At 39.1% G+C, this 257463-nt stretch overlaps 4 protein-coding genes across 11 annotated transcripts; 2 read left to right on the top strand and 2 right to left on the bottom strand.

The window, feature by feature from the left end:
- The first annotated feature begins 1401 nt into the window (after positions 1-1401).
- Positions 1402-6447, top strand: adipoqb (adiponectin, C1Q and collagen domain containing, b). Its single transcript, XM_079613582.1, has 3 exons — positions 1402-1508; positions 1798-2081; positions 2861-6447. Exons 1-3 carry the CDS (start codon positions 1420-1422, stop codon positions 3397-3399), a joined length of 912 nt encoding a protein of 303 aa, XP_079469708.1. The 5' UTR covers positions 1402-1419; the 3' UTR covers positions 3400-6447.
- A 75031-nt stretch (positions 6448-81478) lies between these two features.
- bambib (BMP and activin membrane-bound inhibitor homolog b) lies at positions 81479-87658 on the bottom strand. Its single transcript, XM_079614072.1, has 3 exons — positions 87123-87658; positions 85993-86262; positions 81479-84091 (listed from the first exon to the last, which is right to left on the bottom strand). The coding sequence occupies exons 1-3, from the start codon at positions 87196-87198 to the stop codon at positions 83676-83678; spliced, it is 762 nt and encodes a 253-aa protein (XP_079470198.1). The 5' UTR covers positions 87199-87658; the 3' UTR covers positions 81479-83675.
- Positions 87659-89174: 1516 nt separating this feature from the next.
- wacb (WW domain containing adaptor with coiled-coil b) lies at positions 89175-105686 on the bottom strand. Of its 8 annotated transcripts, none has more exons than XR_013797771.1 (13): positions 105122-105364; positions 104882-104915; positions 104015-104207; positions 101107-101183; positions 98793-98908; positions 98601-98713; positions 98260-98496; positions 96723-96845; positions 95612-95757; positions 91297-92888; positions 90962-91178; positions 90730-90857; positions 89175-90641 (listed from the first exon to the last, which is right to left on the bottom strand). XR_013797771.1 is itself a non-coding variant. In XM_079613731.1 (13 exons), the coding sequence occupies exons 3-13, from the start codon at positions 104151-104153 to the stop codon at positions 90572-90574; spliced, it is 1416 nt and encodes a 471-aa protein (XP_079469857.1). In that variant the 5' UTR covers positions 104154-104207; positions 104882-104915; positions 105160-105686; the 3' UTR covers positions 89175-90571. The 8 variants fall into 8 exon arrangements, 7 of the variants coding, with proteins under 7 accessions (XP_079469857.1, XP_079469856.1, XP_079469860.1 ...); XM_079613731.1 differs by having other exon boundaries at positions 90962-91130; positions 92791-92888; positions 105160-105686; XM_079613730.1 differs by having other exon boundaries at positions 90962-91130; positions 92791-92888; positions 105122-105686.
- Positions 105687-111773: 6087 nt separating this feature from the next.
- On the top strand, positions 111774-232473 carry mpp7b (MAGUK p55 scaffold protein 7b). The gene is given in 20 exon segments (XM_079613738.1): positions 111774-111988; positions 112218-112271; positions 113444-113517; positions 116651-116769; positions 124281-124358; positions 131370-131450; positions 143400-143540; positions 160825-160906; positions 161631-161716; positions 162782-162856; positions 162969-163020; positions 163023-163155; positions 164246-164310; positions 171015-171053; positions 183020-183184; positions 186004-186084; positions 225577-225670; positions 227287-227395; positions 228041-228184; positions 231889-232473. Coding segments are annotated over 18 exon segments (1752 nt in total). The 5' UTR covers positions 111774-111988; positions 112218-112271; positions 113444-113489; the 3' UTR covers positions 232069-232473.
- Positions 232474-257463: the final 24990 nt, after the last annotated feature.

Below are 257463 nucleotides of genomic sequence, written 5' to 3' on the forward strand. Positions count from 1 at the left end.
ATTGTTGAATGCAAGTTCAGTGCGGTGTCATAAAATGTCAATAAAGGATGAAGGAAAACTTGACATGACACTCGATAATTCTGTTTTCTCTCACTCATAGAATTTAAATGATAACACTTTACAATAAGGTTCATTAGTTAACATTAGTTGACTACAACCATGAACTAAGAATGAAGAATACTTCAACAGCATTTATTAATCCTAGTTAATGTTAATTTCAATATTTATTAATACATTATTAAAATCAAAGTTTGTGTATTAGTTAATGAACTGTGAACTAACATGAACAAACAATGAACAGCTAGATATTTATTAAAGGTGCTATACGCGATGTCTCGCGTTTTTTAGGCCAAATTTTTTTTTTGTCAAATACATCATACATCTCCTCACTATATCCACTAGCTGCCTGTCTCCTGAACACACTGTAAAAAAAACGCGGTCTCTAAAGACAGCCCAGGCTCCACAAACGGCAACAAAAACAAACTGGGCCAACCTGCACCACGAAACATAACAAAGTTTAGAGATAGCATGACAAGGGAAGTTAGAATTATATTCTCTCAAAGTTTGATATGGCCGACACACGACCAAAGAGACGACGTTCCGATGAACAAATTCCAAAGAGGGAAAATGACAAGGAACGCGCAAAGTCACGAATTTACATTGGAAAAGCCTGCGAAAGGTGGCGAGAACTCTCCCGCCAGAGGGGCTTCCAATCCGACATTAGCTCTGTTTTTGCTGGACATGTGGGTAAATCCATTTTTTTGTTTTTCTAAATGGACGTTCGTGTTCGCCTAACCAACACAAGGATATAATTAGCTAGATCTATGCAGTCAGCGCAAACTTTAGTGAATACAACATATAGGTTTATAGCGGCTAGCGGTCGATCTCTATTGTAAATGATCAAGCAAACTCACAGTAGGGCGACAGCTTGTGTGAATGATTGTATTCACCCACTGTTTGTTATGAATTTGAATGTTCATTTGTAGGCTTTTGACAGCTTTGACTAAATTTGTTTATGACGGAGCCGTTGTTTATGCTCACTGGGAAACGAAGGGAGGGGGAGGAGACAGGATGAGGAGGAGGGGGGTCTCTAGCCTTCATTTTGATTGACAATACTTTGAATGTCAACAAGAAGTGACGTCACCCAACATCGCTTAGAGCACCTTTAACTAACATTAACAAAGATGAATAAATACTGTAACAAATGTATTGCTCATTGTTATTTCAAGTCAATACACTAACTAATGTTAACTAATGAACCTTATTGTAAAGTGTTACCAGTGTTAATAATTATTGCAGAAATGAAGCCCTTCTTTATGTCAGACTAGAATCAGATTGAATTAAAGGGGCCTGCTGTTCAACAAGCCATAAATACATTTAGACTTGGATAAATATAGTTCAGAAAGCCCTCAGTTATGCATGTGCATTTCCAACAAAGGCAGTTGCGTCGCTCAGTGGTTGTTCTTACCGTTCTGTGCTTTTGGGACAAACACAAACATACAGACCAGGTAAGAAAGACAATTTTTCATAACATTACCTCTATATCAGTAAAGAAAAGGTCAAACATGTTTGGTTTGACATTGCACTGAAAAGTTTAGGTATTTCCTAAGCCAATTGCTTCAAGCAGTTTAGATTAGGGGTTAGGTTATAATATTGTGCTCTACAATCTTCATGACAACAAGTCAAACAATTTACAAGTTGTGAAGTGTGACATCTTAAGTGTTATATAAGATGTACAATACATTTTTGTAGCAGAATGACATGGTTTTTAAATTCTTGAATTTTTTTTGACATTAGTATGACTCTAGTCTGGAAGATCTTATTGGGAATCCTTCTCATTGGACGACTTGGTCAAGGTCAAGACCTATTAGAGGAAGATTTGAAGCAAATAGCAATGGATGAAGAGGCCGAGGAGGGAGGAGAGCCTGAGGGTCCGGGGACAGATGTCAGTCAACCTGATGACAGACAGCCATGTGCCATGTGGATGGGAGGCGTTCCTGGCACACCTGGGCACAGTGGACAACCTGGGAGAGACGGCAGAGACGGACATGATGGGCCGAGGGGCGAGAAAGGAGATAAAGGTTAGAGTAAACTCTATTTACACAGTTTGGAACTTTGCCAACTTTGGAACTTCACCTCTGAAATCACATTCCGTCTATGATGACCTCACCAATTGCATAAAAAGCTAGTTGAACAAACTCTGAGTTTCAGGGTTGGTTTAGAGTTTACAAAACCAAACCTGGTTTAGATCAGCACTCGCTTTGAACATTCTTTGTCAACGAAACATGAAGAGTGTCTATTCGATTTACTCCTTGTATAAGAGAGATTTTTATGAAAATATTACATTTAAACAAAAGTACAAGTCAGGAAGAACACTGCTGCTGCTGGAAAGTAACTGAAAGAAAATATCAAAGTATATCGATGCAAGTGAATCAACTGAATTTATTTAACTAATTATTTTTTACAAAGATCTTTAAAGATGTAAATTCCTCAATTTAAGCTTTATTTGCCTTGTACAGAGTGTCTATTTACTGTAAGCTATGTGCAAATTGCCCACTTTGTTAATAGAAGCAGTGACGTGGAGAGTGAGGCGGGTGGCGGTAACTTTTGATCCGATCGACCTGACTTTGAATTTGTCCATTCTTTTCTCTTTTCCCTTTGCATATCAGATCAGAAAGGCGTTTTTTTTACATAAAACTGCAGAAAATATTTAAAAAGTGCCTTATTGGTATGTAATAGAATATGTAAAGGGGTAGGTTTTGGCCCACGGTACATATGAATCTTCTGCTGTTCTGCTGTTACGATCCGGTTCATCCAGGTGTACACCAGCAACACACACAATGTTTCTGTTTTTTTGTAGGTGAAGCAGGTGAGGAAGGAGGTCCTGGACAGAAAGGGGATGTCGGTCCAGCTGGACCAAGAGGCTTTCCTGGGAACCCAGGTCTGAAAGGAGCCCGTGGTGACAGTGCCTTGTCTTACCATTCAGCCTTTAGCGTAGGTCTCAAAGAACTTGTCCCCGCCACCAACGTGCCAATCCGCTTCAACAAGTTCTTCTACAACGACCAGCACCACTATGATGATGTTTCCGGAAAGTTCCGCTGCGTTCTGCCAGGGGTGTACTTCTTCACTTATCATCTGACCGTCTACACTAAAGATGCTAAAGTCGGTCTCTACAAGAATGACAAGGCTATCATGTTTACCTATGACCAATACCAGGAAGGCAATGTGGACCAGGCATCAGGTTCTGTTATCTTGCGCTTAGAGGCAGAAGATGAGGTATGGCTGCAGGTCTATGGAGACGAGGGCTTTGGTGGAGTGTATGCAGATAATACCAACGACTCCACCTTTTCTGGTTTCCTCCTGTACCCTGCTATTCCTACTCCTGCACAGAGACGTTGACAAGATCCTAAATAAGGGGTGTCAGACTCAGTTCCTGGAGGGTATCAGCCCTGCAGAGTTTAGCTTCAACCTTAAAGAAACGCACCTGACCTATAATCACGTCCTTCAGGGTTATTTATAAACTACAGATATGTGTGTTGATGTGATATGTAGGGTTGGGACTAAACTCTGCAGGAGCTGTGGCCCTCCAGGAGCTGAGTTTGACACTCCTGTACAATTAATTTGTTTGGCTATTTTTAGTAAGTACTTTTTAACTCCCCCGATGCAGCAAGTGCAAGTGAGAGATTTTGAAATAATTTGTATTGATATGTCTACAGAGCTTCAGATATAATGAATCAGCTTTTTCTTCTTCTAGAATGCTTGTGTGATGATGTGAATATTAAAGAGTCTCTGCTTTTCTATAGTAACTGAGTGCCAAATGACTCAAAATTGCTGACAAGCAGAAAAATTGTTGATGAGTTGTGGAGTTTCTAAAGGCTCTGGGTAACCCTCGTAAAATCAAAGTAAAAAAAAGTATTGTTACCAGACCAAGTGGAAATGTTTCTTCAACTTCCATGCTTGTAATTTATCTCTAAACACTCAGCTGTACCTTGGACAGTGATTTCAGTTATTATTGGGTAACACTTTTATTTTGTTCTCTTTCGACATTCTGTTGACTAAAAGGAAGATTGCACCTACATGCCAACTATTTCTCATTGGAGGATTAGTTGATTATTACTAGACTGTCCACTTAATATCTACTAAAACTTTATTTTGATGATCCCCAACAGATGTTCTACTTAGAATAAGTAACTTTGCAAGTACATGTCAACTTACTCTACTAACCTTAACCCCTTTGTCTACTAACCCTACTCCTAACAGTCTACTTATACTGAACTAATACTCTAATGAGAGTTAAGGTCCTTTCACACTGATTAAACAGCGTGAATATACGCCATAATGACGCTCTTGAGTCGAAACAATAGATCCCAAAGAGCAATTCACACCAGGTTGATCAATCGCGGCGCGACAAAGCAAGATTTTTTTTTGGCTAGTGTGTCGATTATTTTCCCCATCGCCCCGTGATAAAACGAGCCGACCAATTAGATTGTATGCTTACCACAAAAGCGTGAGAGTGGTGGCGTGGTTTTGAAAGCCTGTGTAAAACAGAAATAAAATGATACCAGAAGAGAGAAGAGAATGGATGTTGAGTTATTTTAATCATTGGTGTCTGAGAACTTATTTATTCTCACATATTCTTTATTCAGATTATATTTTTCTATTCATTTTCCACTGAATTATGAATTATGCGATCTAAAGAGCTTGGAACAGCATAGAGAGCGCTGTTTTCGTCCGTTCGTGTCAGTTATGTGTCAAAGAGCTCATTCGCTCTAGAGCTGTCCATCATCACAGACAGCAACATAGTGTCGGCCCAGATCCGGGCCACATCTGGATTCATAATTCATCCGGAACACTTCCCATAAATTCTGATGTACTTGTTACATCATAAGAAGGATGGCGTCTACACTAATATTAGTCTCTCTGTGTATCCCTAGGTTTACCGCAGTCCGCCGGATCCAGGCCGTATCCGGATCTGATGAAGGACCAGCGCCTGGATACGACGACAACGCAGTCCTGAAGTGCCAACTAGCCTCTCCCTATGGAGGATCCCTTCCCTTTACCTCTGTACAGATAAAACGTTGCCGGGATAATTCCGGTTCACATGGATATGCGGAAGCGATTTATTACACATTTTTAAGGCCAGACAATTACATGTGCACGCCGTCAGCATTTTCGCGGGTTTGCGTTTTTGATGTTTGCGCAGAAATAACCTTTTTTTTTTTTTTTATGTTAAGGCTTGCACCTTGAAATCTATTTCAGGGTTTGCATTCTCGAGCCACCAGGCGGTTGTTGTGTGGTTGAGCGGGCCGGAGCGTGTTGAGTGTTTTCTGCTAGAACGTTGTCGTGTTAACGGCTCCTAAGTTAAGAACTAATAATCTTTGCAACGGAAGTGAATCAATCAATCAAAACTAACTTTAGCTGGAAAATAACTTTATTCTAGAGCTGCTGTAAAGCCAAAACAATCTCTATTACTGTCATTTCCTATTATCACTGTAAAGCTCCTTTGAAACAATCTATATTGTTAAAAGTGCTATATACATTGAATGTCATATTCAGAACTTTGCATACTGTAAAAATGCAATAGTCCAAATGCAAAAGCCCAAAAAGTCCAAGAAAATTTTAAATGAAAAGCATCTTATACACACTCTTCCTCCTCGTCCACCACCTCTTCCTCCTCTCCCTCTCAGATTGTTTCCATCCATTGTTGGTATCATCATTCAGTGCACTTGTGCACATTGGCTTAAAGTTTGTACAGTTGCTTTGATCACATCATTAGAAACAAGTGAGAACAATTTGTAGTCGTTGTGTGTAAATGTTGTGTTTAATATTATAGAGCAAAATGTGTTTATGTTTAGAATGTTTAGAGTTTTGCAAAAAGTGTGCATAATATCTGCAAATGGTGTTTAACTGCCTGAACTTGTTTAAGGTTTTGCAGGAGATTTATTCTACAAATTGGTTTGGGCCATTGAGAATTTGGTTCAGAGAATAGGGTTTAGTGTTTTAGCAATTGTGAAAAACTGTAATGCACATCCAGTCGAATCTGTATTGGTGTGCATGAAGTGAATGGATTGTTAAGAGTCTTCCATTGGCCACTGTCCAGCTCTAGCAGTTGTTGCATGGCATGGTCCAATTTTGGAGTGTATTTTTAGTCTAACTGATGGGAACACTGGGGAGCAACAAGATCGCTTTCTAAGACCTGGCTCTCATTTGCGAGATGAATTTTACTTTGCATAAAGAGTAAATTGACCTATTAATTAATTTTCTGTCATCATTTACGGTCCAGGCAAAAAACACATAAGAAACCGAGGACCTGAATCGTGTTCGTTATTTGAAATGAAAGCTTGCAAATAGCTCTCTCTCTCTCTCTCTCTCTCTCTCTCTCTCTCTCTCTCTCTCTCTCTCTCTCTCTCTCTCTCTCTCTCTCTCTCTCTCTCTCTCTCTCTCTCTCTCTCTCTCTCTCTCTCTCTCTCCCTCTCTCCCTCTCTCCCTCTCTCTCTCTCTCTCTCTCTCATATTTTTTCAAACTTGTATGTCTTTATTTACTGTGGGACATAAAAGGAGAAATTATGAATTTACTTGTCAGTCTCTTCCATGTAATTACAATAATGAATTTGCATCTTAAAAAAAAGTTTGAAAGCTCCACATTTTTTGTTCTTAAATTGCATCAAAAAACAATTAGTACATACCAGTACTTCAAAATCCTTCTGAGAAAATTAAGTCATTTATAGTTTGGAAGAACAAACTATAAATGTAAATTATAGTTAAATGATGATGAGTTTTTGAGTTATTCCCTTTGCTCACTGTACTATTTTAATATGATTTAGTGAATAGTAAGAGTTCCTGTTTATTTGCATTTATGTTTCTTAAGTTTGATTGCATTGACTGGGTTTGTTTAAATGTAAAATTTCAACATGGTGTTATTATTTAGTGATTTGTAGTCGTGTATAGTGTGTATATATATAGTATATAATATAGACTATACAAATAAACTATTTAATATTGAAATATTAATGTGAGGGATGTGTCTGGATTGATATACTGGTGTAATATGAGTAGGCTGATTAGAAATCCCCCTCATGTCTGGACCAGCCTGTGACCTTGAAGTGCGCGCACACACACACACACACACACACACACACACACACACACACACACACACACACACACACACACACACACACACACACACACACACAGTTTGTTTTGCTATACTTGTGAGGACTCTCCATAGGCGTAATGGTTTTTATACTGTACAAACTGTATATTATATCCCCTTACACTGCCCCTATCCCTAAACCTACCCATCACAGGATTTTTTTTGAAATTTTTAATAAAACATTGTTTTTTTTTAATGTTTTTAAAGCTATTTGACTCCTGAAATGTCCTCATAAACCACGTTTAAGTTGTAATACCAGTGTAATACACATGTCATTATACAAATTTGTGTCCTCATAAATCACATAAACAAGAGCACACACACACACAAGGAAAAATGAAGGGAGCGTGCCGAAGTTTTGTTTGGGGTCGTTTTATGTTTAAAGGCTAGAGTTATTTCAATACTACTGGTTCTTTAAATTCAATTACTTCAAACGGTTAATTTTCCTTTAAGAAGATTATGCCTGTTGATGTCTACTATGTTACTGTATATGCGATCTAAAAACAAATAGTAGTGCTGGTCCTTTGGAAGCTAAATTTGGTAAATCTGCTGCTCGTGTATTAATGTATCCTCTTGCGGATCTATTTCATTTGTCATTGTCTACCTGTTCTGTTCCATCTATGGAAATGTGCAAGAGTTACTCCCTTGTTCAAAAGTGGAGACTCATCTGATGTGAATAATTTTCGTCCAATATCGACCGGTACTTGTTTCTATTGCAAAAAAAAATTGAGAAACTTATTTTGACAGTTTTTTTTTTAATTGCTAACAAGCATTGTTCAATACTGAAACCACATTTTCAAAATGCATTCAATCACCACATTTTTCAAAATCCACAAACACTTTTGTCATTCATACCAAACTCCACAAACTGCAAAAAAAATAATACATTCATTAATTCATTCATTCATTATTTATTTGTATAGCACATTTAAAAACAACCCATGGTTGACCAAAGTGCTGAACAAGATAGAATAATCGAAACAGGGATAATACAGTATAATAAAATTGCAAAAACAGATAATGCAATTTACAAGCAGTAGAATAAATAATACATTGCAAAGAAGAAAAGAGAGACGGTTAAGATTTAGGGAGCGCGTTAAGTATCCACATTAAGCAAATGGTTTTTAAGCTTCAGTTTAAAAGAGGCAAATAACGATACTGTTCTGATTGATGATGGTAGGCTATTCCATAATTTGGGGCCTGCTATTGCAAAAGCTCGGTCTCCTCGATGTTTCAATCTTGATCTGCGCACCGAGAGCAATCCAAGGTTACTAGACCTAAGAGACCTGGGTGGATTGTGGAAGTGTATAAGGTCAGCAGTACCCTGGTGCTAGGCCGTGTAGTGATTTAAAAATAAAAGCTAAAATTGTAAACTCTATTCTCTGTTTTACTGGTAGCCAGTTTAGGGAAGTTAAAATCGGTGTAATGTGGTCGAACTTTCGACTACCGGTCAACAACCTGGCAGCAGCATTCTGTACTAGTTGGAGGCGCCCGATAGATGATTGATTTGGTCCAAAATAAAGTGAGTTACAATAGTCAATTCGTGAGGTGATAAACGCATGAATGACTATTTCAAAAAATTTTGGGATACATTTTTTTTTACATATTTGCAGGATAGTTTTCATATGCTAACACTGCTTTCAAAACTGATAAAAGCACTTTCAAATCAGAATGATGGCAAATTTCAAGCATTTCTGCAGTAATTATTTTGAAATATAGAAAATCTCAGCAGTAAATGAAATAATAATCATTCCAAGCTAATTGCAATTTCAGCTCAAAGCCAACCCAGGTGTCCTGCTTTAGTTTCATTACCATGTTTTAGTAAAAGGGGATAGCTTGGAACTGATTTTGTTTGGAAATATGGATCACAGAAGACAGGTTGGTGGAGAAAGAGGAGTGGTACGACGGAGAGTGCGTGGAGGACAAAGTAGAGGGCGACCAAGAGCGGTGATATCTGATGAAATAAGGGCCACAATTATAAACCATGTTGTGAACCATCCATTGTGGCCGGTCTAAGGGTGCAACCAAATCTGCACCGCTCAACAGTTGCGTCAACAATACGAATTTTCCAGCAAAACAACAGGTGAGATGATACATATTACAGTACAATTTTGAAACCTATTACAATACAGTAATTGTTGTGTTTTAGGATCCACCGGTTGCCTCAGAGAGGAGGGAGAGGCAGAATCTTTTCAGATGTGCAGGAAATTGTCATTGTTGACATGGTAATTGCCAACAATCCAATAAAACTGCGGGAACATCGGGACAGAGTGCTGGCAGACAATATCACTTTTGGCAATGTGAATATGGTCGGCACAGCGACAATTGCCAGAGTCCTAGAGAAACATAAAATAAGGATGAAGCAACTGTACACTGTACCCTTGGAGAGAAACTGTGAACGAGTGAAAGAACTCCGGTATCAGTATGTCCAGGTATGATGTCTGTTCAGTAATGCATGATGTAAATTACTGTCATTTAGAGGGTAATGGAGATGGAAGCCAGCCGAACTCCACATACTTTTATCTTTGTGGATGAAGCTGGATTCAACTTGGCAAAAACACGACGCAGAGGAAGAAATGTGATTGGACAGAGAGCAACCGTGGATGTCCCAGGCCCGAGAGGAGCTAACATCACGATGTGTGCAGCACTGTCCAATGATGGTTTGCTGTTACACAAACCACTCATTGGCCCCTACAATACAGAGAGGCTTATTTCTTTTCTGAATGACCTGCATAATCAACTTGTGCCAGCAGAGGAGAGAATGAGAGGGGGATGTCAGTATTGTTCCTGCCTCCATACTCCCCCTTCTTAAACCCCATAGAGTTTTTCTCTGCATGGAGGTGGAAGGTTTAAGACCACCATCCACATGACCAGATGACTTTACTGGAGGCAATGAATGCGGGGTGTGGAGACATTTCTCCTGAAGACTGCCAGGGTTGGATTAGACGTTCCAGAAGATACTTTCCAAGTTGCATTGCGAGTGAATGAGTGATTAGACTACACGTGTTGTTGTTGTGTTGACTTTTTTTTTTGGCCTGGAATTTCAGGATGTTTTATTTATTCATTTTTTTCACATACAGTATTTTCACAAATAAAGTACTATATTAAAAGAAAACAAATGATTTCTGATTCATTCCATACGTATGCTTTAGTACATTCAATAAATAAAAAATCAGTTATTCTAGTTTGTGGGTGTGGGGTGCAGGTTGAGCTTTTTTCTTTTCTTTTTCTTTTGTTTGTTTTGTAAGGTTGTTGTGTTTTGTGTTGTATTATTATTCTGTTTGTGTTGTATTGTTCTGTTTGTGTTTTTAGGATCCCCTTGAACATGAGATGTTACATCTCAAGAGGCTATCCTTTCAATAAATTCAAATTCAAGTAAGTTACACCCTCATGACTACAGGCCCTGTTTTAACGGTCTAAGCGCATGGTCTAAAGCGCAGGGCTCAAGTGCACTTAGGCCGAATCCACATTAGTTTAACGACGGGAAAAATGGTCGGCGCGCACAGCGCATGGTCTAAAAGGGTTGTCCCATTCTCTTAATAAATAATGAGTGTGTTTTGGGAGTAACTCCATGGTGGATTCGCTATTTACATGGCTGGATTTGCAAGCGGAAAGACTGAACGAGGAATCGGTTCGCTCGTGCGTGAGGTTAAAGCGCGGATAAAGCCGGATTCCACCATATCTTTATGTCAGTGGTGGACAGTAACGAAGTAAATGTAATTCGTTACTGTACTTAAGTAGTTTTTTTGCGTATCTGTACTTTACTGAAGTATTTAAATTTGGGAAGACTTTTACTTTAACTCCACTACATTTCAAAGTCAAATATCTTACTTTTTACTCTACTACATTTTCAAAATCAGTCGTTCCTTTTTATATAGTGGATAAAAACTTAACTGGTCAAACGAGCCAATAATCACAATACAGCGTGCGCTTTGATTTGAACTTGCCTTGGCACTACTAAGCGCGAACCAGATTGCGACCACGGTTGCGACATACGGCCATACGGTCGCCGCCATACGGTCATACGGTCGCCGCCATACGGTCATACGGTCGCCGCCGCGCAGTGACATGATTCGTGTAGCTCTCAATAGTTCCAAACAAATCGCATTGCCAATGATTTTAAGCGGGGCAGAGAGCAGCAGCTATTATTGCAGCAAATATCGGTAAATATTGACGCATAATGTAGGCTACATTGCGTTTTACGTTGACACTTAAATTACTTGCATATAATAGCATTTTTTTTCTGGGGAGTAGCAGAAACACTGCATTAATACGTTTTTGTGTTTAATTTTGGAGGGAAATTGGCTGCTCCCATAACGTAGAATGTGTGTGTGTGTGTGTGTGTGTGTGTGTGTGTGTGTGTGTGTGTGTGTGTGTGTGTGTGTGTGTGTGTGTGTGTGTGTGTGTGTGTGTGTGTGTGTGTGTGTGTGTGTGTGTGTGTGTGTGTGTGTGTATGTGTGTGTGTGTGTATTTAATGGCGTTGTGCAGGTTTATGTGACTATCATAACATTAGGATGTTAATAATTATGACCATAGACGCTCGAGAAAAATATACAGTAAATACTGTAAATGTATTAAACCTTATGGAACAGTCCCCTTCCCTCCAAAATTAAATGCACAAAAAATATTTTCAATTCAAATATATATATTGGCACACCAATTTATTAATAAAATGACATTAATATGTATATATTATACATATACATATATATATGTATATATATATATATTTCCTTTAATGTCATTCATAAAATGACATTAATTAGTCATATATATATATAATGACTAATTAATGTAATTAATTCTATTAATGACATTAAAGGAAATTATAATAGGACATTATAACCATAAAAAAAATCATAGTACTTGGGTACTTAAGTACATTTGAAGGCAAATACTTTTGTACTTTTACTCAAGTGAATGTTTAAAGGCAGCACTTCTACTTTTACTTGAGTAATATTTTACCTTGAGTATCTTTACTTTAACTCAAGTACATGGTATGTGTACTTCGTCCACCACTGCTTTATGTACACAATAATAATATTTTACACTGTAATCCTTTTATTTTTAATATTTGGCATGTTTGTGTGCTGCTGGGATGTACTATGTGCTGCTGGGATGTACGCGACGCAATTGTGTTTTGCTAGTTTCAGCCCGACGCAGTTATCATTTTCAAGTCCTGCGCCACATTGTTTAAATAGCAAATGCATTGCACCCATTTGTTCGCCCATGCTCGCTGGTCTGAAAACGAGGTGTGTTCAGGCGCATTGTTGGTGTGGCACTATTTTGAGGAAACTGAAATAGACAAAAAAATGTTTTTGTTATTTAAAGAGCGTGTTTGTAATGTGCGCTTATAGGTGGGTTCACAACGCGCGTACACTATGCTTATTACACACTGTGCGTGTGCATTCGCAAACAAGTTTGCGTGTGCATTCGCAGCATTTTGTTTTGTGCAAATGTAAGTTAATAATTAGTTTATTTTGTGTAGGCCTATATATATATATATATATGATTGATCTCAGATAGGATGCATTTGGTTAAGAATTAACGCGGGATAAAGAACACCGGTGATCATCTTCAGCTTAAGCAGCTCAAACAGCAATGCATGACTAATAATAATGATCATTGGGACTGTCATAGATAACATTATAAAGAGAACACTATTGTAATAATACATTGTGAATTCATTGAGGTTAGTTGCCGTGTTGTTCCAGGAAGTTTACATTCTGAATAGCACGACTTTAGACCTCGGGGATATCTTGGCTGGCAGCAAAGGACACAGTGTACCTATGAAACCCTAAAACAAGAGACAAAATGAGTGTTGTTCCCTTGGCGAGTCAATTTACTTATAAGATTGCAAACTTTTTCGTAACTGTAAGCATTTCTAGTGTTATATACCCTATCTGGTAACACTTTATTAACTGAGTGCCATGAATCATTAGTTAAGCATTAGTAAATAGTTCATTCATAATTCATTTATTTCTTAATTTATAAGCATATCTATAATGTATTTATTAATTGTATTTTCATATTATTTTTAATGATTCATTTATAATTAATATATTAAGTATTACATTATTTACAAACCAGCTATTTAGCAGTGGTTCATAAGATCATTTAGAAAGTGTAAGTTATTAATAAAATAATGAAATGTACATTTATATATCTTATTATAAAGACATAGTAATAGTGAATGCTTTTAACAAGTGAACTATTGACATGTATTCCTGTAATGATTCATTCAGGTAGTTATAAAACACTTAGTATTACTAAAATATTAAACTGTACGACTGTACACTTGATGTAAAATGAAAAATAAACTTCCGCAATGTCCTAGAAGAAAACATAACTGCATGAAACTACGCCTCTGCAATCTGGTAAACAAATACATTTCTGTAAAGTGTAAACATTGCTGAGTAAAAATGTACCAGTGCCAACACTGGATTACATAAATGCGCCACATCAAATAAAATGTTTATTAAAAAATATTATTGATGAGCTCACAAAAATAGTTGAATTAGTTCATAACTACCTGAATTAATCATGAATTATTTGTGGTTTTTGACAGGAAATTATTTAAAGGAGAGACAAAATGTAGACTAACTACAGTGATAGCAAAAAACAAAAAACAAAAAAAAAAACACTGGTGTAGAACAACATTTTCACTCAAATAAACGGCAAGTAACAAATTAAATTAAACGAGATTTTGAAGTAGAGAAACTGATTTTTTTTTTTGCTTGTAAAAAAGTACAAATAAAAAATATATTTCATTCATCAATTCATCATTTACAACTTTGAAAAAGCAAATGAGCAGTAACAATGGGTAAATTAAGTAAATATCTCCATTACAGTAATGTTCATGTCAGTGTAAGTACACATACCCTGCTGAAGATGGCAGCACAATTCTGCTTTGGATGCTAAACTACAGGCCTCACAATTCACTGTAAAGTTTGGCTGGTTAGCATGGGGAAGTCATACCTGCTGGTATTTGCCCTAACTACACAATTTTTGTGTGCAAAACCATATTACTCAAATGATTACTATTACTAAAAGTAAGTACTATAGTATGCGTTTTGCTAGTGAAGGTTGTTTGGGGGACTTTAAAATGCATCAAATGGACATTTTCCCCTGTCTGCAGTTGTTACAGGGTTTTTTCCCCACACATTTCTCCTCTCCAACTTTCAGTATAGGTGTTCTGCTACATCTAATTGTTTTGATAGTATTTCCTTTTAGATTTGGAATATATTTCAAAATTATATTACTGTAAAAATTATATTGCTGTCAGGTTTGAGTGAGAAAATAATTAATGTCATTTGAAAGATGTAGTCACTTCATTTATTTTGTGCCAAATCAATGAGAAAATGGTCCACAGTTTAGCCCACATAGACTGCTGTTGTGCTCACTGTGTTTTGAAAAAGTGACCTAAGTACTGAGAAATGTCCTAGAGACTGTAAAAAATTACTCATGCACTAGAATAGTTGATCTGGAGACTGGAGGCCAATTGAGTATAGTGAACTCATTGTCATGTTCAAGAAACCCGTTTGAGATGATTTGAGCTTTGTGACATGGTGTTATGTTGGAAATAGCCATCAGAAGATGATACACGGTGGTCATAAAGAGATGGAGATGGTCAGCAACAATGCTCAGGTAGACTGTGGTGTTTAAACGGTGATCAATTGATACTACAAGAAAATCTCCTCCACATCATTACACCACCAGCAGTCTGAACCATACAAGGCAGGATTGATCCGTGCTTTCATGTTGTTTACGCCAAATTCTGACACGACCGTCTGAATGTCCCAGCAGAAGTCCAGATGCATCATTTTCCAGTTCTCAGCTGACAGGAGTGACACCCAAGCTGGAGGACGGAGGATCGAGGAAATGAGATCTCAATTTGACTATTGAGAAGTGCCCCTAGTATATTTTGAAGTATACTTTATGAATTAAGTATACTAATATTAAGGTACAAGAAGTGTTACAAACCACTCTGAGACACAAAAGCTGAGGATCCAAAACGCAGAAGATTATTAAAGGGTAATCCAAAGACGCGATCCAAAAGAGGCAAACGGTCAAAATAGTCAAAATACAGACAAACAATTCAGACAGATGACATCCATGTTGACATCCATGTCGGTTCCTGTTCACGCAACATTTCATCCAGCAACATTAAGCAGTTTTGAACTTATATGCTGTTTAACGGTTGATAATCATGTTATTTTACATTAGTGTAAGCAATGCTGCTATCACTTGTTTCTGCTTCTTCTTCAAAAATAACTTCTTTACAAAAGTTCAGTTCAGTAGGAAGTAAATTCTTACACTACACGTGGCCTATAGCCTACACAAAAATTCTAAGAATCCTCTCAGAAAACTCCTAATTTAGCTTAAAAACTTCTACGTAGGAGTCTTACACCGTGTCCTAACTACACGCGCCGCGACACGCGATAAAAGGTATCTTTTTCATGTTAATCAGAGTTCTTGTCCTAACCACCCGCGCTACGCGACAATTCTATTTTAGAAACTGTTTCTATTTTTCTGCGACGTCGCGCTGGAACAAACGTGTGGGAATGATAATCTCAGGTACTGTTTATGTGCTTTATTTAATGTTAAAAGCGTGTAATGTGACTTTGAATATCATTTAGTGCTCCCAGCAACAATGGATAATTCACCTCAGATCTTGAAATTAAACAAACGGAAACAAGAACGTTCCAACTGTAAATAAACAAATGTATTATTTGACAAAGATTGTTTTAGTAACTCAGTAGCCTATGTATTTGAATACTGTTTAAATGGTCTAATATTTGTGAATTTGGTTATGTAGCCTACTTATCCATTTTCTTGCGATTGCCGTCAAGATTACTCTCTGGTGCTGTGCACTCGCCGCGAGAGCCCGCCCACACGCTGTTCTGATTGGCTGTGGGTTTTGATTGATTTGTACGCATCTCGCAGTCGCGTCGTGTCTAGTGTGGACAGACAAATGGTTTGTCGCTGGATCTTATCGCATCGCGTCTGGTTAGGACACGGTGTTAGCGTAAGAGCAATTCGGGACCGATCTGATAGGAACTCTGAGCAAGGAAAAGGCAAAAACTTTCATCTTAGTGAGGAGGCGGGGCTGACCCCGTTGCTATGTATGATACAATCTTTTGAAGACTGTGATTGGTTGGTTGTCCGAGAAGGGAAAAAATATGTATATAAGTCATTTTTTCTTTTTCTTTTTACCATGCTGTTCATTTACTGTAAGGTATTTTGCCTTACAAGGTAGATCGCCTTAGAATGATAAAAAAATGTCCCACTCTTTCCAGTTACACTGGTTGCTGTTTATTTAAGTGATGGTTTGAATGTTGGTTTTAATGTAGCAAACATGGAATAAAAATCAAGAAGGATGAGAAAGCCCAACTGGACAGAGGAACAGTGTTTACTGTTAGCCCAGTTAGTGGATGAACACAAGGCCATCCTTCAAGGAACATGCGGGGCGGGTGTCAAAGCACAGGGCAAGAAGCAGGTTAATAATAAATTATTAACGGTTCATTCCAACCCGATCTCACGGCAATTCGTACGAATTTTACGAGGTGGCTAATTCGTACCAATTCATACGACCTCACTCGTACGAATTTGTAAGTTTTTTGCTAAATCGTACATATTTTACGATTTGCCAAAATCGTATGAATTCATACGAATGACCTACTCCTGACCCCGCCCCTAAACCCAACCGTCACGTGGGTTTAGACAAATCGTACAAATTCGTACGAGTGAGGTCGTACAAATTCGTACGAATTAGCCACCTTTTAATCACTCGTACAAATTCGTACGAATTGGTCGTGAGATAGCGTTGTTCATTCCCCTGCTTGTGCACACCAGGGAAACCTGCTATATTCATAAATGCAGTTTTTTGAGCCTGCAAGGTGGGAATGTCCAGTGGAAAGAAATGAACTGCGACACAATAAGAGGTTCTGAAAGTGCTGTAATGGTTTGTGTGATCACTCATTACAGAAGGTTGTGACAGACCCAACTCATCAATGATGCATTGTTGCGTTTTCCCAGTTGCCAAATATCTTAATGTAGTGATTACTTTAATTTCTGGCGCTATGGCATTCCTGCGCTGTGTCTGAGATGTTAGCGTGTCTCTAATGAGATCTGTCACAAACATGATCCCTGCATGATCTATAGCGTCTTATTAACTCACTGTCATCCATTGTCTGCAACACATTTCTTCTCCCTCTTTGTCTTTCTGTCATTTTCTCCTCTGCTAAAGAAACTCTTCAGCCTCTTAAAAGTCCTCGTCCATACTCCTAACAATTTTGACCTTAAGACCTCCTTTAAGGGTTAAGATGCTTTCTGAATTACTTTTTTCTTTACTAGGATTTTCTATTTAATTTTAAGAGTAAACACCCACATTTCTAAGAATTGTCCAAGAATTTTGTCACTAGGAGCTACTCTTTGCATTTTATGAATACGGGCCCAGATACTGAGGCTACGTTTACACGTGGCCGGTTATTTTCATAAACGAACATTTCACCCTCTCCGTTCTCCGTTTACACGAACCCGTGTATATGCCGTCAAGAGCATGCCAAACCTATAGGTGGCAGTGTAACGAGAAGCTCAAGCCCACGCTAGCCAATCAGAATCCCGAAAATATAGGTCGCACTTTTGACACAGTGCAAGTTCTGTCGCATACGGTGACGTCGACTGCCTAAAACTCAGTTTTTCTCAGTTTATATGCAAACGTGCAAACGGAGTTTTCCAAAATCTCCACTCTGGCCGGAGTTTTTAGAAAGAATCATTTTCAGAGGAGAATTCTCCTCGTTTACCGTGCGTGTAAACGAGGAGCACAACCGAAGGGAAATGTCTCCGTTTTTCAAAATAACCATGTACGTGTAAACGGGGCCTCAGAATTAGGAACATATCTGTTTTCTGTTACAGATCTGCCAGGCTCTCTCACCAGCCAATCACAGCGCACTCCCTCACCTGAGTTCTAATCACACACACCTGCACCTCATCACTACCACACTGTAAGTTTTTGAGATACTATGTGAAAAAATAATAGGCTTCTCAATCAAAAGAGTAGACTCCACAACAATCCAAGTATACTTAGAATACTTAATTATACTTATGTATATCCTGGCACCAACAACCATGCCATGTTCAAAGTCACTTAAATCCCTGATCTTCCCCATTCTGATGCTTGAACTTCAGATTGTTTTGATCATACATGAGTTGCTGCCATGGCATTGGCCTAGTAGATATTCAATATTCGGATATTCACCTGTTCAACGGGTAGTGAGTGTATGGCTGTGTCTGAAAACGTAGTCAGCTGACCTGTTGCCTCTCTGCCTTGTCAGGCAATGACTTTGTAGGCACTGCCTATGTAACTACCAACTACCTACTAGGCAGTGTTTGCAAAGGTAAATCATGAAACAGACTTCATGATCTACAGCAGAATAGCGTGAGCTTTGGTGAAAACTACGCAAATGTTAAAATGACTAGAATATCGCTAGCAATGACTTCAGAAGTGTACAACGTTGGTAAAAAATTTACATTTACACAAACTAGCCACCAACTTCAACTTTCAGACACCATCTTCATTTTTTTTAGCTCAACTGTCACAGAATGGAAAGCAGGATTTTGTGATATCAAAAGAAAGCGAAGTACACATCTACTGTATGCTGCTTTCAAAAATGTATCAGATGAAGGTCTCTCAGGAGACAAGAAGTGAAGCTAACATTGGATTCGGACTTGCCTTAATACCTTCTCACCTTGGGATGCTTCTTCCGAAGGCAGCATTTTTAGCTTTCGGACGCAGCCTATATGTCATTTACGGCTCAGGTGATTGGCTCAAAAGCATGCACAGGAACAAAAAATGTCCTCGAGCAAAGATGCACTTCCAGGGGCGACCTGTGTCAGCTGGGCTATTGCCACTGAGATGAATGATAATTCATAGATGGCAGATAGCTCTCTAGGTATTTTAGACCTCATTGTTCCTAGTGAGTATGTCTATCTAAAGAAAGCATTCACCGATGCTTTATATGCTTCAAATGCTTTATAATCATTACAGATGAATTGCCATGGACACACTGCAGCTCCATGTCTCTGGATTGTGTGTACCTTTACCAGGTGTATGTGCGTTTACCCATGTGCAAAGACCACCCTTTTTCCACAGGTGTTTTCCCCCATGTTAGCTGGACAGAGGCCAGATACAAACCTGTTTGCTGTCGTGTGAAGCTGTTCCAGAGCTGAGCACTCACTCATCAGGCCCCTCTCTCCGGCCCCAGGCTCTCACTCCTGACCTTATCACTGCGGCCCCTGTCCTGACACTCTCCCCTCATCTCAATAATGACCACCACTCTTATCCCAGTCACAGAGCAGCCACAAGACAGCGGTGCAAAGAACTGCAATAACAAAAAACTGATATAAACATTAAAGCGCATTAACATTACAGTAACAATGACCGTAAACCACTTAAAGAACACTGACCTGTACACCTGACTGCTGCAGATTCATTTCAGCGTTGATAGTGTTGCGATTTAAACGCGTAAATTTGAGTCACAAACAACTCCGAGAACAACGTCACATTTCCATCTCTTCAAAATGACAGTAGTTGAACACAGCATTGTTGTTTTGGTTCAGGAGGAACTGTAAAGGTATGGAAACACATATGTTGACAGGCAGATAGGACATCGTATCGGACGATATTGAATAGTCCTACGCCTTCCACAGACTATATATATATATATAAATACATTTAGATCACTTGACTTAAGCCGCGTTTCCACCGCGGGAACTTTCCCCAGGAACTAGTAACTTTGGGGTGGTACTCGGTGTGTTTACACCGCAGGAACCAGGATCTAAATGAAGTTCCGGGTAAATATTTCCCCCTCCGAAAGTCCCTGCTGGCGAGGTAGTACTTTACGAGAACTTTCGGGGGCGGGACTTGTGCGCTGAACATGCTGATTGGTTGTGTTCACGCCGCATTTTAACTGGAGGACTCCACGCAGTATTCTATTTTAACCGGCATTTTTAAAAATCTATTGCGGTCTGCAGCTTCATGCATTAAGAGTTGTCTGTCTGCAAATATGGAATTTAATAAAAATAAAAAACACACACAGCTGGACCGACGACGAGTTTTAGGCTTTATTAAGGGTATTTGTGTAACAGGAAATGTTCTGCGCGTTCGTCCCAGCCATCTCACATTCAATGTCCGCAATACATCACAAACACAACTACAGCACAGTTTGAATCTCCTCCATACTTATTATAAATGTGGCGCTCAAAACTAATTACTGCCCGTCGCAGACTGGGAGGTGCAGTTGCACGCAGTTTATAATCTTCCCGGTACTTTAGACTGCGGTGTAAACGCAGAAAGCAACCGGTCTGGGGCAAAAAAAGTTCCTGGGAAAAAAGTTCCTGGGACAAATTGTTCCGGGCAATTTCGGTGGAAACGCGGCTTTAGTAATTGCTAAGATGTGAAGACACTTTCAACCAGCATAACAAAAAAAAAAATCAGGAACAAATCAAATCTGCGTACAGACGACACAATTGACTGTGCGCAAAGACCCACCCCCTTTAGTTACTGTTGCTATGTCCGACAAGCTACGCCGCTCTCACGCCACACCATGTTCTCACGCAGTGAAAAATACATCGCGGAGCAGAGAGGACACTGACAACACGCTGACAGTACAGGACAGATAAGGTTGCTTTTCGGTTACTTACTTCAGTTACGGATATTTAACTAAGTCTCACCTTTCAAATTTGGTCATTTTTTAAAAGAAATTTAAACAATTAATACTGCTTTGTGGCTCTTTAATGTGTCTGACAGATCGCTGTAGAGCCTCAGTTAAAGCTGCTCGTGAACCGATCATCTCTTCCTTCTAGTTCATTTATAGCATCAAATAAACATGAATGAACATAAGAAGGAATGTTGTTTTTGAACGTCAGTACACTCTGTTTTTCAAGTTCAAATCCTCCCATGTTAATCTACTAACTCTCCTGACTGCTTTGTCGGACAAAATGGTGGATGGCGAAGTGTGATTGGTCAGACTTCAAAAGGGTCAATTGTCAAAACGATCCCCATTCACACAGATCCGTGAAAATTACTAAAAACGCTGTATTGCCAGGCCATTAGATGGCACTGAAACACTATAGTTTTTGTTGTTTACACAGAGACTGTTTTCAAAAACTTGAACTTTGAAACCTGTTTTCAAAAGCTTGCATTTTCAGGCACCCAAAACACTGTTGTCGTGTAAATTAACAGCCAAACCGCTGTTAAAATAAAAAGTTTTACGTTTTTAGTTGAAAACAGTGTCGTATAAACATCCCCTTAGTTGTAACGGGTTATCTGTTTGTTACCATTGGTTTTCATTGTTTGTTTGAGTTGTTGCACCTGATGCTCATTTCTTGTTTATTAGTTTGTCTTGGTATTTAAGTCCTGTGTTTTGTTCAGTTCATTTGTCTGTTCTCGGTGAGTGTTACTGGATCTTGAGGGTTTTGTTTTGTGCCCATTGTTAATAAATGTATAACTACCAGTGATTAGATCCAGATCGTTTCCCTTCATTGCCTCAACCGTGTGTGTGACAGTTATAGTCAGTAAATGTCTAAAGTGTCCATCAAAATAAATTGTTACCAAATATTACTGCATTTTTTCATTATTATTCTATAGAATGTAATTTATTCATATCAAACAAAACTGATTTTTCTGCATCATTACTCCAGTCTTCTGTTACATGATCCTTCAGAAACCATTTTTAATATTTTGGTGTGACTTTTTTTCAGGATTCTTTAATGAAATAGTATTTATTTAAAAATCTAAATATTTTGTAATGTTTTAAATGTATTTTGTTTCTGTCTTTTGATCAATTGAATGTGTCCTTCCTAAATAAAATAAATAAATAATTTCTTACAAAACTAAATTTACGTAGCCTATATATTATTATCTAATACTCATTTCATAATGATAGGATGTAAACTGTTGCCAAGCAAAGTAACATACAGTATATCTACTCTTCTCTGAATTTGGCTCAGGCAATCTTATCAGTTTTTTAAATGAGCTTTACTGGAATAATAAGAATAATAATAATATGAACATTACCAAAGACTCAATCAAGATAAACTGCCACCTTTGACATTGTAAAATACGAAAACAAGCACAGCCCTGATTCAAGCACGCATACCTTAAACGCACAGACAGATACATCTACATTATCTCTTCAACAACAGCAGCCATCACTTCGGTTGAGATAGCATCTAAAACATGTGCAATACATTTAGACTACAGTTACAATTAGAGTGTGGGATTGTTTGTGGAGTCAGTCATGTTCTTCAAATGGATTTAAGCACAGGGTCGTACAAGATGGGGATATGCAGTTCACAAGCACACGTGAATGCAATAGATGTTAAATTGTGGGGTGGGGAGTATCAGTGTGTTTAAAGTTAAGTCAAGAGGTTGTCTATCTTGTCCTATTATCTCGGAGTATATTTTGGGAGGATTTGTGAGGTCGTGGAGAGGTGAGGCCCTTTTTTTACTGCAGTTCATTTGCTTTATCCTAAACATCCAACATGTGTAACCTCTCTCAGACTGCTCAAATTATTCCATGGAATCCATAACAATGACAGACCCCGACCACTAGCTTACAACATTAAACTGTTGCTGAAAGACCTTTCTAAGCGATTTTCGAGAAGTCTTTATTTATCGAGTAATGCCGGCCTTCTTTAAAGCAACATTTTGAAAGCACGTCAATCCACAAGGAGCTGCTCCGATGTCGTATTAATCTTCCAGGGTCTAAACAATGACTTTGCATCAGGTCAGCTGCCTAATGCTCAATCTTTCCACACGTGTGGCTGTCACTGAGGAGAATAAACACCAGCCTCTGTTTACTGAATCAGCCTTTTTTGGTAGCTCCCTACATCCAAAAATAGATGGCTTGTATTAGGTTTTTTTTTTTTTTTTTTTTTTGGCCTCCAGAGCCTCATTGGCAGGAAAATAAAATATAAAAAGGACACCGTGCCTTTCTTACCACAGTTATCCCAGAACCTTCATACTGACTTACTGCATCCTCTATTTATAGGGTTAGTGGTCACAGTCCTCTGTGCATTTTGTTATTAGTTATTTCAATAGACCGTTTAAAGGTAAATTGAGCACAATGGATCTGTTTAGAACAGAGCTCAAACATTTAAGGATATTGCCTGGGTCAAATAGTTCACAAGGGCATACGATTCAGAAAAGAGGTGTATTTCTGGCTTTTTTTGGTTTGGTTTGGACCGACATATACAGTCTATGCACACAGCTAAAATAAACCTGACCAATACCCACTATTCTCTTTCCTTTTACTGGACAGTGTTGGGGATGGAATTTTATGAAACCAACAACTGGTCAGTTGTGCTGTGGTATGTTTAAAGGTGAACTATGCAGGTTTTTTACCTTAACCGAACAGCTTCGGGGTCACTGGACTGGTTATATTACTTTTTTCGGGTTGAATGATGGCCGTCTCGCACCCCCCCCTATCGCCTGTGACCGGAAAAAACACCCTTGCAACTTTGGGGCGGCGGGCCGCCAGCCGGCATGTCAGGAAGTATCGTGTGATATCAGGTCTCGCGATGTGACAAATTGCTTTACGGCAAAAACAAAAAATCTGCTAAAATTCTGTCATTATTGCGCTCCCTCACGCTGTTTGAACCCGAATGAAGAAGACGTCTTAAAGAATGTCTCATTCGAGAGAGGACATGATTGCTTTGATGTTGTTGATCTATAGCCTCTGGTATCTGAGAGTCGCCAACGAGTTTTTCGATAGTGTTGTCAAATATCTATTCCGAAGCTGTAGGGGGAGCTCTATAGAGAAACCTGCGAGCAAAAAGTGAGAATACAGCGAAGAAACTCCCGAAGCTGCATAGCCTTGCTTTAAACTTTTTGCTATGATACTTAATAGCCGTATATTTACATTTACATTTATGCATTTGGCAGACGCTTTTATCCAAAGCGACTTACATTGCATTATCCTATACATTTATACATAGGTATGTGCAATCCCCTGGGATCAAACCCACAACCTTGCGTTGTTAACGCAATGCTCTTACCACTGAGCTACAGGAAAGCCTATATATATTTTGACTGTATGCTTAAAATCTGAAGTAAAAAATACATTAACAATGAGACTTTGATGTGTATAAGGAAGTTCAATGGAAAAACATGTGCAACATAAACTGTACAATGGGATTGTGATTCATTGCGATTCTTCAGAATATCTGGGTAACTCTTAGTTTCAATGGTTCATATTAGAGATTCTACTAACTATATTTGGTACCTTTGGAAGACAGTAAACACGTCAACTAACTCTCATTAGAGTATTAGTAGACTGTCTGCTTAATATCTGCTAACAGTTTATTTTGATTGTCTGCCAAAAGACATTCCAATGCCTGTAAATAACTTTGCAAGTATATTTAAACTTATTCTACTAACCATAACCCTAACCCTAACAGTCTACTTTAATTAAGAGTTAGTTGACATGTAGTTGCAAAATTACTCATAGTTAGGCGGATGTCTAAAGTGGCCATCAGAATAAAGTGTAACCAATATCTTCTTGTGTGTTCTGCAGAATAAAGAAATGCCAACACATATGGAATGACACGAGGGTGAGTAAATGATAACATAATTTTCATATTTAGGTAAACTATTGATTTCAGGCTTGATTTAGCAACTTGAATGTTGACTTGTTATATGGCATATATCATATTTATTGGCCTTTTACGAGTTTCATTCGAGAGAGGACATGAAATGATAGAGAGAAAGATAACGAATGAGATCATGGGATGCTGCAAGCCAGAAATCTGATGATAAAGTATGGCATACCTTAACAATAAATGGGTATGTACATTGCTTTTTACCTAACACCAAACGCTATTTTACCAAACAAATCTTGATTGTATTATACCATCAAAATAAGCTAATATTTCATCAGTGAAAAATTCAATCGTTCAATTCGGACTGGCAGTACTGCTCTCCCCATTTGGCATCTGTCTGCCCATGTTCCTCTGTTTCTCTTCTTCACCTGGTGGTCTCCACCTGAGCCCGTGAGGGAGGTCAGAAATCACTCTGTAAAATGAGTTAGTATCAGGATCTTCTGTTGGTTGCTGAGTGAAGGAAGAGGCCCAGCACACTTTGTGTGGCCCGGAGCACAGAGGAGTTATAGACCTGCAGACAGCGAATATGCAGTGGGTGGTTCTACACTTCCTCTTCATTGCTCAGATGGAGAGATATGAGCAGATTCAGTGGAATGTGAAGATATGAGGAGAGAGAGAGAGAGAGCTTTCATTTCAAATAACGAAGATGATTCAGGTCCTCGGGTTTCTTATGTGTTTTTTGCCTGGACCTGTCCTGAGAGATCTCTTCATTGAAAGAAACTTTTATTATTTATTAATTGGAAATTATTTTCAACATAACCTCATTGGAAAAACATTTTCATTTGACATTTGCATCACATAACCAGCTCCATATTATGAGTTCACTTGATTATATAGCCTATAGGGTCACATAGGTAAACAGGTTTGGAGTGCTGTCAATGGTTTCTTCTTAAATCAAGATCGAGCATTTACAGGAGTGACGTTATCGGAAGAAGGTAAGATACGTATATACCCCTATGGACATCATGAACTTCATAAGTATGGCTTATCTAATGTAGTAAACTTGCTAGGTAGCTCACCCAGTACAGCCGTGCACTTATGATGCAGCGCGCTTGGGCAGGGTCAACATAACAGGGGCCTTTGAGTGATTTCAAGGGCCATTTCCGATTCCTCACATTTAATCTTCTTAACACTATCCCACATTTGCTTTTGTTTAAACTATCGGTTAGGATTAGGGTAGGGTAGGGTATTTCGATAGTCCACTTTAGACATTCTACTAGCTATACGTAACTTTTCAACTACATGTCAACTAACTCTCATTAGAGTATTAGTAGGCTGTAGTAGACTGTCCGTAGACTGTTAGGTTAGGGTTAGGTGTTAGGGTTCGGGTTAGGAGAATACATTGATTTGTAGTTGCCAAGTTACTTATAGTTAGTAGAATGTCTGAAGTGGACTATCGAAATAGAAATAAATTGTTACCAAACATTGTCGCATTTATCTCTTTTGGATACAACTGAAAACACAGCTCCACTCACTAGAAATTTATATTTGAAAGGGCTGCGAAGAGCACTGCATCAGAAGCGCTGCATCATAATATCATTTTGCAGAAATGTCCCAACTAGCTAGTTTTTACTTTGAGATACACTTGACCCAAGAATAAGTTGTTAAAAATTAAATGAAGTATGTCATCTTGCTAGCTCCTCGTTAACTTAACAGAATAAGAAGGAGAATTCCATGTGTGTTTTATTTTTATAAAGATATTTTGAAGAATACTTGTAGCTTGCCTACACAAGAGTCCACGATTGTATCTCACGAAACACAAACACATCTACTGTATTTATCAGATCATTTACCAAGCCCACATTCCAGTCCAATCAGGCCCCATGGGGCCCAGCGTAGACTTACAAACTACAGTGGCAGGGCCTTGTCTCTCAAAAAACAAACTGTGACAGACAAAGACATGGGTCTTATCTATATATATAAATCACACTGACATGTCTGCTATCCCACAGACGGCTTGTAGATTTTGCCTTGTGCTGTGCAAAGATGCATGCTGATATCTTTGAGGAGAGCTCTCGGGAGCAGGAAAGAGATTGTAAATGACATTTATTGTCACACAAGGCCAGTGAAGTGTAAATTACATCCTTTGTTTGGTTAGAAGATTGTTATAGTGCCTTTTATGCAAATCAGTTTAAAAAAAGTTACAATTCAGTTTCTGGAATTTGATATGCTATTTCCATTCAAAAGATTTCTGTAACTAATACTATGTTCTCTCACTATGAAAATTCAGCCTCAACTGTTGCAAGACTAGTAGATCATATCTCCCTTCAAAGATGCCTGACATACTGAGTCCAAGTTAATCTATCTTAAAGCTCCTCACAAGCATCAGACCTCAGCAGAGGTCAACTCCAGAGGGGATCTGCAGTACCAGCGACTGAATAAGCAAAACCAGATGGAGAATGAAGGGGACTCTGAAGCAGTCTTTCAATATGAGAGTCCCCCACCAATGCTTTACATTACTCAGTCCTACTTCATTGCCAACTGCATACTTCTCACCTGGGGTAGTTTAGTAGATTGGAAGGGGATACATTCTTAGATATTTGATGTTTGATGATATTTGATCTGATGTTTGTAGACATGATTAACTGGGCCTTGAGATAGTAATGAAAATATGGGCTACTTTGATAAGCATCATATCAGAGTTCAGCAGTTCCTCAATGAGATCTGAGTCACATTTTAGACAATGGCTCACAGATCTTTTTTTTTATTCCACAAACATATCAAATGTGATCTTTTCCACATAACATATAACCGAGCGGCAACCTCCCTGTCTCTCTCTTGAAACCAACACGGAAGTGAATTAAACGGCAAGTTTGGTCTATACAGCTAATTTTGCCCTTCATGAAAACTGTGAGGGGGGTGAATTTTTTTATAACTCATCCGTTTAAATCATATTAAGCCTTGAAGTTCTGCATAATTAAGGGCGTGGCCACTTGAGTGACAGGTGGATTGCCGCTGATGTCAATACTAGCCGTTTGTCTGCTGTTAGCCGTCACTCCACCTCAGCAAATTCCAGCTGCTGAACTTGCCATCTCTGCCGTGTTTGTGCTTTTTTCGGGATTATTTCATACAATTTAATACACCCATTACTTCGCCCACGTCTTTGGATTCCGTCGTTGTCGTCGAGTATCGTTCGAGAGAACAACCAGAGCTGTATTTCAGTTGTTCTCCTCTGTGAACATACACTCACTAATGGATATCTGACAATTACGTTGCTTTTTGGAGTTTTCAGATTAAAAAACGTCTATAGATATAAGGCTACACTCGTACTGCGGTATCGTTGCTCAGGAACAGATTATTATATGCTTATGTACCGGCAGATGAAATCCTGCAGGTATCGGTGCTTTCTCCATCCATGCAATAAATGTACATCCTTGAATGAGCGCGGATTTCTAGCGCATTTACTTGAACTTCATAGGTAATATATGTATGGTTTGACCCATTTGAGATGCAGCCAAAATCAGAATTTAAAATGGACTGAATAATAAAGCTCTACAAACTTGGCGAGCGATGCCGTGCTGACGGACCATAGACTGTAATGAGTGACTGACATGTATGCACATAAATCACAGTCACACACACACTCTCGGAGTAATAAGTTACTGCATAATACATTTTCAACTAGCAGAATAGCTGTACAGAATCACTTGGTACCTTGAGTAGCATATAGCATTAGCTCCCAAGCCTGAGCTAACTTGATAACGTTGAGCTAGGTAGGCATGGTTTCAGATAGCCAGGCTCCTAAGGTCCTCCTCTTTGCCCATATTCTGTTATCCGGGAGTGACGAGCAGTGACGCGAGGCCAAGATGGAGATGGCCGGCTCCACCCACTTTAGGTTTCAAAAATGCTCTTCAGAAACCTATGGGTGACGTCACGGACACTACATATTTATATATTTATATAAATATATACATATTTTTTTACAGTCTATGCATATAACATTTGATACGTTTTCATCAGGACTGCTCAACAGAAATTTTCCCATGCTCATATTGAAAGTGTTAGCGTGATGGCTTATTGCAAATTTGATGAAGTAATTTGTGTTTATGCTGTGCTGACCTGAATGGCAGTTGTCTTGTACTTATACTGTCACCTAGTGGTGTGGATCATGCTAAAACTACAGTTTTCTGATGTTGGTTAATGGTCGCATGACAGGAAGCTAAACAAATAAAATATATATATTTAATTCATTTAGTAAGTGTTTTATTTTGATTGTTTTTATTTTTAAAATGATTCATTTTCATTTCGATTCTTTTATCACTTAATTATTAGCTTTTCATTAAACTCACTGCAATGTTAAGGTCACGATGATAAAGATGAGCCTTCAAAAGGTTACAATATAAAGGTATTTATTATAAAAACAAACACAAATAGTTCACATATGAAGAACAGGTAACGTGACAGCGTGTAAGACACGACAATAATGGACAACTCAAGTGAGCACACAGAGGAACTTAAATACACAGTGATAATGAAACAATGACAAACAGCTGTAATGATTAATGAGTGTTCATGGAAACTGGTGACTGGTGGGAAACTAGGAACAAAGGAAACAGGAAACTGACGGTAACCAAACCAAAGTCCATAAGAGAGAAACTAAATACACAGATTGTGACAGAACTCCCCCTCCCGGAAAGGCGTGGCCTCGCGCTGTGATGGATGGCTCGAGTGGAAGAATGGTGGAGGTTTAGGAGGTGGACGAGGAACCGGCGAGGTGCTGGAAACCCATATGGTGGCAAATTGGAGGAACCAGGACGGAGCAGATGGCGGAATAAGCCATGAAGGAGCTGATGGTAGGAACCATTGAGGAGTTGATGGTAGGAACCATGGAGGAGTTGATGGTAGGAACCATTGAGGAGTTGATGGTAGGAACCATGGATGAGTTGATGGTAGGAACCATGGAGGAGCTGATGGTAGGAACCATAGAGGAGCTGATGGTAGGAACCATGGAGGAGTTGATGGTAGGAACCATGGAGGAGCTGATGGTAGGAACCATGGAGGAGTTGATGGTAGGAACCATGGAGGAGCTGATGGTAGGAACCATGGAGGAGCTGATGGTAGGAACCATGGAGGAGTTGATGGTAGGAACCATGGAGGAGCTGATGGTAGGAACCATGGATGAGTTGATGGTAGGAACCATGGAGGAGATGACGGTGGAAGGGCCCATGGAGGAGTGGGTGGTGGTAGGATCCAGAGAACGGATGGCTGACGAGATCCCAGAAAGACCTAAGAGATGGCCATGATGGAGGAGTCCCACCACGGCAGGGATGGAGGGAGGAGCCAGGGTGGTCCTTTGAGACCGATTGTCCGACTGAGGAGATGTGGATGGTGGAGTTGAGGGGTTGAAGGCAGCCAGGGGGGGCGGAGACGAAAGAATGGCTGGCTTCAGTGGAGTATGCAGGAGAGAAAGACTGGGTGAAGAAGCAGGCTTGGTGATGGACAGACTGCTGGTGACGACAAACTAAAGCTGGGCAGGAACAGCGGAGATGATGAATACAGAGGTGAAGAACATGCATTAGTGCAGGAGGGGACCAGTGACAGAGAAGTTTCGTGGATGGGCAGGGTGGGAAGCACTGCCTCTTTTTTCCAACCGAACTTAATTTCCACAAGATAACCAAACTAAAAGCCCATAAGAGAGAAACTAAATACACAGATTGTGACACTCATGAACCCCAGTCTGGGAAACCCTGATGCAATGAAATATTTAATGCACTTCATGTTGCTGATAACAAAGAATGGAATCTATGTTATTTCTCTTTGTATTTCTCTGTCCATATGGTACAAGATTATCCGATTCAAATCAATGTGTTGAACAAGTTAGGTCCAAAGTAATCTACAAGTAATCAAAAAGGAGAGTAATCCTTAAACGTGTAATGTAATGGATTTTGTTACTAACTACATTTTTTGTCATGTAATTTGGAATCAGACTACAATTGCAAGTAGTCTACCCAGCACTGGATATGAAAAATTATTTATTTAATGTAGACTTCTTTTCGAATACATTATACGTGCAGTCAATCCTTTTCAATATAATGTAAAAAACATGTATGTACACAATAAGTCCATTGTATCAAATCATTAATTTCAATGTTAGTACATAGTAGTTAAAGCCACTTAATATAAAGTGGGACCTATTTTTTTAATCCAGTGGACTATATTTCTGATGTACAGTATTTTCTTTAAAAGAAAAGAACAAAGGATCTATGTAATTTATCTATCTATTAAATACCCTTGACTTCTAGACTGGAGAAAAATGGATGGCACAGGGCCAGGGGGAGACATGGAGTCAGGTTTAAAGATAAACAATAATAAGCCAGGGTTTCCTCTGGCTGGGTTTAATTGTATTTACCTCAGTCACATTAGCTTTGAGGATTGGACCAAGTCTGGTTTTAGTTTGCAGAGAGAGCCTGGGGGTGATTTTTACAAATGAAATTGGCAATGCTGGAACTGCATGGTTTGCTGTACCTGAAGATACTAACAAAACATTTGTAAGGTCTTAACTGGGGGATGTTTTCCATTTGCCTTTGTGTATAGAATCAAATAGAGGAGAAATAAATAATTTGGGAGTTATTTAGGTACAGCCATTGTTTCTAGAAGCTGTACAGTTGCTGTTGAAACACATGAATGAGCTAGTCATGTTTCTAAGATAACCAAAGAAGAAACAAATAACAGAACAGAGTGTGGGTGAGCATCTATTTTTGCTTGGTCAAACAATATGACAATATTTTCTTGCCCTAAAGCATTTATGTCCTGAAGTCTATGATTATCTCCACAAGCCTCAGGAATTGGGAACCACATTTACGTCACGATGGTCATAATTCAGTGTAACGAAAACCAATCCTTGATCTGAAATACATTCTTTACTGATTTAAGTTTAACCATGTCATGTGGTGGATGAAAAGAAAATGTGTGCAACAAAATAAATTAATTCATAGGAATTCATTTCCTTTTCATACTGTTCTTTTTCTTATGATAAACAATACATTGGGGGAAAAAAGTTATTTAGTCAGTTAAACTTTAGTTTGCAGAATTCTTTCTCTGAGTCGAGTCCATAAAGTCAATACACAGCCAAGTATACAAAATGGGGTATGAACTGACAAAAACCATGCATTGAAACCTAAGCCTGATTCTCTATATGCCCACCACTGCTCTGGGTATTCTTGATTCGTGAGTCTGCGTTGGTTTTATTTGCCCTGTCAAAGCACTGTTTGGAAAAGGAAGTCAGAGGGTCGTGTGGATCATGTAACAGCCTCACACTGATCCATATCTACAGCAATCCCGGAAATGACTCAAATATGTTGTGTTAGAGGCTCATAGTATAGAACAAAATTCACAGAATTGCTTCCACTGATTAAGCTATTTCACAAACAAGAGTGTGTTTTGGTTTGAAAATGTATGGCGGCCTAAGCTAGAAACTTTGTTGAGTAGGCCTATTCATGTAAGAGTGTTTTGGGAGTTCCTTTCATGTTCCCCAAAGGAGTGATTTCCTTGCTGAGTTTCTTTCTGTGTCGAACATGTGTCACTAGTTGATAGAGGAAAATGTACACAGGCCAAAGGTGAAGAGATAACATTTCCTCACAACTGCAGTCATAATAACAGGCCCAGGAAAGGACTGTTGCTCTTAACCGGGCGAGGAGACATGCTGTATCAAGAGTTCCTCTCCTCCGGAAAGTTCCAGCTGGCATTAGATCCAAGAATGTCTAAGGATTGGAGCCATGTTGTGTTTTAGGAAACAGCGAATGTGCTTTACTTTTTACTTATTAATGGATTTCCATCTCTTCCTCATCAGGACAGGTTCAGCACCAGTTCAGAGGAACCTCCCAATCTCAAACCAGGTGTTTTTTGACAAAACAGAGTGCCTTGGCAATGACGGAAAAGAGCAGTTGCATGAGGGAACGACCGTACTGTAGATGTTGGGGGAAGGGTGAGATCACACACTACATTGAGAGAATGGAGCATTTAATAAGTTGCTCTTTGAAAGCCACAAAGACTTTCATATATAAACATTTCTACAACCGAGTGACCCTTTAAAACACTGAACAGTCCAATGTTCAACTAACATCCTGTTGGATAGGAAATAACACTGTGTGGGTGTGATATTATTTCAACTTAATGCTGACCTCAACAACTAATATATCATGTCAAGCTGTTGGCCCTTATTTGAAAAGTGTGCTTAATTGTATTCATTGTGCACTTGTTGTGTACTTTATATCTCAAAAGTATGTTTAAAAAAAAAACTGTACTTACAGATACAGTAGCCTATATATTGGTGAAATAAAATGGCATTTAAGTGTACTTAAAGAAGGAATGATTATATGAATGTTTCTTAAAAAAACACAAGTACACTTTAAAAAAAATTAGTTTGTAATAATGTCAAATTAAAAGCTTTATTTTAAAGTACATTTTAAATAATTATAGTTTTACCATCTTGTGTCGTGTTTTGGAAATGTACACTTATTTTGATGTGCTGATTGACGTACCAAAAACGTAATATTGATTATAATTTTACTGTAGTGTGTTTTTACATTGTAAGTCAATATATTTTAAATGAACTAAATTGGAACTACATTATTAAAAATGTGTAATTATAAATATATTGAAATGCACGAAATGCAAGTTTCAACAGAAATTACATTAAAGTATAATTAACAATAATAAACTTAAAAAGTGGTATTGGTAATACATTGTACAGTACACCATATTTCAAAAGACAATAGAAATAATTATAAATTGCATATAAAGTCTTAATTCATAAATGTACGTAAGTCCTATACTAATGTCAAAAATCATTCTTCAAGTACAACTAATAACATGCAATTAAGTGTCTGAAAACTTTAAATTTAGAGAAGTATGTATGTGTACCTGACCCGAGTTTGTATCTTTGCTAATGTTTTACATGTTGCTGCTTTGTAAATTCATCCAAACCATCCTCTTTAAGTTGTTAGTAGACAAGTAAATGTAAGGTTAATTACAATGAAACAATAATAATGTTGCAGTGAGCTCTGGGAGAGGAGGTTTATTAGCTTGGATCAGTCATCATCTTCCCTATATTTACTTGTGGGCAGCGGAAAAAGGCACGGCGATACTCACAGAGCCAAACGTATGCAATGTGTGTGGGATGGAGTGTCGCCTATTTAGTTCTCTCACAAGGGTGCCAGTTCACCAGAACTTTTCACAGCACTGTCTCCCCAGACCAATGAAAACAACATGCCTCCGCACTCCGCAAAGAGAAGCAGGAAAATAAATGTTAGACTTTCTCTCCATTACTGCAGCTCGGGCAAAAGGGCGAGCAGTGTTCCCAGGATCGCTCATGATGTGGAATAGGAAAAAACTTATTAGGGGAACCAAGAAAAAAAAGTTGGACAGAAAAATAAAGCTAAGAATAACCGGACAATGTCTGCATTGCTACACACAGTCACACAGTCACACAGTCTTGTATATAAATTAGTTTTATCATCCTCAAATGCAAAATTTTAGTTACCTTGTAATATCTAGCCCTACATATATATGTCCCGGTGAACACTTGCTAAAACACTTTAGCATACTTATTCCAGAAATAATATGCTTTTATACTTCTGTGTGAACTGAATGTATTTTTTTCAGACACTTCATTGAATGAAGGCTTTACAATTAAATGAAAATGTATTATTTGAGTTTATATTACGAGTTATGCATGGCTGCTGTAAGAATCACATGATGAAGGGTATAAGAAATAACAGTCTTTATTATAATTTTATAAAGTATAAAAAAAACATGCAAGCTGAAACGAGAACCGACAAGGGAGTCAGACAACGTTTTGTTTGTCTGAACAAAACAGGGAGTTTAAATACAAGACGAACATAATGACTGACGTAACCATAGAAACAAACAAGATAATTGGTAACCAAGAAAACCAAAACTGAACGGAGCAGAGAAACAGGAACTAAACAAAACCCCCAAAAAGTATAGAGGCCAATAACCGTGACAGTGCTCCCCTCTCCCAAAAGGTGCGTCCCCGTACCGTAACGAGTACACCTGAGGAGGGAGGGAGGAGGATTAGGAGGATGGCGCAGAGTTGGAGATGGGTAGGGAAGAAGAGTCATTGGTGGAGACAGACACCATGGTAGACCTTACTGTGGGAGGAGCCAGGATGGAGCTTTGGCAGAATGCCCAGGCGGAACACGGAGACCGGCTGACGGTGGCAGAACCAGGGTGCATCATCCGGTGGAGCAAAGAGACCGATGGACCGGGGCGACAACCACAGCCTGGAAGCCCACGGTGGAACTGCTGGCTCGCGAGAACGGGGCAGAGACGGGGGCTCGGTAGACCGGGGAAGCCGGAGGAGAAGCCTGGTGAAGACGAGGTGCAGCTGGAGACCTGGAAGTCCGTGGCGTAGGCAGAGCGATGACTGACTAAGGCTGAGCCGGAGGGATGAGGGAGCCCGGAGGATTCCTAGGGCTGACGGACCACGGTGAAATCGAGGGAGCACAGAGCCGGGGCGAAGCCGAAGGGGCTGACAGGCCGAGGTGGAGGCATTGGCCTGGAGGCAACGGATCCAAAATTATCGGGGGAGATGGGGCCAGGAAGTCGGGAAGTCACATTGGAGGAGGAAGATTTCCAGACGGGACCGGATAATCCAGATAGCTGGACGGGTTCTGGCAGAGAAGGCAAATTCTATGGTGGGGACACGTGAGGGAATTTGGATCGGCAGACCACAGATCTATTACGTTTCCTCCTGGCTCTTGGATGGACTGGGCGGCTTGCGTCGACTCCGGGAGGACCCAGGTTGCAGGCTCTGGCTCGGGCTCTTTCTCACAAATGGTGATCGAGGACCCGCTGTGCAGTAACACCCACCCTACCAAAATGATTCTGCTCGAGGCGGAGGAGATGCAATGCTGTAAAGTTTATGTCTCTTATTTTTACTCGTTTAGAGGGTATGTTCTTCTCTCACGCTTGGCTGCTGTAGGAATCGCACGACGAAGGGTATAAAAAATGGAAGCTTCAGCGTAGGTTCTACCAGACTCTAAGACTCTAATGCCACGTCATTCATTGTTAAAAAATTTGATCTAGCCAATTACAGCTCAACGCTTAATATAAAAGCTCGATCTTACGATCCTCCCCACCACCACCAGGTTGGCCCTTTCCATTTGTCCAGGTTCGGCCCACATCTGGTACACGTGGATTCCACACGGTCCAGATGTGGGCCAGATCTCCGAGCAGGACCTGCCAGATTACCTCAATACCTGGACTAAGGGCGAGGCTTACACCATAGAACTACTGTATGTGATACGATTATTGCTTGGATATATTTCTCAAATTTGTCTTCAATTCTTTCAGGAAATAAAATGTATTCAAATGTTTTTCTGCCTATCAAGTCTTTCTGGAAGAAATAACAGTCTTTATTATAATACACAAAACCCAGGAGACGTATAAACAACCATGCATAATGAAACAATAACCGGCAAATGAGCTGCTGCTCCCGGCACAGAGGGCGGAGCGTCTTGAACTTGAGCGTTGTAACTTTGCAGAGGTTGTTTACGCTGAAAGAGCAACATTTCACACTACCTAAAGTTAGAAAAGTAAAATCATAATCAACCATCCCTTTAAATATAATTTTAAGATTTGAAGTAGACTAAAAGTGCACATTCAATTTAATTTATTAAATGCATATAGGCAAGCAATCCTTATGCTAGTCTGAGCAATGACATACATATACTGTGCTTAAAATGATTTATGTTGATGCATTTGAACAACTATCCAAATTGGTGGATTCTGCATAGGAATAAAGGTATGTTGGGCCAAAGATAGGCCCAGACATGTCCTGCACTCCCCAGAGTAAGACACAACAGAAGTCTGTCATAGATTTGCTATATGATATCAAAATGCGTTGGTATTCTAACCATCCCACCTGTAGCGATCAAATCTCTTGACGGGAATGCTTTTCCACAGTCCATGCCCTTTTAATTTTAAAAACTACTTTTTTTAATGCTAATATTATTTGCAATACAATTTTCATACCACAAATCTTTACTTTTTTATCTCAATAGGGTTTTCTGATTTCTTTTTTATTTTACTATTACTATTGAGACTGCTCAAAATAATGTATTTTGCTTATAACACTGGTGAAGGCTGCAAAAGAGTAAGTTAATCATTCAAATGATTTTTTTCGTTCACAAGCCACCTTTGTTGTTCCTGCTGGAGAGACCACCGGGTTAGCAGGGAGCAGTCAGAGCACTGAGGGACAAGAGGGGTCTGATGGCAGGCTGTGATAAGCAGGTAAGCTTCTGCCTCTCACCGTATTGTCAGCAGGTCCAGACAGATCTGTCAAGAAGAAGAAAGAGAGCCACACATGATAAAATGAATACAAAGCATTCATTTCCCAATGCAGAAAAAGCTAATATAGTGTGTCTAGCATTGTGCTGTGAACCGTTTTCTTTTTCTGTTTTCTTTAAAAGTGTTCAACCAAAAATTAAAATGCTTTTATCATTTCCTCCAACCTTGTGTAACTTTATTTCTTCTGTGAAAAACACAAGGAGAATATTTTGAAAAAATTTATCTTGGTTACATTTTATTTTGATGGTATTAGTAGACTGAAGTATGCTAGGTTAGGGTTATGGCTTGTAGATTAAGTTGACATGTAGTTGCAAAGTTGCTTACAGTCAGTTGAATGTCTTTTTGGGGAGCATCAAAATGAAGTGTTTAGCTGTAAAGCAGACAGTCTACTTATACACTCATGAGAGTTAGTGGACATGTAGTAGCAAAGTTACTTATAGATTATTAGCTAATGCTAATGCACGCCACACCGGTCTCGAATCTCATGGAGGAGCTCCGGAAGTATAAAAGGAGGAGTGAAGAGGAGAGAGAACCAGGTTTGGATTTTATGTTGTTGTTTTGTTTCAATTTAATTTATGCAGCAGTCATCCATGAGGGGCTGCCGCTTTACTTTCGTTTTGTTGTTTGTTTATTTTTGGATTAAAGTTCGTTGAACGGTCGCCTGTTCCCGCCTCCTCCTTACCTGATCTTTAAACATTGCTACTGTCATGATTCCTGTCTTGTGTTCCCCTTGTCCCGTGTGGACTTTTGTTGTTTCCTGTTTTGTGCCATGTTTTTGTAGTCCTTTGTAGTTTACCTGTTGATTAGGTCATGATTGTTCCCAGGTGTATCTTGTTTCCTCATTACTTAGTTAAGCTTGTTAGTCCCTGTGTATTTATAGCCCTTGTGTTTCACTTATTACTTTGTCAGTTGTTGTACGTGTAATGGTTGCCTCTGTCTCGGATTCCCCTCCTTTGTTCTTCGAGTTCTGTGTTCTCTGTTTTATGTGTTACTTTATTAAATAACCCTGCGTTTATATCCTCGTCAGCTACAATATGGCTTTGTAACAACATGATTATTACTATTACTATCATTATTATTATTGGAAAATAACTATTCCTTATAACTATGCCTTTCTTATAAATAGATCACATTGGGTTGCTTAAAAAACAATAATTTTGTTACTTCAGAAAATAGAAACAAAAGTCTTTTTCACATATCGTTCTATATTAAAGCTTGCACAAGACAGATCTGTTTCCCTGAGTAAACCAAATTTCAGTTTCCTCATTCTGCCAAAGACGAAGCAAACCATTCTCACAGCACTTACAGTAACCACATCCTTGACCCAACAAGAATCTCTTTCAGGTTAGTGACAGAGCCCTAGGCCTCAGACTAACAGGCACATTTGTGGTGAACCATTCCTGGCCCTGGGGCCAGTCCTGTTAGTCTCTATGGCACCGGGCTCTCTTTTGTTTTCACAAGAGGGTCAAGAGTGCTTGTCCTTTACAACTTGAAAAGCAGAGCGCAATGGGATCGGCATTCAAGCAAACCCTGCACGGGTCACATTGCTTTTCGATTCGCCATGATCACATATTCAACAAACAGATTTAACATTATGGTTCTTTGTTAAGCTTGGATGTGGATTCAATTTACTCTATGTAAACAGAAAATAAAGTTTAAGGGCCTTCTAATGCAAGACTCCCACAGTCTCAGCTGAGAGTATTTCGCTAGAACTTCCTCTTACAAACACATGAATCAGTGTTTATAGACATTTGTCTAAATCTGTTTGAATTCAACATGCTGAAAGGAGCTCATCCTGAGGTGTGTCTCATTTGGGCAAGGCTCATCTGGGTGGCAGCTGAGAGCTGTCAAGGATGAAGAAATTGGTAAAAGGCACATGTAAGGGATATACAGCTGTTGGCATTGGTAGGAAATGAGCCAATGGTGTTTCCGCTCCTGATTCGCTTTTTCCCATTGCGGCTTCCAAGTCTTTTTTTTTATTGAGCCCATTAAAACAGGATAAACGCACTAGCATCCTTTGCAAAATTGTTCCTAAACTCCTGTGTGTAAACACAATGAATGAGAAGTATTTCTCCAAAAGACCTTGAGGTTTATGACTGATCACCAGGCTGGAGATTTGTAATTGTACTCTCACACAATGCCTCTATACATATGCATTTTGCATTACCCCCTGGAGAAATCAACATCTTGACTGCATCTCAGAAGAGATTGTGTCTCCAAAAGTGTTTAATTAGGTAACCAGTAACCAAAGTAAGAAAACCTGAATTCAGCCTGCAGCCAAGAGCAGTGTTTCCTCTCATTTGGAGGGCTTAAAGCTTTGATTCTTTGCCATATATTGTGTATTTTCCAGTGTAGGCCTGCAATTATGGTGAATTAACAGGAAGTTGAGTTTCCAGCGGTTTACTCTTGATTTGGACTCTGAAGAGTTTGGAACAACATTGGAGCAAACACCTTCTAAAGACCTTATCTTGATTGTTGCAGGGTTGGAGGGCATATTAAATGCATGTTAACACCTCACATATAGATATACACATTCTTGTGAATGTCCAGGTCACATTTCACCTCAACATCTGTTTTAGAACTCTTAACACTTTTGGGAATATTGATTTATTTATAGATTTTTTTGGTTTATTATTTAAATAAAGGCAGAACAGTATTAACCATTTCTGTGTTACAGTGCATTACAGTAATGTACAGAAGCAGAAGTTGCCATGGGTAAACATCTATAACGGTGAACGGGAGATGAAAGCAAATGTAATTTTTGTATTCCCATTTGCTCCAATAGCAAAAAAAAAAAAAAAAAAAAAATACATGATGTGACTTTCCAAAAGAGAGTGCCATTGTATTAGAAACACCCTTAAGTGTTATTTTATATATATATATATATATTACTGACAAGGTAATACAACACAAAGTATAGTGTTATAAATGTGTATTACATTTAAAAAATATATATGATAATAAGAATGGAAATGCGGCCCTTGTCAAGAAAATTAAATGGTCAAAATACAATATGTAACTATTATTGCCTGGTGATATATAAAAAGTGATCCAAATGCAGCAGAACATGTTGTTGTTGTTGTTAAAAATAAAAAAAGGGGGGGAATCCAAAGTCAGAAAGAACGCAACAGCTTTATAAATGCAAGGACATGACCAGGAACTGATGAAAACTAAATGCTTAAATACACAGGTTAACAAAGCAGACTGGAAACATGTGTGCAACTAAACCAGTAACTAACCATGGTAACAGATGAAGAAAGGGAAACAAAGGAAACAGAACACAGGACATCAAGGTGATGCACACTAAAAGTCCATGAAAACATAAACCTGACAGTATACTGATGTAAGCAACATATACTATATAGCAAATCTAACTCGATCTCGTGGGAAAACGTAACAATTTTATGAGGTGGGGATTTCGTATAAATTCATACGATGTGAATTGTACAAAAATGTGCGATTATTAGATAAAAAGTAAGCATGAAGGTCCACCCCTAACCACATCCATCACAAGGGCGAAAGTAGATCGTACGGAAATGTACAAATTAGATTGTACGACTTCATAAGAATTACCCACCAAATTGCCAAAACCTAAAATATTTATGAATTGCCTTGAGATTGTGTAGCAAACCTCAGGTAGGCCTACATGATACATGTACATACAATACACTTACATAAAGGGATATATACTACGAAGCAAATTTCAACTGCATGATTTTTCAACTGAAAAATTGGATCGTGAAAAGTGTTATATAAATAAATGTAACTTGACTTGGCTTGATATGATGGTCCTAAAATAGCCTTGGTAATATATAACGATCCTAAAATGACTTCATTGTCTTTAAGCCAAATAAAATGATTATTTGGACTTTGCAGAGAAAGATGACTTGTTCTTGGCAGGCTTGTGAGATTTTCTTGTTGTCTCCGTGCCAGTAAAGTATAAGTGAGTGCCTCGTGTTGATCTGGTCTTGAAAGAAAATGAAGAACTGATGGACTAGTCTGAGCAAGAGCTCGGTCCACGTGACTCATTAGACTTGTAGCTTGTGAATGCTTGGGTCTGTGATCTTCCTGACCACCGTCACAAAACACACATTCCTGCCGTCAGAGATCTAATCAGGCAGGGAAGTGGCACCTCAGGGTCCTTCAGGTCAGATAACGACCTCTCCCCCGGGCTGTCATTCCCTGTGACCATCAGATTGACCTTATTTATTCATCTCTCTCTCTCTCTCTCTCTCTCTCTCTCTCTCTCTCTCTCTCTCTCTCTCTCTCTCTCTCTCTCTCTCTCTCTCTCTCTCTCTCTCTCTCTCTCTCTCTCTCTCTCTCTCTCTCACTCTCTCTCTCAGCTGTTACTTTGATTTATACAGTGATATTTTTTAAAGTTCTGCCAAGAAATTGGACAAATGGATGAGAAGCTCTCAGAATAGTTAGGAGAGACGGTTCTCTGTGAACTTGCTTCAGAGTGCAATTAATAACCCAGCAGAAATGGTTCTTTGAGGTTTATTGAATAAAGAACACAGAGTAGCCATTCAAGACAAACAACATTTTTATTATGGGGGAATATATATCAAAGGTTTAAAGGGATAGTTCACCCAAAAGATGAAAATTCTGTCATCATTTACTCACCATCATGTTGTTCTGAATCCGACTTTCTGTCTCCCATGGAACACAAAAGGCAACATTTTGAGGGATATGCTACGCTTTTCCATGAATTAGAAATGAATAACTTGGGCTGTTAATCTCAAAAATGCATCGAGAGCTTCTGTCGAGATAATTTTCAATGACCGTCAAGACTTTCAGTGAATAACGACTTGATATATGAACTTAGTTGAATGGACTTTTATGTAATTCATTTTTTCATAATTTTTTATATACCTTTATCGTGCTTTTTATAATTGTGGCGCCAAAGTTCTATTTAAATGTGAAAGAGTTGGCCCAATACTAAAAAAAAACTAATATTTGGAATATCTTGACACTTGAGAAAAAGGAGTGTGCTTAAAGGGATACTTCAGGATTTAGCATTAAGCTTTGTATCAGTAGAAAACCTGTAGTATTTCCAAATGACCGTGCTTCCCTCCCTCATATCCCCCTGAGGTGAGAGATTTATGTATTTTTTGTCCGGAAAAAATCCTCTGATGACGCAAAAATCATAATTTTGCGTCATCGGAGGATTTTTTTGGCCAGAGTCTAGAGACTACAGCCAGTAGAAGGCGCTTGATCCGCATGTTTTCAACCCGCCCATAGAGGAGGATCTCACTCACAGAATGTACATATAGTGTCAGCCATCTTTTATTTGGAAGCTAAGCTAACAGGTTCTTATTCTGTGGAGAAAGCCGAGTAGTTGGGGTTACCATCCTCTTTTTCCCGGACATGTCCGGCCGTCGAGATCGTCCAAAATATCCAGGATTCAGCTTTTGCTTTCTACAGTCGCCATTCATTGTTTACACGCACACCTTTTGTTTCAATCTAACTGAATTCATTCCGATCGGTGAATCTGAATATAGTGTTTACATGAACGCAAAACAAGTGATGGGTTAATGTGTGTTTTTACATTGCTAAGAAAATTCCCACTCCTCCGTGAGAGATACAAGACCGGTGCGTCTCACAGGTGCCGCTCATCAGTAATCACGCCACCGGCCTCGCGTCTTTCTCCCGCGGCGCCAGTCTCGTCCTGCTCGCCACAGTAAACATGATGAATGGCGACTGTAGAATGCAAAAGCCGAATCCCAGACATTTTGGGCCAATTCCGGACAATCCCAGGCAGACTCGTCACGGAGACTCACAATAAAACGGCATCTTTTAAGTTTCGAGTCAACTAGTAGCCTAGCCTAGTTGTTTAACGGTGCTCTTACCGGTAGGCGTGGCTTGGGAGTGGCCTCGTATAGACGGTATAGTGGCCCCTATAGGGCAGCGGAGCAAGTGCATTCTGGGAGTTTTTGTCTTTCATCCACATGAGCCACAAATACATTTTCTGGCTTTTCTTAGTCTAGAAGGCTCCAAATTCAAAAATAATTTCACATTTCTACTACATAAATGACCCATTTTAATACACATTCATCTTTCCAGCATGAAGTATCCCTTTAATTGTTTTGAATGTGTACTTGTAGTAAATTTAGAAGTATATTGTTAAACTTTATTGTGACTGTACTTAACAGCAGATACAATAATATTAATAAAATAAAAACAATTCACTTCCATGACTGTTTCTTAACACACTTAAGTACACTTTTATAAAAAAGTGCACTTTTTTAATAATGTCAAAAATTATGAACATTTTAAATAATTGTTTTAATAATGTTTTGCCATGCTTTAAAGAAGTACTTATGTGAATAAGTGTACTTCATTAAAGAGTAAACTATGCACATGCAAATAGTTGATTATAATTTTGACTGAAGTGGATTATTTGATATTACAATTATAAGTGAATAGTTTAAATGTACTAAATTAGAATATAATTACACATTTATATATAAATCCAAGTTTCAATAGAATTTACATATTTCACCATAAATGCTTGTCGGCACATTCGGCAGTACACTTTAACCATATTTCAAAGACATTTGATGTAATTATGACATTACATATATAGATGTACTTAAGTGGGTCAAGAACCCTAAAGTTCAACTAACTGCATTTAGCTAACTGCTAAATCTAAACTTTAATAAATTTTAATTTAATTCCAAATAACATACTATTACGTGTCCAAAAACATTAAATTCAATCCTCACTTGAGCATATTCTTTTAAATTATCCTATTTCCGTAATAGCTATATAGTCTTTTTGAAAGTTTGCCTAAGTGAACTTCATTTTCACAAGTGCAAATACATAAATTGTGAAATTTTGTTTCCTCATACTAGAAAATAAAAGGTACGGATCTTGCCATCTGCGCTTCTGTTTGGTTTTAAGAGAGGTCATGGAAGCATAGATAGATAGGGCGAGTGAGGTTTTTATCTCTTATCAGTCCTTTGGTGTCACACAGAGAGTCGGGGGAGGAAGAAACATGTACTCTGATCATTGATTAAACATAGAACAGGATCCAGACTATTTGACTTTCTGTCTGTCTGTCTGTCTGGAGTGAGATTGTTTTGTTATACTGATCAAGGAATCGTCTGGCACTGAGCATATTTAAACCACACTCTCAAACACCACATCACCACATTGCTGCCTTAAATACTCACAATCAATATTTTACAATAATGTATATTTGATAATGATAAAAAAAAAGATTTTTAATGTTTTTAAACATTCTCTTATGCTTATCAAGGCTGCATTTATCTATTCAAAAATACTCGAAAAATATGAATATTGGGAAATATTATGACATTTGAGTTTTTTTTTTCTATTTTAATATATTTAAAAATGTCATTTTTTCCTGTTATGCAAAGCTCAATTTTTAGCATCATTATACTACACTATTCAGTCAGTGTTACACGATCCTTAAGAAATCATTCTAATTTGTTTAAGGAACATTTATTTATAACATTATTATTATTAGCAATGTTGAAAACATTTTTTAGCTGCTTAATATTTTTTTGTGGAAAGAAGGATAAACTACCGTTCAAAATTGTGACCCTTGACCACAAAACCAGTCACATGGGTTGAAACTGAGATGTGTACATCATCTGAAAGCTGAATAAATAAGTCCGGTTTGTAAGGATAGGACAATATTTGGCCGGGATACAACTATTTGAAAATCTGGAATCTGAGGGTGCAAAAAATCGAAACATTGAGAAAATCTCCTGTAAACTTGTCCCTTTATGTCCGCGATTGTGCTGCATTCACTCACAAAAGTAAATGTTTTATACATTTACGGTAGGAAATGTACAAAATATATTCATGGAAATGGATGCTTTAGCATAAAGTTCTGCCGGGAAGACTTAATTGTTACGTCACTTTACCTTTATCTATCTATCCAATCACATTCCAATACTCGTGGTATAAAAGATTGGTCACTTACTCTTGTCTGAGTTCGCAGATGCTGATGCGCCAATTCACCACCATCCTCCCCTCCACCTCCAAGTGGAATCCTTCCCTCCATCCTCCCCACCACCACCAGGATGGTCCCTTCCATACCTCACAGGGGGTCGGCTGCGCCCCTGCCTCGATCTTCAGGCAGGATATGCAGAGTCCGGACCCTCAGATTGCGAGCTACGGACGGGGCCTACGCCAAAGAACTTTATTGCTTGCTGGGTTGTTAATAAATGAATAATTGTCACCATATTTACTCTCCCGAGTCTTTCTGGTAGAACATGATCTTTACTTAATATCCTAATGATTTTTGGCATAAAAGAAAAATCAATCATTTTGACCCATGTATTGTTGGCTATTGCCACAAATATACCCGTGTGACTCATGACTGGTTTTGTGATCCAGGGTCATAATTCTGGGGTATTTTCTTTTTTTTAAAAGGAAATAAATTAATACTTTTATTCCGCAAGGACACATCACATTTATAATGTTATAAAATATTTATTTTCAAATAAATGCTGTTCTTTTATACTTTCTATTCAAAGAATCCTGATAAAAATCCTGATAAAAATCGTAAACTTTTAAACAAAACAAACACGGATTCCAAAACACGGAGAAGCTGAAACGTAACCGCTAAGCAAATAGCAAAGACAATACAATGAAATGAAACAAACTGAGGGCTTAAATACACATGCTAAACGATGAACCAAACAAGACCCAGGGTCAAGACCCAATCGTTTTGACAACGTTGAACGCGAAAAACACAAAGGAAAAACTTTCCCATTTTTATACATCGTTGTCGTGTTAATGTTTCCTAAGAGTCCACAAACAGAACAGAACCGTTACACTGTTTTCAACATTGATAATAATAATAGTCATGATTAATACCGATTGAGCACCAGTAATAACTGATAATAAATCAGCATATTACAATGATTTCGGAATGATCATATGGCAAGCCTGGAGTAATGGCTGCTTTTACACGTGGACATTGTGCACACCTGTCAGTTTTCAGAAAAGTGTTAGTTTACCCGAACCCGTGTATATTCCGTCAAGAGCACGCCAAACCTGTAGGTGGCAGTGTAACGAGAAGCTCAAGCCCACGTTAGCCAATCAGAATCCCGAAGATGGTCACATGTGACGTCGGCTGCCTAAAACTCAGTTTTTCTCAGTTCACATGCAAATGTGCAAACGAAGTTTTCCAAAATCTCCACTCTGGCCGGAGTTTTTAGAAAGAATCGTTTTCAGAGGCGAATTCTCTGTTTGCGTGTAAACGAAGGGCAAAATTGAAGGGGAATGTCTCCGTTTTTCAACATAACCATGAAATCAGAAATCATGATTTGTATATACCCCGTGTAAACGGGGTAAATCACGTTAAATCACGTGTAAACGGGGCCTCATTTTGACCCAGTTTCCCAGTGTGTTTGATTGTTGTATTCAGTTCACCTGTTGTCTAGTAATTAGCTCTTTTGAATTTTGTCTTTAGACTTCATTTTTGGGGGTGATCAGTATATTTATCTTTGCTCTCGAAAGGTAATTAGCTGGTGAAGTGGATTAACTTATTGTATAGTTAACGGAAATGACCATGCGCATTGTAATGTATGAAGCGGATGTCACAACAAAATGACTGTGGATCGAAGAGTTTAAAACAAGCGTTACGATCTTACTTTTATGCTGTGGAAATACAAATACAAACCGGAAGACAGTGAGCGAGGCGCTTGAAAGGAGCGGGGCTACATAAGAGTTGTAGAATTGTTGAGGAGAAAAAAAAACTTAAGCACTGTTAAGTTCTTCCAGAAAGACTCGGGAGAATAGATACTTAACAATTATGCGTTTATTAAAGTTCTTTGGCGTAGGCCCCGTCCGTAACTTGCAATCCGAGGGTACGGATTCAGCATTTCCTGCCTGAAGAAGGCGGGGGCGCAGCCGACCCCCTGTGAGGTATCGGAAGGGACCATCCTGGTGGTGGTGGGGAGGTTGAAGGGGAAGGGGCCATCCTGCGGTGATGGGGAGGATGGACGGAAGAACCCATCTTGTTGGTGGAGGGAAGAAACCATCTTGGTGGTGTTGGCGGGGTGGATGGTGGTAAGTGAAAGCGCTCAGCATCTGCGAACTCAGACAAGTGTAAGTACGGGTCTTTTATACTTCTAGTATTAGAACGTGATTGGACAGATGAGAAGATAATAAGTGGCGCGGCAATTGAGTCTTCCCGGCAGAACTTACGCTAAAGCTTTCATTTCAACTAATTGGATTTAATATGAATTGAAACTATAATATAATCATTGAATTGTAAATAGCATGTAATTACGTGTCCGAAATCATTCATTCATTCCGTTCACACTCACAAATATATGATTTTTAAAGTGTATTATTTCAGTAATAAGTACTCTTTTTATAAGTATGTTAAAGTGTATTTCTTTTTCACAAGGCTCAAGACATGCATGTGACAAAGCAACAAGTTGAAACTGACAGGTTGGAACCAGAATGAAAATTGTATAGAGTAATGTTAAAATGTGTAAATATTTAAAGTAAAGATATTAGATATTTAGTTATTTTTTAGCCTAAAATCAATATAAAAAAGACAAAATGTTACTTATTTCATGATCATGAATCATTATGTCCATGAGGACACTAAATGTTATGTTATCCTGTATGAAAAGCAGTTCATTAAAGCTAAAATAATAACAAACAGAGACCAGCAGAGATGCGTACTTTCAGCTGAACTTTGGCTGTGATGAGTTGAATCGTTTATTGTAATATTTATATATTTGGGAAGACTACACCATCGTGCAGCACACATAAACAATACTGCTATAATGGACCAGAGAGGTAAATAAATCAACAATGAGCTTGTTTGTGTTGGATGAAATGCAGATTTGGTGGCCAAAGAACGGCTTGGAAAGAAATCAAATGAGTGGATCTTCATCTACATCTGAATGAATGAATGAATGAATGAATGAATGAATGAATGAATGAATGAATGAATGAATGAATGAATGAATGAATGAATGAATGAATGAATGAATGAATGAATGAATGATTAATGAATGAATGAATGAATGAACGAACGAACGAACGAACAAACGAATGCACGGACGGACGAACGAACAAACGAACGAACGAACGAAGGAAGGAATGAATACAGGAAGTACATTATATGCAATTCAAATGGTCTGATGAGACCAAAAATGTAGCTTTTTGTTGTAAACCAAACAGTGCAGAAACACATCATTCACCACCCTAGAAGGCGTAAACTGCTGAATATACAGGAAATACAGGAATCCTGATGAAAAATTCTGATGAAGTGAAAACTGTCTTGAGAAATGTGTTTTTCAGTAAGACAGCGAACCCAAGCATAAAACTACAGATTCAGAACAATGGCTTAAAATCAGCAATAAAAACATACACTCCAATTGAAATGTTGTTCAGTATTGTAAAACAATATTTTTTTATAGACATTGTATTATGTGCATTTACACTACTACTGTATGCCTATACACAATGTATAAGCCCTCGCATTGTTCAATTCAATCCACCACATAACCGCATCTGACACGAATGACAGTAAGTGCTTGCTAATTACAGCTCAAATGTTGCAGGACAAGGTTTTGTGTCACCAGCCTTCCGGAACAATCCACCGATTGTTGTGTGAGTTGATTAGGCAGACAGGGCAGGGCTCCCCCCCCCCCCCCCCCCCCTCCCAATTATCTCCATTTGGGAAAGTATTTTCATGCCTCCATGCTCACGACAGAACAGTGTGGGAGTGGTTGGAGAAGTGGAAAGGGGGGTGGGGGGGAAAAAGCTGAAAATGAAAGATCTGTTAGTTCATGGTGTTTATGGGGTCCTCTCCAGGGTATTTAGTTCACTTACAACTCCAGTGTGGCTGAAGAACGTCAACATTGTGCCCAGAGAAATGTGAGGAAGAAACAGGTCACAAACCAGTAACAATCCAAACAAAAGATATCAGATTTTACCACTGACCATGACACACTTTATGAAAGAATGCAGCTCATTTGTGAGGGGTCCAAGTGTACTTTGATTCTTGACGATAAAATTAGTTGTTGGGGGGTTGCAAAAAAAAGGGGTGGGGTGGTTCTGCCTTTCTTATGAATGTTTAAAGACATTTAAGTAAATACATTTTCATAGTTTAAATATATATACAGTATAGAGTTGACAGGAAGCAACGTTGGAGAGAGAGAGGGATTGTAAGGACCACAAGCCAGGACAGCCCGTTCTCACCCCAAAACGTCATATACTGACGGGTCTTGACCATACGTCAACATACGACGAAAAGGGTACCCCTATAAAGTCAATATGAGACGCAGACATAAGCACACCAGCAGCGCCTCCTAGCGGTACCCTAACGCATACCTAAACCCAACCATACCCGAATCGTCACATATGGACGTTAAAGGGCACCCTTTTCATCGTATGTTGCCGTATGGTCAAGACCCGTCAGTATGTGACGTTTTGGGGTGAGACTGTGTTAGCCAGGACTCAAACTGCCCTATTTGTATATTGCTGCCCACAAGGCTCAGCTCTTATCAGCTCTTGACTAAATCAAAATAAAGTTAATATATCATCGATTTTCATAGATGAAAGTCTGGCTGCTTCTGCATAAACATCGGAGTCATGGTAAAAAAAAAGATAAGTTCCTATGACAATTTTAATGTGACATTTATATAACAAAACTAAGTTGACCTCTGTTCCCATTAGATTTAAAAGTGACTGAAGTCAAGAGAAAGATCAAAGACTACAATTTTTATTTTAAATGAATTAGGCACTATTAATTATGGCAGTGAAGTTACGCAACTAACGCGGGTTTAGCTCATATGACAGCAACAACAAAATGGCTGATGTAGTACGTCCGAATTTCATTCACACTACCCATGTTCATACTTTATAGAACTTAAAATTTAGCAACTACACATACGCTAGTTTCAGATCTCCAATCTGGCTCACGCCTGAGCCTCCCGAAAAGGGGAAACTTCCCATTTTTCTATTGCTTTTGGAGTACTCTGGCATCTCTTGCTTTGGCAGGGCATAGTTACAGGCCAGATGCTCAGATACGATTGCTCGTTTGACCTGATCAGCAGTCCAGAGAGCATCTACCCCGCACTGACTCCTGCCCGCTCACCCCAGGGCTGCCTCTGTGCAGTTATTGAAGTGGAAGTCCTGGTGGGAAGCAGGTTTCATTTAAAAAAAGCCTGTGTTCCTTGTTGGGGCCTGTAATTATGTGATTTACAGCCAGAGATCCTTTTCCTTTATTTATTTTTTTCCCCCCAATCATTTTGCTTGACAGTTTACCAACCTCAATTTTCAGTGACATCCTTAAATCTGAGTCTGGCTAAATGAAAGAGCATTAAACAAGCTGACTAGAGAGGAGGGGGCATTGTAGATACCACTCGGTGGCTAAATGTTTCCATCTGTTTGTTTAATAATTTAGGCTTTCTGTTTTAAACTCAACCCTCCTTTTTACTCTCTCTCTCTTTCTATTTTATTCATCCCTTCTGTTTGAGTCCCCCCCACCCCCTCAGACTTTAAAGTAATGTGCTCTCAGGAGGGGCTGGAAGAAAAGATAAGCCACATTACTCCAATCAGACACAGCGTTACTGGACACCGCACCTCCCTTACCCACTTTAACTGGCACCTTGGGGTCCACAGATGTTCCCCTGTAATGACTTTTTTACCCATTAGCTTAATAGTTGTTTATGGCTGTGAAACGCAGGAATGTGGCCGTCTCATTGGGAAGAGGTGGAATAATGAGGGATACGGGGAACTGACCGCAAGGTACTAAAGTAAATGTCAAACAACACAACCCGACTTTTATAACTGTAATAATGTCACAGATTAAAAAAGGCCATTGGACAGTACCTCAACATCTAATATTTCCATAGTTTGGCCTCTATTCTGTAGATATGCAGTAGATAAAAACATCTGTTTTTTGTGATGTAAAAATGAAACAGATAGATCATATCAGATAGTTTTACACCTTTAATGTAAAAAAAAAAAAAAATGCAATGCCACTTAAAAACAGACACATATATATAGCGTGAGCTGTGTCTGAAGTACAGGTTTAAACACAACAATTTTATTGGCCAACATCACTACCTGAAGGGAAGTGCCCATGATTAAATGTACGTCATCAGCTTTTTGTCTTCTGGAGCCATTTGTCTGTGTTGTGTGTGAAGGTGATTATTACGGAAATGCACTCAGGAAAGCGTTTCAGGAAATGTGTGCCTCCGTGTCCCAGGTTGTTGACACCTCATACAATACAAGACCTCTGCATTTTTTGTGTTCTCAAGGAGGGCCTATTGTGTGAAATTAGTGATGACGAAGCTCCGTTCACGCCTGTCTCTATTCTTAAGCATCTGCGCCTGACGGTAGCCGAGGCACGTCCGAGACTGAGCTAGTGGGGATCACAAGTTGAGCTGGCTGAGAAATTGAAAGCTATTCCTGTGTGTTACTCGGTTACTGGCTCGAGCGATCTGCTGGATCGAGGTGTTCTTTCTCTTGAATCTTCTAATCCAGCAGAAAGCATATTGCTGGCACCGTCCAGCCAGGAGGAGGTGGACCTGGCTGAGGAGGGCGAGGATATCGCTGAAATTGAGGCCTCCCAGCCTGCCAGCCCAGGAAAAGAATTTGAATTTGCATCCCATTGAAGAGAGGCTTGCGAGCTATCTCTCTCAGGGTGATACATCTTCTTTAAAGACCCCAACCATGCTGTCTAAGCCGTTACATACCACCTCACGCTTGAATGGCAGGGCGTATGTGGCAGTAGGTCAGGTCGGGGGTGCCTTACACATGATGGCTGTGTTACAGGCGTACCAGGTGGAACTGCTCAAAGATTTGGATCAGGGATTGTCTCCTGACCTGCACCGCACCACAGATCTGGCTCTTCGGTCGACTAAGCAAACAGCCACTGCCATTGGCCATTCAATTGTGATGGTAGCCACAGAGAGACATCTGTGGTTAAACCTGCCAGACATCAAGGAGAAAGAGAAAGCCTTTCTCCTCTGTGTCGGTTTCAGCCTCGTGCTCTTCTTTCGAGGAGTAGAGCGCCGAGGATCTGAGAGAAGTAACTGAGGGAAGTAATTGAAAGAAAGTGATTAAGTAGACAAGATTGAATCGCTGAGGAGAAATAACATCTTTCCTCTTTCCCTCTCTTTGTAGCAGACATGATCGAGTTGAGGATGTTCAGGAGGGGTGCGTCTCTCCTTGTTCTGTCTCCAACTGTAGCCTATGCTAATTGTATTAGTACAGGCTATAGCATGCCCTAGATGAGTATGGTGAGGGTTGAAGCTGCCACCCCCAAAACTTGGATATTTTAAGTAGGTCAGCTCCCTTAGGACTCCCTTTAAGAAGATAGCAGTATCATTAGATTGCAGTAAGAGGAATGCTGTTCATCAGGGTTGAACATAGAGAAGAACAGTCCCCCATTTCTGAGGGTCTTAAAGTAGGGTCATCTGCTCCCCGAGAGAGCCTTGACCAATCTCGGAGAACCTGCCAAGTAGTAGTAGTTGTAGAGTAGTAGTAGAGTACTACTATGACTGGTAGTATTTGCCTTTAAGTATCCCTTCTCGTTGTTAAGCACCTTTGGGAGTGCTGGAGTCTTGTGATCTGGGGTGAATCCAGGCAGAGCATGAGTGCTTTCCCCATTTGAATTGGGGTCACCCAATACGCTATATAAATGAAGATTACTTGACTTGACATGGACATGACACATGAGTGACTGATTGTTATGGAAATGTCAGACTTGTCACTTTAAATTTAAAAAATGTATTTATATATAAACATTACCGCAAGCAAATCTCTATGTGAGCGCACACAAATTGGGGTGTGAATTACGTTTTATTAAAAGTGTGTCTACAAAAAAAGAAGCTCTCAAAATGCACAGACATTATCAAAGTGACATTAAACACTCAACATTCAACACAGAAGCACTTACATGATTAGGAAATGACTGGATCAGTATACATGGAACTATAAAACAAAACTCAGTTTCCCCTAAAATTGCAATAAAACAATTCTGTTCTCCACTTCATTCAGGATATCCAGTCGGCACAGGTGTTGGCCTCCATGCTCAGAAGCGGGCAGCTCGTGTCCTTCTATGTAAAGACCTGCTCCAGGGCTCTTTCTCTCTCTCGTCCCACCAAAGGGCTTAATGTACTCCAGACCCCTCTGTAAAAAGAACCAGGGACTCTCTTGTGTACAGTTGGTGATGGCGTTAACACAAACCTCCTGTTCGAACCAAATAAAAAGGGGCCCTCTCAGAGTGACTTTATGGAGAGCACAGTCGCCCAGATTTCAGAACTGTTTTTTATTTTATTTTATGGAGAGCGCAGGGAATGGTTTTCCTCATCCTCTTTCCTTTCATTTCTACCTCTTTCAGACCTTGAACTGTGCAGTTCCGTCCAACGTAATTCCCCAGGTCATAAAATATCAATGTACAAGACTAAACAATATAAATGCTTAAACACAAATTTGTCGTCATTTGGGCCTGGAACGCATCTGAGCTACTCGTAGTTAACATTTATTTGGTGGGACAGGGACTATTTTCAATAGCCTACTTCACCCAAAGTGATTATACTGTAAATAGCTAACAGGAATAATTAAAGAGGACGGGTATTATTGTTTTGTAGAAGATCAAGGTCTTCGCTTAAACCGACTAATAGTTTAAAGCACTAAAGCCAGATCAACTCCAGTTCTGCTCTGGAGTCCAGACAAACCACAAACAGATGTCAATTTACTGATGTGCCCATTTGTTTTCACATCCTGAGCCCTTTAGGGAATTGTTTCAGAAGGAAGGTAATATTCATTTGTGGGGTAACCGCAAGTGTTTCCCGATGCCACTTCCACGTTTGATGAGGTTATTAATACAAACAGACTACTGGCAGAAATCACTTATTTTTTCTTGGGACTGGCCAGAGGTGTCTCTACCATTCTTTCCATAAACGGTATTTCCTTTGTGGTGCAGGATACATCAGCACACATTTGGTCATTTTAGTACATTTGGTACCCATATAGTATTTAGGAAGTTTACATGAAATGATAATGCTATTTTCATTAAACTAATTTAATAAATTAATTCATGGTTAATGTATGACTAATGAAGAACTAAGCCATTCATTAATGATTGCAGTAGATTGATAGATTGCCATATATGAATTTCTGTTAAATAAATGTGTCATCATGGATTAATTCCCTAAACGTTTTGAATGAACTAATTGTCGTGGTTTGAGTTTGTTTGTTCATGTTTAGAGGTTTTTAGTTTTTTTTCTTCTGGCCTAAGTCAAGTCATCTTCATATATATATAGCGCTTTTAACAATGTAGATTGTTTCAAAGTGGCTTTACAGTAATTAACGGATAATTTAATGTAACATAGATTGTTTTGGCTTTATAGCGGTTCTTGAATAAAGTTATTTTCCAGCTAAAGTTAGTTTTGATTGATTCACTTCCGTCGCAACGATCATTTGTTATTAAATTAGAGGCCGCTAAGACGACACCGTTCTCTCTACACAGACTTTAAACGCGAACCTGTGATAAACACTGATGGTGCTCACGTGCGCATTAGGAATTAATTGTATAGTTATGTGTGTTTGAATATATGTGCGCAGGTTTGTAATTACCTACAAACCAAGCCTAAAACTACTTGTCTGGCCTAAAATGTATACAGAATTGTATTACTTCGGGGTAGATACGCAAAACCGAACTTATACCGACAACGCTTTATCTGTAGAGTGGTAGAAGGATCCTCCATAGGGAGAGGCTAGTTGGCACTTCAACACTGCGTTGTCATCGGGTCCAGGCGAAGGTCCTTCGTCAGATCTGGATACGGCCTGGATCCGGCAGGCTGCGGGAAAACCTCGGGATAAACAAAGACACTAAAATTAGCGTAGATGCCATTCTTCTAATGATGAAACGAGTACATCAGGATTTAAGGGAAGTGTTCCCAGTTCCGGCTGACCTAATCTATGCAGCCTAACATTGAGTTATAGAAGTCTATAATGTATTATATGAATGCTAGGTCAAAGAGATGTGTCTTTAATCTAGCTTTGAACTGACAGAGTGTGTCTGTGTCTGAGTTTCTTTGATTATCTTCTAGGTTTCCAGACAGCAACATAGTGTCGGCCCTTATCCGGCCCACATCTGGTATGCGTGTGTAGCCCCTCCAGTCCCCACTGCCAGTTCTAAGTGGGACACGAACCCGGGCCCGTCCGCACGGGAGGCGGGCGCTCTAAAGAGGCTAAAGACCGTAGCCTTCCGCATCAGTCGCTAAAGGTTTAAATACACAGCTGGGCTATGTCTGTTAGACGTGAAATCCACATGTACCAAATGTGGTCCGGATCTGGGCCGACACAATGTTGAGGTCTGGGTTGTTAATTGGTTCAGTTCTCCTCCATGCTCTGCCAGTTTGTCTCCATGTTTACTGGTTGATTTAGTAATGTTCAGGTGTGTCTAGTTAATTAGCCCCCTTTAGTTTGCTGTGTATTAAAGCCCTGTGTTTAGTCGTCAAGTCAAGTCACCCTCATTTATAGCACAATATAGATTGTTTCAAAGCAGCTTTACAGTGATAATAGGAAATGACAGTAACAGAGATTGTTTTGGCTTTACAGCAGCTCTAGAATAAAGTTATTGTCCAGCTAAAGTTAGTTTTGATTGATTGATTCACTTCCGTTGCAAAGATCATTAGTTATGAACTTGAGCCGCTAACACGACACCGTTCTAACAGAAAACCCTTAACTCGCTCCACAACAACTGTGCCTGGTGGCTCGAGAACGCAAACATTGAAATCGGTTCCAAGGTGGAAGCCTTGAAAAAAAAAAAAGGTTATCTCTGCGAAAACCGCAAACCCGCGAAAACGCAGACGGCGTGCACATGCGCATCACATGTTTAGTCTATAGGTATGTGCGTTTGAATATATGTGTAATAATAATAATAATATAATAATATGTTCGCAGGTGTGTAGTCCTTCTTTGAAAACCAACCCTCAACAAATTAGCTACTTGTTTGGCCTTAAAAATTTATAATAAAAGATTTATTTATCGCTTCCGCGTAGCCACGTAAACCAGAATTATCCCGACAATGTTTTATCTGTACAGAGGTAAAGGAAAGGTCCTTCGGATGAGACGTTAAACCGAGGTCCTGACTCTCTGTGGTCATTAAAAATCCCAGGATGTCTTTCGAAAGAGTAGGGGTGTAACCCCGGCATCCTGGCCAAATTTGCCCAGTGGCCTCTGTCCATCATGGCCTCCTAATCATCCCCATACACTGATTGGCTTCATCACTGTCTCCTCTCCACCAGTAAGCTGGTGTGTGGTGGGCGTTCTGGCGCAATATGGCTGCCGTCGCATCATCCAGCTGGATGCTGCACATTGGTGGTGGTTGAGGAGATTCCCACCTTCTATGTAAAGCGCTTTGAGTGTCCAGAAAAGCGCTATATAAATGTAATGAATTATTAAAGGAGGCCTTCACAGGGGAGAGACTAGCTGACACTTCAGGACTGCGTTGTCGTTGTGTCCAGGCGCTGGTCCTTCATAAGATCCGGATCCGGCCTGGATCCGGCGGACTGCGGTAAACCTCGGGATAAACAGAGAGACTAATATTAGCATCGATGCCATCCTTCTTATGATGTACCAAGTGCATCAGGATTTATGGGAAGTGTTCCCGGCTCCGGCTGACCTAATCTATGCAGCCTAACATTGAGTTATATAAGTTTGTAACGTGTCATGTCTATGCTAGGCTAAAGAGATGTGCTTTTAGTCTAGATTTAAACTGACAGAGTGTGTCTGCTTCCCGGATCATGTTATAAGAGTGTTCAAAGTTTTGGTGCTAAATAGGAAAAGTCTATTATAGTCCAAAAATAGTCCTGTTCTGTGGTCATCTTCATATGCTTGGTTGTTCTGTTTAATGTCAAGAGGTTGTTTCCTGAGTGTTTTGTTTCTTTTATGTTCTTGGGAAATAAAGTGAACCTGCTGCGAGGATATCATCTTTCTCCACGTCTCTGCAACTCAGCCGTGACACTAATAGTGTAAATTAATGTTAATTACCACAAGGGTCAAAGTCATGTATTTCAAATCCTGGCTGCCCGCTTGTTTTAATGAATCATTAGCTAATTTACTTTTTGAGGCACATGCCTTAACTCATTAAGGAATATGTCATTAAACTCTAAAAAGGGTTTATTTTTTCAAACCAAACGCTGGGTTGAGCCTGTCATTTTTGGGGGTTGTTTTTTCAGTGCTTGGGTAGATTTTGTGTTACCCTGCTCCTGGTCAGACATATAAACCCAGCCGTTGAGTTATTTAGCGTACGCTTTTTGCATCCTCTTCCGGAGAGAGCAATTCCCACCGCCATCAAATTAGTGCATTTCTTCAGTAAAATACAGGTTTGTTTTCACATTATTTTAACTATACAATCGTTACTGTGTTGTAAATCGTTTAATTTTATGAAGAGCAACATACAGGGACGCGATGCGAGCAACCTAAACGAGTGTCGCATCGGTGTTTTCGTGTAATGGAATTAAGCCTTTGAAGATTTAAAAATTATATTAAACCACACATTTAGTATTGTTCAGTAGTCTAATGCAGTCTTAGTGAATCAAACTAGAGTGTAGATGTGACTTTTGTCTGCTGCCTCACAGGCCTTGCCTTTCTTTGGGCCGAACAGTGGTGTAGAGTTTACTTTAATGATGATATCACTATTACCTCATATCATTGCACAACATGCATAAACTAATTTTTCACACACCTAAATAGTTAAATGACAAAGGGGAACATTGAGAGCCAGATTTGTTCTACCACCACAACCACACACAAAATGGTTGGAGGGTGGAGAGGAGAGGTTTAAAAAAAAAAAAAAACCTGTTATTATTGTACTAAAGGTAATTAAATATAGTCTGAAAAATTGTATAGTTATTAAAAAAATTCTTATAAAAAAATCACATTTATTTTGATAGCGCTGTTCACAATTGGTAAAATTAAAATTCGGAACATTTTTACACTTCTTTTTTTTTTCTCTGAAATTTTCAGCAGACTCCCTAACACTCCCTGAGGGCCTATGCCCCAGTTTAAAAAGAAAATCATCTAAGGAATCAAGAGCCTCATTTGTAAAATGTTGCGTAAAAAACAATAATTTCTCAAATCTGTGTGCATGTGATTCAGAGAATGACCCAATCTTGCGCAGCTGAATGGTTTCAGATCTCCGCCGTGTAAACGCCCCCTAATTCATTTCATTAAGATCGGCAAGAGTTGCTTCGATTTCCAAATACCTGTAGCTCTCCAATTCTCTTCCACAAGGAAAGGTGCTTATGTCTGCTTAGACCCAACCGTTTAGCACCGTTTTTTATTTATTTTTATAAATAAGAACGTTAGCGTGGATTTTAGCGTACACACACTCTAAGATAGCGTGGATTTTAGCGTACACATACTCTAAGATAGCGTGGATTTTAGCGTACACATACTCTAATATAGCGTGGATTTTAGCGTACACACACTCTAATATAGCGTGGATTTTAGCGTACACACACTCTAAGATAGCGTGGATTTTAGCGTACACACACTCTAAGATAGCGTGGATTTTAGCATACACACACTCTAAGATAGCGTGGATTTTAGCGTACACACACTCTAAGATAGCGTGGATTTTAGCGTACACACACTCTAAGATAGCGTGGATTTTAGCGTACACACACTCTAAGATCAGATCAGTTTATAAGGCCCCTGATTTGTCAATTTAAAAAAAAATATTGCGTCAAGCTAATTCATTTCAGTTCTGTATACAAATATATTAACTTTAGTCAGCCTGATCATATAAAAGTATTACATTTTTTGTGGCCGTAATTAGCCTACTTCTGGTTCATCCATCACACTGAAAATAAAAGGGCAGGTCAAGATTTTGCATTGTGGGATACAGTATTCCACACAGTGTGTTCTATTGTTTACAGCACCTTCTGGCAAAAACAGTTGCGTTATATGATTGTGCATATTATGTAAAGTTATGTTGTGTACACAATACTGCATAAATGGTAAGAGTATATTAATATGCTCTTGCACACATGTAGGGGTTGGTGTAAATGATAAAAGCCTGTGGGATGTTATTTAAAGAAGAGCCACAGATCCTGCAGGTCTGGCCAGAGATAGCAGCTGTCCTGAACTGATGTGGTGTATGGTGTCGTACAATCTTAAGTCGTACAGTCTGTTTATATTTTGATGAAAAAAACCTCAGATTTAGCATTCAATTAACTTACTGATGAAGATTTCATATGCGCAAGCTGCTCTGCATGAGCAGCATTCAGGTGTTCATTCCATTTCAAAACCGTTCAAATCAGCCGCCTCGTCATAGAATATTACAAATCAAACACACAGATTATGTAGAACAAAAAGGTAGTGTGGAGCCAGCCATGGCTGTCTGTCAGACTATTAAATAACAAGGATGGGGCTTTGAGAGCGGCTCTCCTCCCTTCTCTCAGCCCAGGCCCAAGGCTCTCGCTCTCTCTCTCTCTCTCTCTCTCTCTCTCTCTCTCTCTCTCTCTCTCTCTCTCTCTCTCTCTCTATCTCTCTCTCTGTGTCTCTCTCTCTCTCTCTCTCTCTCTCTCTCTCTCTCTGTGTCTCTCTCTCTCTCTCTCTCTCTCTCTCTCTCTCTCTCTGTGTCTCTCTCGCTCTCTCTCTCTCTCTCTCTCTCTCTCTCTCTCTCTCTCTCTCTCTCTCTCTCTCTCTCTCTCTCTCTCTCCCAGCCTGTTTTTCACCAGACAGCCTGGCACACACATAATTACAGAGCAGAGCACGTTTAAACGCAGTGACGAGCTCAGCAATCATAGGGCAGGACCCAGCAAGACGCCCTTCTACACACACAGCTCAAAGAAACCACCTACACAAGGAACAAGCTGAAAGAAAACAAGCTATTAAGCGTATACTGTATGTATTTAAAACACAGTAGGGGAGACTAGGGTAAGATGTGGCAGTGCGTACATTACAACGAAGATGTACTGAAGTTTTTGTACCTTTATATTTATCGCATACAGCCGATTATGTTGTTAAAACGATCCCGGTTCACAATGATCCGCGATAATATGCTGTATTATCCATGTCAGTCCAGAAGTTGGCGTTGGGCGAATGTCACTTTGGCCCTTTTTATACATAATATTAAAGGAACACTCCACTTTTTTGCAGCAGCCGCTAATACTATGTATAAATACCGTTTTTTGAAATATGGTAATACGAATTCTTAAAGGAACAGTTTTTTTTGGAAATAGGCTCATTTTCCAACTCCAGAGTTAAACGGTTTAGTTTTACCGTTTTCGAATTCATTCAGCCGATCTCCGGGTCTGGCGGTAGCACTTTTAGCATAGCTTAGCATAGATCATTGAATCTGATTAGACCGTTAGCATCTCTCTCAGAAAAAATGACCAAAGAGTTTCTATATTTTTCCTATTTAAAACTTGACTCTTCTGGGGCCGGTTTCACAAAGATAGACTTTGACTATGGCTTAGATATAGTAGATAATCAGACTTCAGATAGACATCTAAATCAGACCGTTGCACAAAGCACTTAAGACTTTGACTATCTTAAGTAGGACTACAGTTCAATGCATTCTGGGTAAACTAAGACACTTTTCAAAACAAAAAACATGGCGGATCGAGTAAGCGCATCCAGCCGCTCAGTGCAGTTTATCCCAGCAGAAAATATGTGTTTGTTGGAGGAGTATAACAGTTACAAGGACATTTTACTTGGGAAATTTAGCGGAGAATGTAGTAACAAGAAGAAATGTTTGAAAAAAGATTGCTATGACCGTTAACAGCGTTAATCCGACCGTTGAGCGTTAAAGACGTACAGAAAAGATACAAAAACGATACTGACGATGAAGTCCTCATTATTATATATTTCCAGTAGGTTATGCAGTCCCTAAAAACCCTTTCCCTTCTCAGCGCTCTCCACGTTGTCTGCAAACCACAAATTATGAGCCGTTTTCCCTTTTCTTTTGGCTGTCTGTGATGTAACTGATTGTTACTGCTGGTTGCCAAGGTAACATAGAGTCTTAGACCGAAGTTAGCCTGGGGGGAAGGTGTCTAATTTTTTTGGTCTAAATTAAGTCAGTCTTTATTTTGGTGAAACAGTCTAACTTGCATTAGACTAGTCTATGAGCAAATTTTAGACTTGTCTAACACTATATACCGGTCTAAAATAGCTTTGTGAAACCGGCCCCTGTAGTTATCGTGTACTAAGACCAACAGAAAATTAAAAGTTGCGATTTTCTAGGCCAATATGACTAGGAACTATACTCTCATTCCTGCGTAATAATCAAGGAACTGCTGCCGTACCAGCAGCGCAATGATATTACAAACTTAGTGCCGGTCACGTTGGAAGTTACCGAGCTGGGGACTATTTTCAGGCGCTGCGTAATATCATTGCGACTGCTGGTACGGCAGCACAGTTCCTTGATTATTACGCAGGAATGAGACCACAGAGCATCATCATCAATTACGCCACCGGCCTCGCGACATTCTCTCACGGCTCTCGGCCCCGCCCTGCTTGCCACAAAGCTAAATATATTTTTTCTTTACACATGTTGGTAACCAGAAAATGGTACTGGTTACATACACAGCATTCCCATAACAGTTGCTGTTTTATTAAAGCTACTTGTCAGCAGGTGCACTTCTTTTTCATACGTGACCCCAGTCCTCTCTGTGTTTCAGAAACACTCACACAAATTCTGTAAGAGTGAAGACATTTTAATGACTGTTATTTGTAAGAGTCGCAGGGAAAATAAGAAACCAGGAACTTACATTTCTGTTAAATGTCACTGAAGATCTTATCGTAGCTTCTAATTTGAGAGACAATTATACAGAGCTGAATTTAAAGTAAGGTATCATGCATGTTTGTCATTCAGCCATTCTCAAAGATCCATCAATCACTTCAAAAGTTTACTAAGGTACTCATTTGCCTTTTCTTGTGCATGGGTTTTTGGAGATGCTTTTGTACAATGTTGCAAAACAAGAAAGAATCCCAGGGTTTATTGGTAGCTGTCACTCTGTTATGCTGAAAATGTGTGTATGGCTCCATCTAAACAGCTTCTGATAACAGACTGTCAGACTCTGCTGGAAGAATGGAGCCACAAAGCATCCAAACAGGCATTGTCAGAAACATGGTAGTTAACTGTCAGTTTCACCGAAACCAAAATCCACATTTACACTCGGAAAAAGCTTTCTTCCTCGTTTGGGTTCTACTTCATATTTCTACTCTACTCAACTTTTTTTACAGTCTGAGGTCTGCAGTCTGAAAAATATTAAGGATTTAAACAAATGTACCCAGCAAGAAGAAAATAACTGTCTATGAAATGCAACAACTAAAAGAAAAAGTCTTGCTATATCAGTGCAAGTAAAAGTTGTGAAGTTAGATTTATACATTTGATAAAGGTATAGATAGAATTGAACATTTAGGGCCCTATTGTCACGATCTGAAACGCAAGTATCAAACGTGAAATGCAAGTAACATTGTGGCCGGATCTCGACAAAATCTAAAATGTGTTGTTCTGAAGCTACATAAGGTGTGGTTTGGGCGTAACGTGCAATAAACCAATCAGAGCGTCATCTCACATTCCCTTTAAGAGCAGACGCGCTTTTTCCATGGCGGATTATATTATAACGGCGGATTTTCCAGGCGCACGCAACTTACATGATGGTAAAGGTGATTTTGCAGTCTTCAGTTTCCTGGTTCTTGACGGACAGCCCACTTTGTCAGATGTCCTTTTATACCGATGTGTCTTGCCACTATTGATCCAACAGGTTTGATCCTTCATTACTACAATTAGCCTGAATAATTTGGGTAAATGTGTTGCTAGATTTATGCCTATTTCTTTTCACATTTTCATGGACACCACAATGATTTCCCTAGTGTGGTAATATTTTTCCTTGTAATTATGTATGGTTTGCAAAAATGGGAACTGCTGCGTCTGTGTAGATGAGAGAAGCAAAGTGTGTGTGCGTTGTGCACGCACTACATTATGGCCAAGCATGCGGCCTTAAAATCGCATCTGAATAACGCGCCACTGACTTTAGACTAGGTTTTTCCTGGTCTGTGGCGGAATTGTTTTCTCAAACTGCAAAATAGCTCCAGGGAACGTTTGCGCCGGAACACGTCTATCTAAACCATACAAAATTATTATTCTAAATAAGCGTTTCTAAAAGCCAGCCAATTTGGTCTTTAAAAATCTGGTCTTTAATTTGGAGTGGAAACAGGTGGAGTGACTTTATCCCATCAGACATGTGCTCACAGCTGATTGGTCCAAGTTCGGTTTGCAACTCTTACCTGGAACATAACCTGCCCCGGACCAGGTTAGCCGTGGAGCGAGTTACTATGGCAATGAACACTTCTAAAAGCCAAAGCACTTTCATGGTGCCTAATGGAGCCTTCACGTGCTATGGTAATTATGGTAAATACCAAAAGCCGACGTGGAAAAATGCACATGAACACCCCCTCATGTGGTAATTTCCACTGGGCAACTCGTAGAATATTTTGATGCACGAGTTGCCGAGATGACATAACCTTTGACCTTTTCAAAATGTTGTAAAGGAAAGATTAGGCTAGTAGCTATGCTTCACATAAGGGTAGACCTAGCGTTTGCAGCTAAAACAGAAATATTAGCTCTATTAACTCCCTTGTCCTTAAAAAAATCTCTACTATTCATGATCTAGAAAATATACAGCATATTATTTACCGTTTGAGTTTTGATAAATCATCTTCTTGCTGTAGCAGATGACTTAAGCAATCTAAAATTGTTTTAGCCAAATAACAGGTCTGGATCTGTGAGTCCATCTTTTCCCTACATTACGACAACAAAAGCACTTGAACACAACACACTGGTAAATACCAGTTCACAGGTGGAAAATATCATCTTTTCCACAGCACGTGAAGGCTCCGTAGAACCCAGGGTTGGCACAAACTAAACTGAAACATACCTGGCTAGCCACCTAAAATGGCTTCATGGTATAGACCCCTGGCCTGGGACTCTGTGTTGTTGTTTTGTTTTATTTTTATTTTACGCTTTACTTTCGTTTTGTTGTTCATGTTTATTTTACTATTAAAGTTGCATTCATTGTTTGCAGGTTCCCACCTCCTTCTTCCCTTGAACCTATAGTTACATTTGAATGTTCTGCATTATGAAACAAGCAGTAACATTGACAAAATGTTAGATGAACATCCAACTAAAACATTTTTTAAAAATTCAATGCATGATATATAATGTTTTTGAACATTTTGAGAACATTATTTAAGGATAACTTTGAACGGAAGTTCTTATAACGTTACTGGAAGAACATTTGTTAATATCTTTTAAAGAACCTTGTTGAGTTCTGAGTATGTTCCCTTGTAACTTTGTAACTATGGTTTTGGGGAAACACCAAATCGCTGAGCTTGCTGCTATTTGTAAAATGTAAATGTAATGATCTTGTTATTGTTTAACCCCCATGTGCTGTTGGGGATGTTTTCATCCATTATGGGGTATTTTTTAGTCTTAATTTGGCTATAACTTTCTCCGTGTTTCAGCAAATGGAATGATTTTTGGTGACAAATCTTATTTTGACACATATTTTGGGAAAATGCTTTGAAAATTTTCAAAAACTCAACAGTACACTGTGGGCAAATCCACTACCTTTTCGTTTTGTTCATGGCTGAAAACAGCCACTACTTTAAACTACTGTAAAAATTGATCAGATAAATATTTATTTTATTTATTTTTTGCATAAATCTATTAATCAACCTCCGTCCTGTTCAAAACTACTAAATGTTTTTTTAAAAATTTCAAGATTTTAACTCTTTAATTGCCAAATTAATAAATGATGTCACTGATTTGGGGGAAAAAACACACAAAATGACTTATTTTCAATATAAAATGTGATTGTGGACTGGATTTTTTTTTACCTTTTATCACAGTCTTGGACATGTCAAAGATTAGAAACAACATTGGTTTTGATGCATTGTTAGTTTTTGTGCAGCCTCAGATTTTAACTTTTTCTCCCTCATTTACTGTTGAATTATTTTGAATTTGAATTTTGAATTTGAACAATGCACAAGGGTTAAATTCTACTGACACTTTTTTTCACAAATTTCCACCTTAAATCTTCATCCAAAAAAGCCTGCCAAACGGAAAGCCCATTATTTGATTTTTAATTGTTAGGCTATTTAATTGTTTTTTGCCTGTTAATACCATAATTCTGTTGAATTTAGGCATTTGTACTGTAACTCTTGCAACACCCACCTTCAAAAACACAAAAAGAAAAAATTGCGGGATGACAATCTTCCATTTCGAGCACATCTAAATACAGCACTCAGCAGAGAGTCGGTTTCCCCGTGTTCATTCTCCAGCACAAGCACAGATGCAGCACTGTAATCTTGGCTGGCCTGTGGAGATGACTTCAAACCCTACAATCTTCCGGCCCCATAATTAGAAGCACCGGGTGCTGGCTTGACTTAGCCTGACTAGAGAGGGAGAGCGAGAGAAAGAGAGAGAGAATGCTCAGCGCATTGTGGTGGCTTCAAAGCTACTGTAATGCAATGCAGCACAGGGTAAGGACTAAGTCAGGATGTATTTCAAAACCAAAATGACATTTTATTTCACCGGTTCTGCTGCGTCATCCCATTATCCTTCTTGTCCAAGTAATTTTGATTCGTACTCTTTGATTTGTCTTTTCAGTCCACTTGAGGCACACTCGCTCTCATAAATCTAGGACAAAAACTGCCTTGAAACATTGAAAAAAAGTCCCTTAATCTCATCAGCGGCCTGATTCCAGGTCTTCCTGTCATGCAATCCAGCTCAACTGTGCTAGTCTCCAGACCAAATAATCAATAGTGTGCGTATCTGTCCATTTCTTCAACTGAAGACTGAAAATTATGTTTCAACCCTAGCTCTTTTGATTAAATGACACACAAAACAAATAGAGTAACAAGAAATAATAACATCTCAAGTCTGCTTATATGTTTCTCCTTAGATCTCATGGATGTTTGGACTGACACAAACCAAATGGAGGGGAATGAATGAGAATAGATCACTTATGTAAACCCATCCATTGTGTAAAGGAAGTTCACTTAAGCATACTTTAAAAAAAATATTGGTTCCAGAAATCATACATTTTAGAAAGAATATACTTCAGTGTGAACTGAATATACGGTAATGTTTTTGGACATGCATGTTATTTGTGATTAAATGAAAATATATTATAGTTTACATTTATATTAAATACAATTAGTTTCACTTCTTTGAATCAATGATGTACAAGTACAATGAAGTACAATTTTTAATGTCATTTTAGATTTACTGTATTAGAAATATGTTAAAAGTGTACTGCTAAATGTACTGAAAAGCACTTATGATATACTTTAATGTGATTTCTATTGAACATTTAAAATATAATTTCAAATAACACTGCAGTGTGTACTTTAAGTACATAAAGCGGAACAAGTTTAAGTTGACATTGCAAAGTGCTCTTTAAAAAATAGTGTAAGTGACTATATGTAATAGTCATGAAAGTGTCATCTCTTTAAGCACACTTTCATTTAATTAATATTTTAGTATTTTTAAATGTTAGCTGTAAAGTAAACTACAATTAACCACACTTCTTTTTTGCAAGGGATATGATCCTTTCTTATGTGGAACACAAAAAGAGAAATTTAGCAGAAAGTTCATGCTGTTCTATTCCCTAAAATTAAAGTGATGGCTGTTGCTGGCTTTAAGTGAACTATCCCTAAGTGTCCCTATGGGTCATTTGAATACATAGCACATATTTGTTGTCTGTGATACCATGGTGTGCATTCGGGACCAGATGATGTACAGTGGTTTAGGATACATCTGTTTGGTGTTGGTCACTGGTTGCCTTAAGGCAAAGTGACCTCCTACGTTCAGCAACAAACATGTTACTAAGTCCTCAGCCACAGGAATACCCTCCATCTCATGTGACCAGGAAATAAAGTTTAACGTCAAAGATATGTGGAAGTGTGTGTTTATCTTCTCAGCGTGTACTTTCGAGAGAGAGACATGATAGCGTGGAGTTTAAGGGCTTGGTTCAGAAGAAGACAGCTTTGTGTAATTATGTGCATGACAGGACATGATAGGAGAAGATCTAGTGTCGGCTTCAGTAAGCCTCTATGGAGCTTCACCCTATACTACACCTCCCAGAAGTCAACATAACAGCTATTGACAGAAAGTCACCCAGAATATAGTACAATGGAGGGGAAAAGGCCTGGCTACTAGAGCTAGTGACAGTACAACCTGTCAGGTTTTGTTTTTCAGTATATCAAAAGATGACTTTTAAATTCCTCATGTGTAATAACAAACGTCCCACCTAAAAGCAGTTCCTGGCTTTTGTGTTCCAATGAAGAACAGAAACACAAAGGGGAACTCATCCTAGATCCGCTCATATACTCTGAGAGACTGCATGATAAAGATAATGAGAAAAAAAATTATAGCATTCTCTCTACAATATAATTTACTGTCCTTGTTGGTCGTACTACATTACTTTGATTTCACAGCCAAACTTTGTATCATTATATTTAATAGTGATAAGACTAATGCAGTTTTTTCAAAATATTTTTTTAAAGATATAAAAGTAAAATATTATACCAAATTAAATTATTTTAGAGTGAATACACATTGTAGTTTGGTTCTCTTGGTTTCTTTGGTCCGAACCAAAAAAGTCCTGGTATGCTTACCATTCACACATTCATTTTAACACTGAATCTAAAATAAAAAAATTGCTTTTATGATGTATATTTTGCAATGGAACTTACCAAACATCCAAATCAATGCTGTGTGGTGGTCAAAACACACTCATTGTATGTGCGTATACAAAAATAGTTTTTAGTATTTTTACCAGCTGGGAACTAGCTGAATAACTAGCTCAGTTTCCTGTGTTTTCTTAGTTCTTGCTCATCTGTTGCCATGGCTTTTGATCTCACCTGTGTCTTGTTAATTATGTTGTTTAGTCTGTAGTGTTTCCTTGTGTGTATATTTAGCCCTCATTTTCAGTTGTTCTTGGTCAGATCTTGTTTCATTTGGGTGTTGTTCTGTGTCCTGTATTTTTGTTTCCAGATAGCCTGAAGAAATGTAATTTTGAGTTTTATTTATCAAAGAACTGACTGCCAGTAGATCCTTCCATTATTTTCCATCATATTTCAATCCCTTCGCTGAAAGAAGAAATGGGGGCATGTCATTTGTCGTACAAGGAGATCTCTCGTAACTCTTTGTCTCTTTGTCTAACCCAGTTCTTTGGCCCTGTCTCTTCTGGCTTCCTTCAGACCAACTTATCCTTCTCTGGCTCCACCTAGCAGCTCAAATCCGCCTTGGGCTTCCAGCTCGTCAGCTTCGCCCTGATGTGTGAACCCTCTAGCTCCACATCGGCCCGTCAACCCCGTCACTCCACCTCGGCCCGTCAACCAGTGAGCTCCAACGCTCCCTCAGCTTCACCTAAGACAGTCGTCCTTACGGCTTCACCGGGCTTACTCGTCCCTCCGGCTCCACCTTGGTCAGTTGTCGCTCTGCCTTCGCCAGGCCCTCATCTGCACCTTGGACCTCCATCCATTCAGATCTGTCGGGCTCCTCCTTCCCTCTGGGTTCACCTCAGTCCTCAGTCACACCGGCTCCGCCTCAGTCCTCCGGCACCCTGGCTCCACCTTGGCCGCTTGTCAAATGTGGCTCCACCTTGATCTCCAGGTTCTTCAGTGTCATCTGGTCTCTTCAACTCCACCTAGGTCTCCACTTTCACCTGCTCCATCTCTGTCTGTCAGCCCCCTTGTTCTGCCTGGCCTCTCCACCATGGCTCCATCGACTGGTAGTAAATGTCTCTTTTGGTCTGTTTGTGTTTTGCCTCAGTTGGACTGAGTTAGCTTTGCACCGTTCTCAATTCAGTTTCATTTTCTTTATTCAAGCCCATACTTTGCCATGGTTTTTGAATTTCCCTAATGTGTCTTGTTAATTACCTGTTTAGTCCTGGGCTGAATCTGAAATCGCCCCTAAACCCTGATTCACTATTCTATACGTTAGTCCACTAATACAGTTCACTTGAAGGGGTGAATGAAACCGAGTGAGCGAATTCAGACAGGCGTTGAGCATACATTGACTGTACACTCGCTATTGCGGTGTATTGTGGGATTGAATGAGTGCACTCGATAACGTCCACTAGGGTTTATATTTATTACAAATGGCTATCCCCTCAAATTAATGGCCTATTTGAGGGTATAGGGGGTGATTTCAGACACAGCCCTAGTGTTTCCCTGTGTATTTATTGCCCTCAGTTTCCCTTTGTCTGTTATTGTCTATATTAGTGGTTGTTCTGTCCATGATTTGAGAAAGCTCTGAGAAACCAGAGTTTTTGTTTTTGTTTTGTTATTAAAACAACTGCTGTGCATAGATCATGCTCTTATTAATTTTTAGCTCTGTTGCAACCTGCAACCACGCTATGACAGTTTAGACCTGGGGTGCCAATCCGGGAGATCCAACCCTTATCCAACACACCCGTCTGTAATTATCATGTGCTCCTGAAGAACTTAATGAGCTGCTTCAGTTGTGTTGGATCAGGGTTGGAGCTGAACTTTGCAGGGAGGTAGATCTCCGGGAACAAAAGTTGGTTTTAATCTAACTAAACGTGCCAGTTGGGCGGCAGTGGCTCAGTGGTTCATGTAGGTTGTCTACAAACCAGGTTGGTGGTTCAATCCCCGGTTCCACTTGACCAAGTGTCGAGGTGTCCATTAGCGAGACACCTAACCCCATCCCGTCGAGCTGGATGGCGCCTTGCATGGCTGACACCGCCGTCGGTGTATGAATGGGTTAATGTGAGGCAAAAATGTGAAGCGCTTTGGTGGCCATTGGGTCTGTGAAAGCGCTATATAAAATGCAGTCCAAATGTCAACTAACCCATATTTATTCCTTTTTTGATATTAAGACAGTTGTACGAAAAAGGAAGCACCAACATGACATTTTATCCTGAAATTAAAAACATGCTCATCATAGTAGAAGTGTATTCAAGTAAAAAATGTTCAGCTGTGCCACTACTACACAATAAATGCTCTTTCCTCAGCTCAAAACCTTACACCAAATAGCCAGTATTTAACATGGCCACAAAGAAAATGGCAGCCATGAAGAGAAGCGCTGTGGGGGAAAAGGCGTTACTGTTTTACAGACAATATTGCTCAAATAAGAGGCTTCTCTGAGAAAGCCACCATAGAGTCAATTTCTGTCTCCCCTCATCTGTTGGTTCAAAACCACCTTTATGAATATGGTTTTCCAGCAGTTAGCATAAGGCTTTGATAAACTAGCACGTGGTCGTTTCTGTGGTGCTGCGTGTCGCGGCTTTGTGGGATCTTTAATTTCCAAACTTGCACTCAAAACTTTTAATCATCGTTCTGAAAATTACAGTTGTGAAAATCACCGCCTCACTTAAAGAGGGGGCAGAAAATAACTAGTCTGAATACAATTATAGGCTTTTCAGTGTGGCTCCAATGTGTCCGGTTGTTTAGTAGCTAAACACAATAAAAAACGTTTTTGTGATGCTTGTGTTGAAATCATATAAGATATGGCCACAGTTACAGATCACTAGTTCTTACCAGGGTTCGAAATGACTTAGGACTCTTGGGGGGTCCCCTAAAATTGAATTATTAAATTATAAAAAATTCTGAAGAATACCTTGCTTCACTACTGTAGGCAAAATTATATGGACCAATGTTGAAGGTGGGATAATGGTCTTGGGATGTTTTTCATGGTTTGGGCTAGGCCCAGTATTGTAGTGGTGTCTGGAGAAGTGGCTATAATCTAACAGGTAAACCTCTAACTCTGGAGCAACAAAGTACAGCACCTTAAATAAATCCAAATCCCTGACATGACAAAGTGAATAACAGGTCATTCTGTCCTTGAGCGAGGAAGTTAACTCTAAATCCACCAGGTGTACTCATTATGGCAGCACCATGCACCTTCAAGGGGTTTGATCAAATACAAATGGCATTTATCATCCCTTATGTTACATTAAATGTAATTTGTAAAACAACTGGCCGCTGGATTGAAAAATAATGATGTCTGAAAAGACTGTACATTAGAAGGTTTACTTTGTTTCAAAGTAGTCAATCCATAATCTGATCTAAAATATTTAGGGACACGTAAAAAAAAAAAAAAAAAAAACGTAAAATATTCTAACATGACAATAATCCAATAGTAACCACCACATTATTCAAAATCAACATGTCCAGGCACATTTTATTTATTTGTCTTAACTAGTTCTCAAAATTAAAATGAAGAAAAATATTACTTAAGAAATACTATTTAATATTATAATATGAGTGTTAAAGGGATACTTTAAAATGAAAATTCTGTCATCATATACTAACCCTCATGTCATGTGGTTTTAAACCTGTATGAATTTCTTTCTTCTGCTGAACAGAAAGGAAGATATTTAGAAGAATGTCAGTAACCAAACAGTTAACTGGTCCCATTGACTTCCATAGTATTTTTTTTTTCCTACTATGGAAGTCAATGAGACCAGAAACTGTTTTTCAGAAACAATTCGACACAACTACACAAGCATTTTTAACCGAACGTTAACGTTACTCTGTCAACAGCCTATTGTCTAAATTACCGCGCTAAACAGCTGACGTTACGTAAACCGAGCGAGCATGAGAGCACCCGACTGCAGACGTCAATAATGCAGCGTAATGGAATAATCTCCCGATCAAACTCCGCTTCTCGAAAGTTATAAACTGCCTCAGGAACCCAGTTAAGGTACAAAAATCTATTCAACAAAAATAGTGATGGAGTTAAGCGTTTTTTCGCTCAGCCGAGCCGTGGAGCAGCCTGTGTCCGTCCGTCACTCACTCACTCATCCGGGCGTGCACTGCGGTCTCATGAGGAAACGCAGCTTTTTGATATAGTTTTTCCCATTCCCGAATACAAATATTTTTGTAAGTATTTGTTCGAAATAAGTATTTGTAAAAAACACGTTATTTGTGCCTTTCCGAATAGCTACCGTATGTATTCGGGTTCGGCTCCACCCCTAATACACATAACGTTAACAGCTAGCAATAAACAAACGTAGCCTACTCTTCTAATCATCATTACACTGGGTATCTAGTTAATGCAACTCGAACTCCTAATAGTTTACTATAAGCAATTACAGAGATATAAACATAATCAAAGCACTTACAGGATTTTCATTCAGGATTTCACTCTTTTGCCGCGTTCAGCAGCGGGAGCACCACAACAACAATCTGTGACTGTAAAAAAAAGATGGACACGCATCTTCGCGTCTCGTCTGTGACGCTAATAACTGCCCTGATTGCTGCCTCACGCTAGAAAATAAATAAATTACTGTTATAAATATAAAACGTCACTGAAGACCTATAATTTTCACAATCATTTTTAATGTTAAAATATACTTGTCGGGACCCCCCAAAATCCAAAAATAAATTATTATGGGGGGTCCCTAATGACTTATGGAGGGTCCGGGACCCCCCCAGACCCCCCTCATTTCGAACCCTGGTTCTTACTAACAAAATCATATACAAAATCTGGTATCCGGTTATATTTGTGGTTCTATCCATCAGTATTATAAGAATGCTATATTTTTATTTCACTGCCAGTATTCAAGGAAATGATCCAAGTACTTGCTATAATACAACAGATTATAGCTCCAGAGTTTCATGATGATCTTAGAAAGTTGTTTTTGTTTGTTTTTTGAGAATTGAGAGTGAACTAAAAGTTATATGCGACTCCCAGTCCACCAATATCTCTCTGTTGTCATTACTTTTCATTACTTGGCTACTTCAGAAACTATAAAGCAGTCATATGTGAATCTCAAATCTAATCTACCATATTCCCTGCTTTCTGATAACGGAAAATTACAGTAGCTACAAACTGTAAAAGAGTTTCCCCTCTGCTCAGTGATGTAATATTTGCTTAATGTCCTTTGATTTGAGGATCAAGAGAGACTGAACTGAAAACAACATTTTTCCTTTTACTTTCTTGACTACTGCAGTCAAAAAATCAAAAGATGAGATCAAAAAGTTACAAGTGTGCGACCCCTTGGGTGTAGAGAGTCTGCCATTTCTGAGGTAAACATCAAGTGACTAAGTACTTCCTGTCTGTTGGCAGAACTGGCATGAGTGAAGGTTGGAGAAAAAAGGTCACCAAACATACGGCGGGTTTAGAAGTTGATCCAGCTCTCTCTCTCAAAACACCTGGCACAGGTTTTGCTAAGAAAAATCTTTCAAAAACACATTTGTACAGCTCCGAAACTTGACATGATAGTGCACTACAGAGATACATTTGGGGCTTTTTTTAGTTTTTTGAAAAACAGGTTATGCAATGCTCAGAACTTGTTCTGTTCTTAAACTGAGCTGCCTTGTTGTCTACGGTCTACAAAGTCATATACCTTTCAAGGAAGCATCCAAACTGAAATGGAACCTCTTGAAATTTGAAATATTTGAGCTCCTTTAATGATCATTCATGCTCCTCACGAGAATTACGTTGACTCCAACACTCCTAATTGATTCCAGTATAGTTTGCCATTAAACACAAAATACACTATTAAACACAAAATAATACATAGCACAGTCAAATTTTGGGTGAAGTCATCCAATTATGATTATAGATTTTTATTTTATTTTTTACTTCATAATGAATAATATGTAGATTTATAGTTTACATTTACCATTTTTCGCCGCTTCATCTTGGATGAAATTGTTTCAGTTTTCAATTATTTATTTGTATAATTTATCATTGTTATCATTATTATAATATTTTTTTACACATTTTTTACACTTTCTGTCACATTGTTAATGTGTTTTCTGTTGTTTCCATGGACTTTTAGGTTGTTTTTCTCATTCAGTGTTTGTTTTCATCTCTGTCGTCATTTTCATTAGTTCATTTTCATCACCTGTCTAGTTAATCAGTTAATCATCCTTCATTGTCATCACCTGTTGTACCCTCGTCATCCTCTGTGTATTTAAGTTCCTGTCTTTCTCCTTTCAGTTGTCGGTCAATGTTTTGTATATGTTATTGTGTATGGAGAGTGTTACCCTTGCCTGTACCAGTTTTGTTTAAGTTTTATTATAGTAAAAGTTTGAATTGGAACTTTGGGCCTCTGCCTGTCTTCATCCGCACCATACCCGTGACAGATTGACCGACCTAAAAGTAATGGAGGAGGACGCTACGGAGGCATTTCTGTTTAATCAGAATGGGAGTTCATTGGAGGAGTTGGTGGAAGTTTACCTGCATCTTCATCAGGATGTTTACTGGGAGGAGGAGTTTCTGAAGCAACGGTTCTGGAGAGGACTTGATGATCCACTAGCCCAGATATTGCTGCTCAGGGACTTAGATCGTCCTTTTATTGAGTTTATGGACAGAGCTCTTTGGGTTTGTGGTTCCTCCCTCACGGTAACACCAACCGATCCAGAGGCACCGCTGGTCCCGTCCAGCCCAGAGCTTCCTGCACCGCTGGTCCCGTCCAGCCCAGAGCTTCCTGCACCGCTGGTCCCGTCCAGCCCAGAGCTTCCTGCACCGCTGGTCCCGTCCAGCCCAGAGCTTCCTGCACCGCTGGTCCCGTCCAGCCCAGAGCTTCCTGCACCGCTGGTCCCGTCCAGCCCAGAGCTTCCTGCACCGCTGGTCCCGTCCAGCCCAGAGCTTCCTGCACCGCTGGTCCCGTCCAGCCCAGAGCTTCCTGCACCGCTGGTCCCGTCCAGCCCAGAGCTTCCTGCACCGCTGGTCCCGTCCAGCCCAGAGCTTCCTGCACCGCTGGTCCCGTCCAGCCCAGAGCTTCCTGCACCGCTGGTCCCGTCCAGCCCAGAGCTTCCTGCACCGCTGGTCCCGTCCAGCCCAGAGCTTCCTGCACCGCTGGTCCCGTCCAGCCCAGAGCTTCCTGCACCGCTGGTCCCGTCCAGCCCAGAGCTTCCTGCACCGCTGGTCCCGTCCAGCCCAGAGCTTCCTGCACCGCTGGTCCCGTCCAGCCCAGAGCTTCCTGCACCGCTGGTCCCGTCCAGCCCAGAGCTTCCTGCACCGCTGGTCCCGTCCAGCCCAGAGCTTCCTGCACCGCTGGTCCCGTCCAGCCCAGAGCTTCCTGCACCGCTGGTCCCGTCCAGCCCAGAGCTTCCTGCACCGCTGGTCCCGTCCAGCCCAGAGCTTCCTGCACCGCTGGTCCCGTCCAGCCCAGAGCTTCCTGCACCGCTGGTCCCGTCCAGCCCAGGGCCTTCGCCGCTGGTCCCGTTCAGCCCAGAGCCTTCGCCGCTGGTCCCGTCCAGCCCAGGACCGCCTTCGCCGCTGGCCCCGGTCAGCTCAGAGTCCTCTTCGCCGCGGGTCCAGTCCAGTGCTGACCTCCCCAAGAAAATTTTGGGGGGGGGCAATAAGTCCTCTGAGGGGATCGTGGAGGCCCTTCCGACACGGTCGCCATGGCCGCCCGAAGGGTCCTCACCGCCATGGCCGCCCGAAGGGTCCTCACCGCCATGGCCGCCCGAAGGGTCCTCACCGCCATGGCCGCCCGAAGGGTCCTCACCGCCATGGCCGCCCGAAGGGTCCTCACCGCCATGGCCGCCCGAAGGGTCCTCACCGCCATGGCCGCCCGAAGGGTCCTCACCGCCATGGCCGCCCGAAGGGTCCTCACCGCCATGGCCGCCCGAAGGGTCCTCACCGCCATGGCCGCCCGAAGGGTCCTCACCGCCGTGGCCGCCCGAGGGGTCGTCTCCGCCGTGGCCACTCGAAGGGTCCTCACCACCATGGACGCCTGAGGGTCCGTCTGCTCCGCCATGGCCACGCCCTCATCCTGCTCCGCCCTGGCCACCTGCACGTCCTGCTCCGCCCTGGAGGCTTCCTGCTCCAGATCGGCCACCTGTTCATCAGCCTCCAGGGCGCCCACCCTCCCACCCCTTTGGATGTTTTACGGCGCGAGGACGCGCCTGGGGGGAGGGGGGGGTTCTGTCACATTGTTAATGTGTTTTCTGTTGTTTCCATGGACTTTTAGGTTGTTTTTCTCATTCAGTGTTTGTTTTCATCTCTGTCGTCATTTTCATTAGTTCATTTTCATCACCTGTCTAGTTAATCAGTTAATCATCCTTCATTGTCATCACCTGTTGTACCCTCGTCATCCTCTGTGTATTTAAGTTCCTGTCTTTCTCCTTTCAGTTGTCGGTCAATGTTTTGTATATGTTATTGTGTATGGAGAGTGTTACCCTTGCCTGTACCAGTTTTGTTTAAGTTTTATTATAGTAAAAGTTTGAATTGGAACTTTGGGCCTCTGCCTGTCTTCATCCGCACCATACCCGTGACACTTTCACAATACAAAAGGAGAAGCTAAACTACATTTACTTTTGGCCATCCAGTAGAAGTTTTTATACTAAATTCAGATTTCTTAAAGAGATCAATAATTAAAACTTAGGCTAGTTATTGTGTTAATGTGTCTTGATTTTTTAATTTATTTCATTTTATTTGTCAGGGACACTTGGGCTTCCTCCAACCTCACTTAAAACACTTTGATATTATCATGTTTGAGCAGGCGCACTTTAACAGCACTTCACAGCATGAGAATGTACTGCAAGTATGACATGTTGTTGGCTTTTGTAAACAGGTCATAAAGATTTGCACTACTAATGAAGATGTGACATCTGAAAAAAGTCTCCACTGACAAGTTTGTTAGATGTAAAAAACAAAAAACAAAACATAAAACATATGCATGTAACAAGTAAAAAGTGTCTAAACAGAGATCTTATTCTAAAATGAATCTGGTAAACATATATGCATCAAAGCACTGAACATGTGCTCAAGGTATTTTTGAATCTAATTGAGAAAATAGTCATATTCAAGCATTTTTATCCTTTTTTTCCCCGGTTAATAATATTACTTCACGTCTACACCACCCATTTTTAATCCAACCGAAATTGAATTTGGATCGAGCTCAATTGACCCTTCACAGGGAGCTTGATTGACAGGTGATCTGACCAATCATACTTCGCCATCCGCCATTTTGTCCGACAAAGCAGTCAGGAGAGTTAGTAGATTAACATGGGAGGATTTGAACTTGAGAAGCGGAGTGTACTGACGCCCTTTCCGCGGTTAAAACAACATTCCTTCTGATGTTCATCCATGTTTATTTGATGCTATAAATGAACTAATGAAGAGATGATCGGTTCACGAGCAGCTTTAACTGATGCTCTACAGCGATCTGACAGACACATTAAAGAGCCACAAAACGGTATTTAATGTTTAAATTTATTTTAAAAAATTACCAAATTTGAAAGGTGTTTGAAACCTTTGAAACTTTGTTTAATATGTTTAATATCAAAAGTAACCGAAAAGTAACCTGGTCTGTCCTGTCTGTCAGCGTGTTGTCAGTCTCCTCTCTGCTCCGCGATGTATTTTTCACTGCGTGAGAACATGGTGTGGCGTGAGAGCGGCGTAGCTTGTCGGACATAGCGACAGTAACTAAGGGTCGTGTCTTTGGGAACAGTCAATTCGCCTTTGGCTAAGCCACGCCGTAGAATGTGGATTGACCAATCACAGCGCAGCCAAGAACGAGCTCCCACAGAGGTCCGACACTTTTTCACAGCGCTCCATTGACTTTAACACAGGCGTCTCATATATTTGGTCTCGGCAGGCTATTACCGTCGTAGTTTTATCAAAAATATGGTTAAACGTTGTGCCTGGGGGATTTGTAACACAGATACGCGTTTCCCAGAGAGGTTGGAGGGGGGTGTCCGTTTTTTTCCCTTTCCAAAACCGAAGTCAAATCCTGACAAGTGTCGTCTTTGGATTACACTGTGTGGACGTCCTCAGTCAGCGAAACCCCTCAAGGATCAACAAGCACACTTTTGTGTGCTCTATTTTTGCTTTTAACCTTACTGTGAAGTTATACTAGTTAGACAGTTTTATGCTATTTTAGATTATGATTTCGGTTCTCTACCCTAATTGTTGATACGCTAGCACACGCTGCTAATAAATACAACTTTATAACATTACTCGCGTAGTCCGTTTGCTTTGTAACTTAATAACAATTATAGAAGTGAAGAGACCTACCCAGCTCTTTGATATCGTTAGTCCCAGCCTCCGTCTCGATTAGGATATGCGGTGGTTCATTTTTTGACTGTGACCGTTATGCTTTTGTCTCTATTTGGATGCCTTGTTGTTGATTGCGTTTCCACCGGTATGTCTTGAATATAGCCTTCGAATGCGCACTGCAGCCCCTTTTGCCTACTTCTATCGGACACTTTATTTGCTGCTTTATAAAAGTTTGATAAAATTTCAGCAGGAAGAGCCGTCACAGAATAAGCCATGTTGATACCAAACCAGAGCCCAGATGAAGTTGTCGGAGGTAGCAACAGTAACTAAGGGGGGCGGGGCTTAGCCAAAGGTGAATTGGATCGATTGGAGTGTTTACATGAAGGCTTTTCAATCCGATTGTGCCATCAATCCGATTACTATTTTAGATTATTTGGCTGCATGTAAACGTACAGTAGCTACTGTGCAATGATAAAATAAATAAAATAGCAAATAATAAAATAGCACTACCAAAAAGCCCAAAAAGGCTAAATAAAGGGTTATTCTGTTCTGATGTTAACCTCTGCAAAAATGCACTAATATTTGAGTTTATGTTTTTTTAAATATGTGTGGGCCACAGAAGAAGTTCCCTGTTATTACTGTCAGAGGAACATATTCACTGCAATAACGCTTGCATTCTTCTCCAGGGCCAACAATAACTGTTAACTTCTTGTGCATTGAGCCAGAAGCCGGGTGTGCAGTGACTTGGAGAGTGAATGGGGACAGATTTTTAGGGAAGCTTATGAAAGAGACTGTCAAGACTCGGGACCTCGGGAGTGGACTAAAGTGTAAAATTACTGCAAAAAAATAATAATAAATGGGTAAAGAGACATGGAGTGCTGTCACAAGGGATTATTTGTACATTGATTGTAGGATTGTAGGACCCGCTGCACTACCTGTTTGCAATACAAAAGGATTAGGAAAAGGAAGAAGCTAAGAGACTAGCATAAAATCTAATTTGCACTGGAAACCAGTGTCAACCGCACCTTGAGTCCAGAGGAATTACCAATAAGTAGTGCGAGATGGAACGTTTACACAGAGGATCGGGATCCGTTCCAAAGAAGCCGAGCGGTAACTGTGAAAGGGTTTGAGGCTGAGTGATTGTGGCCTGGGGACTGAGTCAGTCAGTGTAGCGCTACTCAGGGTTCGAAATGACTTAGGACTCTTGGGGGGTCCCCTAAAATTGAATTATTAAATTATAAAAAATTCTGAAGAATACCTTGCTTCACTACTGTAGGCAAAATTATATGGACCAATGTTGAAGGTGGGATAATGGTCTTGGGATGTTTTTCATGGTTTGGGCTAGGCCCAGTATTGTAGTGGTGTCTGGAGAAGTGGCTATAATCTAACAGGTAAACCTCTAACTCTGGAGCAACAAAGTACAGCACCTTAAATAAATCCAAATCCCTGACATGACAAAGTGAATAACAGGTCATTCTGTCCTTGAGCGAGGAAGTTAACTCTAAATCCACCAGGTGTACTCATTATGGCAGCACCATGCACCTTCAAGGGGTTTGATCAAATACAAATGGCATTTATCATCCCTTATGTTACATTAAATGTAATTTGTAAAACAACTGGCCGCTGGATTGAAAAATAATGATGTCTGAAAAGACTGTACATTAGAAGGTTTACTTTGTTTCAAAGTAGTCAATCCATAATCTGATCTAAAATATTTAGGGACACGTAAAAAAAAAAAAAAAAAAAACGTAAAATATTCTAACATGACAATAATCCAATAGTAACCACCACATTATTCAAAATCAACATGTCCAGGCACATTTTATTTATTTGTCTTAACTAGTTCTCAAAATTAAAATGAAGAAAAATATTACTTAAGAAATACTATTTAATATTATAATATGAGTGTTAAAGGGATACTTTAAAATGAAAATTCTGTCATCATATACTAACCCTCATGTCATGTGGTTTTAAACCTGTATGAATTTCTTTCTTCTGCTGAACAGAAAGGAAGATATTTAGAAGAATGTCAGTAACCAAACAGTTAACTGGTCCCATTGACTTCCATAGTATTTTTTTTTTCCTACTATGGAAGTCAATGAGACCAGAAACTGTTTTTCAGAAACAATTCGACACAACTACACAAGCATTTTTAACCGAACGTTAACGTTACTCTGTCAACAGCCTATTGTCTAAATTACCGCGCTAAACAGCTGACGTTACGTAAACCGAGCGAGCATGAGAGCACCCGACTGCAGACGTCAATAATGCAGCGTAATGGAATAATCTCCCGATCAAACTCCGCTTCTCGAAAGTTATAAACTGCCTCAGGAACCCAGTTAAGGTACAAAAATCTATTCAACAAAAATAGTGATGGAGTTAAGCGTTTTTTCGCTCAGCCGAGCCGTGGAGCAGCCTGTGTCCGTCCGTCACTCACTCACTCATCCGGGCGTGCACTGCGGTCTCATGAGGAAACGCAGCTTTTTGATATAGTTTTTCCCATTCCCGAATACAAATATTTTTGTAAGTATTTGTTCGAAATAAGTATTTGTAAAAAACACGTTATTTGTGCCTTTCCGAATAGCTACCGTATGTATTCGGGTTCGGCTCCACCCCTAATACACATAACGTTAACAGCTAGCAATAAACAAACGTAGCCTACTCTTCTAATCATCATTACACTGGGTATCTAGTTAATGCAACTCGAACTCCTAATAGTTTACTATAAGCAATTACAGAGATATAAACATAATCAAAGCACTTACAGGATTTTCATTCAGGATTTCACTCTTTTGCCGCGTTCAGCAGCGGGAGCACCACAACAACAATCTGTGACTGTAAAAAAAAGATGGACACGCATCTTCGCGTCTCGTCTGTGACGCTAATAACTGCCCTGATTGCTGCCTCACGCTAGAAAATAAATAAATTACTGTTATAAATATAAAACGTCACTGAAGACCTATAATTTTCACAATCATTTTTAATGTTAAAATATACTTGTCGGGACCCCCCAAAATCCAAAAATAAATTATTATGGGGGGTCCCTAATGACTTATGGAGGGTCCGGGACCCCCCCAGACCCCCCTCATTTCGAACCCTGGCGCTACTGTAAAACAAGACACGATTGTAATAGCTACCACACTACACTGCCATGCCCTTATGCTGCTGCTGCTAATGATTCCAATGCCTCAGTCGAGCGCTCGCAACTGTGCATGTGTTGACAAACTGAAGCATTAGCCAAGACTTTTCCCTCCGGGTGTAATGAGCTCGTCAATATCGTACACAACACTGAGTGCTTTCAGTGCTTTCAGTTTCACCCAATGCGATATCATTGGACAAGAGACAGTAAAGATGAAAAATACCACAATGATTACTTGTTGAACATGTAATATTTACAGTGACACATATTTACAGTGAACAAAAATCTACATGCAGGTCAGAGGTGACTAGTGAATGTTAAAGGTTTAGTTCACCCAAAAGTAATCATGCCGTTCCACGCTTGCCGAACACAAAAGATTTTTGGAAGTATGTTTCAGTTCAAATACCAAGTCCATAATGTCCAAAACTTTCAATCGCCTTAACATCATGACCAAAGCACCAATAAGGTGCGATGCTACTAATGTGTCGGCATTTTTTATTTATACAGTTGATCAATGATTTGATTGCATCAGTGAATAATTAGCACTTAACCCCCTGAGGTCGGCAAACGCGCGGGCGCGTTTTGCTCGTTTTTTTTTACATAGCAGCAAAATAGACCTAAAATACTCCGTCGGTTTTGGTCATACAGACTTAAGAAATATGAAAAAATTAGCTGTTAAATGTCTACTTTTTTATGTGTCCACTTACAATCGAAATAAAACATTGTGCTTTTGTAAAATAAAGAAAGTAAACAGGGAGTGCTTTATGCCTCTCCGTCTCCGTGAACTTTTTTTCTGAAGCACTTCTCTAAACTCAAATAAAACTCAGCGAATACTATTCACTCAGACATGAGCTATATATCTCTATAATCATTTAAGTGTGTAGTTTTAAATTATCTAATTCAAATCTAAAACAAATATTCTCTGTTTATGTAATCTATATAAAAAGAACGAGAGATCAGCTGTGCTCATTATCTTTCTGGCACCTCATTACTCCGCTAATGTGACACGCCCATCGAGAGCGCGCGCGCTATTCAAACACAGATAATCTGAAGCAACACATGCAAACCAGTCAACGCCCACAACAGCTGGACAACACACTCGCTGTGAGGAATAGCTCTGCTAATAATATCGTGATTATCCTGGAAATTTTACCTCAAACGTGCTGGAGTAGCCGAACAACGGACCCAGCTGCAGATCATCAGTAAGTGCTTTGTTCTAATCGCGATATGAACTGGTGTCTGTAAACCGCAAAAGACTGTTTAAATTTGAATCGCGTTTCTGTGTTTGAATGAATGAACGGCACATGTGCATGCGTTTGTTTACTAACGTTACAGCTCGCGCGTGTCTGTGTGTGTGAATGAAATATCTATTGCCTACTGAGATGAGTAAAAATCGACTGAATACGTTGAAATAAAATGTCTTTGTATAAGCAACGTTTTAAACTGCAAATTAACATTTATGCCCTAATATAGGCTATATTATAAAAGACGATATGTTACAGACGAAATATGAAAGAAGTTTGTACTGCCACATCAAAACCTAATTTCCAAGGTGCAAACAAAATCTTAAAAGGTCAATATAAGCCTTCTCTTTAAATCTTGCTTGTTCATCCTATAAAGTGATCATATTGCTTCAGGAGACTTGAATGAAACTACTAGAGTTGTATGGTTGTTTTTTATGCTTCCTTTATGTCCTTTTTGGAGCTTGAACGTTTTGGACCCCATTCACTTCCACTGTAAAGACTGAAACAGCTGAAATAGTAAAAGTTTGAATTTGGAACACCGCAAAGGTGAGTAACTGATGGCAGAATTTTCATTTTTGGGTGAACTATAACTTTAACAGTGAAAAGTCACACATTCACACACCAGAGGACATTATTCACTGTCATTCATTTTAATTTTAGGGGTACAACAGCTTGTCACTGGGGAAGTTTGCTTAAAGAGACAATTGTGTACCTTATCCACCCCTGAAAACTGCCTATTAGTACCTTAAGAGTAGTAATGTGTACTATTATGAACATTTTAGGGATAATTAAGGTACCAAGATCTTTTACAAGCTGTTGTACGCCTTCAATTTTGGCAAAACATTTTTGTTTATTCTGAGAATGTTGACACGCTGGTCTTGCACCACTACTAAAGCAAATCAACCATAGTTTCTTTATACAAAAAGTGCAAACGTTAAAACCAAAAATATATTTCTTGGAATCCTTCGGTTATAAAGAATACCAGCACGAAGCCACTCCTCGTCGCAGCCTATAATACAAGCAGTCTTCTCCTCAAGTCTCTAATTCAAGTAAAGTGCTTCTAGAGCGACAACCATGTGGTTAGCGCTTTCAAGTGTTCTCTTGAAGGTCCTCCGTTGGAAGGGTTGAAATTAAACAAGTTTTAGTCAAACAAGTCCCAGGAAAGAAGCTAAATTCTCAAGTCTTATCACACAAACTCCAGTTTGCCTCGGCCGCTGTATTTTCCCCAGTTGACCAATGATAGAAGTCGCTGGCTGCTACGATCGGACTGTCGAATCTTGTCGCAGGTCAAGCAGCAGTTCTCATGTCCTCCTACTGGAACCATACACTCTAGGTCCAGTTTGGCCACGTGACCCTTGGTGAGGTGTTGGTCGTGAAAGCTGTAATGAAGGCGGGAGAGCATTTCTCGCCGCTGCTGTCGTAGTCTGCGGTTTTCGCTGCGGAGCATCCGCAGGGCCAGCGTGATGAGGAGGACCAAGATGAGGCCACCGGCGATGGGTACGGTGATGACGGCAGCTCGAAACCAAACCTCCTTGGAGGAAGGGATTTCCTGCAGACGTGCGATCACGTGACGGCTGCCTTCAGTTTGATGTCTGTGTTTTTCTGAATAAAAACAGAGAGGTAAAGCGGTAAAAACCCCCGTAAAAAACGGTAACACTTCACAATAACGTTCATTAGTTAACAACCTTAGTTAACATGAACTAAGTAAGGGTTAATGCCCGACGAGGTGTCCATTGTCAGGTATTACCGTATTTTCCGGACTATAAGTCACACTTTTTTCATAGTTTGGCTGGTCCTGCAACTTATAGTCAGGTGCGACTTATATATGAAAATGTATTAATACTGACTGAGATGAACCAAGAGAAAACATTACCGTCTACAGCCGCGAGAGGGCGCTCTAGTTAGCGGAGATGTTTAGAAGTGACACCGAGGAAGAATTCAATGTATTCATTGTTGTGGAATGAGATCGCGGGAGCTTGGTGAACTTGCTTACCGGTAACTTGCTTGTTGGACTCGCTGGCTTATGTTAATTTAGCCTATTGCCTTTCCAGATTAAATGTCTGTTCTTGGTCTTGGATTTTGTGAAATAAATTTCGAAATAAATGCGACTTATAGTCCAGTGCGACTTATATAAGTTTTTTCCTTTTTATGATGCATTTTTTAGACTGTTGCGACTTATACTCCGGAGCGACTTATACTCCGGAGCGACTTATAGTCCGGAAAATACGGTAATGGACGACGGCGAGGCGTGAACCGTCCCGTCGGACGGTCCACGCCTCGCCGTCGTCCATTACCGTATTTACCGTACCGTACCGTCCATTACCGTATTTACCGTATTACAGCGGAAGTCCATTAATACCTGACAATGGACACCTCGAAGGGCATTTACCCGCTTATACCATGTTCACTTGCCAAATAACACATTTTTAAAACATTAGTTAATATTTTAATTAGTTTTACAATCGAAATCTAACGGTTTTAGAACTCCTTTACTAGGGGTCCTACATCACTTTTTAATGGACACCCTGCAGCCAATCAGAATCGAGTATTCACCCAGACCATGGTATAAGAATGAACAATACCTCTACAGTATTCATTAATCTTAGTTATAGTTCATTTCGACATTTACCAATATATTATTACAATCAAAGGCTGTTTTTGTTAACATTAGTAACATACTAACATGAACAAACAATGAACAGCTGGATTTTTATTAACTAACATTAAAAAAAGATGAATACATACTGTAACAAATGTATTGGTCATTGTTAGTTCATGTTAGTTAATATACATTAACTAATGTTAAATAATGAACCTTATTGTAAAGTGTTACCAAAAAATAGTGTGGAACACGGAGAGGTTATTTTGAAGAATGTATGGACAAGATGGCTCTTCAGAGTCAATGGGGTCCAAAACAACATTGGACAGAAGGAAAAAAAATAAAAAAAATAAAGTCATACAGGTTTGTAACAACATGAGAGTGATTATGATAACAAAATTACCCATCTCAGTTGCTATTTTTGCCACTCTGCTCTCTAATAATATTACTTTGTTCAGCTTTGACCTGAACTGAAGCTGAAATATCAAATTTACCCAAGAAACAACTTCTCTGTGCTTGGCTGATGGTTTGTGAAACAGAGTACATTTCGTTTAAAGAGATAGTTCACCCTAAAATGGGGTAACACTTTACAATAAGGTTCATTAGATTATTAATAATAGCATGAACTAATAATGAACTGCATACAGCATTTATTAATCTTTGTTAATGTTAATTTAAACATTTACTAATACTTTACTTTAGCTGTATTTTTATAAACTAACTTGAACAAAGATGAACAAATACAGTAACAAATGTATTACTCATGGTTAGTTCATGTTAGTTAACACCTCTATTAATTGGCCAAGTATATAAGCACAGTTAATGACTGAAATAAAATAAAAAATGGCTGATAAAAATCTGGCTGGTTCATTTATCACTAGCAATAACTAAAGAAGACTCGTACCATGAATTTCACTTCCTCTGTATGTGAGATCTTGCAGGCCTCTGTAGTTGCACATATCCTCGTGGCAACACTGAAGAGTGGCGGATCCATGAACGGTATCTGGATGGCACGTTTTCCCAGAGTTCAGCAGAGGGTCGTAACACCCGTGGGATAAAAGAGACTTGGTGCTCTGAGGGTCTGAGGTGCGGGTGAAGCAGGCGTTCAGCTCAGATTTGCACATGTAACCGGTGGCCACACAGTGAGGAGCATCACAGTAACACCGTATTTCTCCTGTTACAACAAACGAGAAATGACCCATAATACTCCAACTGAAAACAAGAGCTCATTTTGGTTACACTTTATTTGAAGGTGTCATTGTTACAGTGTAATTATATATAAAGTACTGAGTAAGTAACAGTACATGTACTTACTATAGGGTCAGGGTAGGATTAGGATTTGATTGAGGGTTTGTTGCATGATTATGCATAATTTACTGTTATTACAATGGCTGTTCAAAGATATAGTTCGCACATTGATATAGAAGTCCATGTTTGGTATTTGGCTTTCAGACTTTTGGTTATAAGATAATTGCTCTGACAGAACAATACAATATTTTGTATTAATACTGACAAATATGTTCTCATCTATGTTGCAAAGTACTGCAAAACAAAGTGGAAACTCTAATAATAATAAATAAATAAAATTAGGTGTTCAGAAAACACAATTTACACAACACTTTATTTTACAGTGTCCTTATTTACATATGTTACATGTACTTGCCATAGCAATAACAGTAAATTATGCATAATTACATGCAACTAACCCTCAACAAAATATTAATCCAACCCTTACCCTATAGTAAGTACAGTAGCCTAACCCTAACCCCCTAGTATACTAGTTAATTAATATTACTCAATACTTAATTTAATAATTACTCTGTAACAATGACACCTTAAAATAAAGTGTAACCCACTTTGCTTTAGCGTGCATGTTAATGTAATAACTATTTGATAACATATAGCCTACTTATTGTAGCTTTTAATCACTTTTAGCTTTGTTAGATTTACTAATGCAAAAATCGTTATATTTAAAAAGCAATTGTGAATATATCAATTTGTATACTATTCTGACTAAGCTATTTGATCACTCACCTTTAGTGAGGAGAACAGCCATCGCGCACAGCTCGAGCTGAAGCCAAATGGAAACGAGGCTGCTGTTCCGCTGCATTGGATAAAAACACTTTGCCCTTCAGATTCGCATAGACACGGACTTTATAGCCAAACAATACCGTTTGGTGTCCAAAATGTGTTCCAACTCGCTTCGCTCAAAGCATTTCGTAACATTTTTAAATAGAAACGATCACATCGTGGTTCTGTCCTCGGTGCTCTCTTCAGGACTTCCAGATAAAATCATATCTGTGCGCAGAAAAGCCGATGACGCGCGGTTGTTTGATTTTTAAAAATAAAAACCCATATAATCCATTTGTGTTTCAATTCGGATGCGAAATTGTCAGGCTTCTCAACTATTCGCACGGATAATCTCTTGTGTTTATACTCCGCTTGAGTGCCCTTAAATGTTGAAGACTTGGGAATGAGAGAGCAGCTCCTCCTATGAGAGAGTCGTCGAGCCGCTGGGCTGCTTCATTCACACGCGTGAGTTTGGGACTGTTGCCTCCCCGTGTGCCCATGCTGGGATAATACAGCTTAACCCTCATCTTCTGCACGGAAAGCATGACTTGACTTATGTGTGTTTACCCTGTGTGTAAAAATAGCCTACCAATAGCTAATAGTTCGAAATTTTCTCCTTAGTCTACCCTTTTTTTTATACCCTTAAATTAAAAGTTTAAATTTGCGAATTAGGATATACATTTGGTAAAATACACACATATCCCCCAGAAAACAAAACAAGTACAACTTACCCTGGTATAAGAAGAAAAAAAACATAGTAGGCTAATAAACAATACTATTTTGTAATAGTAGGCTATGAATCACTCAAGCCAAGCCGCTTTACAATACAGAGTTTCAAAGCAGCTTTACAGAGATAAACAGGAAAATAATTATTCAATTATGCATTTCTGCTGTAATAAAGCAGCTCTGGACAAAAAAAGTGTTTTCATTGTCCAGCTAAGTTCAGTTCTCATACAATTTTCATTGCAGTCAAATCAACAATAGCCTATATGTGTCTTTATATGAAAAGATGGATCAGGAAGTCAGTGATGGAAAGGATTAAAATATGCAGAAAATGCTGAAAACCCAGGATTTGAAAGATTTTAACTGCTCAGGACAAAGAAATAATTCAAAACTATCACAGAACATTGACACAGGTGTGGATATAAGATAGCTACTATGGTATAAAACACATATAGCCTATTAAAAATCAAGTACCGGTATGTAAACTTTTGAACAGGTAATATTTTATTATTCAGGTTTTGTCTACCTGGGCTATATAGGGCATGACTGCATCTAACTTGATTTAAGTAACAAAAGTTAAGTCTTTTAAACAGCCATTTCTTATCATGAAATGGTTATAAGACATTTTCCATAAGGTAAAATTCAGTTATTTGGAAAAATACAAAAAGAATACATTCACAATGCAAACCATGTTTTATTAGAAAAACTGTAAAGTTACAAGCCTTTGCCAAATCTAATACGTAGGTAACAGGTTGTTACGATTATTCATGAGATGATACATTATAAGGTTGTTTATTAGGCATTTAGCATAAAGAATACCCTTATGATATATTAAAAAATGCAGGCTTCATCTGGTGATAAAATTCATTATTTTCTTAAAAGTTATAAATATGTATTTTAATGCATCACATTATAAAGGTGTTTATAAGGCATTATGCACTAGGAATCCCAATATAATGTATTGTAAATACAGCCGTCATAGGAAGTGTTACCCTACTTTCTAGTCGTAGAAGTTTTTTTTTTTTTTTTTTTATAAGCAAAATTGACTTTACCTTTAAACTACTAGTAAATTCCACCTTTGCTATTACCGTGTGAAGTTCACTTCACTAATGTAATCGAACATATTTAGCAATTGCAATTGAATCTCTGCTCCACAGGAGGGCGAACATGTCCAAAACCTCTAAGTTTAAAGTCATTGAAAGCTACTTTTGAGTTGTTTTAGCTCAACCTGGGCTAGGGTTGCGTTCACTTTATTAAAAGCAGCCAATGCACAAAAGCAAACATGTACCAAAACACAATGTAGTAATTGTTTATTTCCCGTAGCTTTTAGAAACCATATACAAAGCAACATACCCATCATGTCTATTCTGAAAGTCCATTTACAGCCTATTGCATTAATATTGGTCTAAGTTCAAACCCTGCGTTAGAGGGCAGTAAAGACAGAAAGAACAATGAAGCAAAAACTATGAATGACATTGCAAACATCAAAGAGGAATCACCAGTTCTGCCATATTTTCACATCCTTGTCAAATACGAATCGACAAGTTGACTAAATGCTTACAATTCTTTTTTTTTTTAAAGACTGGTTGATATTTTTACGTGAAAGATGAAAAAAATGCAATCATATCCTGTACTTCGCCATACTCTTCTCCCGCTGGTCGGCTCGAGACGGTCCCATTGGTCCTCTTTCATCCTTAAAAAGATGCATTTTCGAAGTGCAACCATAGCTCGTGTATAAAATACGGAGTCCTTTCATTGCATCCCCCAAAACCGGGCAATATGGGAATGACTAAACTCATTTATATGAGTGAAAAAAAAAAAAAACTGAGCAAATACAAACAAATCAAAACAACATTAATACAAAAAGAGTCAAACAGTGCTGGGGTGCAGCATGAATAGAAATCTCAGTTAGATGTGTAACAGCACTGCAAAGAACAAGAAACATCGAAGGCAGATAGTGACAAAATAAACCCTTCATCGGGTCAGAAACTCAGAAAATGTGCGTCTACCGCTTCGGCGAAAGCTTTTAAGTGCCACATCACCAGTTGAGAAATCTTTAGCACCCATTCGCTGTTCTGCTGTGAATTAAGGAAGATCATTCATGTCTTATTTAATCTTCTGAGGGGCAGAGAACCAGCCAGTCACTCCTAACTTTTGAGAATGGGCACTCAGAATGATATTGGGTTTATTTGAATTGGTCACTTTGATAAATCCCAGCACAGCTGGAAGCGTCCTTGTGCACAGATAGCCCTTCTAACATCTTTCATGATCACTGTCAGTCACTGGAGGACTGTGGGGGGACAGGGGGGATTTTAAGTCTCCGGTGTGACAGTGAAATTTAGGATCCATTAACACAGGCCTAACCTTGAAAAAACAGCACGTGAATCGCCAGATCCACTGCATGATTCCTCACAGGTCAGCCTGGGCTGGAGAGCGTGTTCTCTGAACACTTCTCGAATTGCCCGTGGATCTGAGAAACCGAGAAGCCGTGTGTGTGAAAGGACAGTGAAATTAATCTATGATCTCAGGGCTTCGAGTTGCCCAAGTACTTTTGTAAGCTTCCTATCTCTCGGTCCCGTTTTCAGGCATTGCAGCCTGCAGTTCGACTGTGTGTCTGAGAGCGGGGGGTCCAAACAGCCGGGGGTGGGGGTGGGGGGGGCTTGTTCGGAGATGAGCTCATAGCCACCCTCTCAAACCATGAAGGAATTCTGATTCTTCAGTTTGTCGAGTTCTTTGATCTGCTGTCTCAGAAACAGGATCCTGCACACAAGCAGATAAAAAGTCAATTCACTGAATGCCGTTTAGCAGCACGCTGTCGATAATTTGATCTAAATCGGGGGTTACAGACCTCTGCTCTCTCAACGTGGCCTGGATTTCACATACGCGCACTAAAGAGCGAAGGTTCTTCAGCTCGGTGCAGATCTCTGACATGTAGAGGGTTCCCATATTGTGGATATCCTCACGCATCCGTGACGCCTGTGTGTGAGAGAGAGAGAGAGAGAGAGAGAGAGAGAGAGAGGGTTAGAGAAGTGATGTTTGATCTGTAGGAGATGGATGACCAGTTGAAGGCATGTCCGCACCTGCTTCTCCACATGTTCTGCAGGCCAGCCTTGAACATGCTTGATGAGACTTTCATCAAAGTGCAATGCTAGAGAGGGAGTGAAAGTGCTTTGGGTTCGAGAGGCGCTGCCTAAAGCGGGAACGCTGATGCCCGCGCTGCCATTGGAGCTCGACAAGCCGTCTTGGCTGCTGGAAAACATAAGAAACATTCATTCAAATGAAATAAAGAATATAGAACTAGAATTTAAGTAGTATAATAATTACGGCAAAAAAGTATTTTATGTATTCAAGTCACATCACCACTAAAATGACAAAGAAATGGCATACATATGCGACTATGCGTTTAAATGTGTACATCAGTGGCGTAGGATATATGGTGACACCCCTCGGTAGAAACGTCATATCGTGATCCTGGCGAGAAGGTGCGGCGTAATCTCGTATTATTACACGGCTCTGTGAAGTACTTGATTCTTATTGGTCAATGGCGCCATCCAGCGGTTTGTTATTCCCAGATAACAACCTCTCAAAACCTGAAACGCAGGCTCATCCGGGTGAAGTCAGCAGCGCTATACGCCTGCTGGGAACGTTCTTTCTTCGTGGAAGTTATGCGTTTTGTGAGCTAATAAAGTATTAAAACCCAGTCGAATCAATATTTTGTGTACGGTTATTTAATTACGCCATCCAGTATGATGGACTCGCTCTCGTTTCATACAAACGCAGATGCTGCCGTTTTGTGACTATTGTTTTGTACACTGTTTTAAAATTGTACCTGTTTGCATTTTATAATCCAACAGTTTAATCTGAAATCAATATCTCTTATCTCCATAATTATTTATGTGGAGAAATGCAGTGTAATAAGTGACTGTAAACCGTATCACTTGAATGTCCATCTAGTTTGGACTTGCTAGCGACTGCTCTCTCCGCGGAAGCTTTGCTTTTAAAGAGCTAATAAAATATTTCAACTGAGATCAATATTTCTATCTAATTATTTACTTATGTGGCAAGTAGCCGTGTAATAAGTGGGATAATGTACAGCCAGTTGTTTTCTCAAAATAACCCCCGACAGGGTGATGAGGACCCCGCCGCGAAGCGATGTAAATTATCCCTTACTTATATATACACAGTTACGGTATATTATCTATATATTCTATAAACAGATTATATCAAATTCTATATATTTAGATTCAGAATCATTCTCGTGTTTCAGTGCCTTCCTAGTAAGTCACTGGAGTTTTAATCAGGCTACTTGTATTCTGGTCTCGATACCACATCGAGTTCTTATCACAACATACTGCGCATAATAATTTGATACACTCTTTTTGAAGATCCTCGTTAATTGTAAACAGGCGCTTCTTTGACATCGCTGCGTCTGGATGGCTCTCCTCTGCGCTCTACTATCCCGCCTTCACTAATCGATTACGAATTGTGTTTGGATGTTACTTTTGTTCTCCAAAATATGCTATGATGAGATTGGCTACCTTTGATTATTAGGCTATTCTCGCGTGAAAGAAGACTAGTACTCGCTTTTATGATCACCTAGGAAAGAAGAAAACATGACTTTTGCGTTATTCAGGACACTAAAACTAGAGCTAAAATACGGAACTGTCCCGTGGAAAATGGGACGTCTGGTCACCTTATACATTTATATAATATACACATGTGCGTATAGATGGCTTTTATATAAAACCCATTAAAAAAAATAACATTTCTTTGTAATTGTAACGAACATACACTTGGTTGCACTTCCACACTCAACTGGTAGATGGTGCTGTAAGAAAACATCTGATAGGCTGCTTCTACATAGCCAACAAACAAAACAAAAGAAAAGTTCCCACTGAGAGATCCGTACATTTGCCTGTGAAGCCGGGGATCACTGAATTCCAGAGGTTTGTCAGAGCTGACGGACTGCTGGGACGTTGATCCTTGTCTCTGAAGTGATGAACTTACCTGAATTTGAAGAACAACAAAGAGATCAGAGAATCTGAACAGAGATGTCAACTAAATAATGGCAAATGTACAGTATAAAATGTAGAAACGTCACTGAATAGATAAAAATATCAAACCAAAGTGGCATTTATTTAAAAGAATGATAGCAAAAGCACATTTTAAACCAAACATGATGAAATATGAGTGTTTTTCTATAGTGCCTTTTCTATAGAAATTGAATTGTTTTACCCTTGTCCAAGACCCAGATATTCAACCTTAAACTACACAAATCCATCATAAAAAAGCAGGAATTATAACATTTAAAACCTAAACAGAACATCTAAACCAAGATCAAAATAATCAAACCATATTTATTGTTGAAATGCCTTGTCAATTTTCTAAAAGTAACTGCATCTGTGGTATTATTTCCACCGCACTAAAACACACACACAAATTTTTTTTTAAATATATTTGAATAAAGTTTTGAAAATATTGAATAGTTTGTCTTTAGCACACACTAACTGTAAAGTTATCCTCAGCAAGATGTCATTTTATTCCAAAAATGTTCAAATGTAATTTTGACGATCGTCATCGACATGACTTGACAGGTTTAGTCAGATAGTTTACATATGTTGTAGAACTAGTAAACCAGTGGAAGTGTAAATTATGAGTTGTTTCCAAGGACATCATAATAATTGAGAGTTGTTTCTAAGGACAAGAGGTGGAATATCCCCTACAATCTAGAATGTGGCCTAAGTGATGAAATGCAAGTTATTTTGTATTAATATGATGTGAGGTCCAGTTCCCAGCGCGACACTAAAACAGGTAGTAATGGCTACTCTATACCAAGTACATGTCTCAGCCCATTCTTCTTTACTTCAGTACTTAAGTTTAAAAAGACTGGTTAAAGTTTTAGTATCTACACTTCTACTTGAGCAGAGATTGTGTGTACATTTGCCATCTCTGGTATATGATGGCCAAAACAGGCTTTTTTTTTTTTGCAGATACCAGTTGTTTTATATTTTGTTATCTAATGCACACTCTTGAAGGGGGCCCTTTTACAGTCTTGATTTTGTTTTTGGGGTGTACTAGAATGTCTTCATGCTTGATTGTTTAAAAACTGCATTATTTTTCACATATTTTACATTATTACAGCACCTCCCTCCCCACTTTGTCTCAAACGGGCCGAAATCGATGAAGCCCCTTAGCGCGCATTCGGGAAATGTCCCGCCCCTCCATAACTGCGAGTTCTTCTCTAGTGTAAATATTACGGATGGCGTCAATTTCAGACCGATTGAGGCCCGATTCAGTGCTGACCATGTTAACAGAAAAGAGGATCGTGCAGAACGGATTTCATGCACAGACTTTGCAAGCTTGGATTTCATAGGACGCTTCAAAGTATTATGGTTTTTGTCATTTCCTTAAACATTATAGATACGATGTTATCCACCATTTGTGATATTTGTCGGAAAACTATGGTAATACAAACAGTAATCGATCACAAAACCATGTTTCATTTTCCTAAGGAGCCAAATAAAGGCCAAAGTGGCGCAAATAAAAATAGGCTACACAACATAATATACAAATGAAATAAACAGTGCTTTATTTTTTCAGCTACAGTAGGTGTATTTAACAGTAGCATTCAAATTAAAAGAAATTAAACAAATATACAAATAAAACACTACATAGACTTCACTGTATAAATTATACATTGATTCTATTAAAGTTCTCAGTCAAGAGCAGTGAGTGATTTTCTCTTTGTGTTTTGACTTCTATAGTAGATTTTTTTTCTTATGGAAGTCAATGAGGACCAGCAACTGTTTGGATGGCCACATTCTTCAAAATATATATATTTTTTTGTTCAGCACAAGAAAGAAATGAATACAGGTTTGGAACCGAGTAAATGACAGAATTTTCATTTTTGGGTGAACTATCCCTTTAAGGACAAGCGGCAGAATGTTTACTATTAGGCTACTGTCGCTTTAAGACCGGCGCATCTAATTGACACGCGCCCTATTTTCTCTCAAATGTGTGCTTTCACTTTAGACATTACCAACTGTGTTTATGTAAACCTTGTGTGTATGTATTTGACAGTCTTAACGCAATAAGACTTGAAAGATAACTTAGTCCAGTAGTCAGGCGCTGTTTGACGCTTTAATGCGTGTGCTTCGGGTGTATGTGCTCAGAAAAGCGCATGCTAGTTAGAACTGCGCAACAGCACGCAAATTAAATGTTTAACAGGAAGAGCTTTAATGTACAGGCAAATAATGAACTTTTATGAACTGCAGTGTCCCGTGGGAGTAACTACCACTGTGTTAACATGTGATGTGTGAATGTATGTCGCGTTGAGTATGTTTAGATGGAGGCGCCAGAACTGATCTACGATATTTCTTCAAAAGCAGATCGTGGAGGCATTTTAATCGTCCACGATCAAAAACCGTGATATCACACACCCCTAAATGAGGAACATTATGACTTCATAAAGAAGCGGAATAACCACATTTTAGTCCAAACGAGACGCTCGTTGTAGTTCTTGGAAAGTGGATTCTGTTAAATAAAATATCTCCCTTTGGAGTGGACTTTGAGCTTTGTAACGCTCAAACAGCAACCTTACTTACACTAACTAAAGTTGAGCAAGTGGAAAAGCATAATAGGACCCCTTTAAATTAAGGGTGGCTTAAGTGTCCAAACACTTTCTGATGCCACTAGAACACAAGTTTATAAAATGACTAACTGCTACTGACCTTTGGTTGTGAAGAGAGAGATGCGCAGCTGAGCAGGGGTTTAGAGACAGCGTTGGTCTGAGGCGTGCTGACTCTAGGAGACACGTATGACCTCGGTGAAGAGGCATCTGATGCTAATGACATGGGTGACTGACCGGACTGTTGAGCTGTTCATTAGAAACACCGTTATAGACATTGAATCCAGTAAATAATCTCACACACAACTATACTGTACATACAAACAGCAACATGATAGCTGGTGTAAGAACAAAATTACTTTTTAAATGTGTCAAATCTGCCAGTTTTGGATTGCTATAGCATAAATATACTGAATCCTACTTAACTAAATGAACAAATATATATATATATATATATTCTACACCAAAGTCTGAGTTTTTCCATGTAAAAAAAAGTGGCTTAAAGGGTTAGATCACCCAAAAAAGGAAAATTCTGCCATTAATTACGTTATTTCGTTCATCTTCAGGATACAAATGATGATCTTTTTGATGAAATCTGAGAGCTTTCCATCCCTCCATTGACAGTCTTACCACTTTGAAGACTCAGAAAGGTAGTAAAGGCATCGTAAAAGTATCCCATGTGACTATTCACCATTTTATTTACAAAATATTAATCTCCAATGCGCATGCATGCATGTGTTGACGTGAGCAGACGTCGTTGTGTGAACGCGCTGGAGGAGATGTGTTTTTTTGCGCAAACAAAGCCATCATAAAATTGAGGTTAAAACACTGGAGACACATGTATTGCTTTAATGATGTCTTTATCTTTCTGGGGCTTGAACATTGTAGTTGCGTAGACTGTCAATGAAGGGACAGAAAGCTCTCAGATTCTTCATTTGTGTTCCGAAGATGAACAAATCTCTTACAGGTTTGGAACGACATGAGAGAGTGAGCAATGACAGAATTGTTATTGTTAGCTGAACGAACCCTTTAAAGAATTGTTCAGCATGTTCTTGCCCATAGTCTTGGGTGTGTGTGAACGATGAACAGCTTAGGCTTAACACAGTATTGTAAAATATGTTCACGTAGTTCCAATGCAAAATGTAGGATTAGTTGCACTGCAGCACAACATCAGTTAGGGGAGGTGTGAAGGGTGACTGGGACTTCAGCCGTACCTTGTGTGGAAAGCTGAGCAGCTTGGGAAAGCAGAGTAGTGACGTTGAAAGCGGACGGTCCGGCAGTGAGAAGCTTATGAAGCATAGACTGTAAGGAAGCTTGTGTGACAGCGGCTGTGAGGACTTGGAGGAAGACAAAGACAGAAAAAGACACGCGTACAGTCAAAGCAGTCCTACACACTGAAAGCAATCTGAAAAAAGGCTCTAGCCTTTCGGCTTATGGTATTTTCACCATGTGGAAAGAAGATGCCGTATATTGTGCAAAAAAAGCAGTCGTCAAGGTGTCAAAATGGTTTTCTAGCAGTTTGGATGAAGGCCAATAAGTATTAATTGCTACAGGAAAGTGCATTTGTATAGATCTTTCTTATTTGCTTTCAAAGAAGAACGCTTGGCAAAGGTTTTAGGATTTCACTCATTAGCACAATACGAGTTACGACAACATCCTACTGGTTCAGATGGGTTTGAGATCAGTAAACTTGCAGAGACAACTCAAGAGAATGCACCAAACTGATCATTCAAGAATACATCAAGGAAACAGCCCTGCGAAGTTTAGCTTTAAACCCTTAATCCAGCAAATCAAGTCAGTCAGGCTTATTTGAAAACCACAGGTGTGTGTTGGAACAGGGTTGAGACTAAACTCTGCAGGACTGTGGTCCTCCAGGAACTGAGTTTGACACCCGTGGCCTAGCGAGCATCTCTTCCTGATCAAGGGCAGATCATACTCTTCCTCCCTTGAGCAACAGATGTCCAGTTGTATAGTCAATGGGTAAGGTAAAAATATTGCTTTTTTTTTCAGTCTTTAATTGAACAATCCCTAGATTGATTCTTAAAATTCCAAGATTGAATTTTTACTGTACCGTACATAACTTTACTCCAACGAGTACGATCAAACTAGGAATCGAATGGAATCAGGAGCTTGTGAATCAGAACTGAATTTGAAATTCTGTACCCAGCCCTACCTCTGAGTCGCTCAGATCACATTTGATCAATAGGAAATTTAGACAAGATTAGAGAGAAGAATGTAAGCAGCATGAATGGTAACAGGACCAGAAAAAAAGTCACGATCTGATATTCTGACTTTAAAGAGATTTATGCATAAAGAAGAGTTTATTTTAATAGGCGCAAGATGACAAGAATGATTAGGGTGATTTTGTAAGAAGTGCATCTCATAGAAAATAAGAATAATCTTAAAATGACTTTTTTTAAAGACTTTGAGTGCAAACCATTCTTTTAGTGGCAAACAAATTTGGGAAACCCTGAAAACCAGTAGACACCACGCAATGACGTAGTATTTAATGTTCGTATATTTTAAAGCACTGAATCGATTCGAATTCAATTCGAAGCATTTTAAATCGATTATTGACCGAAATCAATGATTCAAAGATACAAGTTCCAAAATGGATGCATATGCAACGTCCAGACTTGTAATCGATGCATTGAGAAAACGAGTGAATACCCCTATAAAGCATACATTTAATTTCCAAGCGTATTCTCTCAATAAAAACAGAAACAAGTTAACATAGCACTTAGCGCTTACCTTCATTAATTTTGCCCATGTCCACATTGCTGTGGTTCATCTGCAGGGTGGCCTGCAGCGCGGGCAGAAGCTGTCGGAGGAGTGCTGGATCCTGAAGCAGAGTGGAGGCTGAAGCCTGCAGGGCAGGAGACACAGGCACTGTGGAGGACGAGGACGAGCTGGACGTGCTGGAGGGGTTAATGGACAAAGGCTGAGAATAACCAGAGTTTGACGATGGCTTCTCCGCTAAAGTAGATTCTGGGGAAAGAAAGGGGATTTTTCCACGTGTTCAGAACCGTTGAAACCGTCAGCAAACCTTCTATCAACAACTTGAAGGGAACAAATGCGTTTCTGTTACTTACTTGTACTACTGAGGGCACTTGTGGCACTGGCCTGCATCGCCTCTTGTCTGTAGTCTCTGTCTTTGGGAAAGCTGTTAACCGTGTTCTTGGCACCTTCTCTCTGCCGCTGTTCTCTGTTCACACAGGAAGTCTGGCGTCAGTTGATGGTTGAAGAGGAGTAGAGGCGGTTACAGGGGATCTAAAGCGACTCACCTTTCCAGCCAATCTTTAGGCTTCTCCCACTGAGAGACTTCTGTCCTGCAGTTATAGTAGTACTTCTTCCCAGACGAACTGATGTGCTCCGACCAGTCATCTGCTGGCTCACGGGGCTGAAAGAGACAGGAAATATGTTGATGTATCGAGGAGGACAGAGCAGGGAAATCTATCATTTGAGAGCGCATTGGGAATAGAGATGAGATTCACAATGATTTATTAGTGAGGTCAGCTCCTTAGTCTTTTTGTGGCATCACCATGTTTAACAATGACCGGTAACATTTTGTTTGTAAAATGTTTGAATTCGAATAACATTTATAATTGTTTAACTCCGCTGTCAATTAGTATATGTAGTTATACATTGGCATATAAACAGAACAACCAGTAAAGAGACTGATTTAAGTGTCCCACACACTAAAGTATACATCACAGAAGTCTCGCGTAAGACTGACGGCAGAAGCTCTGGACTACATCACAGCTTTAATTGGAAAAAGGTCCGCCCAAGAGTCTGACTGACATGTAAAGCAACCAATCACAGTTCGTTTTGTTCCACGTCATGTTTAGGGGTAATGTAAAGTCGATGTCCCTGCGATAACAGGCCGGCGTGCATCTAATAAACTATTCATTCAAGAACATTTTGCAAGTTTACTGCAACAATGGTGCCCTGAACTTCACATACTTTTGGAAATCCAGCGTTTAGTTGATCCTGATAAGCGCTCATTGTCTCAGTTGTAAATATGACGGCTTTCTTCTTCCGTGAGGGGGTTTGGTGTCACGACAGCTTTGTTTCCAGGCGGAGCGATAAAGAACGCGACACGCGCGTCTCCTGGAAATCCTGTAGAATTCAACCAATCAGATGACGACTTTGAAACTTCTGAAGCGTTTCCCATTTTGTGTGCATTATGCATCGGCCAGCGGTCCGTGGGCCTGACGTCTGAGGCCAAGACTAATATCACAGTAACAACTCTTGGTTTATTTGGGATCAGACATAAAGAAAAATTCAGTGAGGGAGTTAGTTATGAACTTAGTAATAGCTCTAAACAATTCACAAGTGAGCTTTTGAGAGGTGAAACTTTGACTCATTTGTTCAGGAATTGGACATCACACCTCGTAAAGTGTTAATTTCTGGAAACTGGTGCACACTTAAACGATGTAATAAATGAATGGCACCTCATATAAAATGGTATCTGACAAAACATCATGGGGATGCACAACGTTTTTCCCAACATTTTTGTCACCAATGCCAACTGATTTTTTTGTTGTTGTGAGGACTGTGACAGTGTTGTTGTCATAGGCCTGCAACCACTAATTGATAATAATTTATAATAAAAATGATCAACAACAATGATTATTGATTAACGACACCTGCACGGAAAACCAGTCATGTCCCTAATGAATAAAACATTTCTAAGGATAAAACGAATATAGTGAAGGACAAAGATTGAGCTGCTGCAGGAAAAGTGCCCAAGGTATCCTAAACATGAGAATGCTTAATATTAAGCGCATAGCCTGTTGTTTAACTCGTCCTGTCAGATGCTTTTATAGACGCGTGTGTGCCGTTTTAAGCAGTTTCCCAGTGCACAACTCACATTTTATGTTTATATTCTTATCTGTAAACGTTTAAAAGTCATGCGAGTATTTCCATTTTCCACAAAGGCTTGTCCCGACAGAAAGCACAACTCCATTAAACTTCACTTTCAGACTTGGTGCACATATGCATGTCAAACTGATGGAGCACGATAAAATATGAGTGCAATAACACTGACTAAAATATACATTTTCCTTTGTTATATATGCATTTTGTTGGATAATAAATGCCTGTTTAAAATGCTACATGGAACTCAAGAAGTAAATGTAAAGGCAATGAGGTATAAATAAATATATCCAGTGAAAAGTGAATGTGTGGGTGTTAATGTGTGCATTTAACCCTTTTTTTGTTTGCACGTAATGTATAGCTTAGCCTACACAAATGCATTGTGCGGCTTGCAAATTGTTTGGAGGAAAACATTGGGCAAGAGAGGATTTAAAATAAGTAAAAACTAATACTACAAATAAAATTCAGTTATTTAAATGAATTAATAAACTTTTCACAGACACAGTTGAGATTAATTGACCATCAAAAAAAAAAAAGTACCCTAAATAAATTGTTACATAGAATTGAGTTTTTGTTGAATATCTGTTCGCTCTATTGCAGGGCTGCGTGTATAGCGCTGACAAACACATCTGATGTGTTTATCCCTAAACCAGCTTAATTATACAGGGCTTCCTTAACGCCGACTAGTTGAACAGACAATCCACTGGCTAAACAACTTACCGTCTCTGAAGTTCTGTGTGGATGAGGGTGAGAACTGGATGCATGATGAGAGTTTTCTTGCGGAGAAGAACTGACACCTGAAACATAATTGAGACGATCAGAAACAAACTAAAAAGTCTTTGCGGAATACAATTCACTGAAACAAGACGACAATCTGCATATCCATTTAAAACATTGGACTGCTTAGTTTATAGACATGACCTGACAGTCCTGTGGCTGAGCCATGTCCTAATTTGAATGTCTTAATCATTTTAGACCTTGTGTTTATTACATTTTTGTCCAACTGATGTAAAAAAAAGTTAATTCTCACTAGAATATTTTTATGCCGCATTACCAAGATCTGAAAATAACCAAGTTGAAAGTGTGGTAAAAACATCTGCAATAGGCAACATCTTTATCTTCCTATCAGAGAAGACCGCTAAGAGGCCTCTGACGAGCCGAGGAGATACGATAAACAGTACCGAGAACTGCTGCAGTCACATGGCTGTGGCGACAACAGGAAGTAAAACAGTGTAAAGGAGCACAAGAGCGCAACTCCTGTGGTGCTTGATTACTAGAATCTGACCAGCAAATCCATTCCATGAACACGTAAAGCCTATTATCAATATCAATTTTCTCAAATGACTTCTCAAATGTATTTTAACTTTATTGTATAACATGTAACAAGTGAATTTTCAATAGAAAGTATGCAGAATTCTGAAATGCAAGACTGCAAATTATTTTATTTATACAATTTTGTGTTACTCCCAAAAAGTATTGGTTACCTTTTTTTGCAAAGTAATGCATTACATTAATTTTGCATTACTTTTTCTCATCTGGGCTGCAAAAGCTGCTTTTTTCTTTCTTTTTTTTTCTTGGAAAGGAAATGCAATAAGAGCAAAAAATCCACCACAAATGTGATGTTTAACTAAAGACACTGTTGTTTATTATGACTGAAATGGACCATCAAAGGCATGGGTTAATAAAGTGAGATTAGATACATAAAGTATATTAGTGTTGTTTTACATTTAACTATTGCAGCTTTGCATAATATTCTGAGTTTGCATTTCACTGTTTTTACTCATTTAGAGAAATACTGAATTTGTGCAAGTGAGATGAGTACACACACATGCTCACATTTAGCCTTGAACTAAAATACCCATCATGTTTACGAACTCACACAACGCCTCTGCAATTACTCACAATTTCTCTCAAAATGGGGACAGGAGAGCTGTCAAGTCGATCAATAAATGGGAAAGCAAAGCAACTTGCATTACTTATTTGAAAAAGTAACTCATATTTTTACTTGACTACCGGTAGTTACTAGTAAAAGTAATCTGATTATGTAACTCACGTTAAAACTGAATATCAATTTTGCAAACTGCACATTACAATGCTGTGATGGCTAAATAAAAAAAAGGAGCATTTTAAAGCGATTGATTTTAGTTTGACAAAACACTACAGATATATCTGCCTTAACATGAAAACAATTACGGTGTTAAAAATATTACAGTACAAAGTAGAATTTTTACTATTGATGCATTCATATTAAAAATTAAATAAGCAACAATTATTCAAATACAGAACTAAACCACATGACCCGTTTTAATATGTATATATATTAGGGGTGTAACCCGGTTCTCAAAAAAAAAAAAAAAAAAAAAAAACCATACTGTTCTCCACGGTTTAGCGCGCACTTGCACCGCAGTTGATCTGCAATCTGATGAGGCATCTATAATCTGTTTATTTTTTACATAATGCGTGAAACAGTTCCGCTACTGTATGTTCCTGTTGATGGATGCACATGCTGGCTCCCCAAAGATACATTACAACAGCCATCATAAAAAAAAGTGTGAACAAAACGGTTACTCTTTGTAAACTTTATCAACAACAACAACGTCAAGCTTTGTCTGCTCGAACATGTCCAGTCATTTACGCAGTCATCATCACACGGGTGTTGATGGCGCACGAGCACAGGTGAGACCTGAACTGAACTCATTTAAGCTTAGCCAATTTAAACATTCAAGAGCAAGACACGAAAGAGAACTTGCGTGCGCTGAGAAGATTTGTGTGTGTGTGTGTGTGCATGGCATCCAAAATAAAAGTTTGTTTACATAATGTGTGTGTACTGCGTATAATTATTTTGTATATATAAATACACACACATGCATGTACCTGTATATATTTTATATATATATATATAATATTTCTATTTATATATAAAAATATATACAGTATATAAATGCAAATATATATATACATGCATGTGTGTGTATATTATATATACAAAATAATTATACACAGTACACACACATATATTATGTAAACACAAACTTTTATTTCGGATGCGATTAATCGAGATTAATCGTTTCACAGCCCTAATATATATATATATATATAAAATGCATTGCATCAACACAAACAGTTGTTTTAATAAATGGCGAGTAAGAAAATAGCGTCTTCTGGACATTAACCACACTATTCCAGGCCTTAGTTACAACTACAGTGTTTGAAGGAAGGTCAAAGTAGACAATGAGGACCATAAGCTGGCATTATGCAAATCTGTGACAAACCTACGTAGATTTGCGCAGGAAGTAAGGCTGGACCTACTGACCAATTGTTTCAAGCAGTCCAGAATCGGTTCTTTCTTTTGGGAGACAATAAACTCCATTTATTGTGCACTTTGGTCTTTGCAGACCTCCTACATTCACAAACAGCTATATTACACACTGCATGCAAGTTAACATCCGAACAAGTATAATAGGCACTTTAAGCTTATAATAAGCACTAACTGATGATAACTGTAAATTCTGTTTTCCCCCATATAACCAAGTCATAAATAGGATTTTAAGGTTCTGGGGAATTAGGAACAGCATGTAAATGACATTAACCATTCGCATGTTGAACCTCTTCTCGCTCATGCTCTTACCGCTGTCCCTCTCACGGGGCCGGTGAACGTGGAGTGCTTTCGTTTGACTGTGCCCTGTTCCTTCACTGTGCTTGTTGTCGGGACTGTCTGATCGCCGCAGCATTTTAGTTGGTGGCGTGGAGTCCGAGGAGTCTCGCATCTTGTCATGGCGATGGTCATTTGCCGAGTGACTCTTTGACTGATATTTGACAGGCTGCAAAAAATACAATGCATAAAGAGAAGGGCTACAGACATCCTTTTCACAAATACACATGAACTTGTACTCTTGAGGATAAAAGCAGGTGAGGATGATTTGCATATTATTAAATAACTTAATGAACTTTTGGAAATTAATTTTTAATACAAATGCTGTGAAAGAAACCCCGGTGCTTTTGGAAGAAACTCAAATAGGATGCGCATTAACCAAAACTAGACAGGGAACCTGATGATCTGCAATCTTATCTGTGTTTTTAGGCTCACCAAGTCAATTCACAATAAAATGTAATACTATATCTGATCAGATCTAAAAGTAAATAACAATTGTGAGCTATTATCTAGTGGTTGTGAATCCAGTATCTAGGTTAGCTGACTACAAAACAAGCTAGCAAGCTACGAGACGTAAGCTCTCTAATCAGTCCATTTAGCCTATAGCTGCTAAGCCATAATAGACTAGTTAGTATATAGATTAGTTTGCCAAATACAGATAATTAAAAGCAATAACGTACAAAGTAAGACGTGTAATGTACATAATAGTTTCAGTTAGCAAGCAGGAACTAGGCCTGCGAGCACTAGTGTTATGCTAAAGCCGGCTAATCTAATTTTGACAGTATTTCGGCTTCTCTGCCAAATATACAACTACTTTCATGGACAAAATACTTCTCTGTGTACCTGGTAGGCTTGAGGATCTCTTCGATCATTACACCTGTGAAAAACAAAAAAAGTTAATGTAGTCAGAAACGCGTTCTGCTAGCCAGCTACAATGCTAACGTAGAGAAATAAAAACAACTTGCTATCAGAGGTATACAAAACAAACTACTTTGAATACATTTCTTCAAACCTGATATGCAGTTATTTTAGGCTTTAAGCGATTAGTTGAAGGGTTTAAACTGGAGGTAAATGTTTGTTTACCCATCATTGAGTCTGGATGGATTCGTTGCATGCATTACCATTAATGCTGCAATGATGTGGAAGTGAAGTGTTACTACTGAACCAGTTCTGTTGAACTACAGCTCTCTTTACTGCTGCTGTCTGCAAACACACACTGTTATGAAGGTAAAGTAGCTCTGCTGCAGTGCTGCTTCGCTATTCGGGAAAGAGCTGACGGTCCATCTCTTCGTTTTGCTCGCGACTGCGCCCTGCATGTGCACGAGCAGATCAGCACGCGACGTGCACGAGCACATGACTGCAAAAACTGTGCTCGCGGACCGACAAACGGAAAATATTTGCTAACCTATTTACATAAACCTTAAAGAAATTAAACCTATTTATGCAAGTAAAAATTAAATGACAAAATTACATTAAGCACCGTTCTTCAGGTTTATGCATTTGCATTTCTCCATAGATAGCCTAGGCTCCAAGATTCAATAGTTAGAGGATACAATGTATCTATACAGAGTTTGACGCCATTCCAGTATTATAGGACTTCCTGATACAAGCAAACTTAGTACGCTTTGGCTGTACTAACGAGGAGGATGAAGCGCATTTGATTTAGTTTTCCTCTTAACCTCTAGATGGCGCAAAAACTCAACGCAGCACTTTCCCCAATATCCGCGTTGGCAAGTCGCATGTCGATTGAGCTGATGTGATGCTGATCTAATGTTTTTTTTATAATGTTACAGATTTATGATGCAAATTATAATCCTTAAAATTACCAAATATATTGTGAAATAAATGCCTTGTCAATATGTTTGTTAAATATAGCCTACTTAAAACTTTTTTTTCAATAAATGAAGAAAATGTAAAAGTCATTTGGAGTAAAAACAAAAAGCGCCCCTACTGTCAGGGTAAGGCATTGCTGACTTTTCTAGTTATTGACATGAAAGATTAGTATAATTTATCAAGTTGAGTATCACCTGAGAGATCATCACAATTTATAGACTACTGGAATCATCATATTTAAAAATACCACATTAATAAAATGTCTATTCCTTAAAACAGGCTAAATATCTAATTTATTGTTATTAATGTAAAGCCATATTAAATGATCTCATTCAATGTAAGAAGTTTATTTTTTAAATAAAATTGTAACAAACTACTTATATTATTTATATTCTCACAAAATGTGTTGCTCCATCAATGTTCAATGTTTTTTTTTCTGCAGTTCTCCTCTTGCGCTCGAAAAAAGAGCAGCCACAGTACAACGGTGCCAGTGCGCTCACTACAGGTAGAGAGAGGAGAGAGAGTGATAGAGCCAATTCAGTGGATGGGGATTATTAGGAGGCCATGATTGGCAAGGGCCAGTGGAGGGAATGTGGCCAGGACACCGGTGTCACACCCCTACTCTTTACGAGAAGTGCCAAGGGATGTTTAATGACCACAGAGAGTCAGGACCTCAGTTTTACGCCTCATCCGAAGGACGGTGCTCTTTGTCAGTATAGTGTCCCGATCACTACACTGGGGTGTTAGGCCCCACACAGGCCACAGGGTGAGCGCCCCCTGCTGGCCTCACTAGCACCTCTCAGCAGCAACCTGGTTTTCTCAGGAGGTCTCCCATCCAGGTACTCACCAGGCTCAGCCCTGCTTAGCTTCAGTGGGCAACCAGTCTTGGGCTACAGGGTGATATGGCTGCTGCCTGCTGGCTAGAGAGATTGTGTGCCTCTTTGAGATGGCACCACGAGACGACGTTCACTTGCAGAGCGCAAGTTTCTGGATGGCACTTAAGTCTGGAGTAATGATTTTAGGTAAAAGGGAGCAGAGCCAGTGGTTATTCTGTAGGCAAACGTCAGTGACTTAAATTTGATGCGAGCAGCAATTTCGTGAGGAGAGGAGTGACGTGTGCTCTCTTCAGCTCGTTGAAGACCACTCTAGCTGCAGCATTCTGGACCAGTTGCAGAGGTTTGACAGTGCAAGCTGGGAGACCAGCCAGGAGAGCATTACAATAGTCCAGCCTGGATAGAACAAGCGCTTGGACAATCAGTTGTGTAGCATGCTCTGATAGGAAGGGCCTGATCCTCCTAATGTTGTATAAGGCAAATCTGCAGGACCGGGCAGTTCTAGCAATGTGGTCTGTGAAGTTCAATTCAATTGATCATCAATCACAACTCCAAGGTTCCTGGATGATCTTGATGGAGTTCTGTATGACGAGCCTAGCTGGATGGTGAAGTTGTGATGAAGTGTTGGGTTAGCCAGGACCATGTCTTCCCAAGGTTGAGTTGAAGGTGGTGGTCCTTCATCCAGCCAGAAATGTCTTTTTGCGAGCATCTACCGTCGGATCATCAGGCTGGAATGAGTGGTAGAGTTGATATCATCAGCATAGTAATGATAGGAAAAGCAAAGTTTCTTAATGACAGATCCTAGTGATGTCATGTAGAAGAGAAGAGAAGTGGTCCAAGTACTGAGCCCTGAGGCACACCAATAGCTAGGTTTTACGTTTTACATTTACCTTTTATTCATTTAGCAGACGCTTTTATCCAAAGCGGCTTACAAATGAGAACAATAAAAGCAGTTAAACTAACAATAGGACAGCAATATGCAAGTGCTATGACCCTTCCCAATTCAATCTAATGCATACGTGTACTTTTTTCTTTTTGCAACGTAGACACCTCACCCCTCCATGACACCCTAAAGGACCTACCTGAGAGGTATGACTTGAACTACTTCAGTTCTCATTTAATGGTGTCAATGCAGGCAGATAAATAATATTGTTAAATATTAAGTGTCCCCAACTAAGCAAGCCAAAAGCTAAAGGCGACAGTGGCAAGGAACCAAAACTACATCAGGAGACAGAATTGAGAAAAAAACCTTTGGAGAAACCAGGCTCAGTTGGGGGCCAACGAACAAACAGTGTATGATTATGATTTAGGCAGTATTACAGGTCAGAAGTCAGATTGGATCGGAACATTCAGAATATTATCCAGTTCCATCTGGTTGAAGATCTGAGTCACGCCGGTATGGAGACGGGTTTGTTGAGGATCAGTGCCGATGAATGTCGAGTCGATGAGGTCTTCACAGGGGAGAGTCTAGTTGACACAATCTCTGCTGACACTTCAGGGATGCGTCGTGGTCGTGTTTAGGCACAGGTCCTCCATCTGATCTGGATACGGCCCGGATCCTAACAAGCCTAACAATCATTAAAATTTTAATAATATACATTTATAATAGGCGCAATAGATGTGAAGGACTATAATGCATTAAGAGCTCGCTCAAGTACTGAGGATCTAAAGCATTTAGTGCTTTGTAAGCCATCAGCAATATTTTTAAATGGATACAATGTTTAATAGGCAGCCAATGCAGTGTCGACAGAACTGGACAAATATGGTCATACTTCCTGAATCTAGTAAGAACTCTAGTTTCTGCATTTGGACCAGTTGTAACAAACACCCAGTAGAGCATTACAATAATCTAGCCTTGAGGTCATGAACGCATTAACTATTCTGCATTGTTTATTGAAAGCATATGTCGTAATTTAGATATATTTTTAAGATGGAAGAATGCAATACCATACGAGCAAGATTGCTGTTTTACAGAATATCAGCATGTTTTCAAATGTGATGATGACTTTTTTAGCAATTCAATGCAGGGGTGGAGCGATGGTGTCCAGGGGTGGCACCTGCCCCCACTTGACCACCCCAGATGCTTCCCTACCAAATGTAGTGTGATTGGCTTGTTTTTAGTCTGTTTCTAACCGTTTCTGCTGAAATTCACAATTCAAAGAAGGTCATCACATGGAATGTGTAACTTCATTACATTACGTTATCAAGCTTGGAGAAATGCAAAAGCAAAGTGTGGTTTAATATGTAAAAGATAAAGCACAACCAGCCGGTCACTATTACACAATAAACCCTTGACAGGGTGATTCGGTGTGTCTTGAAGTGAAGGGGTTTATTTTGCGATGATGACTATGTGACTTTAAATAATTTAACGTAAAAACTCTAAGATTGTTATTTACATCAGCACTAACGATGTCCGACTTCTTCAGGGGTTTGTTAAAGAGGTGTGTGAACTCGCAAGTACGATGTCAGACACTTTAGTATGCTCTGGCCCCCTCCCTGTTTACCGCGGTGATGGGATACATAGCAGACTGTCGTCGCTCAATGGCTGGAGGTCTAAGTGGTGTCCACAAAATATAAGATTCATGGAAAATTTGACCATTTTTGGGGAAGATCTGACCTGTTAAAAAGAGATGGTCTTCATCCTTCCTGGGGTGGTGCCACTCTTCTTTCTAGAAATATGTCACACAATCGTTGAGTTGGTACTTGACTAACTGGGGCCCATTTCTGCTAGCCACCTCTTGTCACAGGAGTCATATCTTAGCACATAGAGACTCTTTCACCTAGATATTATAATATAGAGACTGTGTCTGCTCCCAGAACTAGTAAATACAAAAAAAAAAAAAAACTCCTATACCCATAAAGGTAATATTTGAATTGATGTCCAGCAAATAAAAAACACATATAATACAGATAAACAAATGATAAAGCTTGATTTGCTGAATAGTATTAGATCCCTTTCTACAAAAGCACATTTTGTAAATGATATACATGCTCTGTTTGACACAGACCTGGCCTGGCGTGATTGATAAATGAGCGCACCACACCAATTGTTAATTCCTATCAAATTCTTGAAAATCGACTGCGGGTGGTAGATCCTTTTCCTATTTAGCACCCAAACTCTGAACAGTCTTATTTCCTAGCCTTGTTCAGGAGGCAGACACACTCTGTCTGTTTAAATTTAAAGACCCATCTCTTTACACTGTCACATTCCTAAAATCCATTAAAGGACTATTAGGCTGCATTAATTGTAGGTCAACCGCAACCAGGAACACTTCCCATGACAACCAATGTACTTGTTACATTGTAAGAAGAATGGCATCTACGCTTATATTAGTCTCTCTGTGTCATCCTTATCTGGTCCGTATCTAGATCAGATGGTGGACCAGCACCTTGACGACCACAACAGCCCTGAATGTCAGCTGAGACCATGACAACTAGTTGAGCCCTAGAGACAGATTCCTTATGAAGACCTTGTCGACACGAAAGCCATCGGCACAGATCCCAAAAGACCACAAGAACCAGACAAGTCCTCTGCACAGACCCTATGGCCAGCTCCAACTCCTCCCCACCATATGCCGGCAATGTGGGCGGTGTTTACGTATGGCAGAGTATGGCAGTTCAGACAAAACAGAGAAAATAAATAGCTCATGATGCTGCTCGTAAGTTCTGTTGCTTGAGTTGGCCTTTGGAAGAAATTGCAGCGATATGATAAGATTTCCAGCGGCAAACAATTATCTATATCTAAAAATATCCAAACCAGACAAAAAAAAGTATTTTCATAAGAATAAAGTATATTTATAATGCAATCAACACATTTATCACAGTACATAATAATATAAAATAATATCTCTGCGTTATAAGTGAGTTTGGAGAAAATGGTTTCAATAAAAGTGTTTAATGTTGTGCTAAGCTAACATGCTAGCTAGCACTTAGGCAGCTGTGCTTTAAGAGTTATTATGCTCTATGACTAATTTTGAAAAGCAAAGATTATTCAAATGCTTCTTTTATTAACCCTTTCATCCATGGAGGTCACTACAGTGGATAGCTATTAAAAAAGCATTTTCTTGAATTTTCTCATTCATTCTTGGCATAGACATAGTTGCACATCAACCTGTACATTGGACCCTGGTGCATCATCCTATACATTGCCACCAAGTGGCAAGCCGTTGTGTGTCGATTTTTTCCCCCTCCAAACCAAGATGGCCAATGGTCAGTCAGAAATGCCAAGTTGCTCCGGAATATCCACCTATTCCTTCTATCCTGAGACTCTTGTAGGTAAAAAAAATATTACAGCATCAAGCAATGCTAATGAGTCATATCACAGTTAAATTTTCCAAGTTTTTATTTTAGATTGGGAGAAAATTCTGATTAATCATCTGTCCACTATAGGCCTCATGCATCAATGGCTATATTTCAGCTACAATTCATACTTACTGTATACTGTGAATGTTGTTTTTGAAAATTAAATACTTAAATAAGCAGTAACTTTTTTGACTGCATAAATGTAGGCTATGTGTATTATTAGAATGTAATTTTCACTGACATTCAAAAAGTAATGTGATTACATAATGTATGTGACATGTAATGCATTACTTTACTTGTTAGATCAAAAAGTAAATGCACGTTACTTGTAATGCATTACTTTACTCGTTTGATAAAAAAGTAATCTGATTTCGTAATGCACATTAGCCTACTTGTAATTATAACGTATGTTTTTCATAAACACTTTTTGTTATACTGGTTGAAACTGTTCACCACCTGTTTACCTGCCTGTAAACTTATGTATTTGTATACTAGTGATGGGAAGTTCGGATCATTTTACTGACTCGGATCTTTGAGTCTCGTTCAGCAAAATGAACAAATCTTTTTTCAATTAATTTCTTCAGAATATAATTAAAATGTTATGTTACTAGACAAATTCTCCATGTAAAATAAGAGAGAGAGAAATAATGCAGCCAATGCCAAATTATGAGAAGCAGGGAGAATTAATTGCGTAGGTCTTCAGTCTGTTAGTTTACCTCACTTCCCGATCCGAGTCGTTCTTTCTTTTGTCACGTCACATGCAGTCTACCGGGAACAGAAATGATTTCACCTCGAAGTCGAAGACTTATTGGCATAATTATTGGTAAGCCAATAATTATGCTCACATTGGTTTACATATATGTAAATAGGCTACATTAATGGTAATATTAGTTTAGTTTCATTATAGTAGCTAAACTAGTCCAGCACAAGAGAGACATGAGGGGATGGAGTTTCTGGAGTTCTTCTGAAGTCCATATTATAGGTCAGTCAATACATGTTGTTGGTTTTTAATGTGCCTGTTTGTTTGTTGCAGAAGGTTTATGTGTGCTATATGTGGGAACTAAATAGGTCAAATGCTGCGCTGCATTATTGAGTTTTTCTGCTTGTCTGCTCCACTCAGGTCATTATTGATGATTATCTGTCTGATAGTGTGTATGTGAATGAGATAGTGTGTATGTGAATGAATTGTCACTCTTTTTTCCTCCATGCAGAGTTCAGAAGTGAACTACCAGACAAGACCATTATTGTTACATTCTGGAGGCCAGGTAAGCTATTGAATATTGCAATGTTTGAATTCTGATAGGCCTGCCTACTAATAAGAGTTTTGTGACAATCATAGTCAATAGGGTATAGTGAGAGATGTCTGAGTAGATTCATATAGTAGGATAATTATTCTAGCATAAATGCAGTCCATACTGTGTTGTTTTATATGTTGGGTCACACTGCCATTTTCAATCCAGTTCCAAGTGAACCGAGCATTGATACAGCAGTGTAGGAATCCTATAAATGAATGTGCTATTGCAGTTTTCCAATATTGACATTAAGTGATGTTCTACTCTTTTATTCTAAAGAATACAAATGATCTCACAAAAGAAGCTGTTAATATGAGTAAAAGTAAATAATAACATGGCATTGTAAAATGAGATTTCTTTTTGAGGCTGAAATGGAATAAAATAGTTGGTTATTTATAATAAGAAAAACAGAATGATTTTAAATGGAGCTGAAAGCACAAAAATGCGTGAAAAAGCAAAAAACAAGGAAAAGTAGCATCTAAAGATAGGGAGCAATATGTGACATTTTTTACTATACCAAAGTTTGGTGTCAGTAAGATTTTAAACTTTTTTTTCTAATAAAAAAGCATTGTATGCTCACCAAGGCTGCATTTATTTGATCAGCAAAAATTGTACAGTTGTGAAATATTATTCCCATTTAAAAATAACTGTTTTCTATTTGAATGTATTGTAAAATATAATTTATTCTTGTTTTGCAAAGCTGAATTTTCAGCATCACCACTCCAGTCTTCAGCGTCACATGATCCATCAGAAATTCTAACACGCTGATTTGCTGCTCGGGAAACTTTTATTATCTATGTTGAAAGCAGTTGTGTTGTGTATGTATGTGGAAATAGTGATACATTTTCTTTCTGGATTCTTGAATGTAAAATCATTTTTATTTGAAATTTAAATCTTTTGTAACATTATATATGTATTTCTGTCACTTTTAATGCATTTAATCCTTGCTGAATGTAAGTACAAAAATATATATATTTTCATTATTTTCATATTCCACTTAAAAGCAAGAGGAGAAATATTTACCACTAGGTGGAAGTATTATCATATGTGAAACCACTTGAAATCACACAATTGTAATCTTTAGGTTTGGTTTATTTTGAGATACTATCATGAACTTCCACATTTATTTTTCTCTTTGTAAGCAGGGGCTTCGTCTTCTGTCTGATAATATAATCACCAAACCACAGAGTAATGATAAACCCATCATCTGCATCAGGAGGTGAGAAGGATGTTTAAGGGTCATGCATGCAATTTGGTGCTTGTGAATACTTTGGATGCAGTTTTCAGACTGCAGAGTCTGTGGGATGTGGCTTTATATCAGAGGTATAAAGGTATTACTGTATATAGAGGTATAGGTCCATATAGAAGGTACAACGCTGGTCAGAATTATTTCCCCCCTTGGTAAATATGATCAAAGATGGCTGTAAAAAATAAATCTGCATTGTTTATCCTTTTTAATATTTTATTTAAAAAAAAAGAGGCAATAATCTAACCTTTTATTGAAGGGGGATCACACTATGAAATAAATGTTTTTCTCCAAAAACAACTATACAATTATTTGCCCCAATTTATTAAATACTTTTTGCAACCTCCTTTTTCCAAGATAACAGCTCTGAGTTTTGAGAATCTCTCCAGATCCTTCAGATTCCCAGATCCATGTTGGTGCTTCTACTCTTCAGTTCAGCCCACTCATTTTCTGGTTCAGGCCAGGGACTGTGATGGCCATTGCAGATGCTTGCTTTTGTGCTCAGTGACCCATTTTTGTTTTGATTTTGATGTCTGTTTTTGGATCACTGTCCTGTTGGAAGATCCAAACATGGCCTATTACATGGCCCAGAGGTTGTCAGGTTTTGATTTTTTATCTCTTGGTATTTGATCAAATCCATGATGCCATGTATCTGAACAAGATGTCTAGGACCTCTGGCAGAAAATTAGCGTTAAAGCGTTAAAGATACAGCAGAGCATTTCATTTTAAACATGGGGTACTTTTTATCCCTGTATGAATACACCAACCCCATATTAAAGGATAATTCCGGTATTTAACACCCTGAGTCTATATTGTAGTTTGTTTTGGATGAACAAGAGTGGTGGACAACATTTTTTTGACAATGGTTCCTCTCTCGAGTTTTTGACTATAAAAGAATTGGCCATGGACCCATTTAACATTGGAGTCAATGGGCATGTCCGAAAATGTCATTAAAACAACCGTTAACATTAGTTTTCAAAACTGTGCAACTAACCGAGTGATTAGTAATGTTAGTTGATGTTCCAGAAACAAAAAGTGTTGCGAAATACAGTTTCTGTCGTGTTTTATTCGTCATTTTGTAAAATCCCATTGAATTCTGTTGAAGGACTGAGTGCTCGTTAATATAAATGCGCTACCGGAAACGGAAAGGGGGCTGTTTACATTTGGTCGATGTAGTCTTTTTGCTCACTTCCGTTTCTCATAAGGCTAGCGAGCAGAGCAACTGTGCTCCGGGAGAGTAAGCGAAATAAACAAACAAAACCTTCATTAATTGTTACTTGTAATATGAAGTTGAACTCGACTGTGACCGTGAGTGTCCCGCGAGACATAAACATCGGTTATCGCCATCAAGTGGTCGGGAGTGTGCTAACGCTTCAGATTCAAATATTGAGCGGAAGTTACACGGTTGTGAAGTGTCTGAAAAAATAGTTCCACTATAGCAAAATAAACGGATTGGAATCATATATTGCGACGATATATTCATCAACGAACACCACTAACCACTCGGTGAGTTTAACAGTTTTGTAAACGAACATAATTGGCTGTTTTAATGACATTTTCGGACATGCCCATTGACTCCAATGTTAAATGGGTCCATGGCCAATTCTATTATAGTCAAAAACTTGAGAGAGGAACCATTGTCAAAAAAATGTTGTCCACCACTCTTGTTCATCCAAAACAAACTACAATATAGACTCAAGGTGTTAAATACCGGAATTATCCTTTAAGTGTTTGCTGCCAAAAAGCTCTATTTTTTGTTTCCTCTGTCCATAGAACGTTTTGAAAAGTAACTGACACGACTGGAACTTCAAACGGGACGGGTTCTATGGTCAGATAAAAAAAATTTAAAAAGCTTTTTGGCAGCAAACACTTACGATGGGTTTGGTGCACACAGGGATAAAAAAGTACCCCATGTGTAAAATGAAATACTCTGCTGTATCTTTAACGCTGTGGGCCTAATTTTCTGCCAGAAGACATCTTGTTCAGATTCATGGCATCATGGATTAGATCAAATACCAATAGATAAAAAATCAAAACCTGACAACCTCTGCCTGAAATCTTATAACGGGCCATGTTTGGATCTTCCAACAGGACATTGATCCAAAACAAACAAAAATGAGCACAAAAGCAAGCATCTGCAATGGCCATCCCAGTCCCTGGCCTGAACCAGAAAATGAGTGGGCTGAACTGAAGAGAAGCACCACCAACATGGATCTGGGAATCTGAAGGATCTGGAGAGATTCTGTAAGGAGGAATGGTCTCTGATCTCTGGTCAGTTGTTCTCCAAACTCATCAGGCATTATAGGAGAAAACTCAGAGCTGGTATCTTGTCAAAAAGAGGTTGCAAACATATTTAATAAAAGGGGGCAGATAATTGTTCCCAACGTGTTTTGGAGAAAAACATTTATTTCATAATGTGATTTCCCCCCCACTTTCAATTATTTTACTTAGATGAAAGGTTAGATTTTTGCTCTTTTTATTTATTTATAAAATATCAAAAGGATTAACAATGCAGATTTCATCATATTTACCAAGGGGGCAAATAATTCTGACCAGCACTGAATATGGAAGTAGTTACCGGTAGTCAATTCAGCTGTTTTAAATGTTGTTTAAAGTCTGGTGCACCTCTCCTAAAGTTAAGTTTAGTAATAAAATATGTAAAAAGCTAAATAAACCATCTGATTCTGAATTTAACCATCATGTTTTAGTTTCAATGCAGAGGGTGAGAGTTGACTTAATACCAGTAGAGGGTGACATTTGAATGAGACAAATCATAAACATCCTTTATTTACATGTCTGTTTGCTCACTTAGAGAGAGAGTTTTTGTTTTTACATAATTTGTTGTCATCATTTACTCACCGGCAACCTCAATTTGTTCCAAACATGTGAGTTTATTTCTTCCGTTGAGAACAAAAGAAGATATTTTGAAGAATTCAGTTGACGTGGTTTTGAACAACATACAGGTTTTGAACAACTTGAGAGTGAGTAAATTATTTTTGGGTGTACTATGACTTTAACGGAAAGAAAATGCATAATGACAAAGATGAATAGTTCAGAGAATAGTAGACTAATAGATTGTTTATCATATTCCTCTCCTTATCTTCAGGTGTGTGTAGGTTGCTGGCCTCTTTGCTTTATGGGCTGGAGTTTCACATGGACACCTCAGAGGACAGCACTTTTCTACAGGACATGCTCATGGGCAATACTCTGCATCTGCTTATTAAGGTCAGACTTTATTTTAGCAGCCACCCAGCCCACTTTAGTGACTGCCGTTTGCCAGTGCTACGACTCGAACTGGGTGAAATTATTTAGATCAAGTTGTTCCATTAGCTTGACCATAAGAAGATACACCTGCACCTACACATTATCTCAGTTTGCTTACTCGCTTTCTGTACTTTGTTTTTTATTTTTACAGGGACAATGCACAATTAAGAGTAAATACACAAATAAAATAACATACACTATCACATATATACACCAAATATACACCACATAAAACATCACAATATATATGTCCAGGAATGTAAGATTTACAAAATCAGTATATAAGTATATCAGTATATTTGTTCTGATAGTAGCCAGTACTTAAGCTTTTTACAAAAGGACCATGATGTAACATAGTTGTAGAAAGTCAGAGCCAGTCTGCAGTTGACAAAGTTAATGGAAAATAATAGTGTATGGTAGGGCTGTCACTTTTGTGAAAAAATCCTGTTCGATTTTTGAGACCTAAGTGTTCATTGAATCGATTGTAAAAATCGATTTTCCATGTCTAAAGACGTTTCCATTTTCAATGCCAATGGGCTTTATGCACAGGCGCACTACTTCCTGAACTTTAGCCAGCTCCTTTGTTTCCTGTCTGCCATTATTGGACAAACTGATTAATCCAGGTGTGCCTGACCAAAAATAATAATCAGACACACCTGGATTAATCAGTTTGTCCAATAATGGAAGACAGGAAACAAAGGAGCTGGCTAAAGTTCAGGAAGTAGTGCAGCTGTGCATAAAGCCCAATATAGGCAGATCTACGGACAACTAACAGGCATTTAGGACGAACGCAAAGAGGGTGCTTGAGACGCGCACAAGTCAGAAATATTTCTGATGTTTATTGGCATGAAGTTTCGTGCACAATGACAAACAGGAGTGCAACATTCTTGAAAAGCAACAAGCAGAGTGGACTGCCATAACATCAATGAAAAACATTACTGCAGGCTTCAACATGGCCGTGTTACGATTAGAAATGTCAAAAGAATTTCGCCTACGCAGGAGAATGTAGCCCGAATCTGGTTTTGTTGTAAACAGAGACATTATGCTGAAGTATAATTTGCTGTTATGTGTGTTTGTCAGAGCCTGCAGTTGGTGTGTGGCGCGTTCGCTGTGGGCGTATCGTGACGAACAGGATGCGCTCAGAGGGAAGGCCGTTAAAATCGATTCCAGAACTATACGGTTATCCGGATCACACGTGTGTCTTTTAGTCCCGTATAGTCCGTATAGTCATCCCTGATTGGTCTTAACCTCAGTGACGGGTAGGTTAGGGGTGGGGTTAGGGGTAGGCCATCGTATGATTGGTCTTAACCTCAGTGACGGGTAGGTTTAGGGGCGGGGTTAGGGGTAGCCCATCGTATGGTTGGTCTTAACCTCAGTGACGGGTAGGTTTAGGGGCGGGGTTAGGGGTAGGCCATCGTATGGTTGGTCTTAACCTCAGTGACGGGTAGGTTTAGGGGCGGGGTTAGGGGTAGGCCATCGTATGGTTGGTCTTAACCTCAGTGACGGGTAGGTTTAGGGGCGGGGTTAGGGGTAGGCCATCGTATGATTGGTCTTAACCCCAGTGACGTGTAGGTTAGGGGCGGGGTTAGGGGTAGGCCATCGTATGGTTGGTCTTAACCTCAGTGACGGGTAGGTTAGGGGTGGGGTTAGGGGTAGGCCATCGTATGATTGGTCTTAACCTCAGTGACGGGTAGGTTAGGGGCGGGGTTAGGGGTAGGCCATCGTATGGTTGGTCTTAACCTCAGTGACGGGTAGGTTAGGGGCGGGGTTAGGGGTAGGCCATCGTATGATTGGTCTTAACCTCAGTGACGGGTAGGTTAGGAGCGGGGTTAGGGGTAGGCCATCGTATGATTGGTCTTAACCCCAGTGACGGGTAGGTTTAGGGGCGGGGTTAGGGGTAGGCCATCGTATGGTTGGTCTTAACCTCAGTGACGGGTAGGTTAGGGGCGGGGTTAGGGGTAGGCCATCGTATGGTTGGTCTTAACCTCAGTGATGGGTAGGTTTAGGGGCGGGGTTAGGGGTAGGCCATCGTATGATTGGTCTTAACCCCAGTGACGTGTAGGTTAGGGGCGGGGTTAGGGGTAGGCCATCGTATGGTTGGTCTTAACTTCAGTGACGGGTAGGTTAGGGGCGGGGTTAGGGGTAGGCCATCGTATGGTTGGTCTTAACCTCAGTGACGGGTAGGTTTAGGGGCGGGGTTAGGGGTAGGCCATCGTATGATTGGTCTTAACCCCAGTGACGGGTAGGTTAGGGGCGGGGTTAGGGGTAGGCCATCGTATGGTTGGTCTTAACCTCAGTGACGGGTAGGTTAGGGGCGGGGTTAGGGGTAGGCCATCGTATGGTTGGTCTTAACCTCAGTGACGGGTAGGTTTAGGGGCGGGGTTAGGGGTAGGCCATCGTATGGTTGGTCTTAACCTCAGTGACGGGTAGGTTTAGGGGCGGGGTTAGGGATAGGCCATCGTATGGTTGGTCTTAACCTCAGTGACGGGTAGGTTTAGGGGCGGGGTTAGGGATAGGCCATCGTATGGTTGGTCTTAACCTCAGTGACGGGTAGGTTTAGGGGCGGGGTTAGGGATAGGCCATCGTATGGTTGGTCTTAACCTCAGTGACGGGTAGGTTTAGGGGCGGGGTTAGGGTTAGGCCATCTTATGGTTGGTCTTAACCTCAGTGATGGGTAGGTTAGGGGCGGGGTTAGGGGTAGGCCATCGTATGATTGGTCTTAACCTCAGTGACGGGTAGGTTAGGGGCGGGGTTAGGGGTAGGCCATCGTATGATTGGTCTTAACCTCAGTGATGGGTAGATTAGGGGCGGGGTTAGGGGTAGGCCATCGTATGATTGGTCTTAACCCCAGTGACGGGTAGGTTTAGGGGCGGGGTTAGGGGTAGGCCATCGTATGATTGGTCTTAACCCCAGTGACGGGTAGGTTTAGGGGCGGGGTTAGGGGTAGGCCATCGTGTGGTCCGGATAACCGTATAGTACCTCGATTCCCTATTTTCGTTTTGGAAACTTGTGTTGGTTGGTCCGATTGATTGTTTAATCGATTTTCGAACATAAAGTGACAGCCATAGTATGCTGCGTAGTGTATGATCTCCATGTAACATACTTGTAGAAAGTCAGAGCCAGTTGACAGATTTAATGGAAAAGTGTATGATCCATAGTGTATGATCTTCAGACTATGATTCCATTCAGTTGGAAGACACGATTGATTATTTGAGCTGATTTTAGAGCTGTCTGGGTTGTCTAATTTTCTCTGTTTGTGTTTGCTTGAGATGGACTTTAGTTTCCTTTTTCGGAGTTAATTGGTTTCCATGGTATTTAATTGATTGATTGAGTTGGATCACCTGTGTCACAATTCTTTGATTTAGTTTGCTTGTGTATTTAAACCCTGTGTTTGTCCTGTTCGTTGTCTGATCTTGTCCTATCTATCTATCTATCTATCTATCTATCTATCTATCTATCTATCTATCTATCTATCTATCTATCTATCTATCTATCTATCTATCTATCTATCTATCTATCTATCTATCTATTAGGGGTGTAACAATATATCGTGCCACAATATATCGCAATACAAAAATGCAACAATACGTATCGTGGATAGTGACAATATGTATCGTGGATAGTTCACCCAAAATAGAAATTACTGTATAAGAAAAAAATCATGTTTTCAGAGTTTTAGTGTCAGTACTACATTAAACTACTATATAATGTTGATTATAATGTATAATAATGCAATGGTCAGCTTCAGAATCATGAATATTTTTATTCTGGTGTCACCATTGTCCTTGAATTACAAGCACCAAGTCCAAACCTGTTCATTTAAACCCACAATGTAATATCAAAGTTAGCATTTTAATCAACAGTACATTTTTTGTTAACCTTTTATCATATGTCTTGGGAGTATCGCAATAATATCGTATCGTGAGTTCAGTATCGTGATATATATCGAATCGTGAAATGAAGGTATCGTTACACCCCTACTATCTATCTATCTATCTATCTATCTATCTATCTATCTATCTATCTATCTATCTATCTATCTATCTATCTATCTATCTATCTATCTATCTATCTATCTATCTATCTTTTACTATCTATCTATCTATCTATCTATCTACAGTATCTATCTATCTATCTATCTATCTATCTATCTATCTATCTATCTATCTATCTATCTATCTATCTATCTATCTATCTTTTACTATCTATCTATCTATCTATCTATCTACAGTATCTATCTATCTATCTATCTATCTATCTATCTATCTATCTATCTATCTATCTATCTATCTATCTATCTATCTATCTATCTATCTATCTATCTATCTATCTACTATCTATCTATCTATCTATCTATCTATCTATCTATCTATTAATGTGTCACTATATGTATATAGTCTGTCTCTAGCCTATCAGTCAATGGGTAAATTTAAATGTAAGCCTAAATATAACTAAACAAATCGCACTATAAATGTCACTATATCACCAAAAAATCGAACTCCTCTCACAAAAACCCACGAGGTCAAGATGCGTAGACTTCACTTTTATACAGATATGTGATTGTGTGGTCTGTTCCTGACTCTGTCAATCAAACGCTGATTCAGCGGACCATGCCACCTGTCGAAACACCTGTGAAACACTACGAAGCTTCATTTAGCCGTAGTCACGTGACATGGGTGTTTTGAATCACGCTTCGGATCAGTATTTCGAAACATCTGTGCTTCGGGATCTCGCAAAGCTTCGGAACGTCAGTTTCGCGTGAGCCATCCCCAAAATGAGGTGCATGTTTCTGAGTTTGTTTGTATTCAGAATGACCTGGTAGTTCGTGACCCTCAGTCTTTTACTATATGATGCAGCTTTTCCGTTTTAACCATTTTCAAAGTCAGCACATTTATGATGTTTTGTGTTTTAAAATCTGTATGATTTTAAGTAATGTAGTGTATACCAGCCTTTACTCACACATTTATTCAATAACTAACTCATTCATACGTTCCCATTTTTTATATTTCACTCATTAGCTCACTCATTCGCTTAGGCTACTTCACCTTGTTCAGTATTATATAACTCATTATTTCAAAATTCTTTCCTGTTCATCCATTCATTCAGTGAGTAAGTCTATAACTACTACACTAGTTCTTTAATCATTTATTCACTCACTCTCACTCATTTACTCACTCACTCACTCACTCACTCACTCACTCACTCACTCACTCACTCACTCACTCACTCACTCATTTACTCACTCATTTACTCACTCACTCACTCACTTTGTTTAGTTATGGGTACTGGGCACACTGGCATTTCTTCAGGGTGAAATCGTTTGCAAGCTGAGTCCTCCAAACACTGCAGTCAGTGCACACCCAGCATCATATTTTGCTGGCAGACGAGTCTAATGAATCCAGCACATGCTGTCTGCGACACTGAGAGAGGGGGAGGTGAGGAGAGGTCGAAGGGGAAGGGGAGACTGTGATAAAAGCCCAAACACTGCTCAGCTGGACTGCTGGTGCTCTGTTCCATGAGTCACGTGGAGCTGTTAAGTGTTCAGCGCTCTTGCTCCATGTTGCTCTTTTAATGCTAAGAAAGGATCAGATTTTCCAATCAATCAAATTTACTTTCCTTAGAGAAACTACAGAACTACTCGAGAAAATAGTTTGAAAGCTGTTTCTGTCATACAGAAAATACTTGCTCAAATGCCTGCCACAATGATCATTTTAATGCACTACATTAAATCCCGGTAGCATTTATGAATACTGCTTCATGCTATATCATAAAACATGCTCATACAAACATGTGCAGAAGATATAAAACACATTTACAATGTTTTATCCTTATTCAAGATTTTTGGTATGAATGAACGAGTGCACTAATATTTCATTTAGCAAGGATGTGATTAGTGACAGTAAAGACTTTTACATTGCTAAAAACTATTTCAAAATAAATGCTACTATATATATTTTTTTATTATTTGTATTATTACAATCATATTTTACAATATTAATTTTTATTGTATTTTTTTTACAATAAAATAAATAAAAATAAAAATATCTAAAATAAATGCAGCCTTGGTGAACATAATAATAATTTATTATAGCCTTGGAGGCCATAATAATTTTAAAAACAAAATATTACCAACCTCAAACTTTTGAATAGTGGATGTATATAACTAAGTGTATGTATTATGTTCTGTAATGTTATAATCTTTCCTTCATTACAGTTCAAATAATGAACAATTAAAGTGATTTTTAAAGAACAAATATTCCATGTAGTTTTAAATTAAAAGGAGATAATAGAAACCTGCAACTATAATAATTATAAAATAATTCTAAATATTATTTTAGATTATTTTATTTTTTAGAAAAAAACAATTCTTGAAACTTCACCCACACACTTGTTGAGGGGCCATTAAAAAGAAAAGTGTTTGTTACATTGACAGGTATCCCCCCAATAAGCAAGCTATTCATTTATTTTGTACAAAACATTTCTGCATGAGTCTGAAATATCTCAGGCCAATTCTCACCACACAACATTAGTTGGAAGTTCCAACTAATGTCCGACTCCATCTCGGCAGCAGCGAACACAAACATGCAACTAAAGGATTATACTAAGTATGCGCAAAGAGAATGTTTCTGCTTTTTCCGAGGCTCTGCCATTTGACTGTAAAGGAAATCAGAGCTCTTTTTCTGTTGGAAAATAAGCAATTATACTGCCATTACAAACATGAATAAACTTTACAAGAAATGTACCATTAAAATCTGAACTAAATGTAGCATGTGGTCTGAGTCAGAATACATCTCCATAAATTGTACATTTTTGCATATCACTGGGTTGACATAATGGCAGTTCTCTTATTGTGGAAATACATGTTTTATATATTTATTTAGACATATGGATTGACATAATTTTTTTTGGCCTTCCTCTATGTTAGGTGTGATTTACACATGGATTTGCATTAAGAAACAACAAGAGACATTTAAGTGACAGCAAGTCTGTAAAAATACTTTGTGAATTCAAGTTTTGCGTAGAATGCGGCCCCAAACCTACAGGCCAAAATGTGTCTGGTTTTAGTGTGTGATATCATCTTTTAAAAAATGTAAAATTGTTTTACTTAATACATCTGTTTTGAAACATGTTCCTCTTTATGAGTACTGTTAACTGTGTGAGGGCCGTAAATATGATTACATCTTTCTTGGCTGATATTCTAATAGCTTTCCCATTGCTTATGCCGCACATAAAGTGCAGCCAATGGATGAACAGACAGATAAAAACTCAAAACGCCTTTCACGTTAGTTTGTATTTGACTGATATATTACCTTTTGGTTACTTTTGCTCATCAGACTGTGTGATATATTACTCACAAAATACAGAGAGACATATTGCTACTAGATGAATTTCAAGGGTGAGGGTCAAAGGGGTGAGCACTAACCCTCTGGGCATTGGACGGCAGCCTAACGCCACTTCTCCTCTTCTCACAGGTCTATGACAGGCTGCAGAAGTACAGGGCCCAGCGGCCTGCTCCGCTGCTGGATAGCACACGGGGCCTGGCTCAGGACGTAAGTTCTCCTCTGGGGCATCTAGTGGTTTTTGTCTCCAGACCAGAGTGATCAGACAATCCAGCAGAGCTGGGACGAGATTCAGTTGCAGGACCTTTAGTCTGTTTAGTGTTGTCGGTTTGAAGCGTACTGGATGGGATTACTATAGTGAACACTCCAGAGTCACATAAATATATGTGCTGCACATGCAGCCTCACAGACACTCACTTATTTATTGTGTTATTTTTTAAATGAAATAATTTAGCAACTCCTAAGGCCAAAACTGCATTTTTGTGTATAAATGCCCAAAATGACCTGGTTTTCCATTAACTCTATAAAACCGCAAACATGATGAAACGGAAATAAAAAAAAAGTTTAAAGGAGGTTTCCCCAACACCCCTTTTATCTGCCCCTGGTAGGACAAATAAATAGTCCCGCCCAAAACTTGCACCATTGGTTGAGCCAATAATGCTACGTAATGCTGGTCAGAGGCCTGTCTCAGGAAGTAGGGAAAGATTGGGAAAAAACTCAGATTATTTATTATCTAAAATGTATATTATTACTATATATGTGTTCACCATTGTGAATGTGAAAAACAAAAACCTTTTTTTAAAGCTTATGAAGATCGTCCCCGTTCCCTGAAGGAGGGAACGATGACGTTACGTCAGAACGATTGACGAACTGGGATCTCGTCTGTGAGCCCAATCACCTTCGAGTGGTAACAGAACAAGCCAATGCACATTAGCAAGTGAGATTTGCAGCCGCTCCCCCGCTTCCAGGTCTATAAGGCAGCGTGCAAATTCTCACATTAAGTTTTCCGCTGAGACTGGGGCCCAGCCATGCCAGAGAAGGTACAGGAATTGTGGCGACGGGTCGCAACGTCTCCGTTTCCTCCTTCCTCCTTCCCTATTAGCCAGTCACACTCAACGTTATGTCGGAATGATTGACGAATTAGGAAGACGCCACCACTGCTGCCCCTTCCGAGCCCCGAGCTTGGAGAAAGCGAACTTTGCCAACCTCCTTTATCTCGGCCAGGTTCAGCCAGAGATGGTGCTCCTGGACCACTAGGGTGGACATCGTCTGCCCCAGGGGCCGCGCAGTCCGGACTTTCGTCGCCCGGAGGCCGAGGTCTGTCGCTGTACGCAGCTCCTGCATCAACCCGGGGCCAGAACTACCCTTGTGCAGCTCTTTTAGTGTCTTGGCCTGGTTTACTTCCAGGAGGGCCATGGCATGCAGGGCGGAGGCGGCCTGTCCAGCGGCACTGTAAGCCTTGGATGTGAGTGCAGACGAGAATTTACATGCCTTGAATGGGAGACGTGGACGACCCCGCCAGGTGGCAGCATTTTGCAGACACAATTGCACGGCAATTGCATATTCCACCTGTGAGATCTCCACTTACATTTTGACCGCCCTGCCATCAAGAGTAGTGAGAGCGGAGGAGGCAGCTGATAGGTTTCTGGCAGATGAAGGTGCCTTCCATGACTTCATGACCTCCTTGTGCACTTCCGGGAAGAGGAGAAGGTTCAGGACGCGGTGGAGGTTTGGAAAGCATGGTAGTCAGCTTCGGGTTGGACTCGAACAATGCTACTCTCCCTGAAGGGGGAAACGCAGCCAAATCTTCATCCCCAGAGGACTCTAGCCCACCCATCGATGCAGAGATCGACATCCGGTCCTCTGTAGGAACCCTGAAAAAATTGGGTTGTTTCAACCCAATTTTGGGTAAAATATGGACAAACCCAAACGTTGGGTTAAAATGTAATGTAAAAATGTAACCCAACAGCTGGGTTTGTCCATATTTTACCGAAAATTGGGTTGAAACAACCCAGCATTTTTTAGAGTGTGGGGCCTCAATGAGAAGGCCCAGCAACCACAGCCGGAAGCTCCATAGCCTGTGATGGAAAAGAGGAGTGAGGGGTCACAGAGATTCACCTGGTCGAAGAGCTCCCACTGTAATCCTCAGATCACCCTGCATACCTTTCCTTATACTGCAGACCTTTCCTCTGCTTTCCTGTAGCTCAGTGGTAAGAGCATTGCGTTAACAACGCAAGTTTGTGGGTTCGATCCCAGGGGATTGCACATACCTATGTATAAATGTATAGGATAATGCAATGTAAGTCGCTTTGGATAAAAGCGTCTGCCAAATGCATAAATGTAAATGTAAATGTAGTTAATGCACCTTATCATTTAGTACCTTTATGGGCAGCCATTTCAATGGCAAAAGTGTCCCAAATGACCTGAATTCACTTTTTTTTTACAGATCTTTACTAATTATTTACTAATTATTTGTTCATGTTTTTGCAGAACCCAATCTAAAGTTGAAACTGTTCATTATTTTTAAATGTTTATAAATGTTTACTAATCATTAAGTACCTTTATGTGCATTGGACTTTTAGCTGTAACAAGGTTTGTGTAATAGCTAAGTTTAGCTAAATGCTTGCTAAAGACAACAATGACACTTTGGGCCCTATCTTGCACCCAGCGCAATTGACTTTGAACACCGACGCATGTATCATTCCTATTTTGCACCCACGCACAGCGGACTTTTCCCTCCACAGACGCACGTCGGTAAATTAGGGAATGAACTTGCGCTCCCGGGGCGGTTCAGCGCAAAGAGGAGGCGTGTTCCGGCGCAAAACTTCCATGGTGCTATTTTCCAGTTTTAGAAAGCAATTGCGCCATTGACCAGGAAAAAAACAGTCTAAAGACAGTGGCGCGTTGTGCGTTAGTGATGTGGTATTTTAAGGGCGCGTGCTTGGCCATAATGTTAACGCGCATCCACTTTGATTCTCTAATATAAAAAGATGCAGCAGTTTTCATTTTTGCAAATCATACATTATTACAAGGAAAAATATTAACACATTTTTGGAAATCATTGTTGTGTCCGTGAAGATGTGAAAAAGATATATCTAGATAAAAAAAAATTAAAAAAATCTAGATTAGGCTACACATTTACTAGCTACCCAAATTATACGCCTGTTTAACCGAAGCTAATTTGGGTGGGTTTCTCCCATCATTCCCAATGTCACTTCTCTGTGTTTTACAGCCCTGACGAGAACGTCGGTCTCCTAGCCTCGGCTGTGAACCGCTCCTGGCGTGCGCCGACAAATCCGCCGTTATAATAGCGATCCGCCATGGAACAAGCGCGCCGGCTCTTAAAGGGAATGTGAGAGGATGCTCTGATTGGTTTATTTCACGTTACGCCCAAACCACACCTATGAATAATGAAGCTACTTCAGACCAACCCCTTTTACATTTGCGTCGGGCGCAAGAGTCATTTATCGCGCTGGGAAAATAGCAACAGCGCCGGGATCCGCCCACAAAGTTACTTGCGCTTTGCACTTTAACACTTGCGTTTCAGATCGTTAAAATAGGGCCCATGGTGTAATTTGGGTGCAAAACATGTTTTTATTGCCTCAGCATTTAGTATACTATATCCTTAAACAGAGGATAATCCTTGAATCATACATCAACAGGAGATTTTTTTTTTTTCAAGAAAATACTTTGAAACAATGTAACAGTTTGAACCGTGTTATCAAATTGACCACTCTGCACTGTTGACCCTTTAACCAACCCTATACATAACCCTATATATAACCTACCCATACACCAAACCTGAGTGTTTTGGAATAATACATGAACACAATAAGTAAATTGTATCTAATTATTATTATTATTATTTTGTCATAAGTACATACATAAGTACATGTTAAAGACACCTAATATAAAGTAAGACCAGTCATTCTTATATTGTTCAATTTTCTGTTGAATCCAGATCACTCATAGCTACCAAACACTTTTCTGCATTTGTACATTTGTAAATGTAAAAAAAAAAAAAAAAAAAGTCCATTAGGTACTATATGACCTGAAGTTTAATGACATTTGTATATTTTCAAGAACTGCATGATCATGTATGAATTGAAAGTTTAACAACTTTTGTAAGCATTTTAATTTACATAAAAAATGTACATTCATCAGATGAGAATTTAACACCGACTTTCTTCTGTTTCACATGATATTCGTAAATGCCACACTTCATGTGAAACACTCATTATTGTTAATCGTAGTTAAATCAGGATCAAATCATTAGTCATTTGTGAGTTTCCTCAACCTGCTTTGTGAGACACGCCTTGCATCACAATAAGTTGTGATTGTCAAAACATTTGGTAACTTATTTTTATTAAGTTTACTGACAACATGTTACAATGTTTAGCTGCATGGTTACAATTGCTGGCAGGTTACTGTATTTATTATTGCTTGACATCTTGATTCAATATCGATTCATTTTGGTAATTAGTAGTTACAGTAGATACATGTTAACAAATAAATCACTAATGCTGAAAACATAGGGAGCCCTATTTTTTTATTAAAGGTTAAAAATAACAACTTAAATAAAATATAATGCGTTCTTTATTATAATAACAACTTAATAATATTTTAATGATATAAGTAAAAATATATGTAGCCTAATATAGTGGACATATTTAACAAAACTCTATAGCTCATTTTTCCAGCCTATAAATGGTCATTAAATTGCTTTCCTGATGTAAATGTAACTTATGTGACATTGTTCTAGCCGACCTGTTTTGCAGTCCATTTACATTTAACATTTACCTGTTTTATTGACTTCTTACCGCGGTTGAAAAACACTGATTGATCCGAGGCATACATTTCGGTAAGTTCGGGTTTATTTACTAATATCTCTCAGCTGAGCTCAGGTTCTCATCACCAGTCGTCGCGGTTTTCCCATAGACAGTATATAAACGGGTTTTCCCCGCCGTCTTTCTTGTATCTCTTCTTCTGTTACTAAGTTCGGGGTGCAGCGCATAGGGGTTCAGTGACGCGCATCAGCGCCATCTATGGTCGGGGAGTTTTTTCTTTTTTGCGTGAGAAATGTGATGTGTGGCGTGAGTGCGTGTGAAAACAGGCAAAACCGTGTGTCACACGGCGAAAGCGTGAGAGTTGGCAGCTCTGTAAACATGGCCATTGACCTGAACCAGTTGGTGCAACAGCCAGTTGCTTCATCGCTTGTCACATTGCTTTCACTATGAATCCGCACTGGACAAACAAATGTCTTCCATGTCATATATTGCGAGAACCACTCTGCACTGCAAAGGCGCTTATTTAATGTGTTGTGTTCCAGTAATTCGTGGTAATATAAGCTGTGTGTCATCTGAAGATCCAGTTGTCATGGATGCTCCCATAAGTTCATGTTTCCATTTGATAGTGTTGGAAGAATCATGCGAATCAGTAATTTTTGCACCATCATCTTAAAGGGGTCATGACATGAGAAACCAAATTTGCCTTGATCTTTTGGTATATAAGAGGTCTTTGTATCATTAAAACGTCCTGCAAGTTTCATAGCTTAAGACTTCCTCCCCATTATAAACGAATAATTTATTTAATCAAGCTCTAAATACAGCTCGTTCTGGATCCATGGTAAGAAGTGACGTCACGGTACGAAGTGACGTACCAGCGTTTGCATATGACCGCCTCCAGCGCAAGGCAACTACGCTTAAAGCGCAAGACAACTACGCTCATTTCGTATCATTGTCGCGCCCGCGCGCCTCACAAGTGTTCAGTCGACGGACAGCGAGTGGGTCTGTGTACAGGGAAATTACGATGCCACGCAGATGTGCTGTTCCTGGCTGTGGACAAACAACATCTTTGAATACGCTGCGAAATATCCAGTCGTCAGGGAAAAATGGATGCACTTTATTTTTTGCGGACATCTCAGTCACGGCAGTGTTAGTTTAAGCGTTTGTTCTATACATTTGAAGGATGACTGTTTTGAGAACAAATCCCAAAATGATGCTGGCTTTGCCAGAAAACTGTTGCTCAAAGATAAGTCCGTGCCGACTATTCTGGGCTCAACAATGACGACGCAAACTGTAAGTAATGTATTTAAAACTTTAAACTACTTTTTAAATACGCCGAATCCGCAAATGTTCTGGCTGGGGGCGTTAATAATTGATGCATAGGCACTGACGTTAGCCAATCATAACAGTGGGCGTTAACACTGAAGTCTTAAAGGGGAAACACCCCCAAAACAGACTGTTTGAATCAGAGGATGAGAAACAGGGTGGGAAAGGGTCATAAATCACTATATTTTAAAAGTTTTTTTTGTAAAAAAAAACTATAGTAATACTATAATTGCACCTAAGGGAACATAATAAAAAAATAAAAAAAAACCATGTCATGACCACTTTAATGATTTCAAACCAACACAGCATTCCGACACAAAAAAAAAAAAAAAAAACCAGCTCAACAAGGCTCACAGAAAAAAAGAAAGTAAAAAAACTTGAATGGTCTGTCCTGTAAAGTAAAAATCATTACCATTTTTACGTTATCAGTTGGATTACACTTCAACCTCTTTCTTTCTTCATTACAATGATCTCCCTTTAACAGTATTCAAATTTCTATTAGCCTATAAAACTAAGTTTTTCCTCTTCCTTGCACATCTTGCAAAAACTATCAGCCCTGTCTTTATCAACTCAATTTTGCAGAGACTCTTAAAACAAAGATTATCTCCAGCTTTTGACTGTGCACGCTGTATTTCATTAAGGCAAAGAGTGGGTTTGAAGTGATATCGATTTCCATCTTCTCTCAGACTGAAAACGAGGAGGACATTTTGGAGCATTAAGCCGTTAAAAGCATTTTCCTTACGTTGCAGCTCAGTGTAAAATTTCAGTTTGGGAGATTTAATGTATGTTTAACGTCAGGTCCGGTGTTACTCACAACCACATTCAGTCTAGTTGGTTTTTGCTTGGCTGAACCACAACAGAAACAGTTATTTCTCCAGGGCTCATGGTTCTGTGGCTTTTTGACCTGCTATGTAAACACTTGCATAGTATTGTCAAGTGGGTTGGGATAGATTGAACCAGACCACCATGCATTGCCAAAGCAAACTATTACCAGATCAGTTCATGATACTTGAGCATAAACTATAAGCCAAAAAGGGGATGTCCAGAGACTTTTGCCTTTTATAACATATAGACATTATTCAATTTTGTTGTGTTTCATGTTTCGTTCCAGTTGGCGGAAGAGCTGCGTGGTGTTGTCACCAGCCCAGAGACAACAGAGTTGTTACACTTGCTCTCCAAACCTCATGTACAGGTGAGAAGAGAATGCACATGTGGGTCAAGCTTTGGTCAAGATCACAACAAAGGTGGATTGACATATCTGACTGACTAAAAACAGAAGCAGATAAAAGTATTCCTGCTTTTATGGTGGGCTGGTGTCATTAGATAAAGTACATTAAAAGTATTTAGTGTAAAATCAAGAGTATTTCTTTCTTTTCAAGAGTTGTCTATTGTAGGCAGGCATTCTTTTGGAGCAGATGATTATATACCACTGATAAAATATCAAAAATGCACATTACTCTCTGACATCAAGCATGAACTGGACATAAAAAGAAAGAAAATTCACCTTTAGAGCTGTTACAAACCAGACCCACACATTAAGTTTATAGAGTTCAGGAGTTTTACTTATGAGGGCCCTGACAGCTTTATTTGTGATTGGTCTAATGATATGTTGCTTCTTGGATCGTTTGTTTGGCTCTCACATTTTATAAGGCAAAACTGGGTTGCCTCAGTGAGGTGATATTCAGTGTGGAAAGATACTTTATCAGGCCAAGTGAGAAGACCAATCAACAGTGTTGATGTCACGTTCAGTTTAGTTTTGTTCATGGACTTTGAGTGTTTTCATCTGTCACATGTTTCTTTGTTCAGTTTCCCATTACTCATCCGTCTCACCATCATTATTAGTTCATGTCCATCAGCTGTGTTTAGTAATTATCCTCGTTGTGTTCACTCCTTTCCTCAGATTATTGAAGCTTTTATGTAAAACGCATTGCGGCTGCACAGCGAGCACAGAGAGTGACTGGCTCACTCATTGGCTGTGCTGCAGCAACTGCACATCCAATGGCGAAGGCGCCTCCAAATGAGTGATCATGTAGACTATGTATGTTCCCAAACGGAATACGAGCTCTTGCCTTCTGGCAGAAGGTACAGAATCCCAAAAACTAAATTGAACCGTTTTAAATACTCTTTCGTTAGCCTGACTTCGTCATACTCATATTCTGGGCAGAATGTGAGTCTGATACTGCTCCATAGGGCTTTGATTATGAGGCGTGTCTTAACCGAACCAGGAAAAAAAAAACTCTGCACTCAATTGGATAGACCTACAACCAATCAGAACAACGCATGTTGAGCAACGCCAGAGAATGTCTAATAAGGGGAGAAGGTTCACTCTCGCTACACTTCCGGCTTCTGACTGGTTGCAGTTCCACTCTGATTCCATATGAGGGCGCTCACAGGACGAGTGCAGAATGAATGGAGGTCTATGGAGCTATACCCCTCAAAATCCACTTTTCTCAAGATATAATTTTTTGTCTAGTAATTTGAATGTTGTATTCGAAAGGAGATGCAAAGAAATTGCACATTGCTGGGTGTTAGATTTTTTAGAGTCACTTATTTGCTTTAAAAAGTCTTTCAAACTGTCAATGACGTCATACACATCGTACGACCAGAGATACTGCTTTACGGCAATCCTTCAGTCACTGTGGTGCTTTCGCGCTCTGCACTTTATTTTCTCTCGAGGCATCGCCAGCACAGCTGACACAGGTAAACACACGAGCTAGAAGAGTTTCTGCTAGAATACATTCTGTTCCCGCTTCGGATGCCATGATGCCATCAAGCGGTATCTCTGGTCGTAACCAGTCCTTCACTGACCAATCAGCGTTCATTAGCAGAATGCTAGTGTGACGGACTGAAAATATTACAGTGAAAGATAAAAGTATTGAGTAATAAGAGGTACCTCAAAATTCTTTCTTTTTTTTCTTCTCTCTTTCTTTAGTTCAAGTATTTAAAAGAGTCTAAAAAGTTAGTCTAATGTTTTCATGGATTAAGTGTATTCTGAAAGAGGCCTGTAGGTGGCGCATGGCACTAGAGTGATGAGGAATGACGTTCTGGTCAAAGGGCAAAGTCATTAAAAGAAAGCGCCAGAACGCTGCAGACACTAATGTGTGTTTTCTCATCATTTTATACAGGTATGTAAAATGTTTTGTATGGATCAATATCGATCATTAGTGATAATTGAGACATTCATAAATACATTTAGACTCTGTTTGTTCAGTTTAACTGATTGTGAGTGTTCAAAATGATTATTTTATTTGTGATTCCGTCGATGTAAGCTCCAGCTGAGTAAACAGTCCAAATTCACGATGCTTGTAGAAAACGTGATTTGTAAGTGGGAGATTTGAAACAATTGTACAACAACAACTATATTGCCTGTGTAATTTTTATAGATTTTCCAGGCTGAGCTGTATAATGTGTTGTATTGTGTTTACTCACACCATTTCGTTTATGTGGAAAAGTGAAATTCAAGATGACGTTTTACTCTAAAAATATACACTTGTAAGTGTTAAAACAGCATCGGGTGAGACTGTTGATCATTATTAGTTGATTTATTTCATCTAAGTTTTTCTATTTGTTTCATAGAAGTTATTCTGACTTCTCTTTGTTTAGAACTGCAATATATATAAAATAGATAAAGAAAAACTTGAGAGTGTTGAGTGAAAACACAGTGTGATGGTACAAGACAAGACACATGTAAAGTTGTATCTACAGTAGATGTTTATTGAAGTTGTTTAAAAGTGTAATATCGAAGAGAAATGGTCAAATATATTACATTAACTGACTTAATGGACATACATTTAAATGCTGTGAATTGAATTATGTATGCATGACCTGTTTTGAGTTATATTTACCTGTTACCTGAAAAGGTTTGAAAAAAAAATCATTAAAAGAAAGCGCCAGAACGCTGCAGACACTAATGTGTGTTTTCTCATCATTTTATACAGTTACTTTATCTCATCCTTCCCTGTTTGAGACCGGTAACATTTTGGGGGCTCGTCCGGGATCAGGATCTTGGTATCAGCTTCGAGACTGATGACGTGGGAGACCAGTGTGACTGTCTGGATTGAGCTACAAGGAATGCTGTGAGTTTTGTTCACCTTGTGAGTGCAAGTCTTCTGGGTTCCAGTAAAGATGGCGTCTTCAGCTCCTCTTCGTGCGTTGCTATGGGATATCCAAAAACAGCTTCATCTGCTGAGTGAAGAACAGCTGTATAGTCTTGCTTTGTCACTGGAAGATGAAAGAGGCTTGGAGGTTCCTAAAGTGACTGGTACCAATGAACCTGAACTTTTTGAATTCATTGTGGATTACATGAAAAGCGATCAGCTTAGAACGCTTGAAGATGAAGGTATGTCTTGTTTGCTAATCATCAAAGACAAGATTGATGAACTAAAATCCAGCAAGGAGAGTGAATCAGACATGGACACTGCAAACAATGGTAAAGATGTTAGTGGTGGGTCATCAATGACAGAACAGGTATCTGGGTTGGTTAAACTGACTGATGTTGCTGCTTTGTTGCCCCGCAGAGATTTCAAAATGCATGGTGGTGTAATTTCAGATGCTAGTTCAGACATGAGTTACAACAGTGTATGCAAACAAATTGATGAGGGTTTGAAAGAAAAATTCTCTGAATCTGAAATCATACGCACAGTGTTAAGAATGATCAAACCCGGTAACTTTAAAGACATGTTGACCAACAAAGATGATCTGACTGTTGCAGAACTGAAACGGTTCTTAAAGTCGCATATGAGAGAACGAAGTAGCACTGAATTGTTTCAGGAGCTTAGCAATGCTAAGCAGCAAGATAAAGAAAGCCCACATCAGTTTGTCTATAGACTAATGGGGTTGAAACAAAAAATTATCTCGGCATCACAACATAGTGGATCAGAGTTTAGCTATGACAAAAGACTAGTGCAGGGAGTGTTTCTGCATACACTGTATCAGGGGCTAAATGAGAAAAATGGTAATATCAGATTGGACATTAAGCCTTACATCTCTGACTTGACAGTGACTGATGACTTCATCTTAGAGCAGGTTACTAAATCAGCTAATGAGGAAGCAGAGAGACAGAAGCGCCTAAGCACGGTACATAAACACAAACTCCTGACTGTTAGTTCCTCCCAGTCCCAAGAGGATACTGAGAAAAGCTATGACACATTGCAAAAGAGAGTAGAAGGAGAAGCTAGAGCAAATCGCACTGCCTTAATGGAACTGACAGCTCAGGTTTCTGCTCTCACTAAAAACCTTGAAAAGATGATGAGACCCTCTGCTGCAATTGAAAGCCAAACTGCCGCACCATTAATGAATGTTAAAGTTTCAGACAAACCTGAAAGCAAGCGTAGATGTGACGACTGCATCCAGCAAGGAAACCAGGACTGCTGCCATTGCTTCCGCTGCGGCCAGGCAGGACACAGAGCAGTTGGTTGCTTAAAGAAGGGAACGAAGGTGGGAAACGGAAGACGGTCACTGGTACGGGACAACCAGTGACCCCATCAAGCTGTCCGTCCCATGTAAAGGTAAACAGTGCGCCTACACACCATCCTGAAAATTTCAGTTGGAAAAATCGTCAGTCACCAAAAAAACAAGCAGCACAACTGATTGGCAGAAAATGTATGCTGTCATGTTGGTTAAATGGGGTTCTTACTGAAATGCTGTTGGATACAGGGGCTCAAGTAAGCATGGTAGGAAAGACATGGGTAGAAAAGTTCCTTCCCAATGTGCCTATCAAGCCTATAGAAGACTTACTTTCCGACCATCAGCTTTACATTACTGCTGCCAATGGCTGTGTGATTCCATTTGTTGGATGGATTGAAGTACTCTTTGAACTCAAAAGTAGTGGATCTGGAACCTTTTCCATTCATGTACCAATGCTAGTAAGCGACTGCTGTAATGACAATCCACTTCTGGGTTTTAATGTCATTGAAGAATTGATCAGAGGAAGCAGTGACCGGCCAAACAGCACGGAAAATCTAACCATTCTGCTGAGTAAAGCTATGAATGTAAGACAGAGCATAGCTAACAATATTGTCAATGTTGTCGTTCAATTAGCAGATGCAGAGGAAATGTTGGACAGTTGTGTGGTAAAAGTAGGAAAAAAAGGACTCACAGTTAAAAGAGGCGAACTTTGCGAAGTCAAATGCAGAATTAGAGGTAAGCCTGAAGGAGGAGTCATGCCATTCGAACCACTTCCAGAATGGCCAGCCCAAGATGGCCTTGAACTATTTCCTACTGTGGTTGATGTGCCAAATGGTGTGTCTAAAGTAGTGAAGATTCCTGTCCTGAATTCCACTCAACATGACATTTACCTCCCTGCAAGGACAGTGTTGGGTACTATCACTCCGGTTTTTGAAGTCCTACCCCTCATTCCATGTAGTGGTGCTGGAACAGGAAACAACCAGGAGGAAAGTGAGGTTTATGTTAATCAGTTGAGCCAACTGGATAAGGGAAGTCAGTTACCTGTCAACAAAACAATTAAATGGCACCCACCTGTTGATTTAGAACACCTTTCGAAACCAGAGCAGGAGATAGTTAGACGAATGCTTTACGACGAATCCGATGTCTTTGCTCACGATGATGGGGATATAGGATGCATTCCAAATCTGAAGTTGAAGATAAATTTAAAAGATGACACTCCAGTTCAGAAATGCTACAATTCCATTCCAAAACCCCTATACAAGGAAGTTAAAGAGTATGTACAAAACCTCCTCGACCGTGGCTGGATTAAGAAATCTTCCTCTGCGTACTCCTCACCAGTGGTTTGTGTCCGGAAGAAGGACAGTAGCTTACGGCTATGTGTTGACTTTCGAGAGTTGAACCGGAAGACTATTCCAGATAGACACCCACTACCGAGGATACAAGATTTGCTGGACAGTCTAGGAGGATTCACATGGTTCTCCATTCTTGACCAAGGGAGTGCATATCATCAAGGATTTGTGGATGAGGAGTCAAGGCAGATGACGGCATTTAGCACTCCCTGGGGACTCTATGAGTGGAAGCGTATCCCTTTTGGATTAACTAATGCTCCAGCAGCCTTCCAGAGGTGTATGGAGAGTGTTTTAGAGGGCATAAGAGACAAATGCTGTTCTCCTTACCTGGATGATGTGCTTTGCTATTCAAAAACCTTTCACGAGCATGTCGAAGACCTTAGGCAAGTGCTCTGCCGAATGCGTGAGTATGGTATCAAACTCCGACCAAAGAAATGTGAACTCTTCAAGACGCAGGTCAGATACCTTGGTCGGATGGTGTCAAGAGAAGGCATTGAGATTGACCCGAAGGATCTTGAGGCTGTATTGCAATTGAAAAAGAAAGAACCAAAAACAGTGGGGGAAGTTAGAACTCTATTAGGGTTTCTAAGTTACTACAGATCCTTCATCCAGGATTTCTCAAGAATAGCGAAGCCACTGTATGAGCTCCTGCAGAACCCCAAGGGAAAGACTGTTGTGAAAGTAGCAAAGACCAGCCAAAGTAAACAGAAGGTGAGGAAGGAGACCAAAGCACAAATGCCATCGAGAACCCCTATCCAGTGGACATCTGAACATCGGGCCATTGTGTCAAAATTCATAGAGATGCTTATCAATCCACCAATTCTGGCATACCCTGATTTTGACTTGCCTTTCGTGTTGCACACCGATGCATCAAATGAGGGCTTAGGTGCTGTACTTTACCAGCGACAAGCCGGCAAACTTCGTGTTATCGGATTTGGCTCAAGAACATTGACTCCAGCAGAGCGCAGTTACCATTTACATTCAGGTAAACTGGAGTTTTTAGCTCTCAAGTGGGCAATCTGTGATAAATTCAGGGATTACTTGTACTATGCCCCAACATTTACAGTGTACACAGACAATAATCCATTGACTTATGTCTTGAGTACCGCCAGATTAAATGCTGTGGGTCATCGCTGGGTCGGTGAGTTGTCCGATTTCCATTTCGATATAAAGTACAGACCAGGTAAACAGAATGCAGACGCAGATACACTTTCACGATTTCCAGTAGACATCACAGACCACCTGAGTGATTACACGGAGACTGTGCCATCTGAGGTTGTGTCAGCCATGTGGCAAGGGAGTAAAGCTGTCGTTGAAGAAGAGGTACCGTGGGTGGCTTCACTGACTCTTTACTCAGCAAGTGATGGGGAAGAGGAAATGTTGAAAGGGCAAATGGTATCCCCAATAGCCCAGGAGGATATCAGAGCTTCACAACAGGATGACATAAGTATCAAGGAAGTGATCAAGCTTAAGGAAAGTAGCTGGATCCCAAATGGCAAAGAAAAAAATGTCATGACCAGAGGAACCAGACGTTTGGTTCAGGAGTGGAACAAGCTAGTAGTGGAGGAAGGAATTCTGTACCGACACTCTGGTAATCGGAAACAGCTAGTCCTACCTGAAAAACTGAAGCCATTGGTCTTGAAGAACCTCCACGACAACATGGGCCACATTGGTGCTGATAAGGTAACCCATTTAGCACGTGATAGATATTACTGGCCTTTCATGCAGAAGGAAATTGATGATTATGTGATCAAAAAGTGCAACTGTATCAAACAGAAGCGTCCGAATGTTCCTGAGAGAGCGCCCATGGGTTCGATCACCACCAGTTCACCCTTCGAATTGGTTTCCATTGATTATCTGCATTTGGAGCCAAGCAGAGGAGGGTACGAATACATACTCGTCCTTGTGGATCATTTCACGCGCTTTGCACAGGCATATCCAACAAAGAATAAATCAGGAAAAACGGCAGCAGAGAAAATCTTTCAGGATTTCATACCACGCTTCGGATATCCAGAGAGACTACACCATGATCAAGGACGGGAGTTCGAAAATAATTTGTTACAGACACTGCAACAACTGGCAGGGATTTCTCATTCAAGGACTACCCCTTACCACCCACAGGGTAACCCAGTTGAAAGGCTAAACCGTACCTTGTTACAAATGCTTCGCACTCTGGAGGAAGAGAAAAAGGCTGATTGGAAAGAACACCTTCCACATCTGGTTCATGTGTATAATTCTACCAGACACGAAGCCACTGGATACTCACCGTTCTTTTTACTGTATGGGAGGTCCCCCAGGTTGCCAATTGATCTGATGCTTAACCTAAAACCGGAAAAAGAGACCCAAAGCCACAAGACGTTTGCTGAGAAGTGGGCATCCAGAATGCAAGAAGCTTACAAGATTGCATCCGAAAATAGCCAAAAGTCATCTGCGAAAGGAAAGAAGTACTATGACAGGAAGCTGAAAGGAGTACCTCTCCAGCCAGGTGATCGGGTTTTAGTAAGGAACCTTTCTGAGAGAGGAGGTCCAGGCAAGCTTCGTCCCTACTGGGAGAAGGAAGTGCACAAAGTAGTGGAGAGGATCAAAGAGGGGCCGGTGTACAAGATCCAACCTGAAACTGGTAAAAAGACAATTCGCGTATTACACAGAAACCTCTTACTACCAGTGAATGATTTACCTGTTGAAGATCACACTCTAAAAGTACCTGTAAAGACAAGACAACTGAATAAGAGGAAAGTCACAGAGCGGAGTGTAGATCGGGAAGAGGAAAGCTCGGAGGACGAACAATGGTACTATCCTTACTTACCAGTGACTCCAGGGAATCATGACCACGTTGAACTACTACAAAAGTCTCAGACTGAAAAGAGATCTCAGTTAAGATCGATTGCAAGAGAGTTTTACCCTTCTGCAACAGCATTGTCGGAACCAGTGGCCACAGTGGATCAAGCAGAAGACGAGGAGCAGGTTCTAGAAGAAGAGGATATTGTCGGATACGGCTCAGAAGAGCTGCCTCCGTCAAGTCAAGAATTACCTGTAAGGCAAAATGAACAATGTGAGAGTGTTGATGAAGAGGACCAAGAGACTTTACGAAGATCAAACAGACAAGCAAAGCCAAAAGGAATACTGACTTATGACATATTAGGTCAACCGATTTACAGACAAAGTCATTTAAATGCAGTCCAGCCTTACATGATTCCGAGAAGTCCAATGACTTACCAGGTAGTTAATGCAGTTCCTTGGTGGCAACCAATATCTATCTGGACTTGTTAGATGAATGACTGAGAGGAAATAGACTGACCTAGTATTGATGTCAGGAGTCATAAAAAAAATAGGGGAGAGTGTGACGGACTGAAAATATTACAGTGAAAGATAAAAGTATTGAGTAATAAGAGGTACCTCAAAATTCTTTCTTTTTTTTCTTCTCTCTTTCTTTAGTTCAAGTATTTAAAAGAGTCTAAAAAGTTAGTCTAATGTTTTCATGGATTAAGTGTATTCTGAAAGAGGCCTGTAGGTGGCGCATGGCACTAGAGTGATGAGGAATGACGTTCTGGTCAAAGGGCAAAGTCATTAAAAGAAAGCGCCAGAACGCTGCAGACACTAATGTGTGTTTTCTCATCATTTTATACAGGTATGTAAAATGTTTTGTATGGATCAATATCGATCATTAGTGATAATTGAGACATTCATAAATACATTTAGACTCTGTTTGTTCAGTTTAACTGATTGTGAGTGTTCAAAATGATTATTTTATTTGTGATTCCGTCGATGTAAGCTCCAGCTGAGTAAACAGTCCAAATTCACGATGCTTGTAGAAAACGTGATTTGTAAGTGGGAGATTTGAAACAATTGTACAACAACAACTATATTGCCTGTGTAATTTTTATAGATTTTCCAGGCTGAGCTGTATAATGTGTTGTATTGTGTTTACTCACACCATTTCGTTTATGTGGAAAAGTGAAATTCAAGATGACGTTTTACTCTAAAAATATACACTTGTAAGTGTTAAAACAGCATCGGGTGAGACTGTTGATCATTATTAGTTGATTTATTTCATCTAAGTTTTTCTATTTGTTTCATAGAAGTTATTCTGACTTCTCTTTGTTTAGAACTGCAATATATATAAAATAGATAAAGAAAAACTTGAGAGTGTTGAGTGAAAACACAGTGTGATGGTACAAGACAAGACACATGTAAAGTTGTATCTACAGTAGATGTTTATTGAAGTTGTTTAAAAGTGTAATATCGAAGAGAAATGGTCAAATATATTACATTAACTGACTTAATGGACATACATTTAAATGCTGTGAATTGAATTATGTATGCATGACCTGTTTTGAGTTATATTTACCTGTTACCTGAAAAGGTTTGAAAAAAAAGTCATTAAAAGAAAGCGCCAGAACGCTGCAGACACTAATGTGTGTTTTCTCATCATTTTATACAGTTACTTTATCTCATCCTTCCCTGTTTGAGACCGGTAACACTAGCGTGTTATGGGCAACAACAACTCAACCTGTAAGAAATCGAAAGGACATAAGTACTCGTTCATTCAATTTTCGACCTATAACCCATGTTGAACTTGCCAAACCTACAATCAAATCTGAGATTTCTCAACGGCAATCGGCTGAAAGGGACAAATTTAGCCGTCTAGCCCCATAGACTCCCATTCATTTTGCACTCGGGGGTGATTGCCCCCAGTGGAACTCTGGTGGAACTACAACCAAAACTCGGTACAATAGGACTTAATAGGGAGTGAACAGGCTCTCCGTAGACGGGCTCTGGCAACGCATAGTTGTCACAGAGCTCAACTGCACGCATGCTGGAAGAAGTAGTAAATTATTGAGTGTAAACAATCTTTGCCGTTGTTGTAAAAAGAATTTAATAATTTGCAGAGTACTTACAAGCACGAATAGCATTTTTGAGAGAAATACAAAAGGTGTATGTATATACGAACAAGTTCTCCGTTTAGGATTAGATCTCGACAATAAAGCAAATAAATCTTCTCGCATTTGTCGGCCCTGTCTCAACTTTATAACACGGTTGCAACGCGACTTGACTGATTTAAAAAAATGGAAAGACGACGAAAGAGACCAGGCTGAAGAAGCGTGTTCATCTGAGGCTTCAGAGAAAAGAGATCGTGAGCCCATCCCTTCCATTGGTTTTCATTGCGTCCCATCTTCTTAGCGACCATCGGAGCCAGCTGATAAATTAAACTTTTGCCGAATCCCATAGGAAGGACGGCAAACACATCTTTCCGATCGACAATGCCTTGATTGCGGTTCTCTGTTCGTCTTTTAAAATGAATGCGCTGTCAATTTATTTTATAACAGACGCGGAATATAAACATCTCAATTCTCCAGCTGCAGTCATCTTTGTTGAAAACCAAATCAACCCAACCGCTCTTTGATGACGTGGTGATTACGTAACCGCAGATCATCTGTCCATCATCGATTAAAGCCCGCCCTGGCAATTTGATTAGCTCGGCCTTCTGGGAGCTGAGCATAATTACTCCTCAACGGATCGAGTCCAGACTGAACTTCCCAACCAAAAAATTTTGTGTGCTGGGTTCGGGCTGACTCCCAGACTACTTTTTCGTACCTACCTCCATCAACATTTTAAATCCAAATTTGAAATAGATTTGTACGCTGAGGCCTGGGAAGTGTACAATAACTTGGTGTTCCGCTTGTTGTTTTTTGTATTTTTTATTTATAAAAAAAAAAAAAATCAGTGTGTATGTATCCTACGTGTACGTCTTTAGCTGTTATTTGTATTTTACGTGTATTTATTGTCTGTAAGGGCAGCTACTACTATGCACTACGCACTCTTGAGTCAATGGCAAATTTCCCCTAGGGGACAATAAAGTATATTCTATTCTATTCTAAATGGGCGTGGCAGAGCCTATAAAATTAACCAGAATTTGCCATTATAGCAGGTTTAAATCGACTGAAGCGACAAACTTGCCATGTTACTATAGTGCGGCAGGCTGCGCAATACTCGTTTCCTACTCTCAGGGAACCGAGGTTACGTTAGTAACCGAGTACGTTCCCTTTCGAGAACGGTCACGTCGTATTGCGTAGCTATACGCAGTGGGGACACAATGTAAAACGCTGCACCATAAGTAACTGGCTGCAACTAAAGCCCAGGACCCCTGGGCTCACAGAAATGAGCCATAATTCATATAGAAATATATATATAATGATAAGACCAGACACCGTCGGGACTGGATCATATATATGGTGAAGTCATAACCCAAATATTAACCAATAGACCGGACACCATCGGGTCTGATTATACATAGGGACTAAAAACAGCCAAAGGCTGGTTCATAGTAAGGGATAGTGTGTAAGGGATAGACAATTTCATACCTGTGCTCTCATTATCCTCTTCAGGCTTTTCTCTCAGTGCATGACATGGTGGCCCAGAAAGCGTTTGACCCTCGGTTGCCGCCTCTGCCTCCACTCCCTGATAACGATGAGAAAGAGGAAGATTCGATCAAGATCGTTTGCCTGATGAAAAACCAGGAGCCACTGGTAGGTCCCTCTAAACGTGAGTAAAACATAAGAATATAGTCCATTTATATTATGCTGGTTAAAAACAGGTTAGTTCATGCAGGTTAGAAGCTCAGCAGTTAATTCATTCTGAGATCTGCTTCAGCTTTACATATAAAGTACATTGTACTCCCATTAAAGCTAGAGTAGGTATTGTTGGAGAGCTAGCCAGATTTGAAAGTGGCACCTCTTCTAAGCTCCGCCCCCTCCTGTCAGTGCTCCGTCCAAAGCTACGCCCCCCCACAAACATGAACGCGCATCCACATTTGGAGTCAGCTACATGTACCTACCAGACCAGTGATGCGCGGGTTGATCCAAAATGAGCGGGTGCCTGCGCCCGCGGTTACGAGTCATCCAAAAATATTTTTCATGATATTTGGGTCGCGGTCGGTCGGGTCGTTTACCTTTGTAATTTATATAGTACTAGACACAATGTTCTATGAAATACATAGGTCTACACTTTATTGGCTGAATGCGCGAGGATGACGCACGAGCTCAGTCAGAGATGACAGTGGGAAATCCTTATTTACCTTTTGAATGTTGAGCGCGTTATTAACTTTTGAATAAAAGCTGACGCGGGACAAAATGCCCGATTTCCCAACGCGTTGAACTGAGCAATGCCATTGTGCCATTTTAATAGGCTACTTTTAAACTCATATAGCTCAGTAATGTCAGTTTTATGTAGCCTATTTGCTGAGAGGGGGCGGGATTTTTGTTGGGAAAGTCCGGGGAGAGACGCACACTTCGATTAGACTGGATAAACACATGCAGCATCTTAATTGTTAAGAAAATGAAATGAAATAAATGAATAAATCAAGCCTTTATTATAAAACACTAGGCTATATTATACAGCATTCTGAAAAATGCGCACCCCTAGTTCCTCCGTCTATGGCCCATGACGCGATGAGCATTTACTATAGCTACTTTAAAAAACGTGGGTCGGGTACAATATTTTCTTTCTTTTTTTTTGCGGTCCGAGTTGCGGGCGGGTTAGTTGAAAACGTCGGTCGGGTGCGGGTTGTTTATACATTGACCCGCGCATCACTGCTGTGCACGCAGTGGTGCTCGGGCACGAGACATGAAGGCATCTGATTGGTTCTTTACATTCGCACCGAATGGCAGTGATTGGTCAGAGTTTTTACTGTCCTACAGCTGCTACAGAGGTCAGATTTGTTTCATTCCTTTTTCTGAACACATAATGTATTGACTACTATCAGAATGGCAGGACCATTTCACCCAGTATAAAAAAAAAATGTTTCTGAACAGGATTACCAACCCTAGCTTTAACCCTGTCAACTATCAGATACCTTTAAAAACTCATTTTTGAAGAATGTTTTAAAATCATCCATAGGTTAACTTCCCATTCCTCATGTTTAGATAAAGGTCATGGCTCTGAAACTGATTAGGAATCAATTGAAATCAACTGAAATTGATTACTTCGCTGAATTGTTTTTGATTGTAATCAGCAGAACACTAATAAGGCCAGCGTATTTAGAGGGAAGATTTGGATTATCCTATAATGCTAGAGTATCAAATTGCAACCTGGATCAGTTTTGCCCTCAACTCTACCTCCAGAATCATATTTTCCATCACTGAACAAAACCATCTGGACTTACAATTGTGTTAGTTAAATGGGATGCTTTGAATACAAATAGGAAACTGTACAGCACTCTGCATGTAAAACGCATGACTTCAGATTCAACCCTCTCAAACAAGATTTATCTTTTTACTGTGGGTTATCCTTCTACTTCTGACGCACAATGTGGCTGTATTCCCATTCACAATGCATAGCTTGTAAAATGGCGATTTTTCTCCATTTTTACTCCTTTTGTCTATAACATCTGGTGAATAATGTTGAAGGAGGCAGCCATTTGAATGAGGCTTTATGAATTTCAGAGAATGAACGGAAAGAGCATCATCAGTTTTTGGTATGACCGTGACAAAGAGTCCCTCCTTGCCATCCACTCACTAGACTCAATGTTTTTTTTTTTTTTGTTCATCTGTTGTCTACGATGATTGTGATTAGAATGGAATAGTCTATGATGAATTAATAATTAATAACAGTCAAATACACAACATATTCTAGAAGTCTGAAGGGAACAAATAGATGCAGTTTCATCAAATAAAAAATACAAGAAACAATTTCTGGAAACAAAACAAAAAATACTAGGTAAGAAAAGCATTTTTTTTTTTGCAGTGAAGGATCATGCGACACTGAAGATTGGAGTAATGATACTGAAAAATAAGATTTGCCATCACAGGAATAAATTACATTTTACAATATATTTAAATAAAAAAAACATTTTATTCATATATATAACATTTGTAAACATTACAGTTTTCACTGTATTTTTGATTAATTAAAGGGGTGGTAAAGTATGATTTCACTTTTCTAACTTTTGAACAACATCTGCAAAGTTGCATGCTCAAAGTTCAAAGCAAAGGAAGATATTTTCTTTTAAAGATAAGGACTACAACAAACGGCTGGTAGGGACTACACGACATTCCTCCGGGGTTAGTGACATCAGCAACCCTAAAATGTACATAAGCCCCGCCCCCGGGAACACAGTCCATGTTGAGAAGAGGAAAAGTTGTTGTATAAGAGTACATTTGTGAGTCAGCTCAAACTTTAGCATCCATCTTTTCACATGCAATAGAAAGTCACTCTGTGCATCTCACAACAGTTCCTATACGAGCGATTTATAGATTACCATGACAGAATATGCTAATTGAAGATAGTTAACTCCACATCAGCAACATAAATTCATCAACTAACCATTCAGAGACGTCCTGTTGCAGTCTACATGTTGCCACTTCTTGAGTCTCTCCATCTTTGTCTAACTCTGTTTTAACATTAAAGGCAGAACAGTTTCTGTTATTTTAGTGTGTCTGCGTGAGGTAATCGCAGCTGCTAACACACAGAAGCTCTTGAAACCCGCAGATGGGAGTTTTAGTTACTGAAACATGTTCTGAGGGCAGAAAGGAAAATGATTGGTTTACAGCTTCAACCAATGAAACTGAAGCAAAGGCGGGGTCAAGACGTTTGAACTTGCAGAGGGATATTATTAGTCGGACTCGCAACACACAAGAAAAACGCTTCGTGGGGAAAACGCATTTATTGCAAGGTAAGTGATTTTACCATATATTTTGTTAAAATTCAGCATCCTCTAACGTTTCTTAAGATAATCAGCGAACATTGAAATGCACAGAACTAATCATCGTCTAAATATGGTATTGTATGCGTTTTGATTCGACTGTTTACTCAGTCAACCGCAACATAGCTGCTTAGGACGTAACTGGTGTAAAACCTATGTGTAAAACATGCTTTTCCAATGCTATCTCGCTGTGTGTGAAATTGATATGCGACAACAGAACTCGTTCAAATCTCCGAGAAATTTCAACGGTCAAACTGATACATCTCCCGTCCTCGCGCTGCTCTCAGGGCAGGAATAGCCTACTAAATAGATTCAGATCGCTGTTATTTTAGTGCATTACGCGCTGCTCTCAGGGCAGGAGTAACTCAATAGATTCAGATCGCTGTTATTTTAGTGCATTACGCGCTGCTCTCAGGGCAGGAATACTCAATAGATTCAGATCGCTGTTATTTTAGTGCATTACGCGCTGCTCTCAGGGCAGGAATACTAAATAGATTCAGATCGCTGTTATTTTAGTGTATTATGCGCTGCTCTCAGGGCAGGAATACTCAATAGATTCAGATCGCTGTTATTTTAGTGTATTACGCGCTGCTCTCAGGGCAGGAGTAACTCAATAGATTCAGATCGCTGTTATTTTAGTGCATTACGCGCTGCTCTCAGGGCAGGAGTAACTCAATAGATTCAGATCGCTGTTATTTTAGTGTATTACGCGCTGCTCTCAGGGCAGGAATACTAAATAGATTCAGATTGCTGTTATTTTAGTGCATTACGCGCTGCTCTCAGGGCAGGAATACTAAATCGATTCAGATCGCTGTTATTTTAGTGTATTACGCGCTGCTCTCAGGGCAGGAGTAACTCAATAGATTCAGATTGTTGTTATTTTACTGCATTACTCGCTGCTCTCAGGGCAGGAATACTAAATAGATTCAGATCGCTGTTATTTTAGTGCATTACGCGCTGCTCTCAGGGCAGGAGTAACTCAATAGATTCAGATCGCTGTTATTTTAGTGCATTACGCGCTGCTCTCAGGGCAGGAATACTCAATAGATTCAGATCGCTGTTATTTTAGTGTATTATGCGCTGCTCTCAGGGCGGAGTACTCAATAGATTCAGATTGTTGTTATTTTAGTGCATTACTCGCTGCTCTCAGGGCAGGAATACTAAATAGATTCAGATCGCTGTTATTTTAGTGCATTACGCGCTGCTCTCAGGGCAGGAGTAACTCAATAGATTCAGATCGCTGTTATTTTAGTGCATTACGCGCTGCTCTCAGGGCAGGAATACTCAATAGATTCAGATCGCTGTTATTTTAGTGCATTACGCGCTGCTCTCAGGGCAGGAGTAACTCAATAGATTCAGATCGCTGTTATTTTAGTGCATTACGCGCTGCTCTCAGGGCAGGAATAATCAATAGATTCAGATCGCTGTTATTTTAGTGTATTACGCGCTGCTCTCAGGGCAGGAATAATCAATAGATTCAGATCGCTGTTATTTTAGTGCATTACGCGCTGCTCTCAGGGCAGGAGTACTCAATAGATTCAGATCGCTGTTATTTTAGTGTATTACGCGCTGCTCTCAGGGCAGGAGTAGTCAATAGATTCAGATCGCTGTTATTTTAGTGCATTACGCGCTGCTCTCAGGGCAGGAGTAACTCAATAGATTCAGATCGCTGTTATTTTAGTGTATTATGCGCTGCTCTCAGGGCAGGAGTACTCAATAGATTCAGATCGCTGTTATTTTAGTGCATTACGTGCTGCTCTCAGGGCAGGAGTAACTCAATAGATTCAGATCGCTGTTATTTTAGTGTATTACGCGCTGCTCTCAGGGCAGGAATAATCAATAGATTCAGATCGCTGTTATTTTAGTGTATTACGCGCTGCTCTCAGGGCAGGAGTACTCAATAGATTCAGATCGCTGTTATTTTAGTGTATTACGCGCTGCTCTCAGGGCAGGAGTAACTCAATAGATTCAGATCGCTGTTATTTTAGTGTATTACGCGCTGCTCTCAGGGCAGGAGTACTCATAAGATTCAGATCGCTGTTATTTTAGTGCATTACGCACTGCTCTCAGGGCAGGAGTCGTCAATAGATTCAGATCGCTGTTATTTTAGTGTATTACGCGCTGCTCTCAGGGCAGGAATACTCAATAGATTCAGATCGCTGTTATTTTAGTGTATTACGCGCTGCTCTCAGGGCAGGAATACTCAATAGATTCAGATCGCTGTTATTTTAGTGTATTACGCGCTGCTCTCAGGGCAGGAATACTAAATAGATTCAGATCGCTGTTATTTTAGTGTATTACGCGCTGCTCTCAGGGCAGGAATACTCAATAGATTCAGATCGCTGTTATTTTAGTGTATTACGCGCTGCTCTCAGGGCAGGAATACTCAATAGATTCAGATCGCTGTTATTTTAGTGTATTACGCGCTGCTCTCAGGGCAGGAATACTAAATAGATTCAGATCGCTGTTATTTTAGTGTATTACGCGCTGCTCTCAGGGCAGGAATACTCAATAGATTCAGATCGCTGTTATTTTAGTGCATTACGCGCTGCTCTCAGGGCAGGAATACTCAATAGATTCAGATCGCTGTTATTTTAGTGTATTACGCGCTGCTCTCAGGGCAGGAATACTAAATAGATTCAGATCGCTGTTATTTTAGTGTATTACGCGCTGCTCTCAGGGCAGGAATACTCAATAGATTCAGATCGCTGTTATTTTAGTGTATTACGCGCTGCTCTCAGGGCAGGAATACTCAATAGATTCAGATCGCTGTTATTTTAGTGTATTACGCGCTGCTCTCAGGGCAGGAATACTAAATAGATTCAGATCGCTGTTATTTTAGTGTATTACGCGCTGCTCTCAGGGCAGGAATACTCAATAGATTCAGATCGCTGTTATTTTAGTGTATTACGCGCTGCTCTCAGGGCAGGAATACTCAATAGATTCAGATCGCTGTTATTTTAGTGTATTACGCGCTGCTCTCAGGGCAGGAATACTAAATAGATTCAGATCGCTGTTATTTTAGTGTATTACGCGCTGCTCTCAGGGCAGGAATACTCAATAGATTCAGATCGCTGTTATTTTAGTGTATTACGCGCTGATCTAACCGTTTAACTGATAGTATTAATCGGTCAAAATTTTTACTTTCGGTTAAACGGTCAATATGAGCATTCCTAGTTAGAGAGCACCCCTTCCAGACCGGCGAAATAAAGTGAAACTGGATTTGAAAATGCGCACTGCAGTGATGCCAGGACTTACTTTGATCATGAAATACAGTTCAGTGCAAGATGTGCAGCGCCAATCTATATTACATAACATTATACTGAGAACACGATTGTAATATAATTTTGTATTCTTTGAGCTTTAGTTTTTCAGCGCTGTTAAAGGAAGCTCGCTCACGTTACACATCAGACTCGCACGGTCAAGTTCATGTGCACATTCACGTCCTTGCAGATGTAAGTTGCAAGATTACTTTTATGTTGTCTATATCCGATTAATCACAAATACAATACGTGTTTAATTTAGTTTATTAACCAGCTAGCAAAAAACTGCAGTTTACCGACCGTACAGTCACTCAGCCTCAGTCTCAGCACCATTGCAGGATGGAAGATGGTTGTTTCTAGTTTTGGCTTTGAAAACGCACAGTGATGATGCCTGTAATCACTTTCTATCATGCAAAATAAAATTAAGTGTAAGAAGAAATTAAGTGGACGTCAAAGATCTCAAAAATGAAGTTTATTACATCATAGCAGTGGCAAGGTACACAAAAGCACCTTGGGTTCACCGGCGTCAGAATGAACCCAGAACATCCAAATCTCAAACCTTTTATCCTGATACAGTTTACAACTCTTAATGTAAATTAAGTTGCTCTTATTGTGACAGCTATGGTCTGTATGTTAATGAAGTTGAGAGAGACACCCCCTTGTCTGAGAAGATTCTCTGTGTCCCACACCCATTCCCATTCTACAATTGATTACCATTTGTTCAGGATGTGATCAACCAAAATGGTCAACTCGTAATGTAAATGAAATCAGAACAGCAAATGGTTTAGGTGATACAATCTATCTGAAGTGATCACATCTTTGATCTTCTGTTAAAACAGAACGGTCAAATGTTTAAGGTGACAAGCTATTTGAAGTCCCTGTAATCAAGATTGTTGTTGGTTGCCCTCTGTGATACTATTTACATATTACTGAGATTGAATGTAATTGTCTCTATATGATAATTAAACTCTTAAGTGAAGGAACATTTTGATATAGCCTATATATATATTGGAGTGGAAGTTGTTGGGAACAGACCATAATTTCTCATAAAGATGTGCAGCGCCAATATACACAAGATATTCAGCATTATAATGAGAACAGGGTTGTGATAGTGTTGTAAATTCTCTGTGCTTTAGTTGCTCGTGTATCAGCGCGCTGTTAAGGGAATAGCACATCCAAAATTTCCCTATCAAACCACTGACTGTAAAAAAAATAGTTCACATGGGTATTCGCGTTCTTTTGTTCATGTAAGTTGTAATGTTACGTTTATGTATCTAGAATATCTGATTATTAATCTCATAGGTTGTCGTAGAACGTGCTTCAGTTTACTAGAGATCATTTACTCTTTAGCTTTACCTCAAGCAGCTAGGCCTATTCCTTTTAGATTTTTCTTTTTCGAAAACATTGATGCATCATAGTGTTATGTTTAATGTCATATTTTTATTTGTCAACATTAATTTTCGTAACCGTCTTACATGTAACATTTCCTAACATTTTCATGACGGACACGCCACGCCCCCCTGATTACTCAAGTACTCGTTTTTGAGACCTGTTGATGATCGAAATGAGAAAAATGCCCATCCCTAATTGTTACATCAGTAGACCATTTCTTTTCTGTCTATTATTGACTTGTTGTTTTATCTCATTCTTCAGTTACCTGAAGGAGCTGGCAGAAACTGGATGAATTAGAGGAGCTAACACTGAAGCTGCCCTGATGCTGCCCAGTCTATGATAACAAAAAGCCTGGATTCAAAGACGAAGAACGTTTGGTTCCACCTGATCACAGAGTTGAGTTTGTGATGCATAAATGTGCTTGCAAAAGATCCTAATGTGGATCTATGTGCAAACACTTACATTTTCTCACTGAGTATTGCAGAGAAACAAGGAAATGTGATTTAAAGAGTGCTCAAGACCTGTTGACTGAAATGTGTGTACATCGGGGTTCTACGAATTTTCACACCTTTAGTACAGTGGGGGAAATTGTAATTATCTGATTGGTCAGTTTGAACATCTCACATTTGGGTTACAGTCAAATGGTCAAAGAATGAATAAAAGAAGATTGTAACAGTTGCTCTGGGCCTTTTTATTCTGTCTCTTTCTTTGTATCTTACTCTCTACACTCTCTCTCTCTCTTTCAGGTAACTTTTTACATATATGCTGGGTACAATTAATGGTAGAAGTTATCATATCATCTATTTTGTAACTATTTTAAGTGTAACCTAACCATATATTGTCATTAAAACCTTTCAATTACAAATAATGTGCTAACTAGTTTTGATTTGGTATTGATTTTGAAGTGCTACCTACTGCAATTCAATATCGTCACACTATAGCAACGCTCTCCCACATATTTAGCTATTGTAACTGTGCTTATTTCCATCTTTGGTATAAGTAGAAGTGGGTGGTAATAGACAAGAAATATACAGCTTTCTAATATCTTAATGATAATTAAGAGTAGCATCAGTGGTCCTGACAGAAACGTTCATTCGGCAGTCCTACAGCCTGAACCCTAATCCACCCCTTAGAAAAGTATGGATTTTTTGAATGGAGAATGCGTAGGAACCCTGTTTTATCTTGCTGTTACTGTCTTTTCATTCAATGACTTGTGGAGATTCTTTGTATAAGACAATGGAAGAACGAACGTTGATTGTAAATAATCAGTTCACAAATTATATTTTTTATTGAACGATTTTAATAGTCCAATATTACAATTCAGGTATAATTAGACTTTCCTTTTTTATACTATTACAAAACATTTCCAGTGGATTAAAATGATAAAACAGCAAAAAAATGCAGAGCAAAGATGTATCATTAAACTGCTGTACTTTTAACTAGTTCATATCATCATTCTTAGAGGTTTTTAGATGCTTTAATTTTTTTCTTTTAGACAGAAGTCGTTGAACTTGAATGTGCTTCCCATCAAACCAGACCCAAGGCCATGGGTCGCCTGGCCAAATGTCTGCCAGTTCCTCAAATACCTGAAGTGTATGTCTTCCTGCAAATTAAATACATAAAGATTTTGGTTTCAATGTACACTGACAGTCATAGAAAAACAACGTAAAATGTATTTCAACTGCAGGCTTCAGTTTTGGATATTGAACAATGAATACCTCATTATCAAATATTTCCTGGACTACTTTCTTTTGTGGAGTAAACTTGGTGCCTGGAACATTTATGAAACCTTATTGTAAAGTGGTAGCAATGTAAACAAACAGAATTACTAGTAGAAACCTTAAGATCTTTAAGCTAAAATACGTTTATAACGCCCTCAAAACCGTCAATTTCTTTGATATGTCATACAACAAAATAGCACTTAGATCACAGTCTTATTGTTACATGTTTCACAAGTTAAGTGCACATTGAAGTAAGTTTGGTGCGCCTGGACAGCTAAAAGACTAATTTACACTAATATAAAGCTAAAATACACCCTGAGAGCAGCGCATAATACACTAAAATAACAGCGATCTGAATCTATTGAGTACTCCTGCCCTGAGAGCAGCGCGTAATGCACTAAAATAACAGCGATCTGAATCTATTGAGTATTCCTGCCCTGAGAGCAGCGCGTAATACACTAAAATAACAGCGATCTGAATCTATTGATTATTCCTGCCCTGAGAGCAGCGCGTAATGCACTAAAATAACAGCGATCTGAATCTATTGAGTTACTCCTGCCCTGAGAGCAGCGCGTAATGCACTAAAATAACAGCGATCTGAATCTATTGAGTATTCCTGCCCTGAGAGCAGCGCGTAATGCACTAAAATAACAGCGATCTGAATCTATTTAGTATTCCTGCCCTGAGAGCAGCGCGTAATGCACTAAAATAACAGCGATCTGAATCTATTGAGTACTCCTGCCCTGAGAGCAGCGCATAATGCACTAAAATAACAGCGATCTGAATCTATTGAGTATTCCTGCCCTGAGAGCAGCGCGTAATGCACTAAAATAACAGCGATCTGAATCTATTGAGTTACTCCTGCCCTGAGAGCAGCGCGTAATGCACTAAAATAACAGCGATCTGAATCTATTGAGTATTCCTGCCCTGAGAGCAGCGCGTAATACACTAAAATAACAGCGATCTGAATCTATTGAGTATTCCTGCCCTGAGAGCAGCGCATAATACACTAAAATAACAGCGATCTGAATCTATTGAGTATTCCTGCCCTGAGAGCAGCGCGTAATGCACTAAAATAACAGCAATCTGAATCTATTTAGTATTCCTGCCCTGAGAGCAGCGCGTAATGCACTAAAATAACAGCGATCTGAATCTATTTAGTATTCCTGCCCTGAGAGCAGCGCGTAATACACTAAAATAACAGCGATCTGAATCTATTTAGTATTCCTGCCCTGAGAGCAGCGCGTAATACACTAAAATAACAGCGATCTGAATCTATTGAGTATTCCTGCCCTGAGAGCAGCGCGTAATGCACTAAAATAACAGCGATCTGAATCTATTGAGTTACTCCTGCCCTGAGAGCAGCGCGTAATACACTAAAATAACAGCGATCTGAATCTATTTAGTATTCCTGCCCTGAGAGCAGCGCGTAATACACTAAAATAACAGCGATCTGAATCTATTTAGTATTCCTGCCCTGAGAGCAGCGCGTAATGCACTAAAATAACAGCGATCTGAATCTATTGACTACTCCTGCCCTGAGAGCAGCGCGTAATACACTAAAATAACAGCGATCTGAATCTATTGAGTATTCCTGCCCTGAGAGCAGCGCGTAATACACTAAAATAACAGCGATCTGAATCTATTTAGTATTCCTGCCCTGAGAGCAGCGCGTAATGCACTAAAATAACAGCGATCTGAATCTATTGAGTACTCCTGCCCTGAGAGCAGCGCGTAATGCACTAAAATAACAGCGATCTGAATCTATTTAGTATTCCTGCCCTGAGAGCAGCGCATAATACACTAAAATAACAGCGATCTGAATCTATTGAGTACTCCTGCCCTGAGAGCAGCGCGTAATGCACTAAAATAACAGCGATCTTAATCTATTTAGTATTCCTGCCCTGAGAGCAGCGCGTAATGCACTAAAATAACAGCGATCTTAATCTATTTAGTATTCCTGCCCTGAGAGCAGCGTGTAATGCACTAAAATAACAGCGATCTGAATCTATTGAGTACTCCTGCCCTGAGAGCAGCGCGTAATGCACTAAAATAACAGCGATCTGAATCTATTGACTACTCCTGCCCTGAGAGCAGCGCGTAATACACTAAAATAACAGCGATCTGAATCTATTGAGTATTCCTGCCCTGAGAGCAGCGCATAATACACTAAAATAACAGCGATCTGAATCTATTGAGTTACTCCTGCCCTGAGAGCAGCGCGTAATACACTAAAATAACAGCGATCTGAATCTATTTAGTATTCCTGCCCTGAGAGCAGCGCGTAATGCACTAAAATAACAGCGATCTGAATCTATTGAGTTACTCCTGCCCTGAGAGCAGCGCGTAATGCACTAAAATAACAGCGATCTGAATCTATTGAGTTACTCCTGCCCTGAGAGCAGCGCGTAATACACTAAAATAACAGCGATCTGAATCTATTGAGTTACTCCTGCCCTGAGAGCAGCGCGTAATACACTAAAATAACAGCGATCTGAATCTATTTAGTATTCCTGCCCTGAGAGCAGCGCGTAATGCACTAAAATAACAGCGATCTGAATCTATTGACTACTCCTGCCCTGAGAGCAGCGCGTAATGCACTAAAATAACAGCGATCTGAATCTATTGACTAATCCTGCCCTGAGAGAAGCGCGTAATGCATTAAAATAACAGCGATCTGAATCTATTTAGTATTCCTGCCCTGAGAGCAGCGCGTAATGCACTAAAATAACAGCGATCTGAATCTATTTAGTATCCCTGCCCTGAGAGCAGCGCGTAATGCATTAAAATAACAGCGATCTGAATCTATTGAGTTACTCCTGCCCTGAGAGCAGCGCGTAATACACTAAAATAACAGCGATCTGAATCTATTGAGTACTCCTGCCCTGAGAGCAGCGCGTAATACACTAAAATAACAGCGATCTGAATCTATTTAGTATTCCTGCCCTGAGAGCAGCGCGTAATACACTAAAATAACAGCGATCTGAATCTATTTAGTATTCCTGCCCTGAGAGCAGCGCGTAATGCACTAAAATAACAGCGATCTGAATCTATTGACTACTCCTGCCCTGAGAGCAGCGCGTAATGCATTAAAATAACAGCGATCTGAATCTATTGAGTACTCCTGCCCTGAGAGCAGCGCGTAATACACTAAAATAACAGCGATCTGAATCTATTTAGTATTCCTGCCCTGAGAGCAGCGCGTAATACACTAAAATAACAGCGATCTGAATCTATTTAGTATTCCTGCCCTGAGAGCAGCGCGTAATGCACTAAAATAACAGCGATCTGAATCTATTGACTACTCCTGCCCTGAGAGCAGCGCGTAATGCACTAAAATAACAGCGATCTGAATCTATTGACTAATCCTGCCCTGAGAGCAGCGCGTAATGCATTAAAATAACAGCGATCTGAATCTATTTAGTATTCCTGCCCTGAGAGCAGCGCGTAATGCACTAAAATAACAGCGATCTGAATCTATTTAGTATTCCTGCCCTGAGAGCAGCGCGTAATGCATTAAAATAACAGCGATCTGAATCTATTGAGTTACTCCTGCCCAGAGAGCAGCGCGTAATACACTAAAATAACAGCGATCTGAATCTATTTAGTATTCCTGCCCTGAGAGCAGCGCGTAATGCATTAAAATAACAGCGATCTGAATCTATTGAGTTACTCCTGCCCTGAGAGCAGCGCGTAATGCACTAAAATAACAGCGATCTGAATCTATTGAGTATTCCTGCCCTGAGAGCAGCGCGTAATGCACTAAAATAACAGCGATCTGAATCTATTGAGTATTCCTGCCCTGAGAGCAGCGCGTAATGCACTAAAATAACAGCGATCTGAATCTATTGAGTTACTCCTGCCCTGAGAGCAGCGCGTAATACACTAAAATAACAGCGATCTGAATCTATTTAGTATTCCTGCCCTGAGAGCAGCGCGTAATGCACTAAAATAACAGCGATCTGAATCTATTGAGTATTCCTGCCCTGAGAGCAGCGCGTAATGCACTAAAATAACAGCGATCTGAATCTATTTAGTATTCCTGCCCTGAGAGCAGCGCGTAATGCACTAAAATAACAGCGATCTGAATCTATTTAGTATTCCTGCCCTGAGAGCAGCGCGTAATGCACTAAAATAACAGCGATCTGAATCTATTTAGTAGGCTATTCCTGCCCTGAGAGCAGCGCGAGGACGGGAGATGTATCAGTTTGACCGTTGAAATTTCTCGGAGATTTGAACGAGTTCTGTTGTCGCATATCAATTTCACACACAGCGAGATAGCATTGGAAAAGCATGTTTTACACATAGGTTTTACACCAGTTACGTCCTAAGCAGCTATGTTGCGGTTGACTGAGTAAACAGTCGAATCAAAACGCATACAATACCACATTTAGACGATGATTAGTTCTGTGCATTTTAATGTTCGCTGATTATCTTAAGAAACGTTAGAGGATGCTGAATTTTAACAAAATATATGGTAAAATCCAGGGACGTGCACAGGGGGGTTGCTCAGGTTGCCCGGGCAACTGCCCAAATGCCCTTTTCGACTCACGTTGCCCTTCCGAGAAAGAGAAAAAAAAAAAAAAATTGTTCGATGGATGCAGAATTTCACGTGGACATAGATTTTAAAAAAATAATACAAATAAAAAAATCGCAAAGCCTCATTCACTTCCATTCGGGCACCGAAAGTGAAAGTCAGTAGGGGACAAACTCTGTTTACGTGGCTGCAGCGCTGCACGTGACCGGCACCTGAGCTGCATGTCATGAATGAGCGTGGGCGCTCCCTAGAAGGAGATTGTCGCGGTTGTCGGTGTGAGGCGTTTCAGCGTTGTCGGAAAAGGTGAGTTTGTGATATATAACAAACGAATGATCATCATTCGTTTGTGATATATAACAAACGAATGATCATCATTCATCATTATCAAGTTTTATGAAATTAATTAAAATCTTCATAAATCCAGCAGGCTGCGTTTGCCACGTTTAGCCTAAATAATCAGAGTCAGACAGATAGCTTGCAGACAAGCAGCCTAGCTAGTCTACTATTTTTTTGCATAGGCGTAATTGTATGGGGGGACAGGGGGACACGTCCCCCCCAATATTCAAAGAAGGACAATTTGTCCCCCCCAATATTTGATCATACTGTATAATTGATTATGCGGGCAATATCGATGTCCGAAAATATAAAATCCCGGCCGGTCTATTTCCCAAATCCATTCGACTGGCCTTACTTACAGATTTCGCGCTCTTAACTCTTCTTCTGTTTGGTTTCTCCTAACTCACTGACGGTGCACGAGCTACTAAAGGTATAGGGAAAACATGACATGGATTTCAGGAGAAATAGGTTTTTGTTCATGTAGCCTACTATACATTAACAAAAACCTATTTCTCCTGAAATCCATGTCATGTTTTCCCATTACCTTTAGTAGCTCGTGCACCGTCAGTGAGTTAGGAGAAACCAAACAGAAGAAGAGTTAAGAGCGCGAAATCTGAAAGGCATTTGGCACATATATCTGAATGTTAAATATCCTGTATTTGGCTGACATAATCCCTTAGATAACGATGAATTTCACTAGAATTTATTCGAATTGTAGAATTTGTGAATTTCGACTGTAATACTATACACATACAGCTTGTATGAATGGGAGGGACTATTGACAAGCTATAGCCGACAGCTAGCTAACGTAACTGTACGTTTTTTCTCTCTCGATACCATCGTATCAATTGATTTTGATTAATATGCGCGATAGGGATATTGATGTAGGGATTTTCATGACTCAAGTCATGTTTTTCTGTTATTATTAGTAGTAGTTAAGGTGATTGAGTGGCGTATTTCAGTGTTTTACTTTGTGTATATATTTTAATAAAGACCCTGTTATTCTCAGTCCCTCATATAGCCTGTGAGTTATTTTTTTCTTGGGGGGGGGGAGGGGGGGGATGTGCCCTTTTTTCATGTCAGAGCAACTGCCCCTCAAAATTCCTGTGCACGTCCCTGGTAAAATCACTTACCTTGCAATAAATGCGTTTTCCCCACGTAGCGTTTTTCTTGTGTGTTGCGAGTCCGACTAATATATCCCTCTGCACGTTCAAACGTCTTGACCCCGCCTTTGCTTCAGTTTCATTGGTTGAAGCTGTAAACCAATCATTTTCCTTTCTGCCCTCAGAACATGTTTCAGTAACTAAAACTCCCATCTGCTTGAAACCCGCCCTCTGCAGCAGCTCATTTGCATTTAAAGAGCCAGGCACAAAAACTGTGCGTTTTTGCAAATCCTCAAAAAGTGACAACTTTAACATAATATATACAAATATTTGTGGGGTATTTTGTGCTAAAACTTCATACACACACACACACACACACACACACACTGGGGACATCAGAGATTTATTTTACATCTTGTGAAAATGGCATTTTACCACCCCTTTAACATAAGAAAAAAATTAAATAATCTACTGATCCCAAACTTTTGAATGCTATCTATCTACACTTTCTTTTCTTGTATTATTTCAGTTTTTTTTTTTCTCTCAATTTCTTTGCATATAGTGATCTAATCAGTGTTGCCAAGTCTGCGGTTTTCAGACCAGGCACATGGGGTTAGTAATCAGTGATTAAACCATTAACCTTATATATGATGGTTTTGTCTTGGGGCAGACCAATATTAAAGAGGCACAGTCCTGAGCCCATCCGTTTTCTCTGCACCATGGGTAGTGAGCTATAAACACTGGGTCATGGCTTTTCCATGTTCTATTTAAGAAGCATGTGAAGGAACTAGAAAGCTCTCCACAATCCAGAGATCTTTTTGTGCTTCTAATAGGGGACCTGAGCCCTGTGATTAAGGATTACAGGCCATTTTGGCTTCTGTGGTCAAGGAACTATGCAGGGCCTCCTAACTCCTGTATCAGTGTCCCATGTGGCTTAACTGCCATCATTGTCTGCTTCTAAACAGGCTTGTTAAAGCTTGGTCTCCTGAAACGGGTCATGTCAGAGGCCCGTTGAGGACGAAAATGTTCTTTTAACCATAGTTTGGACTAGTTTATTTCAGGACCTCTGCAAGTTGTTAATATGGTTTATAGAGTTTAACCTTTAGTATTAGTGCTAATGCTGCTGCATGTGGTGGCCATGGTTGGTGTATTGATTTACCTGGGCTTGTGACAACAGAAATTATTTTTCTCTCTAAGCAATGTGAGATGGTGCTAATGAAAATGGACTTGAAGCAAAACACACTTGTGTATAATTTATAAAGGTCAAATCTGATATGTGTTTAGATCTAATGAACCTGAAAGATTAATTTCACTGGCTGCTGATTTTTTCCCCCTTCAGACAAATGAAGGAAAGACAACTGATCTGATGTTTGACATATGTCAGCAAGCTGTGTGATTTTAACAAAAGCTTTTTTTTTTGTCTTAATTTGAGCTTTCATGAATAGAGTTTTCCTCATTAAGTTTGACTTATTCGTCATGGTTTCATGGAACATTTAACACTCAGCTCCCACTTCATAACATGTTTAAGATTCCTATTGTGATATTCACACCTATATTGCCTTTTCTAGAGACATTTCTGTCCAGATTTCTACTTGGACTTATCCTGACAGTCACATATTGATTTACAAGGCAAACTGGGATTGTTTGCTAGAAATTGGTCCCTCCAGATATATGAACTTGTGATTTACAGTCGATTTGCTTTGAATTAATTCTCAAACCTTAGACTTACAGACCCTCAACAAACATGTCTATGTTTCAGGGAGCCACCATAAAGAGAGACGAGTCCACTGGTGCTATAGTTGTAGCTCGGGTCCTGAGAGGAGGAGCTGCTGATCGGAGTGGTGAGATGCACTTTATAATATCATAACCTCTTTCACCATTGTGTTCTTGATCAACACTCTTATATTTAGAAACTAAATTTGTGTAAAGATTAATGCCATGAAATAACCCTTTATGTCGACCTGAAACGGAAATTTCCCATCTTATTGTGAACAATTTTGTAATATTTAATCAAAATGTCATAACTCAAACTTTCAGTGACTTTTTTGATGTATGCTGGACTTCTCCAATCATTTAGTCGGCTTAAACCCGCCCCTTTCCTCCAAAGCTTGCATTCAAATCTGCCTCCATTTTGTTTCTCTTGGATGTACATCATAGTGAGGAAGAAAATATGTTGCTACTTCCATCACATTGCAACTTTAAATCCTCTACTGAAAGGTTATTATCATAAACCAAACAAAAGCGAGTAGTTTTAAAACATGTAACTTACATGTTTTGAACATGTAACATTGTACACTTAAAATATACATAATGTAACTCAAAATTCTTGCTTATTTAAGAGAATTCTGAATGCTACTGGCTAAAGAAATTATGCACATAAGACAACAGTGTAATACACGCCCCAAACATGTTATAGTTATAGTTATGCTTATACTTCCTGAAGCTGGATTGTAAGTGGTTAGTGAATAAGACACACAGATTTAAACTGAAATAACTGAATTCACCTCACAATGTTCAACGTAATTCTTTCTGCCGATTCTTTCTTCTCATTGGTGGATGCTACAGGTCTTATTCATGAAGGTGACAAACTCAAGGAAGTCAATGGAGTTCCAGTGGAGGACAAGAACCCAGAGGAGATCATTCCCATACTAGTATGCATTGCTGGTCAGGTTCCCCACATGGGATGCTAGTGTGCTGGTGTCCCCATCAGGCTTCTTAATTAGCTTAACCAGCAAACCTCTTTTGGTCAACACCGCTAAGCTGGCTAGACCAGCAATATGCAGAATAGAAACTGATGTTAGTCTAAGCTGCATGCTGGAATGTGTTTGGGCATTTAGTGTGTCTGTGCTTTAATTTGACGTGGTGTGCATTTATGTTTGAGGGTTTTCTGGAGCCTAACAAATTTGCATTCTATCTTTGTTTATACACTATACTAGTCAAAAGTTTGCAATAATTATACTTTTTTTCAGAAATCATTCTAATATGCTAATCATCAATGTTTTGTATGAATGTTTTTCTGCTTAATATTTTTGTGGAAATTGTTATACCCCACACTTTTGATTGGTTGTTAAGATAAATAATAATAATATGTTTAATCAAAAGTGACAGTAAAGTCATTCATAATGTTTCAAAAGACTTCTATTTCAAAAGAAAAAAAAAATCTTTAACTTCCGTCAAAGAATCCTGAAAAAAAAGGTATCACGCCTTCCACAAAAATATTAAGCAACAAAAAATTGATAACAATAATAACCATTATTAATAATTAAGCACCAATAAAAATTGCTAATACATAAGTGCCATAAGAATGATTCCTGAAGGATCATGTAACACTAAAGATGTAATGATGCTAAAAATTCAGCTTTGCCATCACAGGCATGCATTACATTTTCAAATATATTATTTAAAATTGTAACAATATTATTTACAATTTTTACATTTTATGTACACAATATTAATGTTTTCACTGTATTTTTGGTCAAATTAAGGCAGTCTTGATGAGCATAAGAGGAATATTTTCCTGTTATCACTGTAAAGCTGCTTTGCAACAATTTGTATAGTAAAAAGCGCTGTATAAATACTTTACTTTACTTGACTTCTTTCAAAAACATAAACAAAAATCGTAATTATTCCAAACTTTTGACCAGTAGAGTAAGTGTTATTTAATCTGAACCTTGTAAGCTCTACTCGAGCCTGTATGTCCTTATCACATCCTCCAGGCCCATTCAGAAGGAGCAGTGACCTTCAAAGTCATCCCAGGCACCAAAGAAGAGCCGGAGACCATAGAAACCAAGGTCCCTTGATGAAAGTCAAAGCACACAGAGTCGGTTTCTGCATTGCATTTTACACTCCAGATAATTTAAGCCAAAATTGTTGACATCAACATGTGTTTGTGGATTGTTGCAGATCTTTGTGAGGGCACTTTTTGACTATGATCCCCAAGCAGATCCCGCTATTCCGCCGGGTTGGAATTCCGGAGAGGAGATGTGTTGCAGATTGTAAGCCAAGAAGATGACACCTGGTGGCAGGCCAGACGGCACGGTGACGCCAACCTCAGGGCTGGATTGATTCCCTCAAGACAGCTTCAGGAAAGGTAAGAAAACTTTCATAATCAGACTGTTGCAAAGTTTCACTCCAAGTCTAGACGGAAGAAACTAAATCCTTTTGTTGTCAGAGTCATACACAGATGTTGTCAGTCAGACTCAGATCCTGTCATCATGTTCCCAATGTTGAATTAGACACAGTCAATGGCAACTCAGTCTGACACTCCCTTAGTCAAACTTTAAATCTTGTAAGAAAAACAATCAATCTCATCAACATTAAATAACATTCCTTTTGTCTGGACACTTGGAAAGACAATGGGAATCTATCAGCCTGCTGAGATTTTATTATTTATGTGTCTTTCAACTGAGGACATGACAGTGACATCATTGAAAGGTTTACTATAGGCAATAACTTGATCTAGTCTCAGCCTTAGATGACACGTTTACCACAGTCAGTTCATTGACGGTCTAATACGGCCCAAAATCATATTTAAAAGCTAGTTGATTTATGTGCATTTAAATAGTTTGCCAGATTAGTGAAATTGAATATTTCTGTTTGAGACACTTAGTTACAAATAAACTTGATATCAATGAGCAGAACTGTAAAAGAGAGTTTTGTCTGTGAAATAGTGTGTATTTATTACTTTTAGACGTGCAGATCACGAATTCTATATCCATATCTTATTATTTTTTTTATTTTTTAGTATAATATTTACTACCGTTGAAAAGTTTGGGATCAGTACGATTTTTTTCTTTAATCCATACTTTATTCAGCAAGGATTAAATTTATCAAAAGTGACAGTTAAGACTTGTACATGGTTACAAAAATGAATGCTGAAGAAATATATATATATATACATATATATTCAAATAGAAAACACAATAGTACAGTAATAGTATAAAATATAATTACAGTTTAAAATATAACTAATTATATTTCATACTATTACTGTGTTTACTATTTTTGATCAAATTAATCCAGTTTTGGAGAGCATAAGAGACTCTGAATGACGCCAAACTATGTTTTGACTATGCAAGATTGAACTTCATCTGACTTTAAATAGACAGCTTTACAATATTTATGAGAAATTAACTGGGGCTAACTGTGTTTTCAGCATAGTTTCAATGTTTTTCCTACAGGAGAGTTACTTTACAGAGGCCTGAAGTTCTGTTTCACCCACCCAGAGTGTCGAAGGCATTCGGCGGTAAGCTCAGAAATCCCTGACATTTACTAGACAGAGCTGTATTAAAACGACATGCAGATAAGACAGTATTTGAAAAATTCAAATGCTAAAAATATCCACTCTCTCTAGCCCTGTCCAAAATGGTGCATTTGATGTGCACTAGCAGACTTTAGCCCGGCAAGGCAGGGTGTACCTTTAATTTGCACCCTCATTGTGCAGTTTTTCTGAGCTTTCACTGAGAAATCATGTCAGATGTCTCATTAAGAGGAAAACTGCTAGAGCGTGGTGCATTGGGAAGTCCAATACATTTTTTATTAGCTTGACATGCGTTTCGAATAGGCTGAATATTAATTTGCGAGTGATATTTTTGCTGAGATCGCCACTGGCGACAATATAAATGTACATGTGATTTTGCAGTGAAAAAAAACAACAAAAAAACATGGTTATTCAAAAAACAAAAATTAAAGTGTCTGACATAACGCCACTAAACACATACTAAATATGTATCCACAATACTTTTGAGTAATGGAAGTTGTCGCCTATAGTTTTTCCTTCAAAATGATCTGAAAATCATCCTGCCTAATAATTCACATAAAACATACATTGATTTAATTTTTTTAAAACTCTTTTTGTTTGGAAAGGCAATATGTGCAGCGGCGTGAATGATCCAACACATAATGAGTAATGAGTGGAATAATGAGTGGTTCACACCTGAGAAGACAATGACCTGCATAATGAGCTGCATAATGAGCCTTTCATTCAGGTGTGTCACACGAGAAAGAGAGAGGACAAAAAAAATATATATATATATATATTGCGCGGGGCGATCAAGGTGAGACGGACCTTGTGCCGGCGAACTCTCTCCAGAACTCTCTTGTTTCCGGCGAACTCCCGGAAGCAGAGCGATCGAGGGGAAATCGTTCAGAGATGTAGCATCGGCCATGTCTGAACCAAAGCATGTAGTCCCAGAGGAGCTAGATGTGTGAGGGAGAACCAGAGTGGACAGTAAGATGTCTCCAGAGACGCAAACATATCCATTTGTGCCTGGCTAAGCACCCTCCATTCGCCTGGCCTCAGCCCCTGTCTCGACATGTCTTCTCCCTGGTTATGGCACCCAGGGATGTAAGCTTAGTGAAATAAGCCTAGGACCACATGAGGATTTGGTATGCCAGTTTGCGGAGTGGATGCGAGCGCAAACCCCACTGGTGATTTATGTAGGCGACCACTGATGTGTTGTCTGACTGAACGGTGGTGCCCCCTCCAGAGACCTTGAGTTGAGCGACCCTCTAAAATCAGTCCCCATCCCGTGAGGGAAGTATCTGTAGTTCTTGCAACAAGGAGCTCACAACATGGGACTTAGGCCTAGGAACCAGGGTTTCTTCCACATAACCAAGGCACGTAAGGATCGCCCTGTGACCTTGATCATGCAACAAGGATTGCCCCTTGGGGAAAACCCCCTGGTCCTTAGCCACTACTGTAGGGGTCTCATGTACAACAGGCCAAAATGTATCACTTTGGGCGCTGCTGCCATCAAACCCAAGAGTCGTTTTACAGCTGACAGGATTGATTCAATGCGTGCAGGGGAAAGCCGTGTTTGCATCGTAACAAAATCCCACAGCATGCCTAGAAAAGTGGTCTTCTGTGCTGGAAAAAGCACACTCTTCTTGGTGTTTAACCTTAACCCCAACATTTTCATGTGCCAACACGTTCTATGGCCCCTTTCCCCAACAAAGTTTGGAGGGGGGAGTTCGGGGAGTAACGCTCTATTTTTGTGTGGCATGGTGTGAGGTGCTTGCTTTTCGATGTTTGGGGCTGCACCTACTCAGCAGTCCCAGAGACCTGAGAGTGGCGGGGGAAGAGCTTCTGGAACGCCGCCTGTTTGCTGTCCTCCTAGAACCTCTCGACGACTGTGTTGACAGAGTGCAAAGAGGCCAGGAGGTGATAGCGGGGCAACCAATGAAGCTCTTATCTTTTTCTTTGATGGCACTGAGATTCAACCATAAATGCCTCTCCAAGGCCACCAGGGCTGCCATAGCACGACTAAAGACACAGAAGCTAGCTTTGCACTGTTTGGTGACGTAGTCACGCAGAGCGTTTCCACAGCGTCAACCGATGCAGTGCGAGTTCCCTTGAAAGGGAACCAGGGATCAAGGAAACAAGGAGTGAGTTAGTTCCCTAGTTCAGTAGTCAGGGCATTTATCAGGGAGTCGGACATTTTAAGGGCTGTCTCAATCACAAGGTCCTACCAGTGCACTGACACGTTCGCCACCTAAAAAGTCCCAGAATGCACCATGAAAACCAGGGAGCATCTATGCTCACTATGTTCCCTTAATGGATGTTCTGAAGTGTGAAACATAAATCACTTGAGACAAATGTACAGAATGTTTAATAAATAGGATTGAGTTTACATATTGCAAATGTTAATATATTGCACAGTGGTACTATATAATTTGGTAATTCAGTCCCTCATGGACGACTGACACACAAACATAAACAAAGCACAACGTAAAATAGCCCAGGCCTGGCCCACTGTCGTCGTTCCTCCTTTTATGCTCCCTGAGCTCCTCCGTGAGAGACACGAGGCTGGTGCGATGCGCAGTTGATGTTTATTAACATTCACGCCACCGGCATCGGTCTGTTCTCACAGCTCTCGGCCTCATCCTGCTTGCGACATACCCCCATCGCCCCTCACAGGCCGGGGGGCTACCCTCGAGACTGAACTCTACTCCCATCCGCCCGCCGGCCGCAGCATCTGGGGGTAAGGACAGACGAGGCGAGAGAAAAGAAGGAAACATGAGGAGGCGGGAACCGGCGAACGTTCAAAAGTTTAATATCAAATAAACAAATACAAAACGAAAGTAAAATTGGCAGCTCCTCGTACAACTGCCACACACACATAAACTAAACATAATGTAAAGTCCAGCCCTGGTCCTCTCTCGTCCTTCACTGGCATCGTTCCTCCTCTTATGCTTCCGTAGCTACTCTGTGAGATACGAGATACGCTCATTATCACCACCGCAATCACCACCGCGCCATTCTCTCACGGCTCTCGGCCTCGCCCTGCTTGCCACGGTCAACTTTCTACTAACCCGAACCCTAACAGTTAGTTGACAAGTTGCAAAGTTACATATAGTCGAATGTCTAAAGTGAACTATCGAAATAAAGTGGAAACTATATGTTAAATAAGTCATCAAACACAACAAATAGCCTATAAGCCTAGCATGTGTTGTTTATTTTTGAGCTCTTGCTGGATGAAATATATAAACAAAGAACAGACTCAACATCCATTACATTGTGTTAGACTAGAGAGTGATGTGGAAATGGAGTGATGTCACACTTAAGATCACTATACAAAGACTGTTAGTGTCAGTTAGAGATGAGAGCGTGTCTAAGGGTGCCAGGCATCTTCCTGGAGCTGCTCTCTGGAGACGTGAGCTGAATAAATGACCTGATAAAGTCTGAGGAACTGCTGTAAATCACAGTGGTTCTGCCGGACATATTAAAAAATGTTTTACTACGTGTGAACACATTCATACTGAGCTACGGAAAGATCGCAGACACCCCGTTCAGAACAATCTTAGTCCATCTTGTATTGCTTAAGACATCAGGATGGACTAAGTAAAGATGATGATGTGTTGGAAGACAGGAAGACATGACACTTCTCCAGATTTGTAATAAAAAATAGTAAAAAAAATATTGTCTACTAACTACACACAGAATCTCAAAGCTGTTCTTTCAGTTTTATTGTAATATTATTGAATATTATTTTACAATAATGTAATAAATATCATTTGACAAATATATTTATAAATACATTATATTTATGTAGTTATATAATCATATTTTTGGAATAATCCTTTGATGCGTATTTTGTCAAGATTTAATTAGTATACATTGGTTAAATGTATTACTGTAAATTACACTAAACTGGTGGAAAGGGGTCACTGGTGACCTCCTGCATGTGTTAACAGGATGTTTTATTAAAGGGCTAGTTCACCCAAAAATCAAATGAAAATGTACTCACCCTCAAGCCATCCAAGGTGTATATTACTATCTTCTTTCAGCCAAAACCAATCGGAGTTATATAAAAAAAATATCCTGGCTCTTCCAAGCTTTATAATGGGAGTGAGTAGAGCCTGAGATTTTGAAGCACAAAAAAGCTCATCCATCCATCAAAAGTAATCCATACGGCTCCAGGTAATAAATGCCTTCTGAAGCGAAGCAATGCATTTTTTGTATTTTGATGCAAATTTGAACTATGAATATGCATGACGCACAGAGGATAGAACAAAACAAAACAAAACACTGGTCACGGATTAGAAGTCTAAAAATTTGGATTTGGATATAAGAGAAGAGGAGCTTGAGTTTGTTGCCCAGCCATATACTCTCACCTAAGCTTACGCTACTCTTACATCCTACATCATACGTCAGGTCAGAGGTCACTCGTCCGCCGGAACTAAACTCGCGCACGGCTGTTATATATATATATATATATATATATATATATATATATATATATATATATATATAACCCATGAATATTAATATTTCCATTCATGTAAATCAGTTGCATCTAAAAATCTTTCCTTACTAGAATTTGCACAGGCAAACTTCCGGTAGCTATTGAACTATTTTATAATATGCTGCATTTGTTATTCCAACTTGACTCTATAAACAAGTATGACATCAAGGAATGAGTAATGCAGGTAATGAGAAATACCTGAACATTACATCAGAGCTAGATCAAAACTCAATATGCTGACACTCTCATCAGTTCAGTGAGAGTCAGTGATGCTGTCCACCAAAAAATGTAGTTGCCATTGTGCAGTCTTCATTTAGCTGCAGTATAGATTGTTGAGGGAATTAAAGCGGGGTGGAAAAGGGAGAAGCCAATAGATGGATCTGGAACAGTTTGATTTCATCTTGAAAAGCCATTGTAGGTCTGTTCAAAGCAACAGCCTTCCCAATAAAAGCTCCATCTGTGGGTTGGATGCGAGGAGAGTGACAGCTGCTCTGCGACTCCGAGTCCTCACACGGCGATGATGGACGAGGTCACTTCACGGCCTCCCCTATAACACACTCAAACACAGAGCTTGGGTCGGAGCAGAAGGTTACTGAAATGCCACATGTTAAACTCAAGACAGCACCAGCATTTTTACTGGCTCTGTAAAAGCACGAAACACATCATTCCCCAATGAACCGCAGGTGAGGACATGGTTAGGACAAGTTGAGCTTATTCCGAAAATCCACTCTGGCCACAGCATGATGGACATTTGGACTGAAGGTCCATGTCTTGACCCTTGGATGCCATTGCACTGTGGCTTCTAAAGACATGGACACGCACACTGTGAGCTTTGGATTGATTGTACCCACCTTGTCTCTTTTGAGAAGTAAAAGCATGTATGTTCCAAAATAATTGAATTTTCCTTTCTTTTTTCAATTTATGGTACATCCATCAAAAAACCCTTGTCATCTCGTTGTTTACATCCTAAAGCCACCAAATGAAAGAGTAGAGATGAGAGGTGTTTAAGGTTTTTAAAGGAATGCCCTCTGTGATGTTCCTATAATCTCATGAACTTAGATTAACCCTAAAAGCTGCAAAGTGAAACAAAGCAATAGGTCAATTATTATTATATTATATTATATTTTTAGGGGCAGATTTATCTGAAATATATTATAATTAGGGCTGTCAAAAGATTAATCGCGATTAATCGCATCCAAAATAAAAGTTTGTGTTTCCATAATATATGTGTGTGTACTGTGTAAAATTATTTATATATATAAAAACACACACAATCATGTATATATTTAAGAAAAATTGGTTATATTTATATATAAAATATTTATATATAATATAAATTATATAAATGTATATACAAATTTAAACTTATAAATGTAAATATTTCTTAAATATATACATGAATGTGTGTGTATTTATACATAATAATTCTACACAGTACACACACACATATTATGTAAACACAAACTTTTATTTTGGATGCGATTAATCACGATTAATCTTTTGACAGCCCTAATTATAATATAATGTAATATAAAACTATAACTAACGAAATATTTTTTTTTAAACCTGCTTAAGCTTATTGGACCCCATTTGCTCTTTCTCCTGGAAGTTGAATCTAGTCAGCCAATCGATCAGAGCTGGCCAGTAAGGGTGCCGTGTGTAACTGCGACCATGATGGTACAAATTTGGGCAGGAAATAATAAAATAATAAGAATTGAAATAATAAGCTCGCAGTAAGATTGATTAATGAAGTGCTAAGCCTTTTGATATATTTAAGTGCAGCTTCTTTCTTTTGACAAATAGCTCTGTCCGTGTAATCTCAGAATGAAAATGTAATTCCTCAACATCAGAAACTTCTACAGATTGTCAAAATCTATGTTTTTCTAGTTGTGAGTGCAACTTCTGATCAACTCTCTCTCCCTCTCTCTCTCTTGCCCTCTCACTCACACTGAACAGACAACATGGAAGGTAATTTTTCATCCTTTTCAGCACATAATCACATAACCGTAACCCAACTCTAATTTGCCGGTATTTTTGTCTTTGTTTACATCATGTGTAAAAAACAGTAACATTGCAAATTACCCCTTTCTTTCACCACTTCTCGATTAAGGGTTGCCCTGACTTCATTTCACATTTATCATTATTTGATTAGAGTGCACTTTTGTCCTTTCTCTCTACAACCCTGCTTTCTCTCTATGACCAGAGGATGTGGACTATGGAGCGCTGAGTGGCATACATATAGGTGAGGATTTATTTTTCTGGATGGTAACTGTAGCTCCCATGCACTGTTTAGAACATCAATGCTCAGAAACATTGACACAGTATGACACGTCAAGTCACCTTTAGTTTATTTATCTAGTGCGTTATGCAATATAGATTTCAAAGCAGCTTTACAGGGATCATCAGGAAAATAATCATTTAATGATGCAAACAGACTTCAATTCTGCTGTAAAGCAGCTCTAAAAAGACAACAGTGAACAATCATTATTCAGTTGAAGTCTTTTCAGTGTTTATTCAGTTCGGTTCAGTAGATTTTTGAAACGAGTTCAGTTCATCTCTGGAGAAAACGGTGATGTCATCATCCAGTTCATCATTTCATCACATAATAATATTTGGCCTGAAATAATAAAATTAGTTTAACAACTTTTTTTAACATTGATACTGAGTCAATATAGCATGCATGAGGAATGTTGCAAATTTATTTGTGTCAATTAAAAGTTAGAAACCTTTCCGAATATGATGGCCCTCGTGCATGGAACCCTCTTCCTAAACACTTTATTTTAGGGTCCAATTCTCACTTTAAGCTACTTGTATATTAGCATCGATATTACTAGGATTTTGGCTGTTTATTATACTTATAAAGCACATAATGCCTTATTCTTATTCTGCATGATCATATTCTACAGTACATCCCTTAATGTTTAATGTTTGTTGTATACAACCTGAAGCTTTTTTCCTACACAAACCTATAATTAGACAGTTCATTTTATAATTTCCAACCAGTCTCTAAAAAGAAGAATGAAAAATCATACAGTATCAGATTTAGTGTTTTAAAAATCATTGCATTAAACATATTCATTACTATAAAAATGTAAAACTGGCATAGGTTTAGTTCCAAGGAAACATGTAAAACGTATCTTGAATCAAACTCGGTTTGGATAAAAGAAAAACAATCTGTTTAAAGATGTGCATTTGCTGTTTAGCCAAATAATGGTATTGTTAACTCAACTGCAAACAGTCACACATTTATTTATTTTTATTTTATTTATTTTTTACGGTGTATGACTTAGCCTGTTAGCCATAGTGCTAATGAACAAGTTGTTAGAGATATCCATCCCGTCCTTTTTTCATTCGTACTTTTTGCATTACATTCCTACACCATTATGAGGATGATGTTTATTCAAGGTAAGGGTCATTCGTTTTAGATTTAGCCTGATCTGGTTTGAGCATTCATGCTAATGGGAGAGGCTCTGATGGCTTCAGACTGGGTGCTTTGTGCTGGTCCATTAGTGATAAAGGCCATCGGAGAGCGGAACGTGCACTGCGCTCATTTAGCGGCTAGGCTAGCGGATGAATCTAGCAGAGACGCGCCTCATTTTCAGCTCTTTGGCAACCTTGACTCCACTTCAAAAGCCAACATGTCCACAGCTAATCTCCATGACACACAATGGCCAAACTAGCGTCAGGGCTGCCGCAGTCCCTCAAGAAAACATGCTTAAGACATTACAATGGGACCAAGCCATACTGGGCTTATTTTGCCAGCTCCAGAATTTCAGATTTATCACAGCAGCAGTGCAAGCAAGTATGTGATGGAAATTTGGATGCCTTTGCCACAGATGGAGAGCTCTGGTAGCACTGGATGCTTTTTGAGCAATTGTCAACATTCTTCTATAAATCTATTCAGCAAAGCCTAAAATTTAGAGGTGCTCTTCGGAGTAACCACGCAGAGATACAAGGCCCAGGATATTGTGGGATACGAAAAGGGTCATGAGGGAGAGGTGTGGTGGGATATTAAACTGGGGAAACCTGGAAAAGGTATCAGCAAATCCCAATAAGATCCAGACGTGGAAAAACAGGGACGCATTAAAAACAGGCTCTATTTACAAACCAGATTATTTAATCAGTATGCAGTCCCACATGCTACAGAGAGCCAATACGTTAACGCATGTTTGAAACTCCAGAAAGCTTGCTTACTTCTCCAGATCTTTTTGGATGTTTTCGGTGTCAGGTAGCCACAGCGCATGTGCGTTAGTAGACTTCGGTAATATGGCAATCAAAATGCTCCATCAAACAGATAATGGTTTTAGCATGCAGTCTGGTGCAACTAACCGCATATAATATGTCATACATTTTATGTACCGTTTGTGGCAGATAATGTAGACTGAGTGCTTGATGAGGTTAAGTGCAGCGTATGGTTTCTGAAGAGGCATAACAAAGCACTTCCCGTCATATTAGCGGATTGTCTGTCCAGATTCCACAGCATGGGATAGTGTCTGTGTCTGTGTTGGATCACTGCTCGCATGTTAAATCGCTATCGATGATTTAATGGCTCATCAGGGTGGCTCTGTGCCTCTCTCTAGGAACGTGAGGGCAGCAGTCTGGACATGTAGAGGGTATCCAGTGTGTTTTGGGGTACCTCTCACTCTTTCTTAAAGGGATAGTCCACCCCCCCAAAAAAAATTCTAACATAATTTACTTACATTTATCCTTCCTCTGCGGAACACAAAAGAAGATATTTTAAAAGGAGCTTAATGTATATAGTTGTACATTGTGTATATATAGAGAAAAACACTGAGACAGAATCTGTAATTTTACCAAAACTCTAGTTATTAAATTTAAGTTCAAATAAATAAATAAAGTATAGCTGCAAGCAGCAATTGTCGGGGTTCAATCACTTTAAAGGGGACCTATTGTGCCCCTTTTTACAAGATGTAAAATAAGTCCCTAGAATAGTATGTGAAGTTTTAGCTCAAAATACCCCATAGATCAGATTTTTATAGAATGTTAAAATTGCCACTTTTTGGGGGTGAGCAAAAACGCCCTTTAAATGCAAATGAGCTACTGCTCCCGGCCCCCTTTCAAGAACAGCACAGAAGTTCAAGAGCTCATATGTTCGCTCTAATGTCGCAAAGTTCAGAGTTTTCGTTTAGGGATGAATTTCGGGTACACTTGGCCACGCCCCTTTTCCTAAAAGATCCTGTTATAGCTATTGAAATGTCGGTGTATATATAGCCGTCCCTCACACCTGTCCCGTGAAAGTTTCCCCCTCCCGTCCCCCCCTCTTCAGCTTTTCATACCCCTCCACCTATCCCGGGGATCAATTTTAGCGTGAGGATGCCTCCGCTAACAGCCACAGCCCCGACACTCCTCCCTCCTAATAATCCACTCCATGCTCGATCTTCCTTCTCTCTCTTTTCGGCAACACCACTACCAGCTCCATCAAATGCCGTCGCCTCAGAACCTCCTCAAGTGGTAAATTACAGTATATCAGGGCGCAAATACCTTCAGGAGGGGATGTAGTGAGACCCCATTCATCAGCCTTTGACATAATGTCTCCATCATGGAACGAGGGTTACATCACTAACCAAGATGTTATGTATCCTGTTGTTTTTGTTTTATTTTTTTCCTCAGTTAGGCAGTCTGCATGAAATGGCTTTGAGATCCATTGCTCCCTGTCTGCAGCGATATTCCATGTTACAGACTCTGGAAAACAACATGACCACCAGGATTAACATGATCCCTACAAAACGGCTTCCAAAAACTCAAAACATCTCTAACTTATAATAAGACAGCGGCTGTTCTACCCACGGAGTGTAATTTCACAGATGTCAGAGCTAGGAGATGCCCATTTCATTTCAGTAAGACAGGGCCTCGCCTTGCCCACAACATGGCTTCCGTGAGACCGCATGCATGTGGTGAAAGCCCTGCTTATGTGTAGCCTATGAATTGAGGAACATTAACCTTCTAGAGTGGTGACTCCTGCATGGTGTTATTTTCTGAAACTGGTCATGTAGCCATGTTTCTCTAATTTTTCCGACACCAAAAATGCAGCCGGTTCCAGATTTCTAATCTCTTGATAAAGTCAGCCTCTGTCAGCACCACCATCATGTTATGATCACCAGTCATCGGTTGCATTAAGGATCAGGCCTGTTCCAAGTTGTTTACTGCCAGCCACTCAGCTTTCTTTGAACAGGATGGAAACAAGCAGTAATGTTCATTAGTTGTAACCAAGGTCATCTGTGGACAGTGATGAGCATAAAGGCCGATGGAATTATAGTGTCATGGACTAGGAAATTGTCTTTTGTATATCTTTAGCAGCATTGTTGTGCTCATTAAAACATTTTTCCTATAACCTCATAATAGCTTATGTATCATAAATTGTTCTCTTTTTTTCGGTTAGATATTAAAATCTTATGAATATGAAGATATGACCTGTTTTTCCCTTATTGTATCTGTCAAAGACAGAAAACTGAGGGAAACGGCTTAATGCTAAGGTTAATTTAATCATCCAGATATTACAGTTTTTTATTTTTATTTCCTACACTCTAAAAGTGGTACTTGAGGCCTATTCAGTGAAACCATTCACTCATGTACCAATCTTGAGACCAAGTGTACAAAACTAACAGCTTTTGTGTTTCATTTGGATGTGTTCTTCTTTTGTTTGGAAATAGATTGGAATATCAATGTATGCAATGACAAAATGGTTCAGGAGGTCTCTGAAGATGTTATTGATGAAAGACTGGAAGACAGAAGGCATGTTGAAGAGACATGGTATTTAGAGTGCCCCCTAGTGGTGAGGAAGTCAGTCTTCTATTCAGCTCCTTCTCTGATCAAAATGATAAAGGGATGAGAGGAAGAAGCTATCTGTTATTTATTGTGATTGCATTGAGACCTCTATAATCAGTCCATGATCTTAGTCTTCCATCTTTTTTCTCCACAAAGAAAAACCCTGCCAGTGGTGGGGATGTAGAGTGACGGATAAAGCCTGCTTCTTCGATACAGTTTTCCAAAGCCTGAGTCTCTGGACGTGACAAGAGGTAAACTTTGCTTTGGGAGGTGCAATATTCTGGAGAAGTTTAATGGCCAATGGAGAGGTAGTCGGTTTGCCTTTGCCTTACTAAAGACCTCTGAGAATTCAGAGTTTTCAACTGGAATCACTGTAGTTGTGTGAGTATCTGGGCTTTCCACGCTCATGGTAAAACATGGTAATGTGATCTTTGAGTTAAAACAGTGTTCTTGGCAGTAAGGAGACCATTTAACGGACTCAGGCTTGATGTTGGGTTTGAATCCATTTGCAGAAGTTTATTGAAACAATAAATTCAAATCAACAGCCAAAGGGGTGGTCAAAATATACAGGCAAGGGTCGGTGAACAAAATAGACTGTCCAAGTAGGGAACCAAGGCAATAACAGTAATTTAATAAAAGTGATATACAATAAAAAGGCAATAACCCTAACCCTCCCTGTCTTCTGCCACTGTCTTATCCTCCCTGTATTCTCCCACTGTTTGCTCCACCTTGGTTCCTGTCTTCCCTCATGCCTGCCCTGCATCCTCCATCTTAGCCCCCTCCTGCCCTCCTCTGGTGGACTTTGTTTATTTTGTTTGTTGTAAATAAGGCGTGAGGCCGTGCCTTCTTGATGGGGGGAGATGTTACGGGTGATCTGTCTTTGGCCCGGTTTACTCTTTAAGATGCGTTTTGGTTGATTAGATCACAAGTAGACGAGGGAGACACATTCCGTTTACACCTAGTGTTTTAAGTCTCTTTTGTCCACTTTCAACCACTTCTGTCCTGGTTTCTTCAAGTTTAAGAGACTTGAGTTGCAAGTCATCTCGACTGTCTTAAAACATACGGAGAACAGCAGATTTAGTTTCTGCTCTGATATCCGCAAGACTACAGATGTGTTAGAAATCAGTAATGGTGAAAATAAATTGGACATTTTTTTACTTCAAACCAAACTGGGGTTTACACTATGAAAGCAATCCGGTCAAATGCGGTTTCGAATGACTCCTGGAAGTGGTTGAAAGTGGACACGCTCAAAATGTTTAAGACCCAGTTTACACCGGTATTTAGTGTTGTCCACTTGTGATCTGATCAACCAAAACCCTAACCCTTTCACGTGTAAGTTTAAAATATTATATCTGACCTCTCAGAGTGATTTTCTTTTTCAAGGCGACCGTTATTATAGAATGTTCCCCCTTAAAGTTACAATATGTTTAAAAAAAATTGCCGCTAGGAGTCGCTAACCTCTTACAATAACAAAGGCGTTTATGACGTAGTCATATGGGACTTGCTGTCAAGCTGATGGATCTAATAATGTTTATGGATGAGTGAAAACATTCATGTTTTTTAACATTACAGTTGAATGAACCAGGTCGCGATTGCTAATAATAGACAGAAATATCAGGGCCACACACGAGTCCCGCGGATATAAAGGAATAAGGAGATTTCATTCTACCGAACTACCGAACTACCCGCAAGTGCTGAATTACTACTCACACAGGTCAGTTTATTTGACAAATTAAACTTGTGAGGTAACACAGCGCTGTTTCACTTTGTCTAACGTTACAAGTAACGTTACAAGGTCTAACGTTAGTAAGCTAGAAGTACATTTGCTCACCTGTCTAATAAAGTATGTGCAAGAGCGGTGTCACTGTCAAGTCGTGACTCATTAAAGTCCGCGTGAACCGGAAGTTGCAACCGACTTTATCTCAGTGTTGTAACGTATTTCCGAGATAAACGGAATACTAAATGAGGAAAAATAGTGGGCGTGGCTTTTTTTTTCAACTAGCACCTGATTGGATCTAGAAAAGTAGGTGTTTCATTCAGCCTGTCTACTGTCAGTTGGAGGGGCGTGGTTACGGATGTTAAGCAGACACCAAAACCTACGTCATCAGGGAAGGTCCTCCAATGCAGAGGGGAGGGGCATTTTCAGATTTTGATTAAAGATTACGAAGCCAAACATTTTTTTTGTGTGTGGATTGACTTGCATGGATGAATTGTTCACCACAAAACTATCAATTTAGGCAAACAAAGTAAATATGGTCTATTTTGATATCATGTGGACCAAGTTAGTCACGGACATGGAGCTCTCGGCATCTCGAAAACGCCACGCCGATATAGATCCTCATTTTAGTTCTTCTTTTTTTGTCCCAAAGTCTGTTTGCCATGGTCTATAATGTTTGAACGAAATAAGAACAGCGTGCCGCTAAACGTTACGCACTACGCAGTTGTCCACGTCTGTGGCCATGGTTACGTCATGGCTATGGCAGTACGAGCCGAAACCGAGGATAGCGTAGATATTGCATCATTGACAGGCGACATTTTTTTCCGGGACGGCCAATTATTTAAAATTGGAATTTCTCTGAAATAAAAACTTATTTCAGATATTGTAAGTACACAACAGCAGGAAATATATCACACTGTGCAAGTGATTTTTTTATATTTTATTACATAATTCTTACATATTGTACTTTCAATGTTTCCATGGTTTCCACCCTTGTCACGTGATACACCACAGCCGCAATAACACTGTATGACAGATCATATCGCTTTTATTTCCTTTTTCCGTTTTTATTCAAAATATTCACAAACTTGCTTACCATGTCTCCAACTATCTGATATTCCGATTCTCAAATACGTGTAAGTCAGTGTATTCGGTCGTTTAAAAACCTTTACAAATAATCTTGATCTTGATCTATAACGTGAGATCGGCGCCGCCATGTTTTTTTGCGCCGCAGTTCAGAGAGTCCTGTCAGTCGGATTTACAGCACGTGAATTCATCAGTTTCTCCCGAAATACATGTAAGAAATCTGACAGTTATGTGACGCCACTGAACATTCTAAATAACATTACTTATAGTTAGTGGAGTGTCTAAAGTGGACCATCAAAATAGAGTATAACAACACTTTATTTTACAGTGCCCTAGTACAGATGCCATGTACTTACTATAGTAATAACAGTAGATGTTATGCATACATGCACCTAACCCTAAACCAAACCCTCATCTTTACCCTAACCCTAGTTAGTACATGTTAATAAATATTATGGAAGTTGCACACTAAGAGCATCTTAAAGTAAAGTGTAACCATAATTTTTGTATTGTATATTAAGTGTCCTTTTTTAAGTATACTTCGTTATGCTGGTTGTATCCATAAGAAAGAATAAATTAAAAATTAAAAAACCTGAAAATGCAAAACTACTGTCTAGAGATTCTTATCTAGTGGGAGTCTTGTGGGCCACTCAGATAAAATTCATCTTTAGACCTAGGTTTGGTTATCTCTGTCAAAACTTTCTAGCTTCTTTTTGATTTATTTATCCAGAAGCAGCTTTGCCTTCAGGCTGGATTTTGCTCTCTATGTGAGACACTAAACGTCTGGAAGTATTTAAGGGATTCAGCAAGATTAATATTGGTGGGACCAATCAAACAAGTATTTGTACAGGGAATACTGCAGCAGACAATGTGAGATATGCTTTACATCTGTTCACCAAGACAGTTATGTTCCTATGTTCAAGGCCCTCTTCTACATAATTCCCAGAGGTGTAGATAAACGTCAACAGCCATTCAGTGCCCCTCTAATGTGTTTATGAGACTTATAAAAGCTACCACATGAATTGGACAATTGTTGAATGGCTTCCAGTTTTTATTTCTTGGCATGGCAGAAAATGTTTTTTAAAAGTGATTACCCAACATTTTTACAAATATTTTTTATCAATTATATCAGTTTGTTGAATGTTACTTGAAAATTGAGTTTGATGTATGTATCTTTTCCACAAAAATCCTACAAACTCAGATCTTTTGTTTGTTTATTGTACAATACTTCGTTTGATTTATCTTCAATCTTCAATCGGCCTGTATTTCGATCTTTCGGCGCAGGCCACAACAACTTTGCCAGGTTTTTCGGTCCCTGGCCAGACTCATCCAGTCTCTGCCGATGTCTTTTCTAAACGAGTCCCGCATTCGGGTTGCGCAGCGGCCGAGCGGTCTTTTAATGTCGAGTGGCAGCCATTCGGTCACGGCCCGCATCCATCGCACGTCCGAACTCCTGGCCACGTGTCCGGCCCAGCGCTTCTTGAACAGTTTGGCCTGGTTGACGGCGTCCTTGACCTTTCTCGTCTTCCTCAGTAGCTCGTTGCTGATGTGGTCCGTCCTCTTGATGCCGACCATCCGCCGCTCAAGGGCGCGTTCGGTCACTGCCAGCATCTGCCTATCGGCCGCGGTCAGAGACCAAGTCTCGGCCCCGTTTGATTTATATGTTGAATTAAAGCTTGTGATTACTGTATGTTTAGTTTATGCTGCCGAGTTGGATAGTTTATGAGATATGAGCTTTTGGGATATCATATGCCTGCTAAAAGTGTTGATAAAGAGGTGGCTGGGTTCCTTATCATCCTGTTGTATTTATAGAAAAGAAACCCTTTTCCCTAGATATAAACATTCAAATTTACGATTAGATCTCATCACTTTACTATAGCAGAGTAAGCACAAAAGCCCTGGTTTCAGGGTTTGCATTTTTTACAGGTAACTATTTAGATAATAAATATTTACCACAGTGAAAAGGAGCCTCTGTGGACAAGTGGACCAAAAAATTTGCATTGAAGTACCATGAAGTTGTTGATACCAGCATCTGTCATACTGTACATCACATGTGCATTCAAAATGGTGCTGCTTGACTTGACTTGCTTTGACACCTCTACTCAGGTCTGCTCACCTGCATCATTTTAGTGTCTCCAATAATGGGACACTGGTTTTGGGATCCTAGCATGGGATGCTGGTTGCTGGTCTCCAGCATGGGAAGCGGGTGAAAGTGGACTAGCATATGTTTTGCACACTGGGACCAGCTTGGGATGCTGCTGTGCTGTTGGATATGTTGTCTTTTGAGTGCTGTTATCATCCCAGCAAGACCACAACAACAACAAAACCTGTTACATATTACATTTCTTAATGTGTGCTCATAGTTATTTCAGACAATTTTCCAATTAATTTGAATAAATTATTCATTAAAGAAAAGCACCTGTTGCAGGTTAGGTTTACTTGTAAACAACAAAGCCATCAATGTGTAACAAACACTGCTCGATTTTTAATATTGTCCTAATCTAAAGAGTGTAAAAGTAACACTGAATCACCGTTGCAGTTAGTGAAATAAAGTATTCACTCTACAAAAATTATTGAACATTAGTGATGACACCTGCTGTTAACAAGCAGAATCTCTGAAGATAAGAGGAACAACAAAAACATAAAAAGAGAAGAGATGAGCAGACACACAACTACAACCGACTTACAGCCTTTGATAAAATCATCTGCTAATAAAATAAATAATATCTCCAAAAACAGCATTGCCATGTTCACTTATTACAAACCAGTTTGGCTTTATTACATATATGGTACTTTATTACTCATATGGTACATGTACAAATGTTGTTGAAGTCTGTTTGAAATCATTATGATGATTGATGTTCCCTTTAGTTGGGCACTTGGCCCTTGACATTGGTTATATAAAATCTGTCAGCAATTGTTGAAAGTGCATGCTATCACTATTGTCTACAATATTTCACGCTTTTTGGAATCAGTGACTGACAGCTGGATTTTGACACATGGGAGTTCCTAAATGAGCATGAAAGTATTTTTTTTTTAAAATACAATAATTATTCTCTTAAGTTGATGGCTTCAGCTTTTGAGTTTCCTAAAGGTTCCACCATCTTCACAAAGCTGGATCTTTGCAGGCTCTAAATCAGGGATGTCCAGTCCTGTTCCTGCCACACTTGCTAGTAATCCCAAAAACCTTCATCAACTGGTTCGGGTTTGTTTGATTGGAGCTAGAACTAAAATAGCCCATATTAAACAAACCTGAAACAGTTAATGAATGCAAATTGACTTGGACGGTCTCCCAGTCTTCCAGGTTTCTACAGTCTTCCAGAATTTCATCAGTGATATGCTTTGAGACATGCTTAACAGAATACCTTGACAACATGCTTATTACTAAGTACCTTGTCCACAAAGCTATTATAGAAAGGGAACTGTGTCCAAGTTCGGAACAATGTGCTTCACATTTCCACAATGTCATACTTGAGATTTCTCATATCTTGATTGCATGGAAATAGATTCGAGCAAGACTTAAATTGTTAAGGACTGGCCCTAACCCATTTCAGTAAAGGGGATTCAACTCTTCCAAACTTTTATGTGATGTTCCTAAGGGACTTCAATGCTCCAATCACTGTTGGCCATGATAACTCATCTGCACTTCACAAAGCATCAGCATGACAAAGCATTTAGAACAAAGATGTGGACTACTCCACCTCACCACTATAGTGAAGCCTATGTTCTTGTAAGTTAGCCTCTCCAAGTAAGGTCTGTACGAGTCATTGTGTCCATTCTGTTCTGCACTTAATTATGGACTACAATAATCAGTTCTGCTTGATATCTCAGAGCAATGTTTCCAAACTTTACACGTTTTGGCTATCTCCCTAATCAAACACACCTGATTCAACTCATCATCTCGTTTGTAGAGACTCCAAGACTTGAAATGGGTGTGTCAGATAAGAGAGACATCCAAAATGTGTACAGCTAGGAGGCTTCCAGGAACAGGGTTGGGAACCACTGTCCTTGAAATTTTCGACTTCATCTTCCATCACACGGATAGTCTTTGAGAAATCTCCTGCACCCTGGTGAATACTCCTGTTGGACAGTTTCTTGAAGGGGTTTCTTCATAGTTAATGTTTTCCTCTGACTACCACATTGTTCATTCTCTTTGGTCACTGAATGCTTGCATTTGTCAGAGGTTTACCAAACAGCTGGTCTTGCCTGGACTATTATTTTGACTAATTCTTGGATTTAAGTTTTCTAAGTTCTCAGTTTTGTTGACCCTATTTTGGTCCTCCTGTCTGATTTCAGGTTCCAAGAATCAATTCCAAAGCAAAACTAGACATTGACAGCTATCTAAAACATACACTAATGATCCAGACAAACACACTTGTATAATAAGAAACAGATGCAAGTACCACTGTCCAAATATTTTTGGCAACTTTACTTGGTAGGAACTCTTGAGGAAATTATGCAGTAATTTCTAAATACATTACTAAACATAAGAGAAAAAAAGAATCAAATCAAGCCTGACATATGTCATACCTATGAAAATTCTAATCAATAAATAAATGTTAAAAAGAGTTCAAGTATTGATTTTATCTTAATTTATTTAGTTTTCTCCCTTCTCACAGCTGGTTTAAGGAGAAGTTTCCGACTGAGCCGGAAGGACAACACAAGTCAACAAATGAGGCAGAAGATGGGTAAAGGACATGCCATTATCCATTTACCAATATATCAGGAGGTTCTGCCTCACCGGAGAAACCTCGAAGAGCCGTACCGCCTTGTGATTCTAACTGGTAAGAAATATACTTGCTCAAAGAAATAGTTAATCAAAAAATTTGTTTTTAGGCTTCAAAAAGGTACCATTGTGCAAAAATAATATAATATTTTGATGAAAACCTGTCCAAAAAACTCATGTGTTAGCTATATTTCAGACATCTAAATTTGCATCTTTCATCATTGGTTATCTTCCCCACCAGTGAGCCGTGAACCAGAACATTCTGATTTGTGAGGAAATCGTTCTGACCATCTTTGTGAAATCAGTTAATTAAAAAATAAGATCAGACTTAGTGAATCATTCACAAATCGGACGTTGCTACATCTCTCATGAACACTAATGAAGGAGAGCTTGGAAGTATGTAAAGATTTTAACTTAAATTTCACACAAAGCTATATTTGAGAAGGCTTGAAATAGAGCGTAAACGTCAAAAGGGCCACTTTTACGATACTTTTCTGATTATTTTGTGTCTTTTTGAAGCTTGACAGCTTCAGTTGCTGTTCGTTGTAATTGCAGGCAATTTTCATGCGTATAATATTCTAGTATATATATATATATATATATATATATATACTGTATGTTCATATTCTTATTTTGGGGTGAATAATTGCTTTAAGAACACTCTTTCCTGTTGTATCGATGAAATATAAAGATACTGCAGAGAAAGAGCAAGTCTGGAAGGTTAAATGAACACATGGATGTATCTGTTTTCATTGTACTGCCTGGACGTAGACCTGGGTCTGCAAAATGTTCACCTCAAAGTCATTTTCCAAAGGCAAGACTCCAAATGAGCCAATAGAATATGTGCTTATTATCTAAACATGAAAGCCCTTCATACAGCTGGAGCCACACACTATTTTTGAATGTCATTTAAGTTCCCTGTTGCCAGAGTCCATCAGTTGCAACAGTTTAGAAAATGACCATAATTAAAGGTCGACATTCCATTAAGCAGGAAATCCTGCTTAATGGAGTTCAGCTTCTCTGTTGCTGAGGATCTATATATAAATATTCTGAATTGAATGGCGTCTTGGCGGGTAGAATTTCTATTGTCATAAAAGTTGTAACTGTATGCCTAAAACGTCATCATTGCTCTGGTGTTTGCATAATTACGAATGCATGATATTCTACTTAGAAATTCGATGAGGCGTGTGAGATCATTCAGACTTTTTCACTTTTTTTATCCACTGCTGAATCAAAAATGTGTCCCTGTGGTAAATTTAGAGCATTAATTCTTAAATATATCAGGGGTGAGAACAGCTGTTGGCAAGGTGTAGGTGAATGCAAGACTTCTTTCCTAAACAAACAACAGAAAACGTACAGGAGCACTGTGAACTCTCTCCCACTGAAGGACTTCAAGTGAGCCTTGACAAGTCTGGCCAAAGAGCCAATGTGTTCAAGGACTGCGTGGATTTATTTCAAAGACGTTAAATCATCTCAGCAAAGTCAGAACTTGGGTTGTCTACCATTGATGAATTATGTTGGATTCAGACAAGGAGAATTCAGGCCAGTGACGTGACATGTTTATATACATTTTACGTAGTTTATACAATATTTATTTTATCTGTGTTGATAGTTCTTTATCATAAACTTTCTAATATGTATATTTTTTTTATATTGCAAATGAGACAAACAAGATGTCCACAATAGCTTGAGCCCACCAAAGCAGTTTGCTCATCTCTAATGAGCAGGTTGTTGCTCAAATGACTAGTTTCACTTGTAATGTATGTCATTCTCGTGAGTTTACGTTGGCCACGGCTACAGAACGTTAACGTCTAATTTGACTAACTCTATGATCGCTGCTTGCCTAGGAATGCCATATAGAACTATAACTTTAAAGACATCCTGGAATGAAAATATACTGTATCTTCCTTAATGTGTTTGTTCAACTGACCACAGACATAGCTTGCAAATATTTCGAAGACCATCAACCCACAGGTTTGTTTGCGAGATGAGCACTGGTGGATGATGACTACGAGGGCAGGCAGAAAAGCTTGCGTGAGGTCAAACAAGATGGCTTAATGTTTTCATATTCAACTTCAATGCGATTCTGTTCTTTCCTCTTACTCTGTGAAACTCGTTTGCTGTAAAAAAAAAAAAAAAAAAAAACAGTACTGGGCCAAACGTGAGGTGAATTGGCTGAAGGCATTTCGTGCATTATCAGAATGGCAGGAATTTCACTCCTGAATCACATCTAAAAGGCCAATTGCAGCCAGTGTGGCGATTGCATACATACTTTGATTTCTTGAGATGCGCCCTCAGGGACCATCCTGTCTGTTTGCGGCTGGCAGACATTGGCTTTTAGTCTCTCTTGAGTGGGCACCAGACAGATTCTTCATTTTCACTACAGTAATATGGCTTTACCTTCTGGGGATGCTCAGGCCAGAGCAGAGACTGGATCTGTGTTTTGGAATGGGTGCGAGTGGCGGGAGCCACAGCTTGAAATCAATACAGCATTACCCCATCATCCTCATACTTGCGTCCCAGTGATGGAAGCAGCAGATGCCTGTCGGAATAATGGGCCACTTCATGGCCCAGACAGTCCGTTTAAATACAGTACATGTCCGCCTACAAACAAGGACTTCACTGAAGTTGTTCATGTACCACTCAACCAGCCAAGTCTGCAGTCTTTTATATTGGGCGCGAGATAAAAGAGAAAATATTTGAACGGGGATCATAAGTGCTGAAGTGTGATGAAAATGTATACTGGTGATTTAGATAAGCTTGCGTTTATATTGAATGAATTATTCAGTGAATCCTGACTGCTGCTTTATTGCCTTCTTGTTGTTGATTAATTGGTTAGTGATAAACTGCTGGTGTGTGTGTGTGTGTGTTGAACAGGGCCTGTTGGGGTTGGTGTGAACGAGTTAAAGAGAAGACTTCTACTCTCTGACCCAGAACACTTCAGTGTAACAGTGCCATGTGAGTCATATAACATTTGTGCAATAAATCAACCTGATGGTATTCATCTCTTTCAAACAACCAATAAGACCTGTGTGTGTAAACCTATTTAGTAAAAAAAAATTCAAGTATAGTTCAGTTTTGGGGAAACTGTTACCAGCCAAACTATAAGCTACTCATAATTTAAAGTACTTAAACAACAGCAGAGACATTATCGAGAGAATGAGATAAACCACTCATAGAAAAATGAATGGGAATAATATAGTGGAAATACAAACAGGGCTAAATAAAAAGCAATCGCCTTTTTTAAAAGATGCATAGCCTGCTTGTTTACTCTTAACATGCTTGTGCATTAGCTGGACCAGCCTGAAAATTGCTGCTTATAACGTAATTTGTGCTGAAGAAGCACCTTTATGACGTCCTTGTTGATAGCTTACTAAAACTAATATGTTTCCTATCAGCATTCAAATCTAAGTTTCATCAAGTGACAGCTGTTAACCCCTGGAGAAAGACTGCAAAATAGATACTGGCTCCGTCCCAATTGGAACCCTGAACACCTGCAGTCTTCCTACGCGTCCGCACTTCTGTGACGTAACACCGCTTTGACTGGTGGGAAGAAGTCTTCTGCGGAGCTCGCTTCAGCGCAGCGAGGGCGCATATCGACCGCAAAGGGGGCACTCATGAGCATCCTTTTGAAACCTAAAATGACTATCGTGACACCCTATGGCAGGGGTAACCAAACTCGGTCCTGGAGGGCCGCTGTCCTGCAGAGTTTAGCCAGAAAGTTTCTAGTATGCCGAATGAGACCTTGATTAGCTGGTTCTGGTGTGGTTTAATTGGGGTTGGAGTTAAACTCTGTAGGACAGCGGCCCTCCAGGACCGAGTTTGGTGACCCCTGTCCTACGGTCTTGTGGACTTCACAAAAGACTAAAAGTATATGGGACCTATCATACAACCGACGCAATGCAGCGCCAGGCGTGACGCAAGTGTTTTCTGCTAGTTTCAGCCTGACGCAGTTATCATTTTCACATCCTGCGCCACGTTGTTTAAATAGCAACTGAATTGTTTAAGGCAACTGAAATAGACTGCTACTTTTTAAGCGGAAAAACTGAGCGCTCCTCCAGAGAGGAAACGGTTCTGCTCGTGTGCGAGGTTAAAGCGTGCAAGCAAATCCGTTTCCTCTCTGGAGAAGCATTCAGTTTTTCCGCTTGCAAATTCCGCCATGTAATCAGTGAATCCGCCAATGGCGCCAGCTCAACTGGCTTTTAAAGGGAATGAGAAATTACACTTTGATTGTTTTTTTGCACATTACGCCCAAAACACACCCATTACTCATTAAGAGAATAGGGACAACCCTTTTAAACCATGTGCCGCGCGCACTGACCAATTTTTCTCGTCGTTAAACTAGCAAAAGTGGATTCGGACGCGCTCTAAGTTCACTTGCGACGTGCGCTTTAGACCATGTGCTTAGATCGGCCACTGTTGCTCCTTTCAGTTTTGTACTTTGGAGTAAAATGTTGGTTTTGTTTACAAAGCACCAACACAGAACAGCATTGGCGTCCGTTCGCTCCAGATGTTCTGCAAAGGTTCGAAAGAACATGGGAGACAGTTTCTGCTGGAGGTGAGCAGAAATGAGATACGCAATTATCTCTTTGCATGTCAGTCTCGCTTGTCATGAAAGTGAGTGAGCACAAACTCAACTTGACAAAATCATACGTCATCTAAGGTTTACGTTCAAATAAACCATACCTCAGACCACCTTTTTAGGGGGCTTTCACACTGGCAGTTTAGTTCGAAACAGACCAAGACCATGGAATCATGGAAAGTTTTACAATGTGAAAGCTGTCCCAGGAACAGTGCAGTCAGAGGAGCAAACCAATAGCTTACAATCAGCGGTCTCCTAAAAATATATTACCATTTATTCTGCTGCCAAAAAGTACTAGTGTGCAAGCACCCTCGGTTGTCTACATACCTGTTGGCCACCAAGTGAAATGACTTGTTTTCACACTGGGCACGTTTGCTGTGGTTTGATTCTGAGTGTGATTGTACAAGGACTTTCTGCTACTTGCTAATGGACTCTTTTGAGGAGACAGCTGATTGTGAGACATTCAGTTGCTGTTCTGATTGCACTAACTATGCAAGATTACACTGCATGCTCACTCTTGCTTATATCCAAGGTAAGGTGCATGTGCATGTTACTATACTTCCTGAACAATTGCGGACCCAAGTTCACATTCATGTAAATTGCACCAGTTCCTTTGCCACCGAAATCAGCCCACCATCTACAGCTAGTCTCGGGTGCAGGTACTTAAATGAATTCATCAAATGTTTATTTAATAGGTAAATCATTAATGTACAAGGAAATTGATACAGGTATACTGAATGGCACATATGACGCTGCCTCTAAGCAAGCAAACAGACAAAGAAGAATCAAGAACAGCCCGGTTTCTTAAAAGTAAAACTATTGCCTTGATTCCACGCTCTTGTAAATGTTCATGAATAATCTGTAGGCAGACCATCAACATTTTCCACACTGAGGCCTAAAGCTGTGTTAGACTGCCAGAGCGGAGATGAGAACAGAACCAGTGTTTCACTGCCACTCTGGGTGTCCAAGAGCGATGTGGACAGGGGGCGATAGAGCGATGACAGAACAGGATAATCACAGCCACTAACAGCTAGACTGTCAATGCAGTGATCGAGGGAGCGGTGTGACTTTTTCTCCTTATTCTGGAAAAAGGCCATCTTTCTGCCTTAGGTTGGCGCTTGTCATGCCTGTTTCTCCCCGCTGGAAGCTCAAAGTAGCATTTCTGACTGTGCTCCAAGCTTCCGAACTGTAGCAAAACAGGGTTAGGGTCTAACTTTGTCTGACACGTACGTTTATTTGATTTATGACACTCAAGTGGTGAGTGGTAAAATCGATCGCTAAGATGGTGGCAGTAGTTTAGGATCAATATGACCGTCACAGCTAATGACAACCACAACAGCTGTGATCACCAGTTCAGGAATAAAAGGTTTTAACAGACTCCTGCTGGCCCCTAAATGTCCAAATGAAGCGTGTCCTTCAAAGCTGACTCACTGAAATGGGCTTGTATTCGCTTTTTCATGACTGGGAACAGTGTTTTGTTGATGGGCTTCAAAAACAGAAAGTTGTTGTTTGATTTGCACATACACAAATCACATTGCCGGACTTCTTGCCCCCTCAGTGGCAGTAAAAGTTTATTGTTTATTTTGTAGCATGCGCAGAACGCGTGGACAATTAGAGTTAGGGTGTGTGGCGAGCTCCTCTGGCCTTGTTAAGCTCACCTCTGAGCATATTTTCTGTGTGACTCAGTCTAGTTTAATAAGGGTCTTACTACCTAACCCCTGCTCAGTTTTGGACACATGCTACCAGACACAGTTCTGCCTCCCTTGTAAAAAAGAAGTGCGCGTAATTGTACTAAATGTGCACTTGCTGTGTATTTCAAAACTTAAAAGTGTAAATGTTTTGTCTAAAAAAACTTACTTGCCGATAATATAATATAAATGAAATAAAAGGCCACTTAAGTGTACTTAAAGAGAGTACACATTCATCACTGTTTCTTAACAAACTTAAAAACAACTTAAAAGTGTACTTTGAAATAATGTAAAATAAGAGGCTATACTTTAAAATAAATTGTAAAATCGTTGTTTTAATAATCTTGACTAACGTGCTAAAACACATGTAAAGTACTTGATTATAAATTTAACTGTAGTGTGTTATTAACATTTAATTACTGTATTTTAAATGCACTTAATTGCAACTGCATCTTTACAGTTGTGGAATTACAAATATATGTTTACAAGTTTCAATATACATACAAGTTTCAATAGGCATGACATTAATGTATAATTTAGTAGTATACCATTACAACTTTTACCATATTTTAAAGACAATAGAAATAATTATGAGATTACATATAAAGATGTAATTAAGTCCTACTGAAGTGGGTAAAACAAATTGCATTTAATATAAATTTGAACATTATAAAACATTCTCATTTAATTATAAATACACTGTAAAAAAAAATGTTGGTTTAACTTAAAAAATAACTTAATTGCCTTAAAATTTTCATTGTAATTAAAAATTTGAGTTAATACAATGAAGAAGAATGGTTTAATAAACACAAAATAGTATGTTATCGTCACACATTAGTTATCGAAGTTGATTTGACAAGAGATAAAAAGTTATTACAAATCATGAAAATATGTTTTTACAGTGAATGTGCAATTAAGTGTCATTACATACAGTTCACACTTAAGTATTTTCTTTTATGTTATTTCCATAACAAGTACTCTTTTTAAACATTATGCTAAAGTGTACTTCTTTTTCACAAAGGTCTCCACCATGATTTCTTTATAATGTCAATTATCTCTCTAAAAATAAACATAAATATAAATAAATATAGCTGCAAGCAGCGATTACGGGCCCAAGCCGGTGGCACCGCCACCCTGGTGCCTTTAGTTACACTAAAGGCACCGGGCTGGCGCTGCCACCGGCTTGGGCCCTCCATCGCTGCTTGCAGCTATATTTATTTATATATATATATATATATATATATATATATATATATAAAAAGCCGCCACCCCGTTGCCTTTCGGGTTCCTGTGCACGACGGGCAATAACGTAACCCCGCTTTGACTGTCGAGAAGAAGTCTGCTTTAGAGCTTGCATCAGTGTGAGTCTTTCTGCTCCCCTCCAAACACACACAGAAAAGGGGGGGGGCTGTCTGTGTGTGTGCCCTCCCTCCCTCCCCACACACACACACACACACACACACACACACACACACAGAGAATGGCAGGGGGAACTCTGTCAGAGAGAGACAAAACCACATTCAAACCAAAATATCTGACTTCCTGTTGGTCGGAGCTAATGACTGTAAATGAGAAAGTTGTCCGGATCGATAAGCACAATTTACATACCGAGTTTTGTGACTGTAGGTAAAAATAACCCACCCACTTTAGTCAAAAGTATCTTGAAAGTAACACACTTCCTGCTGCCAGTTGGTGGCGCTATAACTTTGACTCACAATAGTCACATCCATGTGATCGCCCTCTTACAACAAACACACTGCTGAAGTTTCATCAAGATCAATAAATGTATGAAGACGTTATAACACATTGTGTTTTTCTTTTCTCGCCATAACTTCGTTTCCTCGCCACGGCCAAACCGTTCGAGATATCAAAAATCCGTCCGCAATTTACCATCCTCAATGTCTTGACTTCATGCTGACCGAGTTTGGTGGCGATAGGATAATTTTTCTTGGACGAGTATATCAAATTCCAGGGGCATGCATTTTCATACAGCCCATAATAGCCGACTTCCTGTTGGACTGGCGTAAAACTTAGAGCACGAAAGTTGTTCGGCCCGATTAAATCTATATGTGTACCGAGTTTCATATTATTACATGCAAACGTGTTTGATATATGGACCAAGTTTTTCGGACCACGTTCAAGGGGGCGCTGTTGAGCTCCCCTGCCACGCCCGGGTACCAGCTTCAGCCCAGCCCTGATGGTTAGATAGGTTCTGACCTGTGTGCAAAGTTTCAAGAGTTTTCGAGCACGTTAAGGGCCCCAAAAGTGCCCGAGAAGTCCCACACAGCAGAGAAAGGGTTAAAATAAAGCCCCCCTCCTCTCTCACACACACAGACACTGAGAGAGACTGGCAAAATTCCCATCAAATCACATTCAAACCAAAATATCTGACTTCCTGTTGGTCGGAGCTAATGACTGTAAATTAGAAAGTTGTCCGGCTCGGGGAGATAAATATAGATACCGATTTTTGTTACTGTAGGTAAAACTAATACCCCATTTTTGACTAAAGGTGGCGCTACTGAGCCCCTCCACCGCGCCCGTTTCTGAAACTTCACACATACCTAGTACCTAATAAATCTGATATGCATGTTGAGTTTCATGCAATTTGAAGCATGTTAAGAGCCTCAAATGCACCCAAAAAGAATATAACAGTTTAAAGCGTTGCCATGGCAACAGTATTTAAGATATCAATAATTCTTTCACAGGTCTACATCTGCCGTGTGTTTACATTATACACATAAAGTTTGAAGCAAATCGGGTAAAAATAAGAGGGTGAATTCAAAGCATTTTGAAAGTGACACACTTCCTGCTGCCAGTTGGTGGCGCTATAACTTTGACTCACAATAGTCACATCCATGTGATCGGCCTCTTACAACGAACACACTGCTGAAGTTTCATCAAGATCAATTAATGTATGAGGATGTTATAACACACTTCCTGTTTCCAATATTCGCCATAAATTTGTTTCCTCGCCACGGCCAAACCGTTCGAGATATCAAAAATCCCCTCGCAATTTTTCATCCTCCATGTCTTGACTTCATGCACACCGAGTTTCGTGGTGATTGGTTGAATCGTCTAGGAGGAGTATTTTAAATTCCATTGCATGTGTTTTTTAAACTACGCCAAATAGCCGACTTCCTGTTGGGCTGGGGTAAAAAGTCAGAGCACGAAGGATATATGAACCGATGAGATCTATAAGTGTACCGAGTTTCATATTATTACACGCAAGCGTGTTTGATTTATGGACCAAGTTTTCGGACCGCGTTCCAGGGGGCGCTGTCGAGCCCCCCTGCCACGCCCGGGTCCCAGCTTCAGTCCGGCTCTAATGGCCGCGGGTTCTGACATTTGTGCAAAGTTTCAAGAGTTTTTGAGCACGTTAAGGCCCCCAAAAGTGCCCAAAAGGTAGTAATATAATAATAATAAATAATAAATATAGCTGCAAGCAGCGATTACGGGCCCAAGCCGGTGGCACCGCCACCCTGGTGCCTTTAGTTTCACTAAAGGCACCGGGCTGGTGCTGCCACCGGCTTGGGCCCTCCATCGCTGCTTGCAGCTATATTTATTTATATATATATATATATATATATATATATATATATATATAAAAAGCCGCCACCCCGTTGCCTTTCGGGTTCCTGTGCACGACGGGCAATAACGTAACCCCGCTTTGACTGTCGAGAAGAAGTCTGCTTTAGAGCTTGCATCAGTGTGAGTTAGAGGATGGATACCCGACCCGAGCCCGACGGGACCCGCCGGTACCCGACGGGCCGGGCCGGGTTCGGACAGATATTTAGAAATGATGTTGGGGTTCGGGTCGGGCTCGGTCACATCAGCGCGATAAGGCATTGAACATTTTAAATTTAAAACAGCTTATTATGTAGGTAGCCGATGTGCCTGATGCTTTCACTTGATGCAAACGTTCGTTTTTGTGATTAAAATACATGTAAAATATTACCATAACATCCGTCTTCCTGTGTGCGGACATTTGTTTATGTAGCCGTGACAACGAAACGCGTGCATAATGTGCGCGCGCCAGGTGTTAAGAGCGCTTGTTGCTCCGCGCGCTGATGCGCTTGTCCTGTTGACATTTCCGATTGCCTTCCTACAGTTGCTTAATAAAAGCGGGCTTTCCACACAAAAAAACGTACAATTGTCATTAGTATGAGAAAAAAATGGGATTTTAACTGTCGGGCTCGGGTCGGGCTCGAACATAAATATCTTTATGCCTGTCGGGCTCGGGTCAGGTTCGGTTACTGCTCTGTCGGACGCGGACCAGGCTCGGACTGAAAAATTTGGCCCGATCCGCACTCTAGTGTGAGTCTTTCTGCTCCCCTCCAAACACACACAGAAAAGGGGGGGGCTGTCTGTGTGTGTGCCCTCCCTCCCTCCCTCCCTCCCTCCCCACACACACACACACACACACACACACACACACACACACAGAGAATGGCAGGGGGAACTCTGTCAGAGAGAGACAAAACCACATTCAAACCAAAATATCTGACTTCCTGTTGGTCGGAACTAATGACTGTAAATGAGAAAGTTGTCCGGATCGATAAGCACAATATACAGACCGAGTTTTGTGACTGTAGGTAAAAATAACCCACCCACTTTAGTCAAAAGTATCTTGAAAGTAACACACTTCCTGCTGCCAGTTGGTGGCGCTATAACTTTGACTCACAATAGTCACATCCATGTGATCGCCCTCTTACAACAAACACACTGCTGAAGTTTCATCAAGATCAATAAATGTATGAAGACGTTATAACACATTGTGTTTTTCTTTTCTCGCCATAACTTCGTTTCCTCGCCACGGCCAAACCGTTCGAGATATCAAAAATCCGTCCGCAATTTAGCGTCCTCAATGTCTTGACTTCATGCTGACCGAGTTTGGTGGCGATAGGATAATTTTTCTTGGAGGAGTATATCAAATTCCAGGGGCTTGCATTTTCATACAGCCCATAATAGCCGACTTCCTGTTGGACTGGCGTAAAACTTAGAGCACGAAAGTTGTTCGGCCCGATTAAATCTATATGTGTACCGAGTTTCATATTATTACATGCAAACGTGTTTGATATATGGACCAAGTTTTTCGGACCACGTTCAAGGGGGCGCTGTTGAGCTCCCCTGCCACGCCCGGGTACCAGCTTCAGCCCAGCCCTGATGGCCGCAGGTTCTGACCTGTGTGCAAAGTTTCAAGAGTTTTCGAGCACGTTAAGGGCCCCAAAAGTGCCCGAGAAGTCCCACACAGCAGAGAAAGGGTTAAAATAAAGCCCCCCTCCTCTCTCACACACACAGACACTGAGAGAGACTGGCAAAATTCCCATCAAATCACATTCAAACCAAAATATCTGACTTCCTGTTGGTCGGAGCTAATGACTGTAAATTAGAAAGTTGTCCGGCTCGGGGAGATAAATATAAATACCGATTTTTGTTACTGTAGGTAAAACTAATACCCCATTTTTGACTAAAGGTGGCGCTACTGAGCCCCTCCACCGCGCCCGTTTCTGAAACTTCACACATGCCTAGTACCTAATAAATCTGATATGCATGTTGAGTTTCATGCAATTTGAAGCATGTTAAGAGCCTCAAATGCACCCAAAAAGAATATTAAAGTTTGATGCGTTGCCATGGCAACAGTATTTAAGATATCAATAATCCTTTCACAGGTCTACATCTGCCGTGTGTTTACATTATACAGATGAAGTTTGAAGCAAATCGGGTAAAAATAAGAGGGTGATTTCAAAGCATTTTGAAAGTGACACACTTCCTGCTGCCAGTTGGTGGCGCTATAACTTTGACTCACAATAGTCACATCCATGTGATCGGCCTCTTACAACAAACACACTGCTGAAGTTTCATCAAGATCAGTTAATGTATGAGGATGTTATAACACACTTCCTGTTTCCAATATTCGCCATAAATTCGTTTCCTCGCCACGGACAAACCGTTCGAGATATCAAAAATCCCCTCGCAATTTTGCATCCTCCATGTCTTGACTTCATGCACACCGAGTTCCGTGGTCATCCGATGAATTCTCTAGGACAAGTGTTTCAAATGCCAGAACATGCGTTTCCATACAGCCCATAATAACCGACTTCCTGTTGGACTGGCGTAAAACTTAGAGCACGAAAGTTGTTCGGCCCGATGAGATCTATATGTGTACCGAGTTTCATATTATTACATGCAAGCGTGTTTGATATATGGACATGTTTTTGAATCCCATTCCAGGGGGCGCTGGCGAGCCCCCCTGCCACGCCCGGGTCCCAGCTTCAGCGCGGCCCTAATGGCCGCATGTTCTGACATTTGTGCAAAGTTTCAAGAGTTTTTGAGCACGTTAAGGCCCCCAAAAGTGCCCAAAAGGTAGTAAAATAATAATAATAAATATAGCTGCAAGCAGCGATTACGGGCCCAAGCCGGTGGCACCGCCACCCTGGTGCCTTTAGTTACACTAAAGGCACCAGGCTGGCGCTGCCACCGGCTTGGGCCCTCCATCGCTGCTTGCAGCTATATTTATTTATATATATATATATATATATATATATATATATATATATATATATATATATATATATATATATATATAAAGCCGCCACCCCGTTGCCTTTCGGGTTCCTGTGCACGACGGGCAATAACGTAACCCCACTTTGACTGTCGAGAAGAAGTCTGCTTTAGAGCTTGTATCAGTGTGAGTCTTTCTGCTCCCCTCCAAACACACACAGAAAAGGGGTGTGTGGAAAAGGGGTGTGTGAAAAGGGGTGTGCCCCCCCCCCCCCACCCCCCACACACACAGAGAGAATGACAGGGGGAACTCTGTCAGAGAGAGACAAAACCACATTCAAACCAAAATATCTGACTTCCTGTTGGTCGGAGCTAATGACTGTAAATGAGAAAGTTGTCCGGATCGATAAGCACAATATACAGACCGAGTTTTGTGACTGTAGGTAAAAATAACCCCCCCACTTTAGTCAAAAGTATCTTGAAAGTAACACACTTCCTGCTGCCAGTTGGTGGCGCTATAACTTTGACTCACAATAGTCACATCCATGTGATCGCCCTATTACAACAAACACACTGCTGAAGTTTCATCAAGATCAATAAATGTATGAAGACGTTATAACACATTGTGTATTTCTTTTCTCGCCATAACTTCGTTTCCTCGCCACGGCCAAACCGTTCGAGATATCAAAAATCAGTCCGCAATTTAGCGTCCTCAATGTCTTTACTTCATGCTGACCGAGTTTGGTGGCGATAGGATAATTTTTCTTGGAGGAGTATATCAAATTCCAGGGGCATGCATTTTCATACAGCCCATAATAGCCGACTTCCTGTTGGACTGGCGTAAAACTTAGAGCACGAAAGTTGTTCGGCCCGATTAAATCTATATGTGTACCGAGTTTCATATTATTACATGCAAACGTGTTTGATATATGGACCAAGTTTTTCGGACCACGTTCAAGGGGGCGCTGTTGAGCTCCCCTGCCACGCCCGGGTACCAGCTTCAGCCCAGCCCTGATGGCCGCAGGTTCTGACCTGTGTGCAAAGTTTCAAGAGTTTTCGAGCACGTTAAGGGCCCCAAAAGTGCCCGAGAAGTCTCACACAGCAGAGAAAGGGTTAAAATAAAGCCCCCCTCCTCTCTCACACACACAGACACTGAGAGAGACTGGCAAAATTCCCATCAAATCACATTCAAACCAAAATATCTGACTTCCTGTTGGTCGGAGCTAATGACTGTAAATTAGAAAGTTGTCCGGCTCGGGGAGATAAATATAAATACCGATTTTTGTTACTGTAGGTAAAACTAATACCCCATTTTTGACTAAAGGTGGCGCTACTGAGCCCCTCCACCGCGCCCGTTTCTGAAACTTCACACATGCCTAGTGCCTAATAAATCTGATATGCATGTTGAGTTTCATGCAATTTGAAGCATGTGAAGAGCCTCAAATGCACCCAAAAAGAATATAAAAGTTTAAAGCGTTGCCATGGCAACAGTATTTAAGATATCAATAATTCTTTCACAGGTCTACATCTGCCGTGTGTTTACATTATACACATAAAGTTTGAAGCAAATCGGGTAAAAATAAGAGGGTGAATTCAAAGCATTTTGAAAGTGACACACTTCCTGCTGCCAGTTGGTGGCGCTATAACTTTGACTCACAATAGTCACATCCATGTAATCGGCCTCTTACAGCGAACACACTGCTGAAGTTTCATCAAGATCAGTTAATGTATGAGGATGTTATAACACACTTCCTGTTTCCAATATTCGCCATAAATTCGTTTCCTCGCCACGGCCAAACCGTTCGAGATATCAAAAATCCCCTGGCAATTTTTCATCCTCCATGTCTTGACTTCATGCACACCGAGTTTCGTGGTGATTGGTTGAATCGTCTAGGAGGAGTATTTTAAATTCCATTGCATGTGTTTTTTAAACTACGCCAAATAGCCGACTTCCTGTTGGGCTGGGGTAAAAAGTCAGAGCACGAAGGATATATGAACCGATGAGATCTATAAGTGTACCGAGTTTCATATTATTCCACGCAAGCGTGTTTGATTTATGGACCAAGTTTTCGGACCGCGTTCCAGGGGGCGCTGTCGAGCCCTCCTGCCACGCCCGGGTACCAGCTTCAGTCCAGCTCTAATGGCCGCGGGTTCTGACATTTGTGCAAAGTTTCAAGAGTTTTTGAGCACGTTAAGGCCCCCAAAAGTGCCCAAAAGGTAGTAATATAATAATAATAATAAATAATAAATAATAAAGAAGAATAATCCGAAGGAAAACAATAGGGCCTTCGCCTTTTCAAGGCTTGGGCCCTAAATATATATATATATAAATATAAATAAATATAGCTGCAAGCAGCGATTACGGGCCCAAGCCGGTGGCACCGCCACCCTGGTGCCTTTAGTTACACTAAAGGCACCGGGCTGGCGCTGCCACCGGCTTGGGCCCTCCATCGCTGCTTGCAGCTATATTTATTTATATTTATATATATATATATATATATATATATATATATATATATATATATATATATATATATATAAAAAGCCGCCACCCCGTTGCCTTTCGGGTTCCTGTGCACGACGGGCAATAACGTAACCCCGCTTTGACTGTCGAGAAGAAGTCTGCTTTAGAGCTTGCATCAGTGTGAGTCTTTCTGCTCCCCTCCAAACACACACAGAAAAGGGGGGGGGGGGGCTGTCTGTGTGTGTGCCCTCCCTCCCTCCCCCCACACACACACACACACACACACACACACAGAGAATGGCAGGGGGAACTCTGTCAGAGAGAGACAAAACCACATTCAAACCAAAATATCTGACTTCCTGTTGGTCGGAGCTTATGACTGTAAATGAGAAAGTTGTCCGGATCGATAAGCACAATATAGAGACCGAGTTTTGTGACTGTAGGTAAAAATAACCCACCCACTTTAGTCAAAAGTATCTTGAAAGTAACACACTTCCTGCTGCCAGTTGGTGGCGCTATAACTTTGACTCACAATAGTCACATCCATGTGATCGCCCTCTTACAACAAACACACTGCTGAAGTTTCATCAAGATCAATAAATGTATGAAGACGTTATAACACATTGTGTTTTTCTTTTCTCGCCATAACTTCGTTTCCTCGCCACAGCCAAACCGTTCGAGATATCAAAAATCCGTCCGCAATTTAGCGTCCTCAATGTCTTGACTTCATGCTGACCGAGTTTGGTGGCGATAGGATAATTTTTCTTGGAGGAGTATATCAAATTCCAGGGGCATGCATTTTCATACAGCCCATGATAGCCGACTTCCTGTTGGACTGGCGTAAAACTTAGAGCACGAAAGTTGTTCGGCCCGATTAAATCTATATGTGTACCGAGTTTCATATTATTACATGCAAACGTGTTTGATATATGGACCAAGTTTTTCGGACCACGTTCAAGGGGGCGCTGTTGAGCTCCCCTGCCACGCCCGGGTACCAGCTTCAGCCCAGCCCTGATGGTCGCAGGTTCTGACCTGTGTGCAAAGTTTCAAGAGTTTTCGAGCACGTTAAGGGCCCCAAAAGTGCCCGAGAAGTCCCACACAGCAGAGAAAGGGTTAAAATAAAGCCCCCCTCCTCTCTCACACACACAGACACTGAGAGAGACTGGCAAAATTCCCATCAAATCACATTCAAACCAAAATATCTGACTTCCTGTTGGTCGGAGCTAATGACTGTAAATTAGAAAGTTGTCCGGCTCGGGGAGATAAATATAAATACCGATTTTTGTTACTGTAGGTAAAACTAATACCCCATTTTTGACTAAAGGTGGCGCTACTGAGCCCCTTACCACGCCCGTTTCTGAAACTTCACACATGCCTAGTACCTAATAAATCTGATATGCATGTTGAGTTTCATGCAATTTGAAGCATGTTAAGAGCCTCAAATGCACCCAAAAAGAATATAAAAGTTTAAAGCTTTGCCATGGCAACAGTATTTAAGATATCAATAATTCTTTCACAGGTCTACATCTGCCGTGTGTTTACATTATACACATAAAGTTTGAAGCAAATCGGGTAAAAATAAGAGGGTGAATTCAAAGCATTTTGAAAGTGACACACTTCCTGCTGCCAGTTGGTGGCGCTATAACTTTGACTCACAATAGTCACATCCATGCGATCGGCCTCTTACAACGAACACACTGCTGAAGTTTCATCAAGATCAATTAATGTATGAGGATGTTATAACACACTTCCTGTTTCCAATATTCGCCATAAATTCGTTTCCTCGCCACGGCCAAACCGTTCGAGATATCAAAAATCCCCTCGCAATTTATCATCCTCCATGTCTTGACTTCATGCACACCGAGTTTCGTGGTGATTGGTTGAATCGTCTAGGAGGAGTATTTTAAATTCCATTGCATGTGTTTTTTAAACTACGCCAAATAGCCGACTTCCTGTTGGGCTGGGGTAAAAAGTCAGAGCACGAAGGATATATGAACCGATGAGATCTATAAGTGTACCGAGTTTCATATTATTACACGCAAGCGTGTTTGATTTATGGACCAAGTTTTCGGACCGCGTTCCAGGGGGCGCTGTCGAGCCCCCCTGCCACGCCCGGGTACCAGCTTCAGTCCGGCTCTAATGGCCGCGGGTTCTGACATTTGTGCAAAGTTTCAAGAGTTTTTGAGCATGTTAAGGCCCCCAAAAGTGCCCAAAAGGTAGTAATATAATAATAAATATATATATATATATATATATATAAATAAATATAGCTGCAAGCAGCGATTACGGGCCCAAGCCGGTGGCACCGCCACCCTGGTGCCTTTAGTTACACTAAAGGCACCGGGCTGGCGCTGCCACCGGCTTGGGCCCTCCATCGCTGCTTGCAGCTATATTTATTTATATATATATATATATATATATATATATATATAAAAAGCCGCCACCCCGTTGCCTTTCGGGTTCCTGTGCACGACGGGCAATAACGTAACCCCGCTTTGACTGTCGAGAAGAAGTCTGCTTTAGAGCTTGCATCAGTGTGAGTCTTTCTGCTCCCCTCCAAACACACACAGAAAAGGGGGGGGGCTGTCTGTGTGTGTGCCCTCCCTCCCTCCCCACACACACACACACACACACACACACAGAGAATGGCAGGGGGAACTGTCAGAGAGAGACAAAACCACATTCAAACCAAAATATCTGACTTCCTGTTGGTCGGAGCTAATGACTGTAAATGAGAAAGTTGTCCGGATCGATAAGCACAATTTACATACCGAGTTTTGTGACTGTAGGTAAAAATAACCCACCCACTTTAGTCAAAAGTATCTTGAAAGTAACACACTTCCTGCTGCCAGTTGGTGGCGCTATAACTTTGACTCACAATAGTCACATCCATGTGATCGCCCTCTTACAACAAACACACTGCTGAAGTTTCATCAAGATCAATAAATGTATGAAGACGTTATAACACATTGTGTTTTTCTTTTCTCGCCAAAACTTCGTTTCCTCGCCACGGCCAAACCGTTCGAGATATCAAAAATCCGTCCGCAATTTACCGTCCTCAATGTCTTGACTTCATGCTGACCGAGTTTGGTGGCGATAGGATAATTTTTCTTGGAGGAGTATATCAAATTCCAGGGGCATGCATTTTCATACAGCCCATGATAGCCGACTTCCTGTTGGACTGGCGTAAAACTTAGAGCACGAAAGTTGTTCGGCCCGATTAAATCTATATGTGTACCGAGTTTCATATTATTACATGCAAACGTGTTTGATATATGGACCAAGTTTTTCGGACCACGTTCAAGGGGGCGCTGTTGAGCTCCCCTGCCACGCCCGGGTACCAGCTTCAGCCCGGCCCTGATGGTCGCAGGTTCTGACCTGTGTGCAAAGTTTCAAGAGTTTTCGAGCACGTTAAGGGCCCCAAAAGTGCCCGAGAAGTCCCACACAGCAGAGAAAGGGTTAAAATAAAGCCCCCCTCCTCTCTCACACACACAGACACTGAGAGAGACTGGCAAAATTCCCATCAAATCACATTCAAACCAAAATATCTGACTTCCTGTTGGTCGGAGCTAATGACTGTAAATTAGAAAGTTGTCCGGCTCGGGGAGATAAATATAAATACCGATTTTTGTTACTGTAGGTAAAACTAATACCCCATTTTTGACTAAAGGTGGCGCTACTGAGCCCCTTACCACGCCCGTTTCTGAAACTTCACACATGCCTAGTACCTAATAAATCTGATATGCATGTTGAGTTTCATGCAATTTGAAGCATGTTAAGAGCCTCAAATGCACCCAAAAAGAATATTAAAGTTTGATGCGTTGCCATGGCAACAGTATTTAAGATATCAATAATTCTTTCACAGGTCTACATCTGCCGTGTGTTTACATTATACACATAAAGTTTGAAGCAAATCGGGTAAAAATAAGAGGGTGAATTCAAAGCATTTTGAAAGTGACACACTTCCTGCTGCCAGTTGGTGGCGCTATAACTTTGACTCACAATAGTCACATCCATGCGATCGGCCTCTTACAACGAACACACTGCTGAAGTTTCATCAAGATCAATTAATGTATGAGGATGTTATAACACACTTCCTGTTTCCAATATTCGCCATAAATTCGTTTCCTCGCCACGGCCAAACCGTTCGAGATATCAAAAATCCCCTCGCAATTTATCATCCTCCATGTCTTGACTTCATGCACACCGAGTTTCGTGGTGATTGGTTGAATCGTCTAGGAGGAGTATTTTAAATTCCATTGCATGTGTTTTTTAAACTACGCCAAATAGCCGACTTCCTGTTGGGCTGGGGTAAAAAGTCAGAGCACGAAGGATATATGAACCGATGAGATCTATAAGTGTACCGAGTTTCATATTATTACACGCAAGCGTGTTTGATTTATGGACCAAGTTTTCGGACCACGTTCCAGGGGGCGCTGTCGAGCCCCCCTGCCACGCCCGGGTCCCAGCTTCAGTCCGGCTCTAATGGCCGCGGGTTCTGACATTTGTGCAAAGTTTCAAGAGTTTTTGAGTATATATATATATAAAACCGCCACCCCGGTGCCTTTAGGGTTCCTGTGCACAACGGGCAATAAAGTAACTCCGCTTTGACTGTCGAGAAGAAGTCTGCTTTAGAGCTTGCATCAGTGTGGGTTCTGCACACTGTGTGCGCATTTAGGGCATATATAAGAAAAAAAATTATATAAATATATATATACACCGGTATGTGTGTAATTATCGTTATCGTTTTATCGCCCAGCTGACAAATTATATATATATAAATATATATATATATATATCCAGAAGCACAGTATTTATCTGGAGGTTTTTGTACAGGTTTATTAATCTAATTATATTTTATGCTTATGTGTTTCTATGATATGCAATGGAAGTACATTTTAATTTTAACATGGGTGTATTCACAACACATAGGATACAAAATAATATTTGTAGATTATTCATCATTATGTTAAGTACATCATTATTAAGAAAGTAAATGTATTTATATATTTTTTAGTAGCTAATATAACAAGCAAGTACACTGCAGGGAATCGAACCCCACCCAAGTGGTTAACCTGGAGTACCATTACCAGTGTATTTTTGCTTTTTGTAAGTATTTTGGCTATAAGGAAAAGCAAAAACTTGTATTAGCAACAGCATAATGTGACTATGTTGATTTGGGTACGTTAGCATGAGATTAAGGGAAACATTAAGTATAGTATGTATTTTATGTGATTTTTAGTTGGAATGTCTACATTTTTTAAGAGACTTTTTGAAATCACAATATTGCAATAACAGTTATGTACTGTATTGTTTGTAATAATTTTTGTATACAGTATAAGTTAATTTAAATGTAATATATTTTAAATGTGTATGTGAATGTATTTGACTTGTAAAACGCTTTTAATATTTAATCAGTAAGCTATAACAAACTATGGGTATCGGCATGTTTATTTATGGTATAATATAGTTGTCTGAATTTGTCAGATTTACATATAAAGTAGAACTATAGATATTGTTGTGTTATTCACATGCTGTTGCAATGCAAGAAAAACAAAACCTTTTTTGTTAAATTATGTTAATAAAAAAAACTAATGTATTTGTTTAGAAATGGTTAATTTTACATACGTTTAGAAACGGAATAATTGTGTAGAATATTTTTTTGAAGGATTAATTCATGTGTACATGCTAAAGCTTTAAAGTTATACATAAATGTATATAAGTAAATTAAGAAGAGCATAATAATGGTTTAACATATGAGTGTAATTAGGTACGCTCATTAACAGTACTTATTTGAACTGTGTGTTGTGTAAATCTAATAATGGATGGTTTGTACAGCACACTCACCCAGTGAAAGTAGCAGACTCATTATTGCACATAGGAATAAAATACCAAAACACTGCAATTAATTATGGACAATAATAAAAAACAGATCAGAACTGTGTGTTGTGTAAATCTAATAATGGATGGTTTGTACAGCACACTCACCCAGTGAAAGTAGCAGACTCATTATTGCACATAGGAATAAAATACCAAAACACTGCAATTAATTATGGACAATAATAAAACACAGATCAGAACTGTGTGTTGTGTAAATCTAATAATGGATGGTTTGTACAGCACACTCACCCAGTGAAAGTAGCAGACTCATTATTGCACATAGGAATAAAATACCAAAACACTGCAATTAATTATGGACAATAATAAAACACAGATCAGAACTGTGCGTTTGTGTAAATCTAATAATGGATGGTTTGTACAGCACACTCACCCAGTGAAAGTAGCAGACTCATTATTGCACATAGGAATAAAATACCAAAACACTGCAATTAATTATGGACAATAATAAAACACAGATCAGAACTGTGCGTTTGTGTAAATCTAATAATGGATGGTTTGTACAGCACACTCACCCAGTGAAAGTAGCAGACTCATTATTGCACATAGGAATAAAATACCAAAACACTGCAATTAATTATGGACAATAATAAAACAGATCAGAACTGTGTGTTGTGTAAATCTAATAATGGATGGTTTGTACAGCACACTCACCCAGTGAAAGTAGCAGACTCATTATTGCACATAGGAATAAAATACCAAAACACTGCAATTAATTATGGACAATAATAAAACACAGATCAGAACTGTGTGTTGTGTAAATCTAATAATGGATGGTTTGTACAGCACACTCACCCAGTGAAAGTAGCAGACTCATTATTGCACATAGGAATAAAATACCAAAACACTGCAATTAATTATGGACAATAATAAAACACAGATCAGAACTGTGCGTTTGTGTAAATCTAATAATGGATGGTTTGTACAGCACACTCACCCAGTGAAAGTAGCAGACTCATTATTGCACATAGGAATAAAATACCAAAACACTGCAATTAATTATGGACAATAATAAAACACAGATCAGAACTGTGTGTTGTGTAAATCTAATAATGGATGGTTTGTACAGCACACTCACCCAGTGAAAGTAGCAGACTCATTATTGCACATAGGAATAAAATACCAAAACACTGCAATTAATTATGGACAATAATAAAACACAGATCAGAACTGTGTGTTGTGTAAATCTAATAATGGATGGTTTGTACAGCACACTCACCCAGTGAAAGTAGCAGACTCATTATTGCACATAGGAATAAAATACCAAAACACTGCAATTAATTATGGACAATAATAAAACACAGATCAGAACTGTGCGTTTGTGTAAATCTAATAATGGATGGTTTGTACAGCACACTCACCCAGTGAAAGTAGCAGACTCATTATTGCACATAGGAATAAAATACCAAAACACTGCAATTAATTATGGACAATAATAAAACACAGATCAGAACTGTGCGTTTGTGTAAATCTAATAATGGATGGTTTGTACAGCACACTCACCCAGTGAAAGTAGCAGACTCATTATTGCACATAGGAATAAAATACCAAAACACTGCAATTAATTATGGACAATAATAAAACACAGATCAGAACTGTGTGTTGTGTAAATCTAATAATGGATGGTTTGTACAGCACACTCACCCAGTGAAAGTAGCAGACTCATTATTGCACATAGGAATAAAATACCAAAACACTGCAATTAATTATGCACAGAATTGAACAGCTAAATCCTGGTGGTTTAACAAGGATCCAAAAGATAGAGCTAAGCTCTGTTCACGGGGTCCCTGTCTCCTTTACCATGTAATCAGATCTGTACATAACCAAATCTACCAAATCAAGGCTTTACCACTTATGGATCTGTGTAAAAGTATTATATTATCTATAAGGTATAGCTGTGGAACAAGTTGTCCAACACATTTAAACATGTAACTGTTGAAATGAACACAAAACTCCCTCATGTGTGCTAAAGTAAACTGGTACAACATTTGTGTGCACAGAAAAGTCGTTAATGTTCTTCACGTACACATGGTCAATTAAGGTTCCCTTTTCAGTTGTTGGCTTATTAACAAGTTGAACAAAACCATGATCCGACATGAAAGAGCACAGGGATTTTGATTTCAATGCATCATTATTAAAGTCTCCTATAAGCACGATTTTATTGCAAATTGAAGTCATTAAATTAATCAATTTACCTATATTTTCTTTGAAAATGGATAAAGGATATGTTTGTGGCCTATACACAACTCCAAGTAAAATGTCAATTTCAGTGAGGTGTGTGAGCATGCACTCCAAGTTAAGATTTGGGAATGTTATAGTAGTGTTTTCCACGCCACATGCTGTATATAACCCGACTCCACCATGATGTTGAGCTTTCAAATCATTGAAAAGAGGACTATTGTTTGTGTATGCGGCTGATCGAGAAAGATTAACAAAGTTATAATTGTCTAAGTGCACATTGTCTGACTGATAGAAATCAGGCAACCATGTTTCAGTTAAACCAATACACATGGGTTGCAACTGTTGAAGACAAACCATCAAATCTTGTTTATGGCATTGCAAACTCTGTACATTTAACAAAAATATAGAAAAAGAGGTATTTGGCATAGTACAATCTAAATCATAATGTGTCATAAAAGAAGACATTTTATTAATTGCCTCGAACACTTTGTCATTGCAATAAATACTTTTTTCTTTGAAGTCTTTTATTGTCAAACCAGACAAAGTTCTTACGCGACTTAATGCTACATAAGCCTGTCCTGCAGTAAAAACTCTTTTTAAACTAACAACAGCACTATCGACAGTTAAACCCTGAACTTTATGAACTGTGCACGCCCAAGCTAATTTTAAAGGAAACTGTCGACGAAGTCCACCTTTCGTACATACGGTTTCTTCTTCTACATATATTGGTGTAGATTGAACCATTCTTGCTGTCTCAGACAAATGCTGCGTACGTCTTTTCATCCCCACATTACTATCATCAAAACAAACGTGAATAGTTTCAGGTAATTTATTTTTATCTGAACGTGCAATGTGTGTAACTGTACCACAAACACCATTAACTAATCCATCATTGATATCAAGATTTTTAATTAACATGACACGCGCATTTATTCCTAAAAGCAACTTTGCTGCCAAGCTTGTATTATAGACTTTTACATGATGTCTAACAAGTAATTCTAATTTACCTGTTTGCTTGCTACGTGCAAAATCTTCAGCCTCTATAGTTTCAACATCATCGCAGATTTTAATTAATTGCTCTAGGTTGTGCTCATGAACTTCATCATTAGTAGAAAATATATGTAAAGAGTCGTTATTTTCATCATTCTCACAAGTTGATAATATTTCCAAATCTTCTTTTTTTAGTGGACATTTCCTGTTTCGCTGCCTTAGTCGATTTAATAATTCAGCAAACGTGCTGTCCTGTTGTCTAACAACCTGTGTCAACTCTACAACACCAAAATAATTCATCCATAAATCGATTCCTGGTACATCCACAAAGAGTGGTTTACCTTTCACAGGAGCTAATTGGAAGAAATCGCCAACAGCTATGACAGCAATATTACCAAAAATAGAAAAATCTCCGGTTTGCTTAATTTGTCTCAATCGTCCATGAATATATGTTAGCAGTTTATGGTCTACCATTGATATTTCATCTATAATTAATATTTGAAGGCTGTGGAATTTTGTGCGTAAAGAATTAAGCTTGTCTTCACTCAAAGGGGTGTATGGCAACTTCACATTTGTGGCAATACAAAAGGTTGTATGAATTGTTGAAGCTTTTAGTTGGTAGGCTGCAATGCCGGTAGGAGCGGTTAAAAGAACAGTAATGTCATCTGGATGCAGAGCAGTTTGAGACAATAATCTTGTTGCTTCATATTGTATGGCTTTAATTAAATGACTTTTTCCAGTGCCTGCTCCACCAGTAATAAAAGCATGAAATGGTTTTGGGCTTTCTCCTCTGATTTTATTCAAACACCACTGTCTAATTTTATAGAAAACGGCCATCTGAGTTTTGTTTAAAGAGCGAATTAAGCTCAAGCCATCTACACGATTCAGACAATTATCTTTTTTTTCTATCTGAGCAATTTGCTGATTGTTGCATGCTAAATCTGGAATGCTGTCATGTCCCTCTACTTCTTGATCTGTCTCTTGTCTAACCTGTTTACACTCAAAACTTTGTAATTGCTGTTCAGGACAAAGTGCACACCATGCATTTTCTAACATGTCTTCATTATTAACAGTATTTTGTGCAGTGTCCATCGCATCTGTATCCTTTTCAAAAAATGCTCTGTTTGTAGTTACGACATGTTGTACTAATTGTGCTGATCCAACGGTAAAAGAAACCTCACCTTCCCTATAAAAATGTTCATAATTCGTATACCCTTCTGGTTTTAGTTCAGTATCAGCACGGTATGGAAGAAAGAGTTGTAATAAACTTTGATAGAATTGTTCTGGACTTTTTGTTACTGAGAATCGGGCAAAACGCACAATAGCTGGTTGAGTGCGTGTTCTTTTCACAATAAAACCCAAGTTGTTTTGTAACATTATTTTATTGGTACAAGTCTGACTTTTGTATGCAATTCGGTACTCTGACGCAAATGTGGCTAAGCACATATTATTAAAAACATGCTGATTTGGTCTATTCTTGTAGCGATCAACAAAACTTGTCATCCACATTTCTTCACTTTTCAGATTCTGAGAGTTCAACTTGTTTTGTATAACGCTAAGTGGTAAACTCATACGAACAGTATTGTCACCTGTAGGAATAAACTGAACATTCCTTGAACACTCTTTTAAGTGCATGTTGGTTAATCTATAAACTGCTTCCTGTGCACTAACCTCTCGATTGTGTAAATACACTGTCCCTAATTTTCTCAAAGCTTGTTTTGCATCAACATTACCTTGAGTTGTTGATTCCCGTTGGGCATTAGCTAACAACAAACCCATTTCCCTTTCAGATTTTGAAATGTAGGAAATAATATAAACAATGCAGGCATAAGCATCGGTTACATATTGAATGTCCATGTTAGCATTCCAGCACCGAAGGCCAAACTTATTATACTGATTAACCCACACTTCATTTAATTGTCGTTTCAAGACAATGTGTGTAGTATTATTTATACACTTATATGCCATCTCAAACAAATCCTGATTTATTCCAACACTATCAAACAAACTTTGTATAGAATCTATGTTCTCTTCTAAAACAGCCGTCTTAATTGCTGTCATTATGCCACGAGCATATTCTACATTGACGTTATCATTTATATTTCCACTTTTACTTGTATCTTGACAACTATTTACACCTTTATCAGGTACATCTTCCTCAGACACATCTACTTTTCTACGACATATGAACGTTTGCATTGATGGTGGCTTAGGAAAGTTAAAACGACAGACTGTGTTTTTCTTTTTGCATGTTTTAGAGTGACGTTTACTGTGACATTGTACTGATGTGACAATACTGTGTAAGTTCTCATCTTCTATGGGCACTTCGCAAGTAACATATCTATCTATAAAGGCAACAACGTCTTCGTCAGAATTTTTATCTATTTGTGGTGCATTTTTGATCCAAAACAAACAATGAACATGGGGAGAACCACGTTGTTGAAATTCAACCCTATAAAAATAATCGACAATTTCTCCAATGGGGTGAACTGGTGACATGAGCACCTCTTTCAAAAAACAATGCCACCTAAAATCAAATATGCGAGCTGCAGTAACAGGATTACGACGCAAAAGCTCACATTTGTCAGCCCATTCTAGCTGATCTAAAGTTTCCTGTCTTCCTTCATGTTTTAAAATACTTGACATCAAATTTGTCCATCTCATGTCAGCAGATGAAAACGAGCAAAACCAAGTGGGAATGCCCAACTGTCTTACCATAGCAAACAAATCTTTTTGCACACCTTGCCAGAATGATGGTGTGCCGCGGATGGGCTTCAAAAACCTGTACCCTTCATCAAAATTAAGAACTTGCCTCAAGGACTCAGTGTCTTTGAACATGTCACTTGGTATGGATTTACTACAGCCATGCCCTTTCCTTAGAGCAATAGATACACTAGAGACTACTTTTTCAACTTCCGACAAATACTGTGCATAAAAAATGTATTCAACATTTTGCGCAAATCTTCCATCTGCATGTAAAATTCTATTGTTAAAATAACGTGACAGTGTTAATCTTTGAGGCCTTTTGTCACGATAAATTGAACAACCATGTGGAAATAAAACTGGAAAACATTTTGCCTCGTTTGTTTCATCTGCAAGCATTTTCACTGGATTATTCCCTTCAGCGGGTGCAATACTCAAGATCCCGTCATAGTACTGATCAAGAACTTCTTGCCCAATATCTACAGGCTGTAAACACGTGTCCATAAACACACAGTGCTGTTGCCTATCATGTAACTCATCATCAACATGTTCATTTTCTACTTCATGTTCTTCAACTATATCATCTTCATTTTCTTGCCTAGTAAACTCATTTAACCAATCATCATTAAAAACTACATCTGAATATAACTTGTTGTATTGTTTTAAGTAATATAATGCCTGTTTAATTTTATTTGTATCAACATACTGATACTTATAATGACCTTTATAAGTTAATTTGCGCTTTAATTTCACACATACAAAAGACCCTTCAGCTTCTGTTCTAGGCAAGACATTTGTTGTGTTTTTAACATTAGCTGGTACACAAGTGACAGGACCATGAACTCCATTTTGACCACCTTTTGGCAAAGCCAACATTTTCATAAATGGAATATGCAATGAAATCAAATGTTGCTCTAAATTATTAAGGCAACTAAGCTCTTCTGGTATTGGTTGCAATTCCAGATTGTTAACAGCACTTTCTGCTGGCTTTTCACCTTTTTTCAACTTAGAATGACAAGTATAGCAAATCCAAAGCTGACCTTTACATGAATTTGCCAAATTACAGGGAATATCACATTGTTCATCACACTTATGCAAAAAAGTATCTGTAATACATGAGTTGGCTACTAACAAAGTTGCAGAATTGTTATTGTAACATTCTTTGCTACAACATAATACTTGCGGTCTAAACAACAATCTATGGCAAACACAACAAACAAACTCTAATCCAGAACTAACTTTATCGTCAAACTGTTTTCTGACAAAATTAGAAAGCTGACGATTTTGTTGTAATTGTTCTCTTTTGATCTTGTTAATTCTTTTCATATTTGCTTTGTGTAATGCATTGTTTTGATACTTTAATTTACTTGCTTCTTTTACTGTATTTCTGTGCTTTTTATTATTATGGTATTTCACTCTGCTGTATTTCTTCATTTTATTCTTATGTTGCTCATTGACACTGTATTTGACCCTATTGTACTCTTTTAAATTTTTCCTGTGTTCCTTGTCGACACTGTATTTGACCCTACTGTACTCTTTAAGATTGTTCCTGTGTTCCTCGTTGACACTGTATTTGACCCTACTGTACTCTTTAAGATTGTTCCTGTGTTCCTCGTTGACACTGTATTTGACCTTATTGTACTCTTTAAGATTGTTCCTGTGTTCCTCGTTGACACTGTATTTGACCCTACTGTACTCTTTAAGATTGTTCCTGTGTTCCTCGTTGACACTGTATTTGACCTTATTGTACTCTTTAAGATTGTTCCTGTGTTCCTCGTTGACACTGTATTTGACCCTACTGTACTCTTTAAGATTTTTCCTGTGTTCCTCGTTGACACTGTATTTGACCCTACTGTACTCTTTAAGATTTTTCCTGTGTTCCTCGTTGACACTGTATTTGACCCTACTGTACTCTTTAAGATTTTTCCTGCGTTCCTCGTTGACACTGTATTTGACCCTACTGTACTCTTTAAGATTGTTCCTGTGTTCCTCGTTGACACTGTATTTTACTCTATTGTACTCTTTAAGATTGTTTCTGTGTTCCTCGTTGACACTGTATTTCACCCTACTGTAATTTTTTACTTTTTCTTTATGTTGCCTATTTTCTAAATATTTTATTTTACTTGCTTGCTTTAATGATTCATTATATAAAACATTTGAATGATATCTTGTTCTAGTAACACTTTTCACATGTTGTTGAAACTCTGTATTGCTATGATACAACTCTTTGATATGGTCTTTATTCAAATTATTTTTACTTTTAACTCTTTTTAATGTAAAATAATTCTTTAGATATCTGGTCTTATTAACAGATACATTCGTATTTCTATCTTGATCAACAGAAACTGTCTCCATGTGATTTATATTAACTTCATTCTGTGGCTTTACACTCTGTCTTGTGCATATTTTCCGATCATCTTCTTTTTCATTCTGACACAACTTATAGCAAATCTGTTTATCAGGTTGTGTCACACAAATAACAACTTCATAGTGGTTTTCATTGCAGTGTTTTAAATATATCCCTTGGTTACACATCCTTCTATGCACACAACTGTACTTTAACCATCTCTCATTATGGTATGTATAAATATCAACTCCTAAATAATTAGCTGTCGATTGAATTTCCACTTCTGTGGCCCATGATCCAACAAACTTCATTTTTGAATTTGACAAATAATCTTCCATAGATGTATACTGACATCTTAAGAGATTACTGTATTCCACACTATGCAATTCCATGTGCTTTACAATTGCAAGTCGAACTGCTCTATGAGCTTTTTGTGTGCCACACACTGCTTGTGCCACTGATCTGAAGAAACAATTCCCATCACCTACAATACTAACTGTTTTACAAGGACAGCCCATTGGTCCAATTTCTGTTGGTAAAGGAACATTTTGACCATGGCATTCTCTATGAAGTTTCTCACTTAATTTTTGCTTAACTTCATGACATAGTGGAGTGAAATCAAACATTCTGTTAATTCCATTTCCTAAACAAACTACATCTGAATTGTCAAAAATGTCAACATTTGATTTGCTAATCTCAGTGCTGTCCTTGAAACATTGTTTCTGTTTTTTAACAACCACAGATTCTTTATTTTCTTCCAAACTCAGTTTTGAACCCTGCAATTTCCTTTTCTTATCAACACAATGCTGTTTTTGTGATTCACGGACCGTTGCTTTACTGCTTTTAACTTGATGTACACAAATGCCACTTAATTCAAAAATCTTTTGGTTTCCTCCCATAGAAGTAGACAAATTTTCAATGTGCCTTAAAACACAGGTCAGTGTATTGTAATATACAACCACACTAAACCCATCCCCATCAACCATCCCAGTACTACTACGGGCATGAGAATCTACTATAGCAAACTGCCCATTTTGCTTAATAATACCACAGGTATTACCACTTAGAGTTAAAAAGCATGTATCATATTTTTCAAACATTGATTGTAAACCATCAAGCAATGTTACACATGCACCAGACAAAATAAATTCTTCGTCAACCACATCTACAAATCCAGAAACAAAGTCGCCATATTCAAATTTAAATGTATTTGAATTAAAAGAGTATTGTTGAGGAAGATCTTGAATGCACAACAACTTGTCCTTCGTTGGATCAGTGATTGAACCACTTTGACGCAAACTGGTATACAAGCGGTCACCATCAGTCACAACATTATCTAAATCTTTTTTTCCCCATGAGAACACACTACGTACACTGTGCTTTGCCATTGCAGCCAAACTAATTGCAACACACTGTTTTCCTGCCCACTTGAACTGTTCATCACCCTGATGAAATGATCCACGAATGCTATGAACACTTTCTCTTTCATTCGATGTAGATGGCAGGCTTTGTTTAGTATCTTTGACTGTACATGCACTTATTTCTCCAACAACATCACTAATGTCAAAGCATTGTATGTCTGATGAGATGATGTCTACATTAATACCACAAATACTAAACTTATCTGCAGACAAGCTCGTCATTAAATTATCCATGTGAAAAACTAGGTCTTGCCAGTTTGTGTTAAAAACAACAACTGATGTACCAATGTCAGATCCCAAACCACATGCGTTACGGACATTACAGTCTACAACGACATAGAAATCGTTATGTTTCACGATAGTGCACATGTCTCCATTTATAGTCATTAAACAATATTCATGACTGAACAGCATCTCTTGTACTTTCTCATACAACTCGTTCTTTGATCCATCCAATGCCTTTCCTACTTTTACATTGCATGTTTTATTGAAAACATTATATTGCCCAGCAAAATGACGAGGAAACTGAAGGTCTCCATTAGACTCAGCTTTCATGTCCTTAACTAATTTTCTTCCCTTATTATGAATGTCTTGAAGATCTGATTTCTTCCATGTACACACATTATGCATCTTGTGCTTGACTATTGAAACTACACTGCAGGCTACACCTGTAAACTCTTCATTCACCTCTGCAGACTGCAATCTTACCTCATTGCCTGCTACGATGCCAGACACATCTGGACACACGCAAACAGGGGAAATAGAGATATCAGTCTTACTATTGTTGTTCAACGGCTTGCGTCGCATACGGGATCTCTTTAGCGGAGGCATCTAAGGAAAAACATAAGATCACATTAAAATTACAAAAAATATAATTATGTACTTTAACACATACATCAGCATTTGAAATAATACATCATTTATTTATAATCTTTATATCAAGATATTTGGAAAGTTTTGTTGATAATAATGTGTTTTTGTGCTGGTACCATGCTGGTTTATAGCTGACTCATGAAGACATTAATATTATCGTATTAATATTATGCGGTGGTTAGTTCACAGCAGTGACAGAAATGATAATTTTTATTAAAGGGCAATATTTGTAACTTTAAAGATATTTCTAGGGCCATTTTTATGACGAGCTTCTTGCTGACTCTCGATTTATTCTTATTTGATTGGTTCAATAAACAGGCCAGTCACCAGAAAACATCTTTATCTTCATTTGGCTCAGAAACGTTCTCGTTGCCGAAATTGTACTTTTAATGCACACATACATGTTAAAGAATAAATAAATGAATAAATAAATAAACCATGATTGATTAATAGGCTGTGCACCATTAGGCTGACTATATGAGCCAATACTGAAATTTGAGCTGGTGTGTTAAGAAAGAAAATGACAACAATTAACAACATGTCTGTGTTTTCAGTGCATGCTCATCAGGCCATATCAGTTTGTAATATTGATGCTGTTGAATGTAGGCCTAGTATCTGCACTACTAATCATTTCACCTGTTTACTGATCAGGGAGATTCCAGAATAATTATTATTATTTTACGAAAATTAGTTACAATAATATTTTTTCCCTTTATCGTGCACCATTTATCATCTGCAATGCCATCGTGTATCCACTAGATGGCTGTATACCCCTATATATAAACACATCTATTATGCAGTGTATTCCCTGGTTGCTGGGTTTTTATTCAAACATAATTACTTTTTGTCAAAGTTGAGTTCATGTTGATTTAGTATCAGTTTTTCATTACAGTAAAATTTGGACAGAGAGAAAGCATTTTGTTAGTCATACTAGCTACATATAATAGCTTTATCAGTCTTATGAAAGTAATCAGAATCATTATGACAGTGCGACCAAGACAATATTTCAGAATATATTAGGGCTGCAACTAACGATTATTTTAATAATCGATTAATCTGTCGATTATTTTTTCGATTAATCGATTAATCGGATAATTTAAAAAAACCCGAAAAAAAACATTAATTCCCAACCCTTTATTCAAAAACAGAACTGACAGTGCAAATTCACAGTGCAAAAAAATCTTCAGAAAGTGCACAAACAGGTCGCTCCTTATAGGATGCACCGATACCATTTTTTCAGAACCGATCCGATACCAAAAATCCTGAGTATCGACCGATACCGATACCAGGGCAGTTTTTTTTTTAAATCAAGTAGAATTTCTAGAACTATGTTTGTTGAACTGATAATCACTATTTTGTGTGTTAAACACAATCTACTTAATACATACAACTTCATTAAAAAAAAGACCATAAATGCTATTATAAACTAGAATAGTGGATAATTAAGCATACAATTTAGTCTAGAAAAATCACAAGCACAATAATTGTATTAAATCTGAACATGAAAAAACATTTAGTGAGGAACAAATATTAGAATAAGTGTAACACTAAATTTGGTAAAACGTTACACATTGCTCTTTGTATTGTTGTAAAATACATTCATGAAAAACAAGATAACAAAAATCAAAAAGATAAATTATTTTATAGCCTACTATAAAATTGAGACATGTTTTAAATGTATAGCACATCGGTTTAATGAGGCAGCAACATGATGGATAGTACAGAACTAGAAAGGCTAATAGTTCATTGCGTCGCTGTATTATGATATGAAAGGCCCCAATACACTGCGGCACACAGCGCTTATGCGCATCGCGAGCGCAGAATGATGCGCTTGAAGCAACACGAGTCACAGCGCGCAGCGCTTCGATTCCGCATTGAAAAGTTCAAATCACAAAGGAAAGGCATATTGATGCGTAGTGTATTATACACAGTATCTATCTATCTATGCAATAGTTTATTGAGCATTTTCTTTTAACAGTTTTAAATGTCAGTTACTGTGCGCGTGAAGAACAGTTAGTGCTCTGACTCTACCAGTGTTGAGAGAAACCCGGTAGAAAGTAACATGATGCAGCAATAAAGTCCAGCAAGATAAAGTTGTTTAATGCAAAACCATAGACCTTTATCTACAGATCAAGTATAATTATAGTAACATTGAATCATCTTGGAGAGAGTTTTTCATCGTGTTGACTCGTAACCGAACGCGACGCGCTGTTTGATGCTGGATGGAGAATGACTGACAGCCGCAGCGGAGGGAAAAGTGATCTTGATTTAATGACTTAAATATTCATTTCTATCTCACATTATACTATATAATGGCTTCCGAACACTTATGATATAGTGCAGGACAACTTTATGATGCTTTATAATGTTTTTGTCCCTTTTGTGGGGCTTAACAATAGCACAGAATATACGCACCATTTTTTTTTTACATCTCCGTGTCGCGCGACACAACGAATCGATAATGAAATTCGTTGCCAACTATTTTAATAATCGTTTTTTATCGATTTTATCGATTAGTTGTTGCAGCCCTAGAATATATAATTGAGTGCCAAATACCATAAATAGAGACATGATGTGAAAAACACTGCATTAAAATTGTTTTATTACATAAACAATGGGTGTTAAATGCTTTAATTGTAAAGTTTAACACCAGCTTAGTGGTGTAATAGATTATATAATATATACAATTTCAATCCAATAACGTTAACCTGCTTGAAATGTAGTATGAATGTCAGTCAGCCTTAATCAGTTTAATGGTGCACAGCTTATTAAGCAATCATGATTTATTTATTAATTAATTTGTGTTTTTATTTATTTATTATTTAACATGTAGGCCTATGTGTGCATTAAAAGTACCATTTCGGCAGCGAGAACGTGTCTGAGCCAAATGAAGAAAGATGTGTTCTGGTGACTGGCGTGTTTTTTTTAACCAATCAGATAAGAGAAATTCGAGAGTCAGCGAGTAGCTCATGTGGTTGGCTACATGAAAAAGGTGGACCCGCCCTCCACTTCGCAGTCCAGTTAGAGTCATGTTACGCAAACTCATTTCATCAACAAAAGGTAGTTTTATCAGAAAATTAATCAGAAAGAAAAACAAATCGCAAAGATCACAAAACAATAATTATAAAAGCGCTGTTTGCTGCCATTTATGTTGTTTTCTTAAAAATGTAAAAGACAAGCATGTTTTATCACAGGTGTAGCTTACACTCTAAAAAATGCTGGGTTGTTTCAACCCAATTTTGGGTCAAATATGCACAAACCCAGCTGTTGGGTTAAATGTTAAAATTACATTTTTAACCCAACGTTTGAGTTTGTCCATATTTGACCCAAAATTGGGTTGAAACAACCCAGCATTTTTTAGAGTGTACAATAAAAAGTGATACATTGATCAAAATGAATTCATTTGTGTCAAGAAATAAAATGGTTTAATGGAATTTTACAAAAGAAAGAGCCTAGCCTATTCCGTCGGGTTTGTTTCTGTTTATTTATTAGGCAAAAACAACAAACTCTAACCCAGAATTCTGTATCTTGACATTGTTGAAAATAACTGTGAAAATGGATTTTTGATTGCAGTCATTGTTTTATATTGTATGAGGTTGCACTGAATTATTTTGTTAATTGGAACTTTGTGCTTTTTTTTTCTTGAACTTTTTTCCATGTTTTTAATTATAACAAATCAGTTTTGGGCTTTAGATTCAAGGATAGTCTCAATTTGTGAGTAAACAGAAATTACATTTTTAAAAGAATTTACAAGAATATATTTAAATGTTTAAAATTACCTGTTAAGACGTTTATATTATTACAAAAGTTTCTCAAATACATGATGTTCATTTGAAATTTCTGTTTACAAAACCACCGAGAAGAAGAGTAACTTTACACAAATATATGAAGTAGCGCATCTTTTTCAACATGGAAAGAAAAGCTAATTATCATTTGAAAATATTTTTTTAATGATCATGTGACAGTGAAGGCTGGAGTAACAATGTTGAAAATTCAGGTTTGGCATTAGAGGAATACATTTTAAAATATAGAAATGTAGAGGAAAAATTTACTTCTAATAATATTTCATAATTTTATTTCTGTACTGAGTTTTGGGGTAAAATTACAAACTTGGCAAGAGCTGTTAAGTTCAGTTGTTAATATTGTTTGTCATTTTACAGACTTTTGTGTACAATTGCAAATAAAATATTATTTTGAAAGAAATCATTTTCTGAACCTTGGGATTTTCTAAAGAGTAGAAATTATAAAAAAAAGTCTAATACATAAAACATTTGAAAGAGAAATGACACTCCAAAATAGGGATGTCTTTTCCTTTTTTATCTGACAATGATGCTGCTTAACTGTTGACCAACTTTTTCATATAGCTTACATGGGGAGGAGATCTAGAAAACGTTTTCAGTTTCAATGTTCACAAATAATTAGGGCCCGAGCACCGATGGTGCGAGGACACTATTGGAATTGCTCTGTTTATTTAATACTATCATTGTTGTACATTTTAAAGTTCTACAATATGTAACCATAATAATACAACATTATAATAGCATCTATGTGCTTAGGAGCTGGCATTAAACCTATTGGACACTAATAACCTTGCCAGAAGATTGTAATTAAGTTTATAAAGTTTAAGTAAAACTTTATAAAGCCTATATTATAAACAGATGAATGAATAAATATACAGATAGCAAGTAGTAGCAGAAGTAGCTAAATGTAGGTCTATAACTATAGAGACAAAAATAAGGAATAAACGAAAAATAAATAGCCTATAAATTCTCAAAACCAAAACTGGATATTTTTTTAAGATGTAAAAATAAATGATGAACAAACGAGTAGGCCTAAATAAAACACTTGAAATATAAATAGGCTATCACATGATGTTGTTTTTTTCCTGACCAACAATGTCTCCTGTTAAACATTAGGCAAGATAGTTAAATTAGATATCAGTTAAATTAATATGGAATAGTGTGTGTGGCCCAATGAAAATGGCAAAATTTTCAAAGCGTTTAGATTTGGATGCAAATATGAAAAGAAAAACTTAATATTTGGATTCACGCAATAATTACGCATCAACGGAGCACAACAGAATAAAACTTAAAGAATCAATCAGGCAGTGACGCGAAATGTTTTACTTAAATGAGCAGATCAACAAAATGAATGAAGAAAACTGGGGTGCGTTTCCCGTACAACTATATAGCTCACTACCATAGTACGATGCATCGTTGGAGAAATCAACTAGCTCGTCACGACTGTTTCCCGAAACCGTTTGTCGCAAAGTAGCCTATCGTTCAACCACGCTGGTTTATGACGTCTCGCACGTGGTGGACTAATACATTATTTTAATTAATCTGTTTGAGATCGAACTAACGCTAGATTTTGTCATATAAGTTACAGACATGGCATCTGAAGACCATTTCTAATTTTTCTCATTTACTTTGCTTTATTACCAGACTCAATATTTGGCTCGTTCTTACATAGTAGCCAGAGCCATATAGAGAGAGAGTTGCGACAACTCCATTCACTCCAATGGAACGGTTTTTTTACAGCAATGGCGGCTCGCGGAGCCTCTCAATAGTTCCCGGAAGTAGCGGCCGCGCCATAGAGTCTCAGCAGAACAGACCGTTTGTGATGCCCTTTTAAAAGGTAAGACGTTTAAAGAACAAGATTGTATATTATCAGTACATCGGAATCAATTTAACTTGTGTATTAAAGCATGCTAGTTGATTATTGCTATCTAAATTTGTAGTTTTAGGGGACGTTATCGGATAAATGATAGGTCATTGGATAAAATTAGTAGCGCATAACAAACCACGAACAGCCTATTAATGTTAAACCCGTTATATTAATGTAGCTGTATCCTTTGTTGTGTGTAATAAGAGGGAAAACGCTTCTAAACAGAGGCCAAATATAACATTGGGAGTGTGATAGTCATTAATGGAAGTGGTAATAAGAATATCCGTTTAATTTCGTATTAAATGTGCAATAACAGAATAAAATCCTTATTTTAGATTGCATATTTGAGTAAACAAAAAAGTATGGGTGGAGTTTTTTAGGCATTGTGTTTCTGTTGAATATTATCTGTCTATATTACTGTTTCAGCCCAGCTGATTTTGTATATAATTTGTCCCGTTTTTGTCTCCTTTATCTCTTTCAACCCAATAAGCATAAGCGGATTCAGTGGATCCTGCAGACCCCCGCACTGACGCTGTACCCTCACCTTCAGTCTCAGCTCCTTGGATTTGCAAAACTTTTCTTGCTCCTTATTTTAAATAAACATTCAACTTGCCAGTGTTGGTCTTTGTGAAAAAGTGCAGATACACCTAAGTAGCCTACTATGATTAACGCTCAATTTAACAAAAGTTGTTAAATTATCTCAACATCTTTAAAACGAAAGGTTTATATGAAAGATGATGCCATATAATTTCGTTTTCAATTTATTATTCTTAAGACAATAGTTTATTTATTTTAAATGGTTTATTTTTGCAGACAGTTGCACAACCTGATATTTTGGGGGTTTAAGATAAAACATAAAATATGTATTATTTAAATGTATTAAAAATGAATTTAAACTAAATAGGTTTTATAGATTAAAGTGATTTATGTCATGAATTTATCAAATGATGTTAAAAGGAAATAATGCACTTGGACACAAAATGCAATTGGACACTTGGAAATAATGTGTGTGTGTATATATAATCATGTTTTGTTTTTAGAACTGAATATATTGTGTATTAATTTATATAGTAATACGTGCATGGGGTGCATAAGCATGGTAAACATTAAGATTATTTGAAAATTCACTTAATTAAATTTTACATTAAGACAATCACCTGTTACCTAGTCTCCTGTCCTTGTGAAACCATAGCACATTAGGCTACGTGATAGTCTTAAATAACATACAAGTTTGAGAACACAAAAATACTTTCTTTTACCAAGGTAACGTTAGCTAGAAATATGTTTACAAAGGCAGGCAACGCAAGTTGAGCACACTAATCATTAAATATTATCAGATTTTTATATTTTAAAAACAACATTGATGTAACTACATACACATACTACATTCACAAGTCAGTGTATTATATACATATTGTAAATCAATGCATTTATTGACTACAAATGACCAAAAATCACAGTTCTGCTCTCTAACTCCATTGATTTGAATTAGCGCCGAAGCACTTCCTGGAACTATCCGCCGTTACGCGAATCACGTGACGAAGAACCATTTCGAACTTCCGTTGTCGCAACTGCCTCTGATAGTAGCTAGAGCACGTTCGCACATGCGCAGTCTTCAAAAACGGTGTTTTAAATCTCTTGACAAACTAAAAGACGTAAATTACATTTGTATGTATTCTAAATAAATAACACGGGTTGTACTGAATGTCAGCTTGCTTATTTTGCTAAAGATAAGGATTTATTCAGTCTAGCTGCTACATCTCATGTAAATACAACTCATTCACTTTCTGTGAAGCAGCGCGTGCAAAAATTACAACATAAACTCAGGAAATGGACTAGTTGCACGTGGCCGCCATTTTGTGCACGGAGCGAATAGCCAGGGGTGCGTAGCATAAACTAGCATAAACTAGAAATATGCTTCTAACCACGGCTCGAGAGCTGTCGTTCCAACCACACAAGTTTGCGATGCTGTTTGCGAACGTTCGTTTGAACGATGGTTTCGAGAAACACCAAATCGTTAAACTATGCTGATAACGACGGAACTTGCGACCATAGTTGACTAACGATGCTTTCGGGAAACGCACCCCTGGCTATTCGCTCCGTGCACAAAGTGGCGGCCACGTGCAACTAGTCCATTTGCGGAGTTTGTTGTAATTTTTGCACGCGCTGCTTCACAGAAAGTGAATGAGTTGTATTTATTTAAGAAAAGCACAATATATTTTGTTTATATTGTGAGAGTAAAAATAGGCTATATATAAAAAAATATTGTATTATTTGGAATAATTTCTTAATCTGTGGTCAGTATTTTAGTTTAGGTTTTTTTCTGCTGTTAAAAGAGAAAACATCTTTATAATGTAACGTTAACATTAAAAAGCTAACTTTAAATGATTGTTTAAAAAAAAACACAAAACCACATACCGTTATAAAAAAAAACCTCTTGTAATTGTAGAAGTCGTAGAGATGGCTCCGAAGAATCCAGTAACAGGAACAATAGTTTAGTCCCGCTTGTCTCAGGTAGAAGTGCTGTTTTACACCAAATACGTAGAATCGTGCAGGAAAAGTCTTGCCTGTTGTATGCGAATGTTGACGCGATCTTGGTGTGGGCCTTTCAGCTCGATGTATGTGTTTCAACAAGGTCCTGTGGTGGGGGTGGGGGTGCTGAAGGCGCCGGCGCAGCATATTTCATTGGCTAGGCGCCAGCCAATAGAACGGCTCCTTTAAACACCCCCGCTCCCGCCCGCGCCCCTTCTCGCGCGCCTCTGAGTTACAAGTGCACAAGTCAGTTTTGCACCTCATATATCGCGAAAAGAGTAGCAAAAGTCAAGGCGCGAAATTTGAACTTGTAGTGACAGATTTGAGGAGTTGCAAGTGCCTATTTGAGGTTGTACTGGGAATATGAATGTAAGAAGAAGTGCAAATATATATTACACGTTTGTGTCAGTCATTGTATTTTTGTGAATGGCATTTTACACATCTGTGACTACTTGTCTGCAGCTTCAAATTCAGAATACAGGTTTGTGACTATTCTCTGAGAGTACAAATTTCAACATTCAACTCCAGATTTTTATTTTACAGGTTTTCACATCAGAGCTGTGAGTGTAAATTTGAGCATACAAGTACAAATATTTATTGTACAAGTTCTCAAATTCACATCTACGTGCTCTCGAGTTTTGCTACTCATTTACCTTCATACTATTAATGAGAATAAAAAGTCCAACTTGGACAACATTTTATGCATTGTTGGTTACGGTAGGCGGTATTATTTGTAAAGTGTATTTAAAAATAGTTTAAATACTATTTTAAAAATAATTGTTTAGGCCTACATGGTTTGCTGTTGTTGTAGAATAAATGCGTTTAAGGATTTGATGTGTGTCTCTACGAATACACTAGAGTCAGTTGCCGGTGGCAGACAGTGATTAGCTCATTCTTTTGTCTGTATACAAAAGGAGACATTTGCATATAACTAGTCACCCAACCAAAATCACACACACACACACACACACACACGCACACACACACACACACACACACACACACACACACATCCCCCCTCCCCTCCCCTCCCCTCCCCTCCCCTCCCCACACAGACAGACACACACACACAGACAATGACAGAGAGAGAGAAAATACACATTCAAACCACAATATCTGACTTTCTGTTGGTCGGAGCTAATGACTGTAAATTAGAAAGTTGTTCGGCTTGATAATATCAATATACACGCTGAGTTTTGTAACTGTAGGTAAAACTATAACTAAGTTATAACACACTTTATGCATCCTTTTTTAATCATAAATTCGTTTCCTCGCCACGGCCAAACCGTTCGAGATATCAAAAATCCGTTCGCAATTTAGCATCCTCCATGTCTTGACTTCATACACACCGAGTTTCGTGGTCATAGGATGAATTCTCTGGGAGAAGTGTTTCAAATGCCAGAACATGCGTTTCCATACAGCCCATAATAGCCGACTTCCTGTTGGACTGGCGTAAAACTTAGAGCACGAAAGTTGTTCGGCCCGATGAGATCTACATGTGTACCGAGTTTCATATTATTACATGCAAGCGTGTTTGATATATGGACATGTTTTTGAATCCCATTCCAGGGGGCGCTGCCGAGCCCCCCTGCCACGCCCGGGTCCCAGCTTCAGCGCGGCCCTAATGGCCGCAGGTTCTGACATTTGTGCAAAGTTTCAAGAGTTTTTGAGCACGTTAAGGCCCCCAAAAGTGCCCAAAAGGTAGTAAAATAATAATAATAAAGAAGAAGAATAATAATAATAAATAATAATAAATAATAATCCGAAGGAAAACAATAGGGCCTTCGCCTTTTCAAGGCTTGGGCCCTAATGAAGAATAATCCGAAGGAAAACAATAGGGCCTTCGCCTTTTCAAGGCTTGGGCCCTAATAATAATAGTTAAGAAGAATAATCCGGAGGAAAACAATAGGGCCTTCGCCTTTTCAAGGCTTGGGCCCTAAAAATGTGTTTTTGCGAGTGAGGTTTACACGCACAGCTCTTACTGGACAACGTCCGTTACACAAGTGTACATGTAAACTGTTTTTAACACTCGGTTTCAGTTTGGGGTTTCAGAGACCCCAAAGCAATTTTAACAGCTCAACAATTAAATTGACTTTGAAGTATCAGCATGATGATGTCTTTTCCTAATTTCATGAGATTTACTTGATAAGATACTTTAATCGTCCATTCTGAAAAATATTATGTTATGTTTGGGGTCTCATGCACACCATATATAAAATATGAACAAATGCAATGAACTACCGGTACACATGCTATGATACTGTCTTTTATTGCATTTTCCGATTCTTTTCTGGGATTTCTAAACAGAAATAATGTTACTAGAATGGATACCAGTTACATTTGTTTTACTTTGTGGTAAACCAGATGGATAAACCAATAAAGATATCTGACAAGTAGTTTTGAGGTCAGAGAAAGCTATTAAAAATATTTTGAAGGAAAAATCATATGTTAGTTTCAACATGACTTTTATTTTTACACGCATATCAGGGTCTCTGGGATCTGCAAATGAGTCTGAAGTTCCTGTTTATCAGCTGGTTTGGTTTAATTTGATTTGGATTGCATTAAGACACTTGATTATTTCCAGACTCTTTCAATTTCAACAGATACCACTCGGGAGCAGAAAAAGCAAGAGAGAGAAGGGGTGGAGTACCATTTTGTCTCCAAACACACTTTTGAAAAAGATATCCTCAACCACAAGTAAGCCAAACACTCATGATTGGTACCCAGCCCGTGTTGTAGTTTATTCTAGAAGCTAGTTTTGGGTTGTGTTGTTTTACTTTGCTAAACCTATTTTGTCTAGTGGGCAATTATGGAAGATTATAGTCTCAAATAAAAGATTTTAAAATCAAATAACACTTCTAATAATCTACTTACTACTTAACCTGGTTGTTTTTATCTAAAAAATACTAAAAATTACTTTAAATAGTGGATTTATAAGAAGCCAACTGCATTGTTCCTGTCTTTAAAGATGCTCCTGGAATTGAAATCACACATTTAATCCTTGTTAATGCTTAAAACGCAGATCACAACCATTGACAGGAAATACTCTCTTTCTCCAATTTTCACTCAAAAGCGAGAGGAAATCTCAAAAGCATGTGTCCGTGAACAGTGTCACATTATATTAAAGTAGGGGGATATTTTAAGAGCCTTCTGTGGTTTGAAATGACTTTTTGTCTTGTTAGTTGGACACAGGGAAAGAAGCAAGTGAGACAGGAATGACAGAGAGCAGACAGCCCAACTTTCCAGAGAGGCGCACTAGAGAGAGGAAAAGCGGACTGCTTTTTGCATCACTCCTCTGAATTACCATCATCTTTGATTATCATACAAATGCCTTGAAGCCAAAGGCTAAAGCCCAAAGTAACTACCAGAACTCAAGCAGTAGGAAACCTCTACTTCGGTAGAAACCATCTACTAGGCAAATGAGTAACACTTTAGATTACTGGAGAAAGGTGGTGAAGATTCACGGGGCCCTGGCCTCAAGAACTAATGCCGGCAAATTAACATTTTAACTACCGGTACTACTTTAACATTTAACCACTTTTAACAATTGGTAATAGCAGACAAGCTGGGGAAACTGTTAATAAATAGTAAATTTTATCAGTCATCTTACAACTATGGATAATTTTAACTCTTTCCCAGCCATTGACATGCTTTTCCATTATTTACGCTTCCCCCGCTATTGACAAGTTCTTCCAACAATTAATGTTTTCACTGTTCTTTGGTAGGGGGCGCTATTACGCATCTTCTGAAAGAGTACAGAATCTCCTGATCCAAAAAAGCAAGCGAAGAAGGTCTGCATAAACCAGACAAATATCTTACAAACTGCTCAGAAATATACAATAACAGTAAGAAAGAAGAATGAATGAAGCTAGATTCAAGGTAAATCTTGGAGGGGAAAGAGTTAAATTCTGATTTTAAATGCAGGTTTCGGGACCTTACTCCTATGGATAATCTTCCATCATCCCTCTGAACATTACGTTAGTTGTATTCGTGTTGTTACTTGATTTGCATCATTCCTTTAGTGATTCAGGAGTGAAACAAATGTACAAATAAATGAAGATATCAGTAGGCATAATTCATTCTTAGTGAATTCTCCTCTCCAATTCTAATTCACTTTATAGGATTAGAAGCACAGCTGACTTTCGAAAAGAAACATGGCAGAGGAGGCACACAATTATCTACTGTCTTATTTCCTATGCAAATATGACACACTTATTTAAAAAAGGGGGTGCCGCTTAAGGGGTTAAATTATTTGAGCTTCTAAAAATGTCTATATTCCCCATGTTTCATGCTCTCTGAATTGTTTCACCTAGATTTTTGGAGTATGGTGAACATAAAGGGAACTACTATGGTACGAGTCTGGATTCGGTGCGCAGGGTCATAGCGGAGAGCAAGGTGTGCCTGTTGGATGTGGAACCACACGTGAGTCACAGATCATTCATGAACGGCAGGGGTGTGTGAGCGCCAAGAAGCGCTGGATCAGGGATCTGCGCACGTGGGTCTTCGACAACAGCGGCCCCTTTCAGAACGCATTTTGCGACGGATTTTATTTCATATTATTAAAGAACCACACATGCAGTATATGATACAAATACCACAAGTTGTGCCTCTCTCCAGAAGCACAAGCGAAAGAGGAAAAGAGAGAAACGGGGATAAACAGAGTGAGCGAGAGCCAGGGAGTCCTATATTACATGTCATATTTGTTGACTTTGGAGCACGGACTCAAGGGCAGGAATTATGTCATTTTGGACGGGGAGCTTCTGTCAGCTCTACTCCAGTTGGTACATTTCCTGTGGTCTGATTATTTTTCATCAGCTTGTAACAGTTACAGAAACATTCTCACTGTATTAACGAACCTATATGTGAGCACATAGAATATATGGTGATGCGGCGTCTAGTGTTTCATACCATAGAAAATTGGTTTAAAATGAAACAGTTACAATATAACATGGACACATTCATACCAGGCAACGATCTGTATTATTCTGAAGAATGGGTCTCATATGTTGCCATTTAGCTCACTGTCATTTGTTCACTGTTTTCTTCTTCTTCTCCATTCTCTAACAGACCATAGCAGCCTTATATTCCTCTGAGTTTAAACCCTATGTTGTATTTGTGAAGCCTCCACCGATAGAGCGCTTAAGACTGAGCCGAAGAAAAGCAAAGGTTCTGGCGAGTCAGAATGAGCAAACGGTCACGAAAATCTTTACGGTAAGAGATATAATGATTGTAGTTTTATTGTTTGTTGATTGTGGTTGTTATACAGAACGTGTGTGTTGTCTGATTATGTTTATCCTCATTTTAAAAGTTTTGCATCTAAGAAATAAATATACGGTTACTTAAATATACTTTGACAACGGCTTTGCGTTGTGGCCGCATTACCTCCTCGGGTGTGCATTATTTTCCGAATAATTCCATTCCGGCATTATTCCTTACTTAAGGCGAGACACTACAGGTGAATAGGGTAACATTTTAAAATAATAGATATCACCATGAAACTTCCTCAGTTGATTACTTACACAAGTTCATTAAAAAAATTAGGCATTACGTAATTTTGCATATATTTTCGGTAGATAGATCTGAACATATGATAAAGTCAGGTGCAAAATTATTTTTTTCATTTTGATTACACACAAGACGAAAAAATATGTTCAGAGGGAATTCAGGATATATGCTTTCATTACCTAGGAAATCAAAATATACTGTCCATAGCCTTAAAAAATCGATTTTTGCCATATTTTTTTTATTAAAATGTCACATAAATTAGGCCAGGAATTATTTATTGAAAAATACTTCTGAAAATATCTTCAGAATACTGCTAAGTGTATATCTTGAAATTTTGGTGTGCATCGGTGCTACATAGGCTGAGATGTGTCACTGGAGAATGACAAAAAACTAATTTTGAGAAAAGACATTTAAAGATTTGTAATGTAAAAATTCATATTTTTTTAGTGGAAACAACTATTTACTGACACAATATCTCATCAAATCATTAGCAACAACAATACAATCCACCTAAATCACATCAAAACTTATAAACACAGCATTTATGGCCTTTAACTGAACATAAAAACAGTCAAAAACACACATCTAAATGTCAGAGCGCGTCACGTGATGCATCTGAACGAATCACGTTGTCAGAAATTGACATCAGCCAATGAGATTTCGCTTTTAGAGTTAAATGCCCATTTATACTTTCACGATTGGTTGCTGATAAAAAGGAAATGACCATATTTGGATCCGACAGCAGAGAGAGCTTTCCAGCGATATGTGAGATTAAAGGAAGCAGACAGAGAGAGATCGCGGAGCAGCGCGTTAATTCAGAACGCCAACGTTTGTTGAATTTCGGAGAAATCTACAGACGCAAATAGACAAAGTGTAGTGAAATAAAGACCTAAATGTGTATTTTGGACTTTTTTTCACCACAAGTTGGAAATGAAGACATGTTATTGAAGACAAATAGCCCAAAATCTCAAAATGTTTTTGCCTGCCGTGTCTCGCCTCATTAATGTGGAATCAATGTGGGATCAAAAAGGGAATGGGAGAAATCTCAATGCATGGCCTGCCTACAGCAGTTCAGTACACAGCTGAGATGGACAAGGTCTGACCTGACCCATCGTCTTGACCGTACATCAGCTTCTCTGGCATTTAGTGCACCTCTTTGGAAAGGGTCCCTTTTAAAAACCTCTCCAGGGTGGGCTGCAGGTGCGCCCCATGAGGTTTGTCTTCTTACGCTCCCAACGGTCTGAGGGTCTTCCAGGCTTGGGGCAGAAGGTTTGCTGGTAACCCCACTGAGACCCATCTGTGTCATGCTGTGAGTGTGAGCACCTAAGTCTACCCCGGGGTCTTATAAAAGACTCGGGTCATCTCTCTCACACCTGGATGTTGTTTTACAAACTACCAAGCTCCTGGGTGCAAATGTGTTGCTCATCTTTCCATATTAACCGAGGACACACGTGTCCTGCACTGAGCACTGACCTTAACAAGACACAAGACATCACTTTTTTTTTTTTTTTATGATTTAGTGGAATAATTCTAGTCTTCTTTACTTTTCTTACTCCAATCCAAGGCCAGTTCAGTCTGACGCATAATGTCACATCATTTTTATAATTCATAAACCACAAAGTGAAATACCTTTTGAGGTACGGAAAGACATTTATAGACAAGAAGTGTTCTTTTGGACCATCTGGAGCTTTTGGGTTGTGTGTAAAAATGTCTTTTCACTGTTAAAAATAGTGGACAATGTCATAGCTGAGGAAGAACATTTCTCATACTGACCATTGACCTGAATGAATTTAACAGGGACACTTAAATACACTGAACTGTATGAGTAACTTCACTGTCATGGCTATTTTTTTCTAAATGCTTCAAGATGACTATATACGTAAGAGAACATAAATTAAAGCTCAAACTTAAGGGATTCCTTTCACTAGGTTGACCGAAACAAGGAAAACACTCAAAAGTATGGTATCTCACGTAAATATACCATCTGTAAACGTCACTCGTGTTGGTGATATAAAAACCATCAGCATTATATTTGTATTATTCCGCCTTGTTGATCCCTATGTTGTATTTAACCCACATCAGATGATGTGCTTTCTACTGATTCGGCTGAGGGCGTATTGGAGATTGGGTTGTACACTGTGTTAAAAAAATTTTTATAATAATTGAAATTTACAGTAAAATAATGGAAGTCGTGGTTGCCAGATCTTTACCGTAAAAACTATGGTAGCAGCATTTTTAAGTTTTAAAGACTGACCTTAAATTTACAGTAAAAATTATATTTCCTTGACATTCAACACATGATATGAATTCAAATAATGTAATAAACGTTAAATTCCCAACATAAGCTGTAACATGTAAATAACTGAAAAGAAAAAACTAAGATGAAAAAGTGATTTCAATGAAATCCATAAAAAGAAAGGTCACACCTCACTATCCATTTCTGGGAGTTTCAATTTACGGTTTTTAACTGTAAATCATAAGATGATTTGTTGTTGTTCACTCCCAAAAACGAACAGTATTTTACTGTGAACTTACATGAAATGCCGTATTCAGACTACATAATATTAGCCCAATTTTGGCACAATCCATTTTACATAGGGTGTCGTAGTGATTCGTAAATTACAACGGCTGTCGGGACGCAATAATTATGGACAAACATGGACAAAATAGAGACAATGATGGTGCTGCTAGGAGGAATTATTTATTTTAGGAGGGTTTTCCTGACAACAAGACAGCCAGTACAAAACACTTTGGCATGCTTTGGTAGCCATTGTTTGTTAATGCACTTGTTTCTGAAAGTCAGTCGTTAGTTTCGCCTGCGTGATGACATCACGCATGTCATTAAAAACGGCAAGCGATGGTTGGTCAGGAAGTAACACATAGTCTGACATGTTTCTCAACCACAAAACAACAAGAATTTAGGAGTCAAAATCACATAATCTGACACACTATCATAACAGACAAAAATATTGTTGTCTTAACCTTGACCATTAGAACTATAATTTTTCACCAAATAGGGTAAGGAACTTACCGTAAGCCAATTAATAGGTTTTTATCATAGCATTTTTTTACAATTTTCCCATTAAAATTAAGATCCCATTCATCCCATCCATTTATTCAGAACTCAGACATACTGAGTGATACAAACACATGTTGTTATACTAATAGTGCGTTCAAGCCATTTTGGAATTACCATAATGGTAATTAATTATGTCATACCATAATTAATAGTAATTAAATCCAAACGCTGACTTGTCATCTCATAAGTACGATAATTCCGACATGAATGCACCACATAAATATCAGGCCTTTTAGAGTGTAGCTCAATCAAATTTGAGGAATGGAACTGTTATATTGAAAAGTACAGTAATATTATACTCATGCATGGCCATCTTATTCATTATTTACAGGAGGAGGACTTTCAAGACATGATTTCCAGTGCTCAAGCCATGGAGAATAAATACGGCCACTTGTTTGAGAAAGTGGTCATCAATGACGATCTGGCCTTGGCATTCACCGAGCTGAGAGACGAACTCTCAAAGATAGAAACGGAGACTCGCTGGATCCCAAATACATGGGCTCATGTCTGAGAAACCAATTCATGTTCACCGAACCACTTAGACTCATAATAACTTTTGACTATGTTTTGGAGATTTTCTGCATATAAAAAAGGCACACCATATTATTGTAATTATACGCTCATAAGCAGTGTGCGCTGGCCCGTCATGAATCAACTCCGTTCATAACCGCCAAACTCATGACAATGCACTGAAGTTGAAACCGTTTTGTTTATGTTGAGAAACAAGTAATTGTAAAGAATTTTTATCTCCCCCTAATTCCTACATAATGATATACATTATGCTATATTACTGAATGATTTCTATACACAAATTGCTTTGTGCACCGCTGTGGCTCATGTTTTGACATTAATAACTCACAGACGTGGATTTTCCATTAAAAAGATGTGTTCTTAATTTGGTTTAAGTGAGGTGGAATGGGACTACAGTTTCTTTTCTTTTCGTAACTTGTGACTACAAGATTGAACTCTGGATTGGACCTCTGAAACACATCCAGATAATTCTTGTAACAAACAGATCCAATCCAAATTTAGATTTGTTCCTGACATTGAACTCAGGAGGTTTTCGGTGATTTAATTGCCATGGCGTTGTTGAGGAACATTAACGTTTGCAGGTATACAAGGTGATCCGTGAGTTAACCTCTCAGAAGAATAAATCCACAACTGATTATTTAAGGTTAAAAAGTAGCAATTCTCAAACAATGCTTTTGGAAAGGGGAGTTGAGTTGGAAGTTAAGAGGAAGACGTTTGCTCAAGGTGACCTTGGTTGTTCCAGTGGAAGCCAGAAGAGGAAGAGGATGTTGATTTTGTTTTTTACCAGCACTCAGTATATTAAAGCAGAATTAAAGAGTAACAGGAGAGTTCCTGGGGTTTCCTTAGATGGCTGCCCGGTCAGCATGAGGGACAGAACTCCACACATACATGCCTTTACCTTCCAGTGAGTGAGTGGATGAATGAATGAATGAATGAATGAATGAATGAATGAATGAATGAATGAATGAATGAATGAACGAACGAACGAATGAAAGAGCAGACTAAAGATGCAGTGTGGCATGTCAGAATCTTTTTAAAGAAGTGACAGATTATGATAGTAAATATCAGGACTTAGTTTTGTGTCTTTATTCTACACTATTCAGCATTTGAGGCATTCAGTATTTCAACTGCTTTATGCCTTTCACTCCTACTTTCATATGTGAAACCGAATGTGGTTCAGTTCATATGGTACATATTAACCACACATTAAAGGTACAATATGTAGGATTTTTGCAGTAAAATATCCAAAAACCACTAGGCCAATGTTATATATTTTGTTTAGTTGATTACTTACAATATTACAACTATTTGTAAATCGTGAGAAAATTGCAATTTTTAACCAAGGAAACGGGGCGTGTGAGCAGGGGTGAGGGTGTCGCCAGTCAATGGCGTCATATCCGCGTTACCCTCGGTTTCTGTTCGTACTGCCATAGTAACCATGGCGACAGACGTGGACAACTGGGTTATACCTAGCAGGAGGCTCACGCTGTTGTTGTTTTGTTCAAATATTGTGGACCATGGCAAGCAGACTTGGAGACAAAAAGAGGACTAAAACAAAGATCAAGATCTTTCGAGATGCCGAGAGCTCCGCGACTAACTTCGACTTGACAGAGACGCGAGTGTTGCATGTACTTTATTAGACAGGTGAGCAAATTTACATACAACTAATCAATGATATTTAGTTCAACATGATGAAATGTTAGAATATGATCTGTATGTTATTTTAATGTTGATCTAGCTTACTGCTAGTTTCATATAGCCAACAAACAACATAACTAACAACATTCAACACACTCAAATGTCGTTTAGTATGATAGTGTAACTGTTCGAGCGAGTGAAACAGCGCTGTGTTACCTCACAAGTTTAATTCGTCTAATAAACTGACCTGTGTGAGTAGTAATTCAGCACTTGAGTGTAGTTCGGTAGAATGAAATGTCCTTATTCCTTTATATCCGCGGGACTCGCGTTGCGTGTGGGAAGCGATGAAAACATCAATGTATTCACTCATCCATAAAAGATCTATCAGCTTAACGACAAGATCCATAATTCCGCTTAATGCTTTGCATCATCAATATACGCCTTTGTTATTGTAAGAGGTTAGCGACCCCTGGCGGCAAAAAATCCTACATTATGTACCTTTAACCAAACTCGCTTATATAATTTGGTTCTTACTGCTGTAAATATCAGGCAATCACTTTGGTTGTAGGATGCAGTTGTCACTCTCTGCATGAATGTAATTTACCGCTCCAAACAGGACTCGTCAAAAAAAGTCATAATAATGTGGTTATAAGACTTTTGATGTATACATTTGAATACATTTTGATGTAATGGTTTGTGAGTGATACATTTACACATGCATGTATGAATATTATAATGTCAGGTAAATGTGTTAAATTGTGTGGTTTAAAATTTTCAGCAACTTTTTGTTCTATATACCTCTTTTCAATTGGTTGGTACAAGTGTACAATTTCTTTAGACAGTAATGGGACAGAATTCTAGCTGATTTGGATCATTTTATAGACACTGCAAGGCCATATTTCTGCATTATCACCAAACTAAGGGTACGTTTACACGACAACGATATGCTTAAAACGGTGAAGTTTCTCCTTTGACTTTTCCGCCGTACAAGACGACACCATTGTCAAAACGATCCCCATTAACAAGGATCTGCGAAAACAACTGAAAACGCTGTATTCTGCTGCCTGGCCAGTAGATGGCGATGATACACTATAGACTGAATGCGTAATACGCATGTGCATGGCGTCATCGTCTTCAGAGATTCGTCTTTCTTTTGTTAGACGGAGAACGTTTTTTAAAAATATGCACTTTGAAACCCGTTTTCTAAAAGTTTGCGTTTTCCATCACCAAAAACGCCGTTTTAGTGTAAATGAACAGCCAAAACGCATAAAAAGTTGTAAATTTTTTGTTGAAAACGGTGTCATGTAAACATTCACAGGGGTTAAGGGGCTGTTTACCCACGACACCGTCTTCAACTAAAGACGTAGAACGTTTTATGAGTTTTGGCCGGCAATGGCGTTTTGGGTGCCTGAAACCGCAAACTTTTTTTCGCAAACTGAAAATGGTCTCCGTGTAAACAACAAAACGGTTGTACCGTCTGTAAGCGGAAAACTCAAAGGAAAAACGTCTCTGTTTTAAGCATATCGTTGTCGTGTATAAACGCAGCCTACCCTTAAACTAATACAACAATACATATTCAAAAGAAAAAGCAATCCACCTGTCACATGTATGCTCTGTTTCTGTTTAGTGTCTGTGTTCCCGTTTTCCTTAGTTCACAGTCAGTTTCCCTGTTTGTTAATTAGTTTCCATAATCCCTGATTTGACGCACCTGTTCTGTTTCTCTTGTGACTTTCTGCAGTTCATTTGTCCAGTATTGTCCAGTTTGTGAATTAGATTAAATGAGTTTATTAGTCAGTCATGTTAGTCAATCATGTCAATCAATATTTCTTTTCTCTAGCTGATGTATAATGACATGAAAGAGGCGGTATAGAAACAAATAAATGTGGATGTAGAGATGCTATATTTGTCTGGTTGTGTGTGAAGGAGCCGGATGGGTAGACAGCCCAGGCTTTGTGGCTTTATGAGAGGTCAGGTTCCTTCACGGGCCCACGTCACCGCTATTAAAAGGCTATCTGAACAGCGAGGCCCGAGTGCGTTAAAAAGTCCAGGATACTTCATGCGCGCACATGCACACAAAGACAAGGCCAACAAAAACATGGCAAGTCCAATAGAGCTGCGGACAAGGGTTTAAAATAACTGATCGAGTTAAATATGCTACTATAATTCACGTTGAACAAGAGATTTGTGCTTTCCTGATTATCTCAGAATACACCAGCAGAAAGCGATGTAAGAACAATGTTAATGTAACTTCATAAAACAAAGCACACAAATTACCGCAATGTCAAAACGCTTCCCAAATTATAGCCAGGCTTTGGCCATCATTATATTCAGGCCTTCCTCTCTGCAACAAAACGACCATTTGTGGTCAGCAGTGAAATCAAGTGAACTATTCCATGTTTACAAAATCTAATCACGCAGGGATGAAGTTTTTTTGATAGGGGGATGTTTGAAAACACACTTTAACCCTTTAACACTTTAATCCATTCTAAAAACACAGCGCCCGAGTTAAAAGAAGTTTAATTGTGAAAAAACGCATCTCCATGCTTTGATGGGTTTTTTTCTGTGTGAATCGGTGGTGTTGAGCCCACCGAATTCTGTGACCCTAGGAGGTGCCGTATTGAGATAATCTGACCTACTCCGAATCCCAATCATAATCCTAACCCTACAATCACTACTAGGGTCACAGAATTCAATGGGTCACAGAATCCAGAAGTACACCTGCCCTAAATGTCCAGACAATCCACATGTACCAGATGTGGCCCGGATCTGCGCCGACAGTATGTTGTTCTCTGGGTGGTCTCCGGAGGGTCACACCTTCCTCTGGACAAACCTCAGAAGCATTCTAGAAGAACCATTTGAGACATTGTACAACACAAATCATTTACTCTATTTAAAATGTATAGAAGTAGCTTGTTAAGGTTTCTATTGTACTGTATCGTAGTTGTTTGAATCGTTTAACACATTTTTAGTTTACCCAAAAATGATTTACAACCTCAAGTCATTCCAAACCTGTTTAACTTCTTTGCACAAAACAAGATATTTGGAAAGACCACATGGGACACAGACAACATTGTCTTTTATTATGGACATTTTTACAACATATCTTCTTTTGCGTTCCACAGAAGTAGAAAAATGCACACAAGGATGAGTAAATGATAAGAGAATTTTAATTTTTTAACAATTCACATGGCTTTATTTTGACATTAATTCATCTAAACGTCAAATATCCATAGCAATACACTCCACAAATATCAACTCTTACATGTAACAAGGAAAGCAATGAACATTATGCAAAATCGGAAAAAGACAAAAATGGAATAAGACAGTTGATAAAACTTGTTTGGTAAATCTGTGACAATTTTTATTATTTTTCAAGCTAGCTCTAAGAATATATATATATATAGAGAGAGAGAGCTATATACATGTGAAACTCAAAAAATTTGAATATTGAGCAACAGTTAATTTATTTCAGAAATTCAACTTAAAAGGTGAAACTAATATATTATATAGACTCATTACATGCAAAGTGAGATATTTCAAGCCTGTATTGTTATAATTTTGATGATTATGGCTTTTCACAATATTCTAATTTTGAATTTGGGGTTTTCATAAGCTGTAAAGCCATAATCATCAAAATTATAACAATACAGGCTTGAAATATCTCACTTTGCATGTAATGAGTCTATATAATATATTAGTTTCAACTTTTAAGTTGAATTACTGAAATAAATGAACTTTTGCATAATATTCAAATTTTTCGAGTTTCACATATGTTTATTTAATTACATTTTTTTAAGAGAGAGAATGCTTAATTTAAATCTAAATAGCATTCACTGAAATGGAAACTGCTTTTAGGATTAAAAAGAAAATACATTTAAACTACGGTAAATATGTTCAGTTCAGCAAGTTCTCTTGTTCTGTGACAAAATGCACACAATTTGAATGTTCTCGCAGTACCAAATAAATCAATAAACTAATACCATAGAAAGCGGAATTGTTCGGTTCAACAGTCCACAGATCAAACTCCCCCAGGAAAAGGCTCGAGGAACAGGATGCTTTTGTACCAGCAAAATGTTTTATTTAGTCTTTCATAAAGTCGTCCCGCTGTACCGCAACTGTGTTGGCTCAATGCAAAAATGCCTTTGCGATTTTGCATGCTAGAGCTAGCCGTCCTTTAGCTGGCCGTTCTTTCTTTCCAAGCATGGATTAGTCAAAAACCACCACTCCTCCCCGACCTTAGAAATGTTTCAGTATTTGTTTATCGACGCTGATAAGAGCATCTGCACACATCGCTCTAGTGCACTACACAGGTGTCTAGGTTTCCAGTGAGTTGCTCGCCCCTTTTTTCCAGTGGCATGATTATGTTGGCTAAGAAAGTGAAGAATTCCCCACAAACTTGTACTGTATAACCAAGCACGCTTAGACTTCTTTCTCCTGCCGCCAAATGGCGAACTAAAGCGTGTAATCATTCTGACAGCTGGACAGTTTCAATTAAGCGTTATTTATGGAGACTTGAGGAACACAAGACACACACTGGAGAAATAGAGGGATTCGAAACATGTCGAGAGCCAATCACAACAGATTCGAGCCGAACGCACCGTTCTTACAGCTGACTGGAGCACGCGAGATTGATTAGATAATGAGCCACTATACACTGGGTGAATCTGACCTCATCACGTGGTAAGCTATTCTGTGATCAATATGCATCAAGATGGATAAAACAGACCACCTCTTAGAACGAAATATGCTTGGGATGGAAATATGCCATCAATGCTTCAATTTTTACGAGAACTTCACTTAAAGTTGAATCACCGAACGGCGCTTGGGTCGCGATCATAACCGTCAAACCACCATCCTGTGTGATTCATTGTGTCCATTCGTTTAAAAACACAAACGCTCCTTTTGGTATTTTGCCCCCTGCTAGTAAATGAAAGAGCGTGCGGTTGTGTTGTTGGGCTCCACCTTCGCGAGCACACGACCCTGAAACCAGCAAGCTCCCGCTGGGAAGGTTGTCTGTCTAACTGACAGCTCTCATACATTCAGTGCGAAATCTTCGAGAGACAAACGCGCAACTGCCAGTGACATCCACCGTTACCTTCAACCGAACTCGGGACTGATTCAAAACATTGAAATGCACCTTGGGTCTTCACTTACTCGCCTTTCCAGACCGCTGAGAAGACAGTGGAGGCTGGATCTTCAGAATACCAAAGTCGTTTTAAAATCTTGTGATCATAGTTGTCAATCATAGTTGTCTATGATCTGGGTTTAGTATTTACACACAAACAAGTGAAAATAGCAGTGTCAGAGCTCTGTCACCAAATCAAGAATAAACTCGAAGTTACACTTCATACCTAGAAGAAGCTCGATGTTGTCTCGTCTTTTCTAATTTGACGTATTTTCTGCTCCTGTGACTGCATAGAAAAGCAAAGCGTGGTTTACACTTTTACATCAGATGCAGTCAACTGCATCTCTTACTGCATCATGAATACTTAGTATTCAGACTCCGTACACGTCGGACATAATGTTTATAACACACTGTGCAGCTGGGAAGTGCACATATTCGGACAGGGGGCTAAACTTACCTCTTGACCCTCCTTTTATTTCATGATAGGACACTGGAAGTCCTTTTTACTCCAGTATACGAAAAGCGGAGCTCTTTTTTTCCATGAGATGTGATTTACAGCGATGCCTGATCACTTCTTGTTAGTGTAAAACCTTTGGGTAGCATGTGATCAGAGCCGAGGGCCTGTGGGTTTAATGGACTATGAACAGTGAGCACGTCAAGAGCCAAAGAAAACCCCTGTTTATCTCGAACCAAATCGTTCACTTGGCCATTCAAGTTGGATCTGGGATTACAAAAATGCAATTTCCTTAGATTTCTTCTCCTGTGTTGTGTACTGGAAGCATGTATAATGAATGTCCATTGGAATGCTGAAAAATGGCAGTTGGATATATGTCAGATTTGTGTTCAGAATGTAATTTTATGCTTGTGACATCCTGTTCTCTCCTTAGCAAGACTTGATCTATTAGAAAACGTGTAACATGTAATGTGTGTGTGTGTGAGTGTGTGTGTGTGTGTGTTAAAAGAATGAATAGAAGTAGATTGGCTTAATATTTATAAAAAAATGCTTCAGTGATAATAAATATATTCGAAAAAACTGTTGTACGCTGATTCAAAGTCATCTGGTGCAACCAACATGTAAACGACATAAACATAAAACAGTAAATTATAACAAGGACCCCTGCAGGCCCTCATAACTGTGTGACAAGGTCAATACGTCTCTAAAAACACTAAATAATTTGACCTTTTTATTACAATGCATGCTTATTTTAGGTTGAAAATGTCATGTGGTGTGACTCCCCAAACAGCAACATAGTTGTTGTATTCTAACTCAAGGTTTCCAGGGTAACCAAGGTTACGGGGGTTCCGTGTGCGCATGCGTTGTTAGAGTGAGTGATTAAAAAAAAGTAAAGATGTTATTTTTCAAGATCTAGTGTGATATTGAACTTCTCGTTGAATAACTAAAACACTCCAACACAATAGTGTCGGCCCACATCTGGCACCAACACTATGTTGCTGTCCGGGTCACCTAAACTGATAGAGGTATTTGTAAATATAATAAGGTAAAAGGATAGTATGTTATTACTTTTTCCTTGATGGTTACTCTGCAGTAAATTTCAGTAATAAAATTGTAACTATCTTTTTAATCCTAGTTTTTCAAAAAAGATATGAAATCAACATGACTTGCCACATGTTTTGTAAACTACATTTTTCAAAGAGTTTTCCTTTTTTTTTATTGAGGAAAAAAAAAAGAAGAAGAGAAAAATGCATAATACCCAACAAACTAGAACTGGAAAAATCTGCTGTGCTTTCAATGTTGGTGGTTTCATTGTCCACTGGATGTATTCTTCATTAATTTCCATACATGAATTGCTGTGTGGCGAACTTATCCATTAACAATGATGAGTCACTTCTCCATATTTGACATGGCAGAAACATGAATGTAATAAATGTTTTTGTAAAATATCCACAAAGAGCTCTATTTACTGCAATCGTAACCAGCCCCTACTTAAGGCCGTATTCATTTGGATTTAGTTTGGCATGAAGACGCATCGGGCAGCGCCGATTTTCCAATAAAAACACTCCTTTATGTGGCTGTTGCGAGACGGTGGCCAAGCGAGACAAGTCTCCAAAAAGCAGGACGCTTCCTCTCTGGAGTGCTAGCACATGCCTGTAATAGTTCCCGGAGATACAAATAGACATTGTGAGCAGGTACTGTATGCGACCAGAGGTGTTGCTACTTTGTGGCCTTGGCAGAATCGAACATTTTTAGCCAAAAACATCAGTTGAGAAAAGAACACGAGACCACATCCGTCTCGAACAGCTACGTTATGTTGTGTCAGGTGATTACTTTTTACAGCACACGGTATTCCGCACAAAATCAGCAGGTCCTCTGAGGAGGCGTGAGTCGGACCATGACTTCAGCGCCGTTGATTGTAGGAACTCCCATCATGGTGATTTACGGATGTTTATTTTCCTACACAATGAGAGGCTGTGAGAGAGGCAGCAGCCATCTGGAGTGGTCCTCGGATGGGTATTAATTCAATCTGGCCTGTTAACGCAATGTATGGCTTTAACTCGCGCATCAGAAGCCAGAGAGGAGGCTCAGCCATGCATGTTCCAGTGTTCTGGCTGAGGGGCAAAGTCATCTGTCCAATGAAGACTTACGTGGTGGAGGCGAGGCGTCTCTCTTTTTTACACCTTGTACGTCTTCTTTGCGAATGCCTTCGCTGTGTCTCAAAGGCATAGAAGATTTTACTCTATCCGTCTCAATATAGGCGCAGAATGAACAGCTCAGGTTCAGAATTGGTTAAATCAGGGAGTATCAGCCTGAGCAAAAAGTCAACATACGTGTATAGAGTCCGAATTAAGAGTCGGTTATATAATTGGACAGTTGATCAAACTTGACCATTATATACCTAAAGCCGGAAGAGTGGCATTTTGGAAGAATATGTTGGATTGCCGGTCCTTTCAACTAGAAAAATAACTTACAAAATTCCTACGCATGCAGCCAAATTTGATGTTATTCCACAGTGATGGGAGATTCGTTTTCCATTGCAAAATATCCTAATTTGTGTGTCTGGTCTTTCTTTTTGGATGGCCTTTTTGGAGGATTATGCCTTGGGTTGTTTGTCTTGGTTCGTTTTAGAATATCGGGAGTGTTCTTAAGTCTTTCTAAACCTGAATAATGAAGATGATATTTAACCCATTTAAACCCATGGGCCATTAAAGTGGCTGAAGACTCTACCAGACTTTTTACAGTTTGTATAGTTTTTTTTTCATAGCTATAGATGTTTTAAAGACACGTGGCATAAAAATAGACCAACTTCAGGAAGAGCTTTCCAGTGGAGTTGTTTGAAAAATAGACAGTTTGCTAAAAGATTGGTTTTGGGGAAAATATGGAAATTAAAGGGTTAAAACTCTTTCCCCGCCCGCATTTTTGATCAATTTCACAAAATGTTTGTGACTCCCAGAGTATTTTGTTGTATGAATATCTAAACATGCAATAAACCAAAAAAACGCTGTTTTATTCTAAATTCATCCATAATTTTTTTATCAACACTTGAATGTGGGTAAGTTTCATTTTTTAAAAAAGCAAAAAAAATTGAGAAAATCTAATTTTTTGTCAAAGACTACATCCAGATCGAATTCAGAATTATGATCAAAACATAGATGGGGTAGATCGCGTCCATCAACACCCCCAATCCTTCAAAAGCCGTGTTTCCATTACAGATTTGCGCAAAACTTTTCCTATACTTTCTAAATGTCGATAAAAATCTATTGCGAAATGATTGCGTTTCCATTAACCGATGTTATGTGACTAAAACTTAATTTTTTCCTCTTGCGATAAGTCATTCCAAAAATCATGGCAACGGATGTTTTCACTAAATTGATGTGTTTCCAATGAGCGTATTTTTAATTCGCAATTTCAATTTGCGCAATTTGAAGGGTAGTGGAAACGCGGCTACTGTCCTATAGCTCGTCCTGGGTCGACATTTCATTTAGTAACATTAGGCAGTTTTGATTTATATGCTGAAAACACAGAAAGCTGGAAATTTCCGTCAATGGCGGGGAAGCGTTGTCTCACAAATGATGGAAATTACTGTCAATTACGGGGAAAGAGTTAAAGGGATAGTTCACCCAAAAATGAAAATTAGCCCATGATTTATTCACCCTCAAGTCATTCTAGGTGTACATAACATTCTTCTTTCAGACGAATACAATCGGAGTTATATAAAAAAAATATGCTTCCAATTTTATAATGGCAGTGAATTGCTGTTTCTGTTTTGAAGTCCATAAAAGTGCATCCATCCATCATAAAAGTGCTCCTCACGCCTCCGGGGGGTTAATAAAGGCCTTCTGAAGCGAAAAATATATAAATATATTCATATTTAACACGTTACAAAGTAAAATTCTAGCTTCCGGCCAAACGAACACACGCAGTCTACTTAAACCGAAAGCGGAACTCACACAACTTGTGAAGTCAGAAGTAGCGTAGTGTATCATGGCGTAGCGTAAATATCAGCAGTACGTCGCATTACTCGCATAAGTTGCGCTTAGACTTAAGTGGAATTCGTATGTTTGTTTGGCTGAAAGCTAGTTATTTTACTTTATAAAGGTTTAAATATGGATATTTTTCTAACACAAACGCATGGCTTCACTTTAGAAGGCCTTTATTAACCCCCGGAGCCGTGTGGAGCACTTTAATGATGGATAGATGCACTTTTATGATGGATAGATGCACTTTTATGATGGATAGATGCACTTTTATGATGGCTAGATGCATTTTTATGATGGATAGATGCACTTTTATGATGGATAGATGCACTTTTATCATGGATAGATGCACTTTTATGATGTATAGATGCACTTTTATCGTGGATAGATGCACTTTTATGATGGATAGATGCACTTTTATGATGGATAGATGCACTTTTATCGTGGATAGATGCACTTTTATCGTGGATAGATGCACTTTTATGATGGATGGATAAGTTTCTGGACTTCAAAACATAAACAGCAATTCACTGCAATTATAAAGCTTGGAAGAGCCAGGACATGTCTGAAAGGAGAATGTCATATTCTTGAGGGTGAATAATCATGGGCTAATTTTCATTTTTGGATGATCTAACCATTTAATATAACTGAACAAGCTCTAGTATCTCACTAATATGTCAATATTAATAATAAAAAACTGTTCATTCACTCTTCAGTTGCCGTCTGTAGGATGATGTTTACCACATGGCTCTCTACCATGCTATAAGGTGCCAGCTGCCTCACACATGGGCCAAAAGTATTTCGCCACCATAAGTCACCATAGCTCTGGAGAATTATGCCGTCATCATCTTCATCATCTTCACGGCGAACTCATTATCATCCCAACACCTCATTATGCCCCATTTGGGCTCAACCATATACTCTAAACAGGGAGTCATAAATAACGATGATTACAATAATGAGAGCAGTAATTTCAGGTGCAGTTTCCTCCGTGTCATTAGCAAAAGCTCCATGTTCAACACTGACCCATGATGAGTCTAATGAGAAACGTGAAATAACACAAGTTTTCGGAGGCTCACCTCTCCCCCCGGATCATATAGTCAATTGGCTGTGAAAGGCATAAAATTGCCCGTTGCTTGTCGACGGAAACCAGCATGATGCTAATATAGAAGAGGTTAATGTGCTACAAGGGGATTTCGTCTTGAAGCTGAGACCTTGGAGTTACGAGCGGGCTGAAAAAAAAAAAAAAAAAAAAACGTTAAATTGTCAACGTCCAAGAAAGCACTGGAAACACGACTGGAAAGGGGTTAGCGAGTCGGCGGCTGTCAGAGTAGATTGCAGACCCCGGTAACAGAGACGTATGAAGCTTTGTTTGAAATAGCAATGCGGTGAGTTTTAAAAGCCCGGGAACAGAGGGAAGTCTTGACACATCCTCGTGGCTCTCGAAAAGAACACATTCGTACCGAATTATCAATGACTGCTTAACTAGCACTCATGACCCGACTCATTAGGGATGTGAAACAAGATGTAGCCCATGAGGTGAAGGAACCATGTGGCGCATGGTACTGTATACACACACACACCACTCTGTGGAAAATCATGTGGCAGGCACACAGTATTTGGACCAGAGGACTGGGTTCGGATGAACATATGGGAGCTATTTGTTGGGTTAATGATGCATTAGTATGAAAATGTGATTGATGGCAAAGTCATAATTATATGATATAGTAACTACAGCGCTCAAACACCCAGGGACTTCTGGGAGTGTACGTGGCACAGGCCGACACATTCACAAAGCAATTCATCAAGGGAAAGGCACGCTGGGCATTGCCTCTTCAGCCAGGCTTATTTTGAATAAAACAAGCTTAAGAACGGGATGTGTGATAGAAGCAAACTGAACAGTAGTATTGATTTGCAAAACTTGATGTGCTATGTTTCATAAACAATGAAAACCTGTATTCTCATCTCCTATCTCTTGTTTCAGAAATCAGTAAATGACAATGGGAGAATTGCAACAATTATGTAAAATAAAATAAACTGCTGTAACACTGGAAATAAAGTGGATATTGGGTCAATGACAAACAGGTGCTCAACATAAAAATCTGGGTAACGCTTTATTTTACAGTGTCCTGATTCATAATTACATGCACCTAACCATATAGCAAGATACATGTAATATTAATAGTACTCAAATGTATAATTACACTGTAAGGACACCTTGAGAAAATCTGAAAATACAAAAAAAAAAAAATACATTCAAAAATAAAACTCATCAATTGCATGACATAACCTATATAACATGGACGTTAAACATAATTTTAAACGTATTCATAAATATTATTACATTGTTTGAGAAGTTGCACTAAATGACATATAGTTACTTTATTTTTTGGTAACACTTTATTTTACGGTGTCCTTGTTACATGTTACTTAGTAATAATAACAGTAAATGATTCAGAATTATACATTCAACTAACCCTAAACCAAACCCTAACCCTATAGTAAGTACATGTAGTTAATTAATATGACTTATATATAATTACACTGTAACACGGACACCTTAAAATAAAGTGCAACCCTTACACGTGTTGAGTAATAATAATTAACTACATATACTTACTATAGGGTTATTGGATTGAGGGTTTGGTTTAGGGTTTAGTTACATGTAATTATGCATAATTTACTGTTATTAATACAACAAGTGCATGTTACGTGTAACAAGGACACTGTAAAATAAAGTGTAACCAAATTTAAAACTAAACTTCCCTTTTCATTAAAAGGTCAAATGATCTGATATCTTACTTGATCAAGAATTATTATATATTTTTTGCCTGTTTCGTCATGTTCAACACTACTTTGATTTGGGAAAAAAAAGTTTTTCAAATATTTATCATTCTTTTCTTTTTCTTTTTTAAAAATTAAAATGACAAACAATGCAGAACAAATTGAGTCAAGTTATTGTATGCATGAATTTAAATTCTTATGGGTTTTTGAATAAATTAATAGATTCGGACAACAAAAAAGAGCGTCACATTATTGACCTCTACAATTCAAATTACATCTATGGCTCATCAGGATTTTGGAAACATCCTGATGTTGTGTTTTTGTAATATTTCAAATATTTGTTTCAGTCTTGTGACAAAACTTAAACTTAACAAGTTGCACACACTGCAGTATGAGAGAAAGAGAGAGAGAAAGGCTTGTTATGTAGCTCTTGTGTGTCGTCATTTGGTCGTAAATTACAGTTTTTTTTTCTAAGCACAGTGTCCAAAACCCTAGTGGTCATGTAAGGTGCTAAAATAGGGTGAGCCCTTAAAGAGAGCCACCTGCAGAAGAGCAGACAGAATTATATCTGTCCCAGTTATTGTCCTTGCCCTCAATACGTTTAGGTCCTCTCAAATGGGTTAAAAGAACAATTTTCGACATCACGTCTGTGCAAGAGGACGCACCCCGTGGAGCTTCAGATACGAATGATGGAGAGGCGCTATGTGAGTTCCCCTAAATTCATCACCTCAAAGCCTTGAGTCTTGAAGATCCACAGTTACACACTGTTTGCATCAATTTGATGCATGAAATGAAGACTGTTGGCTATAAAAACCACCAATAGATTTCATAGAAATAATTTAAACGACTCTTACATGTAAAGAAATTTGATTCTGAAGTTTTCATTGACTTGTAGAATATATTAAACTACCTGGTACATCTCTTTATTGGACCAATCCCCAGATAGCTAATGTGTAGAACAGCAAGTATGAGAAGACGCTAACATTGGTATGTCATCATACTCAATTTACTGTACTCTGTGGATATAATTCAACCTGGGTAGATTTATTAGCAAAGAAAAACACATGACGCAAATAGCCTCTACTGGGATTGAACATTTTGTTAGACACGGAAATATGTTGATTAGAGAATGTTTAAGGAATTATGAGCGGACGATGTTAAGGTGGCTGGACGCATATGGAAATGAAATTACACCAGGCGAAAAGCAATGCTTTTTTTTTTTTAAAGTCTGGACTATATAAAATGGTATTACAGCTTTTATTGCAGAACACTATTAAAGGGATAGTTCACCAAAAAATAAAAAAAAATAGTCATTATTTACCCACCCTCAAGTTGTTCCAAACCAAAAGTTTCTGGTCAAGTGAACATGGTATAAGCGGGTTAATGCCCGACGAGGTGTCCATTGTCAGGTATTAATGGACGACGGCGAGGCGTGAACCATCTGACGCGCAGCGGAAGTCCATTAATACCTGACAATGGACACCTCGAAGGGCATTAACCCGCTTATACCATGTTCACTTGCCAAATAACACATTTTTAAAACATTAGTTTATATTTTAATTAGTTTTACAATCGAAATCTAACAGTTTTAGAACTCCTTTACTGCAGCCAATCAGAATCGAGTATTCACCCAGACCATGGTATAATACATATTATCTGACTTAGTCATGTTTCTCTTTGTCTTAAAGTCCCCCTATAGTCAACAATTTTATTCCTTAAAACTCATCTTGATCACCAAAATTATATATTTAAACATTTTATCCTTGAAAAACAATTATATTTATGGCTTAAAATAGCTTGAATATAACTCTACTCCCTTGCTTCAGTATATGCGGTTCTATGAATATTCAAATTAGCCCCGCCTCCACTCACTCGTTGGCGATCACATGTTGACCTGATTGGTTACAAGGTAGTTTGTGACGTCAGAAACATCCACGATTTCAAACGATGTTTTTGAGTCTATGTGGAAGCGAATGGAACCGTCGGCATCTGCGAACTCAGACGTGTGTAAGTACCGATCTTTTATACCACAAGTATAAGAATATGATTGGATAGATGAGAAGGTAATAAGTGACGTAACAATTTAGTCTTCCCGGCATAACTTATGCTAAAGCTTGCATTGCAATGCTTCACTGAAACATGCAGCGCCTCAAATTATAAAATGATTTAACTGAATTTTTGATTTGATAACCGCACTCAGCTATATCACGATTATCACAAAGTTTAATTTATTTGTTTTAGTTGTTTACATTCAATATAATTATTTATTAGCTTTTCATCAACTCACAATCGGGAAACCATGCCTCAGCAGGACTACATTTCATGTTAAAATCACAAAGCACATCTGTAAAACAAACTTACCTGATCTTCTATTTCTCCCCAAATAGGCTTTAATTCAGGGGTTACATTTAGATCACTGCTAACATCAACGAACTGACCGTGCGGTGATGTCAGGTGTAAAGAAAAGTCATTTCATAGGCGTTATTACATTTTGTGGAAAGATTGTTGAAAGATTACAAACAATAAATGTTTTCCTTTGAAACAACATGCACAATTAAGACTAAGAATAGTGTCCGTTATGAGTCCATGTTGACTGTAAACCCAGTGCTTCATACGTCATAGAGACCAACAACTACAATCTCTTTACCCACCAAAAATAATCCTGCTACTAATATGATTTTACAGTGCGTTCCACATTTTGCCTTCTGTTCAATTTTTCCAGACTGCACCTTGGCATCCGTGCTGCTTTTTGTCTGACTAACTGTACTCACTATGTGATTGTGGTATGAATTAACATTTCATTTGGCTCAAATCGTGGGGGCAATTCTTCAAAGGATTTATATTAGTGTAATGGCAAAGGTCTAATATTGTAGGGGTATGAATTACTTACTGAACTACACATTTTCGTGTGCGGTAAATGCACCCATGATGAGACTTCCTGTATGGCAAAAAGTAATGTACTTTAACTATATGGTAAAAGGGGTGAAGAATCACTTAATACGTCACAGTACAGTATTTCTTTAACATGACTGTTACCGCAACTTCGTGTGCCAGTATCAATTTAATTCTGATTTTTATGTCGAAGCCAGTGACAAGGTAATCCGTACGTCTGGCTAGCACCAGAAGGAAATGCGATCTGTCTTGGCCTAGTGCTTATTTAGATAAGACATGTGGAGTTGGTTATAGAGTCTGAGACGGCAGTAATGCTCTTCTCTGCAGACCGTCAGTGATGGCACGTGGATGCCGTGACCTTTCAGATCCACGGGTCCCGCCTTAGAACAACAGCTGCCCAATCAAAGAAATAGATGTGATTGCTAAAGCTACGTCTAGCCAATTAAATCTAGAGCTATAAAAGAGCCAAACACCAATCACACGGGAACAGAATGTCTTATCAGCCAATTGCTTCAGGCTATGTTTACACGGAAACGATCTGAAGAGAAAACGCTAAAGTGGCGTTGCGTTATCACTTTTTATTCTGCGTTTAGACGAGCGTTATGGGGGGGAAATCTGCGTGCATATGGTGTGAAAAGTGTGTGAAATTCAATGTAGTATACACTCCAGGCGGCTAGGTGGCAATGTGAAGCACTGAAAGTGAAAGAGACGCTGACAGTTTTTCATGTTTAATACAGTAAAGCTGCTGCCTTAACCCTCGGTGCTCTTCGCGTGTCGCTCAAAAATGACAGATTTTTTTTTGTTTTTGTCAATTAAATTAATGCTATATTAGTTTGACAATGTTTTGTTATTTTCCTGTACTGGCGCATGCCTGTGACGTAAACGCGTACGCGACGCCTTCACTGTCTAGCAGACTTTTGTGTTTTTACTGTTTTTACCCTTTAGACGGGAACGAGATGGTGGAGCGTTTTTTAAGATTTTCACTCTGGAGGGTGGTTTCACTTTTTTGCGTTTTTAAGTGCCAAAAACGACATCGCCGTGTAAACGAAAGGCACATCCGATAAAATATTTTTACGTTTTCACTTTTTTTCACATTGCTTTTTAAGGACTGCAACAAACGGCTGGTATAGGGACTACACGACATTCCTCCAGTGTTAGTGACATCATTAACCTTAATTTACATAAACCCCGCCCCCTGAACACGATTTATAGATTATCAAGACAGAATATGCTAATCAATGACTAGACGATAACTACACATAAGCTACATAAATTCACCAACTAACCATTCAGAAATGTTGTCTACATGTCACTTCTTCTCGAGTCTCTCCATCTTTCTGACTTCGGTTTGAACAATTTTCAGTGCATGTGTGTGTGTGTGTGTGTGTGTGAGGTAAAAGGACACAAGCTGTTGTAGATCCGCCCTCTGTTCTGGGAGCTGCAGCTCATTTGCATTTAAAGGAACAGACACATATACGGTGCGTTTTTTGCTCACTCTCAAAAAGTGACAATTTTAACATGCTTTATACAAATATCTGTGGGGTATTTTTAGCTAAAGCTTCACATACACACTCTGGGGACATCAAATGCTTATTTACATCTTGTGAAAAGGGCATTATACCACCCTTTAACATTCTAGTAACTACTATTATTTAATGAGAAACTCTGATAGAGCGCTATTACTAATTCATTAATCTGAGTTTCTTGTTAGTTAATAGTAGTTACTTGATATTGTGTTACTCATTTGTTTGTGTGAAGTTATTCATTAATGAAGGAACAATCTTATGTGTTACCAAAGAACTGCTAGTTATAGATTAAACCAGAAACATAATTGCTGTTTTTTTTTTCTTGTCACTTTCAGAGATTTTTTCCTTCTAGGATTATAAACTCGGGCCTGTAACAGTAACTACACACATATTTCATGGGACAGTGCCATGAACCACAGTCATATTTTTTCCCAGTACATGCAATGCTGTATCTGTGACCAAAATCCATGAATCAAAACAACAGATGAAGAGGGCGCTGAGACCGTCAACCGAACGACTCGAAGGGACACACTCGCTGACACTGTTTCTATTCAGATCATTCCATGAGAATATAAAAGCGATTTTGTCATTTACAGACATACCGTACGTCTCTCTGGGCCGTGCTCATTTTATTGTGTGTCGCAGAGCATTTGTGGCTGTGGTGTTTGTGGTTTCAGATTTGCTCTAATTGGTATATTGCAGTAATCTCAAGTTGCCCAATTCTTTTTCATTGGGGCCTGTGAAGAAACTGCAGCTGTTTTTGCAATGAATTTTACAGCTTCATAACCATATATTCTCAGTGAAAGGCTACATTACCCTCTGGTGCTCTTCGGTCATTTTTTGACCGAAAAATTTTACGTTTTTTTTTTTTTTTAGGTAAACACCAAAAAAAATCATGAAAAAATTACCGCATTGGAAATGAATGGGAGACTAATTTTATCTAGTGAAAAAGTCTCAGGTTACGACTGTAACCATAGTTCCCTGAGAAGTAGGGTTGCCACCCGTCCCTTAAAATACGGAATCGTCCCGTATTTACAAGTAAGATGATGCGTCCCGTATCAAATCAATAAGGGACGCGATTTGTCCCGTATTTTACATTAGGCCCACATATAGTTGAATAAAAACATAAGGATTTTGCAGTATGGATAATACTAATAGCAAATATAAAGAAATCAATTTCTTAGTAGAGAAGCTCATTGCGTGATTGCATTTTAGCGTCTTTGTTTCTATAGCGACTGAGTCTCGTGAACATGCGCTGTAAACCTGCACGCTTTTAACCCCTCGTGCGCTGTTCGGGTCTCTGACCCCAAATGACGTTTGCTGAAATAAATAAAACATTATATTTGTCCAAATGATGTGAGACTTTGCACGGTTGACAACACTTTCTACATCTACAAAAAAAATTAAATAAATTTGAATAATATCTGTTTTTTTTTGTTAGTGTGGGGGGAAAAAGTCACACTTGTGTTGTTTCAACAAAATGTCATTTTGAAACATAATAGTTTTTTTTTTTAGGATTTATAGTTTTAGGAGGATTTATTATATATTTTTTTACTTTAGGCTGTATAAATAAATATTTTTTAAACAAAAACAGTAAAAAAAAAAAAAGTTAAATTCACTTTATAAAAGACCCACATTTCTAACGTTCATGGATATGGATAATTTGACATGGTTTAGTGTAAGATTTTTGCCCATCTTTTGGAAAATGCTGTTTTAAAAGTAAAGAAATTATCACTTTAGTAGATGGCTGCAGAGCTACACCATTTATGATTTGACTAAAATACATATTTTCAATAGCTTTTAGTTGGATTCATATCTACATATTATGAAATCACAATTATAACAATAAAAATGACTTTGTCAAAGTTGAGCATTGGGGGGGGGGGGTGAATGGGTGTCCCTTATTTTGCCACACTGAAGGTGGCAACCCTACTGAGAAGGGAACGGGACGATGCGTCGATGACGCTATGGGAACACTCCCAGCGTGAATGCGTCTGAAGCATCTATGTCAAGTAGTCCAATGGAAAGAATGAATGTCAAGGGCGGGTGACGTCATGACCAAGAAGAGATAAAAGCGCATCCGGTGCAACCGGCATTAGTACAGTACTTCCGACACCGGAGAGAGAGCACTGGATCCACCAGGTAAGGGAGGAGATAAGGCCCTCGGACCCGTCTCCACCCCCTCTGAGAGATCCTTTCCTCAAAAAGTGACAGGCGGGAAAAGTGATCCACTCCCAAACACATCACACAAAGCTCGTGTGTATCCCCACCCGTTAAATAACACGGGCAGGGAGAAGCACAGAGTTTGTACAATTGTTTCGCCATTTCTTTCTCTCGATATAACGTACAGACAACAGTAAATAAGACAGGTTTGACACAGATCGCTTGCTGAGGCAACAGAAGCTAATGCCGGTTGCACCGGATGCGCTTTTATCTCTCCCTGGTCATGACGTCACCCACCCGTGACGTTCATTCTTTCCATTGGACTAGTTGACATAGATGCTTCAGATGCATTCACGCTGGGAGCGTTCCCAAAGCGCCATCGACGCACCGTGAGTTCCCTCGAAAGGGCCAGAAAATCTTCCTGAAAGCTCATTTTTTAATTATATCAAGCTCAGTTTTATGGCTTTGATTTTCTTGCAGTTTTAGAGTAAAACGTGATTTTGATAATATGTTATATACAAATTTAAAATAGTATTTTTGTGCATTTTTCATTCCAATACACTTAAAAAAAAGTTCACTTTTTAAACTTTTTTCAATTAAGCAATAATCTGCCAAGTGTCGTCTTTGAAAAGAAATCAAACTTAAGTCTGCGCTCTAAAGCATTCAAGATTTACGACAGTTTAAGTTGGAAATTTAATTATGCTCAAAAGGGGAATAAATGGATTATAAATACAGTGCAAATATAATTTAGTATAAAAAAAATCCCCTAAAAATACAAAATATTAAATAAAAAACATTATCAAACTAACATTTAATTGAAAAATAAATAGAATAAAAAATGCGGTCATTTTTGATCCAAATTAAAAAAAAATTTATCCAAACTAAATTTTTGATTTAGTCATTTTGATGCAAAATGACTAAATATGTCAACAAATACACTTATTAGAGCAATGGAATCAGGAAGTGCACATATACATGTACATCCAATAGTTCTATGTTTTAACTATTTTTGTGCAATTCCATAAAACAACATCTTTAAAAACAAGCTCTGGGCATAAGCATACTTCCTTCATGCGAAAAAGAGCAGATAAACATGTGGGAATTGAACCTGTGCCTTTCATGTGGGAAGTTTTTAACATTTGCAGTGTTGTGCAACTTAAGTGAACAACTCGACCTTAACGTGTCCCTTCTTTTTTTTGTGTTTTCCTCCGTGAAAAGGGGGCTGCGTGTAGCTAGTGTCAACAAATGTGGTAGTGAGGCTATCTCTGAGGGAAAGGAATTTATGGCGTGTGTTGCCGTGTTATGTGCCTGGGCTACTGGAGAGGAATGTGCTGTCTGCTTTAAGGTGTCATGTGGGGATGCTCTTTGTGATTACAAAAGCTTGAACTAAAACACCCCTATGTGAGAACATCTGTGCTCAGATTTGAGTGGGAGCGAAAAATTCTCCATAACCATAATTATATGCACTTTAAAAACATATATATTGTCATAAAAATCATTTTATTCTGAGTTTTGAGGTGGCAATAAAGGCTAATGTGTTAAATGTATCAAATCTAGCTGCAAATCATCATAATATAAATTTGATCAATGGGGTCCGGAGTAAAATCTAGGCCTGTTAAAATTAACAAGCACCAAATGCAAGGGGGAAAAAACGGCGTTGGCGAGTATATGAAAGTTTGAGCCTTGACAATTTAAATATTCAACCTCAAGAAGATGCAAAAGGCAGCTCATTTCATTACTCGCGCGCTGGGTGGGAAGTGCTCCAAGCCAGGAAGCTAAAAAACACGTGAATTTTAACACGTAAACTGTAAAACGCTTAGTTTACATGTTACAATTCACTTTTCAGACAGCGTGCGAATACTAAACTGAGCTCTTTTTACGTCTTCCTGCACTTGAACAGACAAATTGACACAAAATGATGTCAAAAAATAGCGAGTATCCTAGTAAACATAGTCGGTTATGTCTTTAGTGAATATACATATTTGAGAAAGTAAACGCATGTGCACAGTATCAGTATATTAGATCCATGCCTTCGCTCTTAAAGTGACAGCGGCCTAATATTCCTGCTGCTGTCTGTTTTTAATGTTAATCAAACAACAAAGGACAAATTAAAAAAACACTCACTGCTCTTGACAGATTAACATTTTCAACTTTAATAAGGATTAAAATAACAAGGATGTTTAATTTATTTTACATTTGCTTAGTTTATTAATTTTCTGTACCTGAGAACTACAGTCTGACCTGAAAAATCTGAAAAGCACTGCATGTTTAATTTTCGTATCTTTGTTATGTTGTATTTATTTGTGCTTTTGCTTGTAATTTGATTATTTGTTCTTATTTTATTACTGACTGTTTACTAGTCAGTAATAACTATTGACCTATATTAGTTAGGCTATAGTTTTGCTGTGGTATTGAAATTGGAATAGAGAATTGTGAATTTTTACTGGTATCTAAAATGTTGGTGTCATTACTGTCTGTTCTTCCGAAAACAGTTTCATGGCCGGTAAAAGATATGTATGGCTGGTATATTTTCTTAAGTCACCGGCCATTGGCAGGTGTGGCAAAAAGTTAGTTTTAGGCCTGAGCGCACTCCTAAAGTGTGATGAGATTTGCGCAAGCCATTCCAATCGCTAAACTGGTGATAAAATGTGTGACCTATTTGAATTCTATTGAGAATTTACTGCTTTAAAATGCTATGGAGAAAGTCAAACATGATCTACAACAGCCACATAAACTAAAAAGACTGAGGAAAAGAGAAGAAAATATCTTGCACCAACATACATTAGAAATATCTTTAAACTCACGACCACCTTTACTAGAATTTATCACGTTTTATTGTAGGCCTATTTATTGTGGTAAATTTTGACTAACTTGTTGTAGAATTAATAATAGATGTTATTGGAATAGATTTTTCACTATAGATTTATATTACAACTGTGGCATGTTGTATAGTTTCTAAATGAGTAAGCTGCTATGGATTAATAAATAAATAAAAACATTGCCCTATAAGCATGGTAATGAGGAGCCATCAATGGTCTTACCTAGATTGTAGCCTTATTGTAACACATGCTATAGTTATGCTAAACAATTACAATAACTATGGTACATGTTCATAAGGGCAAGTACAAGTTAGAATTAAGAGCTTTAAAGTCTGGACCTTCTTGAATTATTGGCCAAACAATCAGTTTTTCCCCATGTGTAAACTGTGTTCCAATGATGACTGATAGAAGAAAAAAACGTGGCCTTCAGTTATTCCTAGAGATGACATAGCCATTCAGGAGTAGGAAATAAACAGTTTCAATAAAAGAACATTTTAAGCCAAGTTAGTTTGACTTCCCTTGCTCTACTAAATATTTTTCCATTGCACCATTAAACTTAGTTGAAGCGTAACTATAGGCCTAAAACTAAATATTTAAGGAAGCCTCCATTGAGGAGTAATGGATGGAATGAAATAGCAGACAGATTGAACTGCACCAACAAGCTCTTGTTTTACCGAAGACTTCTTTAGACATATGATAATGCTGACATTTACACTCACATACATTTTAAGACAGAGAACATAATGTGAATAGATTATTTTGTTAGCGCCTCATCAACGCAACCCCGTCCTACAGATTGCCGCGGCGTGCATCTGTCCCGTCGGTCCGTGTTGTGCATGTCAAGTCAAATCAGTCATAATCAATCAATGTAATTTCTTATGTTTTTATCATTTATTTACTTATTCATCCTTATTAATTGCATTTCAAATACAGTTTCTGAATGTTATTTAGGCCACGTATAAAAATTCCTCCACGAGGAAACTCTACACCTTGAAGTGGATATTGTTCACGTCCTGGTCGGAGAGCACCAGCTGGACCCAGTTATCTGCCGTGTGTTTGCAGTGCTGGAGTAGGATCGTTTCTCCGCAGGTCTATCCCCTCCACACTAAAGGTGTACATGGCGGCCTTAGCTGCTTACCACGTCCCTTTAAGTGGTGTATCCTTGGGGATACACCCTCTAGTAACGTTTCCTTCGTGGCACTGTGAGGCGTCAGACCAAGATACTAGGAGCATGGCTGCTTCTAAAACATTATTGTCAGGAGTTTCCCTCCAATATGTTTTTGATGTGGCTGGATGTTGCCTCACCGCACACATTAGTGAGGTTTTTGACCTTGACCTCGGCTCCACTCCAGGGGCGCAGGTGCTTTTGCGCAGAGATTTCACACGGACAGGCACTTGTTATATGGCGTCGTGGGTATAGTGTTCCCACAGCACCTCGACGCAGCTCGAGTTCCCTTGAAAGGGAACATCTCAGGTTACGACTGTAACCCTGTTTCCCTGAAGAGGGAACGAGACGCTTCGTCGCCCTGCCATACTCCCTGCATGCCTGTGATCGACTTGCTTTGGCCTATCAGAAGCCAGCGCGGTCTGTTTTCAGGTGTGCTTTATAGTTTCCTGGTCGATGACGTCACCCGCCCATGACGTCTCGTCTCTCCATTGGACTGATTATACACATGCTTCACGACGCAATCACGCAGGGGCGTTCTCACAGCGTCTCGACGCAGCGTCTCATTCCCTCTTCGGGGGAACCAGGGTTACAGTCGTTACCTGAGACGTTTTCACTCGTTAAAATACTTATTCTTGAAATCAGGAATTGGATTTCTACTAGTAACAATGGTCATTTGTCATATCAGTAATTACATTTCCACTATAAAAATTTACAATCAATAACTATTGGGTTACTAGTAAAAATGTAAATATTCACATAGTAAAAAAAAAAAATTAGATATCAAGAATTATAGTTTTTACCAGTTGAAATACATTTTTTGATTCTT

This window comes from Phoxinus phoxinus, assembly GCF_949152265.1.
Source record: "Phoxinus phoxinus genome assembly, chromosome: 5".
Lineage (NCBI taxonomy): Eukaryota > Metazoa > Chordata > Actinopteri > Cypriniformes > Leuciscidae > Phoxinus > Phoxinus phoxinus.

Bases quoted from the DNA above. Each gene is read 5' to 3' on its own strand.
- bambib (XM_079614072.1), bottom strand. From the start codon at position 87,198: ATGCAGCGGAACAGCAGCCTCGTTTCCATTTGGCTTCAGCTCGAGCTG. The intron at 86,263-87,122 runs GTGAGTGATCAA...TTGTTGTAACAG, and splicing joins GGCTGTTCTCCTCACTAAAG to GAGAAATACGGTGTTACTGT. The intron at 84,092-85,992 runs GTACGAGTCTTC...GTTTTTATTCAG, and splicing joins CAGAGGAAGTGAAATTCATG to AAAAACACAGACATCAAACT.
- adipoqb (XM_079613582.1), top strand. From the start codon at position 1,420: ATGTGCATTTCCAACAAAGGCAGTTGCGTCGCTCAGTGGTTGTTCTTA. The intron at 1,509-1,797 runs GTAAGAAAGACA...TTTTGACATTAG, and splicing joins AACACAAACATACAGACCAG to TATGACTCTAGTCTGGAAGA. The intron at 2,082-2,860 runs GTTAGAGTAAAC...GTTTTTTTGTAG, and splicing joins GGGCGAGAAAGGAGATAAAG to GTGAAGCAGGTGAGGAAGGA.
- wacb (XM_079613730.1), bottom strand. From the start codon at position 105,162: ATGGTAATGCATGCAACGAATCCATCCAGACTCAATGATGG. The intron at 96,846-98,259 runs GTAAGCGCTAAG...TCTTCCTCCAAG, and splicing joins CATGGGCAAAATTAATGAAG to TCCTCACAGCCGCTGTCACA. The intron at 90,858-90,961 runs GTGCGGACATGC...TCTCACACACAG, and splicing joins CAGAACATGTGGAGAAGCAG to GCGTCACGGATGCGTGAGGA.